The sequence below is a fragment of the Dermacentor albipictus genome, chromosome 4, assembly GCF_038994185.2.
Source record: "Dermacentor albipictus isolate Rhodes 1998 colony chromosome 4, USDA_Dalb.pri_finalv2, whole genome shotgun sequence".
Taxonomy (NCBI): Eukaryota; Metazoa; Arthropoda; class Arachnida; order Ixodida; family Ixodidae; genus Dermacentor; species Dermacentor albipictus.
The window spans coordinates 129,371,725-129,660,082 of NC_091824.1; the positions used below are offsets into that span (position 1 = coordinate 129,371,725).

Here is a 288,358-nt window from a genome sequence, read left to right on the forward strand (position 1 = left end):
CAAAAAAAAATTTCCTCGAGGTCATTGAAGACGGCAACTCTGCCATGTCATTTCAAGACTCGTCTTGCCAACGTTGCCTTTCCTTCCCTTCGCGGTTTCTGTCTGACTATTATTTGCTTTTAGTTGCAACGCACCAGGAGACGTCGTTGTTCACTATTTGATCGCACACAGGCGCAATAGGTTTCCAGTACTTTTTTTTTCGCTTAGTGCCATGGCTGTCCAAATGCAAATAAAAAAAAAGAACGGAAGTTCAACCACGAGCCTTCGATATGGAGCTGGCTTGAGAACCCGCTCCGCAGACATCACAATAGTTTCTTTGCTTGAAGCGTGACCTGAAATTTTGAATTAGACCTTTGAGAAGGAGCCTTGGGATTTCATAGATATATTTCAGGCATACGAAGTGAACTGTAGATCTTTCGTTGACTAAAAAAATAAAGATAAGGACGAGCAGGTGTGATTCAAGAATCTATCCCTCATGGTTTCGGACAAACAAATACGCTATAGATTTGATAAGTTCGCCCACACGGTGGATCAGTTGGCGTGCTTGGAACTGCTGCGTTAAATCAAAAAAGCACATGCGGGCCGAGAAATAAGGGGAAGCAATGCGCGCACATAGCTGTCCGTTGTGCGGCGCTTCCTGCGCTTTAGCAAACAGCGCCATATAGTAGCGAAGACGTCGTCGGAGGCATGTGTAGAAGGCGACATTCTAGAGAATAAGGGCTCTACGCAAGCTAGGTAAGTGTTTTTTTTTTGTCGTTGTTGTTGCTGTTATTTTGTAATTGGTTCAGCACTCCTAACAGATTTTTCAAATAGTAAATGTATGAACAACTTCCTGTCTGTTACCTAGATTGAGACGTGTCAATGAGATGCACAACTATGCGTCACTGACACATTTAGAGAACAAGACAGAAAAAGCGCAAATAATAGAGCAACAACCATAAAGAAAAAAGAAAACGCCCCCTCTTTTAAGTGGGTTCTAATGGTTACCTTATTATGAGTTGAAAGAGATAATTAGTTTGAAAAAGGCGCCGTGTGCGCTTTCGTTGTCCTAAAGCCAATCATGGCCCGAACCTTGTTCTGGTATTGTAAAACATACCATCACAAAATGAGCACAAGATGAATAATTTCTCGCTGTGCTTAACCCGGTACAACTTATCAGGATATAAATATAGGTGACACTCGGAGAGAGGCCTTTTAAATGAACAGTTGATTTTTTTACTGCATTCCTCTCTCAGTAAGTGTACAGTCAAATATTATTTTCGGCCAAGTTCCTTTCTTTTGTAATCAACCTTTTTAGCTGCTCTTTTTCATCACAAATCGTTATGGGAAGGATAGAAACTCTACTTAAGGGAAATGTTCCCGAGCTTCAAAAGAAGGCTGAAAGTAAAACCACTGAATCAATTCTGGTTAGCGATTACGCAAGTTTGACTTTTCATAATTGTATCAATTACGGGGACACAATCGGGAACGAGACCACTCCAGGCAGTCCATCAACAGCGTCTTTTCGAGCCGTCACTTTTCTACGCTTTACCTCTGGTTGTTTGTTTAGGCTGCAGCTCGAATAAATGCAAACTTATATGAAAAAAGTAAATGCTTCTCAGCTAGATAATAAGAACTTGAATTGGCAATCTTTCCACTCATCTCTCCGTATTGGTTTCGCTATCCTGGTTTGTCTAGGTAATGTTCGTGATGCTCGCAAAGAACCCCCCCCCCCTCCCCCCGCCCTCTGCAATACACGAAGAAATAATAAATGGAAAATAGTTTTGTTTCCGATAACATTACAGCCAAGCAATCGCACTGCAAGGACAGGCACAAAGTGAAAACAACTTTCGTCACACGAGGGCACATTCAAAAGGACAAAGCAAAACCAAGCGACATGGACGAAGCGCTACCTTCAGCATGTGCTTTATTACAGCGCGGCGATTGTAGATAAAAAAGCATGGTATTTTTTGCACGAACTGTGTGTAAGCAGCCTAAAAAACAAAGCCTTAAATGCATACAGACCTCACGTGACTACAATGCACGAAGAAACATTGCATGCGGTCTTCCCTCCCTGGAGATGTGTGTAGCTTTGACAAGACGAAATGAAATAATTGGACAGCGTGCTCTGACCACTTTTTTTTAATACGATGACGACTTCGTTACAGCGTTTCCTTCATAATTTATGACTTCACGGCATCCACAATTGCATGGCTTCCTTCAGGGAAAGTTCAGGGAAACTGGCCTCTGGCGGAGACCTCGGTTAAGCTGAAATAGCTGGCCGGTTGCTCGGAAGGAGCCCCACGTGACCTATAGCAGCACTCGTAAGCATTCCTGAACGCGGAGTTCGTACACGTACCAAAGTTTCTGCGAAGGTTGTGACCACCCTTTCTTTCGCCGAGAAAAAAAAAAGGATGAAAACAAACTATGTTCGATGGTGGCCCTTCTGCGCTCCACCATCGCACTTGCACCGCATTTTTGTTGTAGCGCATGTTTGTACAATGCCTGATTCAAGCTTCCGTTTCTATGTAAAGTAAATAACGCTACTCGGTGCCTCCCACCGGTAGGAATAAACTAAAGAAGGTTCTTCACAAAATACACTGCAGCAGTTAGGTCGGATACGTGTGGCTGCTGCTTACAGTCCGCGGTATATTGGTGGCGGTACCGTCCGCTTACTACAGCATGGTCGTTCGACATTGTGCCCGGCTGAATAGGCTCTACGTGATTCGTAAGTACGCGTGACCCAGAAACTTTTCCTTTGTCCATTTACTTTCAGGAAGTTCTGTACTTTCGGTTATCCTTTGCTGCTCCTTTCGAGGCCATGACAAGCAAGATGGAACATCGTATGCGTGCGTTTCCTGTAATCAAGTATTGTTTTCACTTTGTGCATTCGCGCTGCTGCAAGTATGTAATAACTGCATTCTGTTCCGCGTGTTATTTTTTTTTTACGGAGAACCTCGCTAATTCTTGATAAAGGTGTTAGCGGTGTCACCATCATGACACATATGAATATGTCGTCTTGTGCGCAACAACCAGTCTGGCCCACTGGAGGTATGCTAGGCGTCACCCGACGACTGCACTTTTCTCTGAAGGTTTAAAGAGTTTGCAGAAATAAGTTTAGGAGTATCGGCTACGGAAACTTTCTATATTTTATCATTACTGTTTATCAACGTATTCTTGCTCTCTCTCATGTTGTGTGCATTCGATGGGGGCTATATGCAAAAACACCCGTGTACCATTCCTTGGCCGAAATTGAAAAACCCCAGGGGGGAGGGGGGGATTAATCCGTAGTCCCGCAGATATGGACGTGCCTCATAATCATGTCGGGGTTTAGGTACGTAAAGCCCCAGAATATAATTTTTTATTGTTTCGTTCCTCACACTCCCGTGTAGGGAGTGGAACTTATGTCATGGTGTACTGGTAAAGGACAGTGGCTGGAAGGCAAGGATAAAGAATAAAATTAGGGCGGCCATATTTGTCTACGGCCGTAACCTACAGCTCATGTCACATTGTGCATTCAGTTCCTTTTTCTTTTTTTGCAGATATACCTTCGCATACAGTTTTCTCTCCTCCTGCTCCTCGACATCACCTTAGCTTTCTCTTTCTCTCTTCCTCTTATTTCTCGTTATTCCCACATAGAGTCAGCCTATAATATCGTACCTCTTTTAAACTCTCAACTTTATCTTTACCATAAACCATCTCTCTCCGTCCCGAAGGAAGCGCATACAAGATGCAATATCCTATATATCTTTAGCTTAACACTTCCGTTCTCATGTCTACTTTTGCACTATGCCAGCTGATTAACAGGCATATTTGGGACGATACGAGGCGTTAAGCCTTGTCCATGTTCAGGGAGTTTGCTTGCTTCATACACATACTGATAAAATGGCTCTGAGCATTCCTTGACCTGTTCCTGAAAAACACAACCTTCACGGAGGCTTACACTAAATTGAATGGAACAAATAAGGGGGCTGCGTACTATGTCTGCTGCAGGGAAGTGAACACTTTGGCAAATCAGTTGTGCGGAAACCCGCAAGGTGGAGGAAAGTACAGGAAAGGGAAAAATTGGCACCCACCAGAATTCTAGCATGAAGTTACAAAGGAAGCCCCTACGGGTTTCGCAGGTAGAACGCCTCGCAGTTGAAGAAAAAATTGTTCCTGGTCCGGCACTCGATCCCGGGACCAACGCCATTCGAAGGTGGTCGCTCTACCATCTGTGATAATCAGAAGGCTAGCCGATCGCAGGGCAAGGGTGAATTAATCGGCGACTGGAGGCACTGGGACATTGAATATGGGAAATCAGTTCTGCGGAAGTCCGTAAAGTGTAGGAAAGTACGTGAAAGGGAAAATTGGCATCCACCTGAATTGTAGCACAAAGCTACAAAGGAAACACATACGTGTGTCTCAGGAAGAACACCTCGTGGTTGAAGAAAAATTATACGACCAGGTGAATTATACGACAAATACCAAATAAAAGCGAACTTGTTTACACGTGCACGTGTAAACAAGTTTGCACGTGCTTCACGTGTAAACTTGTTACTTGATACACGTGCTTCACGCTGCTGCTGTCTTTTACGGTGTCCAATAAAGAAAGACCGAGAGTATTTTCTCTATGGAAAAAAACCTGCATTTATTGCCTCATTTCTTGCTTGTTTTGCTTATTTCTAAAATTACTCTCCTTCCAAAAGCAACACCAAACGGCCTCGGGAAGCACCAAAGGAAGGGGCCAAGGAACGGCACAGGGAAGGAGCCCATTTGTTTTCAGTCTGGCTCTCACTGAAGCTGATGGCGTTATCTTTCTTAATTCTTTTCTCTTAAAGCTAAGCTCCCTTGCCGCTACCCTACAATTCCTGCGCTGCCCAGAGGTAAAGCACGAAGCTATTCTAAGTGCTAACTGACTAAGAGAGCAGGCTGTTGCAACAAGCAAGCATAAAACTGGATAAAAAGATGATAAATTATTGAGGCTGTCAGCACAATATCTCACATGTAATGTTCTAGGAGTGATGTGACTAAATTAAATGTTCTTAATCTATCATCATTAACAGCTTTATCTGGCAGCGAAAGAGTCAGCTACTTTCTGGCGTTTTTCATTGTAACAAGAATGTGAATGCTTGCTCTGTCAAGCAGGAACATTTCTCTGATATCATAACAAAAATAAATACTGAAATAAGGATGCTCGGCCTGTATACATAGAGCAAGTCTGCTCTCTCTGAGAACTTCGATAGCCGAAAAGCTTTCCAACGCAACGAGGCGTTCATGCATGAGCAGTTTCCTTTCTTTTTTTTTCTTTGCCTCACTTTGCCTCGTTCCTGACTTTTAACTTGCTTTATAGCATAAAAAAGTTATAGCTTCCTAGCCTGAACAGATACTTTGCGTCGCTATTTTGTCTCTTTTCTGCTGCTTTTCTGCTGCTGGAAAAAGAAATATTTCATAAGGTTGTAATGCTCGCTAGAAATATAGCAATAGTTGCCGGCCACAAGTGGATTTGTGACAACTGTCAGTCGGATTTCTCGCAATACTCACTATTCCCGAGTGGAAACAACCTTCAGTTGCCAGAGGGATCAAGATTGTGCACGACGCTAACAAAATTATAACGGCTCACTTGTTTTCTAGCGCGGCGTGCAATGACCTTGTCAAAGCACGTACCGTTTTTCGCTTCCTTTGTCGCCTGAGAGGACGCCGGAGGAACGAAACCTGCACGGAACTGGAAGGCGACATATCGATCTTTGCAAGAATACATCTGTTACTGGCTCCTTTCTGTGTTGCTTATTTGACGCACGTCTTTTTTAGAATGCTTGATATTGGAATACAAATAACCAATAACGTCGGTAAAACGAAAAACAAAAAAAGGGGGCAGTAAATTGAAAATATTTTCTGGTACACAAAAGCAAGCAGAGCTAAAGAGTTGTCTCTTTCGCAACGACATCGCCTGTCGGAGATGGAATTTTCGCAAGAAACTGTACCGACAAGCGTATTGTCAAAAGATTCCACTTCCGAATAGAAACGAGCTACTTCCACTGAAGAACAATTCACTGGCTGCTTTTATGAACATGCAACGTGAGCAATAAGGTAAGCAGGAGTGTTGCTTGCTGTAACATCATCCTAGGGTATGTGAAAATGCGCATGCGGTACGTAAGAGATACCGGTGTTATTATGCAAGCAAACAATTCGTTTTTTTGCGACAGCGATTCTCTGGATACTTCAGGCACATTGAGAAACAGCTTCGTCGCCGTCATCGCCGGTGTTGCCGTGAGGTTGCGTATAAAGTCAATGTGCGATAAAATTATGCCGCGCACACCAAGTGCAGCGGGTGGAAAGGAAAGGGTGCGAGGATTAACCAAGAAGGATGGTGGCTTGACGTACGCGCCATCCTCCTGTGTGCCCATTGTTGTAGGCCACGTGATCAAGTCTGCGTTAAACGGGCAGGTGGGCGTGCTTCTTTGCTTCTCAGCATATAGCCCAGCCGTGACTGAGTGTGGCTTTCCGTGCGGCTGCGCGCATACCCTACCCGCGTGCTGAACTTTGGAGGTAATCTGTGAATATCCGTTGGAGGATGAGGCCTTCTTCCCGCGCCCCTAGTGTTGGAGGTCACTTAATCGCAAGTTTCGAATGTCGTTCAAGCGACAGCAGGATGAAGTGATTGTACCCCTCTGTTTGCCCTCTTTACCGCACCAGCGATGTGCCTACGAGTGACTGAAATGAACTCTGAAGTTTTACGCGCCAAGACAACGTTGTTATCATGAGGCATGCTGTAATGGTGAACTCCGTATAATTTTAACCACCAAAGGATCATTAACGTGCCCCCAATGCGCTGGAAAAGGCATTTTTGCATTTCGCCTTTATGGAAATGCGACCGCCGTGGCTAGGATTTGACCCCAAAACCTCATGCTTATCAATGCAACACCATAGGCGCTAAGCCACCGCGGCGGGTTAAGAGCGTTCACTCTCATCGAGTGAAACCTGTTCATGCTTCTCTGTGTAGATGTGAGATCATACCTAATGATTTTTTCATAAGTGAATGTTTACTGCCATTTCTACAGGCTATAAAACTGCGAACCTTGCTTCGTGTAGTTTAGTAATTTGATGTCTCACTATCAATGCTTCGTCCATTCAGCGAAACTGCGGCATCCTTACTTGACCTCATGCTACTCATTATGACTTCCATTTATTCTATCCCGTATGGCAAAGCGCTTTGTTTGCATTAGATGTCCTTCGTTTTCCATGCGAGATCGATGTACACTGTCCTAGTCCTACTTTTCAATTTACAATAAAGATACTCTGCCAAGGGAAAATATGGGTTGTCAGCGAAGGAATGTGGAAAACATGCTGCACAAGTGTACTCAAAGTAACAGGGTGTGTTAAGTAATCATTGATTGAAAATTGAGGCCTTTCTTTTTCGAACTGACAGCGGCTGTACGACGATGGCGCGACGATGACGGTATGAGAACAAATGAATGTCGACGACTGTTTGATGACGACGCAACGTCTCTGATGGCATGACGACGGCGACATGATCAGAATTGGTTGACGACAGCATGGTTACGATGGAACGGCCCAAAGATGACACTACGAAGGTGCATAAAGCGACAAATAGATGACATCGGACATCGTGTCGGGGTCGGAAGTTAAGCAAAGGTCGGTAGGCTGGTGGGCTTTGGAAGCCGACCGTAACACCACAAATCAGGGAGTACAATGTGAGATGGTTTGTGCCTGTTTCGGAGTAAGCGCAGCGCAGAGCAAAATCAGTTTCTAAATGGCCCCTCATCAGGCGCAGGACCGATAGCAAATTTTGGTTGTACGCTTGAAGTTGTTACGTGTCCTATAGGGAGCGTTCTGCCGCAAAATATTTTCGAGTCAGCTCATTAATAGCCGAGATAGAAATACTTCAGTGCCGCGAAGCCATGATTTCAGCAGGTGGGCTGCATTGCATAGCGAGACTCCGTCTCCACTCGCCTCGTCTAGCCTTCGCAAGCGAAATTCCTTCCCTGCGTTCTCCCATGCTAGACCTCGAGAACTGCGTGACGCATACGTCACAGGCCCCATCTTCACTTTTTTTTTCTCCTCGCTTTTTTTTTCGGCGACACGCACTTCCGCCGGCGGCGTTGCGCGCGGGCTTTTATCGTTTTGCGCAGCTCACGATTTTGCGCGCTGCGCACAAGGACACGTGACTAGCGCTATAATTCAGTGCTACACGAATACTGAAGCAGAACAAGCGGATCAGAGAGTATGACCGCGCGCTGGAACACGGTAGAAAATTGCATAGTTTCGGTACCAGCGCACATGACCTCACGACCGTGGGAACAAGCAGGCGAAGCGAAAGTACATCTCTCTTGCTTCGGTGCGAAGTAAAGCAAAAAAATACGCAGACATTCCGTTTGTGTGTTTTATTATTTCTCTAAACTTCAATTCGTCAATTCAAGCAAGAGATCACAAAAATAACCGATGGTGCCTTGAATAATTCTCGATGCCAAGTGTCACTACGACCGACGTCACACTGCGGACTCGAGTACGTAGGCGCAGGGACGCGAGTGCGTCATCCTCCGGCTTGGAGCGTGGCGGCTGCGAGGAGGAGGAAAAATGGCAGTCGCTTTGAAATTTCATATCCTTCCGCAGCGCGTAGCGATGTAATACTTTGCAGACATGATCGTTATCACGCAATGTATTCTCTGCACTTGTCAGCTCAATATGGCCAGACATGATGAGGGGCCGTTTAAGAAAGACTCAAGAACATGGACGAAAATAAATTGTTGCCTTAATTGCACAAATATCTCCACCTCAGTACAGAATGGAGGAAGCGGTCAGCATAGTTGGCAACCATGTACAGAGTAATTAATAGTGTAAATATACAACCAGGAGTCATCAAAAATAAATAAAGAGAAACAGACAGTAAATTGGATAGAAAGGATGGAAACAAAAGAAGACCATGGAAATATACAACTATGGAAAGAAAGAAATCAAAGAAATCAAGCCCGAGCTGGTGGACTAAGCACAAAAATATACCAGAGCAATTATTCGCAACAGGATGAGGTATGGGTATGAGAAGAAGTGAGAGTCTTTTCGATTATTCCTGAAAAAAAGCAGCAAATAGATTGACATGACCGCATTCGTTTGCATAAGTATCTGTACTGACTAGATACAGTCGTCTTTAAAAGAGGTAAATGATTAAAGACAGATAGGCAAAATGCTAGACTGAGAAACATGTATAGATTACCTCATTAGCTCATGGAGGCTCGGTGACAATTTCTCGCGAAATCGTTTGAATAAAATGCCAATAAATAATAATAATAATAATAATAATAATAATAATAATAATAGTAATAATCGAGACTAAGCTGGCCGCATTACACACCGTGTACATCACGCATTTCTCAGCGTTTACAAGCACCGGCACGCCACGCATCCCATTGGGCACGCGCGCACTTCGCAGCGGCACCACTAGATGGCCTGGCATGTCCAGAGGAATCGCGAAAGAGAAGCCGGGCCCCAGTACACAGCTCATGCGTGAAGCCTTTCGGCGGCTGCATTGGCGTGTGTCGTTACGTTCTTTTAATGCTAATCAAATTAACGTACAGGTTAATAATGAGATGGGCTGGGCCAGAACGTTTTAATTGCGTAACGATGAACGCTTTTTCCGTATTTTTGTCGAACGAGAGCACTACTAGTCAAATGAGGCTAGCGTACTTTAACCCAAACGTTTTCGCTCATTTGCTATTCAGGCAACAGGTCATTCTGGCTGTCGATTTAGTCTTCGTCGTAATATTTTTCACTTCCCTTTGGTACATGCTGCTTGTACTGCTATCGGCAATGGTTCGTGTAAATACCTACTGGCTTTTAACCAAGATTTACAATGTCAACGCCCATTGTTCGTCGTCGCGTTTCTTGTCCATGCTGCATGAAAGCATCCATATTTTCTGTATCAGCTGCTGCGCAAAATTTTTGAAATTCCAAACCGCCATCTATGTCTACGTCCATAAAACGCATGCGTCTTGCGAAAAGAGGAGGCGGCCGGTACCCTCACACTAAGTAGCGCTCATACGAACCGCGTTACGAAGAGTTTTGATGGAGACAGCCTGTCCGGTTTTGATGCAGCGCACGCATACGCAAACGCATAGGCAAGCAGGAAGTTGAAGTAGTTCAAAAGCTACTTCACAATGGTTAAACTGCGCATTTATTGCCTGCTTTTTGCACGACATTATGTGCGATTATGAACTCGTCTACGCCGCCTTTTAAACGAACATTCGCGAAAGTTTACGCGCAACCGGCGACGTCCAAACCTAGTTAAACGAATGCGCTTGTTGTCTTAGTTGATGGGTAACGCGGCGTGCATAAAGAAAGGGATGACTTGGAGGGTAGAGAGAAATATTGCCGAAAAGGAGGAGTGCAGGGCGAAGGAAAGATGCAATGGCGACTATAGGAGATGAGAAGCAGCCAAGCGGCGACTCTGTTTTATTGGTTTATTCAGTGTCATTCAAGGAAACTTCAGAAGCGAAGTGCAGTGAAGAGCTTATTGCGCAGTGTTGTCATGCCCCAGGGAGAAGAACAACGCCTCCATCTATTTATTGTTATGTGCGCGTGCGTTTTAAGACGCCATAAATGATTGTTGGGATTGTGGCGCTGAGGTGCAATGAGACCATGCATGGTGTACGGCAGTCGTGAATGTTGAATGTCTCCAAGACCGAGTGTAAAAAATACGACAACGTGAAAAGTAATCGCTATTTTTAATGCCAACATTTCACTCCGATATATTATAAACGCTCCACTGAGCTGACATATTCACTAGGTTTTATCAAGTCACCGGCTTCCCGCCATTTGATATGCTGCAAGTTTAAGGAGGTCATTCATGAATAAGTGCGTGATGTGGACACGGCTTTCAGGCATTTCTTTTATCTGCTATGGCCCCTTATCTTTGTCTGTGGGTTTCTCCTAAACAATACTATTTGCTTAAAAGTGCATGGTTTACAGAGAAGCGGGACAGCAGTTTGGATTGTGGTTGCGACCTCACCGGCGGAAGAAAAGGTTGCAAAAAACACCGTTTTATACCATGCGTTGAAAACTGAGAGAAGCTAGCTCTTGACTCCATCAGGACAATTAATGGTTACTTAGATGATTAGAATGATATAAGAACCAATGCTAGTGCTCATTTTCCCCTTTTTAAACTTGCCCTTTGCCTTGCCCAAACTACTAAGAGAGAGAGAGAGAAAATGATAAAAGAAAGGTAGGGAGGTTAACCAGGACTGAGCCCGGTTGGCTACCCTACACTGGGGAAAGGGAAAGGGGGACGGAAAGATGAAAAGAAGAGAAAGTCCACTGGAGATATCAGTCGGTCACTCAGTCCGAATCACAGGCGCTCACTTCAATTCGGTCGCTTTCAAATATCGCAGCAGCGCTTTTGTGGCCTTTTGTAGCTGCGATATGCGGGGCCATGGTCCCAAGATCTTCTTCAAGGTGAATGGCTTCCCATCTAGCTGATTGAGAGCTGTGCAGAGGTCTTGCTTTTCGTTTTCATAAGATGGGCAGTAGCACAGTAGGTGTTCTATGGTTTCCTCGACACCACAGGCATTGCGCTCGGCGCTATCAGCCATTCCAATCAGAAATGCATAAGCATTTGTGAATGTGACTCCCAAACGTAAGTGGCACAGCACTGTTTCCTCATTACTAAAGTTTTCCAAGATGTGGCAATGGTGCACACATTTCTTCCTTCACTAGCCTTTTTTTTTTCCCAAAACCGACCCTTTTCATGTCTCTTGAACTTCATCTTAATTTTGCGTCCTCTGCGTAACCTGTCACACCATGTGTCGTCTTCTCAGACTATTCGACACGTGTGAAGCACCCTTTACATTCATTGGTGCTGTCATTACTGCGGAGATATTACGTAACTTGCAGAGAACCTTATTTCCAGTTCGTAGAAATGAAAAAAAGTTAACCTAGAAAACGTGTGACTGTCTTTTCTTTTTTCTCGTTTTTGAGAAAATATTGTTTTTATTGAAAATAGCATGATGTGAGGAAAAGCAAATAGCGTAACTGCTATCATATTAAATAACCATGCAGCTCCTTAACATAAATACTCAAGTGGTTTGGTAGTTCTTGAAATGCGTTCACTTGATAGCAGGTGCCGACACGTGGGTTTAATGGGCTCGTTCTGCCGCTGCCGAAATGACTGTTGTTCTCGACCTTCTCAACACTTTGTACCTCCGCCATTACTCACAGAATTTCACAAACTCTTTTTAGAATAAAGTTCACTGACAAGCACGCATAACCGAAATTACGAATAGCGAATTTCTTTCATCCAGTGAGCGCTTTAGGACCCATTTATGCCGAGGAAGCGTGGAAGAAAGTGGTTATCTTACTTATTTTACTTAAACATGCCACTCCGCCACATTTAATATTCACGTACTATAATACATGCTTGCGGAGCAACGTACTATATTGCAAAACAAAAAATTGACCAAACCGCGTTTCTCGCTGAACTCAACGGGAGAACAACGATGTTAATTTAAGCTTAGCTCGAGATCTCGTGAGAAGGCCAGGATAGGTCATAAATGACATAGCAAGAAAATTGTTTGATGAGCGCGTCTCCTCCTTGGTTGACAAGAAAAAAAAGCAATTCGTCAAAGCCGTTGTTTCAAGAAATTTTGCTTTCACCTTGTGTTCCTCTTTCATTGGGTGGCCCTACAGTCGACATCGTGTCGACCGAAGTAATGCAGTCATCAAAACCGTTGCTCAGCTTCCCTGATGCCTGCTTCATATTCAGCATGTGTACCAATGTCTGCGTCAAAAAGTTTTCAGGAGCGATGCAGTATCGACGGAAAATAGAAAAGGTGCAATTCTTCGATCTTCTAAGACAAATGATCACTGAAAGTCGAGGCAACGCATCCCGCCCGAGTCCTTGGTCGTTGACTCCCTCTCCGAAGCCGTTCTAATGGCATCGCAGTAGGCAAAGCCCACTGCGATTGCGTCTAGAAATCTCTCATCCGTATGTACGTCGTCCGACGCCGGATTTCTCTATTGTTCTATCTCAGGCTGTGTACTTATCGACACTTCGATGACACAGCAAACAGAGCTTATTCGCTCCGGGACCATGACCACTACTCGAAATTGGTATGCCTCTATTTCCCAGAAAGGGTTTAGGGAGAAGCTGTTACAGAGAAGGTGTTACGGCTGTGTCCAAGAAGGGCAAGGTATGGAACTGGCAAGCTTAGGGAAAGAAAAGTACCGTAATGAGAGGAAAAAATGTTAATTTTTTCCCTCAAGAAATTGGCGTATAACATACTACCCCGTGCTTATATGCTTTGCGACAAATACTTTGAAGCTGCAAAATTATTCACAGGATAGTCATCAGCATATTTTTCAACGTATAACCAGTGGGAACAGCGAATTTCCATAAACATTACGCTTAGAGCTACGCGACATGGGATAAGGTAATTTTAGCTTTAGGAAGTTTGCTGGCAATTTCCCATCGAAGTTCTTCTTTTGGAATCGATAAGGAATCATTTGAATCGTAAAAAGTAGGATAACTAGTATGATAAACCGAGATAAAGAGGGAAGAGCCATAAATGTGTAGTAGCTCCTAATGTTTTGTCGTTGCCCACTCTGGTTGCCAGCCACTCCTCCCATAATTATCCTAATCTTGTGACCCTGTGGTAAAATCTCTTGCCATACCAATGCCTCCCACTTAAATATGCAGCCCGATATGAAAGAATACGATAGCGTGGTCCGCAGGAAAATGGCCTCGGCGTGATGCCAGCCTAGTTCCGAAGGCCAGCTCGGGCGGGGCACCTGTGAATTGCACCTGGCTGCTACCCCGCAGCGCTCTTTGACTCTCGATACTGCCGTTATCCGGTGCTTTTGTATTCCGAGCACGACTTCAAACAAGCGTCCGGGACTTGGGAAGTACATCCCGAACTGCGCTGAGTATTATTTCGACTCACCCACGCGCCCGCATGGGAATGGCCGAGCAGCGAGCGAATGGCCCGTTGTCAGACGAGGTTAAAAGGGCAGTTGTACCGCGAGGCCGATGCCAATAAAAGCGCTCCGTACTATCACTCCGTATATTTGTGTCTTCGGGGTCGCTTCTTGCTCTGGCGCGTGCTCGCGCGCGCGAATGCTGTTAGCTTCGACCTCGCTGCTAAGGATCGTGTTAACCGGCCGCTTAGTGGGCGCTGATGAAAGCCCCAAAGCACAACTCACAGCTTCCACAAAAAACAAGTATCAATGTAAATAATTTGTTCTTTTTGGCTAAGACCCTACATAGACGCGTCAATTTGCCCAATTCATTAATTACTTTCGATTTGTCGGTTTACGTCTCCTCCGCCCTCTCTCCCTACCTCGCCGGTAACGCTGTCTTTGTATTTTTGTGCAACTTAAATCTTGCTACGCTTGTAATCCCTTTATTAACCCTGCCACCAGGTGCAGTTTGATTAATCTCGGATTCACTACACAGCTAGCATACCAATGACTGCTTTTGAAGAATTCCAAATTAATGTTTTGATAAACTCGCAAAACGTAATTTTCACTGTGGTCAGTGCAGACTCTGAACGTGAAGTCTACTACGCACGACTATTAGGCACGAATAATTTTTTAGGCTTAGTTAACAGCTTAATAAGCAGGAGCCAATTCGTGAAAGTCAATGTGATTTCAGTGGAAGCCACCTAAATGCAACACAATATCAGGGACTGAAACGAAGCACTGAAGCTGAACGTAATATACTAAGAAAAGTATTTAAAGTTTTGTTAAACTCCTAATTGAGAGATTAATCTTAATCTACGTTTCGCGGCACGCAGATTGTGAGAAAGGTGTGAGGTACTCTCTCGGATATGGCTTCTTGTTAGTATTTATTTGACTAGTATTAGTGTGAGGCTCAAGTAACCTTTTACTTCGTATTTATGCTGCAACAATATGTAAGCACTCTGTGCACTCGTGAAGTGATGTCTGCTCTGCGTATTTCTTCCCAGAACAGAATGTCTTTTTTGTGGAGGCCTTAGTTGAGGCTGCATCCCGCTAGGTGAATTAAGCAAACTGCATAAAGAGTGTAAGAAAGCCGTAAAGATCGAGCAGGAAACTGAGAGAGAGGAAGATGGCAGTAAAGTGTGGCCCGCAGGCATGGTTGTGATTTGTGTGTCACTCGCAGTTGCCAGTAACACTGGACACTCAATTTCTCGGCGACGACGACCACGGAATAATGTTTTGCCGGCGTGAAATGTAATCGAGAGACGCACGAAGTCTTGCTGGACAGCAGCGACTTGGATGAATGTTAGTTTTATTCCTCTTCGAGACCGTCTTTTTTCTTCGTTCTACTTCTCTTCTTTGTACGACAAGTCACAACACAAAAAACGGGACTTCTCTTCATACACCTGCTGGCAAAATTTTGAATGACAGCGTGTTCTTTTTTTTTTTTTAAATATCGGCCGGCTGCAGAAGCCGTTGGTGTTTGCGCTTATTTTTCATGGCTGCGAGCATGTACGGAGAGCATGTATGGGAGAGAAGAAGGGGATGCAGGGAGGAGGAACGTGTTGCGAAGCCGGGTAGACCGTGTGTAGCAACTTTTTTTCAGGGGCAGGCTTGAGGTCCGAAATAGGTACCTTTTTAAAAAAAATTTCCATTTTTTTAGTAAGCGATTTTCACGATAAACTTCCGACGAGGACCTTTATTTGCCTAGCGGGCATTAAAATGCATAAGAACTTCTGTTAGAATATATAAATATAGGTTATCGACCTCTGAGTGATCTTGTACAAGATTAACAATTGAAAGGATGATATTTTTTGTAACATTAGGTAGCACCATTAAAGCGCCTGGCGTAGTTAGAGCTAAAGTAGTAAGCGGACGCGTAGGCAACCGATGAGGTGAGCAAGAATGACACAATAGTTTATTAGCGATATTACTAGACTCGAGCAACCTAGGCGCTGCACCGAAACCCACCGAAAGGAAGGTTGACTACAAAGAATACGAAGTCGCCTGTAGACTGATTGCTTGGGGAAAGGGTGTAGGTTAAGAGGCGGGCACCCCAGCTCGGTGGAATAATAAAGTTTTCAATCAATCAACCCCAAAAACTTACACGAAAGAACCCGTGCTGATGTGTTATTTCTATTGACACCGTAGGTCATGTGGCGCAGAAAATATTTAGAATTTCCCCAAAATAGCAGGAAGAGGGCTGTTTTGGAGCAAGGCGCACTTTATCAATTCAGACACCATGTAGCTGCTATAGGTTCCGTGACAAGCCGGTTCAAAATTTTTAAAACAAACCATATCGGCACGACTAGGACGAGGTAGAGCTTCAGTTTTCCATAAGATCACCTCGCTGTTTTTCTAGGCCAATGCCACTAAGCGGGGACTAGGCCAATGCCACTAAGTAAGGGTGACTTCGGAAGGTCATCCTTTGCTTATGACAAGAAGACGACAAAACGTTTCATTATAAGACGTCATCCGAAAAACGTGCCGCGACTGCTATGACCAGTAGGCTGGCTTGACTTTCCTTACTGATTTTATTACCCCAAAAACCTACAGTAAAAGACAAGATGGATATGACTGACACTAATTAGAAATAAACAGGGATTATCTAGGGTGTTATTCCGCTGATATTAATACTTTAGTAAGACTAAAAATATAATAATATCGTACACTCATGTACTTTCCTTAATATCCGGCTTGTTCAGACCATCCGGAAATAAAATGCGAAAGAAAAGAAAAACACGTATAGCAGGAAGACATTGACGTTCTGTAAGCACACCATGCTTAAAACTTGCGAGACCGGTATGAGAAGCGACACGCTCGATTTAAGGATTTCGCAATTGATCGTAGCAAGATCAACCTACAAATCATACCTCTCTAGCTCCCATCACTTTTTCCTACCTCACTGCTGATTTCCCCTCCCATGCATTTAACTAGCTCTATTCTTTTTCTAAGCGCTTTTCTTTCTTTCCCCGATTCTCTCGTGTCACGTATCACTGCTATTAGCGTTCCACTCATATGGAGGATATTTCTCTTGAGGTAGATCACGTGCTTTGAAATATCGTGTCGACTCGCGATCCTCGGGTGGTTTGTGCGGCCAGGAGGATAAAATTTTCACGAACCTGGGGTAGAAAAAGCTCTTGTCCTCATGGTGACATAGCTGAGGATTAGATCGCGCTTTTTCGCCGTGCTTCGAGCCAACAATCACGCTGAAGGCAAATAGGAAGACAATGACCAGGTCTTAGTCAGTGACACCGGTGGACGCCTTCTCACTTCTGGATTCCGCCAGTGCTGCTAGGGCGCTGCAAGCCGGCGATTCTTCGGCCAGTGCCAGAGTGCGCCGAAAGTATTTAACTTCTGGGATCGCCTTTTCTCATCCCGCTTCTGTGCCATCTTTCGTCGCGACAGATAGTGCCCCCTCTAGTGCACAGAATTCTGGCTACGCCGACAGGCCCTAAGGATGACGGTGGCGTTAAACGCCTCCGATCACGTGCTCTACTCCTATATTTTTCAGGAGGCTGGCGGGCCACACGGCAAAGGGCGGTCCCTTCGGCTCTTCTCTGCTCCTTTCGGCTTTCAGCAGTCTTCATTCTTAGTCCTTTCGTCATACTCTTACCGTCTCCTTCTGTGTACTTTCATTTCACTGACATGCCGGTGCTGCCGCCAATTCAGCTTGGTGTTTGTGTATGCGCTCTTTTCGTGCCAATCGAAGCGTCAGCATCCTCAGAAGTGCCTTAAATATTATCAAAATACGGCAAAGCGAGTTTCCCGTGTGGATTTCCTAAGCCATAAAATGGGGTAAACATTTCGGGAGCCAGGATCCGGAAGTCAACTTTCGTGCTTGTCTTCTTTTTGCTCCTTTGAGAACACGCACGCATGGGTCTAAAGGTTGCTGGCTCACCCTATTCGGGTTAGCGCTCTGTGCGTGCGCCTTTTACGCACAGAGATGGCGCCGCCTGTGAAGGCGGTTTAATAGCGTTCGAATAGCGCCTCCTCTCCGAGGCGCGAGTATTCCCATCTGAGCATTACAGTGAGAAAACGACGGCAATGCACGCGTTCTCCAGTTGAAACCAGGTTAAGCGCTTCAGTGATGCCGCTGAATGCTTCTACACACAGAAGGTCGACGGAACAACATTAGATCCACGCCAGAAAGTAGACGCTGAAAAGACAAACATCAACAAACACCGTGCAAGAGCCGGGAACATGTTCGTCATATATACCCCGAGAATACGAGTGGTTGGTTAAAGGATAACTGGCCCTAACGAATAAATGAAAGTCGGTGGCGGAAAAAGAAGGTGCCTAACTAGCAATTTATAACCTAGAAGCGCTTTGCCCTAAGCACAATAATGAAGTGGCCTAAAGCTGTCTAATAAATTAAACAAAACGTGCTAAGGGTATTTTAACGTTGACCTGACAAAACGCACAACTTCTTTCGGATAAAATTCTTGCGCAGTCTCGTGGAGTATCGTTATTTGAAAACATACATAAACATGACAAGAAAGGGAAAGCGAGGAGCAGGCTACCCACCGTCAGCGGAAAGAGCACAACGCCTGCCGACTCGCGGAGTAGCGAAAATGAGTAATACACATGCGAACATTTTTTTCGCTCGAATAGGTGGTGGTGTCACACCCTATGCGCAAACGTAGAGACTGGAGTGGTGCAGGCTTACAATGAGCACAGGGCCGGCTAAAAGCGAATGATGTATCACTGTACCAGCAAGGTAAACAGAAAGGCAAACAGAAATAATCAGATAACTAGGAGGGGGGGGGGGAGATAACGAGTCTGAGCCCGTTGTTTCGCTGCCCTGGTTAAGGGTCTAGATGAGACATGGGACGGTAACAATTCATTGAAAACGAAAAATCGCACGCGCGCACATATTCACGCACTTGTCTTTCAGTATGAAGAGGTCACATAGGCTGGGTAAATGCACAAAACCGCCTACAGTCACTGGAGCATACCCACACGAGCGTATGGCCTCAAAAATTGGTACTTTGTGAAAGACAGCTCATCTAATCTAATAAATGTTGTGCGAAAGACAAAGTGTAAATAATGGCAATCACATAACGAGCGCGTCAAGGTTTCTTCATAACCAATTTTGTTGTAATCGGCGCTCTCCACGATTACTATTAGGAATGAATGAGCTTTCGTAAAAACGATAGCCGTCAGATAAATGTTGTAGTTACATGTTGTCAGGATTAGGGGCTCAATCCCATCGTCCGTGGTCCTTTGCCAAGATTGGAGTACGGCATGAATTCGAAGGTAGCTGGCCCATGCCGTCGTCCAACTTATTTACGCTGAGATCGTTGATGAAGTGAAGAACTGTTTCTCATCGAGAACGAGGAAAAGGGTTTATTTACAGAAACTAAATCAGTCTAACATGACTGCTTGAGAAAAAGAGTATTAGTCCAACAGGACTGCATGAGAGAAGTGATTCAGTCTAACATGACTGCTCAAGAGAAGTGTCCCCAGCACTCGCATAACCACAGTTTTTATACACTCGATCCGCCGGTCCTACGACGCGGCGACTGTTCGTTTACTCATCACCAACTCGCCGCTGCTCTGTAGAACAGTTTACGTACACAAAGGCAACCGCGCTCTGATGCCCGACGACGGCGTTGGCGGGGTGCCGAAGCGTGAGACGCACCAAAATACGTTGTCCCCACGGCAGCTTGTCCATGCGTGTCAAATCAGCTCCGCGTTGGGGAACTCCGGAATCATTGTTCACACACGCCGAACTAGTCCCGTCACAATGTCGATGGGGCGGGTGGAAGGCGGCGGATTCCAGCGCAAAGGCCGCTTCTTTGAACGCCTCCCAGCTGCAGCGACGGAGAGGGAGAGGTGCGCGTCGTGTCGCCCTGTCGTAACTGTGTGGCAATCTTGTTTCGCAGCTCGCCATTCTTGACAGCGCCTCCATGGCCCGGAAAGTCTCGACTGTCTAGCGCTGACAACCGCTAGGCAGGAAGAGAACGGCTGCTGGTCAGGGGGGGGGGGGGGGGATTGATGTCTTGGCTCGCAGCGACCACTTGTGCATTGATGTCACCGCCCCAAAACATCCAACAAGGACAGGCAACTGCAAAATGAACCCCACAACACGGCTCTGCGCCGAGATGACGTGCATTGGCTCTCACTTTAGACTCGCTAGGCTTCAAAAAAACAACAACAACATAAGTGCAGAAACAAAAAAAATGCTACATTTCACTATGCCAATTTCTGAAGCAAATTCCTGCTGACAAATTCAGCAATTAATGGAGGGAATTCTGCTGAATGAGAGGGGATTTTCTTCGCCTAAAGAAAAGCTAACACTAGTAACCCTAAAATTTAGGCGGGACCCTCAAACGCAGAATTCAAATTAGCCTGCTCAAACCATCCGCATTGCTATGCAACTTTCCCTTCTTATATCTAACGGAGAAGTTGTACTCTTGGAGAGTGAGGCTCCATCGGAGCAAGCGGCCGTTTTTGTGTGACATTTGATTGAGCCACGTCAGAGGACAGTGGTCGGTCTCGAAGATGAACTTCGCTCCGTACAAGTAACACGACAACTTCTGGGCGGCCCAAACCAAACAAGCGCATTCCTTCTCTGAAGCGCTGTAGGCTTCCTCTCTTACATTTAGTTTACGGCTGGCGTAGAGGATAGGATGCTCCTCGTTATCGTCGCCGACTTGACTAAGTACCACGCCCATACCTCTGTCGCTTGCGTCGCATTGAACTATGAATTCCTTTCTGTAGTCTGGCGCGCGAAGCACAGGGCGAGAAACCAATAGCGTTTTCAAACTTTGGAAAGCGTTTTCTTTGTCCTTATCCCAGTGTACGTTACTCGGTGCTCCCTTTCGGAGGGCGTCTGTTAATGGACTTGCCAATTGCGAGTAATTCGGAATGTACCGTTGATAGTACCCCACAAGTCCCAAAAATGAACGAACGTCCGTTTTCGTGCGCGGCTGAGAAAAATCTCCAATCGTCGCTATTTTCAGCTCAGCCGGCCGTCTCATGCCCTGACCAACAACATGGCCCAGATAAGTAACCTGCGAACAACCAAACCTACACTTTTCCGCTTTCATCGTTAAGCCGGCTTCCCTCAACCGTGAGAACACCTGTTTGAGGTGCGATACGTGTTGTTCCCAGCTGTCCGAAAAAATGGCTACATCATCAAGATTAGGTAAGGCGAACTCCTGCAAGTCTTTTAGGACAATATCCATTAACTTAGAGAAGCTAAACGGCGCGTTCTTCAGCCCGAAGCTGAGTGCGAGAGGGCGAAAAGTGCCTACAGGCGAGATGAATGCGGCATAGCGGCTGGCACTTTCTGAAAGGGGAACTTGCCAGTACCCCCGCACGAGATCTATAGTTGAAATGTATTTAGCAGCGCTAACTCTTTCAATTCGTTCCTCAATGTTGGGTATCGGGTACAGCTGATCCCTAGTGATCGCATTTAACTTCCTGTAGTCAACACACGGACGAGGGTCCTTGTTAGGGGTTTCTACGAGTATTAGCGGTGACGTGTAGTCACTCTCAGTGGGCTCAATTACTCCCAACTCTAGCATGCGCTGTATCTCTGCCTCCATAATCTCCCTCTGTCTTGGAGACACCCTGTAAGGTTTTGATCTTACTGGTTCGGTAGAGGTCAGCTCAATTTCATGCGTTATCAGTTCGGTTCTACCCGGCCGATCGCTGAATCTGTCGAGATATTCCCCTAATACCCCTTTTAGCTCATCTAGCTGCTCGGGTCTTAGAGCATGCGAGCTTACCGAGTGTTCTACTACTTCTTCTAGGCCGATTTCAGAGTTGGAGGTTGCCCTATACTCCTTAAACTTGGTACCAATGCCATCCGGCTCTTTGACCGTATAGTTAACGACTCCGCTCCGCTCTACATACGGCTTCATCAAATTACAGTGATATATCCTCACTTCCTTCCTGCGACCGGGCATTCTCAAAGCATAGTTAGTTTCTGAAAGTTTGTGCAACACTTTAACGGGCCCGTCCCAGTGAACTTCAAGCTTGTTCTTTCTTGAAGGTTTGAGGATCATTACCTGGTCTCCGGCGTTAAACGTACGAAGCCTCGCATTCCTGTCGTAATAGAATTTGGCGTTCTTTTGAGCTAGTGCCATGTTCTTTCCGACTAGTTCTTGGGTTGCGCTTAGCCGTTCCAGTAAATTTAGCACGTATTAAACCACGGTTGGACTCTCCCCTCTTTCCTCCCACATCTCTCTTAACATTCTCAGTGGAGAACGGAGTGTCCTCCCATACACTAGTTCTGCTGGTGAGAACCCTGTCGCTTCATGTGGAACCGTTCGCAAAGCAAACAAAGTTGCCGGCAGACAGTTCTCCCAGTCCTCCTTGTGCTCGTAACAGAGCGCACGCAAAACTCGCTTAAGCACTGAATGCCACCTCTCTACACTGTTTGACTGAGGGTGATAGACAGAACTGTGTATTAACTTTACCCCGCACTTTTGCAAGAATGTGGAAGTCAGTGCGCTCGTGAATACTGACCCTTGGTCTGCCTGAATTTCGGCTGGAAACCCAACTCGTGCAAACACTGTCAAAAGCGCGTCTACTACTTCGGTGGAGCTGAGCTCTTTCAAAGGGATTGCTTCTGGAAACTTGGTAGCCGGACACAGCATGGTAAACAAGTACCTGTAGCCTGATTTTGTTTTTGGAAGAGGCCCTACCGTGTCTATTACAAGTCGTCTGAAAGGCTCTGTTATTAAGGGCACTACCTTCAGTGGAGCTTTCCAAGTCTCTCCTGGTTTACCAGAACGCTGGCAGGCGTCGCATGATCTTACAAAGTTTTCTACATCTTTGAAACAGCCAGGCCAGTAGTATTCCATAAGCAATCTTTCCTTTGATTTGTTTATGCCTAGGTGGCCGGACCACCCATTTCCGTGACAAAGACTCAAAAGGTCCTCCCTATACTTAGTAGGTATGACTAACTGATCTAAAATCCTACCCTTTCGATCACTGTAATGCCGATACAACAATCCTCCTCTCTCATGTATCGTTACGTTGCGCCTAGCAATGCCTTCTTTAGCTGTGTCACGTAATCTAGCTAAGCTCTCATCATTCTTTTGCTCAGCTGCCAGTGACTCTCTATCCACGCGTAAGAGTTGATCAAAGTTCTTTGAGGCCGGTGATAATAACGACCCTGTCTCGCTTGGGAGCGCGTCTGCTTGCTCTTCCTGCAGGCTAGAACTCTGACACTCTAGTGCTACGCTCTCATTGAGCTGGTCAGCTGGCAGGCTCTCCTCAACTGTTCTTTTGTCCCTCGGGCCTAGCTCGGATTCGGGTATCGAAGTTATCCCCTTTTCTGCTTCCGCTGGAGGAGCTTGAGCATTTTCAGCCGAAAGCGCCGCGATCTTACGAGCTTGGCCTCGGGTCAATGCCTGTACTATGCCCTCTCCCAGTTTGAGCCCTCTGTCACGCAGTAACTGATTCGAACGATTCGAAAAGATGTAGGGATACTGCAGTGACAAAAATTTGGAAACTGCAGCCTCAGTCTCTAGCTCCCCGAATGGTCCACTGATTTTGACTTTGGCCATGGGCAGACACACGCTGTGTTCTTCTACAACCTGTTTTATCCATGCTACTTCTCCGGTGAAGTCATCTACCATCACGTAAGACGGATGGACAATGTCCAGCGTGGCGGCACTGTCTCTTAGCACTCGGAATGGTTTTCCATTACCTTCCAGGTCGTGGAGATATGGACTTAAAAGTTCCATATTCTCATCTTTTTCCTCCACGTAGGAAAAAACTACGCTAGACTTCTCGCAGTTTACAGCTATATGTCCCAGTTTGTGGCATTTGTAACAGCGAATTGGTCTAACAGATTCGAATTTTCTTTTCTGTTCTTTTTGTGCGGTTTCTCCGTTAAGTTTCTCCTCGCTCTTTTCTGCGGGCTTTTCCGCCATGTCTACAGGCTCGGATCGTCTAGTTTGCGCACCCTTTTTGAACGGAAATGGTTTCCGCGGTCCATTTCGACCGTCCCAGTTTCCCTCCTCGGCGTTCAACTTTCTACGGGTTGCGTACTCTTCGGCTAATTCAGCCGCCCTTTCCACAGTGTTTACATTACCTCTGTCTTGCACCCACAGTTTCACAGCTTGGGGGATGGTTTTGTAAAACTGCTCTAAACACATGCATTCAATAATCATGTCTCTGCTGTCGTACGCTTCCGCGCTTTTAAGCCACTCGACTAGGTTGGCCTTTAAGCTATATGCAAACTCCGGATAGCCCTCGCTATCTTTCTTGCCTGTGCTCCTAAACCTTTGCCGAAAAGCTTCGGCTGAAAGGCGGTATTTCTTCAGGAGACTAGCCTTAACTTTTGCATAATCATATGCATCCTGCACACTCAGTCTGGCGATTACTTCCGCCGCCTCACACGGCAACATAGACAGCAACCGCTGTGGCCATGTACTCGGGCCGAAGTTCATCTTTTCGCAAGTCCTTTCAAAATTGCATAGGAACAAGCCTATGTCGGTCCCGACCTCAAATGGCTTTAATAGCCTGTCCATGCGGTATGATTCTGCCTCACTTGATCGTCCCAGAGCGCCTTCACTTCCTTGAGACAACTCCAAACGTTTGCTTTCAAGTTCAAGTTGCATTTTTCTTAACTCGCGATCTTTATCGCGTTCCTCCCTTTCTTTATCGCGTTCCTCCCTTTCTTTTCTCTCTCGTTCTTCTCTCTTTTTCAGAAGTTCAAACCCCAGTTCAACTTCTTCCTCACTGGCCTGTTCGGAAATGATATGCAATAATTCTGATTTTAGCATTTCCTTACGTACATCTAGGCCCAGTTCCTCACCAACAATCAACAACTCGTCTCTCAGCAGTGTCCTTAATTCCATGACTGCTGCTTTACTGCCTTGATTCTGCTCTCTAAATCTAGCTAGGAAAACACAACCTAGCTAACACACAACAATCTAGCTTCCCTACTGTTCTAAACAGAACAACCACACAATGAAGCCTAGAGAGTCAAAGCAAAAACCAAGCACTCACCGCAGATACAGCACCATGTCGCAAAGTCCACCTCACCGCTGTCAGCCAGTTGTCAGGATTGGGGGCTCAATCCCATCGTCCGTGGTCCTTTGCCAAGATTGGAGTACGGCATGAATTCGAAGGTAGCTGGCCCATGCCGTAGTCCAACTTATTTACGCTGAGATCGTTGATGAAGTGAAGAACTGTTTCTCATCGAGAACGAGGAAAAGGGTCTATTTACAGAAACTAAATCAGTCTAACATGACTGCTTGAGAAAAAGAGTATTAGTCCAACAGGACTGCATGAGAGAAGTGACTCAGTCTAACATGACTGCTCAAGAGAAGTGTCCCCAGCACTCGCACAACCACAGTTTTTATACACTCGATCCGGCGGTCCTACGACGCGGCGACTGTTCGTTTACTCATCACCAACTCGCCGCTGCTCTGCAGAACAGTTTACGTACACAAAGGCAACCGCGCTCTGATGCCCGACGACGGCGTTGGCGGGGTGCCGAAGCGTGAGACGCACCAAAATACGTTGTCCCCACGGCAGCTTGTCCATGCGTGTCAAATCAGCTCCGCGTTGGGGAACTCCGGAATCATTGTTCACACACGCCGAACTAGTCCCGTCACAATGTCGATGGGGCGGGTGGAAGGCGGCGGATTCCAGCGCAAAGGCCGCTTCTTTGAACGCCTCCCAGCTGCAGCGACGGAGAGGGAGAGGTGCGCGTCGTGTCGCCCTGTCGTAACTGTGTGGCAATCTTGTTTCGCAGCTCGCCATTCTTGACAATGTGTGGGCGCTTAATGTACAAGCACTATCTTAGCCGATCCCATGAAAAATACCTTCTAAATGGCAAAAAGGAAACGACGCTGCCATGAACAGAGGTACAAATAGAGGAGAGAGTAAAGTTTTGCGAAATTATTTAGTGTATTTTGTGAATGATGGGGCAAAGTAAGTCAATATACCCGCCAATAATTAGGTGTAAAGTAGCACAGCAGATATCGCATATTTAGTGAGGAGCCTGGACTAGAAGTAAAAGGAACACTTCAGGAATCATTTCAGTTTTACTAACAAAGGCTACAACCTCTCACCTCCCCCCCTCCCCCCCTCCCCCCCCTCATTTCACGCATTACATTCTCAAACTGCTTAGTTCCTGCCGGAGCGACTTTCACGAACACGCGAAGGCATGTGGTATTGCTTTTTACAGGGATAGCAAACGGGTTGTCTTCAATTCCTTGCAAAGGATGACCTTCTTTATTCATGAAGTAAAACAACTCACAGCGGCGCACCCAAATAATCCAGGAGCTTATCGGTCTCTCTTTATGTCTTTCTTTTGCATAATCCCCTCATTTGAGTAACGCAGTAGTTTCCCCTGCAGCCTAATCATAAGCACTCTTTCGTTCCACGCCAGCGTCTGTGCAAACTACTGGGAATTCGTTAGTGCGACTGACCTGTGTGAATAAAGAGAGCAGGCAAAATACAGAAAACATCTGCAAATGACAGTTACTGCTGTTTTGAGCAGAGTAAGACAAATGAGGGCAAGCACTACTAAGCTAGGCAAAGCACACGGGGCAAATGCAGGCAGATCGAGGAAAGAGAAAACAGGCCAAAGAGAGGCAAATCGAGGCAAAGCCAGGTGTACTACATGAGGCAGAGCAAGGCAAAACGTTCCAATGAAAGCAAACGAAGACAAACTAACCCAAAGCTAAACGAAGCAGGCGCGGCAAAGCGAGGCGGTGCAAATGAACATGCCAGCCAGTCAAGCTGTAGGGTATTTACGTTTTGATTTCAAGGTAACTAGTTCCTTGGAGCTAACTCGCTCCTTTGACAGTATTTTTCACACTTTCACAATATGTGCAAGGCAGCTAGATAGAGGCAAAATTACTGCATAACGATCTTTCGAGTTGTAAGATAACAAAATTACGTAACCAGATTGAGCCAATATGTATTCAAGACAGACTAAAATTACAGTCAATCCTCTTAATCAGTCTACTGTCTGACAGCAAACGTATGAAGAAAAATAAAGGGTGGCGATGAGAGACTCGAAAACTTTAGGGCGTTTGACAACTTGCTACGTAAAAACTGCAAGAATAAAAAGAAGGCGGAACCCGCGAACATACAATTTACAAAGAACCACAGAAAGCTGAGCTAGTTGGTGAGGATTCATTATGCAAAAAAAAAGAGGTCAGGCGTGCAGTCAGGACACAAAAGTAGAGAAGTGGACAACACGAACGCCAACTATCAACTGAAGGAAGCACTGAGGCGGAAAAAGAAAATAAGACACAAAACTCATCTGCGCAAGCTCAGGAATGGTATCATTACGTGTCAGTCGGGTACATGTGCCGGCCTACGTGAGAGATAACTGTTGATAGTCGGCGTTCGTGTTGTCCACTTCTCTGCTCTTGTGTCCTGTCTGCATGCCTCATCTGTTTTTGCATAATGGATACAATTTACACATGTCCAGTATAAAAAATGCACCCTCCTCAGGCGAGTACATAGGGTAGATTGACTCCATTGCACTGTCACTATTTTTTTTTCACGGCTGCATTCATGTCGCGCACTGTAGCGAACACCCCAGTAAGTAAAAGTAGAGTGCCTCTTGACGATGTGCAGAGTGCGGTGCTCCTGTTTGTTAAACTTAACCCGCGACAGCAACGCATACAATAGAGTCACCACCGGAAGGTTAGGATAGAAAACCATGACTCTATCGGATGTGAAATATTGCCACAATAGCCCGGAAGCAAGGTGCACAGATACTTGTTGCTCAGAAAGCTAAGCTTCCAGTGCAGTTCAAGTACACATCGAATGATGACCGTGTGGCGAAGTTTCCGGTGAAAGGAATATGCGCCTGGTTTCAGAAATAGTGTTTCGGAGAATCTTAGGACATAAGAAATCTTGCGGGGCTTTATACGTTGTCACCGATGAGAGAATTCAACCAAAGAAAATCTGCATTGTGAAAGTGGCGAAATACAATCTACACGCGCATCTAGTGTATTGGGCAACCACCTCGAGGCCAGAGGACGAAAGTGAGAGGCGCTGACTGAGGATCATAGAAACCATAACTTATCGTGGAGTTGACCGAACGTTACCTAATCCTAGCGCAATTTCCTTTTATTGTACTGGTGGTCGACCTAACTGGTTGAACATTCACAGAGATTAATATAAGGGACGGACATTGAGGACAAATGGCACAATAGATTAGCTGAAAACATGGTTTATGGTAAGGGCCGACATTTTATGGGTGGGAGAAATATTAGTTGACGGATGCGGAGAAGTCATGAGCGCTTGGTTCATTTACACTTGTACATACGTTCTCATGCACAGAAGTACTAGTTTATTTAGTAATCTAAAATTTAAGGAGAGGATCGCAGCAACAGCATCACGCCACCATCATGGTGGCGGGTAGGAGAGGTAGAACGCGGGACTTCTAATCTGAAGGTTGTAATTGTCCATCCTTGTTCAGTCCACAACAGTTCTCATACTTGGAGTTGCGCCTGACGCCTGCAAAAATGCCGTAAGCCAGTGAGGCTATATTAGTCCAAGTCCAACTAAATACGGAAGGTCCGCTAAGCTTCAACAAGACACTCCCTCGCCAGAGCAGGAATTCACCTCCCTGGTACAGTATTCGACGAGTAACTCCGTCTTGATTCATGCAATGAACCCATGACCTAACTCTCCAGTGGCTGCGGAGCATCTGACCATGGTGGTGGTCAGATCTGCAACGTGCCAGAGGGTGCTAAGAATCTCTACATCAGCACAAGTAACCACTGAAAATTGAGCCTTGTCACATATAACGCGCCAACACTCTTAACTGAGGCCAGCTTAGCAGAGGTCTTTGAGGAATTATCGGGCAAAACTAAATTATAAAGTTTTACGTGCCAAAACCAATCTGGCTACGAGTGATGCCGTAGGGGGGACTCCAAAATAATTTGGACCACCTGGGGTTCTTTAACTTGCACATAAATCAAAGTATACGTAGGTTTTTCTATTTTGCCCCTATCGAAATGAGAATGCCATGGCCGGGATTTGATCCCGTGACCTCGTGCTCAGCAGCCCAACATAATAGCCGCTAAGCAGCCACGGCGGGCTCCAAGCCTGTTCCCAAGCCACCAGGTACCATCTTTCAAACTGTGTCGCTAAGTCGAGACAAATCTTTGGATTATGCAATTGGATACCGGCAACCATGGAGCTGAAGACCAGTCGTAGCACCAGTTATGGCAGGTACATGTTGCACGTTCGGCATAGAGGAGCTCAATGAGTTATTTAGGCTTCCTGCATTACGCAATATGCAGCACTAACGCGTTGCAAGCTATCCTTGCGATTGTTCCAGGCACAGGATGCTACTTGTTTGAGTAGCATTGATTTGAATAGTTTATAAAGTGTCTACTACACACAGTCGAACGCCTCTACAACAAAATGACCTGTAAGACGAAGGATTTCATATGATCATGCTGAATTTACATCCTTCATGTGTACTAAAATCGCCTCTACGGAGAACACTCCTACACGAATTCGCCTGTACAACGAACGAATACAGGGGACCCCGAGTGATGATTTGTCACTTTACAACGCATGCACATATTAGCGTCGCCACTTCGGCTCGTAGCGGCCACAGAATGGCGCAGCTAGGAAGTCTTTATGCACACGAATGCTCCCTAGGAGATGCACTTAGGAAGCGTAACCATGCGGGCGTTTCTTGACAGTGCAGTACTTTTGGTAGAAGTGAATCAGGTCGCTGCTGAATTTTTTTTATTTTGCGTGTCCTATAAGAGAAACTTTAACTCTTCCAGGTGATCTCCGGTGCCTTAATTTTCTTTTCCGCGCGTTCTCTTTCCTTCTCCGCTATTCTTAAAATCCTTATTTCCCTTCTTGCTCTTTCCCCAGGGTAGGGCAGCAAACCAGAAACTTATCTTCCGCTAGCTTACCGCGTTTTCCATCGCATTTCTAACTCGATATAAAAATAAGGGCTCTAAGGACACACGGCGGCAAAGCGAATAATTGGAATCTGGGCCTTGAAAATGAAGGCGACAGACCATGACGAGAACGAAAGAAATCTTTCAACTGTATTCGAGAAAAAGCGTACTTTTAGCGCATCTTAGATTCTGCGTTGCCCTGCACGAACGCTTTCGATCACGTAGTGCCTATTCAGCTGTGCGCACTTTTGAAGGCCCTTACGCAGAAAAGCCCACAATGCTGCGAGCGATGCGCAGTGGAGAGTGAAAAGAAGCCGCTCCTTACTGACATAAACCTTGCATCGCGTTTCTCAGAAGATTTTGTTCTTGTGGAGTTCCTGAAGAATGTGATCGCGTTTTGCTTTTCTTTTGTGACGAACTTGATATCCGAAAACACAACTTTGAGCAGTGCTGCGATGGCACACAGATGAATCCCACGAGAAATACAGCTGACTTGCGGAGGCGGCATGGACAAAGAAGATGGAAGGCGCGCTTTCTATGGTTTTTAAGCATATAAAGGTCGGTTATGTGTCGGCGAGGAACATTTCAGCGAGCATAAGCGTCGCGGATTTAACATTCCACGGTACTATTGTGAAGGAAGCATGCTTGCGACAATCATTGAAATATTGAAGTCGATGCCGTTATTGCCGCCGGATGCCGACACTATCCGATTGGATCACATATATATATATATATATATATATATATATATATATATATATATATATATATATATATATATATAAACCCCGACCCATGTTCATGTTTTCTAGCGACAATGCCACGGCTTAGAATCTCGCTGCGCTTGCAGATATCTTCAGCAAGTGCTTGAGCATCATTTGATGGAAACCTTCTGAAACCTTGATATATTAATTCCAAGGTATCGCACACTCATGTATCCGTCTCCTTCCCAAGCAGAGCTAGCTCCTGCCGAAATGTGAAACACTTTAATTATGCACGACGATATAAGATGAAAAATTGCACGTGATGAGGAGCCGAACAAGGCTGAATAATTTTTTTTTTCAAGTGTTGTGTTACGTTGAAGATGTATTGCCGTCTTTGGTTTGCGCTGTGACCGCCGATGAAGGCACGCACAATTACTCTGAGAGAGCGATGGAGTAGGTCAATGCAAAAATTTCTTGCATCAACTCAACCGCGATGCTCCTGTATATCTGCATGTGTAACGCTGAAGTTTGCCATGAGCTTGTTGGTTCGACTTTCAGAAAGACGGGCCGCTCTGTATAACACAAAATGACGGGCGATAATGGGTTGTGCGTTGCTTTGGGAATTGATAAGTTTTTCAGGAAGACAAGAAAAATTACTGCAGTCATATCACGACGCGTCTCGCTCCAGGTGCGGTAGTCTTTACGAATGAGAATATTTTCATGTTTTTACTAGTAACGGTGCCCTGACCACGGCGATTTTTGCAAAGGTGCCCATTTGCCTCTGTATTGGTAAACAGAGCTGAGCTCTATTTACCGTCAGTATGGTTAACGATGGAAGCATTAAAACCGAACGCAAGAAATGGGAGATAAGCTGTCGCATGGATATCTTCGCAATAAACGACGAATAGTTGCATGCCAAAGTGAGTTACCATTGCCGGTTGTCATGCCTGCGAACATCATTCTGCTATAAATAAACACTATACTATAAAGGGTCAAATAGAATATATCGGACAAACGTTCACTTTCTTTACGTGTATTCTGTTTCAGTCCATCTAATTTAGCTGCGGGTAAATGTGGAGATTTCTTCTTACACGAGGCCTCTTTCTCTCACAAAAACAGAAAATAGCAAGAATAATACCGCGGGAAAGCCATGCAAGCTGCGACGAAGATTTCGTTCTGCCTGACATGAGTGTGATGTAAATTAATATAGGAGCAAAGAGCAATACTAACCGCAGTACAGAGTGACAGACACATGCTGCATGCCACCACAAGTTAAGAAAGGATGGCTGACCATTATAGGAATGGCTAGCAGGCGCAACTTACGCAACAGTTCAAAGGCGGCGGCACTACACTATATGCAGCGCACCTAATTGCAATGGTAATAGCAGGAGTAGTGTTTGTATTAGCAACATTCGCGCAGAGATCAAGAGCTTCGACAGCACAGCAAACACTAACAGAAAAGCAAGCAAGTTCCATGAAAATTTCGTTAGAAAGTTTAATGAAGGATAGAGGTTCTGTGAGGACATTTGTTTTATGCTGGCACTTCCAGATGATATCATACAAGCAGGCGCTAGATCGCGTTTTCATCAAAGACATTCAGCGCCATGGTAGTCAGAATTCCTGCCATTGAAGTGTGAAAGGTCTCAGACACTTCAGTATACTGGCTGACAAAGAACGGCGCAGTTCCGGGAATAGCCGCTGATGGAATAATCGATAGTGCCTACCACCTTTTGACAACCGATGACAAATTTGAATCAAAGCGGCAGGAAGTTTGGATCGCTTGAAGTTTCGATGTTGCTTGCTTACGTCACCGGAGGACAAGGTGATTTATATGGCAGCGGTGTTCGCTGAGTTCGGCGAAGAAGACAGAGAGGCTCATCGCCGTTATAAATGCTGAAAAAAAATACAAGTAGTTTTAAAATGTCCAACCACGTTATCTTATTTAGAAATAATAATACCAGGCGCCTTCTTTGTCACGTCGTCGATGGGCCAAAAAGAAGCTCAGCGCAGTAACGCTTCTGCTACGGTAGTCTACCGCATTGATTGGCGGCGCGTGGCATCACTGCGTTTTTCTCTTTCTTTAGATAAAAGTTAGATAAAAGTCATTTGTTCTTTTTTTCGCATGGGCTTGCTACTCCAGAAAAATGTGATGATCGTGCATTTTGCCACCGTATACGTTCGCGTTTAGCTCGAAAGTGTTAGGTGATGGCCGATGTACAGGAGTGCCAATGTCCGAGTAAAGACAGGGACATCACAACAGCCGTATTCACCACGTGGAGATCGGAAAGATGGTTCATATGGCGTGGCGCAGACCGCGAAGCGTCAGAAGACGTCAGCAGCAGAGGTTTGTTGTGCACGTGTTTTCCTGAGCTCATCTAGCACCCACCTTCAGTTCCCCAGTGAACAAGCGACAAACATTCTCCGACTACAGGGCCTAGAAGAAGGACTTTTCGCGCAATGTCACAGCTAATATGCGATCATCTCATCAGTACCTACAAACTTCACATTGTCAGTACACACGTACCTGCGCTAATTATATTAATTAATCTGTTAAGTACATTAGCGAGAAAATTCGAATACGTACCCTGTTTCCTGACATCTGCCCATCCCGATAATGCGGTTTCTAAAAAGATCGCCCTTTTTATCTCGGGCTTTTTTAAGAGCTTTTGGAAGTCTCCAGAAAAACACCCGGTATCTATTCGCCGTTAGCTGGGTAAACGATACTTCTGAATTGGTATTGCGCTTGCTTCCTTCTTCTTATGTCTTTTTTTTTTGTGTGTGCAGAAAAAGTTGCTGAAGGTATTTCAATACCACATGCTTCGCGTGACTGCTCTATCCTTCACGAAACACTACGGCGCGCTTGACTGAACTAACACTTGTTATGATTGCGTTGGCGTGCATCTGACATAAAAATCGAATTCGTAAGTTTAATATAACAAGTGTAATATTTATTCTAATGAGAAAATCATAAATATGTATTGTAGAGATGACAAACGCAACTTTAATCGCAGAGCGCAAACACTGACAACTGTTACGTTGCGAGACGTCTCGTCTTAAAGACATTAATAAAACTCACTCAGACACAACAGAATAAAAAATAACAGGAAATGGGGAAGTCTAAGCCTTAAAATAGGACATCCGGGACAGTTCATTTCAATCTTGACTGGCTGTATGCCTCCGAACTATTCCTCTAGAGTTTCTCCTGTCGCATCCCTTCCTCGCAGTCTTCGCTGCCATGTTCTTAAATTTTTACCGAGACCGGCTTACGATGCAGCTTAATAAAAGGCCGATGCACTCACTTCATCGTCGCTGACAGTGATGCCGCCATTTCAACTTCAAAGGCGGGCACCGCCTTGTCATGGGAGCTTATCGTAACTTCATTGCAGCTGTGCGGCGGAGCTTCTTGTCTCTTCAGGAGGCTGCCGCTGGAGCTCTTTAAAGCGTTTGTATTTCGAAAATGAGGTTAGAGCGTCTAGTAAGCACGCACAAAAAAGATTAAAGGCACCTATAGTGTGTGCTCGAAGTATATGCTGGCTGGCATCTTGGCTATGGTATGAGGCTTCATTTTGCCTGCTTTCTCTTTAAACGACCACTAAAGGAAAGTATTAAGTCAACCCAGATCGATACTTTATTCGTCTCGCAGTCTATCATCCTTTTCTGTGTACCGATATATCCTTTGCGTAGAAAATTACCATCCAAGGACCCATTACCAGGGCTGGCCAAAGATACCTTGCAATTGTATCATGATACAAGACACTCAGGGAACAAGCATATGTGATAGAAATACAAAATAGTAGTGCAATTATTGTATCCGTTACAGTACTTTTCATTAGCATCTTAACATACTTCGATACATTCTCAAACTTCTGGTCTATGTAGTGTAGCAGCAAGTGTGTGCGCACAAATATGTTTGCTTGGAAATTTCTTAACTCCTACCAACCTTGTTTCATTTGAACTAGCGTTCTCTAAGTATATCAAAATGTTCGTCATTTTCTCAAAAGCTGCCTAGCATGAACTCTCTTTATACGCTGCGCTGTAAGCGGTTTTTTATTGTCGCTTTTGTAACTGATACGAGACGCTGCTGTGCTTGCCGAACAACTACGGTGTCGCCATCTAATTGCAAGACCCTCGATAAGAAGCCTCGACACGATGGCACAAATACCGCTGTAGTCTTTTACCTTGTCCGCAAACATATTACCACTGATGCATTAAACCAGACCACCAGACAGGTGTACAGTAACAATCCCCGTAGGTACATTGGTATTTTTGACGCATTGTGTATATAGACAGCACGTAAAGATGTGATGACCTTTCATATTCTACTTATCTGCAGTTGTAAAGCGTTCGTTAGCGACATATTCACTAACGTGCAGTTCTTTTACGATTTTTCTTCTACGAGAAAACTTGTGCTACCCAAAAACGCTTCAACCGTATAGCACAAATCGTCGCAGGATACTGCCGCTATTCCCACTACTGCCACTTATAGCACCCATTACCTGGCAATTTGTAACAGTAAGTAATTTAATGTCGAGCTAAAAAAATGAAAATATATCTATGCAAAACAGAAAGGCGTTTCATATCACACAAGCACAGTGATTACGTAGAAACACAATACGGGCGGCACCACTAGTAGCCATGACATTTAGGCATGAAGTATTGCCAACTTGCGTGTTAGGTCAGACAATAGAAAATTCAGTGCATGCGAAAATTCAGGTGGCTCAGTGGCAGCAGCAGTAGCTTGAGAAGTGGAGTTCAGCCAGTGTTTCTAGTTTCTCTCAGTGATGTTGCGATAGCAGTACATTGTATCTCAACATGCACAAGTGATTATTTATTATATAACAAATACAGATACACGTCTTGCCAGACGTATCATGATACAGATAAAAGATACCCAAAGAATATCTAAGGTAGTATCTAAGACACGTGTATCTTCGATACTGCCCAGCACTGCCCCCTGCTGCACCTTCATTTGAACCACCCGCCCCAAAACGGATTAGTTTGACGTAATCTCCACGTGCCTTCCTTTATGCCGCTCTCTGCGAATCAAAAACTGGTGACCTGAGATGAGAGGTACAATAGTACACAAGAAGTGTCACCACTCTAATTTCCTATGTTTGTCATTTTCTCGCCTATGCAAGCTGCGTTCTCGCTTTGACTCACGAATTCATTGTTACGGAGACCGCATCTTTAAGCATACTTGACTTAATATTTTGCTTTAGTCTCCCCTTAATGTTAGTGCCTTAAAGAACAGTGTATGATGTGGTCAAGTCGAACAGCGTCCCGATAGAATGTTAAAAATGTCTCGAATGGACGTGGGGTATCCAAATAAATGAGATATTGTCCCGGCTGTAGAGATTTTCTGTGCTTCCAGGGAATTATTAGACGTAATTGTACTCCATGTTGCTTTCGAATGCTGGCAATATTTTAACCTTGGCAGGGAACACTAGCGGTTTTTTTTTTTGAAAATATGTGCTCGCGGCTTCCGAATCACTTGTGTTGCAAGCTGCCTTTGATTCCTTCAAAACTGCAAGGACGGCGAAAGTGCCACAAATATTTCATACGCAGCATGTGTCGTGCGGTGCCTGCCCCACTAGACTGTGATGGGTATGCACCCGCTTTCAGAACGGCTCTTAAACTGGAAGGCTTATCGCAACTACATCGTTTCATTTTCATTCCAGGCACTCACCTACGATTCGTCAGAGTTTTGCCGTAAATCCAACCGACTATCGCATCTTGGCACGTATTAATTCGGGTCATCTTCGTACTGTACTGCATACTGCGTGGCGTTCTACTATACCCCGGTGTGATATCATTCTAGATCTATCGATTGGGCTGGCTATCAAGTCCCACAATGTTGCATGCGCTGAGCCAATGCGAGAAAAAAAAGCGGCATCTGTGTGTCTTTCTCATATGATTTTAAGCTGTTTCTCTCCGAGCCTGCTATGCTCTTGAGGTGTACGGGCACACTTAAGGCTTCAATAACCATCGATAAGTAATGATTTATACCAAGGTCAACTGCACACCTGGAAACAGCAGGATTAGACGTAGAGGAACAGCTTGGTTTCATGTTAGGCGCATCTTAGGTTTCGCAACAGAAACGTTTAACGGCCCTTCTAAAGAAAACTACGTGGGAAACCTGGCATTGAGTGGGTGCGTTTGCGAAGAAGTGCTATTGGCGACTACGATTGGGACGTGAAACGAGTGCTCAGGTTTTTAACTTTTGTCACTACAGAAGCGAAGTTTTCCTTCTCGAGACGACTAAACGCCTTATCAGGAAAATCATCTTATTTTGAAGCCTCTCTGCTTGACCTGATTTGAATGACGCCTGGCATGAACGTTCCCAAGACACTCATTGCATTTTCTTCGGCGCGTTCAGGACAAGCTTGGTAATCAAATAAGGATGTGTTTCTGAGTACGGGGATAAGAAGACCTTAAATGAGAGAAAGCAGACGATGACCGAGTAGGCATCTGCAGAGATGTTCTTGACAATTTATATCAATGATAGATAACAAAGCAGCTTGTGTTTCAGTGCACAGAGCAAGATAAACTTGCGGTGCCAGTAAAAACTAGGTGAACGTATTTTGGTGCTCCATGCACTTTCTCGGAACGTACGTGGCCCTATTTTTTATGATATTTTATATGTAGATTTTGTGCACATTTTCGTATTTTTTTGTCCACGTTATCCAAACTCTAATTTACATGTAAGTGGAATGGTTGGACTGGTTTCATGATATACAACGTTCATCAATGTCGGATGTCATGACACTTAATACAAGAAATGTGAAAGAACCTTATAGCATCGTTATATACTTTTGACATATTGGACACTTCTCATACCTGAAGAGCATCATCGGTGTGAATGCATCTGGCAAGCTAAAACGGGCAGATCGTTACGGCCATACGCACACACATAATAATTACGCACATACATAATAATGATATTGACGATAAATAATTATTGAAGATTACAAAAGTTCACGATGCCAATGAATATGTAAACTAACGTTGTGTAATCGCACTTAACTCACAATCCTCTCACAAATTCTCAGACGAACGTTTCACAAAGAAAATGCTGTATTTTATGCTCATCCATGTTCTCTACTGCAACCTGTCCTTTTGACGAGCATGTTGTTATGCCGCAGGTATTTAGACGAAAGACTTCACGCTTTTAAACGCATTCCTCGCCCACAAATGAATTCGTTATACAAGAGGAGTACATCATGCATTGCAGCACACATATTTGTTTGCCATGATCATTTGAATGTGTACGCCGGCTAAGATAAAATAATGCGTCTGTTGCTTTCTCACCAGTCACGCTGTGCTGTTATCAGAGTTGGGAGTTAGTACAGGAAAGCGCCGAAATGTTGTCATTGACAGCTTGTTCATTAGTTTCCGGACGTCGTGAATACTGCAGATTTTCAATTGATTATAAGCTATTAACCATCCTTGTTTATGTACACAATTCCGTACACCACCGTGGCTTATGTACATGAATAACTGTGGTAGTTTGTACATTATTACTATTGGCGTTGCAAGTTTACCTGAAAGGAATGAACCCAGCCCAATCCAGAAATGGTATTCATTGCAGCGGCAACCATACCACAGGCAATCATTATTATAGTACCGCAGGTAAGGAAACCTCAAAACAACACGAATGCAAGCAAGCACATGCACAGGTCATACAATCCCTAGTACATGACACTGAGCATTTCTCGTTATGTAATCTTTAATTTCGATACGTAGCAACTGTGTACATAAGAGCTTTCCATATCTATAATGTAACTGCAGCCATAGCAAACCCAACAAATGAAGAAAGCAATTGCGCAGCGCCTGTTACAAGTAAGACTTGATTCCGTTTGCAGTGTTGTTTGCGTCAGAAAAACTCGCCACTATGGCAACGAATATTTGTTGCGTCGTTGGTGGAGCCCATTTTATCTGCTGCGAAGTGCTGTAGCAAAGGAAAGTCTGGTCTCTCTGATATCCTTACCAGCGGCCGGTTGTTTTGTGTGGCGCTCACGTTGCTGCTTTGTGTTGTTGTTCAGAGTGCTTCTTCAAGCTATTCTGCTCTGCCGTTGAGTACACCGTCTGACCGTGAGAAACATGGAATAAAAAAACTATCTGGGTATATAGTTCGGCGGCAAACAATAAAGAGCACCAGCATCCTGCATCAACCGGTCTGCAGCCTGTACGTGTAAACACAAAATAATTTGTGAAAGGGATATGATCAGCAAACTTTGAAAAATCGTTTACTGAGACGTAAATACACTGATACACTGAAATGTAATACTCAGATACTGAGACATGAATCTCATCGCTCTTCCGCGCTTCCGGTTCTGTCATTTTTTTCCTTCTATATTTTTACTACAAACTTTTTTGTGTGTTTACGCTTCAGTACAGGAAACGCGGCTTTCTTCCATTGATGCCTACAAATAGTTTCAGCAAACCCTGTCATCGGGCTCCTAACGCATCTTTTGTCCTGCCAGCTGCTTCTATCTGTGCAAAATTTGAAATAGCCCATATATTACTTCTGTAGACATTGCACGGTTACCATCGACCACCCTTCCAAGATAGGGGTAGCTAGTCGAACAAAATGACAACGTCTCTGTGACAATGTCCGTGTCCGCCTGCATATTTGAAATATTTCGGCGACGTATGGGTGTGATTGTTTTATTCTCACCTGAATATCGTCATGCATAATATTATTCTCTGCACACCATAGCAACTCAATTTCGCTCGAATGACATGAATGACATACACGACAGCTGCGTGATACCAGTTGTCAGCAAATTGCTGTTTTGCAGGTGCCGAATGTATAAAGCCTTTCGTTTGTAAGCGCTATTTTTCATTGACCGGTCGCCTTCGGTAATTGTTCTACAGGACAACATAGCTGACATCTTCCTTTAAGAACACAGCTTAGCAGTTCTTTCCGCCTTTCTTTTTTGTGAATAGGGATCGAGAATGGTAGTTTTGTGGATATGTTGAATGAAACACGCTCATTACTTAGAACCACACGGGAGAAAAGCCGCATGCATCTAGAATGTGATACGCTGTCCTAACTCATAATACACTCATACGCCCAACCTAAATGGTCGCTGTCACAAATGGCGAGGTTTTGCGCCGGTTCATAAATTATGGCATCTAATATGCTTGTACTTTGTGTGGAAGATATTGTAATCTTGCCGCTGATTTCTTAGTCTACATAATCAACCTCATATTTAAAGTGCAAGCGATTTCACTTTTCGCATTTGATGTTGAGTTATGTATCTCATATGTATATAGGTAACTACAAGAGGAAGAAAGGTATTAAATAGAGTGCGTGTCAGTTATTGTGACATGAACCGGCCGTAAAGGCATTATCACTCCAATATCAAGCGCAACCCGGACACCTTACTAACAAGCCGGGAGCTTTTGTCATAGCCTATACAATTCATTCAGAGGCTCTAATGAAAAACTGCGGATTCATTTTTGTCATCTGTTATACTGTTCGTCCCCAGTGCATTTTATATAGTGTAGTGATCCGAGATATACCGATAACGAAGACGACAAAGATGGAGAATAGGAAGAGAACGAAGACATACCAGATCGTAATGGCAGCTGACTAGTATAATTTAAGTACTGAAGACTTTTATCGCGTGTGGGAACTTTATAAAGGGCATACCAAATAAACTGTTTGCAGGGCTCAGCGTGGCGTGTATTTTATTTTTTACATGCGTCGCACATTGCTCTACCAGTGCTGGATTGTATAACAATTTTACCAATCGATACCACCGAGTCGTAGGCAAATTTATACAGAGGAGGCTTTATGCCTTAGATGTATATTTGATGTTTGCGATATAGAAAGAACAATCTAATCGAAGACAGTCGCTGAAGAAAGAGTGGACAGGATCCAAGGAAAACCCACTGACTAGGATATAGTTGCCGCATAGTAAAACGATCTATCTCCTCTCAACGTTTTCCCTAGCCCGCAGCTACAGGGTCAGGGTAATCTAGGAAAAACAGTGCGCCATGCAGAGATATAATAAATAAGCAATTTCGCAAAACGGAAAGACGAGGAAGAGGCAGCAAACGCACCGACTTCTGTCTCGCCTTTAGAATAAAAGATTGGTGCAGTAGGATGGCATGCAAAAAAAAAGGCTAGATGAATGGAGGTTGAATCACACTACGTTTTCGCTTATTAGGCGGAGAGTGTTAGCAGTTTAATGTAAAAGCGCAGGTTAAGAAGGCGCCAGCAAGCACAGCTGCACATTTAATGAATTAAGAGCGTATACTCATAAAATCAGGAAGTGAATCTATCTAAACTGAAAGAGTAAATTTAAGAGGGGCGTTGTAAGATGGCATTTGAATTTTCTTGTTTTGTTCTTGGAAGAAAGCATATTTTGGTGGATGTTAGTGAAAAAAATGGAACCCATCTTTTCATTAAAGCTTACTGACCTTGGCTTACCAACAGATGTCATGTTATATGAAGAAATGAAGGCAGGAAAATAATGTGCGTCCGTTGCAACACAAGCATGATGGCCGTCTTCTTCTAATGTATGAAGCATACATGCATTAGAAGCGAAATGTACAAGCTGATAAGAAGATAACCACAGAAAGACAGAACGAAATTAAAAACGAAAAAGAAAACCTCGAATGATACCGGTAAGATCTCTATGAACTGATTCTGGCACGCTTTCAATGCATGTTTCCATCTTTTTACATCTTTTGCCCTTGATACTAGTAAACAAGTGGCGACTCTTGAGAGTTAAGACCACACTGACGCTTGTAAAACCTTCATCGAGGATAATGGCTTTTCTTCCTTTTGAAATAGGATGCTTTTCAAAGCCATGTTTACCTGTTGAAGGACAACTCAATATCATTCCAAAATACAATTAAAAAATATATCCAGGGGTTCACTGCTGTACGTACGCGCAACACCCTATAGAGCACACTGAAGAAGTAATGTGCCAAAAATAGGTAAGGCCTCAGGCGGAAATATAGGCAATGAGAGGAATTAAACATTTACATGCTTAGAACGTCGTCATGCTTATGCACCCTGTAATATTTATGGAAGTACATTTATCATGAATTATGAGCCTAATAGATTCCGGTTTTGAGTAAACAGGGTGATCTCAAGATTGTTCTGAATATTAAGACAATGAAGCCCCTATTTGTGTAAAGTCATGCCACCTAATGAAAATTATATGTGGCATGATGAGGAAAATCTGTGCTTTGGACCAAGTTCTGCTCCTCTTAACTAATAGCCTAAACAAATCGGCCTAAGGTTGCTGAAAACTGTACAAGCATTAGTGAAGTTGGACAAAATGATAAACAAGCTTGAAAGAGGTGGCTTTTCTATAAGTTAAGGGGGACTCCTTAACATCGTCACAATCCACCGTCTGTTGACTGATGAGCAAAACCATGAACTGGGCTAGTTGATGCTACTTCGTTTTAAACTGCATTGGATGGCATTAATCACAGTAAGTAACACAAGCGGACACTCCAGACACAATGACAGAGCGAAATATGTGAACTGGTTGCTTGTGGAGGAGACGTGGCCCTTATATAGGCTGTATTCAAATGAGAGTGAGTAGATGGCCGAGGCTAACAAGACGCAAAAAATGTCGCGAATAGCTTGGAAGTGCAATGACACGTTAATAAAACAGCGAATATCGAGGAATGATGAACTATCATCAGGTGTCTCATTATTATTATTATTTTTTGTTGCTTAAGTGACGTAGTTTGCCAGCTGTAGCTCGGGTGCCATGAGCAAGATACAGGGTGCACTTACGCATGTGTCAGCCTTCTTCCATATCTTTAGAGCTTCTAAAATTTCCCTATTAGCTATTTCATTAGATATCACTTGGAAAGAACAGCAGTTCATGTAAAATTGGGTCCGAAGGAACACATTTTCGAGTGCGCAGCGAGGTTACTTGACGCAACCAGCCCTTACAGCGTGTATTTATGTTCTTTTAATCTTTCATTGATGCTGCGTCCCGTTCAGCGATGCTCCATGCTTTCCGCTGCATCCAGGCATGTATCACTGTTTCATTAACGCACCGGATGAGGCAACAAGCACGAAGCCCACGTATAACTCTGCGATTTCGCGATATAGCATGTTGCAACGCGGAACGTCCACTTCCAAAAGATGCCGCTCAACTTTAGCTAATGCAACTGCTCACATGACACTGCGTCAGAGACTTCCATCTCTTCTGGCGTGCTCCGAAATTTTCTGAGCACCTGTAAGCTGTCAAAGTATCGCATCATGCCAATTTTTTTTTAATTTTAACTAATGGATTACATTCTTCATTTGGGCAAACTGGGCTTGGTGGTGCACGTGAAGAAGATTTTGCGTAAGTCAGCTAGGTAATCATTTCGTGCAGCGGATATTTGTGCCGAAATGAGCCCTCGTGTAGCTAGGTAATTAATTAGCTAGGTTAATTAGATTGCGCAGGTAAGGGCTAAACGTATGTACTAAAGTACTTCATTAGGAAGAGCTATACAGAAACACTAAAGGATTCGTCAGCAATGCAGCATGGTGAAGTAAGTGAGCTTGTGCGAAACATCTGTCTCAACATTAATGGATACATTGGAAATTTTCAAAGCATAAGAAACAGAGACGTACTGAATAATGTCTGCGTTCCTTGAAGATATATCCTGTTTCACACCAAGAGCCATCATTGCCTATTCGTTCCCGTTCTTTATCATTCCATAAGAGCTGCAACTTTGCACAGAGCTTTGTAGTTCGTCTTCAGCTATGTTAAGAATCATGCGAGTAGTTGTGGTCATTCCAGACAACTCAAAGAAATTTAAGGAGAAAAGGTTCAAAGTTTCCCATTCGCAGCAGCCAGTATGAAAAAAAAAAGAAATAGAGGGATGGAGAACGCACTGGATGACTTGTTGAGAGCTTGCTCGTAATTTGCGTGAGAGCTGAATGGAACTTTAGAAAAAGTGAGCTTGGAAGAAAACAAGCGTAAATAATACGGCTGAGTTTACTCGTAAACGAACTCATTTTGAAGTTTCAAGCACTCTTCTAGTGCTTCCCGTCGTTCCAGGCTGTCACTTTATTTACGTGCAAATTTACAACTCACACCCCAAAAGCAACACCAAACAAACGAAGGACAACAAGGAAAACGATGGGGTGCTGGGCTCCACTTAAGTACTATATTTAGAGGGGCAGTGCAAATAGCTGCAGCCTCCATAAGTGCTCACCGCTGGGCCGGGCATTGCGCCGACGTCAAGTTGACTCGACGCTGAAAGGATCATTTTAACAAAGAAGGGGTGGGTAATTGTTATGTTCCCTTGGTAAGTGTATTTTGAAGTGTCTACGCAAGAGCCCGCTACACATATTGCCATTGGCACATTGTTAACAAGTTATTTTATTTTATTAGTTACAGTGGCCGAAGTGCTTGATCATTTTTGTCATTCGCAGGGCTAAAGCTACGTAAGGTTTTTGGGATGAATAGGGACATGGGATTTACTGAGCAGAAATAAAGGTTGGTTTTTCGAAAGACGGTGTCTCTGGCTTGGTAATGTGAAAAGGGAAACACGGAAGAAGAGACAACGTAAATAAATGCTGCAAACGACAATAAATATCACGAGAAAATAATACGCTATATGCACTTTATGCACAGAGCACGTTGCACTACAGGCGTCCTATAACTGCACTGCATACACGAAGGAAGCATGTGAACTGGTTTCACGTGATGACTGTGATATATATATATATATATATGAAAGGAGATTAACCAGAAGAGAAACTGCTGGCTTGCTGCACTAAACTGGGGCATAATATGTTTGGGGCGGGGGGGTGGAGGCATAAGAATAATGTAGCAGAAAAACGCACATGAAAATAATATATAGGGGCCGGAAATCTCCCTGGCAGTCAAATGAAACGACTGCTGCGGCGAGGTAACTATCGTGCAGTCTATCACAAATGTTTACGGACCACGGGATCTCGGCAAAACTTGAATTTCCCAGAAGCCTGTAAAAGCAGCCAGTAAAACTGAACATCACTATGTTGTTCGCATATACTAGCAGCGGCTGCAAATGCGAAAACAAGGCTCCGTTGTTAGGCTGCTGAGATATTAGGCTTTTTGGCCCCTAAAACTGCGTAGGTGACTGCACATATTATTTGGCGCTAGCATCGCTACAGCGTACACAGGCAGTCGTTGGCAGCAGCATTGTCCAACCTCGTCGACTATTCGCTTTCGGAGCAGGCAATTATGCAATGCCGGCCTATGCGGTCGTCACTGAAGAAGTCGGTCAAAGCGCTATTCAATGGAAGAGAGGATGGTATAAAGGATGATTCGGCACGAGTGTGTATGCCTTTATTTAAATGCAGCGACACTTGGCTCTGGGTATAAGTGAAATTTATGCTGATGAATATATTGGCGCGAATGATTGGCATTCTTATAGGTCTCGTGAGTGCATACCGCATGAGATAAAGTATCATCATTATCAGCCGCAGCGGCATGGCATTTACGTCTACTGCAGGAGTGAGGTATCTCCCAGCGATCTCCATTTGCCCCTATCTTGGTGCCAGCTGACACCATCCTATGGCTACGCCCTAAATGTATATGTCATATAGCGCATGTATCTATGACCCAATTAGGTGAAGCAATGACCTGATTATGTTTTGTTTTTTTGCTGCCGAGTGTTGCTGCCTCAACGGCGAAATTGTAATCTGCAGTAGTGATCAGCCTGGTATGTTTACTGCGGCCATGACAGTCGAGCCATAATTTTATGGGATTTTCGCTTATTAGACCATACTGACGAGCTTCTGCGGGTCATAGCTTGTAACTCAATCTTTCCGCTTATATTATCTATTTTCTCTAGGATTGAACTTTATCGACAATTTTCTACTCTACTCCAGAGCGAGATAAAGGTATACGTTAAAGGTATACAAGATAAAGACTGCACGTTTAAAAGTGAAATGGCTCGGCTTCCTTTTTCTATGATTATTGCGGCAAATAGATTGTGGTTAAACGTGTGGGACGCCCTCAAGAATGCCACTCTGTTCAAAAACGCATATGTTCGCTTGCGCAGCCTTGATATACCATCGAATCCACATCGCTTAACGCTCGTTTGCGGAACAAAAATGTTGACGTTAGTTGAACTGAGAGAAAGCAATCAAGAAAATTTAGACAAAACACATTTTTTCCTGTAGTGTGGCATAAACCAAGCTTTTGTTTTGTTTTTCTTTTTTGCTTGGAGAAAATATTACGGCAGGCTACTAATAGGCACTCCGTGATGCATTTTCCGTGGCATTCGTCACAGAGTCAGCTAGCCAATGCTATATCTTGCTGGTGCACCAAAAAGCGAGAGAAGGAATACAGTGTTCTTTATAATGTCGCCGAACTGGCGTGAGTGGCTGAATGGTGAGCGTCTGGGCCACGTCAGATGCCATTAGGTTCCCGACAAGACTACGAGATCCGAACACGAAACTACAAAAGATGGGAAACTCTCCGTGAACAGGATTGACGAGACAGCACCAGTCTTGTACATCTGGATTTATACGACCAGCGTCCGAAGTAGGACGAAGTAGGACGAAGTAGGTCGCCTCAGTGACCAAGGCTTGTATTGTCTCCTACGATACAGTGGTCTGAGTTCATTTATCTAGTCAAGCTTCGCTCCCAAGTTTGGTTGCCGTTGTATTTCTTCATGCCCTAGGTGTGGAATCTGGAACGACGGTTTGTGAAGGCTACGACAACAGATGTGCAAAGGAACTGCATATGTGTAGTATAGTAGATGAAATTTCAGAAAGTGGCTTGTGAAACGCTTTGTTTCACAAGCAGTCAGGTTCCTCTCCTTCAAGTTTCTTTTCTGCAGGTGTCACAGAGAGTTTATTTAAACCTACATTTAAATGTACGAGACAAGAAGGAATCATACTGAATTTATAGCAGTACTTATTTCTGAAAGCGAAATCAGCGCAAAAAAAGCGGGTCTGAGCAGTCACTATCGCTGCCCCAGATTTCATCAAAATGTCATCCTCACCATCGGCACGGCTTCGTGAACAGCTACCGAGCTGTTTAGTTTCGTTATCTTTCTTGCCTCGGCGTTAGCGCGTTGTCTTGATGCCACCGACGTGCTAAATCTGCACCATCAGTGCGTCATGCATCGCTTCTGCATCCACGCAAGCTATTGGCGGCACACGTTCGCTGCTATATTGACATTAATACTATAAAGTGTTTGCCTACGAAAAAACAGCGTGAATAAAAATTGAAAGCGGACTGGCAACAAGGAACATGCTCACGGGGCCACACTATTCATCACAACATTACAAAAGGCTAGGTGCGGTCAGGTTGACTTTAAACGTCAGTTACGCTTTCCATGAGTGTTTAATCCAAAAGAAATTATTCGCATCGTTCTTACAGAAGTATGTTTAGTCAACATGTAATCGCTCGGCTAGATAATCTCGAGGACGGGCTCCAACCTACTCATTTTCTTTAGCCACCTAAGATCAATATTTGAAAATTTAATCAACGTAGCTTAGTTAATTACTCGCAAAACTCCTCAACTTACGCCGTATCTAGAGGTTTCCAGTAGGAACATTCGAACGATAAAATGATGCCAACAATATTTGTATTGGTTTAATATGTTTTTTTTTTGTGCAGTTAAAAGCAGCTGGCTGGTGCAGTAGGTTTCTTATAAAGCAAGTGTGAAAGCTTGGACTGGTTATCTTGGCACAAATCAAATTCGTGAGCTTAAACGTATGTGCCCAACCACGCCCTTCTGCATTTACAAACGATTTTCCTACATTATACAAGAAGCACTTCAGCGCTGCGGTACATCACAGAAGGTGTGCGAGAACATTGTGCGCGTTCCCGATTTGATTTCTGAGGAGTGGTGACATCAGACTCAATTCTCAGGCATCTTCAGGAAACAAAGACAGCTGTCTGGGGGAAAGCACAGGACACATTTTCAGTGTTTTGTAACATATGGAGCAACACGGACATGTACGTTAGAACGAAAAGTACTACCGGCCATGGTTTCTAGGTGGCTATGGTGTTGAGCTGCTAAGTACGAGGTCGCGTGATCAAATCGCGGCCATGGCGGCCGCATCTCGATGGGGGCTAAATGCGAAACCTCCCGCGTTCTTAGATTTAGGTGCACATTAAGTAACCCTAGGTGGTCCAGACTTCCGGGCTCGTCCACTACGGCGTTCCTCATAATCAGAAAGTGGTTTTGGCTCGTAAAACCCCACAAGTAAATTTTAACGAAAGGTACTGTCTCTACAAACAAACCCTCCTACGCACCTACTACTTTCAGGTAAAAAATAGAAGCAACTTAATTACAAATATAGCAAACTTAAAAGAGAATACACCCACGTATGAGACGCGCAGCCATGAAAAATGGCTCATACCCTTTTCGAGGACAAATTACGGCCATCAAATGGTCGCAAATACCTTGCCACGGCTACTAAATTCTTACCTAGAAGCCGGCATTGCCTTCCACGCCTTGACACCATCGGAGCTCATCTGTCTGGTGAAAACTACCATTTAAATCGCCATAGTTCCGTAAAACCATACGTATTCAGTGAAAGAAATTTAATTTATTTGATGTAACCCACTGTTCTTTACTTTTTTCATTTTTGCAAGTGTTCTTTGCCGCCTGTCTGCCAATATGTAAAGGGGGCCAGGGACCACTCAAGCTGCCAATAAGCAGCTTTTACTTTGGCCCCCTCCATTTGCTTGTAAATGGGCACAAATAAAATGAAATGAAATGAAATGAAATGAAATAAATTTGATCTAGAAGCTCGTCCATCTTGAACCTTTTTCCAGCTGCAGATCTTCTGCTACGAAGCAGCTGTTTAGTTTGCGGTATGAATGAATCGTAAAAATAAGCTTTGCATATAATGTGTGCGTGTGAACATTTGAAGTACGAATGAATCGTGCAAATAAGCTTTGGATATAATGTGCGCGTGTGGACATTTGAAATGGGTTTAAATCTACGTGTATGGACCACATATATGGAAAACGTACCGCTGCTGTGGACTTCGGTTTGTGATAAATTACGTCATGTTAACGACCAGTGACATACCTGCAGGCACGATAGTTATATTGGCGACGAGCATTAATCGGCTGGTTTCGGAAGCCAAAATGCGCTCACATAATTGTCCACCACATCTGTGTGAAGTTTTCTTTGAACACCATTTAAACATTTCTTGCCTTGCAACCACGGTGAGAAGACATCATATGCATGCTGAAAAACATTGTACCGCTTTTTGTTGCAAAAAAATGCGCGTTTGCACGGGAACTTATACGCCTTTGAAGCCACGGGTGTAGTCAGGGTTTTCTTTCGGGGAATCGAGGGGTATCCTACTCCTTATGTATATGTGTTGAACGCGGACCTATGTTACAACGTAAGAAATAAATTCTTGCACGATGAACCTTCTTTTGCTCCTTGGGAGATGAAACATGCGAAATGCGACTTTCGGTTAACAAAAAACAGAAAACAATTTTCACCAAGAGAGGCGTTACTAAGCGAATATTTAGAAATCGAATCAGAGTATAATTTTTGCATGAAATACTTTACAGATGGATCAAAAAGCAATGGCAATGTAGGCGCTGCAGTGACATCAAATCAATTTGAAAAACAAATCAGACTTCCAAATCAGGCTACTGTCTTTACTGCAGAACTTCATGCCATTTCGTTAGCTCTTGAAGACATCCTGAAAAGAGGAAATAATCAATCTGTTATATTTAGCGACTCCTTGAGCTCTCTTCAAGCTCTCGCATCTAGGTTACCCTGTAGAAATAATCTGCTGAAGAAAATACAAAATCAATACACAAAATGCCACATGAGAGCTTTAAATGTCACTTTCTGCTGGATTCCTAGTCATGTAGGAATTCCCGGCAATGAAAGAGCAGATTTTATGGCAGCCCGTACCAAAGATTTGGAGCTACATGATGTTGGCATACCTTGGCAAGATTATAAAGCCACTTTAAGAATAGCAGTTGAGAAACAATGGCAGAAAGTGTGGGACCAAGAAAAACTTAACAAGCTTCACTGCATTAAACCTATTTTACGAGAATGGCGCAGTTGTCGCCACAGACAAAGATTTTATGAGGTTATATTATGTCGCTTGAGAATTGGTCACACAAGGCTGACACATAGTTACTTAATGAATAACAAACAACAACCAACATGCCAACATTGCGGTGAAATTTTAACCGTGCTACACTTTTTAATAACGTGTCCTGGCTTAGAGAAATGGAGGCAAATATATTTTAAGATCTTTTACGAGAAAAGAATCCCTATCCATCCCATGTTTTTATTGAGTGATGAACCACTCGTGCCATATGAAGATACTTTTAACTTTTTAAAAGCCACGGGTATTCTACAAGAACTATAGCAAATTTAAGCTTTTATATTTTTACTTGGCCATTTACACAATTTTACAGCATTTGAAGAAATAAGCTAATCCGAAAAACATGTGTTTGGCGCATTATAGTCTGCACGGCTGCTGCGCCATAAAAATCCCAAATCATCATCATCATTATGTATATGTTCGTGCATATACGCACATACAAACTAAATATTTCTGGGGGTTGGCACTCTACCACCCTTCCGGCTACGCCAATGGCTCGAGCGTAGTTTGCATTAAATAGTGTCATCTTGCTTAGCGCTTGCGAACAATTTCCACAAGTAGCTCGCGACCAGCAGACAAAAAGCAAATGAAACACCACGCAGCTTTGCCTCTTGCGCGCGCGAGGAGTGGCTTCACTGCAGAGCTGGAACATAAAGCAAACCTATGCGCAACTCAGCTCCCTGGGGGAGCATATACAGTGACACTAACTTCATTTTGCCTCGCAGCGCCCTCGCACAATTTTTCCACACGCAGCGCCTCGGTGGGAGATTGCCGTTTGATCCACTCGACCATTGTCTAGTACACTCTACACAGGGCGAAGCTTCTCTTCTCACGCTTTCTCCATACCCTCCTCCTCCTCTTTCCACCTCATGGCTCCGCTGAACCCTTCTCCTTCGCTGTCCTTCTCGTGTTCTGTTCGGTGTAGCTGTATTTGATCGCCCGCTGTACTCTGCGTTCGCTCTCACCTTTCGCTGTGCTCCTTTGCTCGGTTACGAGGTACTAAGCCGAAGCTCGCCACTGGACGGGCTGCCTAAAGCCGTGTTCAGACTGCAGTTGCATCTGCCATAAATGTCTAAATTGTCGTATTTAACGTAACTGCTGGAACTTGTGTTACATCACTAAAGTCGCCTATTGTTTACATTCGGTAGTTTCGTTAGATACGTTTTTTCGACTGCCAATGAGCGATCCCGGACAACTGAGAAACGGAGTTTTCAATACGTTGCGGATTAGCATATAAGCGCTATCAGAGGTGCTAGTAGAAGCACAGGCTACTATGCAGCAGCGTCGGAGGACGTCGCCGGTCATCCGGTTTTCTAATCGAGGAATCTGAGCAGCGCGGTAGCCCCATGACGGTAACTGCAAACCGAAACTGCTTCACGCATTGGTAACTACGTAACGGTCATATCTATGCCTGTCATAAAAGTAGCAGGTACTCCAACATTAACGCTGAGGCTGCTTGCGAATGTTGCCTACTTTCCGCTCAATACGACAATAGTCCGAACAAACTATAAGAGCTGCGCTCTAAAAACACAGAAAACTTTGTCTGCTAGAAGCGCGTTGTTCATCTCTGACCTAAGGCACTGTATTAAGAAAAAAATGGAACACTCTTCTTCAAAAACTTAGCTGCCGACATCTGGTGATGTCTGGAAGTGAACAACCACAGTTATGCAAAACCGAAATTGAAGCTGCTAAAGGCACATTTTTAACCATGATATTTCCACTATGTTAGCTAACAAGGCAAAACAATTTTGGAAAATAATAAACCCCAAATATTTTTGGTACGTATACATATTTCAGGCATGGATTATACAACATGAAGCCTTTCATTTTGCTCTCGTTGTCAAATGCGTCGTCTGTTAGCGAGCGCATGTTCACTGCTGGGATGCTGGCGGACGCCAGAATTTTCTCGCAGGAAGTCTGTGCAGTAAAATTTCTTATGGTTTTACTTCCTGTGGCGCGTTCGCGACTCTTGTAGGCGGGTACCAATTTTAGTTTTGGCACTCTGGCAGCATCAGCGGATCTGCGCACAGCCTACTAAAGCACTGTCTACTGTTTTTCAGCGCATGTGGTTGATGCATTGCCTCTTGTCAAGGGAAGACGATGGTCAACGCGGAAGTCACTGGTGACCCGCTTGTATAACGTCGACGCATCGCCCCGTATCATATCAGAGCAGGAAGGGGATCATCGCGGTCGTGTTTTTCTTGTGAGCCGCTGTGAGCGCCGCCTGGATTACTGTTTAGCTCGCAGCAGCGTCGGATGTACTGATCCACACTTTGGCAAGACCAGCGGATCGCTGCACCAGCCTGCTAAACCACTGTCTACTGTTTTTCAGGTCAGTGCTGTTAGTGTTTCTTTTCTCAGCGTTTTTTGTTGCTGTCTTCTGCTGCTACTGCCGAAGTGGAAAGACATTTCAAAGAGTTAAAACAAGAATTCCATGAAAGTCGCACTGCGCTCGTGACAGAGGGCTGCGCAAGGAAATACGTGACGTGAAAACAAGTCTTGACTTTTTTAATAAAAAGTTTGAAGAAATGTCGGTCCAGTGCTCGCGGCTTGAAAAAGAAAATGGGGAGATAAAGGCTCAAAATAACGCTCTCAAACTGAATGCGATAAAATGAAGAAGCTCGTTCTCAACAATGAACGTAGAACTACCGCCCGAATAACGAAATCACGAATTTCGCAAAATCGCAACATTGAGGTGAAAAACGTGTCATGGAGAGGGAACAGTTGACCAAAGTCATTCAGAAAATTGGTTAAGCTGTCGGCGAATCCGTGAGGGAAGATGACAGAAATTTACCATCGATAATAGCAGAACTTTCATTATTTATGCAGATGATACTAAGTTATTTTTTAAGGACTCTGATTTGCATAAAGCAAACGGTGTCTTGTAATTACTAAACACATGGAGCCTAAGCGATTCGTTAATTATACACACCCCTAAAACAAAATCAGTACTCTCTCGTCCCAAGAAAAAGCCCGTAAACTGCGATTTGATCCTAGCGATTGGCCCGGAAACAATTAAAACTGAACCTATAGTAAAAAACCGTGGGAGTGAGTTTTCACGTAAATATGCTATGGAACAATCAGGCTGATCTGGTTCACTCTAAACTTTCTCGTATCGCAGGTGTCCTATCACGTCTCCGTTTTCTTTTGCCGCAAAGAGTTAAACTTTTTACTCAAAAGCATTCTATTTGGTTCGTCATAGTAAGCTCAATACTAAACTTGGCGCCTTTTTCAAGGAAACTCACGGTGTTTGAATACTAGGCTGGATTAAGGACTGCTTGCGATAAAGATCACAATTTGTCACGTTTAATCACTCTCAATCAACGTCTGTCTATATAACATCTGGCGTCCCGCAGCAATCAGTTCTAGAGCCCCTTTTATTTCTCATTTAGATGAATGACGTCGTCCAGATAACTAATAACACGTTAGTTAAGATATTGTTTATATGCAGATGACTGCGTTCTGTATTCAAATATAAATAATGCTTGCGACCAGCTTACTCTAAATGTGTTTTCTTCATTCTGTGATTGGAACAACACATGGCAGATGAGATTAAATTTTAGCAAAACTGTATCGATGACATGAACTAACAAGAAAAATCCTTTTCGTTTTTCGTACACTAACAACACACATCAACTAACGCACGTGAACGAGTTTAAGTACCTAGGTGTAACGTTCTGTTCAAACTTGAATTGGTCTAAGATGTAGATTTAACTTGCTCCAAGGCACTCAGGAAACTCGGGTTCTTAAAACGTACGTTAAAAGATGCAACCAAAAACTGCAAGCTGACGGCATACAAATCTTTAGTAAGGCCTGTACTTGAATATGCATCGGCGGTCTGGTCGCCACACATTGCCAAAGAGATCATTAAATTTGAAAACATGCAGAAAAAAGCAATAAGATTTAGATATAAGCGTTATGACCGTCACTTCTCTCCCACAGTTCACGCCCGCACGTTATCACTTACACTTGAACACAGACGAATATGTGATCGCATTATACTACTTCACAAGATTATCAACAAGCGTATTTTTGTTGACGCCCCCTTTTCTTTCGCCAGTTCTTCAGCACGTGTCACTCGCCGTTCCAACCCGCTTAACATCGTGCCATTTATGCCGTTTTTAGACAGCTTCAAATTTTCATTTTTTTCCTTTCACAGTCGAATAGTGGAACGATTTAGATGGCACATTACGAGAGATGTCTGTTGATCATTTTGTTCGAGAATTGCCTAATCATGTATTTTCTTTATGATATTGTACTGTTTTCTCTGTAAATCTTTGCACTCACATTTGTAATCATGCACTTTCCTAATATTGTTTATGTATAATCTTCTGTACCACTCCGGTAATGTCCCAATTCATGGGATAGCAGTATTTGTAAAATAAATAAATATAATTCTGTATTTTTATCTACACTAAGTGATTGCCTTCTAGTGTGGGGCACCACAACGGAAAAGAACTTAGGCAGAATATACAGACTACAGAAAAAAAGCTGTGCGTATAGTTGTAGGTGCTACATGCGAAGCACACTCAAAACTCATCTTCGAAGCCCTAAGTTTATAAACAATGCCACACCTTTACAATTTGATTTTATTTAAACGCTATTGTGCTTGCCGAAAAAATCGTGTTTCTTTTCTTATATATAGACTTAGTGCGTTTAACACCACGGACTTGTTCATATAGCACGAGAAACACTCATGATTAGAAAATCCCTTACAAATGTACCAAATATGGTCGCCAAAAGATGAACTATTTACTTCCACTGAGTCTAAACAGGTTTTACACAATAAATGAATGATACCATTCTTTTTCTCCAAACATCCTCTTTTATGTGCTTTTAGAATACAATAAATGCAACACTCAGACTTGCTTTACCATTGTATAGATACTCATGATTTCATTATGGTGTTTGCTATGTGCTAAAAGGTGTGGAAGCCATCGTCAAGCCTTGATGACTTTTTGCTTTCACCCCACAGCATCACTATTGTGACTGTTGTAATGTCTGCTCTGGTGCTAAAATAAACTGATTTGATTTGATTTGATTTGCCTTATGAAAGACAATGAGCTCCTTCCACCATCAGCGGTTGCTACTGCATTAAATTCTTTTTTTTCTTCCGTTTTTACAAGTGAACTTACTGTTCCCGTTAACATTGACCTCGGTTGTGTTACCGCCATCATGAATGATATCATAATTATTAAGAAAGGCATATAAGCTGTTTTTGATCATTCTTTATAAAAGCTTGGCTGCTGCTACAGACGGAATCTGTCCGAAACTACTAAAGATAACTAAACCAATGATATACCGCATTTTCGCCTATCTTCAATAATCTTTTGATTATAGATGCGGTCCTGACGGATAGAAAATGGGTAAAATATTTTCAGTATTTACGTCTGGTGAGCCATCATCTGTCTTTAGCTACAGACCCACTTCACTGACTAGTAAACCATGTAAACTATTAGAACACATTATATCATAATCAATTATGAGATACCCAAAAGACCACACTCTTGTCTTCATTAACCAACACATGTTCCAACAAGGTCACTCGGGCGGGACGCAGTTATTCGAGCTCGTCTCCGACTTATACGAAGCTATTAATGACTCATCACAAATAGACACATATTTATGGATCTTGCGAAGGCTTTCGTCTAGGTAGCTCATAACAGTTTATTAATGAAACTGCCATTTTAATGTAAATAACAGGACTACGAATTAGTAATTAGTAATAATATTACATCTACAGTTAGACTATTTGCAGATGATTGCGTAATATATCTATAAATAATTAACCGTTCCGGCACTCAAACTTTACAATCTGACCTCGCGAAACTTACCGGATGGTGTGAACAGTGGCAAATGAAAATAAATGTTGCAAAAACTAAGGCTATAGCTTTCATCAGAGCTACTAACCCCAAGCTTACCCATTACTCGATGAAAGGCATTATTATTACAAATGCGCACACAATAAAATACTTTGGAATTGATTTATCTTCCAACGTTTTATGGAATAAAAACATTGATGCGATTACTAGCACCTTTTGCAGAACAATTGGCTACATCACGCTCATTTTTTTTTATACTCGGGAAAGAGGTCATACAAATGATTAACCTAGTGACACTGGTTCGTGAAAAAATGTTATACGCGTATTTTACTTGGAATCCGCATCAGTCGTACCTTATGAACAAGCTCGAGTCAGTCTAAAACGAAGCAGCCGGCTTCATTACGAAAAATTACTCCCGAACGCCTAGCACCTCTAACATTAGGATATCTCTAAATCTGCCCTCTCTAGAAAATCGAAGACTGATAGGATTCTTTTCCATTTTCACCTGCCATATCACTGTAGCTCCTCTTTCAGTGCATGCCACATGAGACCTGCCCATCGTGTCCTTCCGAGCCTTGATCATCGCTTTATTAAAATGCAGCCAGTTCTTGTGAGCAGTAACTTGAATCACTCACCCCTCTTTCTCGTGATATATCACTGGAATATATTACCAAATGAAATCATATCCGCTCTAAGTTATGAATTCCTAGCAAAACTAATACGTACAGACGTAAGATTCTCTTATTCGTTCAAGGTATCAGTGCGTTCTCGTGCTCGTTTTCTTTTTATGATTTGTTTTTCACCATATATTGATGTTCCTTAGGATTTGTTTTAGGCTAGCACCGAGTTTCTTGTAGTGTTTAAAGTGTTTTCTGGTTGTGTTCTCTGTTTATTGTTACATGCAATATAGGCTGGAATGTGTATTTATTGTAATAAGCGTTTTGCATTTAAATTACGGATTCTCAGTAACCTTCACTTTTTTAACACCCATTTTATAGTCGCACGGGTCTTCAAGGTTTAATATGTGTCGTTGTACTGCTTCAACAATTTATTTGTCGCTTTCCTTCTTGTTTTTAACGTCTATTATATACTTGACAGCGTTTTCTGTAACTATCCTTGATTTATTGTAACACGCCTATGTAACGTCCATATGGGCCTTTAGGGTACTTGAATAAAATAAAATATGACGATATATGTGCTGTCGAGGGTGACCGGCTGTTGGAATACTCTCGCAGAGGTTTCATAAGACGCAGTGCATTTTTGCGATTTTCTTCAACATGTACATTTCTCTTTATGTTTTACACAAGGCAGAGACAGATTCGTGGTAATTTTTCATGATTTCAAACTTGCCACATACGTAGATTCAGAAGCCTCCAACTATTTCAGCGCCAAAACAAGCGCCGTAATAAATTCATGCCTTGGTAACAAATCATGGCCTAACATGAATTAAATATACGAGAAAAAGCATGCCTACCACATTTCTCAACATAGTGAAAGTCCTTGTTACACTGCGCACCACGGGACATTTCAAAAATAGCTAGCTGGCTTTTGATGTTCCTCTATTTAATAACATGTCTCATTTCTGGTCATGTAGTATATACATTCATTGCTTAGTTTACGGACAGCCACTATTTTGTTAGAAGTATGGTAGCAATTACAAGCCACTCGAGAAATGCCTAAAATTGCAAAGCCAATATGGTGCTAAGAAGAGCACAGCGTATAATTATTTTAACTGTAGTACAGGCGTTCCCTGTTTAACATTTTAGTGCTACTCTATGGGCAGCGATAACTACTACAGCATGCAATACGAGGCCGGCATTCGGTGGCGCATCACTCAACGCGTCAGACAAGGTGCGGCTAAACAAGACGCACGCCACTGTGATGACATCCGTGTGCCATTATCCCGTGTTTCAGACTAGATGATACAAAGCCGCCGTAATGATGCCTTCGGCGTACATACATCTGTCATGCTGTCCAACCAGACGCTCAACATTGCGACAGTTGCCTCTCTGCCTTCTTCTCACTGTGTATGCCCGACGTTCAGTAGCTTATGTCTAGACTATTTGCGCAACACCACCTATGCTTCCACATTTTCTTTTTTGCACTTGACTACTTCGATGCGTCACCAAGTTTGCGAGTTCGGTGTCTACTTCACTGAGCATTGTGAGTTCTCAATTGACCAATATGATTTCTTAATGTCTTTGACGCACAGATGTACCTAGTAACTTATCTGCCATTTTAGGAGTCACGTTTGTTTTACAGAATGTGTAAACTTCTCGCAACGGTCCTACGTACGTACAAAATCGTCATTAATGAACTCACATAACCTCTGACAGAGTCGAAGAAGAAAAACTGGGAATTAAGGACGGCTATCTTTCTCTAATTGATGAACAAAAATCTCGCAGGAACAATATGACGCAGAGTGGCATCATGGTTCAAATGACAAACTAGGGCACTTTCAGTGCAAAATTAATGCTGGTAGTATTATTTTACCATTTCAGGGGGTAGAACTTGCTACATATTGTGGCCCGGAAATGCGTTAGTTCGCTCAGAAAGGAGCGACAACTATCACACGTACCGACAAAAAGAGGATGAAAGATAAGGGCGACATCCTTGTCTTTTTTTTTTCTCATAAACATGCTGCTTTGAGTAGTTGTTTTATCGGGCACTAACAATCATGAAATGATCAATGCCGACTATAATAGTCTCATGCGCTTTCTACTACAGATGGGGCACTCTAATTATGCTGGGCTACAGATGTTGCGCGGGCATCAGCTATTACAAGGTACATTACCTTTCCACATGACAAAGCACTCAGCATGGCGAAGGTATCTTCAGTAATGTGGAGAGTTGGGCTAGTTGGTCAGTAATCATCATACCTTGCTGGTGCAGCGGTGCACTGACATGGACACAGTGAAGACACACAAGAAAAGACGACACTCGCTGCTTTTCTTTTGTGTCTTCACTGTGTCCCTGTCAGTGCACTGCTTCACCAGGAAAGTATGACGAAGGTATCTTAACACAGACATTTGCGCAAGTGGCCAAGGATTAATTATAGAAAACCATCCCCAGATGACGTAGACAGAACAAGAAGAAAACATATACATAGCACTATCGCTGAATAATGGCCGAAGAGAAATTGGAAGCACAAACTGAACTAAGACCAAAGGTAAATAGCATGCTGCAAACGAAGCATATAGCGTTCGTTAAGCTTTCTGTTTATTTGAACATGATTCGGTCGCTGTGGGTTCCGAGAAGCATGTGCAGAAGTTAGTGGTCTTCTTGGTTTTCCCTTTTCCAGTTTTCCTTTTGTTGTTAGCCGGCGTACGTATTGCGTGTACGTCCGCATCTTGTTGTCCTGTGTCTGTGTCCGTTAGTGGAGTTCTTTTAATAATGGGTTGCGTTGTCAGTACGAAAACAAGTTCACACATGATCATTGCTTATTTAGCGGCTTCGGCTAGGAGCCAGTTGGTATTGCTCCGTTTGAAAGGAAGGTGTGGCGTAAGGGGGCTAAAAACCGCGTCAAATTACTCTGAGCAATAAATAGCGTGCAAAAATGAGCACTCCACGCGTATGCCAATGAAAGGTGAAGATAATAGATTGTCGAAATCAAAAGGAAGAAAGACGCTGGAGCCATTACGAAGAAAAATAACGGGCCTGTTTTTTTCCCTACACTAAATTTGGAGCACCATTGAGTATGTATGGAGCTCAAACTTGCTCTCCTGTCACAAAATAAAAATAAAAATAACGTATAGTTGATCCCTCTTTCATAGGAATCGGCAGACCGCGAAAGTGAAACGTGTCTTCGCAGAAGCTGTCGCATGATTGCTTCGTTGACTCACGGTCCACTGCAGCTAAATGCGCGCGATTTGCGGGTCGGCGACCATGTTGCAGCTTTGCTTTGCGCGCGGCGTCCTGTTGGAGAGCCGCGTCCTGCTGCCGAGTCGCTTCGGCGAAGGTACGAGCATTTCGGTCCGGCTCCGTAGTTTCTTGGACGACCAGTTGAGTTGCGACTTACCCTTTTTCAGGAATGTGAATGGCAGAGTTCGCAGCGTGCGCCGCGAACCTGCGCAGGCGTTCCGCTTCAGGCTGGCGTGTCTCTCGCCGGACGAAAGCGAGAGGCGCCCGTCGACGTCGTTGCTTTCTGCGCCGCTTAGCGCAGCAGTTTTCTGTGTTGGTGCCATCGCAAGTGAACACGTAGATAGCGTGTAAGCACTGCTGATGCATGTAGAAGCTGCACTCCGTAGGTGATGAGGCGTCACAGGCTAATCGGATGCGCAAGACAAACAATGTGCGGAAAGTTCGTCGTCACCTCAGCAGAATGCCAACACCGCCTTCACCAGGCTACGCCGCATTGGAGCCTCCGCTGAGCTGAGACTCTCCACGCTCGCTTAGTGTCATGATGCATACTTTGCATTACTGCGCCTAGATGGCGGCCCCATCCATGTCAAGAGAGCCTAATTTTCACCTTCGCGCCGACGTCACATTCGTTACGGGAAGTTGATCGTGCACGCCGGCATAAAACACTTTCGTGTTAAAAATACGAGCAGCAGCTTCTGCAGGCTGGATTTACATGTATGAAGAATGTGCTCAAACATGTGTGATAGCCGCGTAGCACGGGAGGCTAAAGTATGCAGCGAAACCAGTTGGTGGAAAGTGTAGGAGAGGGGTACAGCGAAAGTGGGAGAAGAAAAGCTTAGTACCGCGCAAGATGAGCTCTGCCGCTACGATGGCTATCAGATGGCGCCAAAGTAGCGGGGATCTTCTATTCATCGATGACGTACCCCATACGATATATGGAAACAAAGCGCTGCATGAGCGGAGGTCTGTCTGCGGTGGCTACTGTGAATTACACCCACGCGTCATCCACGAGTTGCCTCTCGCGATCTCCGGATTAGCAAGTCAGCCGCGCCACACTTCGCCCTGATTGCAACGTGCCGCACGAGTCAGATTGTCCGCGGCCGCCAATACATCACGAAATGAAAAGACGTGTAGAGCTGCGCTAAACATTTTCTTCAGAGAGTGTGGTAATTGTTGGTAATTTTTTTAACCATTTCTCAAGATGAAGTTTTATTGTTGCATTTGTTGGTTATTTCTTTTTATAGGATATAGCCACAGTGCGTGACCATCGACCACCACCGATAAATTTATTCTGCCAATTGCCTTCAATAACTTGTAATAATATGTAGCATAACCGCCAGAAACACATGAATTGTATTGGCTATGATATAGCCTTGAATGTGCTCAATTTCTGATGTAAAACGCGTCTACTGCAATTGCGAGATTCCTGATAGCGTGCCGCCTCTATAAAGACGGAATAAAATCTCTCTTTCAGGTTAAACTCTTTTAGCATGTGGGGCGTTGTGCGCTTTCATTTCAGTTGAGAATAAGAACGGCCGTGGACCCACCATGAAACGAAAAAAAAATGTAGCGTGAGGAACCGATGCCTTGAAGAAGGTAAAGAAGAGTCCTCATTGCATGAAAGTGAACAATTTGCCGCTAACCAATACCTAATATTTTTACGAACACTTCCATTTTTTAATGTCCTAAGGATATTTTCTTTCGTACGTTATGGCAGGCTGTGATCGCAGCACCGATGTCACATCTTTTAACGTAGGCCACCTCGTCCTTTCAGATCCTGTCGTAACTCGGTTAAATGGGTGCCGTCCGGGCCGCTTCTTGCTGACATAGTTCTGGCCTATGCTCCCTAATGCTGCTGCATTGAGCGAAGCCACGCTCGAAAAGCGAAGGCCATATCGCTCGGATCAAACAAGTAAGAAAGCTTGTTCGATCGCAGTCTGGATGCCCGTATAGCAGGGGAATAAATTTTCATCTTCTGATAGATAGTTCTAGCTTGGTGATTAATTTTTCCTATAGCAGTGAAGTGACTGTTGAACTAAGGAAAGTACACTAAAAAAAAGGCAAAATGTTGCGTCCCTGGAGAAAGCTTATGACCTAGAGCGTGGGTGTACTGGATCCTAAATACTTCTATTCATTTATTTTTCAATCTAATTGCGTGCAGCTGAGGCGCAAGTAGGTGAAAACTTTCGCAAGGCCCCCAAGTATGCTAATGATTTCGGAAGTCATGCGTTCAGGCAATTTGAATCGATTTCACAAGCCAACTTTTATGGAGGCTGTGAGACGTAATGTCACCGCCGTTTGCCTACGCATTATAGGTAGGAGTTCATTCACACATTTCACCAGCAAAGAATAGTAATGTGAACTGCCACGAAATTTCTAGGTTTTATGCATTTCAGTCTATATGACCGACTGTTTTACAAACTAATGAGCAAATAAATAAGTAAATAAAGAAAGAAAGAAAGAAGGAAAGAAAGAAAGAAATAAGGAAAGAAAGAAAGAAAGAAAGAAAGAAAGAAAGAAAGAAAGAAAGAAAGAAAGAAAGAAAGAAAGAAAGAAAGAAAGAAAGAAAGAAAGAAAGAAAGAAAGAAAGAACCAAAAAAAGAAAGAATCAAAGAAAGAAATAACCAAAGAAAAACGAACAAAAGAAAGAAGGGCAGTTGTGTCGTTTCCTTCAAGTTCCTCGTTCTGTCTTTGTATATTTAAGACCAAATGAAGATCTATGAACGTTAGGGCAAGATATATAAAAGACTATGCACAGTAATTGTTTAGCTGCATAAATAACCGCTTATGTTCCACTACTTTAGATCTGAGTTTCGCCCTACTCGTTCATTACAACCTCTGTATACTGCTTTTGACCGCTCTATGTTAGTGTCTGTCGAATCTCTCAAGACCCTGTCTTGTCACGTCTTTCAGGTACTGCAGGAAAGAGGGGAAGAATTTGTAAAACAAAATAACGGTTATAACAAGTGATTCTTTTGCATAAACAGGGAGGAAGAAGAGGATGTTGGCTGCTGGCCGATGTGACATTGTGGGGCATAGTTTCTCACTACATTACCTAGAGGGAAATCTGGCGCTGCTGGGCTGTGGTATGCATGGGAATGCCGGTAAATTGCGGCTGCGGATTGGCATCGTTCTTGGAGAGACAGGACAGCTTGAAGACGCGCTTGGAAAGCACCGTTCCGTCTGTCAAAATGATTCATTTTCTACTAAAACAGCACGTGAAAAGCTGTTTTGGTTTTATTATTACGCAAAAATATGTTTTGTTTAACTATAAGAACTTGGTATTGCGTGTACGATTATATGTTACGTAAAAAGTATCAGCGGGCTGCTAAAGTTGGAGTTCAGACGACAAGGTTCGTGCTCGCGTTGAAACAGTTCGTCGTCTGTTCTTGCTTTTCTTCACTTGGTCATGCATTGTAGGTGAGTAAAGATGTAATATGCATGAATGGAAACATTTTATGAAGATTTTACTTTGAGAACGCATTATTTGTGTAGCCATCTCCACGTTTTAGACGAAGCCTCTTACAACACCACCCAACACAAGCCTCTCAGACACATATACCGCCATTCCCATGACGGCACGGTGCCCCCTTAAGAAACTCCCATAGACGGTGGCGCCAGATTTCCCTCTAGGTGTTATAGTGAGAAACTCTATGTTGCGGGGCTTACCAGCAATTGCTGCGCCCGAGCGCCGCCTTTTAGAAAACGCTTGAGAAACGCAAAAGCTATAATTACTTCATTTAGAATAGCGGTGCCAGATTGGTGAACAGCAATATGCTCACAGGGAGGCGCAGCAGGACGCGGGTCCACAGCTTGTAGGCATCGTATGCTCGACGTCACGCAGGGCGCAGCGCCAGTAGCTCACTCCCCGACGCAGTGTGCTAAAATGAGTCTGCTAAAGTCACCAGTCACGTGCTCAGTGCACTGTGGTATAAAAATTACAATCAGGGACAATGTGCCTCAGAAAAGATGGCCTGCAAAGTATACCTATCTTTGTCAAACGCGGACATAACAAGGCCGCCTTAGTAAAGATAGGCCCAGGTATCGAACCACGGACCAGCCTTTCTGAGGCACCTTGTTTTTGGTTGTAACTTTTATACCCAAGTGTCCTACTACATTTCCAGCCCCCCTTCTTGATTTTGAGTCTCCATGCTCAGTCCACACCACAGGAACGTCAGAAAGGTATATCCCTCTTGAATATCCAGTTACCACGCGCAAGCATTATGTCGGGGAAAAATGTAACAAAAGCCAGGACAACTTCCTTTCAAGGCATTTGCACTGGCTTTACTCAACAAGGCTTAAAACAGATAAAAAACAAAACATAGCCGTATCGCCTGTTGTGCGGTTGTCATCGTTAAATTTACTATGTCGTTCGCACTAGTGAGTTAATCGCATCGATGTGGGAGTCAACCAACCAAAGGCCTGCGCTTTGCACTGAGTCCAAGGGGCTCCAATAAATAGTGCTGAATATCACCGTGAGCTTTACAGTTCGCACATAACGCCCAATCAGCAAGTCCTATCTTTTATAGCGACGCCGTAAAACACGCTGACCCCGTGCGAAAGCGATGAAGTGGACAGGCGTTACGACTGCTCACTCCATTCGTTACGCAGGAATGGCTAAGTAACGGCCGTGAAGACTGAACATTATTTGCGACGGCTTGTTTTAAAAGACGTTGAGCTTATCTAGGAACCTTCATTGTTAGCCTGTTTTAAGGTATTGCGACCAAGCTTATCAGCAGCCTCCTTGCTCACTACGCCGGCAGGCGAAAAGAGTCATTGAAACTTTATACTAAATCTAAGGCTGTGGCAATTCTTTCAAAAGGCGTAACGAACTTAGTCTTCACTTCTCCACAGAAAATTATTTCTGCAATAATCTAAGGGCAACCTTACTGTTCGACAGCTGTGCAACATGATGCGCCCTGCAAGAACTCAGTTTTCGTCAAGCTGCCTCAGTGTTCACGCTCTTGCATACTGTCGACAACACCACGCAGCGAAGTCGGGCAGCCCAGGGCACCTTTCGTGTCAATATATTAAACACTGCTGCGCTGACGTCGCGCTACTTATCCACTGAACCATCGCTGAAGAGTTTAAGATGTGCATCATGCATTCTTTCTAAGTGTTCAAACACCAACGACTGAGCTTCCGCAACAAGTGTAAAGCGCTTGTTGCGCGTCTGGAAACCACGGCGTCCAGCAGAACAGCAGCTCAAGTTTGGACAAGAATAAATAGCACAGGCAAGCTGTCACACGAAAAAGAAGAGACGTCTGCTAAGTATGCATGTTTCACGCAATGATCACAGTTTGGCTTCTTTTTTTTTACTTGGTCTTTACATGCAAGTGGCAAGTAGAAGAACTTATCTTCAACCGCTGCCGGGAAACGGAGGAAATAATTTCAGGGCCGAACGATCGATACTCTTCCGGAACAGATTAGTTGTAACCTCTTTTTCGCCCTATCACACACGATACTTTGCCTAGAAGAGAACACAAAGAATCATAGGAAGGACGTTGTAGAAAAGCATCAGTATCGAAACGGAAGTGTGAGATGGCAATGCGCCTTTGGTGAGAACGAGCGACAGCTATAAAGTTAGCTTAATTGCCCGCGCCAATCAGAAAAACAAGACAAGCGCTTACGAGTTCCAAATTCTTCAACACCTTGAAACTTTTTTTGCGTGTCTGTATTGTATTTCTGTAGTCGGAACTCAGGGAAAACGTTGAGAAGCACTTAGGTACCAAAAGTAAGATAAATGTTAACTGGTTCCCAACAACTTGAGTTCAACAAAGTGTATATTTCCGCATTTGTATGACACAAATACGTATCTCTACGCTCAGCGTTTTTATAGCAGAGATAAATAAATCTCTCAGCGGTGAATACTATGTGTTCTTTTCACTGTTCATAATATCCTACTTTATATTTTTGTGTCGGTCTGCCTTTATATACTCTTGTCTATTAGGGCAAGTGAACGCGCCGCTTGGAGACATTATTGCAAGCCTATATATTTATCGTCTGTAAACCACCCAGAAACATAATTTGTCGATGCATGTATCGGAGCGACTTCGCCTTTGACACTGTTTTCCCAAATGGCTTTTAACGTGATCCGTGTACATTTGTCTATTTTTGCGAGTGCCCATATGAAAACCAGAGGACATAAACGAGCACCGGGAATAAATTCCGGTACCTCTGGCATACAAGCCGGATGTTCTATCACAACTTCACCGGTGCGGTTACACCGCTGTGACTGCGCACAATAAAAACTTAAAGCTCATTTTAGGCGACTGAGACGCGTACCTAATTTCCCTTCAAAGCCAGGACTGCTGATGTTTCTTCATTTTATAAATAAGTGTTCTCTCGTTTCACATCTGTGTTGTATTTTATAAACACGTTTCTCTTTCGAATTCTTTGTGATCCGTGTTTGTGGGGTTTTGTCAACATGCGTGCGTATGGTACCTACAATATATGTCTAAGGAAGCATGGCCTGGACAAGATACGAAAGGAGCGAAGGAGCATTTCGACCAAATCCCGCGTCCAAAACCTTCCTTATTCACTGCCTAGTAAACATGAAAGAAAAGAAAGAAATCATGATGCTTACCCAGCCTTTTCTCCCTCCAGAATTTGAAATCTGCTTACGGATAATTGTCACGATTATATTGTAATTCCATTTCTGAAAGAGCTTCGACAGGGATGCGAACGGCCATCCACGCACGTTATTGCCATGTTGTGCCGGTCTTTAATGGCTTAGAATCAAGTGAACGAAATCAAGAAATGATTAGAATGAAGTGAAAAAAACCCTTACAATATATGGACCCTACAAAACCAAATCATTTATCTGATGGCCTAACACAGCACAGTCTGGCTCGACTGCAATAACGAGGCCATAATCCCGTTCATGCTGTAAATGCGTGCGCAATAAATATGCTCTCAGGCAAAACGTACCGTGTAGGAAACAAATCACGCCTTTTATTGTGCGTGTGGTCACTTACGCTCCCGCAACTTCCGCCGCCACGTTATATATATGACTAAACTTTGAATAGTAATACTCGGCAGTGTTTTGAAGAACATCCGGCTGCGCCTTAGTGCCAGTCATCAGTGTGCTTATAATCGAGGCCATTGTAGTACTTAAGTACGGATTGCTCTTCAGTGTTATTCAACGAGGGGTTACTTTCGATTTACGCCAAGGACACAACGAATAAAATAGCCGCGTGGAAGTTTCCCTTGATTTATACTTACCACCGATGTAGTTGCTTCCACTTGGCATCATTGCTTTGGGTCGCTCATTTTTCATGTTAGACTCTTTACATTTGTTCTGTATCTATGTGGTGTCTCTCTTATGATTGCTTTCTTTGTTTTCTTCCCTATCTTATTTTCATACGCGACCATTATCTTCTGGCTTGGTTTCGATAAAGGCAAAATGCACTATTTATCAGGTATACTTCTTTCTTCGTCGTTATTCGAAGAATGTCAAGAAAATGTGATGTGTGAGTGATAGGAACCTCCGTAAGCCTGTCGGCTCATGATGCTTAATCAAAACGTTGTGTACTCGCGATTTGTTTCCAATTCTGATGTTGCGATGAACAAAACGTTATTGCCAATTTGGTTTCTGTAATTGTCTACATTATTTTGTAATGCATGCGACCCGCGTGTTTTTCTTTTTGTTGTTGTAATTGTTGTGGTTTTTATGTTACTGCGTGTACGTTCTGTTCTTACTTGCGTCATCCATTCTTTGTAGTTGCCTTATTTATTCTTTGTTACCTCGACCTCGCTGTTTCTTTCCTTTTTACTTCTCTTCTTCCCATCTTCGTTAACCTCCCTGCCTTCTACTTTTCTCTTTCCTCCTTCCCTCTTCCTATCTCAACCTTTTTTCTCTATTTCCACCTTCCCAAAGAACGGGCAGGCGTTGTGTCCCTCTATATATGGAAGTTGCAACCTTGTTCCCTCCATATTACTATCTCTGCCCATTGCATATGCGGGCTTCCGTATCTAACAATATTAATTATAATAATAATGTTTGCGTTAAGCCCATATGTATCCGAACAAGATAGAAGTGATGTAGCTCTCAAATAGAAGCGCACAGAAAAGAAGCCTTGTCTGATAACAAGGCATGACGATGGTAATTTTCAGAGCCGGCAGTCATTACCGAGTAGAACAATTTCGTCAGTTCAAAGCAAGCAAACTGAGGCACAAATCGAAGCTGATGTCGGGGAGCAAGCAGTGCTGACTCGCGACAAAACAAGGCAACGCGAGAACAGGGATAAGGCATGAACCATTGGCAGCTCTGACACGTATCCGACTGTCGCTGTGACGCATTTTTCACCGGATCTGCACACGGACAGGATTTATTCAGAACTATTCCTGAGGGTGCGTTCGGCTGGGCCTCAGCCTTTGCCACTGTCTTTATTATTTAAAGCAGCATGCCACACGTGTATTAAGACAGCTGTGGGTGCAAAGGACCGCATGCGTCCACACCCGAAAATGAAATATAATAATTAATACAAACTGAGGGAGCAAGTCATTCGACTTGGTAGTCTGATGTTCGATAGATGTACGGTAGCGCTAAATACAAAGCCTAGGACACCAAACCTGTACAAACTTTAGTGTGGTACTGTTGTTCGTGCTCCCTTTTCCGCTTGTACTCATTGACGCTTGTTATTGATGCCCATAATGCAAAATATGGGGTCAACTTTTAGAGAGTACGAAAGCGCATTTATATAGGGGTACGTTGTAATACATATGCTTAAGATATGTCTTTCTTTTATCTAATGGGTTGTTATCGGCATAAAGTAATATGCCTTGTCTTCGCAGACGTGTAAACAAACGCTTTCCGCGAATCTGTGATGAAGATGTAGGGTACTCGCTCTATTCCTTTGTAAGAGGTGTTTGTTAAAACTTGCAGTTGCACCTTTCTAGAGACGCTAGAAGAGAGCCCAACTTTATCGCTGCATGATTCCCTCTCAACGTTTGGAATCGATTATTTTATTGCTGGTATCTCTGGATCATGTTAGGAAATTATCTCGCTAGAAGAACGCAGGAAAAATAACAAACATTGGCTTCATATCTGCAGAGGCTCACCGCCAGGCATTCGCGATGCTATGAGTCTTAGTTATTAGTACGTCATGGCTGGGTCCTCTAAAATTTATGGCACACTGATAAACATTTAATTACGTGGCTTCTGCCACATATCAGAATAAACATTGTGTCTGAGCGGTGGGACTGAAGACTTCCTCATTGCCTTTCGTGAGGAGCCTTCTTTTGAAGTACACTAGAAAAATAAAGAAGAGAGCACGTGTGTTGAACAGTAGTTAAAACAGAAGCTTCTAATGCACCATTTTTAGGCTAGGCATTCGATTCAATTTGTAATCCACTCTACTGCGATGTTTTCTGAATACCATTGGATGCGCTTACATATTTAGATAAAGAAATTTTCATATTATAATCCATTCTTATAAAAACGTGTTTGGTCCTTTAGCTAGCATTAAAAATCACGAAAGAGTACCATGAAGAATATATATTGTCTGGGAGCTATTAACAGGCACTTGCTGAGTAGCAAAACATCTTTTTTTAGCAAGCGACAGGCCAGAAATATGTTTTCTGTCCTTGTTACCACTTTTATAGATTTAAAAAAAGATTACTTGCAACATTTCTACGTATATTGTACTTTCTCTCTCGACCTCCCATATACATCGCGAGGCAATGCTAAGCTGCCTAATGTCATCAAAGATACAGCGGTGTGTGTAAGCAGAAGCTAAAGCAATAGCTGCAATTGGTATAGGCGTATATATGTGAGCTTGGTTTTGTAACGGTTTATATCATTTGTGTGCTGTGGGTTCTAGATATAAAGAAATGCCTTTAACATAATATACATGATCGGCACGTTACAAGTCATAGTTCTGATGTTGTGTACATTCAAAGCCTTCAGGAGTAACAATAAAAGAACAGACGTGCTATTTTGTTGAGTGCAAGTCGACCATAGTTGACATTGTAAGCTAAATATCAAGTCCTACACCATAGACGTAGACCATGACTTCATTACTCATGGATTATCATGGCGTAAGAGATTAAGTGCGGGTATTGGCAGATTATCATCGATTCGTAGAATGTATTAATACTTTTGCGTTACACTACCCATTTAGGTAAGGATTGAAGACTAGTTAGATTTTCTTGCCTTTTTGCGGCACGATTTCTGACACACTGGTCCATTTTCTTGCATGAATGGATTCGCACTGCTCCAATTCCGCTTCTGGCTAAGCGTATTCGGAGCTTTTTGTTTGCTCAACTATTATCATCTTCCGTACTCCTATTTCTTCTGCTCTATCGGCGGCACCCTCCCGTTTGAGGCGGTCAGGCTACTTTTACTTACCTTTTCCTGTATTTTAGTATTTGCGTGTGCGCGTGCATGTGTCATTCTAGCTGATCATTCTGCATTCTGATGTCTCTGGGTTAACTCCGTCCCACTTAAGCACTCTCGATGAGCGCTGTCTGTTAATTCAGCGCACAGAACGCTAGACTTAAATACGTAACAAATACGAGAGCTCGGGGCATACTCTTTTTTTTGGTGGCTCGTCTAAGCCTTTGACGAGGTTTCGTGTAGGAGTTGCCACTTTATTTATCGTTATCCTCCTACTTGATAGCGTAATGCTCTCTCTGTCGCTGGTGCAAGCGCGGCCTATTATTTATTTATGTTTTGATGTTACATTCATAATGTATTGCTTTGTTTTCTGTTGAGAGCATACAAGAGCCTAGAAACAGCTTTATCTCAGGTTTGAGTGCGCAGACAAGCGACGCGGCAAAATTCGCTTAGAGAAACTCTTTTCCCGCCACGGGAAACACTCAGGGAATTCTCAGAGAAACTCTTTTCCTTGATTAGATTTTAAACGTGGCCATTCAGCGCATTCCAATGGCTCTCTCTTCTGTTCTCTATTGGCTCTTACCCTCTCATTCTACTGAGCTTCGAATCAGATATGTACTTGCTGCGACAGAGGCGAGGATGATTATTCTTAGCGCTTACAAGCGAAATGTGTGCGTGGGTGGCGTTTATTCCGGTGCATTACGCCACCGAAATAGTAGTGCTAATGCTTCTTGAAACGCGTCGCTGACTTTTGTGTGATGGCCGACGAGTGCTCCGTCACTTTATCTTTTCATATGATGGCTGGCACGGCAAGATACTGACAAGACGCCGACAAGACACCGACGTGACACTAACACCAACGATCAGCTCGCAAGTCGCCGGACCATGTCGTTGAAAGACATATTGCCGTATTTAGCCAACAGTGACGCCCACGCGACTTAAGAATGGGAGTTTGCATAGCATGACAGGTTTGGTACTAACGGCGTCAACGTAGCCAGTCTGCCGGCAGGTCATTCAGCTGGTTGGCAGACCGTCTGAGCGGCGATCGGGTGAGCATCTGAGCAACTCGGTAGCTGGAATTAAATCGCTCCTCTTTGGAGGGCTCAAACTATACATGAAAGAAACTATAAACCAAATCGGAATGAAAGTTTTAGGGAGACTGGTCGAACACCACGCAATATGTACCAGAGAATTTTAGAAAATGTGGGTGATTCAGCAGAAAAGTTTCCACTAACCTAGTCGTGCCACATACGTCACGCGGAGTTTAAAAGAATCTCCTTATAAGAACTGTTCATAAATCAAAACAAAACGCTTCAGTTGTACCAGAAACATTGTACGTCACATATTGGAAGAATTTTGAGTCATTAGGTCAATTGGGAAATCATTCGCTTGAAAAGGGCTGTGGAGTCCGCTAGAGCACCGTATCAAAGGCTGATGTTAATTAGAACTTAAACTGCCATTGCTTAAACTGAAACAGATGGCAGGTGTAGTTGAGTGCTAGTGAAAGCGAATGCACTATCAAATGTTAGTGTTTAAGAAGACCATGTGCACCGTCAATGTGAAGCTTTCGAGTGACCAGAAGCACGTCACTTAAGGAGCCTGCAAAGTGCTAAGTAGCCTGCAAAGGGTGTGTGTGTGCGTGTGCGTGTGTGTGGGTGTGTGTACGTGTGTGTGCGTGCGTGCGTGCGTACATAAATTAAAAACCAAACAAAGTGGAGAAGAAAAGGCGAAGTTTTCGCGACTGCAATATTCTCTCACGAGCAATGGGCGCCTTTCTCCGGCAAACAGAAAATAAAAAACCAGGACGCAGCAGAGAATATATGGCTGGACCTAAGAGTTGTTTCGACACTGATTGCGTGCAGCAAATGTAAGCAAAATAATAATAATTCTTTATAGTACAGCCCCTCGAAAACACGCGTGCTTTGGCAATACTTGTGATACTTGAGTTGCTCGCAGTCTTCTTCGATGATGAGTCATATATATATATATATATATATATATATATATATATATATATATATATATATATATATATATATATATATATATATATATATACGGACGCGACCTTTTTCGCGTTGGACTAAGGTTATAGGCTGCATGCTCCGTATTAAAGATGTTAGCTGTTCAAACGAGAATCTCCACCGATAAAAGTGCACCTGAAAACTTCTTTCTGTTGTGAAAGCATAGCGCTGTGCCCTTTTAACTAGCTGTTTTCATCAAGGCTGAATCAGACAAGTCAATACCATTGCTCTTACCTTTTAAACGCAAATTTTGGAGACAACAGGGGTGCAATGTGTCACCTCCATGTCACAAATTGAATAAAATTAAGGCAGACGTCTGCAGAGAAAGGGCGCTAAGTTTTCATATCTTCCCATTTCTTCCAAGACGTGTTCTGACGAGCGAAGAAAACATTATTCTCTAGCGCAAACTGAAAGGCGCTCTTATTCTAATACAGTCGCTGTGTCTCCTCATTGGTTACGGGCAAATATTAAGTCGCAACATGTCGGCATGACATGTTTAGCGGTGTACGAAGGTTTATTAAATTCGCAGTAGTTTCTCGTCGGCCCATAAAGCGGTGAATGCGCTTTTGTGCCCCTTGAGGACGACGGTCTTGTGTGAACGTCTGTGACTATTAATGCAACTTCTATTGGACCAGACACGTACGCGAACTCACCGCTAATTTCCTTCTTTCCTTCCCTCCTCTCTCTCTCCTTATCACCTTTGTTTTCCCCCTTCCCATTCCCCCTTTGTAGGGTAGCCAAGCGGACGTTATTCTGGTTAACCTCCCTGCTTCCTGCTTTTCTCTTTCCTCCTCTTCCCTCCTCCTGCCACTAGTTTCTCCATCTTTGTTACTTCGAAGCTAACCAGGCTCTGCCGACGAAATCTGCAAGGGGATACCGCAGTGGCCGTCTCATGAATACTAGAATGATGGATTTTGAGGCTCTAGAACACTAAAATAGTCGCTTTTTTTTCGCAAGAATATTGGGAATTTATTCACCTTAATATGCAATGTCATGAATTCAATTATCATCATGAAACCGATATTCACCTTAGATCACAGCAGTACCTGGTTGGAATCTGATTCATTGGAGCCGTCCAAGATTATGCTTGCGCACTAGCTGCAGAATGCTGCTTTTCTATATGATCAGATATTGCGCAACCCTGCTTAACCTTACTTCCTCAGAAAGTATCTCCCGCTGTGCTATAACAACTGCTGACGCACAACGTTATGTTGGCTTATCCGTATCGGCCCCCTAATAAGTCAGCTGTGAGAGCAGCTGTTTTCGGGAAACGCGACATTTCTGCGAACCGCATCTTTGTGTAGTCAAGGCATTATACAATCTATAAAGTACTCTGTACGTCACTGGACTTTAAAGAAAGCTATCTTATAAAGCGCCACTGATAAAATGGCACGTGGAGCAGCCGTTAAGAGGTAATTAATGATGACACAGGCTTTACGAGCGCGGCCACCTTTTCTTCCCTGTACAATGCCCCACGAAGATGGTATCTAAAAACGGGGGAACAAAGCCTCGCAAATGAGGTTGGTTACCTTGCTCGCGATGCTATAAAGGCCACAGAATGTGTGACAGGAAACGCGTGGGATGCATTTTAAACGCCTATAATGAACCAACCGTTGGTCGCCTTCGCTTATCCCAAACGCCTTTGAGCACGTCTCCTCAGCGCGAAAACATATTGCAACACGAAAAACGCCCTCGTCAGCTAGCTCGTTGAGATGTAGCACGCGCTACACACTAAGGAAAAGTTCAAACTTAAGAGTATTGTTTTTTGTCTGACTCAACCTCTTACACCTATCGAAAAGGGCGTTTGAGCGAACTAATAAACACATATTGATCAGAACGACCACGATGAAATCACGAGGGTTGTGGGACAACGAATGCATGACGATAGTCGTATGACAAATCTGTAATGATGACGGTGCAACGACCACAATGGCATCACGACCACGAGCGCATATTTAGTGGCCCAAGCTACTTGACAACTTGAGCCACTGGTCCGATGTACAGAAGGCGTGACGACGATGGCATGACGACAGTCAGATCACAAAGTTAGAACGACGACAACGGAATGGTCACAACGGCATCATGACTTGGCCAAAGCTGGTAGACAACTTGGGCCCCTTGTTCGGCGTAAGAGAATGGACGGATAGACGGATGGATGGACGGACGGACGGACGGATGGATGGGCGGACGGGTGAGCTTAAAACGCCTGAAGTAGGCAAAGAATGCTAAGCGTCCTAAAATACCCTTGCTTGTTTTATTTCGGCACCAGTCAAAAGTCAAACGAAAGCTTGGGCTAAAGGTGCTTGTGAGTGGAAAGCAAGTTTAACTAAAGATAAGTAACTGAGTTATGACAACTTATGCACAAAAAGACCTGCACTGTGAGGTGCGCCAGTGGCGCCGCCGTAAAAGTTGGGACAAGTTTATAACAAAATTATATGACACCTATGAAAACACTCCTGTGGAATCAATAACTGTCTGTTGGTTACACTGTTTTCCATCACTTCATCGTGTACTTGGCTGTAGCAGGTGCCTTAAAAAAATTATAGCTACAAGTCGCGCATGGCTGGTGCATGTAAAACACGCCACTGCCGAAGTCTCCGTCGCGAGGTTATTGACCCTCGTAATTAGTACACGCGTGAATGACTTACAGCAGAATGATGGCATCCATCACCTAGGCACTCCTGAGTCTGATGTGATGGACAGCACTATAGCTGTTCCTCTCACTTTGCTTTTATTGGGAAGCAAATTATTAAGACTCTTCAGTGACCCGACTGTTTAATGTTTTGAAACCTATTACGTGCATGGATGGACTGATACAATGAACTTCTAATTTGATTTTATTGCAGGTGACGTTCACCGATCTGTTTCTATTAACGTTAGTGGATCTGCAACAAAAAGCAAGCGCAGCAGAAAACCATATATTAAAGTTCCGATTCCACCGCACAATGGGAAAGTCTTGTGAGAAGTGCTAATACTACTTTCGAGCAAAAGCAGTATGGTCACATGTTTTGTTGTTGTTGTTGTTATTGTTGCTGTTATGTTGTTGTTGTTGTTGTAGTTGTGCTACTTCAAATACCTTGGGTAATGGCTCCATGCTTAAGACGTTTTGTGCGTAGTATTTTGTAACATTCATTGGTGACTTACCCTCTCACGCTTTCAACAGAATTTTGCAGTCAATGTTATATATATATATATATATATATATATATATATATATATATATATATATATATATATATATATATATATATATATATATATATATATATATATATATATATATATATATATATATATATATATATAAATATATAGAGAGAAGAAAGGGGGTTAACCGAGGGGCCCGATATTTATTAGTCATATAATGAGAAGCCAACAAACACTGACACCAAGTACAGCATAGGGGAAATTGCATGTGCTTAATAAATGAAATAAAGTAATGATAAATTAATGGAAATCAAAGTGGATGAAAAAACAACTTGCCGTAGGTGGGAACCGAACCCACAACCCCAGGGTTCTACTAGTACACATAAATACCCAAGAAAGTGGATGGGGAAACGCCGCCGTGGTAGCTCAATTGGTAGAGCATCGCACGCGACATGCGAAGGTGGCGGTGGCGTTTTCATTTTATCCGCTGCGGGCGGATAATGTTCAAAGGCGAGAGCATGCCGCTCGAGTTTGATCTTTGATGTTTTTTTAACGAATCGATGCCCCATTCATGCCGAAAACCCTGTTTCGCCTTCTCAATCCGGACATGTGCTGTCAACCCTGATCCAGAGCTCCTCTTCTCACGCTCATTTATGGGAGCACCCCGAGCTGCCCTGCTTGTTTCGGGGTGCTGTCAAGACAACAGGCTCCCCTGCCGATGTACGAGTACAAAGACAGTCTCATTTATCTCTCTGACAGTCGCTGCTGCCTCCTCTATACCCGTGATTACACACATAGGGGAAGAAAAGGCTGGCGAGTGGCTGGCGTGGATGTCATTGCATGACCGCAAAGCACTTGCACGCTTGAACGCCGAAGCAGCTTTTTTAACTCCTTCTACGATCCTTTATTATCGGTCTCTGGAAACAAATGCATTATGCGAATCCTTATTCCACACATTGTATTCTAATGTTTGATTAGGACACCCACGAGTTATTCCTTTCTTTTCTGGGGGAGCTCCTTAGAAAGAAGTAACAAGAATCCATATTCTAAGCAAAATATAGATGACCGTATGTCAGCGCTGCGTAAAGGTTTTTTTATTTAGTGCGGGTCATCGGGTGACTTGTTAATATTCATTGGATGTACATCTAGCGTACTATTTGACTTTCGTTGCAAATAACTCAGACTAGCCCAGTAGTAAGTGATGAAGCTACGTCTGACATACATTGCTAATTTGGCGATGTTTCATGTTAAAATAGTTCTGAAATGCGAGCGCTCAAATTTCCTGGCGCGGTTCTGATTACTAAACTTCCAAATTAGTAAGCAAAATATTTCCACATTAGTAAACACCAAAATTTGTGCAAGCGGGATCAGTAGCGCTAGATAATATTCGTGACGAGCTGTGGCCGAAATGACAAATTGTTTCGGTGCTGTTTGTCATTGGTCAGCTGGTTTAGCTAAGAACATGTCCAGCATTGGTATAGGCCAAAATTTCCTCTTGCGAACAATCCTAACGTAAATACATCTTGTGAATACGCGCCGTTATTGATGCTAACAAACCTGTTATCGATGCAATATAGGCAAACAATAAAGCTCTAAATTTAAGTGCAGCAAATTTGCTCAGACGAGTATCCGCAGTGCTTGAAAAGCGTCAGCATAGTTACTTTGACGACATTGTCATCTTATATCAGGGCCCATATTTACGAAAAGATATTACGCTAGAATTATTTGTAAGAGAACATTTCAGCCAATACTGATGCTGGGCATATTATGGGTGCAGGCGGCCGGCAAAGGGCACACTACACTTACAAACGAAAAGCTTTGTGAATTTAGCAAGGCTTGCTGCTGGCCTAGTTGATTCATGTTATACAGTAAAATTAGTAGAGTATGTAGTGATACAGCATACTATATAGTATATAGTAAAATATAGTATATAGTAATATAGCAAAGAACGCAAAAAAGGGACACCGGGCAAGACTGAACAGTACAATCGCTGTGAACACCCCAACCCCCACTACCCCAGACTCATCATCGCTCAAAAAATACACACGGAAAGAAAGGTCAGACACAGGTCACAGTTCTTTCTGCTACGCATGACCTTGTGTTGGTTTGTGCTATTACTTTGTCTTGATGAACAAACTAACTCAAACTCCTCTTGTATTTTGATAGCTTCGATGCAAGCTCAGTAGTTTTGTTATGCTTATTGGAGGACATAGACTTCACCTATGGCGGAGAAAGGACAAACGGATGGTGCCTTCATTCTAATAGAACTGATTCTTCATCATAACGTTTGCTGTTTGGTTTTATACTCATAAAGTATCGGTGAAAGCAGTATGCCTTCAGCCATTTATTAAGACTTGTTCCTATTCATATCTCACCCGCCGTGGTTTCTCAGTGACTATGGTGTTCGGCTGCTGAGCATGAGGTCGCGGGATCGAATCCCGGCCATGGCGACCGCATTTCGATGGAGGCGAAATGCGAAAACACCCGTGGTACTTAGATTTAGGTGCATGTTAAAGCACCCCAGGTAGTCGAAATTTCCGGAGTCCTCCACTACGGCGTGCCTCATAATCAGAAAGTGGTTTTGGCACGTAAAACCCCATAAGTTAATTATTCTTTGCTGTTCTTCGTCCTCCGAGCTGCTTCCTCCTCAACGCCTTCTCCCTCTGATCATTTTGGATCACTTCAATACTTACTCGGGACAAATTGTCACCGTTGTCACTTTCAGCTATGTGCTGAAACTGAACAATTTATGTCCGCGAAAAAGCGCACAAAAGAATTGTGCCTGTCTTATCTGCATTGAGCATATCATTTGTGGTGACTGTTGTTAGGAATGGCCGTACGGGGGTGGCAACGTGGCAGCTTTCAGCCCGCTGCGCGTGTTCCAACCCCCCCAGACGAGGCGCCTCCTGAGAACTACGGATGACAGGCGGCCACGTGGCGCGCGGGCAGCTCTGGAATGTGGTGCGCCGCCGCGCCACCCGGGACGGCGCAAAGTTCTACGAGGCCCTCGGTCGACGACACCGCGGGTTATACCGAGAGTTCTACAAAGCCCTCGAACGCGTTAGCCTTTGTGTGTGTAGGCTCGAACGTGTTAGCCTTTGTGTGTGTGGGCTGTACTGCGGGGCGGCAGCAAGTTTACCATGATTGGACGCACATTCCCGACCATTCGTGCTCCGTCCACGCCGAACGATGACGTCGAACTATGACGTCAAGCGGAGGCTTATAAGCAGCGTTTGCAGACTGCTAGAGGGTGCTCGTGCTCGTGCTCGTGCTCGTGCTCGTGCTCGTGCTCGTGCTCGTGCTCGTGCTCGTGCTCGTGTCGTGCTCGTCGTAAGGAGCTGAGTGCTCGATGTTATGCCAAAATGTAGTAGTGAGCTGTGTGCTCGAATGCTGTTTTGCTGAATGTTAATCTTGCGGGCTCCATAAGGGAGTCGCGCTAGACTGCCAATGTATCTTGTCTTAAAATATGTTAATCCTGTAAATAAATCCTGTTAACCGAGTTTCTCATCTACGACCTCCGACTCCTTCAAATGGTGGCAGCGGCGAGGTAGTACGACGAGTCCTACATCTACTTGACAGTGGTAGGATCGTCCGACAACTCCGACACTGTGCACACGTCGTTAATTTCTAGTTTCCATTTCTGCGATTCAGTTCCCTTCCTCTTATGATACTTGTTGAAATTTGATTCCCCACCGCGCAGTGCTAGTTCCAGTGGCACCCTCGTCTTCCTTGTTCTTCAGCTCCACTTTGCTGGTGTTACACAAACGGAAAAGTAAAAGAATGCATGTGTAAGGAGGGCAGGGGAAGTGCTTTTGGTTCAAAACGCCTGCGGAGAGGTCTGTCGTTACGTCGCGTTGCTCACAAGGGCAGATGATTTTTTCTCTTATACGACCCCTATTTCTTCTGTCTTTCTTCTTTCCTTTCTTTCTGTTTATCTGCATTTATTTGAACGTGCTTGTACTCCGCTAAACGGCACGTACCACTCTCGCATATGTCATCTCATTACTAAGGCGCCGGACGAATCACACTCGAAAACCAGGCACGCATGAAGGGCCCCAACAATTTATTTTGCTGCATCAAACCAATGCTTCCACCTCTACGACGCGGCATTCAGTTGTCATTTTTATTCGATTCGTATTTAACGGCAGCATTTTTCATCGCCTCGTCTTGCCACCATGTAGGGCTTTTTTTTTCTTCCAAGTCGTTTCCTGCGTATGGGATCCACCGCAGCGCTGTAGCACCTTCGCGAGTAGCAGCAGCAGCATTGCAGAACTTTCTGCGCCTAAGCTGTGCCTCGCAAACGTGGTACGGAATAGACAAGACGCAAGGCTCCTTAACGCACCGGTATTCTGCGTCATCGAATGCATTTCGGTTGCAGTGAATTCCGCCACTAAGGACGCCTTGGAGCCGATTCATTCCAGACTGATTTCTGCCACTGCGGCCTTTAGAATCCCTCGTCGCGGACCAATCAAAACGTGAGCCAGCAACTGAGTCATATCTCAAAGCACGCTCCAAATGGTGCAAGCTGTGGCCGAGCTCGGCATCACACACTCGTCTCAAATATCTCTGTAGACTGCTGCAACAGCGACGATCTTAACAGAACTTGTGAGAAATTACCTGGTTCTGATGACAATGGCCACACCAAGCACAAATCTAATAAGCTGAAGCGTTATGCAAATCGCATAATATAAATGCGCAAACTTGGCGCGAGCGACTAAAAAAAAGAAAAAGCGGCGAGGAAAGACACCGCAGGGATGTGTAATTTAGTGCGTACTCGGTAGATTGCCATAGTGCAGTAAAATATGGCACGCTATTTTATTATGCGAAGCATATTACGAGAGCTCAACCCAGCTCCTCAGGCGCGGCGGTGTCGCCTTCAATGACCTTTGACCCCATGCCATACCACGTGACACCGTGATGTCACGACAGAGGAGAAACGGTGCTCCAACTCACGCCGTCACTCTCGGCGTCGCGGCGGTACATAAGCAGCTGCGCTTGTGTCTAGGTGGCTTTGGCTCAACTCTTGCAAGATGGGCTGGGTGGGAATCGAACCAGGGTCTCCGGAGTGTGAGACGGAGACACTACCACTGAGCCACGAGTACGATGCTCCAAAGCGGTACAAAAGCGCCTCTAGTGAATGCGGTGTTGCCTTAGAAACGAGCTGTTTCTAAGGCTCAGGCGTGCGTCGCTTGCTCAGGCGCACATTTGGTTGCCGCGCCGAGTGCTGCGTTGCTCGGCACTCACCGCGTCCAATGCGGGGCGCGTAGTCGCTGCGCCGTAGCCCATTGTCTTACACCCCTTGGCGGGTCGACGGGAACGCTGTCGCGTTCCACTCTTGAAGGCGAAGCAGAGTAACGCATGAGTTGTTTCTTCGTCTAGCCGAACCAAATATAGCCAAGCAACAGCAGTTTACCAGGCTAAACAGTGGTTCAACAACTAAAATAAAGGCTAGTATGCTTCGCATCCTGGGCTTAACCTTAGCTAAGCCACAGCCATTTTTATTGGGGTATTTCTAGAGCTGGCAGCAGCGTCAGCTGTACGAATGGCAATCAGGTTGAATCACGGGGTATTCCTGCGGCAGGGGATACCCTGCCAGCTTGGACGCACTATGTCCAACTGTGAACAAGCCAGCACACTACAACACCGTTTCTTTCGGAAAGGCCCTGCGCTTTATTCGACACTTAATTTCTGGCAGTGCACCCAATAACTAAAGTTGGCACGTAGGCGCCGCATGTGGCTATGGCTTGTATTGTGCTATTCAATATAATTGAGACCGTGGTAGGTCGGTCATTTTGCAAGAACATATTTTTAAGGACTATTGCCCTCACTGCGAAGGAGACATCATGACGAGCGTAGACTTCGATTCTTTTCATCTCGAATGCTCGAGCAGCAATGTGTCTACCGTATTCGGGATTGGTGTGATTATGTGCGTGACTAGATCATTTTATTTTTCTTTTACAATTGCAGCCATCCTTAAGCGGGAACGTCATTTTCATAGTTGAGGACATTCTATTCGCTCGCGACGCTTTCTTTCTTTAATTCATTACCTTGTAGATATTAAGTTAGACCTCTAACCTGGTCACTCTTTAAATGACAATTTGAGAATGAGAGCATTATATAGAAAGTTATCACCCCGCACGCCGGTGAAAAATTAATTCTTTGGACTAGTCGCCATATTATTCATTGCCTAAGGCGTTCCGAACTGATGGCAATATTGTGGGTCTGAATGCTGGTGGCTTTCACGAGTATGCGCTATTGAATAATGCTCGCGTTTGCATGTTAAAGAGGCACGTTGAAAATTTAAGTTTTTGAAGTAAATCCCAGTGCTCCATTATTATTCCGTGAGCCCATCTCGGACGGCGAGAGAGTGGAACCACAGCATGATCTATCGTGGGGCACGAAAGTACTGGGCCTTTTGTGGCTCACAGTACAGCTTCGGGACATTAAACCCCATGACTGATAATCTTTAGATTTCACTGCCTTGTTCTTAATAATAATAATATTTGGGGTTTTACGTGCCAAAAGCACTTTCTGATTATGAGGCACGCCGTAGTGGAGGACTCCGGAAATTTTGACTACCTGGGGTTCTTTAACGTGCACCTAAATCTGCCTTGTTCTTGTGCACCATATACGATGAAACTTGCGTGAGGAACTCTATTCTTCATTACATTTGCACGTAGAGAAAGATACGTATGAGAGGTTATCGTATACAAGCACATGTTTGCGATCTCGTATATTTGGCAATCTAGAACTATTGATGTCTACGTGCATTCTACTAATACTACGGCAGCAGTCTACTGCTATCCATCTGCTACTATCACAATCTGCTATCTCGCAACCTAACCCTTTAAGTAGTTTTTCAAACACTGTCTCATGGGATCATGTCACTGACCACTTCCTCATTATTTTCCTACGCGCACGTCGGTATGCTCCGTAGCCTTGTCGATACTACCATCGTACGCCTCCTACTGTGCTGGTTCTCTATTCCCCATGAAGTTGTGAAGTAGCTTGTTAAAGTGCATCTTGAAGAATAAGGTCACTGATTTAACTGCGATTACTTATTAGAGAACAAATATGTTCTTTTTTTAACAGTTCCTTGACGCCCTCTTTACTCATCTACTTTTTTCTTGTGCTTTGACAGCACGCCGTTACCAAATCAATACTGGAAAAGCAATCATCTCCCAGTTATCATCAGTGACGGCCCACGTGCGTGTTCAATAAAGACTGTTGCGAAACTTCGCCAGCGGACGCTGGAGAAAAGGTATAAGCAGCCCGAAACCTCCGCGACAAGCATTCATTGTGGCAACGACACCAAAACGTCTGCAGATCTTTTTTGACTTCAAATAGACGCTAAATGTAAAGAAAACATCTGGGTGGCTTGAACTTCACATTTCATCACGAGTAAGCTAGCTGCACAGAACTAAAAAAAAATAGAGGTAAGAGAGCCCACAACGACATAACAGTAAGGCCAGCACAATGAAAATAACGCAAAAAATTGATCGGAAAGGACATGAATGCAACCAAGTGTTATATCGAAGCCACCATGTGCGGTGTTGAGAATTTTTTGGCGCTGAAGGAAAGTTTTCTTTGACTGGCTCCATCTGGCCACGCGATGCAACACCCATCCATTTTGTTTTCTTGTTTTGCACTGCTTAGAGGGTGCAGCCCCATTCTGCAGTGACGTCCGAGAAACAGACCGCATTGAGTGAGCGACTCATGCCAGCGGCAATTTCTTCGTGATAAAGAAAACGTAGCGGGACGCCGAACGTGAAATAAACCTCCTTCGTGGGTTTCCTTCCAGCAAACCTCTCCCCTGTGATCGCTTTACGCAACATATCCGTCTTTTGTTAACGGTTGGTTATTTATTCACGGTTTTCTTTTTTTTTGCCCTTCACGTCTCTTTGATAGGTGTGCTCTTGTCTTTCATCTTCTTCCACATTATTTTCTGCTTTCTCTTGCTAGCGTCTGGTGTGATACAGCTTCAGGGAGAGCGGGATGTAAACGCGCGTCTTATCTATACACTTTCCTTGTTCTGTATTCTTTAGTAGCATGCTTCCTAGCTGCAAAGTAAAGCTAAATGACAGCGCACTTGTCAGACGGTAGGGAGCGTCTGAGGCGCGAAAGATGCCCCCGGTGTGTACTCCATGACAGCAGGAGTAAATTCTTGCGGAAGCTCAAGTCACGTCTCTTCTTGGCATCGGTTTTCCTGTACACAAACGCAGGGCACCAGCAACGAAGGCTCCCACGAAATGAGTCTGCGCCATCGTGGGTATTGACATCGTGTTTATTGAGAGACGTCGGTTTACAGCCGCCACGCCGATGAGAAAATAAAGAAAAGTAGACTGGGAACAATGAACTGCTAGAGTTCGTAGCTGGCAATGACGTTCTGCTTTGTTTTTATTCTTCTGTTCTGTTTATTGCACTAGCTTTGTTTTTTTATGCTTATGGGGCTTAACATACTAAGATAACTCAGAATAGCGCTCCGTATTTCTTTTCGGCCATTTCAACAGACATGGCTGACATTAGCGAAAGGCTTCATCCGTGGTAGAATCCCAAGGTGGCCTGTAATAATTTCACAGAGGAAGTCGAGCTTTTCGCATACGTTGCACCAATGCATACTTGTCGTGCCACCGTAACGCTCTGCTTCATTATTTCATTTTGGTCGCCTTCCTTGTGCGTCTCGCACTCGGTACTCAAGAGTTTTTTATGATGGGAATCTTTCTCTTTCTGGTCCATACTCGCATGTATTTGTATTGTACAGCACCAAATATTTCATATCTCTTTAATATCACCATCCGATATGTTGTCTCATTGCACACAAGGATGCTTGATTTCCTTTAACCATACTTGAAGCCAAGAACGACGCCATGCTGTCCACAAACATCTGCAAGAAGTTTACCATCTCTATGACTGTCCGGTAATGTTTTCCGCTCTCTTCAAGACAAAGATACTTTCTAGCGCATGATTTGTGCAAGTCACGAAACCTCAGTACGTCTTTAATTTGAGCCTTTGGACGCAGTAATTTGGATGTATCCTAGCATTCTTGCTACGATATTAATTTTAGTTCTGATATTTCGGGAGGGCATAGTGGCGGCAGCATTTTCCCTCAAAGTATGAATTCTGGGGCTCAATGTCTGACTACGAAGGCTTCGTTTGGCTTTGGGTGTATATTTCAGTGAACGTAGAAAACCTGGAGTTGACAAAATATTCCGATTATATCTGTGAGAAATTGAATTGATCGACGCTTGGTGGCACATATTCATCACGAAACATTCGAAACGTAACGTCACGTAACGAAACGTTCGGTCGGTGTAATTTCCTGTCAGGTCTTCCTGGCTAACCCTTTCTATAGCAAAATCACCAGCTGAATGAATCTACAGCCCTCCAATATGCATGGCGTCTCTCGTAGCGCCAGTGTAGCTTATTGATGGCAAAACTTACCAATAAATAAGTAAATCCCCGTTCAAATTGTTCCTTGGGTAGTTTTACGAATGGCCACACTGTCTTTTTTGGAATAATAGAAGGAGCAAGCTTCTCTTGCCGCATCCAACTCTACTTCTTGAACTTGCTTTCCTTAAGTATAGCTAAACTATTTCGAAATGTTCCTTTCTATTACTGTGCGAAACATACTTCTGAACGACAATCACCACTCAACCATAGCCAATGCCACCATGCAGTGAGGTATTGCTGAACGGAGAGCACTAATTACTTCCCAGGCAATCATGTTGCTCTTTCGCCACGTGACTATAGTAAAAGGAATATAACTTTATTATGCGATTTTGTTAATTACATCATCGCCTAACCAATAAAATCAATGATGGCAAATGGTTGTAGCATTCTTCTGAAGCGAAAGCTAATTTGAGCAGATGAGAATTTCTGTTCAAACATATCCCATTCTTAATTCACGTTAATTTCTGTGGTGATACACATGACTAAATACAGAGGGAGTACTTAGCGTTTTTAGGAAGCATTCAAGGCATCTCCATTTGCTCCCTCTCCCCTTTACGCTCGAGTATATGAGATGGGAAGCGTTCTAGAGCTGCTTAACTTTCAGGATTTCGCGTCTGTCTTTCCTCGCGCGGCCCGCGTCTTGCAGATCGACTCAACTTGCATAACACTCGCGCTGAACATCCAGACTAAAGCTCCCTTTAAACGTACGATCATTGTCGTCATTTATACGTTTTTTTCGATTTTGCTCGAAGCTCAGTGCACATTTAAAGATTAGGGTGTGCTCTTAGCCCCACAACTTCACATGCCGAAGGCTTGCCGACCTGCTTTTACAAATACGAAGCTACTGCTTCTTCCCTACTTCTTCGTTCCCGCGTTTTGCGAGAGGAACACCGGGCCGCTTCTTCATGACCCCCACGTTTACCTCGACTGGCAGCAGGCGCAAGGCGTGGTGCTCCTTGGGGAAGTTCACTCGCGTTTACGATTGATGCTAAGAGTGGGCGATGTTTTCCGGATGAACTCGGGTACGCGAGCGGAATTCCAGTGCCGGAAATTATCTGAGCAGAAAACAATGGGTGCAGGCAGCCGTGCTTGAAATGAAAGCCAGCTGCTGTGGAGTTCTCGGGAGGCGATACGTAACTCGCTCTCTCTCTCCCTGCCCGTGCCCTTCTTTCTTTTCTACATGGTCATGTATTTTTTTGGCCGCTTCCTTGTCCACGTGTATTTGTTGCCTCCCTTATCTTGCCTGAGGCTTTTGCAGTTATTGAATGTAATTTCCGGTTTTCCGATCCCATAGGGTACCTTCCGAGGAATCAATCTGCTACAAGAATTGTTTACCTTCTGTTTTCTTTTTTTTTCTCCTCAGTGTCCATTGTTTTTTTTCACAGCTGCATCTTAAATTTTAGTGCTTTGGTGGAGCGCAAACAATCTGATTAACGAGACTTTTCTTTCACTGAACCTCAAGGAGTATGGAAAGTGTAGTTGCGGTTAAAGAGTTAAAGAAACTTGGTCGGTAAATCAGCGTCCTTGGTTAGTGAGACATCGATCTTGCCTGCTTACGATTCACACTTTTCCGGATGAAAGTCAACCTCTACCTCGGTACTTCTGCGTTGTTAACTTTTTTTTGTCCTCATTAAAACGTATAGGTAATGCTACCATTAGAGTACACATTATCGACGCAAGCAAATGTTTATTCGGTGGGGAAAGATTCAATGAAGGTGAATTAAGATTTACAAAATCTTCCTACTCATATTTGCTCCAAGTAAATGGGTGTGGAACGTTTTACAGTTAACACTGCCTAAAATATTTTTGATCAATTGCAAAGCTGTGTTGCTGCTATTCACGTGCGAGTAATATAACATGCGTCTGCGAGGAACCCTTGCCATAGCATTCAACAATTCGTATTATTTTCAAGAAAACGCTTAATACTCTTTCTTTCAGTTGTAACAACTACTAGAATTGCGAAGTTATTATTTTTTGTTACTCATTTTAACACGTAGCAAGTTTGTCTTCATTCATGAAGCTAGGGCGTCGCTAACTGTCTTTCTCGATAAGGAAGTTTTTGATGAGCATCTTTTTGTCACCAGTGCTCAGGTTCACTCATTTTAACTTGTATACCTGTCGTCTGCTCCCTATCATGTAGCCTAACTATCGTAGTCCTTCCGTTCGAAACTGCTTTAATGTATTAGATATTTATGACCGCCTAGATGCAGATATTCCGAATTCCGCACCTCCTTGTAATACGCGCTTCCATCGCGCCATTCAAATTTCAACCACATTACGTCATTACCACAACACACTAACACATTCGCAATCACTTTTACCTAAAACATGCAACGAATGTAACGGTCTGCCAGCATCTATTGTTAATATAAATAATCCTGTTCAATTTAGAAATGCTTTAGTTAACTACATGTAAATCATGAAACTTGCGTTCAGTATATCATGTGACTTGTTATTGTATAAGTGCTATTTTTTCAAATTAACTATGTATGTATTCACCTATCATTCCCAACCTGTATATTGAAGTGTATGATGAGATTTCTATGGTGAACTACGATTACTATTTTTTGTATAAATTCGTGAGCTAGTACAATTTTTTATTTTTACTTATACTGTGCCTATCCTGTATATCATTTTTTACTTCCTTTATGAAGCCTCTCCCCTCTATAATGTATATTTAATCTGAGGGTACTGTAAATAAATAAATAACTAAATAAACTGTCAGATGGTTTGCTGTAGTACGATATAACAAATATGTCTTACCATTGCCTGTGTTAGGTGTCGGCTCAATTCTGCCGGTGTGTTCCTGTCACATATACTTCCTAAAAAGTATTTATATTTCTTCCATCCTTCCAAAAAAGATCCTGGTCGCATCTTGTTATACCCGTCTTTCTCAATCTAAACTTAAAAAAAATGTAATTGAGCCGAAATCTTCACTTCCTTTTTGTGCCATCTAGTTTTGTGTTTTAAGAAGCCAGCCATTAACCAGAAGTTTCTTTCAGCATTTGTGTCAAAGTGGCGCAGCCGGCCGCAAAAGTCTAAAGCAGGAAGAAAGAGACCGCGAGAGATAACCGTAGATTAAAACAAATAAAAAGGCAACCTCTATTGCGCGTACAGTGTGGTGCATAGAATAAGCTGCTTATTCGCTTAAAAAGTAAAAAGTGATATATGGTGATCCAACGCAGTCATTAGAGTCTATTTAAAGTGAAATGTTCGTGAAGCTTTTCATTAAGTTCTATGTAACTGAGCTCGATGCCTACACATGACTACTTTAACCAAATGCAATGTGCAACCTCATGCAATGCTTGCGTTCATGCACTGCATGGGTCTGAACTTTATCGTCAAGCAACGCTTTTGTATATGCATTACATCGTTTACGAGTTGTGCCTAAATGTAAAGAAGGCTTTATACGGGTGTCGACGCAGAAATTCCACTAGAAGAAAGACAATGTTTGCTGTTTGTGGAGGGAAGGATGTTGAGTAGAGATGTATGGGCAGAGAGAAGTATGATACATATGTTAGTACATTCAAGGATTCTATATCTGCTGATGGACCCACCTTTTAGCCGACACAAGCACTTTGAGTGGACGCCGCCTGAATCGTCAAAGATGTGTGATAAGGCTGCAAGTTCGTTGGTCATTTGTTTTCAAGCGAAGATGTTATTCCATAAGAAAGTTCTAAAAAGCACGATGTGCCTCTATTCCCGGTTTTCGGTAAAGAACTAGGTCACGCAAAAAGTTAACCTTTTTCCAGTCATAAAATAACTGTACGCCTGTGCTAAGGACACCAGTTCAAGTTGGGTAAAAATGGGAAAGCATATCAGGTGTAATGTATACTGAAACTTTCACGTTCCTGGTATAATAGCACGAGTTGCAAATAACTATTGAACCGTCGTTTTTTGCTCCTATAATTATACTTTATACTGCCACATGCCTTCAATATAAGCCACGCACGCAGATATGTACGCTCATGGGTGGGAAGCGCTTGTATTATGAATCTTAGCCACGCTGCCATTGGGGTCTCGCTGCTGTGCGTATTGCATAGGTTCATCTAGTCTCACGAAATAACCATTGTTCGCAATTGTTTCTTCTTGTTTAGGCAACATGACATGATATCCGCTATAGATTTGCCTCTGCCTATCTGCTGCACCATGAATTATAGGCATCGCACACATGTAGCCTGTAGTTTAATTCATATTAGAACCCACTACGCTTGCCACGAGCCTTTCCGAGTTGTTAAGAATAACCATTATCCTTCATACCAATGAAAGAACTGTGTATTTATGGTTTAACCAACGAGGGATATTAATGTGTACTCTCCGATGATGCTGGTATTTATTTCCTTTGTTTTCTAATAATCCTTGAGGCATCGCGTTTCCTTATCGACGTCAAAACACCATGAGAGCGCCTTGCAGTATGAACTCACAAGAGTGTTTTACAAGCATTTGCACTATTTACAATTGTTCTGGAAACATTGCCTAGAGGATTTTGACGCCAGCCTAGGCGTCGCTGCAACGACTAATTTCAATTTGAAGTAATACGTGGTTCTGAAGTTATGGTCTCCAAGCAAGAACGCCTGATCAATATTAGGCACTTATAGAATCTTTGGCACATTTATATATGGTAGTACAGTCATGCAGCACAAAACAACGTTAGGAAGCCTATGGGTGTCCCGGAAAGAGCTAGCCAGAGATGGGTCCCAGAACTTCAACGCAGCTAGAAGTATTCACTGAACAACGGCACTCTCGCCAATTCGTATTAATATTGTTACGTAAGAAGACGCAAATGAAAAGCTATATACAAGTATATTTACAACGTAATGCGCCGCACTTGGCCAAGAGGCAACAGCCCGCGCTAGCCTCTAAATCGTTGTCGTCGTCTTCTTACTGCTCGCCTCTTCTATAATACTATAATACTATTCCGTAGCACTACCCCCGGCGGCAAAAGCGCCGTCCCGGAGCGACTAAAGGCCGGACTTGGAAACAGTGTAGTAGGCCTTGAGCCTACTGACGTGCACGACATCACTAGGTGCCACAGTAGATGACGAGGTTGAGCTCACAGGGGCAATTTCGTACGTCACAGGCGTCACCTGGCGCAGCACGCGGTAGGGCCCTGTGTATCGCGAAAGGAGCTTTTGTGAAAGTCCGACGTGACGAGAGGGCGACCACAAGAGCACGAGCGCACCAGGCGAAAACTGTACGTCACGGTGGCGGGCGTTGTAGTGACGCTGCTGAGTGGTTTGCGAGTCCGTCAGGCGAGCACGGGCAAGCTGGCGTGCATGGTCGGCGAGAGCGATGGCGTCGCGCGCATACTCGCTTGTTGAGATCGAAGCAGGAGGAAGTGCCGTGTCAAGGGGCAAGGTCGGTTCGCGACCGTAGAGCAGATAAAAGGGAGAAAATCCGGCGGTGTCGTGCCGGGAAGAATTATAAGCGAATGTGACGTAAGGAAGGGAAATGTCCCAGTCGCGGTGGTCCTTGGAAACGTACTTTGACAGCATATCGGTAAGAGTACGGTTTAACCGCTCCGTCAGGCCATTGGTTTGAGGATGGTATGAGGTAGTCAGCTTGTGTTGAGTGGAGCAGGAACGTACAATGTCGGCGATAACTTTCGAGAGGAAGTTACGACCACGGTCAGTGAACAGCTGTCGCGGGGCGCCATGAAGTAAGATAATGTCACGCAAGAGAAAGTCCGCAACGTCAGTGGCGCAACTGGTAGGGAGAGCCCGCGTGATAGCGTATCGGGTGGCGTAATCAGTTGCGACGGCCACCCATTTGTTCCCAGAGGATGACGTGGGAAAGGGACCGAGGAGGTCTAATCCAACACGAAAGAACGGTTCCACAGGGACAGTGATCGGCTGGAGATGACCGGCAGGTAGCACCTGAGGTGTTTTCCGACGCTGGCAGGTATCACAGGCAGCAACATAGTGGCGGACGGAGCGAGCGAGACCAGGCCAATAGAAGCGGCGGCGGACGCGGTCGTACGTGCGGGTTACGCCAAGATGTCCTGCAGTAGGTGCGTCATGCATCTCAAAGAGCACAGTCTGTCGTAGATGTTTTGGCACGACAAGAAGAAGATCAGATCCGTCAGGGAGGAAGTTCCTTCAGTACAGAATGCCACCCTGGAGGACATATCGGCGAACGGATGCGTCGGTAGGTGTAGAGCGCAGACGCTCGATGAGTACTCGCAGCGATAGGTCTCGGTACTGCTCATCGGCGATGTTAGCGAAGGCAGACACAGAGAAAATGCCGTCGGCGGTACTACTGTCGGCGTCGTCAGGCTCGTCTACCGGGTAGCGAGACAGGCAGTCAGCGTCCTTGTGTAGTCGGCCAGATTTGTAGGTGACAGAGAACGAATATTCTTGGAGGCGTAAGGCCCAGCGACCAAGTCTTCCTGAAGGGTCTTTCAATGAGCATAACCAACAAAGCGCGTGATGGTCTGTGATAACGGAAAAGGGTCGGCCATATAAGTATGGGCGGAACTTCGCAACCGCCCAAACTAGGGCCAGACACTCACGCTCAGTGATGGAATAGTTGCGCTCCGCGGGTGAGAGGAGCCTGCTGGCGTAAGCGATAACACGGTCGTTGCCGCGCTGGCGTTGTGCCAGTACTGCGCCAATTCCGTGACCGCTGGCATCAGTACGAACTTCGGTAGGCGCAGAAGGATCGAAATGGGCCAGAACGGGAGGCGTTGTGAGAACGTCGATTAGATGAGAGAATGCAGAGGCCTCGTTATCGCCCCACTGGAAAGGGGCGTCGTTTTTCAAAAGCTCGGTTAGTGGTCGTGCTATGGCCGCGAAATTTTTCACGAAACGGCGGAAGTAGGAACAAAGGCCGATGAAGCTGCGCACATCCTTGACGCACTTCGGAACAGGAAAGTGCGTAACAGCATGGATCTTGCCTGGGTCCGGTTGCACTCCGTTCGCGTCAACGAGATGCCCAAGGACGGTAATCTGGCGACGGCCGAATTGGCACTTCGATGCGTTCAGTTGTAGACCGGCGCGACGAAAAACGTCCAGGACTGCCGAGAGGCGCTCGAGGTACGTAGCGAACGTTGGGGAGAATACTATGACGTCGTCCAAGTAGCACAGGCATGTGGACCATTTGAAACCGTGAAGAAGGGAGTCCATCATGCGTTCAAAAGTGGCAGGAGCGTTACATAGACCAAACGGCATCACTTTGAATTGATAAAGACCGTCCGGAGTTACAAAAGCAGTCTTCTCGCGGTCGAGATCGTCCACAGCAATCTGCCAGTAGCCGGAGTGGAGGTCAATAGAAGAGAAGTAGCGAGCACCATGGAGGCAGTCAAGGGCGTCATCGATCCGAGGTAGGGGATACACGTCCTTTTTGGTAACCCTGTTAAGGTGCCGATAATCCACGCAAAAGCGCCATGAGCCATCCTTCTTTTTTACCAGTACAACCGGTGACGCCCATGGACTACATGACGGTTCTATGATGTTATTGGCAAGCATTTTGCGAACTTCAGCGTGAATAACTTGACGCTCAACTGGTGACACTCGATACTGGCGGCGATGAATAGGAGGGGCATCGCCGGTATTAATGCGATGTTTAACAGTTGTAGTTTGGGCCAAAGGACGATCGTTAAAGTCAAAAATATCGTTGTAGGAAAATAGAACGCGGTAGAGCTCACGAGCGTGCTCGGACGGCATGTCGGGCGCAATCATTTTCTGTAAGTCGGCGATGGGGCAAGTTGTCGACTGAGATGGTAGAGGAGGATCGGCTGAATTGCTGTCTACCTCAATAGATGCTATTGAGTGATCTTCGAATGAGCAAAGCTGGGCCAGAGACATCCCGCGTGGCAGCACTTGTGTCGTCAAGCCAAAATTAACCACTGGCAGGCAGACGCAATTAGCCGTAATAGATAAAACGGTATGAGGTACCGTGATCCCGTGTGTAAGGAGGACGTCTTGTATAGGAGCCGCGATATAGTGACCGTCGGGCACTGGTGGGGATGACACTAGGTCAACGTAAGTCAGTGCCGTAGGTGGCAAGCGAACAAAGTCGACGGAACTGAGGCGACTGGGGTGTGGTTCAGCGGGATCCAGTACAGGCAGGTCAAGGCGGAGAGTACTGGCGGAACAATCAATGAGAGCAGAATGTGCGGAGAGGAAGTCTAAGCCGAGGATGATGTCGTGGGGACAGTGGGCGATGACTGTGAATAGCACGACTGTTGAGCGATCGGCGAAGGAGACGCGGGCGGCACACATAGCAATTACGGGGGCTGTTCCGCCATCGGCGACACGGACAACAAGCGTCGTGGCGGGCGTGATTATTTTTTTCAGGCGGGTACGAAAGCCCGCGCTCATTACCGAAAAATGCGCCCCAGTGTCTATAAGAGCAGATACAGGAACACCGTCGAGTTGCACGTCAAGAAGGTTCAGATGAGTGGGCAACGTCAGTGGAGGATTTGGCGGCGTAGGGAGCAATGCAGCGTCACCTCGAGGCGCTGCATCAATCAGTTTTCCGGCTGGGAGCGGCGTCCGAAGGGAGTCGGCGAAAAGGAGCGACGGGGCTGGGGAGAGCGAGATTGTCGTCCTTGGGGCGAAGGTGAACGAGAATAGGGGCGGGCCGGCGCAGGAGAGTCAGTGGCGGCATTATCGGAGCGTGCGGCATAAGGACGAGAAGGGCCACCCGAGGGGCGAGAATAGGCAGTATAAGCAGACCGGGTCGGGGAAGTCCAGCGACTACGACAGTGCCGAGAAATGTGCCCGATGCGACGGCAGTGAAAACAAATGGGCTTGTCGTCAGCAGTGCGCCATTCAGCTGGGTTGCGGAAACGGGTTGGGTAAGACGATGCGGGACGGGGCGGAATCGAAGCCGGATGGGTATCAGGGTGATGGGCCGAGCAGATGGTGTGAAGGCCCATGTTTTCGAACTCCTGGCGGACAACTGCCTGGATCAGGGAAACCGTGACTGCCGGTGCGTTGGTGGGGCTGGAGTCGAAGGCAGCCGGATAGGCGGCCTCAATCTCACGCCGAACGATCTTGGTAATATCGCCGGTGTTGTTGGGACGAAGAGCGTCGGCACAGGAAGAAGTCGCTGGGGTGTTGGGCAAACGGGCAAACTGCTGATCGATACGTCTGCTTTTAGCGAGTTCCAGGCGGCGGCACTCTTTGATAACAGCATCCACCATCGCGACGTTGTTGAATACGAGCAAGTTGAAGGCGTCATCGGCAATGCCTTTGAGGATGTGGGATACCTTGTCTGACTCAGGCATGTGTGCATCAACTTTGCGGCACAGAGCCAGGACGTCCTGAATGTACGTGACATAGGGCTCTGTTGACGTCTGCAAACGGCCGGAAAGCGCCTTCTGCGCGGCAAGTTTGTGACCGTAGGGGTTGCCGAACAAGTCTCGGAGCTTTTGCTTGAACGAATCCCAACTGGTGAGCTCCTCTTCGTGCGTCCGAAACCAAACTCGAGGTGTGCCACCGAGGTAAAAGACTACGTTGGCGAGCATGATAGTAGGGTCCCACCGGTTATTGCGGCTGACGTGTTCGTACAGGCTGATCCAGTCGTCGACGTCGTCCCCATCTTTGCCCGAGAATACGCCAGGATCACGAGGAGCAGGGAGAGAGATGTAGGTCGTCGAAGTGGCAGGAGGGGTCGGAGGCGGCTGAGTCGAATTGTCATCGCCGGGAACCATGAAGCGAGGCTCGACGTACCGTCCACTGCGAAGCTCCGTGACGAGGTACAGGGAACGTCCACCTCCACCAGATATGTTACGTAAGAAGACGCAAATGAAAAGCTATATACAAGTATATTTACAACGTAATGCGCCGCACTTGGCCAAGAGGCAACAGCCCGCGCTAGCCTCTAAATCGTTGTCGTCGTCTTCTTACTGCTCGCCTCTTCTATAATACTATAATACTATTCCGTAGCAATATTATGGTATTAGGGCACTACAGCAAAATTGCAAATCTTTTCTATATGTGGCAGTGTTCAAGTTTCATAACTATTGGAATAAAAGAGTCCTGCCGTCTCCTCCTCCACTGCATACCAAGAAAATCATTTTGAATCGTATTTACAAACCGCACAATACAGTTTCAAAATGTGCTCTTACACTAGATTTTAACATTACACGGACAATAAGAACGTATCTAGATAAACTACACTATGTATGAAAAGTTTACCACCGTGTCAAATTACATAATTTTATTGACACTCTCTGGAATTACATAAGGATGCCAGGATATTTAGGGTTAAGCGAATCCACCTGTTTCGAAGGATCATAAGCTTAAAGCATGCCAGCATGCGGGCTGGCTTGTTCTTGTCTTTTTATTTTTTTTTCGTTTGTATTGTTTCGAGCTGTGAGTAGTTTTCTGTCTGGTTGAAATATCTGCTGATGTTCCTTATGAAACCACCAGGAAACAATACGTTTATATGGTGTTTCTTGTGGATCACTGTGATTTTCTGTGTATATTTAGAGCTTTCCATGTGTCAAAGACGCAATATATTTGGATGGCATGCTTTTTTGAAATTATAGATTTCGAGTGTATAAGTTAAGATGATGCGCCCAGTTTGATTTGCTTCAATTCTAGTTATGGGGAATTTAGAGACCATAATGTACAGTTGCACAGTAGTCGCGAATGCAAATGGCGTAGTCAATATAATATACACTACATATATTCTGCAAAATACACTACGTTAAACATAATCAGAGATTTGATTCCAGAAATATCACGCGTTACAGTTAGGTAATAAAATCGTCAGCACCTTGCCTTGCGCAAGTTTCGCAGATTCAAACAAATGTTGTTCTTTAACCATTGTTTTTTCTATAGACAGCGTAGGCACTTCCTCGCTGGCTATGCCATTTGCAAGACTGAAGATAATCTCTTTTTATGTTCTCAAGTCAACTAGACTTACCTATGGCTATCGCTCGTCGTACGACTTATAATATTTACTTTCTAGTCAGCCGTCGGCGATAGCCTACTCTCTAAGCCACAAGGAATTGTATGGGACTTTTCAGTTTTCGTCTCGTAGCAGAAACAAACCTTTACGTGTTATTTGGGAATTCAGATTTTCCTTACCGTACACACACCGGCGTGGCGACTCCTTCCGACAATCTCTTGCGCAGTGGCGTCTATCAATCCGGACTGAGGGCAGCAGTACACGCGCGATAACATAGCGAGACTGAAATTTATAACAGGAGCTTAGGGCGTAGTTTTTGGAAATGTAAGCCATTAAGTACGGGATCATGAGTCATGAGGCGCAATGGACATAGCGCATGTGCCCGTAGGACACAACTTGTCAAATCTTGATCACTTTAATGTGTTTGGGCCCAGTAAACAGTCTGAGCAAATCTTGTCTTCGCTCTCTTTCCTGCGATCACTTTTCTGGAAGACTAAGCGCAGCCTTCCGACATGAAAAATATTAATAGAAAAGCACTCGTAGTTTCTTGTGGACGACGACACGGTGGTGCTAAGAAAGGATTTGGACAATGCCGATTCTCTCTAAGAGTCAAGCATTACTCAACGATTAAATGAGATAATAAATGAAAAAAAGAAAAAAGAGATAGTGAACGCTTCTTTAGACAGACAGACCGACACGGACGGACGGACGGACATCGACAGCGGCGAACATAGTGATCGTCGGAAATCTTATCAGCGGCTCAAACGCGTCGGCTTTCATACCTGAGAGATTGAATGTTCCAGAGTAATCACTGGTGCCAACGTGCCTTCAATAAAGTTCTACACAAGGATTGGTCACAACAGACAGCGGATAGAACAATCAATAACATTCTAGAAATTTCTAATACGTGCAGGCGCGTCTTACGCTGAGCAATAACATTTCTTAGATGGTGAAACGCGGTCACCCGATAAAGGTAAACGAGTACACGTGCGATATATATATATATATATATATATATATATATATATATATATATATATATATATATATATATATATATATATATATATATATATATATATATATATATATATATATATATATATATATATATATACAGACAGACAGCAATTCGATTTTCGTATTATGAATAACTCGGAACATGGCTTGAATTACGCAAGGTAGGTTGGGTACTTCGTGCTTCATTCCATATTTGCATGCACATAATCGTTTTTTCCATCGACCTGAGCAACATTACTTCTGATTACTCAGAGTGCTGCACAATGGCTGGCGTGATTTTCGTTGCGTCGAACCATGCCCACGAAGCCGGTGCGGTACTTAAGTGTCCCGGAAATCAAAGGCGAGTGTCGGTTACGGTGCCCTAACGACATTGCTGATAATTCTGGTGATCAGCTCGTTGCGTAAGCGCATCACGGCTACCGGAAGGGCGAAACTTTCGCAGCTAACGTCTGCTCAACGCACGGTAGTCATCGTGTCCAAGTAGCTCTGCATCATGCTTCGCTCAAAGCACGATGGCGCCAAAGCACATTATTTCCCTGCTACAGCACGTCTATTGCGACTGCCCGTGCCACACGGCGGTACTGAAAGTGGTTGACATGCACTCGTCTGTGCCACTCTCCATAAAATTGGCATCTTGCGAGCGAAGCGTAAAAGCTCTAAGGTCTGGGGAACACTTCGCTGACAGAAAGGAGAAGGTTGCGTATGTAGCAAAAAGCATGCGCGGATAGAATAGAAGAATATGAAAAAAAATGAAGGTGGTTGATTTCGTAACAAAAGACAGAACAGAGAGAGAGAGAGAGAGAGGCAAGGCAGGCAGGTCAACCAGAGAGTGAATGTGTAGATAGAGAATAAAAGCTAAGAAGAAGGAACGAAGCGATCTTAAGTTTATTCAAAAGAGATCGATCGTCCATTGCTTTCAGTATAGGACGCACCATAAATAATGTACATATAGCGAAAAATCTTAGCACAGGCGTCGGTCTAAAAACTTCGCATGAGTTCTCCTTTTCTTAAACATTTCGCCCTGTTTCGTTCATGTCAATTTTTGTTCGTGCGAAAAAGAATTTTTTATTTGGGAGCAAGGAATGTAACAACAGGAAGCACTCACTAAGAAACACGCATCGGATAGACGAGCACCAATTTTCTTACAGAGAAATCATTTTAGGGTTCTCGGGGGTTTCGCATACTGCATGTATGCCGGAAACCCTTGCCGTAAGTATATGTCGAATATTTCCTTACACCCCGTAAGAAAGACACATTTTCGAGCTATAAATACGCCCTCTGGAAAGGGTGAGGGACATCGATATTGAGAGGGTTTCGAAACCTGATATCTCTTCCGAAGGCAATGAAGGCACAATAGCGTTCTCAAATGAAGCATTTTCAAGAAACACTTCAGCGGGAACTTCCCAATTGTATTTAGAAATCACACGTAAGTATTGGCAACTAGGCCAGTGATAACGTAGGTTGCGATTTCTGTGACATAGTTACTAGTTAGCGCTAACAACACTATCGAAAAAACAAGCTGACCACTGCCCTAGATGTGCATGTAAATACTCCCAGTGTTTTCATCAAGCGCAAATGCTCAGTCGGTTCGCCAGGCAGTTAGATAGGGCAATATATGACATTTCAAAAGGTGCTGATGAATGTGCAAGCGCTATATCCCTGGCACTCACTTATAAAGAGATAAAAGAGAAGAACTGATCAATGATTTGTAATGGCTTGCTGTGAGCACCTATCGACTTCGTTAGGCATGCGGTTTTCTCATACGTGGCACATTCGTTTATGCGCCCATCTGCACAATTCTTTCAGCATATGGTGGTTTCCTGCATGTTTTTTTTCTTCTGAATAAAGCTTCTCAGTTGAAGTCTAGCGCTCTGTCTGTCCCAATTTTTTTCCGTTAGTCTAGCTAGCTGTAGGAACTATGTCCCAGTAAATGCATCAACATCAAGTAGCCCAACTTCCTGCGTTAATAAGTTGGGAGTTATGCTCAACAGACCTGGAAACAGAAGATGGGCATCGACTCATCCTTGAGATATTTTTACGCCTGCTCCAGGTGATGCTAGAGACCTTGATAACGTCAAGACTTGGCTACTTATTCCTAAAATCTTTTAAAGTCGGTACATTTCATTGTAAGATAAACTAAGTCTGAACCCTATATACCTTGTGGATTTTTTCTGCATTAAGCACAAAAATACCTCGAATTTCATCTCGTCGCCATGATATGGGCGCAGCCGCTGGGATGAGATGGTAGGGATACATTTTGCGTGTAGTAAGCTGTAATTCTTGGTCGAATAAATGCAGGTGCGTTTAAAAAAATTTATCTGCAACTATGATACACATTTGTTTTTGTGGACTATTTAAATGTTTGAACTAGAATCCAGGCAGTGGTTGACCAAACAGGTATTGTAAGGGTACAGTGAAGAACAAGTTTGAAGATTACTCATCTTGGTGGTATCTAGAGTTCGAACTATACTATTCAATTCAAATATATTAGCTGAACTTCAAAGCATCGAAAATGTGACTTCCTAGATGCATATGCCAAACGGCATGCCTTCAATGCCTTATTTCGTAAGGTTACAGCATATAAGTCAGTGTACAGGTATGTGTGCAGCAAGAAGAAAAAGTTGTTTAAAAACAATAAACATACTGTACAGTGGCCACTTCAGATTAGCTGTGCCCAATTATAAATCTTTCATGGTACAGTGAGCGTCTAGTTACAATCGAAAGCGATGGGTGCTTGAAAACATAATTAACCACAACACAAGGCGTAAAAAATCGCAATGGTTGCAGTAACGAAAGTGTAACTAGCAACCTGCAAATTACGTGCACCTCCGTGGCTTACGATACAGAAAAAACGATGCTCTGCATTCCAGGCCGCTGCTAGTTAGCGCTCTTTGGAATCTGCGCAGCTACCTCGCAAAATCTTAAGTATGATGTTCAAATGTTTCTGTATAAAACGTCTATTGAAAGCCACAGAAGATCAATAGAGACACAACAATATACATAATTTCTTGCGTTTTGTTATTGCAGTCACTGCTCACGACACCATCTTTTCAATGTTTTCGATCTCCGCCTCACATCAACGTTGAAATTCGGCTAAGCGCGCTGCACGGAATGAAATACCGTATAATAAAACTGAGCTCGAGGTAGAGGCGACACCCAGCATTTATGTATGGGACTGTAGTCGCATTCATTTGAGCTACAATAGTTTTTCAGTGTTTTTGCGAGAGGTGAGGTCAAGTTAAAGTCATTGTCAAACGGAGAAGACGTCTAGACAACCTAGTTGAAGCCTATAAAATAACACTAATACAATGTCTAGGTAATTGCAACTTCGCAACACCGCTGTTAAGATGTCCTGATGGGCCAATCCGATGGTTCCTCATAATCGCTTACAGTTAACGCTAAACGCAGCGTGTTCATAAAATCGCTTCGCACTAGACATCGGCTGGCTCCATGCAGAGTTTTCTGGGGCAGCAATTATTACAAATGCATAGTTCGGCTGGCGTGAGCCGAAGCGTTAACTTTTCAGAAGCAGGCATTCTATAACAATGAGGCACAGCCTGCGCTGGTGGCATTCAATTAAACCGCGAATAAGCATCAGGGATAGGAACTGTGCATGGAGAACAGCGGAGAGCCCGAAATTGGCTTATTAAGTAGGTCATCTAGAGCAGTTAGGAGGTGCAGGAATTTGATTCCAGGCAATGAGACAAGAACTTTTAGGTTGTTTTTTCTATTTGATGCAATATTGACTATGTCGGTTTAAATACATATTTACTTGCTCGCTTGCTTGCTTGCTTGCTTGCTTGCTTGCTATTGAGGGGAGTGGGTTGCATTATATGGAAAGGAACAATAAGAAAAAATACGGAATGCTAGAGAATATATTAGCGGCAGATCATAAACACAAAATAAATATTGAACAAACTACAATCATCAGAGCTCGTATAAAAAAGACGGGTATGGGGCATGCATCAAATCAACACGCAGTCGTATCATAGTGAAGGTGCTTATAGATAAAGAACGACAGAAGTGTTACTGTGAAAACGTTGCTTGACCTGGTGCTTGTATGAAAAGGTTATTTGATATGTTATCTTGAACCTTGTATGTTGTAGGCTAGACCCATTAAAGAACTAAGGAGTAGCCGGCGCCTTAAATTGCGCATCAACATCTCCTTATATTACATGAATAAAAAAAAGCTACACAAGAAAGAGTACACAGAAATATATATAATGTCGATGGGACGGGGATTCCAATTGTGTGATGTGTGCTGCACGAAGGAATAAGAAAAAGTGTTTGTGTTAAAGTAAGCGCATCCAACTTTTTGATAGTGATCAGTTCAAGATGAGCAATAAATCGAAGGCATGACAAGTGCGACACGCAATGGGCAGTTGTACAATTTCTGAAAAAGTAAGAACAATAAAACTGACATGTGAGAGCTTTGGTAACGATAGTCTGTGTTTCTTTATTATGATACCTAATAAGAATCAAATGGGTGTCTGCGGGACCATAGCTGTTCATACTCATAACTAAAACGCGATATGACGAAATACAGTCCACATAATGTCATCATCACCATTCAAGTTAAAAGAATATACGCAAAGGAGGCATCTTTCTTTTACTTTTTCATCGTAATTTTCGTTTCCTTCTCCAAGGATTTGTTTTGCAGCTTTTTAAGGATTTTGTACCTATGACGATGGCTTACGATCTGTAGAAATTCAATAATTTGCTGTGTAACACAGGTAATTAATGTGATGAGGTTCTAAAATTGCGTATCGGTAGTGAGGAAACAAAAGTATTTTTTAAGATAAAGGAACAAACAGCTAATGTAACTCCATCTTCACGGCTGAAGCAAACGACTGGGTCGAGAGAAAGTCACCGGGCACGCCGGATCACGCAAAAGGGAAGCGCTGGTGCAGTGACAATAACTAGGCTGGACTCTGGGCAAAAAGGCGAGAAAAGACTGTAAAGAAATAAATAATGAATACAGGCAATATAGGAATCATGAAAAAAAAATAAAGCAGTCTTATTCTGTCACTAGCGTGCAGAGTATATTCCTATAATAATTTTTACGTATTTCTTGTTTTAGTCGGCAGCCTTCGTTGCTCAGCAGCCAGGCAGGCGCCTGCAATCGACATGCGATACAATCGACCATTGCAGAAGTCTAAAATTTCTGCGGCATCTACTTTGTCTCCTTTCTTCTTTCGCTTCTATGTCTCTAGTATACATTGCCTTTTGTGCTTCCACGTGCTTCGTCAGTTTCAGCTGAGTTAGACCGCACACATGGGAGAAACTTCTGTGAAAGACAAGGGCAGGCCGCATGTCACCGAATACGTCTATGGCGCACGGATGTATTGTGCGTCTTGCAAAACAAATAAAATTTAAAAAGGAGCAAGCAAACAGCAGCGCTAATGTGAAGGTTCAAAAAAGAAAGCGAATGTCCGCGCGGACCACTGGGTAGTTGTGTGTCAAGGTAAGAGAGAAAGGGAAACGCTATGTCATGGGACTTGTGCTTCTCTTGAATGTGCTGCACTTGATTTTTTTACTTTTCTCTCTGCATTTCATTTTTTTTATTTGACGCTAATCTATCACTACGCCACCTCATTCTTTTTTAATGCGATAATTTACAAACCAAAACTTGGCGTTGGTGTTGTGCACGCTTTTGAAACGTACGTGGTTTGTTCGTGCTCGTCTCTCTTTCTCTCTATCTCCCCCTTCCACTCTCTTCATCCTTTTATCCCCCTTGACCCTTCCCCCCGTGAACGGTAGCCAACCGAAACTACCTCTCGTTAGCCTCCCTGCCTTTCTATCCATCCTTTCTCTCTTTCTCTCTCTCTCTCTTGAAACGCACGTCGTTATCCAAGGCAGTGCATACCAAGACGTGGGTGGGGACGGTGCAAATATCAGTGCCACATTCGTTTTAACGTAATAACATTATACAGATCAAAACTTCGCCTTCTACGATGTAGGCAGGCATGTCCTCGGTATGAAATAGGTGGTATGAAAGCGACTGGGCCGGAGAGGTAGAGCAGCGGAGTATTGTGGCAAAGTTAGACATGCGATAGGTTTGGGGGTGAAGGTTGCTCGGATTATGGCTAGCCCACAGAGCAATGCTCTCCAGAATAGTGCTTTGCTTAATATTTGTTTGTAATAAAGCGATAGTGATGTTCCGCATAGGTGTATGGGGTGTGGGTGGCTATATACGAACGGTTTGGTTTTACTGAAGGCTTTCTTTAATGCAAGGACTCTGATTGCCCAATCCTAATCCTTGAGCTCGATTACTCATAGAGAACGTTACTTTCACAATAAATCAAAATCGGTGCTTCACTAAAAAAAAGAAAGAATATCACTAATAAGTGTTGGATTAATTACATTACAGCACATATCGCAATTTACGGATAATATCTATTGACTTGACAAGGCGTATTCAGTTGAAACGAATTCTAAATATTGCGCCACTTTCTTTATATGTGTCGTCAAAATTGCGGTAAATATGCGCTGTTGTTTCATTAATTTTTTATTAGAACGCCGCTGTATGAAGCACATTAATCATTCAACAGCCAATGTATATCGTCGTACACTTCAGGAATGAATATCGCAAAACTTCTGTCATCCTCACAATTTATTCCTAGTGGGTATGCGTTGCAAACACTGTCCACAATGGTAAATTAAAGTACGTGTCTTGAACCAGTTAGTTAAATAATTTATTACTAAATTTTTATAATTCATTCAATATTTATTTCAAATGTTCATGCAAGCTCATAAAAGTGAATTGTTGGGCTAGTTTGTAAATGTTGATAGTAAGAGAATACCAGCAACTTCAATATGGAAAAAAGTAGAGAGCCAGACGCAGACAAAGCGACAGTCTGAAGCGAAAAAACACAGCAACCTTCCTGTCCCTTTGTCTCTCTCTGCCTCTAAATATTTTTCCTTTTTCATGTTTGCTGGTATTCATCTAGTATTATTTCAAGCATCGTCCGCCTGCTCAAGTAATCTAGTTGAAGGAATTTAATTGTGCTATCTGAAACAGGAACTTTTTTTCAAAATCCTACATAGTATCAAATAAGAACGAAGAAACGCACAAGGAGCAAGTAAGATCACTGAGATACTTAAATGATTAACATTCGAATAAATTACAGCAACAAATCACGAGGTAAAAGACAGCACATCACAGTGACAAGTGCTTCTAAAACAAGCTTGTATTCGTTTTATTGATCGACAGAGACATCACTGCACGATCCCTAATTCCCGGCTGTTTCTTGATGTTTACAATGTCACTGTACTCAAGCAGGCACACCTCCTGAATCCTGGTATGTTTCAACCACACCTCCGAGTGCTTTCAGACGCTCGTGCAACAATTCGCGCGCTATATATAGGCCATGGGACAAAGAAACGCGAAGGAAATAAAGCAGCGTGGCTCTTCGGTAGAAATATAGAGAGTCTACCGATTCCATTGGAATCTACAACGCACATTACTATTTACACAATTACAAAAGACGCACATTCAATGTTTAAGGCCGTATGAAACCAGCCGCCCTTTGAATGGTTACACCTCATCATAGTCATTCACCGTTTTATGCCTTCGGATCTTCTTTAGATACATCCGCCAGAAAAGTGAAGGCCAGCTGTGATCGGAGCTGCGAAATAAAGTTTGACCACTGATTGATGTACACTCGAAAGGCATTAATCGTGCAAACTGAGACACGGAGCAGCAATAAGATCTAGAGAAGAAAAAAAACTATAAAATGAGAAAATTAAAAAAAGTTACATCGCATATTTATGCCATGGAGAAAGCCGGAAGACATTTATGTGACATGTTATGGGTGCTATAAAATAGTACTCATACCACTTCTGATGTTTTATGAAGATATATTTCATGTGAAAATTTTCTTGGAGTCATATATTTCTTGAAGCTATACCCAGCTGGCCCCGTTGATAAGAGTTTACCTTGTTTTAAACGGTTCACTGTGACCACCCTATGTCGATATTAGGAGACACTAATCTTTCCTTTTTTTTATACCAATCGACTATGTCGCGCTTATATTTCGGTGAGTGTTAGATTGTGGAAAGTCTACATAGTGATTTGTTACTGCCATAGCTATTACATGCTTCCCCCTCTAGTCATTTTCATGTCCTCCACCGGTGCCATTGCCCCCCATTATCCGTCGCAGGAATTCGAAAGTGCTTTGCGAGAAGTTTATAAAAAAAATACAGATAGAATTAGAGTAAAAAGTTTGCAGTGCCTCATGTGAAAAGCAATGTCCTGGTCCACGGAGTGACAGTCGGAAGTTTTCTATCCGCCTCACTCTCCTGATGCTACAACAGAGAAAATTACTGCATCTAGAGAAAGTGGTTGCACTGCTAGTTGCGATGATTGGCTGAAGCCTCGTTATGGAGCTTAAACACCAGCCAGAACCAATTACTTGTGTCTCCCCACTTCCCCACTAGAAAGCGCCATCTCAAAAATTAATGGAAATTGTTTTCTTCTGGATGGGAGATTGATCTGGTACCTCTATGGATGTTTGCACGAACCGGTACTAAGCGGAACAGCGCAAATCTACTGCGCATAATATAGCACCGCACGCGATACTTCAGCAAACAAGAATATCCGTATAGAAATCTATGGTGGGTTGACGCGCTGGAGTCGTCTGACGTTATGATTTGAAACTATCCTACGAATCATCACACAGTAGAATGAATTTGAACAAAGGAACAATAAGTTTTGAAAACAGAACCTAAAACAAGAAGGGAATAATCTCACCATTTTGGGGAGCACCGCCTGCCCAAATGTAGACGGTCTAGAGTTGATTCCACAACGAATACAGTTTTCTGTTTCTCCTTGAAATCACGTTCTTCACTCGTATTTCTTAATGTTTACTCTAACACACACGGCACGAAACTGCCGAAAACTTACTGCGTATAAACATCGCACCAGCTACTTTCTCGCTTATTTGCGCTACGGAGAAATTGCAACTCTTTTTAAAAATGTAGATTATTTAGGATTTGCGATTAACCTACACGACACAGTGCACTCTCACTCAGATAAACCCACAAACAATAACCACCCACATCGCATAATGAAACTGAATGCAAACCCCACTATTATTGATCTTGCTTGAGCAAATTTAAGTCTCCTAACTTTTTCCCGTAAGATTTATAGATTGCTGGAGTAGCGTTCTGAGACGTTAATAACATCGAGTAATAATTAACGGTAGCTTTCTTTGCCCGGTATGAAGAACCGAAGATCACAAATTGTTTACGTTTTGCACATATGCAAGTCAAATGTTGTGATGTGGATACAACCGGTTTCAGTTATTTCTTTCGTAATACAGAATTTAAGTATAAAGTTTTCTAAAGCGAGACAAAGATGAAAACGTGGCTCTTGGGGACATGACAACATCGTAAAAGATAACGAGGAGGCACTACATGAAAAACGTAAAGTAGGAATAGCTACACAACCTACTGTTCTTATACGGTATCAAAATAAAGCACATGCTCATTAGCTATATCTTTCAGTGTTTGGCTTTTCATAGCGTTTTCGGCTTCATGGTTTGCTGTAGTCTACATTACCCCATTGCACACTGTCTTATTGATCATTTACTTCGCCAGGACCTCTTGCATTGTCTTCTGAAAGTAGCACTGCATTCGTTTAATTTCCGCAATCTACTTGGCGTACGTGAACGCTGTGTGCGAATCAAGGAAATACCGACCATCAATGCTGTAAAGCGTAGGGTACATTGTACGCCGTTAGGACTTTATTTGAATTTCCTTTCAAGCCTAACGAGTTGGAAAAAAAATCATTACCTGTAGTTTTTGTCGTTTCCCACTACTATTATCTCCTGGCGAGAAATATTTTCTCAAGCCCATTTGCAAACTGGTAGCTTCGAAATTCACTACACAAACAACATATATGGTCAATGATGCCAGCAAGCATCAAGTTTCCGATAGACCTGATTATTAGCTAAGGGGAGGATAAGGTAAATACTTGAAGTAACGATGATGAAATTTGAATGGTCTGTTGCTAATCCTCCACGCCAACTACCAATATCATAGCGCCATTTGGAACGAACAAACTTGGTACGGCTTTGTCGCCATGTACGCAATGTGAAGCATCTCTTGCATGCATGCGAAGGGCATTGCACTCTATTGTGGCATGTAGTCTACGAACGTAGAGAGATATTGAAAATGCTGTCCGAACCTCCATTTTGATTTGAAGACGTGTGCGCGCCTCCCTTCCTAAAAGGGCCTCCAAAGTCGACCGCACTTCACCGCACACAGACATGTGATAGCGCTAGAAAATCGCAATGCTGGGAGCTCTAGTTTCTGATTCACGCTCATCGCCAGATGTGATCGTGCCTCGAATTTAGGAGGGCCGGACAAAAGCCGCACTGATATTGACGCCAGCCGCAGCCCGCTGTTACACAAGCCCACGAAAAAACTGTATTCTATATTGTCACGTTTATCTTTTACTGCGCAAAGTGTCATTGTCCTGAAGAACACAGTCCGACCGTCATGGACAGGTAACAAGAGATGTGGAAATATTGTTTCGCATGTGAGATGGTCGGAGAACTGTGGATCACACTTGCCAAATTTTTATCTCGTAATTGATTAGCGTAGTCATACGTGATAAGAATGAGTTTTAGTAGCGCTTTTGCACACTACTTTACTATGCCGTTCAAAGTACATATTTTACGTCATTCGTGAGACAAAGCTGAAGCAGCCATAGCGAAAGGACGTGGCTAATGCACTTTTGGCTTCTCCACCATTAGCTCTTCAAAGTCACCTTTTAGCTGTACGTGAACTTGAAGAAGCGCACAAGGGTAACTCAAGATCATGTTGGCTGCATCATACAGAGTATCGGATGTCATGAAATCTCTGTATTTTGGCTGTGCGTGTTTCCAGCAGCAGGGACAGACAACTTTATTACGGGCAGCTTCTGCGCAGAGTTCGCAAAAATGTCAAATATGTTGCTCTCATGTATAACTTGAAGCAGCGCGCCGAAGGCGACGTAAAGAATCGAAAACAAACACAACAGGGTGAGCGCCGAAATGCCAGCTGAAAATTTATTGAAATAACACCCAGCTTTATAACATGTCCAAAAAGCGCCAAAAAATGACGGTTGAAGAATATCCGTACTGCCGACAAGCACGGTAGCCATTTAGCTGCGCATTGCAATAAATGGGCATGTACTCCAACGTTCCGAGACGCTAGGTTTCTTAAGCTCGCAAAAAGCAAGCAAGAACGTGAAATTGTAAAAGCTTGCTGCATTGATAAAGCGGTACATAAATGTGTAACCGCAGGGTCACTCAGTCTAGCAAAACTGGAGATAAATTTTCTAGATAATCATTCGTACTTGTTGGCGGTACGCATGCCCTCTAGCGTTCTGCTTTTTCTTGACGTTTTTTTCACATGTTATAAAGCTGGTTGTTCCTTCAGTAAATTTTTCAGTTGGCGGTTTAGCGCTCGTCGTGCTGTGTCTGTTTTCGGTTTCTCGACTTCGTCGCGCTGCTTCAAGTTATACTCAGGATGGACAAACTCGCCTAAATGAAGTTGTTGCTCCTACAGATGTCTTTTGACTTCTGCGTTCTCCTCTCATACTGAAGCCGCTACTCTTGCAGCACAACCACAGCGCGTTGTTTTTCACAGATGACTAAATATGTAGGCTTGCTGCCCAATGTCTTTTGTGTCGATAACAGAAGTTTCTGAAAAGCACATGAAGTTCGTGACCTTTTCCAATTTTCTACCCCCTCGCATGTCAGGTCTCAGTATAATATTTGAGCCATAAATTACATAAATTCGAGAGATATTTGGCATTTCCTGCCGGCACAAAATGCTATTTGCGAAAACTTTAGAAATGCTTAATGGAATTGATAGTTGAAGTTAGGCAACATAGTTCACCACCAGTTTATTTTTTTTTTGCCTCTGCGCTGGCATTGACATGAGGATAAAAACATCGTTAGCAGTAGTATTCAACAAACAAGTTTAATTTGGACTTTCTATTTGTATGAAATTATAGCACGGGATTATGACGATTTAGCAGAGTTAACAGTGACAATAGCCTTTGAATACATGTAGGAAATTAAAAAAAATAATTCCATATATTACTGGTAATGGAGAAAGCTGGATTTTCATATTGCCTGTTGCTTGGAAACTTCTGCATATGGACTTCAGGAAAGAGAACATGTTTCAGCAGGCCAATCAGGTTAACTATACCCGGGAATGGCGAACGCTCAAGTTACTCTGCCTAGTTCCTAATATAACAGCGTGGGTTGTTTGAAGATAAGCTTAACTAATAAAACAAACTGGGGCCTTCAAGCCTGATGAGTGGCGTCTAAAGCTAGTATACGAACTATTTCGGAAGTTAAGTTCAGAGCCATTCTGATGAACACAACAGTGGCGCTTTGGACGTCCCATTTTCTGAGGGGAAATTAGATCCTCCTGTATAGAATGCGAAAGCCCGTAGAGCTTTGCTCCTTCAAAGAGAGCAACCAGCCTTCAGAAGAAGGGAAAAGTGGTTCATTCCCGAATCCTTGAGTTAACTTTCCTGAATATGTTTACATGTCCGGATGCATTGCTAAACAAACAACGTTGTCAGCAGAAAAGGGCGGCAACTTCCGTTATGGTACTTAATAAAATGCAGCGACATGTTTATTCTACGTAACATAACTGGCAAGCGCATTATCTCTGCACAAGATTGCTGTTGCGGAAGGTAAAATGGGCACAAGATACAGATCAACTTGTTATGGCTCATTTTGCTCACGCACATCTGTCGTAAATTCTTTCTTTCCCTTCTTCGTTGTTTTCTCATCGCCAAAACAATACATCTCGATATCGAAACATTCTATGACATTGTAACTATTATGGCTATAACCTTACAGTTGTGAAACAGTATGAAAACTCTTATGCCGGTCATGAGTGGGCACTTAATATTTCATCTGGCTAGCTTAGTATAGAAGGCGCAATAATTTGTAGGAATCACTATAAAGTATATGCTATGAACGTTGCTTTTAAAATTTTTTCTTGCATTTTGTCAACTGGACAAACAAATCAAATGTTACGCTTGCCATAAATTGCTAGAACTTCAAAAGTTTGACACGACCAGGTAACGTTTGTGGTTAGGGTTGATTTTGCGCACAAGGTGAGCAATAGGCATTTTATTTTTGTAGGTGAAGCCTGCGACGGGGAAGGTACAATAAATTGCTGGCTACATTTTTCGCAACGCTTGATGTGAAATCTTTTTATACCGTATATTCCAGCTACAGTTAGGTAAGCTGTTGAAGGAAGAATAAGTTTTAATATGAAGGATACAAGATGCAAATATAGAACGTACGTTCGGCCATTAGACATCCGATCACCGAGCGCGGGAAATCTTTAATGGTAGCTTGCTTCATGTTCGTCCTATTCTTTCTTTTTTTGGCAGCTTGGCTAAATACAGTAGCTGGGCCACCCTATATATGTTGTTTCTTAACCATTGAAGAAGCATGCCAGAAGCATCTTTCGGCCAGAAAAAGCATGGTGCTTCTTTATATACCTCCATAGTAGAGGTCTTGAGGTACGAAGTTAGAAAAGAAGTATCATGAATTAAGGTAAATAGGAACCTGTAATGATAACATCAACAAAAATAACCGTTATGATGTTTCTAAATAACTCTCGTTATAGAACATGTTTGTTTGTATAAGCACGCATAGACAAAAGCATAATTCAATATGACATCCACGCGCGAGACACAAGAAAAGTAAGGCGAAGCAAACTGAGGCAGACGGCTTCTAAGAACAAAGTAGGGATGCAGCACAATTTCTTATTAACGAGACCAGAGGTTTGCCGACATTTGTTTATTTCAGCAATGGTCGTGTCTTTCCTGCGTTGCCTTTTTGATTCAAGCTTCCAGATCACATTTCAGTTCATTCTTCCCAAACTGGGGACCAGTTTGGGAAGAATTTCTGTGGCCTTCCCCAACATAACTGGTTGAAAGGAACTCTCTCTTTGAGCACATGCAAAAGAATGACTTCCACTTGCGTGCCTTCTGCACCTTGTCTTCTCAGCATGGTGAATTATAACCCACAAGGAAGGTTCTCATCTTGTGTTTCCATTCAAATAGGAAACACTGGCTTGATGGGCGTGTGGTAATCAATGAGACATTGGAAAATACGCTCAGATGGAGCGATTTCCAGTGTCTATCGCCTGGCTAAATGCTGCTGTTGACACAAGCCACTGCCACATATTCATTCAGAAGTGACAGCTTAAAGAGGCCTCATTTTGGAGACGTGCTGTCTACATGCACATATGAAGTGTACCACATAATTTGTTGATGTCACTTGATGAAGACGGCTAGTTGCTAGCTTGGTCGTATTGGCTGTTCGACGCGCATTGTCATTCTCTGTTGGAGAAAACAAGGATTCGATACTTCAAAGCTCACTCTCATTGAGACATGCTGTGGAAGGCAAAGGGAGGCAGTTCTTTTTTTTAGAAAGATAACAACGACCTCCTTTATTAGTGAAAGGCCGCCGTTGGAGGATTTGAGTGCAGGGTATGCTATTGATTTCAATTGAGCTGCGATACGAAATTCGAGTTGCCAAAGCGATGTCTCCCGTGATGAAAGCCCTCTATAGCGTCCGCTGCTTTAGCATTCGTTCTCCAATTTCTTCTTAACAACGGAGCCGTTTTGAGCTTTTAGTTCCGCCATGGAACGTTACCAGGAAACTCAGTCCACCAGCTGGGTGCCTCGTCGCGTTGCCTAGCAACCACCTGCGCGAGCACCGAGCTACATAACCGGAACAGCCGGCGCGGCGACACACCTCTCGCCTCCTCTGCACCATGCTTACGTGCTGCTGGCGTTTGAAGACCGCAGAAAGTCCGGACGCCCGAAGAAGAAGCGTCTTAGCGGGAAGAGCGCCGTACTGTACTGCCAAGCGAGAAGCGATGCGTCGTTGCCGAGCTGATGAAAAACACTGCGCCGAGGCTGCGGCTGAGCAGAGGCGACGCCGAGAATGGAATCCCGAGTTTCAGTCGAGGGAACGCAAGAGCCGGCGCCTCAACGCTCGACATCACTGACAAAGCGAACCCGGCCTGTGACTGCTCGAAAACTTCCAGCGATAATCCCTCCGGTGCAACTTTGCAAAACGTAGCATAACTTCGCAAAACCTAGAAACAACTTAGCCAAGCCTACCATAACCTCGCAAAACCTAGAAACGACTTAGCCAAGCCTACCAACAACTTAGCGAAACCTAGCATAACCTTGAAAAACCTACAAACAGCTTAGGCAAGCCACGTAAAAGCTAGGTGATCACAAGCTCCGGTGTTGACTTCAGCCATGCGCCACTAGTGCAAGGTGCGTACGTTTTTTTTGTGAGTTTTGTGTAGTCGTTGTGCAGAATGATACCTTCTTCTTTCAGATTGTCCGATGAAACGTCTGTCTCCGCAAAAACCACTGTCTCAATGGAGTCCATGGTATGAATGCCTGGGGTTTCACTGCAATGCACACGAGATGGGTCATTGAAAACAACTGCGTGTCTAAGTAGCACAGAAAGAGTCGCACAGTAAAATAAAAAGTTGATGGCCCTCTCCTGTGACGTAGGTAAAATTGGGAGCTCTCAAATGTGTATCAACGTGCGCCTCAAGTAAACGAGCCTGCGTTCATTGTGAATGACATTTTATGACTCTCTGGTATTGGGAGCAAGCATATGACTTATCGCCACACCCTAATAATTAACTCATAATTTTCAGCTACCAATGACGTTGGAAGATGTCCTGAGGAGATGCAGAATTTATCTCTTGTTCTTAGGAGTGCAATTACTCGAAAACTTATAATTTCGCCAGCCTACAATTTTAACTTGGCCTTCACCGAATGAAGAACAAAAAATGGTGAAATGGGGATCACTTGTCTCTTTCTTTAAATATAACGCTTCTTTTTTTTACGTGTGAGGCCTGACAGCAAGCATATTTGTATTTTATTTCAGTTGAGAAATCCGTTGACAAAGGAAAGGTGTGCCTTACAGCAATGTATGAGCTTTTCCCTTCAGCTTCTGTGAACTTTATAAACACCTTATGTTCGCATTTAGCGCTGATAATTAGTAATGCGCAAAAAGCCACCCTATTACAAATTTAAAGGCACAACATTCAGCTAGGCCGCCCAATTTGTTTCTTTTTCCTCTTTTGTTCCGGATCGCCCACAGCTTCTTCGCTCTAGGTTGATTTGTGTGCGTCTTGCTGATGTTGGAAACAGCCGCGCAAAATTTGATTATATATTCAAAGGGACCGGAATTCCCTCCACTACAATTTAAATTTCAGCATGTTGCAGGATCCGCATGCTCTTTTCTTATTTTTATTATCTATATTTCTTACCCTTCTCAATGTATAGGATAGCCAATCTAAATCTGCCTTGGTCAACCTCCTTGTCGTTTCGTTCTTCTTCGTCTACGTCTCTCTTACTGTAGATGCGTCACTTTTGTGAATTGGTATTATCTAGCGTTGATGGTAGCCAGTAATGCCAATGTAATGAAGCAACCAAATATAAGAGAGAAATTCAATTCAGGACAGGAAACCTAAAAAGAGGACTGTCGAATCGTTTCATCTTCTTTCTCAGTCTACGCCCGGTCTATGAGCCTAATACGTACTTGTTGATATCACTCGCACCGAACACATCCTTGCACAACGCCTTTTTTTTTAACTCAGTTTCTTCATGAAGGTTTTCTGACCAGTTTCGCCCAGCAAATCGGTAACATGACACGGAGCTGGTCACCGCTGCACGAAATACGATGAGAACAACGATAGCCCATGCAACCGTTATCTCTAAAGCGGATGTCAGTGCAGTCGACTCACCTATACAATAAATACAAACAAGGGTGGCTTCTATCTTCAACGGCAGAACTCAATGTGCAATTGAAGGGGTAGAACTGAAACATGGAGAGAACTGTGGCTAGGAAATTCCTAAATTCTACGAATTTGTTCCTGGTATGGGTATGTGTTTATTGCCGCTATCATTGAGGAAATATATCTGAACAAAATGGTCATCCTCCTTCGCTGAAACAAATCGGATCTTCGTCTTTTAAACATGTTGTCATGGAGCAAGGCCGGTAAACTTTGTAAGGTTGCCAAGCCCAGCAAACACGCACGGATAGGTACAAGTACTTCGACGTGATTATCTTCGCCAACACATACTTAGTAATATTTCATGGTGCAAAACCTCAATCCTATGCAGCTACTATGCCGCGAAATAATTCAATGTCTATTCGAACACAAAAACAAAAAATGTCGACCCGTACTCGTGACCATGGATGTCTTAATTATTCGGTTCACATGTGGCAGTATCCCCTCTTTTTTTCCTTAGTGACCAACTGCAACGAGCTTTCACTTCGGTCACATTAGTTATAAATGAGTAGTATATAGTACTGAAGAAAACCTGGCAAAGCTGCTGGGCTCGTAATTCAATCATTTTTACGAACCTTTACATAACGCTCAAGCAGACGGCACGTGTACCTTGTGGTTAAGTGGTATGATGAAGTCTCAGTAGGTGTCCTCCGAGATTCTTCAGCGAGCCCGGGGTTGCCGTGGGCGGTGGCCAATCTCGGAGGTTATGCCAAGGAGCCCTGCGTTCTTAGCTACGCGTCCGATCCGGCGAGTACTAAGGGCGGCTTATTTTTTTCTGTTGTGGAATCAAAAACGCCTACTTGTGCAAACCTTGCGTGGCACATCCACTTGTATTTAGAACGCAACATTTGGGAGGGAGGTTGCTCTATATCATCACTATCTGGAACTAGGCTTATTAGCTGCAAAAAACTGTGTAGCAGTTGGCTTTTAACCGACACAGGGCCACGGACAATGTAGCCGCTACGCAGAAAGGCGACTACCTCTGACATAGGCAACTTCTCTTCTACGTCACCCTTCTATGTTACTTTGATAACTCTAGCACTTCTTTTTTTTTTTCTCTTCTAAGCGTCAGAAACTTTCTGTGCCTAATATTGCATCATGCATTGTTCTTTTAGCTGTGACACTGTTGCTCTTCAATCACCGTTGTGAACGCACAACCACGCCATCGCAGCAACTTCGCCACGTTCGTTAACCCGTGATATCTTGTTCTTCAACCATTTGCTGTCAGCAATCGCAATAGCAAAAAGCAGAAATCAAAACACAGTAGTTGTGGCAAATAGTGCACAGGACAAGAGAGAAATTTGTTTCCTTCAACCATCCCATTCATCACGATGATATCACCAAAGAGTGGTAGGAAAAACTTCTGCGGGAGCACCGAAACGAAAGAAATTACATATTGCAAACTTTGTCTGCCCAAATAGCGGAGCCACGAGGCGAATCTCAGCACGACACCATTTGTGCAGTTGCGCCATCTATACGTAAGCTATTAGGCGGCTGCGAAATACCCGGCCTGCCCTCAGAAGTTCCACATCGCTTCTTTTTTTTACTTAGCAGTCGCTATCGTATTACTGCTGCCTTGAGAACGCCGCAATGATGGCTACGCTATTCGCTGCATGGAATTCGGTAAATATCATAGGTGATGTTGCAATTTACTTTTTCTCGCGACAGTGCACGGCAGATGGTAATTAAGAAAAGAATAATTGGTGGTCGTCGTAAATTAGATGTGATAGGCAACTTTAGCTACAGCTTCTTTCCTGCCTAATTGGTGCGTGACTGTATGGTCACCGTATTAGCTTTAAAAGGCAATGCAATGGCCAATAAAATGTTCTACATTTGTTTATCTTTAACGGAAAAAGAAAAGCGATTCCAATAACCGATATTATTATGTGAGAAATTCTACTTACTCTTAATTCAATTTTCTTTGTCGTTTTCTTGCATACAACAGTTGAATGTTCTGCTTCTTTTGTTGGACGGTGTCGGGATTGCAAACAATTTAAATGATGCAGAAAAAGGCACTCTTTAGTTAATTGGAATCTTCAACCATGACAATTTAGTTTTCATCGGTAGGCATCGTAATATAGTATTAACATATACTTTTCTTTCTTAAACCATCATAATCAGGACATTTCTATATCTGCTGCAGGAATGACGCCTCTCCAAGGGATCTTCAATCCTCTGCCTTGCGTGAGCTGACCACATATTTTACCTGCAACTTTGCCAATTTCATCACATCACGTAATTTTCTGTCATCCTCGACTGCCACTTAACTTCCCTTGGGACCCATTCTGTAACTTTAATAGACCGCCGGTTATCTGCCCTACGCATTACCGGGCCTGCCCAACTCCAGTTTTTTTTTACCTAATGTCTATTACAACATGACTACCTCTATTTTTCTCTCAATACCCTCTGCTGTCTTCCTGTCTCTTACCTAAAACATTTTTTGTTCCATTGCCCGTTGCGCAGTCCTTAAGTTCTTGAAAAGCTTTTTTGTCAACCTCCATGTTTCTGCTATTATACCGAGAGAATGCCATGATTTTACACTTTTCTTCTCAAGAATGGCAGTATGCTGCTGACGATAACTTGACAATGCCAGCGGTGTGCTCTGCAACCCATCTTTTATTCATCCGTAATTTCCTTTCTCCTTACAAGTGTCCTCTATGACATTTGGTCTAGATAAACGCACTCTTGTACACACTCTAGAGGCTGACTACCAATCACAAATACTTGTTCTCTTGATAGGCTAGTGAAAATTACCTTTGTCTATGCCTATATCAACCACACTCTTACACTTTATCGGCTAACGTCCTGAATGTTTCTTTTTAATGTCATATGGTTATTGTCTGTTTAAATAGTATTTTGAATACTTCGCTTTTCATATCCAAACTTTAGATATTATAGAATTTTTTCAAGCAATCTCTCAGTTTCCCCTCCCCTCCCCACTAGCTTATATAACCACTGGCATCTTGGCCAGTCCCCTGCAGTGGGTTAGTCCAATTTGGGGAACAAGTGAGCGTGCAAGCAACATGGTGGTGTTCAGTGTAAGAGAGCTTGGCTGTCACAGGAAATGAGTTCAAAAACAGAAAGAATCCCTCAAGCTTGGTGTTCTTCTTTTTTTTAATACAAAGGTAAGGATTCTACTTTTGTGTGTCAAACATTTTCCACTCGTGTCTACGTTTGTACTGCATTTATTCATACGTCTATAACCGTTTTTTCATGACACACGTTTATACGCACGCTGAGAACTAATGGTAGTTCGCCCTGCGCTTGTGCCATACGTTATTCTTGTTCCCTTCTGTGTCGCGCTATTTTTCGTTACCATCTCATGCGGTCTTTCGCTGATCTAAAAGGACGCTTTCTGAACTTTTTCGGCGCAAAAATTGTGTGACCTAAGTTTTCTTTATAGCAGTTACAATTTAACGTGGGTCGAAGTTTGGCCTTGCACGAGTACGAACTAAAAGATACCAATAAGCCGGTCCTTCTTAAACCAGCAATAAGAACATCAATGCGAAACTGGCTACGACCTAATGAGCCGACACTTTACCACGCGTCATTTACCGGCAACCGATTAAGAATTACATTTTTCCTCTTCCCACCACGCTCAACTGTACTTGTCCACTTGTTTCTTGACTGAATGACGCTCATGAATATCTACTAAACTGCCGCACTTCCAAGCATTTTCTTTTTGCAGCTCAACATGTGAACAAAATGAAGAAATTCTGCACTTTAGTGCAGGCCGCATTGTTGCCGCCATTAAAGATGCAAATGCTGCAGGAACAAACTCGGAAAGCTGCACAAGCTGCTGCTTCGTAATCGCGAACTGTCGCCATAGTGGCGCAGGCGGGCGAAAAGATCCAGCTGTTGAACTTCACCACCAACACGCCCGATGTTGCCGATGACAGAGGAAGTTTCCTCTCAGACGAAGGCAACCAGCTTTTCTGTCGCACTCATTTTTTTCTTTTTGTTTTAGTTTATGATGCGCAGTGCAGATTACAACCAGCAAAACGTGTGCAGAAGCAGGGCTTCTGGAAGGAAAAATATACACAAGCATAAAGAAATAAACCAATGATTTCTTGCAAAAGAAACAGGAGATAGAATAGAGCTTGTTTCTCTGGAAGTAACGGAGAGGAAGTGAAAGAGAACCAAACAAAGAGACAGTGAGAACCCAACGTGTTTTGGCAATCCCATGCGGCTACGAGAAGCGACAGAGGGGGACCTAGGAAAGGCGTTGCTATGACAAACGGCAAGCTGGCGGAAACCGAGCACTAGCTCTGAAGGTGGCGGTGAAGCTATGCAGAAGCGGCAACACTGGCAGGGGTAGATGTCGCGTCGTGGGAAAGGTTAGAGCATTAGCTGCGAAAAAAATAAAGAAGAAAACATGTTCGAAATACGTGGGAGGGGGATGTTGGGGGTGGTGCAGGGATAGGGATAGAGAAGGTGATGGAAGTAAATGTAGAAATAAAGAAGGCAAACAACCTTCGAAAAGGATTTTGCGTCAGGATGCTCAACGAAGAGAGATGTCTTCGATGGTAACGCTACTCAAAGCTCACATCCAGCAGTCGAACAGCGCTCCCTCACTCTAATACAAGAAACCCTGGGCAATGTGCAAGTAACGGGACACTGGAACACAAATCGAGGTATGACTGGCCCCAAAGAACCATACTAATGCCGATATGGGTAGACCTGCTGATTGCATAATCGATAGGGCTTGCAAGCGTGTGCAATTCTCTGAGTATGACGACCACCTTCATGTGCCACTTCAGAAAAATATTTCTGCACACAAAGCACAGAATCAGCTACGTTTGATGACCACTCTAGTTTTTGCGGAATGCAATGGTGGCGTTGGTACGTCAGCATGGCAGCCGGTAGGTGGACTGGCAATGCTTTGGTGTCAACAGACAATGAAGCTGTTCGCTTTATGCCTACATTGTGAACAGTACTCGCCTGATAGCCCGAATTCAATAAATACAACACTCAAACTTTTCAAAAATAAAACTTATTCGGGGAAACATGACGGAGCCATAACTGGAATAATTAGGTCTGAATGATGAAGAAAATCAAGCTACAGGGGCGAGAGACCTCACACAGAAACGAAGAGATCATGTGATGACGCCCATACAGCCAGACGAACATACATTTTTCAAGTTCACTGAATATTGGAGAAATGGCTAAAGGCTGAAGAGTATCTGAGTACCTCTTTCTTTTTCTATATTCTTAAATTCTTCGTATATTTATCCCACCAACAAAACAGATACTGCTTGTGTTCACCGGCCACCAATTTAACGAAGTGGTACCAGACGAGACCTAAAATGAATGCGGCGGGTACGTGCTCCAATAAATCAACGCATAACGCTGTCTAGCCCCCCCCCCCCCCCCCATCATACGCGAACAAACACCATATTCAATGCTCACAGCTAAACATGGTTTTAACGTGAAGGTCTTTAAATTAGGTTTGAATAAAAATGTCTTTTTTCTCTCGCTCAGGCAACACATACGCAGCTGTTACAGGATATTATTCTACCTCAAGAAAATGAATTGAGGCATGCACCACGAATGAAGAACTCGTACTGCTATGAAATGTATCTGAGAGGGAACACACAAAGTATAGTGCTGAGGCACACAAATAACGCACTAATTTTTTGTCTGAATTTCCGAAATCTGTTTTTGTTTCTTTCCCATTTCATATCTTTCTCGCACCTTAACCTATGCTACCGCTACAGACATGCCAAGTCGCGAAATGCCCTTGCTTCGTCCTCAATGATGGCAACGCCGCTTGCGCTCTTATAACATGTACCAGCAGTGCTAGCTATAACTCGGCGATGCCAGGGCTGTCGTTCGAGCTAATTCCCGAGCTCTGCTGTTGCAAAGTTTACTAATGGTGCCCAAGTCTGCAGATTTAAGAGCTTCTCGAGGCAAAAGAAGCAGAGCTATTTTATGGCTCAAACACAAGCGTGCACTCTGCACTTCGCTCGCAGGCCGGCTAACAGGCCAATCAGGTTTGAGAATTGTTGTTCTGCAGAAACCTTAACGCACTGATTTCATTTCTAGTAAGCAGTGAATAGAGTGGTTCGGAAGACCAAGTCTCGCTGGAGCATCAGAAGTGATTCTTGATTGACGTTTATTGGAGGCAAGTATCGATCCAAACAGCGTTTCGGCTAGTTGACCTTTCTTGCGGGAAACTGAGTAGCGGTACAAGCAAGAAGCCAAGACAACACACGGTGACCTGACAGACAACTTAACATAGCCTAAGCTGACGTACCGGCGAGGGTTGTATCGATCCTTTGCCTTTTTAACGCTTCTTAGTTTGCCAGCATCGATGTATCTATGTTCTTATGCTTTTGTCCTCAGTCTTTTCCTCGCCGTTCTTGGCTACAGTCATTATTTACAAGGCACAAATAAACAGACATTACATCCACCAAACACTCGTTAGTACACAGGAGCTAGTTTGCCGTAACTCATTGGTTCACTGGATGGTGATTTACTGTTTGTTTTCTGCTGTAGTGCAATGGTTCGAGGCATTTAGGCTCAGAGTTATAAATTAGACGGCCACCGCTTTACTGATTTTTACTTGGCGATTGAATTTAATGGGCTCTATTTATCAACAAAGCAACCTATTTCTTGTGTGAGATCGCAAGAATAAGACCTGAATATAATCTATGGGTGCTTCTGAGGAAACTCTAGTTTAAAGTCAGTGCCTGTACCTCCATTTCTTCCATTTCTTTTGTTAGTACCCGTATTTTGGTGCGGTTTACACTTAGATATGTTGCAGTAGCTCTCCACTGAGAAATCGCACGCTCAAAAGCATATTGTCTCTCTGCAGCAAACATTAGCAGACGGCACAAGTTAGCAGCCCATTGTGACCAGGCTCTGAATAATTGAGCGATGCGATGAAAGTGAGAAAACAATGCCTTGTGGGAAATACTTGTGCAAGACATTCCGTCGTGTTAAAGCTTCGCACGAATATCAGTTTTGTGTTCGCATACAGAAAATCGGCTATCTCCTCCCCAGTGATAAATTTTAACAGTGCTTCTATTCAGCAGCATTCTCAGCAAGGTTCCGCGAGTAAGGTCACCCGTTGCAGGAAGAGCCTACATTCGATGTAGATGGAGGTGTCTAGTGACGTTTAGGAATGAAGAAGGCAACTTAATTTGAATGTGGCAGCCTCACTGGTGCTTACATTGCTGTAACGCCTTAATCAGGGAATTTCTTTACGTTAGTTAAGCTACCTATCTAAACTGGAGAGAAGCTAAAGTCAATTTTAGCCTAGCGAACCCGAAATTAATTTGTTTCACAATGGAAGTATTTGTTCTAAAAAACGGAAATGAGATGTTTTCTGTACCTTCCCTTCAGCATACTTTGTTTCATTTCGATATTTATTTATTTATTTATCCATATTAGTAAGAACTCCTTTTTAGGAAAACAAACGTTGGAAAGGCAGCATGCATATTTTTAACGCAAATGGAAAAGTAAATGATGTTTTCGTACCACGCCTAATCCTAAACAATGCCAAAAACTTCTTGGGAGAATACATGCACTAACGCATATTTTTTATTGTGATAGCGATTATGTGGACACACTCCAAGCGCACTTCCGCCATCGCCGGCGCCGTGATGTTCCGTATAAAGTCTAAACACGATAACACCGTCGCCGCGTGGCGCACGTAGTATGTGTGAGTGAAAGCTTGCTGGGTCAGCCGACGACGACGCCTCAAACTCGCGCCAACGAGGGAGGAAGGCGGGGCGGAAGCGGGCTGTCTTATGTAGTGTGCGAGGCACAGGAGAACATGATGGAAGGGAGGCGGAGCCTACGGGAGAGTAGAACGCCCGCCGCGTTCTATTTCGGCGGCAGCTGCGTACGGCGTGGCCCCGCAGGTGCTGTATCTTGCAAGCGATGTGCGACTTGGACAAAGTGCGCACCCATGCGGGCCTCAGCTTCAAACGATGTGCGATATGGACAAAGTACGCGGAATGCCGGTAACCTCGTACGCACTGTGCTTTCGACGTTTTGTTCGCGTTGCATCGAGCGACAGCACGAAGGTCAATTCACTCGCTGCTGCTGCCGCGCTTTTCACTCCAGCGTTCTGACAGCGAGTTTCCGCGGTCATCGAGCGAGATGTGTTCATGTTTACCTGTGTGCGCGTGAGTGACACCGTGCTTGTGAATTTAGTTTTTAGGCGAATGTTTGCAAGATTATAGGGCCGACAAAATTAATATTCTTACTTAGTATAACCGCCTACTAATTTGCTGCCCGAATCGATGCTTAGCCTATCGGGTGAAAGTGCGACTTTTTTGTATAGGGTGTTTCAGCTAATTTTAGCCAGAGTTTAAAAATATGCTGATGTACTCTAAGACGAGGCGACTAAATGCATGTTGCTCACTTTTGTATGTAGTGTGTCACGATATTTTTGTATTTTGCCTAATTAAGTAATTAGTAAAGATTAATAACCCTCTTCTGAAGCAACGCAGCTAGAAAAAAATTCCAGTTAGAATGTTGCAGAGCGGTTTGCAAATCATCCGAATAAACAGTTTGTCTTTCTATCTATTAAGTGTTAGTGTTTTATAAATAGGTGTATAATTATACCTGTATAAATAGCTTTAAGGACCTGTTCGCCAAGTGCGTTATGTCAAGAAAAAAAAAGAACAATGACAGTAGCTAGCAGCGCTATTTCTCTATGTCTCCTGATAGCATACTTATATTGAGAGGATCGACACGTCTCGACAGCACGTGGGTGACGGGCGAACTTGCACACTCTATTAAACCTCGTATCTCTTAGAAAGTTCCGATTTCGGGTACAATGCGGCGCGTCCACCACACCTCGAGTTTTTTGTTAGTTACTTTCAAACAAAATGAAGCACGTACGCCTATAATGCTCGAAAGAAATGCTCGAATGGTGCTAGCATCGAACAACTGCCTTCCAGCAGAGCAGCCCAATGCTCTAACCATTATTTCAAGACCGCGCAAGCAAACTTTTCTCCTGCCAAAGGCACCCCTTTAGCAAGTGTGCACGCGCCGTTATCTTACATTATTCCCTCGGGACAGTTAGTATAGGAGCTGTGTCAAAATTCATTGCCTTAGGGATGAGCCAACATTTTTAGGCCAGGCGATAATACCTCCATAGGGGTAAAAAATGTATCTTGCAAAACAGAAAACATTTGCGCCTCCGAGCTGGTATTCGCCACCGCAATGCGGGCGTTCTTTCGATTGCTCAAGCCTGAAAGTTGGCTTTTTCTTTCTGTTTTCTTAAAGCGAATCTTTCTTTGTCTCTTCCAACGACCTCTTCCACTGCTGCCGCCGTAGCAATCGCTGTAGCCTTCGGCGTAGCCACCGCCATAGCCACCGCCGCAGCCATCATTTTCATCGTCGTCATAGTTGTTGTCTTTGAGGCTGCGTCGGGAGATGATTGAGAGCGTGTAAAAAAGTGACAGGGGCGCAGAAGAGAGGAAAGGCAAAAACTCGCTTGGAGCTTTCCATCGACGGTCGTCATATTCTCTTCTGGAGTTCTCTGGGCGTCGTCAAAATAGCCTATTGACTACACTTTAATTATCGCCCCCCCCCCCCCAAAAAAAAAGAAAGAAGCATTGCGGAAACTGCAGCGATTGCCTTTGTACTAACGTGCAGCAATCCGCAAAGGAGTTGGAGATAATGGTAGAGAGGAGGCAGGGATATGGGAGGTGGAGAACAGGTGGAACTTACGCAGTCACGAAAGGAGTAAATGACAGCCTTGTTGGCACATCGCATACATGAAGGGAGCACGGGAGAGGCTAAAAGGCGAAGTAATAAGGCAAACAAACGCTACTGGCAGCAGATGCGAACAAAGAGGATAAATTTATATTCAAGGTTTCCTATGGTACGTTTCTACTATTTCTGAAAAATAAACACCGAGCAGATTTTGCTGGCCTAAACTGACGCAGTGCGTGCGGACACCAAGTCAGATTAAAACACCGTAGCGTCTAGGCAACACTCTATACCAAAGCGGCCGCACGTTAAATGAACAATTCTGTGCCTGCCGCAGCAGCTTTGTAGCTGTGCCGTATTGGAAGTTCGGCGGTGAACGGGACATCAATAGATTTCCCGCGCGAAGTGTACAAAGCATGTCTAACTGATCGCAGACAGAAGCTTACGCCGTAGATTAAAGGAGGCGTCGTATAGGCGCTTTCCAACTATAGAGCAAGGCCGCTTTCAAGGTCGTATATCTTACGCGGGGCTCATAACTATTGTTTGGCAGCCCGTCTCGCCACTGAGAATTTGCCTTTGATCGAATGTCTCAGTCAATGCACCCTCCTCACATCTGACGTCTCAGCCTTGCGCGGCGCATCAGTACCAGGTCCGTCTCGTCCGGAAAGACTTCTCCCATGCATTCGAAAGGCAGTCGAGACCGTGAGTTGTTTGGTGTACAGCTTTGAACACACTACTAGTGAATTCCTGGTAAGCGCTGCAAGTTATTATTTCTTCTCATTTTCTTTCTTTTTCGCACTGCATTTAAGTATTGTTTAAGTTTGCCGAACATGTAGCGTATATCTAGCCGCGTTCATGGCCGCATGCGTACGGGTTACTCCGAAACCACGATGTTGGAACCATTGAGCAATACTACGCTGTGTCACCTGTACACGTGCGACTCCGGAACTACGAGGCCGGAACCGTTTAGAAATCATCCTATATTGAGTTGCCCATCGCGATCAGGAAAACACTTCTATCGCAACCAAACCAAAGAAGTGTTTAGGCATGTAAAATTTAGGGAAAGAGCTGCAATAACTTCCGAAGCTCGCTGCCGATTGCACCTACTGAGATGCCCCTTCCTGCTATCAAAGCGAGCGCATCGGGCACGTTATTATTATTAGAAACACGAATAAAGTTTGGGCAAAGTATTATGGGCTCTGTACCACATAAAAAAAAGAATTGCCATTCGAAAGGAAGAGAAAATATGATGAGAAAAATTACAGTATCATGCCCATAAGAAAAATAACGCAGCTACAACAGTAGCAAAGTTCACAATGCAGATCTACATCACGTAAAAAAAGGCCATAGTTAGCACCCATCTATTTCGTCTACATTCGCACTTATATTAGTTTTCGCGGGTTTTCGTTTGTACTCAAGAAGATCCCGAGCGCGCATTCGCAACTGCTAAATTACAAGTATTGCAAGTTCGGCGGCGAACGGGATGGCAATAGGTTTCCCGCGCGAAGTGTACAAACCATGTCTAACTAATCGCAGTCAGAAGCTTACGCTGTAACTTAAAGCAGGCGTCGTATAAGCAATAAGCGTTGAGAATCGTTAAATAGACCATTCCCGCCACTTGAGCGCTTCCTCCATTTCCCTCATTTCTTTCTTTAAATCGCATAGGAAAGCAATGGTCAAAGCCAGGAAAGGGTTCGAGTTAAGAGCAACTTCAGTTGGACTTCCACAATAGCTATGAATCAAGACCACCTCCTCTAGCCTGCAGTATGTTTGGCTTATTACAAACGTGACGCAACACTGCTGTGTCGGCTGTGGGTATGAGAAGCATTCACCAACTCCTACAGCTATCGTATTGGAATGGCGGACTCACCAATGTGGGCTAAGTGCAAGTGTGAAGAGACCATCAGTCATCTGTGCCACTGTTCTCGCTTTGATAACCAACGTAAGAATGATGGGTGTAACGTTAAGAGATAAAAAAGAGCAGATTGGATGAGAGAAAGAACGCGAGTTAATGGCATCTTAGTTGAAATCAAGAAAAAGGAATGCGTATGGGCAGGACATGTAATGAGGAGGGAAGATAGCCGATGGTCATTAAGGGTCACGGACTGGATTCCAAGGGAAGGGAAGCGTAGCAGGGGGTGGCAGAAAGTTAGGTGGGCGGATGAGATCAAGAAGTTTGCAGGGACAACATGGCCACAATTAGCGCATGACCGGGGTAGTTGGAGAAATATGGGAGAGGCCTTTGCCCTGCAGGGGGCGTAGCCAGGCTGATGATGATTATGGTAAGACTCTCCAGTGTGCCTTGAATAGACTGTATGATAGGCCATGTACAGAAGCAAAGATCTTGGGAGCCTGGTCTCACAGTTCATTGGTCCAGAAAGCAGTTCGAGTGCTTCTTCACTACCTGAAGGCAAGAGACTTGAGTGCCAGACTATGGAGATCCTACATCTAACTTAGTGCATGTGAAAGTGCATTATAGACTCGTTTTTTCTCTCTCTTTCTTTCACTATCCATTCCCCTGCCCACGTTTAGGGTAGCAAACTGGACTCAGTCTGGTTAACCTCCTTGCCTTTCCTTCTTCTCTCCTCTCTCTCTCTCTCTCTCTCTCTTGGCTTATTACAAACGCTTGTGAAAGCACATAATGAGGTCGACTGGAGATTTTTTTTTTTTGCGTATAAAGGATCAGATAGAAAGATTTAGCGGCGGGTTCAGTATACGCGAGGTTGGAAGCACGTACCTGCTCCTTCTCCGGTTCGCTTATTCAATGGATAAGGTTGTATGACTGATTATAATTCCTCAAAAAATACTGAATAACATAAATATCAAACAAGAATCAAATGGTGGTGGATAGGCTCAACCTCGGGGTTGAAAACGAAAACGATTGGGACAAAGGCTAAATATGTTTACTACTGCAGAAACTTCTGGCTGACTCCGTGTTTCCATTGTTTTGCTTTCTCCCTCTCCTACGGTTTGTGCCCACGAGTGATGCGATGGCCACGTCTATACTTAGTCATGGGTTAGGCGACTACTACAACCAATGACGATATTGAACGCTTCTATTTTAGAATGTTCATGTTTAGTTAAGCAGCCCACTTTGACAAGGGTCAACAAATGGCCCTGCACGACGATGCTCTTCACGGGTCATGGCGTCACTGAGACAAATCTAGTGTCCGTGACACTTTGCCAACGAAATCAAGGTTTCCAAATGCGTGCTGTACAAAATGAACCGGGCGAGGAGACGGGGGACGTGGTCGGACAACAAAACGAAGGAAGGACCCAGAAAGGAAGCAGTAGGAGTGATGTAAAGGAAGCCTTTGGTGCGCAGCAGTTTCTAAATAATGGAGAGTCATTCCCCACAGGCCGTTAAGCATGTCAAACACGCCACCTGCCGTGACTTCCACAGGCTCTTCAGGGAATGGCCTCCATAATTAATATTTAAAAGCAACATCAGACTACAGCGCGCGCGACGTTCTTCACTGGTAAATGCACTTTCCTCCCAATCGTTTGTAAAGCTGTTGAAAAAGGCGCCTTGTTACCCGGGGACATTCAAGAAGCAGCCACCTTCATTCTGACGGGTAAAAATAGCCGAGACACTTCGGGCTGAGATCAACCTACGTGCACTACAGCCCATGATAACAAGCCAGTGCTAGGACGAAATGCTAGGAGAGAAAGCAAGAAGAGGAAACTAGGGAGGTCAGCATTGCGCTGGGGATGAGGAAAACAGGGAATGGAATGAGAAAAATAGGGGAGAGAGAGAGAGAGAGCGCTGCGAGCACAACGTAGGATGCACCGCCGGACTACAATCTGTCACTGAGGCCTGGATTCTTCAAAAACTGCAGCAGCACACGAATGAGTTTCGGCGCCAGCGACGGATCTCGGGAGGAAACAAAACGGTGCAGAAAGATTTTTCGATAACCGGGCGTTTTCTTTCTCTTCCCTGGATTCTGGCGATTATCTTTCTATAACCTGTTGGGCACGTTGTAGAGGCTTTCGACACTAACGTTCTAGTACCATATGTCAACTCGATACTGCTACTGCAGCTCCCGTTAACTCGCTTGGTAAACGAAAAAAAATATTTGTTTGCCTTTTCAAGCAGCAAGAAGTACTGCAGATACCTGTGTTGACGCTTTATGCGCAAATCTTTGTGAATAAAATTTGGCAAAAGGAGGGCAAAAGTTTTCGACTGCTATTCGCAATAGGAGCCGGTAAAGGGAAATGTAAATAACATTGCATATTTTCCATTGAGCTCTTCCATATTTCCTCATGCAACCAGCTTGCACACCCCTTACGCAGCAATCAAACACTTTGGTTTTCTTTCTTGCACCGAGCTTTGCAAGCCGTTGACATCAGACTGCTACGAAGATTGACATCAGTATTTCCACACTTAGGCCTATTCCGTTAAGAGGTTGTAACGGTTTATTGGTGCAAAGAATTAGTATCGTCACGAAGACGATGTACCCACATGCTTTGCCGATTACAATTGGCTATTTCGATGCAAAAGACATTTGCATTTGGTAGAAATAGAATTTACGGGCTAAACTGAAATCATAAATGCCGTAGATGTAACCTGAAACCACAAAGACAATTTGTGAACAATCATATCTTATGCTCGAACGCTATGCGGAACTGTTGCATGTATGGCTTCGCTACGGGGTTGTAGAATTTATGAGTCCCTAATAAAATTAACCTGTTCGCACATAGCATTTTTGGTTTGTTTCCCTACTATGAGCAAGTGACGCCGTAGGCAAGAATGATACCGAAACTGCTTTGACGTGCTTTCAATACTACGTGCCGAATTAACTTGTTCTTTTCTAATGGAACTCTTTCTCACAATTGCCATGTATTCTTTCGCAATCGGTGTGGGACTTTTTGTTAAAAGGGGAATGCAAATTTCATTAGAAAAGAAAAGAATGCATGCCTAGGAGATTAGGCATGTATATTGCGTGGGCCACGAAGAATCACAAGATTTGGTGTGCGAATGAGCGCTTGTTTTCGCTGTAAGACACTGAGTGGAAAGCACTAGAAGGGCCTTGCTTGCTAACGTGTGCAAATGACCACACAGAGTTTCTTAAGACCCGCCATGATTACTCAGTTGTAGGATGTCCTATTGTTTTGCCCATGGTCACAGGTTTGACTGCTTCGTGCAACCACCGCACGTCTCTGAAATAAGAATGCAGGAAAGCTCACGCCATGAGATTTGGGTTGGAGAACACCCCGGGCGGGCTAAATTAAATCAGGAGTTCCCATAACAGCGTTTTTATTACAACGTTTTTGGCTTTAGAAAATGAAATCCCGTAATTTAGACTTTCTTAAGGAATTGATAAACTTAAAAGATGACGTTACAACTTATGGCTGTGGATGCAGTCGGCACACAAAATGTGGAAAGAATAAAAAAGAGAAAAAGACAGCGCACACTGCACAAGCTTCGAACAGAAAGGATATTAAACAGTCATTTGGGATATGATGCCGCAGTGACAGATGTAGCATCGAGAAGATTATGGATGATCTCAATACAACAACGTAGGGAACTCGCAGAGACGTTGGATATTCTGAACTTAAAATCAGCAGGTGGCATAAACAAGCAAAGACGTACAGAAGACACCCGCTATAAGACGCCAATAACAGCTAAACTGTCCCGGAATCGTTTCTTCATACGCGGAGATGATCCGGTGGCAGTGACGATACGCATAAAAAATTGGGATCAACGTGGCCAATGAAAGTAGTACCGCAGGTAGAATGAAAAAAGCAGTGAAGTAAAATTACTGCACGAAACACTTGGCGCATCGCCAGCCCAGGAAGAGTAAAACGGCAACGTTCGGTGCCTGAAGAACGGAGGAGATTAGGAAGTAGCAATCGTAGAAAGAAACCCGCAAAGATGGAGAAAACGACGAACTGTGCCGCTGAAGAAAACATATAAAAAAGGCAGTTTAGCAACCATCACCGACAGTCCTACTTTATTTCTCAACCTAACCCACCTCCCAGCACTCCGCGGGAAAAGCCTGAGATTTTCCCCTTCGCTGAAGCGATGCCCGAGTCCCTCCGTCCTCATGGCCGTCTCTCTCCACGATGATGGGGTCGCCTCGAGGCATTGCGCACTAACCGGAATATAAGCAAGTTGTGCTATGGCGGGTGAGCAAGGTTCCGGCGCTTGCTCCCCTTTCCGCTCCCGTGGAGACAGCGAAACGCAGCACCACGTACTACAGCCCGGGGAAACGTGAGCACCTCTGCAACATGCTACTCCGCGGCGCCGTTCCCGTCATAAGCGTCCGTGGGACTTGCGACAATCCACCCCGCGATAAGGTTGTCTACCTGGAAGCCACTCTTGACACTTCGTGCGAGTGTTACACAAGAGGGAGAGAGAGAATCAACTTTTGTGCTGAGCCCTTAGTGACGGTTGGTGCGCGCTGGCACCAGATGTCTTACACAAGACCTCGCTTTTCATGAACGCGGAGGCAGGGCCACTCTAAGTTTAGTGCAATACGCAGAGGAAGCAAACGTCATGGGAAGGTAGAGGCGGAAACAAATCTTTATTGCTGTAGTCGAATGGATAAAATATCTGAGAAACAAAAGCATAAATCAACTAAAATTATCGGTGCCTGACTCAGTTGACAGCAATTTTTATTTCTTCAAGATACATTGCCTTTGATAGTACCTGCAAAGAGCTTCAATGGCAGAAGAGCACAGCAGTCGACAATTTTCTGCGCTACCTTTACTTTTGAGTCTACTATCCGAAAGTGCGGAGAACGACGTTCGCTGTATTTCAAGGGCCCGAATGTATATCACCTCCATTTCTATCTATAGCTATGAACGAGAGACGTTTTAAAGAAACACCTTTTATGAGAGGAAATACTTGGGGATATGAAAACACATATTAAATTCTTTGTCACACACGATCTCATCATAAGAGAAACAAATAAAAAAATTATTGCGCAAATGTTCTGTTTGGCGACAATTAGGCACAAAGTAAAGATTACTGCTTTCTCTAATGCAAATTTCCTGCAGTTTGTCGTCCAATTTTCACAGGTTAGAAATGATGTGAACGCAACCACAAGATGACAAGTTAGACGTCCTGACTAAATATAGCCGGGGTATGTGTAGCGCTGTACCTTGTTTTATGCCATGAAGAAAAAATTGTAAGACAATCAAGAAGTTTGCAGCAACATTGCCTAAACTTCAATCTTTCGCAATGACTTTTCACTTTTTCATCCTGCTGAAGTTCTCTTCCTGCTTTCTTTTCGTTAAAGCAGGAATGCCTTCCACCTAGTCTCTTTCAACGAATGGACTCCTAAATAACATTGGAATGTACAAATTCACTTATTTACATAACTTATTTCCGAACTATAGCAGACCCCTGTCGAAATTCATTCCCTTTTGCTTTATATTACGCCGACAAGATCCCCATGTAGCACTGATGTAAAAGGAGCTTTGAGGGGAATTCTATACTCCAGACATTTTTTACGTCACATGATAAGATGCTTTGTACATCTGATATAGTATTGCTTGCGGTACATCTGTCTGTACTTGTTTCTTTTTCTGGCCTGTTCTCCCATGGGCACCGCAAGTATTCATCGTGTATTCTTATAATGAATTAGTCGCGAGTGCATCGTCCATCCATGTGTTTGTCCTCTCAATGTGAAAGTAGCTTTTGCAGTGTGGTCTCCAAACTGAATAGGATGGTTATGCAATTCATGTGATCATGTGAACACCCCCTACACATTACCTGCATCCGGGAGAACGCCAAATAATAATCGTCACCCACTCATGCGTACGTGGCAATCCTATTCAAAGCAAATTCAAGAACTAAAAAATAATGCAGAAAATTCACTGGTGACACCTAAGTATGCGTAAGCATACCCCCAAATTTAAGCTGGCCCACCACCAAACTGAAGTTGACCCACCCCCAGATTTTAAGTTGACCCACCCCCACAATATAGGTTGGATTACGTCCAAATTTAAGTTGGCCCACCTCCAGATTTCAACTTGGCTTATTCCCAAATTTAAGTTGGCCCACTACGAAATTTCAAATTGGCCCACCCTCAAATTTCAGTTGGCTCACTCCCAAATTTAGGTTGGCCACCCCAAAAATTTCAAGTTGGCCCGCCCCCAAATTTAGGCTGTCCCACCTCCAACTTTCAAGTTGGCACCCCAACTTTCAGTTGGTTCTCCTCCAGATTTTCAGCTTGGCTTATTTCCACTTTTAAGTTGGGCAACCTCCAAATTTCAAGTTGGCAAAAACCCAAATTTTATTTGGCCCAACTCCATATTTCAAGTTCACACAACCCCAAATTTCACATTGGTCCAACCAAAAGGTTCAGTTGGCCCAGCCCTGCTATAAGCTTACCCGTGCATTTTCTTAGGATTCCTATGTATCTCTATGAGTATTCTCGTCTAATCTTTCTTTTGTGGGGTGGTTTAAATTCTTTCTTATCGCTTGTACAACAACCAATCACTATGAACCAACACTATGATTACAAATAAACATCTTAAGCTTGAAAATTACGCTTTTTTATGTAGATATAAAGCATTATACATTTCGAGGTAACGGGGCTCAGGTACTCGTTAAAGAATGATTACGCATTAAAAGCGCAAAATAGACTGCTAGCGCTCATCATCCGCAATGCCACGGCTATACTTGGCGCTAACTTTTTCAGGGCCTGCATTCATTGTATCTAAGTGACTTACACACGCATCGAAGTAAGCTGGAAAGAAAGCTCCTCTACTAGCCGCTATTTCGGTTTTCAGTAAAACAGGCAGCCGATCCTAAGAATCAGGAAAAGTACGATTGATGATAAGCTGTATCTTCGCATGTAATTGTTCACAACGGAAAGCAGAACCTACAGGGCTGCATTTCCGAATGAATAACAGTTGACGACGTGCGAGGGGATGTCTCCCAGCAGAATATTCAATTGCAACGTACAAATTGTAACAAAAACGCTGATGAGCAGGCCGGAAGAACTTAAAGAAAGGGAAGCATTAGGGGGGGGGGGGGGTTGCTTTGATGGGAATGATAAGACAGGCGCCTTACCTCGCAAACACTGTTCTTCGTCAGAAAAAAATTTATTTCGACCAATACTGTGCAGCCACTGTCTCTTGCGCAAGCCGTAATGCTTACGATGTGGTATAAACACTACATAACAATCTTCAGGCTTCTTGCTGCAGTTATATGCGCTACCAGTACGGCATAGCGATAGTACAACACCTCAAGAAACACAGCGTGTGCAACGTTCGGTGCGCTGAGCCAGCCGAGGTAAGGCAAACATTAGCGCCACCGGAAAAGAAAGACACAAACAAAGCTCACGACCCGCGCGTTTCCAAGAGAGACCTCAAGGAAACCACAACTGTGACCAACCGTCGTGCTGAAAAACGGGCGGAAAACTGGTTCCCGCGGAGGAGACGCGCAAGGGGCAAGGAGAAGGCGAGGAGTTCGTGCAGGCGGTGGCCGAGTTCGAAGAGTGACGCTAGTTCCAAGCTACGAGGGGACTTTAGTTACTAACATCCACGCTTACCGTAATCTGGTATTTCAGTAAAAAGTAATACGTATGCAGACAAGCGAGAAGTATTTATTATCACATACCGCCCACCAAAACTGCAGAAAGCAGTCGAACAGATGTGGTGTTTGAATTATAGGTTTGCGCGTGTGGAAACTGGGCGTATTCTTACTACTTGTGAATTACAATAAATTTTCTTGCCGCAGGTATTCTAATTCTGAAGAAGCTTGAAAAATATTTAGTGATAATTATCTATGGCCATCCGTGATATACAAGTCCAATGTAGATTGCGTTCCTCCTTCCTCTCTTTGATCGAGCTTTGATAACATACTGTCATGATTTTTGTTTGTTTGTGTTTAGTTTGTGGGCCTGATATATTTCTTAATTTAGTTCATTATGTATTACCCCTCCGGCGTGTGCCTGACGAAGGCAGGCAGTATTCTGCAAATAAAATAACATTAGGGAACTAGAGGGCGCTCTCTTGCGATGTCTCGATCGCCAGGCTAAACGCGCCCGTTGCTGTACCACCACCACCACCACCATTTCTTTATTGGCCTCTTTGTAATTGTCTTTTCTTATGCACACACAAACAGCTATCAGCAACAATTCGAAATACGGCATATCAACATGTGCATTGTGACGGCGCGTAATTGTGGGACGTTCGGTCGCGATTTTAAGAAAGAGAGTAAGTCTTTGCGTATTGCTTGCAGACACGTACGCACTTCCTAACAAACACATGCAATAACTCTTACATTTTTATGGACAGTACGCACGCGCACAGTAAGCGAAACCCAACTTATCAAGAAAGCGTTCTTAAAGTGCTGTCTCTATGGCGGATACTGGTCTATCAGGCTTTGAAGACGAAAATAGGCTAAGCCAGCAAAGTAGCACACTGTATACAGACACAATGAGCAGCCCAGGTGGGCTTCCCAGCTGGTCAGCTGCGCCTTGTTTTAGCCAATACTTCGATGACCACCTAAGGCGCTGCGTCGTATAGGCGTCAAAACAACGTGTATATAGGGGCCGCCAATGCTGTGAAAAATGCGAAAGCATGTGCGATATGGGACAGACGCATCCAGGAAACCTTTGTTGAGAAAATTGTACAAGTGATCACGCTTCGTTGTTTTCGCACGTGGTGTAGACTCGGAAAGAAAACTTAAAAACACTTTGTCTTCCCACCCGAATTAACTCGAGTCGGGGATTAGCGATTAGCGATAGATAAGAGATTAACTATTTGGATTTGTTGCTTGTTTTTCTTTTAAAGAGCGAGTTGTAGCGAGGGGAGGGGACAAGGAAGAGGAGGAAATAAAGAGACAAGGTAGGGATGTTACCCAGAAATGCACTTGGTTGGCTGCCCTACTCTAGAGGCAATAGAAAGATAAGATAGAGAGACGGAGGGGAGAGGGAGGAAAGCCGCGGTGAGCTCGAGCACGAACGTGGAGGGCCTGAGCGAGGCAAAAGGCGTTCAGACAGGTCAGTCACCCTCAAGAACCACAAAAGTGCCTGCACAGCTTTGTGAACCGACGAGCGATGGGGACGGTCTTCAAATACCCCCTGCGCAAACAACGGCTGATCCTCCAGCCACCGCAATGCGATAGATAATGTTTGTCTTTCCAACTGAAATCGATGACAACGGCACAATAAATGTGCGACGTTCTCTTCCATGCCACAGACGTCGCATGCAGCACTATCGGTCATTCCAAGCAAGGGATAACGACACGAGAAGGCACAGAAGGATACACACACGTAACGCTGACCGAATACACACAACCAATTGGCCTAAGGCTACAATACGCTCGTATGACCAAAAAATAAAGGCTTCTCATGAATCTCTTTTTAGTGTCGAAAGGCCTACGGAAAAAAAAAAGAAAGCAGCTCAGGATGGGTGCAGGCTATGTCCACCAGGCATAGGCTAGACCTCAGTCCCGCGGCTTTGCAGAGGAATGCCAAGATCTATTGCAGCGCTTTCTTCCTGAGTATCCCTCCCAGTGATCGAGACATTGTTCTTGCACCGTGGAAACTCATTAGCTCGCAATGTGGCCGTTTTCCCTGTGGCGGTTGGCTCATTGCCAGGCACGGCACACAAAATCAAAGTAGCCAGCTTGGCAGGCATTGTTGCAGTGCAGTGGTTGTTTGGAACTCATTATATTCAGCGTGGCAGCCACAGTCATTTGTACGTGTAAGAGAGCAGCGGAGCGGCAATGATTTTGTGCAGCAAACTGGCGATGATGCATGGACCGAAAGACAAGCGAAGCACTACATAAATGATGCATAACGCGAGCACCGTCCAGGCTTTTCTTCTACCTATACATACGTACCAACATTTATTGGTGTTTTACCTTTACCAAGTGACCTAAATTCTTACGTCTGATATGGGAGGTCTGACAAGTGTAACGAAGATCGGAAAAGTGGAGATACTGCATGGAGTAACAAAAAAAAGGTAATGGATTTTTTTTTTTTGCAGGGAGTTACGCTAAAGCACAAGAATACATACGTTGAATAATGAGAGGCAGAGAGGCATGACGCAGAATTGTGAGCATCATGCTAAGAAGATAGGAAACTGGGTCATGAGGACAGCGACGCCAAGTAAATGGAAAAGAGCCTTCTTGTAGGAGTAGAAAATGAAAGGTGGTTTATCTTCATTACTTCCGGAATTCGCTTCGAAAGTACACTTACAAGATGTATAAAACTCAGCTAATTTTGTTCAACTACTTCTGCTAGATAAAAAAAAAAGGTTTGCAGTTCCGCCAGGAAGGCGAAGCACTGATTGCGATAGCAAATTAGTAGATAGCTGTACGAAGTAAGTATAGTAGCTTTATCGGCCGTATAAACTTGTAAACATTCGCTTACTAACTAAATTAACAATTATACAATGTTTAAGCGTGAATCAAGGAGGACGAACAAAGAAACAGACACACAGAGACAGCACTATCTTTGTGTGTATGCTTCTATCTACGTCTTTCTTCAGTTGCGCTTACACATTCCATCATGAATTTAAACCAACTAGCCCGCCAACATGTTTTAACTAGATTAACGAGCATGGCGTCACGCACGCACAGGTAAACATGAACGCATCTCTCGCATGAGCGCGAAAACTCGCTGTGAAAGTGCTGGAGTGAGGAATTGCGGCAGCAGCAAGCGAATTGACTTTCGTGCATCCCTCGCTTCAACTCGAAGGAAACGCCGAAAGCACAGCGCATACGAAGATACTGGCACTACGCGCCCTCTGCAAACATCACAGATCGCTTTGAAGGTGAGGCACGCGTGGGCGCGCACTTTGGCGTAGTCGTAGGTCGCCTTCAGGACGCACGAGTGCCGGGAATGCGTCCCTACGGCGTCCGCCAAAGGCTGTTTCAAATGCGTGATTTTCAGACAGCGACACAACGAATTCCATCGCTCAGCGACCGCCCCGACGTCATGGACTATCCGCGACTGGATTATAACAAGTTCGTCGCGCCGTCGCCGAGTCGCAGCGATCGGCGCGATATCGGAGGGGCAATGTGTGACGAAACAAAGCGCCGTCAAAATAGGCGCTTTCCTGTTTTACGGTGCGTTGCTAGCTCTGTGGAGCAATGTCGCGCGCCAGTTAGTTATGTTTTAATAGGGTGTACCCACCAGCGACAGCGGCTTAGGAGCTTCATAATTTTTTTTCTGCTTACACAATTCGTGTAAAAGGAGAAGCTGCACGCTACCAGGTCGGGAGAAGGACGCCGGTTCAACATAAGGCACGTACCCATTTGATCATGTACCATTTGACGTACCGTCTTCAGCTTCTTCATCGCAACAAGTTGTGCCAGCTGCTTATACATACACACTCAATAGCAGCTTGTTCTTCTGCAAAAGCAAATACTCATCCTAGAAATAAGTTGCGGCTTCCATAGTAACAACGAAACCTAGAGTGCACTAAACGGAACAACTCCACCGACGCCGCACAAGCCGCAAGCTCGTACTTGGGGTGTTGTGCAGCGTCTCACTCACCGCATCTGCAAGCTGTCGTAAATTCTCAACGCTTTTAAACGTAAAAAAATTGTATACTTATTCTATTATCGAATAATAATAGGAAAATCGGGATATTTGACTAGTTTCCATGTTGTTTTTATTTAACGATGCAGGCATGTATACTTCGTGAGCAGGGGGCAACCTTGCTCATCGCTGCGACGGAAATCGCACTGCCGCAAACGCATGCGAAAGCCGTCAGCGAAAATCGCTGTGCGACGTGTGCTGCAGAATGACTTTTGTCGCCCCATCGCGAGATGTGAAACAGCCTAAAGGCGTCTACAATGGCGTCCGCGATTCGCGTGGCCAACGCCCGTAGTCTGTAGAAGCTGCGGGTGTCTCCACTCTGTACGGAGTGGCGGGCGAGGAGGACATCGAGGCACCCTAGCAGCCGCCGGAGAAGAACGCCCCTCCTCCCTCCCTCGTCTAACCCCCTTCCTCGCGCGTGACAGGAGAGGGCACGTTACGGCCCACGTTCCTCGCTCGCACACGCGAGATCGAACCACGTTCGCCAGTTCACCTTCGCGCGCTTTCACGCGCACATACAGCATAAGGCACGCGGCGACGACTTTATCGCCCTTGGACTTCATACAAAACCTCACGGCGACGGCAAAAATGCGCCAGGAGTGTCCACATAATTGCTATCGGAGTAACAATAAAACGGCAAATTCAAAAGATGATGAAAGATGGCGTTGTACGTTGCCCTAAATATATTCCGAATTATGAAATTTGCAGCAACTTCAGGACAATGAGAAAGACAGCACCATTACACGCTGAATTTACAGCACAGCTGTGAAGGGCTGCTTCCCCCACGATCGTGTCCGTGTGTCGACACGAAACTTTATCCTTCTATGCCGGCGTCCGCGTCAGGCCACCTGCTTCTTTTGTCTAAAGTTTCTCGCGAATGTTCTGTAGCTTTCAATAAAATGTAGGTATCTCAGAAAAAGACATACTGAAATTGGCCGCTTAAACGACTCTATCAATACGCTGACTTTCATTTACTTGCCATAATTAGTAATGTCACAGAGAAGTTGTATACGTGTTACAGAATTCCCGTCTGCTGTCAATATGTGGCCGTCTAGGAGGTAGTATGGTTACAGAAAACGGCTGTTACTCTTGTTTTATTGAACCTATCCTAAAACAAAATATATGGCAATTAGCCGCTAAGACGACGCTAACATTACGCCGAGTTTCTTATACTTTTCTTAATTACGTAGTTCACAGTGATGATGTAAATATTGTGGAATTTCCTTCTGCCATGTGGTGGTCCTTGCACATAAGAATATGAATAATTCACTCTGCAGTCAAGAGATGTATTCCTTGTCTGTATCCTTCAATAATAATAATAATAATAATAATAATAATAATAATAATAATAATAATAATAATACCTACGTTTTCATAAATGAGTCCATTGAGGTAAAGCTCACCTTAGCTACGCTGCTCGTCCTTCTTCACGGACTGGAAGGGCTGATGACTTTTGATTGTTTTTCAGCGAGATTTATTAACGCGAAAGCGTCAGGAGTCCCGTTTCGCAGTAAATCCGGCGTCCATGTATTAGAAAAATAAGTTGCCTTCGCAGGCAGACTCAACTGCTCAACATGGGTAACTGGTTCCGTGATAATGCCTGCCGCAGTCTTCCGGAAGAATTGATGATTTCTGTACAAAATTAACTACTGATATCATGAAGACTCCAATATGCCCAACTTTAATATTTACGTGGTGGTTCTCGAGTTTAAAGAAGTATACTAGGTCGTGCATCATGTAGCATATTCCTCAGAAATTCGCCGTTTGCATAATACAATGAACAAATGAATCTTATTCCTAAACATGAAACTATACAAAGAACATATATGTTATTTGGGGAAACACAGGGAAGGCGGGAGATAGAAACTCAAGACGATAAGCGAAGCGAGAACAAGGTAAAAGTGGGAGCCAGCGTTTCGTCAAGTGCACTTGTCTTTTTTAAAGATATCGATATATGGTATCGTAAGATTTCGACGACGTTCTGCAGCTTAAAAATGCAAAAGAAGCTTAACTCTGGCACTCTATCAGCGGCGATATCCCTTCGTCAGTTACCAAAGCTGTCCTCCTTGCAATAAAAAAGCAGAGCTTGGCATGTATTTCTTTCTTCATCTGCAGGCAACTGCAAGCGAATGAGCAATATTTCTTTTTTGGCGTCATCCCTAATTTTTTTACGTAGGTTGTCACCTCGACTGAGTATTTGAAACACCATGGAGCGCAAACGAAGAAAAGCAATCAAATTTTCAAGAAGCGCACAAGATAAATAAGCAATCGAAAGAACACTGGCAAGCAGCAAGGCATAAAGTAGCTAAGCTTAGATTGTAAAAAAGCAAGCACCAGCTTCAGCTGTAGACATCTTTCCCGGAGGCTTTCGGTGTTGAGATTCTAGAATGAGGTGAAAAACTATTTTCCCATCTCATGAGCTTAAAATTGCTTCCCCCCGTGCTTTTCCCCCTATGATCACCTGTAAATCCTCTTTCCTACCGAGTGCACTCTTTTTCTGTCTCCCTAACTTTTGTATCAGCTTTAATACATTTTGTATTATACCAGATCTGCTTTCACTTTGTGTTGCGTTAATCTGAACGCTACATGACTGAGTGGAGCACCTTTTTTCGATTTCTTTTAGCCGTACATTTACGATAAAAATTTGTGAGCGTTCTCGATCACACCATCTCTGAGCTGCATGCTGTCTGCAGCTGCTAGGAAGAAGAAATTTTAAGAGGTGTTAAGTCGGTAAAAGCCAACTGCATGGCGACTGTGCATGACATGAGGCCGTTGACATGCACAGTCGGTGCATGACATAAACCCCGTGCTTCGTGCTGGAAGTATCGTGCACGAGGACAATAAGGAGGACCAAGCGCTCGGACGTCATTGTCCGGAGGAAAAGTTCTATCCTGCTTCCGGAACCTGCGCTTCTGCCATGAGTGCGAGCAGCACAACTGCGCCCCGTGATTCTTTCGTCGGCAGTTGTAGCCGGTGAGCGTCGTTCACTTCCGGGATGATCCCGGTTTTCGCGCTTCCGGGCCAGAGTTCGTAGCAGCGAAAATTACGTCTGCGCTTGTCCGACAGGTCACGTGAGCCTGCGGACGACACGAGAACCGCGGATTTTATGGGAGGGAAATGCAAGGCGAAGGGGGAAGGCACCCTTACTATCGCCAAAGGTCAATATGGCAGCTGTGCGAAGCGGAAGTCTGTCCAGTAAGCAACTGTCAAGTGTTTCATGGAGGTCGCCGGTCAATCCGATAATCTCCGGCCTGCTTGCACCGCTAGTGCAATTCCTGCTTTGTCGTTTCATGCCCTCTCGCCTTTTGTTGGTGTTATTTATTTATTACTTGCTTATTAAAATCGCTACGAGCGTCCACAGGACAGTATTGTAGCGGGGGTTCATTGCAAGATAAACAAAACAAATACGATCAAACCTGCAAAAATGAACCAGAAGTAGAAAATCAGTGTCAGCAAAAGTCACAATATACGTGTCAGCCAAAGTAAAATGACACAAGGTAAGAGCTGGAGTGGGCGTTGGCTAACACTTGTACATCATGACTACTTTTCAGGCAACTGTCTATTCAGTTAGGTGGGAATCTACTCACTGGAGGAGGTAACCACAGTAAAACGTAAATTGTTCCACTCGAATTTGGTGTGTGGAAAAAACGACGAGTGAACACTGTTGTGCTGAACTAATAATATTTGATAAATTAATTTCTCAAATTTTTTTACTATTATCCTTTCGTTTGGAATAATATCGAGGGGGGGGGGGGGGGGCGCTTTAAGTGCTTGCGTGATCTATGTCGAGGTTGTCATGGGCTAATTGGTCCAAAAAGGAAAGCCGGCTCTATCTATTGTTTCAGACTGAACGTATTAAAGGGAAGCTTTCTTTGCCTCTTCTTTCGAGTACTGCTGCTGCTGCGGCCACTGCCGCCGCCTTGCACGCCGCGTCGGGAGATGGTTCGGAGCTTGCCTATACCTTGCGGGAGCGTGAAACCTGTGTGGAACTTTCCATTCCGTCACATCTGTGCTATGCCCTCTGGAGCTCCCTGGGAGCCGACAATACCGCCTTGACAGCTGTAGTTATCTGTGACTCCCCGCAAATGAATTGCAGAAACTGCAGCGCTAGCCTTTCTGTAACGTGCAACCATCCAGAGGAGAAGATAGAATGGCAGAGAGGAGCTAGAGGTACCAGAGAATGGGTAGAACCGACCTAGCTACGAAACGAGTGAATGATAGCCCTGTCACTCCTCGCTGTTCTCAAACACGGGGTGAGGGCGGGAGAGGGAAAAGGCGACTTGAGAAAGCGAGCAAACGCTACTACTAGAAATGACAGCAGTTGTGGACAAACCATATAAACATAAGCACAAGGCACGGCACGTACGTTTCTGCTATTTCTGAAAAATAAACATTATGCAAATTTCTCAAGCGGATAAGTGACGCACGGTGTGCAGACGCAAAGCCGCATGAGAGCGCCGCAGAATCTACATAGGCGACACTACGGAAGCGGTCGCACACCATATTAATACTTTTATGCTCGCCGTGGTAGCTTTGCGGCTACGGCATTGGTCGAGCTCGCGGTTCATTTCCCACCGTGGCACCCACATTTCGATGAAGCTGAGACACAGAAACACTTGCGTGCTTAGATTTAGGTGCTCGTTAAGGAAGGCCAGGGGGTCCAACTTGATCGCTACTGCAGCGTGCTTTATAATTCGATTGTGTTTTTACACGTACAGACCCATAATTTAATTAAAGTTTAACGCTTCTGCCACAATGGGATGTGCTGTGTAAGGAAATGGCAACCTTCTCGGAGGTTATGACCAGTGACGCACAGCAATGCCTCAAGCAAACACGACTCGCTGTGTCTTCTGGGCACTATGCACACCAAGCGCAGTGGTGCGCGTAAAATTAAATTTTACATCAACTCACCACACTTGCATTGGAGTAATTGGTAAATAAAGTAAACATTCTCCGTCAGCATGACCGCTAATTATTGGCAATCAAGGCAAACCGCACAGAAAGCTTCACTTATGTAGATTCCCACCATGCGTGGGAATTTTTTATCCACTTGATTTTAAGTGAGCGAGCCTGTAATAGGTAGCCACGAACCATGCTTATTTGCGTGTGCGCGTGCATGCGTACCTGTTGCATGTGCGAGCTGATTTTGTTACCGGAGCCTCATTACAAGTCGTATTCCAGCGTCGAAAGGAGGCTACACGGAGGAAGATGTTACACAGAGGTGGGCAAGTGGAAGCTTTTTCCTGGTATTTTCTTCTTAGCACATACGCCTTTTGTGAGAAATTCAGTGATATCGCTGAGTGTTTATTGATGCCGGCATCAAATAAGGCTTTTGAAGAGTGCACGACGCACGCGGCTTCAGCAACATTTGCATGTATCTTTTTTTGAAGGCTTATGATTGAGCATTATTTATCTCTATAGTAGTTCTACATTTAAATGTTTAACTTTCCCGCAGAATAGCGACGTGAGTTGCCATGGCATCACGTAGAGGCTGAAATGAAAAAAAAAAGTGGAATGAACGCACTGCATGTTCCTAAATGTCCGAGCCCACATAACATAGTGGCAGGTAAGCCGAGTCTTATATGCATAAAATATGACTGTGGACCAGCGTGTGGGTGACGATACCTAAGAACTTTCTGAAGGCCGGTGGATGATAAGGTAGTATGGCTGAAAATGCTCGGATTTGGTGCGAGCATGATAGTTAAAATTCATCGGCCTAAATGTGCAGAATTAGTGTACTAAGTATGGCTTAAATATAAAGCCACAATAATATTAGCAAGACCCCTTCAAGAAAGAATGAACGGTATCCTTGAAACTGTGTTGTTTGAAAGTGAATATTATTATTTGGTGTGAAAATATATGTACACTTGAAAGAGACGAAAGAGAAATCAAGGAGCAGGCTGGCAACTGCCACCAAAGGGCCGAGGGAGCACAATGCCTGCCTACCCTTCAGCAAAAAATAGTAATAATAATAATAATAATAATAATATTAATAAAAGAAGGTAGGGAAGGAGGGAGGGACGTAAACAGAAATGTGAGATAGGAAAAAGGGAACGAAAAAGGAAAGAAGGAACAATAGGAAATATCTCAAAGAATAAAGCCAGGAATTACAAAAAAAGGGCATATGGCGAGTCACTGTAGGCAGCGCTACTAAAACATTTCTCACGCACTCAGACAGAACAATGCCATATCTGCATACTCTTACAAAACCTGCATAACAATGTAAAAGAAGAGATGGACACTGCCCTAAAACAACATAATTGTGCAAAATTTACTGTTCCACCTAGGTTGATCTACACAAAATAATATTAGGCAATGTAGTGCAAGATTCAAGTGTCAGCAGAACATTTTGCCAAAAACTTCCAACTGGGTGTTCTTCCTATATCTTGTTGAATACTTGTACAATACAAGGAAACAGAGAGGTGAAAGTGACGGCAATACAGACAGCACTAATCAAAGCGACATCTTATACATCGGTTATTAAGCATTTGCAACCGTTACTTTTTGTTTTAAGTTCACCAGAGACAAAGCATGTCATCTAACAATTTCTACAGTCATTCCTTATCTTTTTGTATTGCGTTGTTTCTAAAAGGGTGCCTGTGTCATCATTCAAGCCACCGATACCCCACAACAAACACGTGGACATTGCCACCACTCCTGAATGACCTGTGCATTGTGCTGTTGTGGAAGATCTGACCGCAGGAGGAAAGTGCGGAATACATTGTTTTATCAAATTAAATGCTTCATAACTGTTATAGACTCCTACTCAATCAAGAATATACAAATTCATGCGCGAAGGAAAACTGCGTTGGATACTGTTGTACAGTCATCATCACACTTAACCCGAACACATTGGAAGTATATTTTTGCTTCTCTTACGGGTGATGCTGGAGATTTCTGCATGGTGTGTGGGATTTCCAACCTTGAGACATCTTTACACCAAAGAATTTGACATTTGCTCTCTGCAGACCGTGTTCGTAAATAGTTGACTGCGGTGGAGGTGCCTCATTTTTGGGGATAAGCCTGACGGCCGTTGTACATCAAGGAGATGAGGTATTGAAAAAAATGTCGAGTTGAATGGAAAAGTCAACGTCATTCATTGCAGTTCTAGGTGTTTCGTTTCATTTTTTGAAGCGTGAAAATTCATCTGTCTTCTTATTTCGAACACAATATACTCGAAAATCTGCATTCACTGACCAACCCAGCAGCCAACATTCTACTCCGACGAATTTTTGTCAGCGTTTCATAACCAAATATTTCAAAACTGCAGCTTTTGAACTAGAGAAATACGGGTTCACCTGAAGCTCTGACACGGTAGAATTTCACACTTTGAATACATGCGAGCTTGTTTTTCGAATGGTTTCATTTTACAGTTTTGTTACTTACTGCGGAACGCGATCAGCTGTGCAAGGTATTTTTCAACTAGTCAGTGACTGATCTGAAATATTCCATTGCGTCATATATGGCTGAAAGTTCTTCCTAGAGTTCTGCGATGTCTGAAAACAAACTCGCATCTTGAGTTTCATTGAAGTATTCGCGGTCACACGAGGAACAAAAATTACTTTTTTTAACGTTAGACTTTAATTATCCCGCCAAGAAGACTAGTTACCATGCAAGATTGAACTAGGTATTCTGTAATAGCTCATACCGTTGTCGGGCTGGCAGGCGGTAAAACATACACGGAACGCGCATCCTCGCGCGCCATCTGAATGTGGCGAATGTACTGACTGGTTGAGAAACAAATCCATGATCAGCCGCGTGTCATGACTAGTCCTGGCACCACCGCCATTCTGCCTGTAGGAAGCGCCGCGTATAGATTTCTTTGTGATGCAAGTGTTCATAAAACGACGATGCGATTCCATTAATACGAGCCTCACGATAATCTGTGCCTAGTAGTAACAGTACTCCGGAAAGCCGTGGTGCGAATATCACAGGGAGCAAGGGGAAAGCAAGGAGAATAAAAAACAATAAAAAAGAAGATTATCACCATTGGTACGATTGCAGAACCACTCTGGGTAAGGCAGACAAGGTTCTGCCTGCTCATTAATAGGTCGGCGTATAGCAACTGTTTGTTTTCCAACCTTCGCTGTCTCGAAAAAAAAAAGAAAAGCCCCGTAACGTTCACGTTGTGTTTCGCACTAGCTGCGCAAATATTGCTGCGGCAGCAATGGGACGGTACGTCAAGGGAACTGCGTTCTCAGGATTACTGTGCTCGGGCTACCAGGAAGGGAGGCATTAAACAAGAGAGGATGCGTACCTACCATACCCACTGATGGCCCAGTCACTCGATGGCAGGATACTGAAGAACCATAAAACCTGCGTATCTAGGTCTCATCCCGAAGGTGCCCTTGCGCGCAACATGTCTGAACTTATAGACGTAAAAGTCAGCGTACGTGATCGCCTCTAGCTCTAGCGTCATCGGCTTCGTCTCTCAGTGTCTCCCTCCGCTTACATCATAGCAATTCTGTGGACCATAAATCTGCTTCCGAAGTTGGGCATTAGAGTTTGGCATAGTAAAGAGATCGGGCAGGCACTAGCGGAGGGAGCACGTATTTCGCCGGTCTTAATTGAATTAAGTCTGATTTATACTTATGGGAAGTTGTTGCTATGCACAAAACTCCTCCTAGCAAATTACTGATCACTTGACCTTGTTCTGGCACAATAATGAAACTACTCGTAGATACCCCCCCCTACAGGACGCATGTCGAGCCCGTCAAAAGTACAGAAGAAATGCGCCAGAGAGAGCGAGAGATGTGAGAGAGAATTCGAGGGGCATTAGCTGGTAACAATAACAAAGCCATCGGCAAGTGCTCCTGGAGAAACACAGCACACCATTATGTAATGACGCGATGCTATTACTTAAATTGACAAAGACCATGGGTCATGCGCAGCACACCGTGCACAGCCTTTAAGAGCTAGAGTACTGGAACTTGCAACAGTACTAAAAAAAGTGTCCTGTGCATCATACCTTTTCGCTAGAGCGACGATAATAAGACGATCCAAGGGGCTCCATAATTTGTTAGTCAGAACCACGTGAGGAAACAGACAATGAAGCTAGAGATTGGACAAGGGAAATTAATTCGTATATTTGATGGCAGTGCAGAAATAATAATGTAACTGCAAAACGAAGAATGAAAGTGGATGGAAACATAACAGATCCTGATAGTTCATAATGAAAATAACTAGAGAATTGTTTGAGACATTGGTCCTCACACTCTGTCATGGCCCACAAGAAATACACATAAGTCACAAAGAGCCATGGTTTAATCTTCCTCAGGTGACGCCAAGCCAGTTCTGGCAGCTTGGCGTTCCGAGCGTGCGTACCAGAGCTCCGGTTGCCCTGCGCCACGGGCAGTGGTTCTCTCAGCTGGCGGCTAGAGTTCACCGCGAATACTTCTGAATAGACTTGCCAGTGCGTGGACTTGGAACGCTTCCTCTTAACACAAACATGCTGATGGAATGCTGCAAGAGACCTGATCTTACTTCACTCAAGACTTGTGACCTGTAGAGCTATTCAAAATGAGAAACGTTTGCTGTCCTCTTTGGTAACGGTTCACGTTCTTACCGTACACAATATAAATCTGAGCAACATCTTCGCTGCCACCATATATATAATGCAGATAACTTGAACTCACGCACAGCAGCTGAGATCACGGCCATTGGTGCCAGCTAAGGCAGGATGGAGTTCTTACCTAAATCTCACGCTGAGAGCAGCAAACACTCACACACACATGCACACACGCACACACAACAGCTAGAATGATGGCGCAAACTGCATATATACTGGGTGATCAATATTAAGTTTTATGGATTTTCTAAATCATAGCCTGCTGCAGGTGATGTAATTCTAGTCCTTGATCTGGATTATTTAGAGGCGGACAATACTTGCATGAGAAATGAAAACACGTATTCAACTAATTACCAAAAACCCACTAGCTATCTTTCAAATTAATTACTTTGTGGCACATGTTGCTTTTTAGGAATTCTAGCCGCTGAGTTTTGAAGGTGTTTCCACGTGTAATGAATTTCACTAATGACGCTAATTTGGGGCTATGTAACATGAAACATGCCGTAAAGGATACACTGTCGTTCCACTTACTTTTTTAACAAAACGCTCTTTTATGCATTGAACCACCAAAGCAACTGGAACACCCATGTTTTTCGTTCCACACTTCGTGAAATGATATCTCGGAACAGGTGTCATCCTGGATATTACTTTCAAGTGAATGCGTCTTGCAAACTCCCAGCTACAACAAATAAATTGTGATTTGTGCCGTACATAATATAATTCAGAAATATAATTATTTACCTATTGTTAATTATTTGTTTGTCTGTTTCTATTTCTCATGATAGTAATGCCCACCTCTTCGAAAAATCAATCACAAGGACAAGACCTATGCTGTCTACCACACGCTATTTTCGAAGATTCCGCAAAACTTAAAAGTGGTTGCACTGTATACTTACAATTTCTCCTCTCAATATTGCCGTTAGTGCAGTCACAGAAACTACATTAAATAGTATGCTCTGTTCAGTATTTAAAACTGATTTGCTTGATCTGTTCCACGTAATGCTGTCAGTAGTCATCACCAGATCATTTTGCAGGTCCACAAGCAAACAAGTTTCCATATCTTTTTTCGGGGGAGGGGGGGGGGGTGCAAAAAACGAATAAAGGAAACAACAAAAAAACAGCGCACGCACTTTCGCGATCCGGCTAGCATATGTGCATTAGTATAAAGTGCACATCTTCAGAAATTGTAAACTTCTAATCCTCTTGCACAGACCATTAATTCTGAACTTGAACCTTAAAAACAAATAATTCCCGAAGTATGCAAGCGAAGTTGCGTTTTAAAGACTAGGAAAGTAAATATATTGCCAAAATGAACGACATGACCAACTAGTCAATAACTATCGACGAACTAGAGGAGTGAGCATCGGCAAGTAAACCTTGACGACCGCATACGCATTGTGGTTTCTATGGTTCTTTTTTTTTTTGCAGGGCCAGAGAATAAGTGGAAAGGACGGATTGATGCAGCAGAGTGCAAGCCTCTAACCAAACATGTTCGGTAAGCTCGCACGACAGAGCAAGCAAACTATGTTTTTTTGCACTCGCGGAACTCAAACAACGCTACGCAAACAGAATTTGCGCGTGCGCATGAACGCGTTTATGCCCTACGCACAAAACCATGGAATAATATTTGTTGTTGTGGTATCGCTGAAATGGTGCCTTTCAAGTCATTGCTTCATTGCTGTATTGCCTTTTCTACATTTACATCTACATCGCAGATTTAAACGCTGGTTGTTTACTGTGAGCTAAATTAATTAAGAGAGAAGAAAAACTCATGCGGCAAGTGTTTCAAACGAGTACGTAATATAACTTACAAGCGTCTCATAAACCGCCCATTAACAGCTCCAGAATAGCGTGAAATGCCTCGTTTTAGTAATGGTGACACTTCTAACCAGAAAAAGGCCACAGAAAGTATACGTTTCTTGCTACATAATATGAAACTTCCACTACAATACCACCTGATACTAAATTCCATACATACAATGGGGGCGAAATGTGAAAATGCCCGTGGTACTTCGATTTAGGTGCGCGCTAAAGAACCCCAGGTGGTCAAAATTTCCGGAGTCCTCCACTACAGCGTGCTTCATAATCAGAAAGTGGTTTTGACACGTAAAACCCAATCATCTAATTTTTTTTCAATTCCATACAGATACTTGCAAGAAGGAGATACTGAAGCTTTAGCTTTGATGTGTGAGCGTCTGTTTATATTGTTTATACAGGGTGTCTCAGCTAACTTAAGACAGAGTTTAACCATATGCGAATGCCACGTAGCTGGACTGAACCAAGGTAATTTGTGTCGTCGCTTGGAGATAGGTAAATTATTTTTTTTCATTCTACCTAATTTGACAATTAGTCTTAAATAATTATTGAACTTCCCAAATATTATAATTAGATGAAAAGTGTAAATGAGTAAACTATAGAGCGACTTGAAAAACACCAGATACACCTTTCTGTTGCTCAGTACATGCTACATAAAAGTTGTTTGTTTCTAGCGTGAAAGAAGCCCGCGAATACACACAAAATAGTAAACCGTAGTAGTAGTAAACAAAGTAGTAAACAAACCGGTAGAGTAACAACAATTTTGTAATTAAGACTGCTAAAAGTAATGCACCTGCTCAACATAACGAATGAATAAGTGAAATTTTAATAATATATTATTATAATAATATTATTAGTATAATTATAGTTTTACATGTTACAATAATACCTATATTTTAATACGAATATTATAATAGTAAAATATTATTAATGAGAATATGTCTCTTTGCTGTTTGAATTTACTAATTTTATGATTTGTAGAAGGACAAAAAAAATTCGGCAGCGTGTTACACTCCTGTAATCCGGGAAGGTGAAAGCCTACTACACACTTGGTAATAAGCCTTAGCGCATCGTCGTGTTGCTGCTTTCGCAATTCGACTCCTTCTACTCGTTTCCGACGAAGGTGTGCACTCTACGCTTCACTTTGATGAGTGCTTGTACCCTATGCATTAACAGAGGGACGAGTCATTGCATTTCTCGCTTGCTTTGAGGGTTATGACCCATCGCTTATGACTATAGTTTTTGTACTATTGGGCCCGATGACACGTTTCTTCCAAGATCATCAAGAGCAACGTAATGATTTGGCCTTAAAAACTGCCCATATCTATACGCAGTGGTATGCGCAGTTCCGGGTAGCACAGATATCAACAGAGCATTTAAACAGGCTGGTGCTAGAGAATCGGCTATTTCTTTAATATGAAAAAAAAGCTAAATTATGAGGTTTTACGTGCAAAAACCACGATTTGATTATGGGGCACGCCGTAGTAGGGGACTCCGGAGATTTGCACCACCTGGGGTTCTTTAACGTGCGCCTAAATCTAAGAACACAGGTGTTCTCGCATTTCGCCCCCATTTAAATGCGGCTGCCATCGCCGGGATTTGATCCCGTGACGCCGTGCTTAGCAGCACAACACCATAGCCAATAAGCAAGCACGGCAGGTATCATTATGAGTGTCTCGGAGGCCTGGTTCTGTACTAAATGAACTAAACTTAACATATAATGTGTTAAAAGCTGCTGAATTTCTAGACGCGTCAAGTGGTCTGCATACAGAAAGAGAATCTGTGATAATCCTTGCTCTTGTACTGCAAAGAGGTAACTTTCGCAAAGCGAGAACTTTTGCCGAGTGTTCGGCCTGAAACATTGATGTATACTCTGGCAAGTGAAGTTAAAAGACCAGTCTAAGGATGGTGAGGAAATTTTCACGCCAGCCTTCTCTTCACATAAGTAAGAATCAGTCGCTATTACATTTATTTCGAGATGGGCCAAATATTCTTGCAAATGAGTATTCGGATAAGTTCGTGTCAGCAATTTAGCGATATTGGGAGAAATGTCTGCAAATTTAATTTTGAGTGATGTCGGGGACCTATGGAAAGCAATAATCTCCCCAATATAAAAGTTTAAGCGTGCCAACTGGGTCTGCTCAAATGCAATCTGCGGGGTATGCAACCGTTGCCGCGTGTTCTCGAAAAAATTCAATTTGGTTCACATATGAATGCATATTGGGCACGTCGCAGAGACGATTCATAAATTCCTAAGTATGTTTTCAGACAAATTCAAGAGCTCAGAAGCGCCTTGTTCGCCTCCGTGCGTTTCTCGGGCTTTCATCCTCTTCTTTTCCGCACCTTTTCTTATTTTCTTACGGCATGTCTTTCGTTCGGGCCACTGCTTATTGCTTTTTCTTCTTCCTTGTGTTGCAGCCGTCGAGCAAGTCATCCAACACAAGGACGGCGTCCCGCGCGCATCACACATGCTCAAATAGCTTGTGCGAGAATGTTGAGGCGATTAAATCCCCAAAGGATGCATATTTGTTTGCAAATATCAGCCTGAATAGGTCTGCTTTTACCCTTACTGCAGCAAGGCTGGCCTGTTTCTTGACCAATTTTACTCTTTATCTCTTCATACTGAGCTGAACCATAGGTCTAACTAACCTTTTTGATCACTGAAATTTACGTTACCTAACACTTCTACATTCTGCACTATGCTGGTATTGGTAGAAAGTATTAAAACGATTTCATTTCCTGTTTCACCATTAGGGCTTTTCCTGGTCCACTTTCTGTTGCTTCGCTTGACGGAGAAGGTGTTCATGATTCGGATCTTATTCCTTCCTGCGAATTCTACCATCTCTCCTCTAGTGTATATAGAATCAATACCACAGTTGCCAACTGCTTGTTCACCAGTCTGCTTTTTCCCCACTTTTGCATTGAAGTCGCCCATGACTACAGTATACTGAGTTCGCACTTTTCTCATCGCTAATTCATCATCTTCGTAAAACTGTTCTATTTCATCATAATCGTGACTGGAGGTTGGAGCGTAGGCTTGCACTACCTTTATTCTATGCTTCCTATTCAGTTTTATTATGGCTAGCGCTACGCTCAATAATACTGTAGAACTCGTCAATGTTGCTCGCTATGTCCTTATGGATTAGGAATCTTACCCATTGTTACGTCTTATCAGGGAGTACTCTCTAGCAGAGGACGTGGCCGTTAGTCAGCACTGTATAAGCCTGTTCACCAGTTCTAACATCACTAAGGCCAATGGTATCCCAAACAATTCCTGATAGTTTCTCAAGGAGCCCTGCTAAGCTAGCTTCACTCGAAAGAATTGGGGTGTGAGATTGAATTAAGGAGCAGGCATGCAGCCAGGTTTTCAGAAGAGAGCTCTGTCAATCCTGAGACTTTGACCGAGATCTCACTGCGATCACCTGTGGCTCAAAATGCAGAAGCCGTGACGGAATACGGAAAGAGCTGGATCATTAGCGTCTCCAAATATTCCTTAAGAAATCCAATGATACCCGAGATGAGAGCGCCGTCCCCAATACCCATATCCTAGGACTCTGCTTTGTGAAAAAGTGTCGTTCATTAAAGAGAAGGGGGGGGGGGGGAGGGGAATAGGTATTATGCATAACTGCACCGGCCAAGGCCGTAGACATTTCTGAGGCGTCATTGGCGTCTTTTGTTTGTGATACTGTCACCGGGGCGCACCCCTTTTGCGGGGGCACGAGCTGACCGCCGAATGTTTTGGGGAACCGCTTCTCGGGCCCGCCCACTCTGCTGTAACTCTCCCTCTGAAATTGCGGCTAAGAATAAACGCGCTTTCTGTATCTCGTACGAGTATGCCTACCTGGCTCACCGGCTTTGAAGTAAAAATATTGAAACCAATTATTGAATTTAATGAGTAAAGCGCAAGCAGAAATAAAGCAATGTGAGCAGTGAGTGAAGTAAGTGTGCAGGGAGAGAGAAGCAGGCCTAGGTGAAGAGGTTAACCAGACGCACATGTAAGTGCGTAAGTATATGAATAAGCAAGGAAGGAAGCATTTAGCTAAGCAACTAAGTAAACAAGTAACGATGCCTCTGTGCTCAAGAATCTGCCTTACAGATGTAGCGAATGTATTGAATCTTTTATATGAAAGAAAAAAATTCATAGTATTTTAGGTAGCATATATTTGTAGTGAAGTAATATTTTTATATATCAGACTAGGGTACAGTAAATTTTGCGAGCTAAAACCTAATACAAGAACTCATTTTGTTAAGTAGCGTCAGCAACGCACCAACTGGTTTAGGATTCTTGATTACGGAATGCTTAGGCGAAGCTACAGCAAGAGGGACAGCTGCTCGGCCACTACGCACTTTGTTTTTTCCTGTAGGGGGCAGCCTATAAGAGCTGGTCAAGGCAAGGAGCAGATCGGTTTCTGTAGCAGTAAAGGACGTGGCAAGCCCAATGAAACTGGGAGCGCGCTGAAAGAGAAAGTTGGAGCAAGTAAGGTAGGGGAAGGAGGGCGGTATGGGTGGCAGAAGAAATACGCCGAGACATTCCTCGCCAATTAACGCTTGTTATTGATCAGAACACCGTGTCTGCACCGAACACCCTCCCACGTCTTCCTCTCTGTCTTTTTTCTGTCTTTCTTTTTCCTTCTGGTTCTCACAAAGCTACAATCGCAGCTGGCTTCTGCAACTGCTTTATGTCTTCCTTCTCTGTTCGCGCTCTCTTTCTTTTTTGTAGTCTGCCCCAATTCGGCTTCACCCTTCATTCTTACGAGGCGGGAGTCTTCGTTATCCAACGAAACATGCCCTCTTGAATGAAAATCTTCTCTTCATTGGCAGCTTATTCATAGACCCTTTGAAGAATAATCTGCAAGTGAAAAGTATGCTGCAGTATTGAATAATTACCTCGCTACTAGATTAAGTCTAGCTGTTTTGCTTTGCCCACAATGGCTACTCGATGAGTTCTGGGGCTCTTGTTGCATTCGCGTTTCTTTCGAAACAGCTTTACTTTTTCTGTGTTTGCAATGTTGAGTAAGTATGATTCTATGATTTCTTAGGGAATAACCTAACATATGATTTCTGGGCAATGTTTGCATCCCTCGATGGAAGATCGCCACTGTCATAGACGTCATGTTATTTAGCGGCCATGTTCCTTTTTTTTCATTTTTTTGTCATCACGTAAAGGCTAATGAAATTCATAGGCAAACGTCCAGTAAAGTCAGAATAGCATTTGGTCATCTCGTATGACGATGCGTACATCAGGTGGAGGTTCTGTAAGCCTTAGATCAGGTTTCAAATACGGTTTCATGTTGAGGTTATGAACAGTGCTTTGGCGCAGAATTCGGAAGGCGTGTAGACATTTCAAATAGTGTAAACAATTTCTCCCTTGAAACAGTAGATGGCGCGAATGAGTACTTCAACGTGTCATGGATAGAATTTTTCAGTTATAACCCGCACTTATATTCCGGCTTTAGTACTTCGCCACATAAAATTGAAGAGAAATGAAAAAGATGAGAAAGTATTTTGTAGAAAACGTTGCCTGCAATGAGACATTTTCGCACAAGGATAATTAGTAAGGCTCATCCTGCTGCTTTTCCTTTCCTCGCATACACCTACTACAACGGAGAAAGAAGTACTCTAGGAGGGAAATCTGCCTGGCGGCGACGGCGTGCACAGGCTGTGCGATAGCGTCAAGCTGTGGCGAGGAGGAATTGCAGTATTCGTCTCTGCTCGTCGGATAACGTGGCAGGTGCGTTGACATCGCTTACACGCTCTTCAAAGGACGCAACGCGCAAAAATTGCGATATCTTCCCATATCTTTTTTTAATTCTCCCATATTTCAATGAGTAATATCAAGAAACAGAAGCGACGGACATTTCAGCAGCAGCAATGGCTTAGTGCTGCTCAAAATTATATGCCTCTGAAACGAGTACCAGCAGTGTGCCTAAGCAGGTGGCGTCTGCGGTCTCCACGAATTCACTCGCTCACTTGCGGTGTGCGTGCGTAGGTGACCTTCGGAGACAAAGCTCAAAATTTTCAGGGTCTGGTGTGCTCCGACAAGCAAACTTGTACCAGGTAGGAACGCTGCACCGTCACGTTTTTTTTTTTAATTCTCAGTTAGTAGGCTGTCTTGTTCTCGCGGGTTTCCACGTTAAGCCGGCGACACCGTTTTCTCAGAGATGCGCGCACGCTTTTCACCTTGCTACAAAGGCCAGGGCTTTCCATCTGTCTCCATTGAAGATGGAGTGGAAACGTGCCGTGCTAAAGTGCAGCAGTGGCTATGCATCCCGGATGAAAAAAAGTAATCTCTAGTGGCTGGGTACCATCGCAAGTGCGTGCTCACGTAATCCCAAGGAAAAGTTTAGAGCTAACGTCTGATGGTTATGTTTGTGAGAAGCACTTTCCGGAGAGCGACATAGAAAGAAAGGCGTCAGTATCACGGTGAACTACGGGGTGAAGTCCTTCTAGAAAAGCTGAAATGGCCTGTTTTGTTGCCAGACACCGTGCCATCAGTACGAGGGTCAGTAAAAAAAACCTGCAGATGTTTAATAAAAAAAGGCGAAAGATAAAACCGTACCCTGTACGTTCGCAGACATGTTCCTAACAGTGTGCCGGATGCCCACTCGATGGCATCATTGTACAGTTGCAGAAACATTGCTAGAGTAAAAGCGCAAAAACGGCCGCCCAACATGCCACTTGCGCCAGGTAAGACCAGCGTTCTCTTATTCGGTGTCTTCATAGTGACTGTGTGAAGCCATTCTGAATCCATCCCAGCATGAAGTTCCAGTATGGTGATGCATGTGTGTCAATGCGGCAAGTCTGCGAATGCAGTCAGAAATTCGCAAATGGTGTGACGTCCATGGCCGATTCTCCTCGACCAGGTCAGGAACACAGACATAAGCAGGATCGGTTATGCTGACTAACTTGTGGGACGAAGAAGGCACCATCTCGAACCGCTACCCATCGCGAGGAACCACGGTCACTAGTGAATCATAATCTGACCTCCTAGAAAATCATCTTCGGCCTGCAATCAAATCGAAGTCCTGCCTATTGCTGTCTGTAGGTGTTATGTTGCAATATGAAAATGCAGGGCTAAATACGGCAAGTGCAACAGCTGCGACAGTAATAAACCTAAAGTTTGAGCGTCTTCCACATCCACCATACTCACCAGAAGTTCCCTTGAGCGACATTCATATGTACCGACAACTGAAAGAAGCCGTGGGCGGTAAGCAGTTTCATTCTGCTGACGAGATGCGCCACGCGTTGCACAAGTGGTTGCTCACACTCCAAAACGAATTTGTTCTGCTAGAAATCAGGCACTGACGCTCACAAAATTGCGCAGAGCGTGGATGGAGCCAATTAGGTCAAAAGGTAATGCAGCTTTGGGCCTTGTATGTAAAATAACCATTATTTTTTAAAACATTCGCGCTTTTCATTTGGCACACCCGGGCAATTCCGTAATATCGCAGATACGTGAAACATGCTGTTGTAGACTGCCGTTTCTGCCACTGCTTCGAAACTTCAGGAAGTAAGCGGCCGAACAGAAACGAGCGCATCTATACAAACGTTGAGGCAGCTAGCAGCGGAAGGTCCCATGTGACCTAAGAACCAGCGGACTTCTGCGACTAGAGGACTGCATGCGTACTCCCGTTCTCCACGAGCGCACTTGAACAACCGAGGGTGCGCCGGCGCCGTGCACTCAACCGTGACCTTGTTGCGATGCCCGAGGGAGCGCTGTTTCACCTCTAGATTCGGTGCATACATCACTCCCCGTGCTATTGGACCTATTTACGCCGATTCTAGCCATGAAACAACGACTGAGCACAGATTCGCTCATACGGAAAAAATGGTAAGCCTATACCCAGTCAGAATGACGGCGCAGCCAGGTCAAATCACTTCTGTGGAATGCGCTGATTCAGCGAATAGATCAATCCCTACGCTAATGTACGCGCTGACACGGATTCGTGCGATAAACAAGTGGACGTGCAGATTGACTTTCACGGCCAGAAATGCATGCCTATAGAATAATGCAGTGTTGGCACAACCAGTTCTAATTATTTCTCTGGAAACAGATGCATCTCGCTCAAATATCACTCTCCCGTGCTAATACACGTGCTGACGCTGATTCACGGCATGAATAAACCCACATGCGTTGATTGGCTTTCGCGGAATAGAAATCCAACCTACAGCCTGTTACAATCTCCATGCAGCCAGGTCCAATGACATCTCTAGAAGGCGCTGGTTCACAGCCTACATCATTCTCGACAGTAATTTACGTGTTGACACATATTCGTGGCATGAGTATTCGCACATGACATCACTGGATTTGGAAGAAAAATAGGCAAACCTATCCTGTATGGTCTCGACGCGGCCAGGTCCAATCACTTCTCAGGAGAGCGCTGGTTGTCGCATACATAATTTGCAAACTAATGCACCTGCAAAATCCTATTCATGCCATGAATAAACATACATGCTCAGATTGGCTTTCGCGAGGAAAAAGGGTAATTCTATAGCGCATTATAATCTCTGCTAAGCCTAGTCCAATCACTTCTATGGAAAGCGATGGCTCCGTTAATACGTCATTCCTCGTGCTAACGCACGTGCTGACGCCAATTCACGGCGTAAACAGATATGAGCAAATTGGTTTCGGCAGAAAAAAATGTAGGCATATAGCATGTTAGAATCTTGGCACAGCCTGGTCTAATCATTTACCTGGGAACCACTGGCTGTGCAAGCACACCTCACCCCGTGCTAATACAAGTGCTGACGCCCATTCAGGCATTGAATAAACGTATCCGTTCACCTTGGCTTTATAGCAGAAAGATACGTGAGCATATAGCTACTTTCAATCTCACTTCAGCCTGCTTCAGTCACTTTTATGGAAAACGCTGGTTCCGATAACACACCGCTCTTCTTGCTAATACAACTGCTGATGCCGATTAACAGCATGAATAAACGTGTATGTTCCTATTGGCTTTCGCGGAAAAAGAATATAAGCCTATAGTCCCTTACAATCTCAGCTAAGCCTGACCCAATCAATTATCTGGAAAACGCTGGTTTCGCCCCCACTTCACTTCTTGTGCCAATACAAGCGCTTGTGCTAATGCAAGCGCTGACGCCGATTCACGCCATGAATGCACTTATATGTTAAGACTGGCTTCCGCAAAAAAACGAAAAGTATGCCTATATTCCGTTACAATGACAGCTCAGCCAATTCCAATCACTTCTGGTGGAAGCGCTGGTTTCGGCCATACATTACTCCCAGTGCTAATTCAAGTGCTGACGCCGATTCACGCCATGAATAAATCGATATGCGAAAATTGGCTTCCGCAGAAAAAAAGGTCAGCCTTTATCACGTAAAACCTCGGCTCAGCCTTGTCCAATCCCTTCTCTGGGAAGCGCTAGCCCCGCTAACACACCACTCCCCATGCTCACGCACGTGCTGACGCCGACTCACGCCATGAATAAACTCAGATACGTAAATTGGCTTCCGCAGAAATAAAGGTAAGCCTTTATCACGTTAGAATCTCGGCTCAGCCTTGTCCAATCACTTCTCTGGAAAGCGCTAGCTCTGCTAACGCACCACTCCCCTTGCTCACGCACGTGCTGACGCCGACTCACGCTATGAATAAACTCAGATACGTAAATTGGCTTCCGCAGAAATAAAGGTAAGCCTTTATCGCGTTAGAATCTCGGCTCAGCCTTGTCCAATCTCTACTCTGAAAAGCGCTAGCTCTGCTAAGCACCACTCCTCTTGCTCAAGCACGTGCTGACGCCGACTCACGCCATGAATAAACTCATATACGCAAACTGGCTTCTGCAGAAATAAAGGTAAGCCTTTATCACGTTGGAATCTCGGCTCAGCCTTGTCCAATCTCTACTCTGGAAAGCGCTAGTTCTGCTAACGCACCACTCCCCGTGCTCACGCACATGCTGACGCCGACTCACGTCACGAATAAACTCATATACGCAAACTGGCTTCCGCAGAAATAAAGGTAAGCCTTTATCACGTTGGAATCTCGGCTCAGCCTTGTCCAATCACTACTCTGGAAAGCACTAGCTGTGCTAATGCACCACACCCCATGCTCACGCACGTGTTGACGCCAACTCACGCCATGAATAAGATGAGATACGCAAATTGGCTTCCGCAGAAATAAAGGTAAGCCTTTATCACGTTAGAATCTCGGCTGAGCCTTGTCCAATCACTACTCTGGAAAGCGCTAGCTCTGCTAACGCACCCCATCGGATGGTTTTTAGTTGACTGATATCCTGAACTAAAGCTCATCAAAGTTTCTCATTCACTTAAAGTACGTACTACATCATCTGAGCCCACCCAGTATATCGCAGGCGATATGCCTGCGCGGCAACCCATATCAGTACGTCATTGCTGTATGGATTGCTTTGGCCTATCATCGGAACAGAAAATTTGCAGTAACATACGTGCGGGTATCACATCTGGCGGTACGCTGGAAGATACGCTACAAACGTACTCTATTACTCATCGTCGCTGGCGATAAGGCAAACGCCTCACAGGCCGGCCCTGGAACGGTTTTTACAAACAACGCGTTCGTCGAAGTGTGCATTACAGTGCTATACATTAGGCCACTGCTTTTGTAATACAACCGGCGAGCGCATTTCCTTCATCCATAAAAAAAGGAAAAATGGAAAAGAAAAGCAACCCGTTCAGCGCGAATGGCGCGCAGAGAGAGAGAGAGATGGAAAAATGAATAAGGAAAAGGCACTCAGACTTCTCGGAGCGCGCACACCTTCGTCGCCCTGAGCTCCTACGCATGCGCAATGGTAGCAACGGCGGTGCGCCATCTGTCCGCGCCAATTTGAATTCTCAACGAGTGCGCCAGGCAGGTAAACGCTTGGTGTGCGGTATTTGCCTGAACCTTGGTGTCTGTGCATGTGTTTCTTCTTTGTGGCATCACACGTTTACTACACTGAACGGTAAGTTTTAGCAAAGATCGTTTGCGTCAATATCTCATGATTGGGTGTGCGCATTTCGTAGCGCGAAACGGTGCACAGAGCTTAGGGGACGCGGGCTTGGTGTCGCTTACATGATTTGATGACGCGCTCTTGTTCTCACTTCTTCTGTATGGAATGTTTTACGGCAAGTGAGTGCTCACGCTTGTTGATTTTAGCATCATAGTTTATGTGTGTAAAAAAGAAAATACACCATGTTTTACCTTGATACAGAGCAGGCACTAAGCGGATTGTGTGTGTTGTTCAGCCAGTGTCAGTAGATCTCATTTCATGGCGCTCGATTGGGCCGCCGTGAACGCTGCGCCGCATGTGTAGTGAAATTCTCGTGACACGCTTTACGTATATATCTCGACATTGTGTTAGCGTGAAGAATTTCGCAACAGAGTTGAATAAGTACTAGCGTACTCGGATGAAAGGCCGTGTTTGCGGGGCATGCGTCAGCAGTGTGTGCGCTGCCGTTTTTCGTATAGGGTAAAATTATGAGTATGTTTAAGGCTTCTGGCAACCAGTCTAAATAATTTTGGAAGTTACTGCAAGCAAAACACGAGACTTGAAGAAAGGGACAACATGAAGCGGTTAGGTTTATGTATATGTTCATGCATATATTTAGAGCCACCCAATCTAAATGTACATGAGTGGGCACTTGAGCTGCACTTTCGACATCGCCCGTAACCCCTGCTTCTGTCATGTGCAGGCTGCTATCGGACTCCAGTTGGCGCTATCAACGGACACACCCACTGACTTAGAATGCGTTTCCGCACATCTTCCTGACGCAACCTGTGCTTACATCGACGTCGACGCGCATTTTCCTGCCGTGGTGTCATCACCAAGGCTCATCTTCCGTGCGCCAACCACATCGACCACTGCATCATCCATCAAGGCACATTTCGACGGCTTCGCTGGAAACTTCACCTTCAGTGGGCACCGGAGCAGCACTTTCGGAATGGCCCGTAACCTCTGCTTCTGTCCTGTGCAGGTGTGTACTAAACTTTCCTTATACGCGAGAAAAAGTGATGACCGCTTCTTAGTGCTGTTCCCGTGCCCACGGGTGTTGTGTGAGACCATTTGTGAATGCTTGACTTCTCGTTTGCCTTATTGTTTATCTGTCCAGGGGATGTTGAGACAAACCCTGGGCCTAATACTAGGATGGACGCACTTTTTCATACTGAAACACTGCCTGGCGACCCTGCAGGAGAAATGAAGATAATGTTTCGCTTTATTAAATATATACACACTCACTCACTCCCGTCCTTTAAAACTTTAGCCCAACAAGCCGCCAATATTACAGCTCCCCAATGGCGTAGCAACAGGGGGGGCCGGGGGGCCGTGGGCCCCGGGTGCAAGGGGCCAGCGGGAGGGGGGGGGGGTGTCATACGCCTGAATACACCCCTTTTTCCGCCAGCTTGACTGGGCGCAAATGGCAAAGAATGCTCCGGTATCCAGTAGCCCGAGCTCATGTACCCGATGCGTTGCGCCGCAGAATTGTCGGCTGCAGCTCTATTAACACCCCATGAAATCATCGCACGAATGTGCGGGCTAACAAAATTTAATTCCCAAAATGGTCGCTAAACTATTCGCCTTAGCGGAATGTTCCATGTGGGGTGTGCCCTGCGTGCATGCTGGGAGCAGGAGTCGTTAAACATACAGTAGGCGTTGAGGCTCTTGGGTCCCTCGTCCGTTCAGAACGCGCAGCGAAGACGAACAAAGAAAGCAGTAAGAGGGCGTTCAACGAGCGCGCCCGGCGCTCTCATTTACGGCGAAGCGTTCGTTGAGAGCGGCGTTGCATAAGTGCGGCTGTGAAAAGTCGCGTATGGGATTCTCTGGATCGTCTTCAGACTCGGTGCGGCCGAAGTGTTTGGCGGCGTATGACTCGACAGGCTGTATATAGTCGCGGGCGCCGCGATGTTCAGCTCGCTTTTACTTCCCCTCTCCCGCTCGCTCCGAGAAGCCACTGCGAAACCTGCCGTTATGTTTCACGCTTTTCTTCTTACCCTCGAAAGTTTCAGAAAACTGTTGTTATTGTGTGACTTCATGTCATAAGTACAGTGCCTGTGTCAGCTGCACAGAATTAAAAAAAAAACGTGAATTTTGCAAGGATATATTTCCGGATATTCTATGAAGTTATGTGTCTGTGATTACTAGGAACTCGGTAGCGTGAAAAATGTAGCAGGTAAGTAACAACCTTATCCTTAATAATCACCTAATTAGTACTTATAGAGGAAGCACTTCAATTCCAGAATTGAGGATTCAAAGTCATATTATTAACTCAACAAAAACTTCTTAAACAAAATCGTTTTGGGTGCTACAACCTACAGTACTTTGGCAATGCGGGCGGCGCCCAGTAGGCAGTAGCGAAAGGAATATGAAATAGGGCACCAGTGAGGTTGATCCCTCAACCCTCTCCATTGCGAGTGCAGACCAACAGGTTTCGCTGGCACGGGCTTCATTGAGGTCCTTTTTTTTATGGTGACGCCAAGAATCGACGCGAAGCGTGCTCTATTCTGTTCCCAATCTTTTGGTGGTACCGCAGCTAGGATAATCACGTTAGTCCGTATAGCAGCAAATAAAAACATGGCTTTATTGGTCACAATAACGAGAAGTCGTAATTGTCATATCATTGGCGCCTGTGCAGCAGAGAGGCAGGTGGCGTTTTCCGTTTTTCTAATATGGTGGGGAGATCAGCGTCACTGCGACACAATTTAATTTTCGTTTTCGTTCAGTGCTGCCCACAGCCAAAATACTACGGGCCATAGTACCTACGACGATTTTTGTGAAGTTGTTGTTGGGCAAGATATGAATGTCGGCCTTCAATTTCGCAAATGCAATGTTGCCGCTAAAATTGGTAATTAAAACTTTACACAGCACTGTTAAAATAACAGTGCTGTGTTATTTGGCGCAGAAAAAAACAGCGTGTATTGGCCTCGAGCTCCACCACTCGAAAAGCTGGCGCCACCGTCGGCGTGACGTGCTATTAGGGGTCACGTGGACATAGCGGCCTCGTCAGCTGCTTCGGGAGCGCCGAAGCGAGCTGAAAAGGAATGTATAAGTTCCCTCGTACGCTGCGGTCCTCATTTATTGGCGGGATTTTCCCGCTTCGAGTGTCTCCTTTACAACGATTGAAAGCACTGGAATAGGTAGCGGCTGCCTTTGAAGGTTCGCAACATGGTAGACTACTGCTCGGTGCCGCAGTGCCGGACGTACGCAACGGAGCCCGGTGTCAGCCTTATTCATACGTGGCCGCAGGACAAGAGGCTGCGTGAAGCTTGGCTCGCGAAACATAAAACCGGCAAACAGTCATCGGCTACAACTCGGGTATGCAGCAAGCACAGACGCGAGGAAGATTTCTGCTTCGGCGCCGGGTCTGCAATGTTCGAAAAACGTGCACTGAGACGCTCGCCCAAGTCCGCTGCCCGACTAATGTCATGACGGTTTGGTCTATGAACTCGTCGATGCTATAGATGCTGGCTAGTTCACTGGAGTGGATAGGTAGTGGTAAGAAGCAAAAAAAAAAACGCATGGCATATGGTCATGTTGGTCATATGGCATATGGCACGTATGAGCGATGAAATCAAAATTCTCAAGGAAGGAAAAAACCAAATAAATCAGGTAACTCCCGCTCCACAGGCGAGCACGAAAGAGCCATTTGAAATTCCGGACAATAAGATGGACGAAGGGGATGACCCCCCTCCACTCAAGCGCAAGGCCCAAGCCATCAGTGATAAACAAGATAACGCAGTGGTAGATAAAGCATTAGCCGATATTCAAAAGAGCCTAGGAGAAATACAAAAGTCAAATGAAAAACGGGACGAAATGATGAATCAAATGGCTAAGGCAATAGCAGCAATTATGAGTAGATTAGACATCCTAGAGGCAAACCACTCACCAGGTAATGGACTCCCCTCCGTTGCGTCAGAAGCACCACAATCCTTACCCACTTCACAACCACATAATTATATAAGATCAGCTTCTCTCTAACCTCCCGTCTCCCTCCCATGGTCGCACCCGAAATGAGGCGCGCCAAAGAAGGGTTCAGGATATGGCAGTGGAATTGTAGAAGTTACGAAAACAAAAAGTCAGTTTTGCAGCAGTTTTTGAAAGACAAGGATACACCGGACGTCATAATTCTGCAGGAAACACACGGGATTGCGAAGCTAGCAGGATACAGATCTTTTGGCTATGCCGAAGGGGACACCAGGGCATTAACTACGCTGGTAAAAAGAAACATAACTTGCATGCAGCACAACACAGGAATAACGCACATTGACAATATTCTATTGGAACTCATCCCACAAAAAAATACAGGACATAGCTTATTTATTCTCAACATTTATAGCAACCCCGTGCTACATAAACACAAATTCAAGAACCTATTCCAGAAAACACTCAGACTTGCTGGAGAAAATCCGGTAGTTATAGGAGGAGACTTCAATGCCCCACACACCACGTGGGGATACTTATATACCAGAGCAAAAGGAAGGGACTTATGGGACGACTCGCAAGAATTAGGCCTCACGCTCGTCACAGACCCCGCCACTCCAACCAGAGTAGGCACGGCGCTAAACAGGGACGCAACCCCAGACCTAACCTTTACCAAGAATATTGAAAAGGCGACGTGGCACAACACACTGGAAGATTTGGGTAGTGACCACCGCATATTAGAGTTACACGTCAGAGAAGGGCCGAATAGACCCAAGGAACGACAGATCAAATTAGTAGACTGGGAACTATTTCGTAGAACGCGAGAGAAGACACAGCAACGATCAATCGCAGACATAGAACAATGGACTAAGGAGCTCAGTGATGACGTCAAAGCTGCCACAAAAATAGCACCACCTGAATCTAACTTGGATAAATGCGACAGCAGACTTCTCCACATGTGGGAAGCTAAGCAGTCGCTTCAGAATAGACTTAGCGGTCAGAAGCATAACAGAAAGTTAAGAAAGCGCATAGCACTCCTCAACAAAAAAATAGAAGAACATGCTAAGCAATTGATCAAACAACAATGGGACGAGATATGTAATTCCATGGACGGACAATTAAGCACCGGCAAAACGTGGCACATGCTCAGGTTCCTGCTTGACCATGACAATAACAAGAAAAATCACATGCAAGCCATTAATAAGTTAATACACGCATATGAGGGTACAGAAAAGGAATTTCTCAATGAATTACAGCAGAAATACTTAAAACAGGCACCCCCTTGCATCTATCCTATCTACAGCGGGAATAAAAACGCAAAATTAGACGAGGAACTCACGGAGGCAGAAATCCGCGCGGCCCTACAAAAGTTAAACACCAAATCCGCCCCAGGCCCGGACGGTATAACCAACAAGACTCTCAGGAACCTGGATGATGAATCGATAGCCAAACTAACAGAATACATAAACGAGTGTTGGGTAAAGGGAGAAGTGCCAGCTCAATGGAAGAAAGCGACGATAACGCTTATTCCAAAACCTGGTAAGAAGCTTGAGATAGACAACCTCAGACCAATCTCCCTAACATCCTGCGTCGGAAAATTAATGGAACATGTCATTTTAAACAGAGTAGACAACTTCTTAGAGGATAATAACATATACCCAGATACAATGATAGGATTTCGCAAAAATCTTTCGACACAAGATGCGATGCTCCAACTTAAGCATCAGATAATCGATTATAACACGCACTCGAGAAGGGCCATCTTGGGCCTTGATCTTAAAAAAGCTTTCGATAATGCCAACCACGCAACCATATTGGAAAACATCGAACGAATAGGACTAGGGCAACGGACGTATAACTACATCAAGAGCTTCCTATCAGACAGGAAAGCAGTCATCTCCGTCGGAGGGCTCAAGTCGCCCGAGATCGACATAGGGGGGGCCGGCACGCCGCAAGGCGCTGTCATTTCTCCGATGCTGTTTAATCTCGTCTTGATGGGACTCCCCGAAAAATTAAATCACATAGAGTCCCTGAATCACACAATCTACGCGGACGATATTACTATCTGGACCTGTGATGGCAGCGACGGATCAATAGAACAACGACTCCAGACTGCAATTAACACAGTAGAGGAACACCTCATAGAAACAGGCCTCACATGCTCTGCGGAGAAATCTGAACTTCTATTGTACCGCCCCACACTTAGAGGCAGGTCTCCCAAAGGATACGACAGAAACAAGGCTCATGAGGAAATCAAGCTACACACCAAGAACGGGCGGAATATCCCAATAGTCAACCAGCTCAAAGTGCTGGGTCTGGTAACTGAGAACAAAGGCACAAATAAGGAAACCGTAAGGAAGTTAGACACAAAGGTAACAAACACCATGAGATTAATCAAACGAATTACTAACAAGCACCAAGGTATGAAGGAAGAAAGTATCATACGGCTTATACAATCATTCGTAATCAGTCAGATCACATACATAGCAGCCTTCCACAATTGGTTTGCAGCTGAAAAGCGTAAAATTAACAACATGATAAAAAAAGCATACAAACTAGCTCTAGGGATTCCCGTCAGTACGAGCACGGAACTCTTGCTAAAGTTAGGACTCCACAACACACTGGACGAACTCATAGAAGCACAACAAACATCTCAAGCAGAGAGACTAACCAAAACCAAAACGGGACGGCATATACTAAGCAAACTAGGAATGAATTATCACAATCTATACGGGGAAAAGAGGACGATAACGAGAGAAATTCGTGACAAACTCCTGGTACCAAATATACCCAAGAACATGCGTCCAGGTTACAACGACGGCATACGCAAGAGTAGAGCAGAGAAAATTATCCGAAGCTTTGGGGTCAGACGACAGAGCAATCTTCGTAGACGCGGCTGAATACCCAGACAGAAATAGCTATGTAGCAGTAATCGTAGATCACACCCAAAAACCCCTTACAAGCGTATCAGTTAATACCAAACATCCCGAGACCGCAGAGGAGGTAGCCATTGCACTAGCATTGGTCTCCACGAATGCTCAGTACATCATAAGCGATTCTCAAGCGGCCATTAGAAATTATGCAAAAGGTAGGATCTCCCCTGAGGCATGGCACATCATCAGAGTCAATGAAGCAAAGTTCTCCGATGCAGAGAAGAACGGCAGGCAATTGCTCTGGTTCCCAGCGCATACGACTCCAGACATTCCCGCAGTCAACCTCAACGAGGTAGCACACCGCGAAGCTCGAGGTCTTACTCGCCGAGCTGAGCAAAGAGTGACTTCCATCGGTCAGGAGAACGCGGAGGAGGAAATCTGGAGAGATAAATATATATTAACAAGATTTAGTGATATTATCAAATTCTATCAAAATCGGAGGCGAGTATTACCACCGCCTCACACTAAACTGAACAGAGCTGAGTCCGTTACTTGGAGGCGACTACAAACAGAAACTTATACGAGTCCCGTGCAACTAAAAACTTTCTTCCCCGATATATACGAGAGCGATATGTGCAAGCTATGCAAGTCTGTTAGAGCCACCCTTCAACACATGTTGTGGGGATGTGAAATATACCAAAATAAAATGGCAGTCTCCCCAGAAAATCTACGGGCGCGGTGGTCGGCCGTGCTGCTCAGCTCAGAACTCCAAGACCAACTTTGGGCCGTCCAGCGAGCCAAGGAAGCCGCACGGGAGCAGCAGCTCCCAGTGGCCATCTAGGCGGCCCCAGGCCCGGGCCTCCCAATCGCCGGATTCAAAATAAAGTTATCACACACACACACATGGTCATGTTTGTGTTATGAATTAATGCACTGGATTACAAAAAAAAGAAGCAGCGGATAATCGCACGCTGAGAACACCGATAAACGTATAGTGCGACGCAACTCGAGAAATAATATTGAAACGTCCAAGAATTTTGAAAAGAAAGAACATTGAATCGTCGCGACGTCCTGCGCATCAGTCCCCGTAGGCGTCGAAGTCTCTAGAATGAAATTGTTTTTGAACAGCTCTGATAGCGCGCACGCAACATTGGTTGCTTGTATACTGTCAAATGCTCATATTCTGCAGCCTAAAGCTGATGGCACGGTGCGAAAACGCGCACGCGGCGAAAGCGAAACAGTGCGCTGACAAGCATGCAGACGCGCAGTCGGTCGCTGCGAAGCTGTGCGATCGCTGCATTGAGGCTTCATTCTATTACGCTCCATTTAGATATACAAACAGTATAAGAACATATTTCACATAGTTTGGTCTCGGCGTTTGCCTGCCTTTCACGCAAGAAGCCGGTTCGGGAGACTAAATCGCGGCGACCGCGCACAGTGGCGTCCACTGTACGTATTCGGTAACGAGATAGCGTCTGTAAACGATTCTGTGCTTTAAGTTTGCACAAGAAAATTATTTAGACAGTAAAAAACTTCTCTCGTTACGAAAGTACTTACAGAAATTTCCGGGAGAGCACCCGGGTGGTGTTTTCAGTGACCGCTGACAGCAAAACCTATGAGGAGCGCGCCGCGTGATCCCTCATACTACGCCAGCGAGGCGCTGGAGAGAGAAAGCGAAGGAGAGGGGGACCAGGGGGACGTGCGCGGTGTCCAAGGCGGCTGTACTGGTGCTGAAACCCGGAAATTGTCGATATCCTCGCCTTCCTCGACTACAACCGTGGGGGGGGTGACAGAAGACCTATGGGCCCCGGGTGCCAGACGACCTAGCTACGCCACTGCAGCTCCCCCGTCCATCCGTTTGCTCAATACAGTGAATTTCTCTTCCATGTTTCTTTGGTCATTTTTTATTGCTCGGCGTCAGCGCTTGTATTAGCACGGGGAGGGATGCACTCATGGAAGCATCGCTTACCATCATCATCATCATCATCCTCAGCCTGGTTACGCCCACTGCAGGGTAAAGGCCTCTCCCATACTTCGGTCATGTACTAATTGTGGCCATGTTCTCCCGGCAAACTTCTTAATCTCATCCGCCCACCTAACTTTCTGCCGCCCTCTGCTACGCTTCCCTTCCCTTGGAAACCATTCCGTAACTCTTAATGACCATCGGTTATCTTCCCTCCTCATTACGTGCCCTGCCCATGCCCATTTCTTTTTATTGATTTCAACTAAGATATCATTAACTCGCGTTTGTTCCTTCACCCAATCTGCCGTTTTCTTATCCCTTAACGTTACACCTATCATTCTTCTTTCCATAGCTCGTTGCGTCGTCCTCAATTTAAGTAGAACCCTTTTCGCAAGCCTCCAGGTTTCTGCCCGTACGTGAGTACTGGTAAGACACAGCTGTTATAAACGTTTCTTTTGAAGGATAATGGCAATCTGCTGTTCATGATCTGAGAATGCCGGCCAAACGCACCCCAGCCCATTCTTATTCTTCTGATTATTTCAGTCTCATGATCCGGATCCGCAGTCACTACCTGTCCTAAGTAGATGTATTCCCTTACCACTTCCAGTGCCTCAGGAAGTATGTTACCTCAGGAAGTATGTTACAGGAAATTACCTGCAGGAAGTATCTTCCTAGCGCATTGGCCCTAATATGGTTTTTTGGTCACGCATTCCGTTTCGGCGTCAAAACCTAGCACCTGTCATTCATAGGTATTTTGTCGTACCATAGTTTAGACGCAGGTGCACCGGGCTGATTTTTTCAAAACTCTAAGATTTCCCCGAGCGAGACGGGTGCGGGGGAGTAATCTTCGCTAAGAAGATTACTCCCCCGCAAACGCGCAAGGAACATTTCCAAGGTACATGATCGGGGTAGTTGGAGAAGTATGGGAGAGGCCTTTACCATGCAGTGGGCGTAACCATGATGATGATGATGATGATGATGATGATGATGATTATAAGCGATGCTTCCATGAGTGCATCCCTCCTCGTGCTAATACAAGCGCGGATGCCAATTTACGCTCCGAATAAACGGTATGCGCAAATTGACTTTCGCGGCAAAAAAAGGTAAGCCTATAGCCCGTTAGAATCTCTGCTCAGCGAGAAGCAGTCATTCCTCTGGTAGGGGCGAAAATTGTTATTGTATGACAAGAGTGTATGACGCATATGCATGATCGGTCATGACATGAATGTCGTGAAATATGTGTCATGTAGGTCATGAAACAGCCGCTTACGTCTTGGTCCTCTCATGGTGTTTAGTAAACTTGGTGTTCACCAAACTTAGCATAGTATGAGTAGAGTGTACGACGAACATAAATGCTTGGTCATGAGATTATATCATCACATGTGTGTCATGTAGGTCATGATAAAGGCGCCTACGTCCCTGTGCTCCAATGGTCATTTCGTTAACTTGGTAGATACCTAAATTGGCATAGTATGAAATAAGTGTATGTGGAACATAAATAGTAGGTCATGACATGAATATCATGACATGTGTGTCATGTAGGTTATGAAACAGCCACCTACGTATTGATGCTCTCATGGATGTTTCGTTAACTTGGTATGTACCACCATTCGCCTAATATGACATGCACGAGTGTATGATGAACATAAACCATAGGCCCTTGGCACGATTGCCAATATATATATGTGTCATGTAGGTAATGAAACAGCCGCCTACGTCTTGGTATGCGCAAAAACTGGCATAGTATGACACGAGTATATGACGAACATAACTGAGAGGTGAGGACATGGCACCGATTTACGCGGTAAGTAAACCAATAATCTCAGATTAATTTGCTGGGGAAAACGAAAGAAGGGTACGACTGTAGCCCAAGAAAATATTGTCTGAGCCATGTCCAACAAGTTCTCTCTAAAGCACTGGTTCTTCGCATACATCGCTCCCCACGCACGTGCTGAAGCTGATTTACGCGATAAATAAACGAAAAATCTAAGATTTATTCTCTGTGAAAAATAAAACATCGCTAATCCATCCTATTGTAGTACCTGCGTCATACCAGAGTTCTGCGCATGCGCAGTAGGTTTCCTTTTCTTCTCCCCGCTCCTACTTTCCTTCCCACGTCAGGGATAACAGCAATCACACGCCCCTAAATAAACGCTTTTTGTGTCCGAGCTGTCTGTGCCTAGTAATTGCTACGGCCCGCGTGCCGTGGCTATGCTACAGTGGATACGAGTCAGGGCACCGCCCACTCGGTGAAAGAAGCCCCGCAATCTTAAACTACGCAGGGAGCCTGGCCGACGGCAAGCATGGCTAACCGTATGCTTTCTGCATTCAACGAAGACACAGATAAGTGGAAGCCCTATCTCGTCAAGGCAGACGCCTACTTTGAAGCTAATGGCATCGTCTATATCCGCCCTAAAAGAAAGTACTGCTCATGGCACCGTTGAAAACGCAAACCCAGCCAGTATTATCTGTGAAGGTCGCGCCGCAAGCCCAAAATCCTTTTAGCTTTGAGCAAGTTGTCAACGTGCTAAACAAGTACTATTATCCGAAACGACGTGAAAGGCCGAAGAACTTCAAGTTGTTTTTTTTTTATTCCTGTCAGATGTAAGAAGAATACCTGCAATTTTGGCAACGTCCTGGATCGCGTGCTCAGGGATCGTATTGTGTGCAGTGCTTGTACAACGGCTCCACAGAAGCAACTACTGGCAACAGCCGACATCAAGGTATAGGTGAAGCCACATCACTCGCAATTACAGTTGAAAGGGCCTAGAACAACAATATGAAAATGTTCTGCAAGCCAAGGGCTTTATTAACATTTCAGGTGGCTTGAAAAACATCGCCCCGGAAAACATAAAGGCCAAAGAACATGGTGAATGCGGAAGGTAGGGCAGCTCAACACATGATGATGTTGGTTGTAAATGGGCAAATGCGCTTTGCTATCAGGGTGGACGGCGAAGGGACGGTGCTGAGAGATGTCAAAGCGGCCCTAACCGTGGGAAGTTATTTGCCAGAGCTATGCACGCAAATACACTGGCAATAACAGAAACCTACCAAATGGACGATAGCAGTAACGAAGTCAATCGTTGGAAACTGGTGTCGGAGCGGAAACCAATCTACCACTCATATATATCGGGCGGGGTTCAAGTATGGAAGTCGACACCGGGTCGCCAGTGTGTGATTATTCGGGAACTGTACATGAAGCATCGGAACCATTGGCCTGCCCTGACGCCGTCACGTGTGAAGTTGTCTTGCTACGCAGGGAGGTTCCCGGTGTTGGGCGACCTGACACTACCTGTGGGCTTCAAGGACGTGCTCATGGACTTCCCTCACAGTGTTCAACTGCCAAGGACCAAGCTTACGCGGAACGGACATGCTGACGCTGCTGGGAAACTCTGGCGCCCCGGTGCTAAAGAAAGATGGCTAGGTAAGTATTTGTGGCGGTTTTAAAGTTGCATTGAACCGTGTTCGCGCAGACGAACAGTCTGCGATTCCTGTAATCGAGCATATGTTCGCAGATTTAAGAGAAGGTGAATGCTTCAGCACCTCCGTCTTGTTGACGATTAGAGTCAGGTGCCTCTCGAAGAAGCCGCGCGCAAACCTTGCGTAATTAATAGTCATAAAAGATTATTCTGCTATAATCGGCTTCCGTTCGGAATATCGTCTGCACCATCCGATTTTCTGGAGAAAATCGAGACGATTATTTGAGATTTACCCGCTGTTCGAGACAACTTTGGTGATGTAATCGTGTCCGAGAAGGGAGACGATAACGGAGAGCTATTGAAAGCCGTCTTTGAGCGTTTTAGGGAGCGTAGCATGAAGTACCTATAAGACGAATGCAAATTTAGCCAATCTACAATCATCGCATTGACGGCGAGGGCCTTCATCCAACAGAAAAAAACCTAGAAGCTATTACGTGCGCACCTTTCCGCGGAATGTGACAGAACTGCGGTCATTTATACGATTGTTGACGTTGTACGCCTAATTTTTCCCAGACATGTTAACGGATTTAGCACTGCTGTGCTAACTATTGTAAAGCAACGCGCGGTAGCACTGGAAAGCACCGCAAGCGGCGGCGTTCGATAAGGAAAAGAAAATCTGAAAGGTGCTCAAATTCTTGTGCATTTCGATCCTACAAAAGATCTCAGGCTAGAGTGCAGCGCAGCTTTGCTGGGTGGTCGGGGTTGTTCTGTTTGACTCTATCAACAACGTATACGTAGCCCTAATGGCTCAACCACTCGCAGGGTTGCTGAAACCTGACCGGCCAGACACCCACCAGGGCGGCTGCGTGAATGCAACGCTGGGCACTGTGCCTCGGAGTCTACACATACAAGCTTCCGTACGTTCCTGGGAAACAAATGCCCTGCTCAGGTGCTCTCAGCCGACCAACACAGCAAGTCACCGGAGACGGAGGTCAAGGTGAGCCCTTGGAATATGCCCTCACACTCGAAAGCCTAGCTGAAGGTGTGGTCTCAACGCTTAAACTAAAGGACCTTACAGCCCTGGACTCGACATTGCGTAATGTACAACATTATATGTTGCATGGTTGGCCACCGAGAAAGAGAAACGTACACCCCGATGTGGCAGCTTATTATGAACGTAGGCTAGAATTGTTCTTGGCGGACGGGCTTGTATACTGGAGCAATCGCGTTCTTGCATCAAGTTATGCTACAGAGCGTTTCCTGCAAATTCTTCACGAAACCCAAAAAGGATAACCGGTTATAACAGCCGTGACACGATCCCCATTTTGGTGGCTAGAACATTGACCCCGATGTAGAGGAGCGCGTGGCTAACAGAAAATTTTGCCATTTTCACAGTAAGCCTATGTAACCCATGTCACCGGTTGCACCTCCCGTAAACTAGCTGAACACTCTAGAAAAGTGGTCTAGGATCCATATTGATTTCGCATGACGGATAACCTGGAAATGGCGGTAATTATTCTAGACGCGTGTTTCAAATAGATTGAAACGATTCCTATGAAGCACGCAAACATGGAAACCAAACAGGGGCGTTTCAGCTTGGCTTGCCACGTACAATTGTATCAGACAGCGCCACACAGTTCACGCCACACAGTTCGCCACATCTGCAGCAAAAAAAACAAAAGAAATGACGGGTGTGCACACGATACTCTTTCATCCACGATGAAGAGGAGTCGCTGAAAGAGCAGTGCGAACGATAAAAGAGGGCATTCGGAAATAAATGTAGACGATCTCAACGAGAAATTAATACAGCTACTGTTTAACTAAAGAAGAATGTCTACAAAGACTGAAAAATAGCTGTCCAAAATGCTCCTCGGGCGTCAAATAAGATCGCACATAGTCACCTGCTTCTCTATGAATGTTACAGGTCCATCTGAGGAGAGCGATGACTGGAGAATGCCTGCAGACAGCAGCGTGTGCATCAACAATTACGGACATCGGAGAAGTCAACCTCTGGTCGTGTCAAATCGGCGACAGGAGCACGGACAGCAAACGCAGAGACTCCCACTGCCAACGTCAAGGGGCACGTCAATCACATACGCCATCGCTCCAATTCATAACCAAGGAACCCGTTCACTGAGGCGACTATTGCGGTCCAGACTTCAACCAGAAGCCAGGTACAAGCACAGCCACCAATGCAACCACTCCCTTGGAAGCGGCCGTCACGTATAATTATCTAGCTAGTGGCCAAATTGCAGGAAGCAACATTCAATCTCGCAACACTACTCCCAACTGCCTCGAGTCCGGCCGAAGCGTCGCAGCAAGTCTTGCGTCAGTCAACAAGGCAGTGCAAGATAGTGCAGCTGTCAACAAGGCAGTGCAAGATAGTGCAGCTGTTCCCGCTATGAGAAGACAGTTCTATGTCTGCACCATACCAGAGTTCTGTGCATGTGCAATACGCTTCGTTACGTTTTCCTCACTCCCATTTCCCGTCCCACTTCGGGACTAAATGCAATCATAGGCCTCCAAATAAACGATTTTTGTGTTTGAGCTGTCTCTGCCTCTTAACTGCAACGGCCCCAGAGCCGAGGCAATGCTGTACTCTTAAGCCCCAGAGAATATTGTCATCCAGGTCCAATAGTGTTTATCTATAGGGCTGGTTCATCGTATACATCACTCCCAACGCAGGAGCTGACAGCGATTTAAGCGAAAAATTAAGGAACCAAACTCCGCACAATTTTCTAAAAACATGGTAAGCCTATAGACTACAAAAATATTGTTTCAGCCTGGTCCGATAAGTTCTCTCTAAAGTGCGATATTCCCTCTCATATTACTGTCCACATGCATTCTGCCGCCAATTCACGCAACAAATATACGAATCAGCTCAGAATATTTTCTAAGAAAACATGAAAAAACGGTAAGCCTTAGCCCACGAAAACCACGTTTGAGGCTGGTCCGATAAGTTCACTCTAAAGTGCTCGGTTCTCGCTTATATTACTACCCACGTGAGTGCTGACGCCTATTTACGTGATAATTATACGAATAAGCTCAGGAACGTTTTCTCGGAAAATTCAGAGAACTGAAAGCCTATAGCCTACGAAAATAACATTCGAGGCAGGTTCGATAATTTCACTTCACAGTGCTCAATTCTCGCTTATACTACTACCCATGTGCGTGCTGATGCCTATTTGCGTAATAACTATAAGAATAGGCTCAGGAAAGCTTTCTCGAAAAAAGGAAAAAAAAACAGTAAGCCGGTGAACGGCAAACGGTAAACGGTACCGGTAAGCGGTAAATATATCCCACGAAAATAACATTCGAGGCAGGTCCGATAATTTCACTCCAAAGTGCTCGGTTCTCGCTTATATTACTACCCACGTGATTGCTCACGGCTGTTTATGGAATACCTATATGAATAAGCTCAGGAAAGCTCACGACTAGCTATACGAATAAGCTCAGGAACGTTTGCTTGAAAAAATGAAAAAAAAATAAGCCTATGGCCCACGAAAATATCGTTTGAGGCAGGTCCGATAGTTTCTCTCCAAAGTGCCAGATTCTCACTTATATCACTGCCAACGCGCGTGCTAACGCTCATTTACGCAATAGCCATTCGAATAAGCTCAGGAAAATTTTCTCTGAAAAATGAAAAAAATGGTAAGCCCATGAAAATATCGTTTGAGGCAGGTCGGATAAGTTCTCTCCAAAGTGCCGGATTCTCACTAATATCACTGCCCACGTGCGTGCTAACGCTCATTTACGCAATAGCCATTCGAATAAGCTCAGGAAAATTTTCTCTGAAAAATGAAAAAATGGTAAGCCTATAGCCCATGAAAATATTGTTTGAGGCAGGTCGGATAAGTTCTCTCCAAAGTGCCGGATTCTCACAAATATCACTACCCACGTGTGTGCTAACGCTCATTTACGCAATAGCCAATCGAATAAGCTCAGGAAAATTTTCTCTGAAAAATGAAAAAATGGTAAGCCTATAGCCCATGAAAATATCGTTTGAGGCTGGTCGGATAAGTTCTCTCCAAAGTGCCGGATTCTCACAAATATCACTGCCCACGTGCGTGCTAACGCTCATTTACGCAATAGCCATTCGAATAAGCTCAGGAAAATTTTCTCTGAAAAATGAAAAAATGGTAAGCCTATAGCCCATGAAAATATTGTTTGAGGCAGGTCGGATAAGTTCTCTCCAAAGTGCCGGATTCTCACTAATATCACTGCCCACGTGCGTGCTAACGCTCATTTACGCAATGGCCATTCGAATAAGCTCAGGAAAATTTTCTCTGAAAAATGAAAAAATGGTAAGCCTATAGCCCATGAAAATATTCTTTGAGGCAGGTCGGATAAGTTCTCTCCAAAGTGCCGGATCCTCACTAATATCACTGCCCACGTGCGTGCTAACGCTCATTTACGCAATAGCCAATCGAATAAGCTCAGGAAAATTTTCTCTGAAAAATGAAAAAATGGTAAGCCTATAGCCCATGAAAATATCGTTTGAGGCTGGTCGGATAAGTTCTCTCCAAAGTGCCGGATTCTCACTAATATCACTGCCCACGTGCGTGCTAACGCTCATTTACGCAATAGCCATTCGAATAAGCTCAGGAAAATTTTCTCTGAAAAATGAAAAAATGGTAAGCCTATAGCCCATGAAAATATCGTTTGAGGCAGGTCGGATAAGTTCTCTCCAAAGAGCCGGATTCTCGCTAATATCACTGCCCACGTGCGTGCTAACGCTCATTTACGCAATAGCCATTCGAATAAGCTCAGGAAAATTTTCTCTGAAAAATGAAAAAATGGTAAGCCTATAGCCCATGAAAATATTGTTTGAGGCAGGTCGGATAAGTTGTCTCCAAAGTGCCGGATTCTCACAAATATCACTGCCCACGTGTGTGCAAACGCTCATTTACGCAATAGCCAATCGAATAAGCTCAGGAAAATTTTCTCTGAAAAATGAAAAAATGGTAAGCCTATAGCCCATGAAAATATCGTTTGAGGCTGGTCGGATAAGTTCTCTCCAAAGTGCCGGATTCTCACAAATATCACTGCCCACGTGTGTGCTAACGCTCATTTACGCAATAGCCAATCGAATAAGCTCAGGAAAATTTTCTCTGAAAAATTAAAAAATGGTAAGCCTATAGCCCATGAAAATATCGTTTGAGGCTGGTCGGATAAGTTCTCTCCAAAGTGCCGGATTCTCACAAATATCACTGCCCACGTGTGTGCTAACGCTCATTTACGCAATAGCCAATCGAATAAGCTCAGGAAAATTTTCTCTGAAAAATGAAAAAATGGTAAGCCTATAGCCCATGAAAATATTGTTTGAGGCAGGTCGGATAAGTTCTCTCCAAAGTGCCGGATTCTCACTAATATCACTGCCCACGTGCGTGCTAACGCTCATTTACGCAATAGCCATTCGAATAAGCTCAGGAAAATTTTCTCTGAAAAATGAAAAAATGGTAAGCCTATAGCCCATGAAAATATTGTTTGAGGCAGGTCGGATAAGTTCTCTCCAAAGTGCCGGATTCTCACAAATATCACTGCCCACGTGTGTGCTAACGCTCATTTACGCAATAGCCAATCGAATAAGCTCAGGAAAATTTTCTCTGAAAAATGAAAAAATGGTAAGCCTATAGCCCATGAAAATATCGTTTGAGGCAGGTCGGATAAGTTCTCTCCAAAGTGCCGGATTCTCGCTAATATCAGTGCCCACGTGCGTGCTAACGCTCATTTACGCAATAGCCAATCGAATAAGCTCAGGAAAATTTTCTCTGAAAAATGAAAAAATGGTAAGCCTATAGCCCATGAAAATATCGTTTGAGGCTGGTCGGATAAGTTCTCTCCAAAGTGCCGGATTCTCACAAATATCACTGCCCACGTGTGTGCTAACGCTCATTTACGCAATAGCCAATCGAATAAGCTCAGGAAAATTTTCTCTGAAAAATGAAAAAATGGTAAGCCTATAGCCCATGAAAATATTGTTTGAGGCAGGTCGGATAAGTTCTAACCAAAGTGCCGGATTCTCACAAATATCACTGCCCACGTGCGTGCTAACGCTCATTTACGCAATAGCCATTCGAATAAGCTCAGGAAAATTTTCTCTGAAAAATGAAAAAATGGTAAGCCCATGAAAATATTGTTTGAGGCAGGTCGGATAAGTTCTCTCCAAAGTGCCGGATTCTCACAAATATCACTGCCCACGTGTGTGCTAACGCTCATTTACGCAATAGCCAATCGAATAAGCTCAGGAAAATTTTCTCTGAAAATTGAAAAAATGGTAAGCCTATAGCCCATGAAAATATCGTTTGAGGCAGGTCGGATAAGTTCTCTCCAAAGTGCCGGATCCTCACTAATATCACTGCCCACGTGCGTGCTAACGCTCATTTACGCAATAGCCATTCGAATAAGCTCAGGAAAATTTTCTCTGAAAAATGAAAAAATGGTAAGCCTATAGCCCATGAAAATATCGTTTGAGGCAGGTCGGATAAGTTCTCTCCAAAGTGCCGGATCCTCACTAATATCACTGCCCACGTGCGTGCTAACGCTCATTTACGCAATAGCCAATCGAATAAGCTCAGGAAAATTTTCTCTGAAAAATGAAAAAAATGGTAAGCCCATGAAAATATCGTTTGAGGCAGGTCGGATAAGTTCTCTCCAAAGTGCCGGATTCTCACTAATATCACTGCCCACGTGCGTGCTAACGCTCATTTACGCAATAGCCATTCGAATAAGCTCAGGAAAATTTTCTCTGAAAAATGAAAAAATGGTAAGCCTATAGCCCATGAAAATATTGTTTGAGGCAGGTCGGATAAGTTCTCTCCAAAGTGCCGGATTCTCACAAATATCACTACCCACGTGTGTGCTAACGCTCATTTACGCAATAGCCAATCGAATAAGCTCAGGAAAATTTTCTCTGAAAAATGAAAAAATGGTAAGCCTATAGCCCATGAAAATATCGTTTGAGGCTGGTCGGATAAGTTCTCTCCAAAGTGCCGGATTCTCACAAATATCACTGCCCACGTGCGTGCTAACGCTCATTTACGCAATAGCCATTCGAATAAGCTCAGGAAAATTTTCTCTGAAAAATGAAAAAATGGTAAGCCTATAGCCCATGAAAATATTGTTTGAGGCAGGTCGGATAAGTTCTCTCCAAAGTGCCGGATTCTCACTAATATCACTGCCCACGTGCGTGCTAACGCTCATTTACGCAATGGCCATTCGAATAAGCTCAGGAAAATTTTCTCTGAAAAATGAAAAAATGGTAAGCCTATAGCCCATGAAAATATTCTTTGAGGCAGGTCGGATAAGTTCTCTCCAAAGTGCCGGATCCTCACTAATATCACTGCCCACGTGCGTGCTAACGCTCATTTACGCAATAGCCAATCGAATAAGCTCAGGAAAATTTTCTCTGAAAAATGAAAAAATGGTAAGCCTATAGCCCATGAAAATATCGTTTGAGGCTGGTCGGATAAGTTCTCTCCAAAGTGCCGGATTCTCACTAATATCACTGCCCACGTGCGTGCTAACGCTCATTTACGCAATAGCCATTCGAATAAGCTCAGGAAAATTTTCTCTGAAAAATGAAAAAATGGTAAGCCTATAGCCCATGAAAATATCGTTTGAGGCAGGTCGGATAAGTTCTCTCCAAAGAGCCGGATTCTCGCTAATATCACTGCCCACGTGCGTGCTAACGCTCATTTACGCAATAGCCATTCGAATAAGCTCAGGAAAATTTTCTCTGAAAAATGAAAAAATGGTAAGCCTATAGCCCATGAAAATATTGTTTGAGGCAGGTCGGATAAGTTGTCTCCAAAGTGCCGGATTCTCACAAATATCACTGCCCACGTGTGTGCAAACGCTCATTTACGCAATAGCCAATCGAATAAGCTCAGGAAAATTTTCTCTGAAAAATGAAAAAATGGTAAGCCTATAGCCCATGAAAATATCGTTTGAGGCTGGTCGGATAAGTTCTCTCCAAAGTGCCGGATTCTCACAAATATCACTGCCCACGTGTGTGCTAACGCTCATTTACGCAATAGCCAATCGAATAAGCTCAGGAAAATTTTCTCTGAAAAATTAAAAAATGGTAAGCCTATAGCCCATGAAAATATCGTTTGAGGCTGGTCGGATAAGTTCTCTCCAAAGTGCCGTATTCTCACAAATATCACTGCCCACGTGTGTGCTAACGCTCATTTACGCAATAGCCAATCGAATAAGCTCAGGAAAATTTTCTCTGAAAAATGAAAAAATGGTAAGCCTATAGCCCATGAAAATATCGTTTGAGGCAGGTCGGATAAGTTCTCTCCAAAGAGCCGGATTCTCGCTAATATCACTGCCCACGTGCGTGCTAACGCTCATTTACGCAATAGCCATTCGAATAAGCTCAGGAAAATTTTCTCTGAAAAATGAAAAAATGGTAAGCCTATAGCCCATGAAAATATTGTTTGAGGCAGGTCGGATAAGTTGTCTCCAAAGTGCCGGATTCTCACAAATATCACTGCCCACGTGTGTGCAAACGCTCATTTACGCAATAGCCAATCGAATAAGCTCAGGAAAATTTTCTCTGAAAAATGAAAAAATGGTAAGCCTATAGCCCATGAAAATATCGTTTGAGGCTGGTCGGATAAGTTCTCTCCAAAGTGCCGGATTCTCACAAATATCACTGCCCACGTGTGTGCTAACGCTCATTTACGCAATAGCCAATCGAATAAGCTCAGGAAAATTTTCTCTGAAAAATTAAAAAATGGTAAGCCTATAGCCCATGAAAATATCGTTTGAGGCTGGTCGGATAAGTTCTCTCCAAAGTGCCGGATTCTCACAAATATCACTGCCCACGTGTGTGCTAACGCTCATTTACACAATAGCCAATCGAATAAGCTCAGGAAAATTTTCTCTGAAAAATGAAAAAATGGTAAGCCTATAGCCCATGAAAATATTGTTTGAGGCAGGTCGGATAAGTTCTCTCCAAAGTGCCGGATTCTCACAAATATCACTGCCCACGTGCGTGCTAACGCTCATTTACGCAATAGCCATTCGAATAAGCTCAGGAAAATTTTCTCTGAAAAATGAAAAAATGGTAAGCCTATAGCCCATGAAAATATTGTTTGAGGCAGGTCGGATAAGTTCTCTCCAAAGTGCCGGATTCTCACAAATATCACTGCCCACGTGTGTGCTAACGCTCATTTACGCAATAGCCAATCGAATAAGCTCAGGAAAATTTTCTCTGAAAAATGAAAAAATGGTAAGCCTATAGCCCATGAAAATATCGTTTGAGGCAGGTCGGATAAGTTCTCTCCAAAGTGCCGGATTCTCGCTAATATCACTGCCCACGTGCGTGCTAACGCTCATTTACGCAATAGCCAATCGAATAAGCTCAGGAAAATTTTCTCTGAAAAATGAAAAAATGGTAAGCCTATAGCCCATGAAAATATCGTTTGAGGCTGGTCGGATAAGTTCTCTCCAAAGTGCCGGATTCTCACAAATATCACTGCCCACGTGTGTGCTAACGCTCATTTACGCAATAGCCAATCGAATAAGCTCAGGAAAATTTTCTCTGAAAAATGAAAAAATGGTAAGCCTATAGCCCATGAAAATATTGTTTGAGGCAGGTCGGATAAGTTCTCTCCAAAGTGCCGGATTCTCACAAATATCACTGCCCACGTGCGTGCTAACGCTCATTTACGCAATAGCCATTCGAATAAGCTCAGGAAAATTTTCTCTGAAAAATGAAAAAATGGTAAGCCCATGAAAATATTGTTTGAGGCAGGTCGGATAAGTTCTCTCCAAAGTGCCGGATTCTCACAAATATCACTGCCCACGTGTGTGCTAACGCTCATTTACGCAATAGCCAATCGAATAAGCTCAGGAAAATTTTCTCTGAAAAATGAAAAAATGGTAAGCCTATAGCCCATGAAAATATCGTTTGAGGCAGGTCGGATAAGTTCTCTCCAAAGTGCCGGATCCTCACTAATATCACTGCCCACGTGCGTGCTAACGCTCATTTACGCAATAGCCATTCGAATAAGCTCAGGAAAATTTTCTCTGAAAAATGAAAAAATGGTAAGCCTATAGCCCATGAAAATATCGTTTGAGGCAGGTCGGATAAGTTCTCTCCAAAGTGCCGGATCCTCACTAATATCACTGCCCACGTGCGTGCTAACGCTCATTTACGCAATAGCCAATCGAATAAGCTCAGGAAAATTTTCTCTGAAAAATGAAAAAAATGGTAAGCCCATGAAAATATCGTTTGAGGCAGGTCGGATAAGTTCTCTCCAAAGTGCCGGATTCTCACTAATATCACTGCCCACGTGCGTGCTAACGCTCATTTACGCAATAGCCATTCGAATAAGCTCAGGAAAATTTTCTCTGAAAAATGAAAAAATGGTAAGCCTATAGCCCATGAAAATATTGTTTGAGGCAGGTCGGATAAGTTCTCTCCAAAGTGCCGGATTCTCTCAAATATCACTACCCACGTGTGTGCTAACGCTCATTTACGCAATAGCCAATCGAATAAGCTCAGGAAAATTTTCTCTGAAAAATGAAAAAATGGTAAGCCTATAGCCCATGAAAATATCGTTTGAGGCTGGTCGGATAAGTTCTCTCCAAAGTGCCGGATTCTCACAAATATCACTGCCCACGTGCGTGCTAACGCTCATTTACGCAATAGCCATTCGAATAAGCTCAGGAAAATTTTCTCTGAAAAATGAAAAAATGGTAAGCCTATAGCCCATGAAAATATTGTTTGAGGCAGGTCGGATAAGTTCTCTCCAAAGTGCCGGATTCTCACTAATATCACTGCCCACGTGCGTGCTAACGCTCATTTACGCAATGGCCATTCGAATAAGCTCAGGAAAATTTTCTCTGAAAAATGAAAAAATGGTAAGCCTATAGCCCATGAAAATATTCTTTGAGGCAGGTCGGATAAGTTCTCTCCAAAGTGCCGGATCCTCACTAATATCACTGCCCACGTGCGTGCTAACGCTCATTTACGCAATAGCCAATCGAATAAGCTCAGGAAAATTTTCTCTGAAAAATGAAAAAATGGTAAGCCTATAGCCCATGAAAATATCGTTTGAGGCTGGTCGGATAAGTTCTCTCCAAAGTGCCGGATTCTCACTAATATCACTGCCCACGTGCGTGCTAACGCTCATTTACGCAATAGCCATTCGAATAAGCTCAGGAAAATTTTCTCTGAAAAATGAAAAAATGGTAAGCCTATAGCCCATGAAAATATCGTTTGAGGCAGGTCGGATAAGTTCTCTCCAAAGAGCCGGATTCTCGCTAATATCACTGCCCACGTGCGTGCTAACGCTCATTTACGCAATAGCCATTCGAATAAGCTCAGGAAAATTTTCTCTGAAAAATGAAAAAATGGTAAGCCTATAGCCCATGAAAATATTGTTTGAGGCAGGTCGGATAAGTTGTCTCCAAAGTGCCGGATTCTCACAAATATCACTGCCCACGTGTGTGCAAACGCTCATTTACGCAATAGCCAATCGAATAAGCTCAGGAAAATTTTCTCTGAAAAATGAAAAAATGGTAAGCCTATAGCCCATGAAAATATCGTTTGAGGCTGGTCGGATAAGTTCTCTCCAAAGTGCCGGATTCTCACAAATATCACTGCCCACGTGTGTGCTAACGCTCATTTACGCAATAGCCAATCGAATAAGCTCAGGAAAATTTTCTCTGAAAAATTAAAAAATGGTAAGCCTATAGCCCATGAAAATATCGTTTGAGGCTGGTCGGATAAGTTCTCTCCAAAGTGCCGTATTCTCACAAATATCACTGCCCACGTGTGTGCTAACGCTCATTTACGCAATAGCCAATCGAATAAGCTCAGGAAAATTTTCTCTGAAAAATGAAAAAATGGTAAGCCTATAGCCCATGAAAATATTGTTTGAGGCAGGTCGGATAAGTTCTCTCCAAAGTGCCGGATTCTCACAAATATCACTGCCCACGTGCGTGCTAACGCTCATTTACGCAATAGCCAATCGAATAAGCTCAGGAAAATTTTCTCTGAAAAATGAAAAAATGGTAAGCCTATAGCCCATGAAAATATCGTTTGAGGCAGGTCGGATAAGTTCTCTCCAAAGTGCCGGATTCTCACAAATATCACTGCCCACGTGTGTGCTAACGCTCATTTACGCAATAGCCAATCGAATAAGCTCAGGAAAATTTTCTCTGAAAAATGAAAAAATGGTAAGCCTATAGCCCATGAATATATTGTTTGAGGCAGGTCGGATAAGTTCTCTCCAAAGTGCCGGATTCTCACAAATATCACTGCCCACGTGCGTGCTAACGCTCATTTACGCAATAGCCATTCGAATAAGCTCAGGAAAATTTTCTCTGAAAAATGAAAAAATGGTAAGCCCATGAAAATATTGTTTGAGGCAGGTCGGATAAGTTCTCTCCAAAGTGCCGGATTCTCACAAATATCACTGCCCACGTGTGTGCTAACGCTCATTTACGCAATAGCCAATCGAATAAGCTCAGGAAAATTTTCTCTGAAAAATGAAAAAATGGTAAGCCTATAGCCCATGAAAATATCGTTTGAGGCAGGTCGGATAAGTTCTCTCCAAAGTGCCGGATCCTCACTAATATCACTGCCCACGTGCGTGCTAACGCTCATTTACGCAATAGCCATTCGAATAAGCTCAGGAAAATTTTCTCTGAAAAATGAAAAAATGGTAAGCCTATAGCCCATGAAAATATCGTTTGAGGCAGGTCGGATAAGTTCTCTCCAAAGTGCCGGATCCTCACTAATATCACTGCCCACGTGCGTGCTAACGCTCATTTACGCAATAGCCAATCGAATAAGCTCAGGAAAATTTTCTCTGAAAAATGAAAAAAATGGTAAGCCCATGAAAATATCGTTTGAGGCAGGTCGGATAAGTTCTCTCCAAAGTGCCGGATTCTCACTAATATCACTGCCCACGTGCGTGCTAACGCTCATTTACGCAATAGCCATTCGAATAAGCTCAGGAAAATTTTCTCTGAAAAATGAAAAAATGGTAAGCCTATAGCCCATGAAAATATTGTTTGAGGCAGGTCGGATAAGTTCTCTCCAAAGTGCCGGATTCTCACAAATATCACTACCCACGTGTGTGCTAACGCTCATTTACGCAATAGCCAATCGAATAAGCTCAGGAAAATTTTCTCTGAAAAATGAAAAAATGGTAAGCCTATAGCCCATGAAAATATTGTTTGAGGCTGGTCGGATAAGTTCTCTCCAAAGTGCCGGATTCTCACAAATATCACTGCCCACGTGCGTGCTAACGCTCATTTACGCAATAGCCATTCGAATAAGCTCAGGAAAATTTTCTCTGAAAAATGAAAAAATGGTAAGCCTATAGCCCATGAAAATATTGTTTGAGGCAGGTCGGATAAGTTCTCTCCAAAGTGCCGGATTCTCACTAATATCACTGCCCACGTGCGTGCTAACGCTCATTTACGCAATGGCCATTCGAATAAGCTCAGGAAAATTTTCTCTGAAAAATGAAAAAATGGTAAGCCTATAGCCCATGAAAATATTCTTTGAGGCAGGTCGGATAAGTTCTCTCCAAAGTGCCGGATCCTCACTAATATCACTGCCCACGTGCGTGCTAACGCTCATTTACGCAATAGCCAATCGAATAAGCTCAGGAAAATTTTCTCTGAAAAATGAAAAAATGGTAAGCCTATAGCCCATGAAAATATCGTTTGAGGCTGGTCGGATAAGTTCTCTCCAAAGTGCCGGATTCTCACTAATATCACTGCCCACGTGCGTGCTAACGCTCATTTACGCAATAGCCATTCGAATAAGCTCAGGAAAATTTTCTCTGAAAAATGAAAAAATGGTAAGCCTATAGCCCATGAAAATATCGTTTGAGGCAGGTCGGATAAGTTCTCTCCAAAGAGCCGGATTCTCGCTAATATCACTGCCCACGTGCGTGCTAACGCTCATTTACGCAATAGCCATTCGAATAAGCTCAGGAAAATTTTCTCTGAAAAATGAAAAATTGGTAAGCCTATAGCCCATGAAAATATTGTTTGAGGCAGGTCGGATAAGTTGTCTCCAAAGTGCCGGATTCTCACAAATATCACTGCCCACGTGTGTGCAAACGCTCATTTACGCAATAGCCAATCGAATAAGCTCAGGAAAATTTTCTCTGAAAAATGAAAAAATGGTAAGCCTATAGCCCATGAAAATATCGTTTGAGGCTGGTCGGATAAGTTCTCTCCAAAGTGCCGGATTCTCACAAATATCACTGCCCACGTGTGTGCTAACGCTCATTTACGCAATAGCCAATCGAATAAGCTCAGGAAAATTTTCTCTGAAAAATTAAAAAATGGTAAGCCTATAGCCCATGAAAATATCGTTTGAGGCTGGTCGGATAAGTTCTCTCCAAAGTGCCGGATTCTCACAAATATCACTGCCCACGTGTGTGCTAACGCTCATTTACGCAATAGCCAATCGAATAAGCTCAGGAAAATTTTCTCTGAAAAATGAAAAAATGGTAAGCCTATAGCCCATGAAAATATTGTTTGAGGCAGGTCGGATAAGTTCTCTCCAAAGTGCCGGATTCTCACAAATATCACTGCCCACGTGCGTGCTAACGCTCATTTACGCAATAGCCATTCGAATAAGCTCAGGAAAATTTTCTCTGAAAAATGAAAAAATGGTAAGCCTATAGCCCATGAAAATATTGTTTGAGGCAGGTCGGATAAGTTCTCTCCAAAGTGCCGGATTCTCACAAATATCACTGCCCACGTGTGTGCTAACGCTCATTTACGCAATAGCCAATCGAATAAGCTCAGGAAAATTTTCTCTGAAAAATGAAAAAATGGTAAGCCTATAGCCCATGAAAATATCGTTTGAGGCAGGTCGGATAAGTTCTCTCCAAAGTGCCGGATTCTCGCTAATATCACTGCCCACGTGCGTGCTAACGCTCATTTACGCAATAGCCAATCGAATAAGCTCAGGAAAATTTTCTCTGAAAAATGAAAAAATGGTAAGCCTATAGCCCATGAAAATATCGTTTGAGGCTGGTCGGATAAGTTCTCTCCAAAGTGCCGGATTCTCACAAATATCACTGCCCACGTGTGTGCTAACGCTCATTTACGCAATAGCCAATCGAATAAGCTCAGGAAAATTTTCTCTGAAAAATGAAAAAATGGTAAGCCTATAGCCCATGAAAATATTGTTTGAGGCAGGTCGGATAAGTTCTCTCCAAAGTGCCGGATTCTCACAAATATCACTGCCCACGTGCGTGCTAACGCTCATTTACGCAATAGCCATTCGAATAAGCTCAGGAAAATTTTCTCTGAAAAATGAAAAAATGGTAAGCCCATGAAAATATTGTTTGAGGCAGGTCGGATAAGTTCTCTCCAAAGTGCCGGATTCTCACAAATATCACTGCCCACGTGTGTGCTAACGCTCATTTACGCAATAGCCAATCGAATAAGCTCAGGAAAATTTTCTCTGAAAAATGAAAAAATGGTAAGCCTATAGCCCATGAAAATATCGTTTGAGGCAGGTCGGATAAGTTCTCTCCAAAGTGCCGGATCCTCACTAATATCACTGCCCACGTGCGTGCTAACGCTCATTTACGCAATAGCCATTCGAATAAGCTCAGGAAAATTTTCTCTGAAAAATGAAAAAATGGTAAGCCTATAGCCCATGAAAATATCGTTTGAGGCAGGTCGGATAAGTTCTCTCCAAAGTGCCGGATCCTCACTAATATCACTGCCCACGTGCGTGCTAACGCTCATTTACGCAATAGCCAATCGAATAAGTTCAGGAAAATTTTCTCTGAAAAATGAAAAAATGGTAAGCCTATAGCCCATGAAAATATCGTTTGAGGCTGGTCGGATAAGTTCTCTCCAAAGTGCCGGATTCTCACAAATATCACTGCCCACGTGCGTGCTAACGCTCATTTACGCAATAGCCAATCGAATAAGCTCAGGAAAATTTTCTCTGAAAAATGAAAAAAATGGTAAGCCTATAGCCCATGAAAATATCGTTTGAGGCAGGTCGGATAAGTTCTCTCCAAAGTGCCGGATTCTCACAAATATCACTGCCCACGTGTGTGCTAACGCTCATTTACGCAATAGCCAATCGAATAAGCTCAGGAAAATTTTCTCTGAAAATTGAAAAAATGGTAAGCCTATAGCCCATGAAAATATCGTTTGAGGCTGCTCGGATAAGTTCTCTCCAAAGTGCCGGATTCTCACAAATATCACTGCCCACGTGCGTGCTAACGCTCATTTACGCAATAGCCATTCGAATAAGCTCAGGAAAATTTTCTCTGAAAAATGAAAAAATGGTAAGCCTATAGCCCATGAAAATATCGTTTGAGGCAGGTCGGATAAGTTCTCTCCAAAGTGCCGGATTCTCACAAATATCACTGCCCACGTGTGTGCTAACGCTCATTTACGCAATAGCCAATCGAATAAGCTCAGGAAAATTTTCTCTGAAAAATGAAAAAATGGTAAGCCTATAGCCCATGAAAATATCGTTTGAGGCAGGTCGGATAAGTTCTCTCCAAAGTGCCGGATTCTCACTAATATCACTGCCCACGTGCGTGCTAACGCTCATTTACGCAATAGCCATTCGAATAAGCTCAGGAAAATTTTCTCTGAAAAATGAAAAAATGGTAAGCCTATAGCCCATGAAAATATCGTTTGAGGCAGGTCGGATAAGTTCTCTCCAAAGTGCCGGATTCTCGCTAATATCACTGCCCACGTGCGTGCTAACGCTCATTTACGCAATAGCCATTCGAAAAGCTCAGGAAAATTTTCTCTGAAAAATGAAAAAATGGTAAGCCTATAGCCCATGAAAATATCGTTTGAGGCAGGTCGGATAAGTTCTCTCCAAAGTGCCGGATTCTCGCTAATATCACTGCCCACGTGCGTGCTAACGCTCATTTACGCAATAGCCATTCGAATAAGCTCAGGAAAATTTTCTCTGAAAAATGAAAAAATGGTAAGCCTATAGCCCATGAAAATATTGTTTGAGGCAGGTCGGATAAGTTCTCTCCAAAGTGCCGGATTCTCACAAATATCACTGCCCACGTGTGTGCTAACGCTCATTTACGCAATAGCCAATCGAATAAGCTCAGGAAAATTTTCTCTGAAAAATGAAAAAATGGTAAGCCTATAGCCCATGAAAATATCGTTTGAGGCTGGTCGGATAAGTTCTCTCCAAAGTGGCGGATTCTCACAAATATCACTGCCCACGTGTGTGCTAACGCTCATTTACGCAATAGCCAATCGAATAAGCTCAGGAAAATTTTCTCTGAAAAATTAAAAAGTGGTAAGCCTATAGCCCATGAAAATATCGTTTGAGGCTGGTCGGATAAGTTCTCTCCAAAGTGCCGGATTCTCACAAATATCACTGCCCACGTGTGTGCTAACGCTCATTTACGCAATAGCCAATCGAATAAGCTCAGGAAAATTTTCTCTTAAAAATGAAAAAATGGTAAGCCTATAGCCCATGAAAATATTGTTTGAGGCAGGTCGGATAAGTTCTCTCCAAAGTGCCGGATTCTCACAAATATCACTGCCCACGTGCGTGCTAACGCTCATTTACGCAATAGCCATTCGAATAAGCTCAGGAAAATTTTCTCTGAAAAATGAAAAAATGGTAAGCCTATAGCCCATGAAAATATCGTTTGAGGCAGGTCGGATAAGTTCTCTCCAAAGTGCCGGATTCTCGCTAATATCACTGCCCACGTGCGTGCTAACGCTCATTTACGCAATAGCCAATCGAATAAGCTCAGGAAAATTTTCTCTGAAAAATGAAAAAATGGTAAGCCTATAGCCCATGAAAATATCGTTTGAGGCAGGTCGGATAAGTTCTCTCCAAAGTGCCGGATTCTCACAAATATCACTGCCCACGTGTGTGCTAACGCTCATTTACGCAATAGCCAATCGAATAAGCTCAGGAAAATTTTCTCTGAAAAATGAAAAAATGGTAAGCCTATAGCCCATGAAAATATTGTTTGAGGCAGGTCGGATAAGTTCTCTCCAAAGTGCCGGATTCTCACAAATATCACTGCCCACGTGCGTGCTAACGCTCATTTACGCAATAGCCATTCGAATAAGCTCAGGAAAATTTTCTCTGAAAAATGAAAAAATGGTAAGCCCATGAAAATATTGTTTGAGGCAGGTCGGATAAGTTCTCTCCAAAGTGCCGGATCCTCACTAATATCACTGCCCACGTGCGTGCTAACGCTCATTTACGCAATAGCCATTCGAATAAGCTCAGGAAAATTTTCTCTGAAAAATGAAAAAATGGTAAGCCTATAGCCCATGAAAATATCGTTTGAGGCAGGTCGGATAAGTTCTCTCCAAAGTGCCGGATCCTCACTAATATCACTGCCCACGTGCGTGCTAACGCTCATTTACGCAATAGCCAATCGAATAAGCTCAGGAAAATTTTCTCTGAAAAATGAAAAAATGGTAAGCCTATAGCCCATGAAAATATCGTTTGAGGCTGGTCGGATAAGTTCTCTCCAAAGTGCCGGATTCTCACAAATATCACTGCCCACGTGCGTGCTAACGCTCATTTACGCAATAGCCAATCGAATAAGCTCAGGAAAATTTTCTCTGAAAATTGAAAAAATGGTAAGCCTATAGCCCATGAAAATATCGTTTGAGGCTGCTCGGATAAGTTCTCTCCAAAGTGCCGGATTCTCACAAATATCACTGCCCACGTGCGTGCTAACGCTCATTTACGCAATAGCCATTCGAATAAGCTCAGGAAAATTTTCTCTGAAAAATGAAAAAATGGTAAGCCTATAGCCCATGAAAATATCGTTTGAGGCAGGTCGGATAAGTTCTCTCCAAAGTGCCGGATTCTCACAAATATCACTGCCCACGTGTGTGCTAACGCTCATTTACGCAATAGCCAATCGAATAAGCTCAGGAAAATTTTCTCTGAAAAATGAAAAAATGGTAAGCCTATAGCCCATGAAAATATCGTTTCAGGCTGGTCGGATAAGTTCTCTCCAAAGTGCCGGATTCTCACTAATATCACTGCCCACGTGCGTTCTAACGCTCATTTACGCATTAGCCATTCGAATGGGCTCAGGAAAATTTTCTCTGAAAAATGAAAAAATGGTAAGCCTATAGCCCATGAAAATCTCGTTTGAGGCTGGTCGGATAAGCTCTCTCCAAAGTGCCGGATTCTCACAAATATCACTGCCCACGTGCGTTCTAACGCTCATTTACGCAATAGCCATTCGAATAGGCTCAGGAAAATTTTCTCTGAAAAATGACAAAATGGTAAGCCTATAGCCCATGAAAATATCGTTTGAGGCTGGTCGGATAAGTTCTCTCCAAAGTGCCGGATTCTCACTAATATCACTGCCCACGTGCGTGCTAACGCTCATTTACGCAATAGCCATTCGAATAAGCTCAGGAAAATTTTCTCTGAAAAATGAAAAAATGGTAAGCCTATAGCCCATGAAAATATCGTTTGAGGCAGGTCGGATAAGTTCTCTCCAAAGTGCCGGATTCTCACTCATATAGCTGCCCACGTGCGTGCTAACGCTCATTTACGCAATAGCCAATCGAATAAGCTCAGGAAAATTTTCTCTGAAAAATGAAAAAATGGTAAGCCCATGAAAATATCGTTTGAGGCTGGTCGGATAAGTTCTCTCCAAAGTGCCGGATTCTCACTAATATCACTGCCCACGTGCGTGCTAACTCTCATTTACGCAATAGCCATTCGAATAAGCTCAGGAAAATTTTCTCTGAAAAATGAAAAAATGGTAAGCCTATAGCCCATGAAAATATCGTTTGAGGCAGGTCGGATAAGTTCTCTCCAAAGTGCCGGATTCTCACTAATATCGCTGCCCACGTGCGTGCTAACGCTCATTTACGCAATAGCCAATCGAATAAGCTCAGGAAAATTTTCTCTGAAAAATGAAAAAATGGTAAGCCTATAGCCCATGAAAATATTGTTTGAGGCAGGTCGGATAAGTTCTCTCCAAAGTGCCGGATTCTCACTAATATCACTGCCCACGTGCGTGCTAACGCTCATTTACGCAATAGCCATTCGAATAAGCTCAGGAAAATTTTCTCTGAAAAATGAAAAAATGGTAAGCCTATAGCCCATGAAAATATCGTTTGAGGCAGGTCGGATAAGTTCTCTCCAAAGTGCCGGATTCTCACTAATATCACTGCCCACGTGCGTGCTAACGCTCATTTACGCAATAGCCGATCGAATAAGCTCAGGAAAATTTTCTCTGAAAAATGAAAAAATGGTAAGCCTATAGCCCATGAAAATATCGTTTGAGGCAGGTCGGATAAGTTCTCTCCAAAGTGCCGGATCCTCACTAATATCACTGCCCACTTGCGTGCTAACGCTCATTTACGCAATAGCCAATCGAATAAGCTCAGGAAAATTTTCTCTGAAAAATGAAAAAATGGTAAGCCTATAGCCCATGAAAATATCGTTTCAGGCAGGTCGGATAAGTTCTCTCCAAAGTGCCGGATTCTAATATCACTGCCCACGTGCGTGCTAACGCTCATTTACGCAATAGCCATTCGCATAAGCTCAGGAAAGTTTTCTCTGAAAAATTAAAAAATGGTAAGCCTATAGCCCATGAAAATATCGTTTGAGGCAGGTCGGATAAGTTCTCTCCAAAGTGCCGGATCCTCACTAATATCACTGCCCACTTGCGTGCTAACGCTCATTTACGCAATAGCCAATCGAATAAGCTCAGGAAAATTTTCTCTGAAAAATGAAAAAATGGTAAGCCTATAGCCCATGAAAATATCGTTTCAGGCAGGTCGGATAAGTTCTCTCCAAAGTGCCGGATTCTCACAAATATCACTGCCCACGTGCGTGCTAACGCTCATTTACGCAATAGCCATTCGAATAAGCTCAGGAAAATTTTCTCTGAAAAATGAAAAAATGGTAAGCCTATAGCCCATGAAAATATCGTTTGAGGCTGGTCGGATAAGTTCTCTCCAAAGTGCCGGATCCTCACTAATATCACTGCCCACGTGCGTGCTAACGCTCATTTACGCAATAGCCAATCGAATAAGCTCAGGAAAATTTTCTCTGAAAAATGAAAAAATGGTAAGCCTATAGCCCATGAAAATATCGTTTGAGGCAGGTCGGATAAGTTCTCTCCAAAGTGCCGGATTCTCACTAATATCACTGCCCACGTGCGTGCTAGCGCTCATTTACGCAATAGCCATTCGAATAAGCTCAGGAAAATTTTCTCTGAAAAATGAAAAAATGGTAAGCCTATAGCCCATGAAAATATCGTTTGAGGCAGGTCGGATAAGTTCTCTCCAAAGTGCCGGATTCTCACTAATATCGCTGCCCACGTGCGTGCTAACGCTCATTTACGCAATAGCCAATCGAATAAGCTCAGGAAAATTTTCTCTGAAAAATGAAAAAATGGTAAGCCTATAGCCCATGAAAATATTGTTTGAGGCAGGTCGGATAAGTTCTCTCCAAAGTGCCGGATTCTCACTAATATCACTGCCCACGTGCGTGCTAACGCTCATTTACGCAATAGCCATTCGAATAAGCTCAGGAAAATTTTCTCTGAAAAATGAAAAAATGGTAAGCCTATAGCCCATGAAAATATCGTTTGAGGCTGGTCGGATAAGTTCTCTCCAAAGTGCCGGATTCTCACTAATATCACTGCCCACGTGCGTGCTAACACTCATTTACGCAATAGCCATTCGAATAAGCTCAGGAATATTTTCTCTGAAAAATGAAAAAATGGTAAGCCTATAGCCCATGAAAATATCGTTTGAGGCTGGTCGGATAAGTTCTCTCCAAAGTGCCGGATTCTCACTAATATCACTGCCCACGTGCGTGCTAACTCTCATTTACGCAATAGCCATTCGAATAAGCTCAGGAAAATTTTCTCTGAAAAATGAAAAAAATGGTAAGCCTATAGCCCATGAAAATATCGTTTGAGGCAGGTCGGATAAGTTCTCTCCAAAGTGCCGGATTCTCACTAATATCACTGCCCACGTGCGTGCTAGCGCTCATTTACGCAATAGCCATTCGAATAAGCTCAGGAAAATTTTCTCTGAAAAATGAAAAAATGGTAAGCCTATAGCCCATGAAAATATCGTTTGAGGCAGGTCGGATAAGTTCTCTCCAAAGTGCCGGATTCTCACAAATATCACTGCCCACGTGCGTGCTAACGCTCATTTACGCAATAGCCATTCGAATAAGCTCAGGAAAATTTTCTCTGAAAAATGAAAAAATGGTAAGCCTATAGCCCATGAAAATATCGTTTGAGGCAGGTCGGATAAGTTCTCTCCAAAGTGCCGGATCCTCACTAATATCACTGCCCACGTGCGTGCTAACGCTCATTTACGCAATAGCCAATCGAATAAGCTCAGGAAAATTTTCTCTGAAAAATGAAAAAATGGTAAGCCTATAGCCCATGAAAATATCGTTTGAGGCTGGTCGGATAAGTTCTCTCCAAAGTGCCGGATTCTCACAAATATCACTGCCCACGTGCGTGCTAACGCTCATTTACGCAATAGCCATTCGAATAAGCTCAGGAAAATTTTCTCTGAAAAATGAAAAAATGATAAGCCTATAGCCCATGAAAATATATATTCAGGCAGGTCGGATAAGTTCTCTCCAAAGTGCCGGATTCTCACTAATATCACTGCCCACGTGCGTGCTAACGCTCATTTACGCAATAGCCATTCGAATAAGCTCAGGAAAATTTTCTCTGAAAAATGAAAAAATGGTAAGCCTATAGCCCATGAAAATATCGTTTGAGGCAGGTCGGATAAGTTCTCTCCAAAGTGCCGCATCCTCACTAATATCACTGCCCACGTGCGTGCTAACGCTCATTTACGCAATAGCCAATCGAATAAGCTCAGGAAAATTTTCTCTGAAAAATGAAAAAATGGTAAGCCTATAGCCCATGAAAATATCGTTTGAGGCAGGTCGGATAAGTTCTCTCCAAAGTGCCGGATCCTCACTAATATCACTGCCCACGTGCGTGCTAACGCTCATTTACGCAATAGCCAATCGAATAAGCTCAGGAAAATTTTCTCTGAAAAATGAAAAAATGGTAAGCCTATAGCCCATGAAAATATCGTTTGAGGCAGGTCGGATAAGTTCTCTCCAAAGTGCCGCATCCTCACTAATATCACTGCCCACGTGCGTGCTAACGCTCATTTACGCAATAGCCATTCGCATAAGCTCAGGAAAGTTTTCTCTGAAAAATGAAAAAATGATAAGCCTATAGCCCATGAAAATATCGATTCAGGCAGGTCGGATAAGTTCTCTCCAAAGTGCCGGATTCTCACTAATATCACTGCCCACGTGCGTGCTAACGCTCATTTACGCAATAGCCAATCGAATAGGCTCAGGAAAATTTTCTCTGAAAAATGAAAAAATGGTAAGCCTATAGCCCATGAAAATATCGTTTGAGGCAGGTCGGATAAGTTCTCTCCAAAGTGCCGGATCCTCACTAATATCACTGCCCACGTGCGTGCTAACGCTCATTTACGCAATAGCCGATCGAATAAGCTCAGGAAAATTTTCTCTGAAAAATGAAAAAATGGTAAGCCTATAGCCCATGAAAATATCGTTTCAGGCAGGTCGGATAAGTTCTCTCCAAAGTGCCGGATTCTAATATCACTGCCCACGTGCGTGCTAACGCTCATTTACGCAATAGCCATTCGCATAAGCTCAGGAAAGCTTTCTCTGAAAAATTAAAAAATGGTAAGCCTATAGCCCATGAAAATATCGTTTGAGGCAGGTCGGATAAGTTCTCTCCAAAGTGCCGGATCCTCACTAATATCACTGCCCACTTGCGTGCTAACGCTCATTTACGCAATAGCCAATCGAATAAGCTCAGGAAAATTTTCTCTGAAAAATGAAAAAATGGTAAGCCTATAGCCCATGAAAATATCGTTTCAGGCAGGTCGGATAAGTTCTCTCCAAAGTGCCGGATTCTCACAAATATCACTGCCCACGTGCGTGCTAACGCTCATTTACGCAATAGCCATTCGAATAAGCTCAGGAAAATTTTCTCTGAAAAATGAAAAAATGGTAAGCCTATAGCCCATGAAAATATCGTTTGAGGCTGGTCGGATAAGTTCTCTCCAAAGTGCCGGATCCTCACTAATATCACTGCCCACGTGCGTGCTAACGCTCATTTACGCAATAGCCAATCGAATAAGCTCAGGAAAATTTTCTCTGAAAAATGAAAAAATGGTAAGCCTATAGCTCATGAAAATATCGTTTGAGGCAGGTCGGATAAGTTCTCTCCAAAGTGCCGGATTCTCACTAATATCACTGCCCACGTGCGTGCTAGCGCTCATTTACGCAATAGCCATTCGAATAAGCTCAGGAAAATTTTCTCTGAAAAATGAAAAAATGGTAAGCCTATAGCCCATGAAAATATCGTTTGAGGCAGGTCGGATAAGTTCTCTCCAAAGTGCCGGATTCTCACTAATATCGCTGCCCACGTGCGTGCTAACGCTCATTTACGCAATAGCCAATCGAATAAGCTCAGGAAAATTTTCTCTGAAAAATGAAAAAATGGTAAGCCTATAGCCCATGAAAATATTGTTTGAGGCAGGTCGGATAAGTTCTCTCCAAAGTGCCGGATTCTCACTAATATCACTGCCCACGTGCGTGCTAACGCTCATTTACGCAATAGCCATTCGAATAAGCTCAGGAAAATTTTCTCTGAAAAATGAAAAAATGGTAAGCCTATAGCCCATGAAAATATCGTTTGAGGCTGGTCGGATAAGTTCTCTCCAAAGTGCCGGATTCTCACTAATATCACTGCCCACGTGCGTGCTAACACTCATTTACGCAATAGCCATTCGAATAAGCTCAGGAATATTTTCTCTGAAAAATGAAAAAATGGTAAGCCTATAGCCCATGAAAATATCGTTTGAGGCTGGTCGGATAAGTTCTCTCCAAAGTGCCGGATTCTCACTAATATCACTGCCCACGTGCGTGCTAACTCTCATTTACGCAATAGCCATTCGAATAAGCTCAGGAAAATTTTCTCTGAAAAATGAAAAAATGGTAAGCCTATAGCCCATGAAAATATCGTTTGAGGCAGGTCGGATAAGTTCTCTCCAAAGTGCCGGATTCTCACTAATATCACTGCCCACGTGCGTGCTAGCGCTCATTTACGCAATAGCCATTCGAATAAGCTCAGGAAAATTTTCTCTGAAAAATGAAAAAAATGGTAAGCCTATAGCCCATGAAAATATCGTTTGAGGCAGGTCGGATAAGTTCTCTCCAAAGTGCCGGATTCTCACTAATATCGCTGCCCACGTGCGTGCTAACGCTCATTTACGCAATAGCCAATCGAATAAGCTCAGGAAAATTTTCTCTGAAAAATGAAAAAATGGTAAGCCTATAGCCCATGAAAATATTGTTTGAGGCAGGTCGGATAAGTTCTCTCCAAAGTGCCGGATTCTCACTAATATCACTGCCCACGTGCGTGCTAACGCTCATTTACGCAATAGCCATTCGAATAAGCTCAGGAAAATTTTCTCTGAAAAATGAAAAAATGGTAAGCCTATAGCCCATGAAAATATCGTTTGAGGCAGGTCGGATAAGTTCTCTCCAAAGTGCCGGATTCTCACTAATATCGCTGCCCACGTGCGTGCTAACGCTCATTTACGCAATAGCCAATCGAATAAGCTCAGGAAAATTTTCTCTGAAAAATGAAAAAATGGTAAGCCCATGAAAATATCGTTTGAGGCTGGTCGGATAAGTTCTCTCCAAAGTGCCGGATTCTCACTAATATCACTGCCCACGTGCGTGCTAACGCTCATTTACGCAATAGCCATTCGAATAAGCTCAGGAAAATTTTCTCTGAAAAATGAAAAAATGGTAAGCCTATAGCCCATGAAAATATCGTTTGAGGCAGGTCGGATAAGTTCTCTCCAAAGTGCCGGATCCTCACTAATATCACTGCCCACTTGCGTGCTAACGCTCATTTACGCAATAGCCAATCGAATAAGCTCAGGAAAATTTTCTCTGAAAAATGAAAAAATGGTAAGCCTATAGCCCATGAAAATATCGTTTCAGGCAGGTCGGATAAGTTCTCTCCAAAGTGCCGGATTCTAATATCACTGCCCACGTGCGTGCTAACGCTCATTTACGCAATAGCCATTCGCATAAGCTCAGGAAAGTTTTCTCTGAAAAATTAAAAAATGGTAAGCCTATAGCCCATGAAAATATCGTTTGAGGCAGGTCGGATAAGTTCTCTCCAAAGTGCCGGATCCTCACTAATATCACTGCCCACTTGCGTGCTAACGCTCATTTACGCAATAGCCAATCGAATAAGCTCAGGAAAATTTTCTCTGAAAAATGAAAAAATGGTAAGCCTATAGCCCATGAAAATATCGTTTCAGGCAGGTCGGATAAGTTCTCTCCAAAGTGCCGGATTCTCACAAATATCACTGCCCACGTGCGTGCTAACGCTCATTTACGCAATAGCCATTCGAATAAGCTCAGGAAAATTTTCTCTGAAAAATGAAAAAATGGTAAGCCTATAGCCCATGAAAATATCGTTTGAGGCTGGTCGGATAAGTTCTCTCCAAAGTGCCGGATCCTCACTAATATCACTGCCCACGTGCGTGCTAACGCTCATTTACGCAATAGCCAATCGAATAAGCTCAGGAAAATTTTCTCTGAAAAATGAAAAAATGGTAAGCCTATAGCCCATGAAAATATCGTTTGAGGCAGGTCGGATAAGTTCTCTCCAAAGTACCGGATCCTCACTAATATCACTGCCCACTTGCGTGCTAACGCTCATTTACGCAATAGCCAATCGAATAAGCTCAGGAAAATTTTCTCTGAGAAATGAAAAAATGGTAAGCCTATAGCCCATGAAAATATCGTTTGAGGCAGGTCGGATAAGTTCTCTCCAAAGTGCCGGATCCTCACTAATATCACTGCCCACTTGCGTGCTAACGCTCATTTACGCAATAGCCAATCGAATAAGCTCAGGAAAATTTTCTCTGAAAAATGAAAAAATGGTAAGCCTATAGCCCATGAAAATATCGTTTGAGGCTGGTCGGATAAGTTCTCTCCAAAGTGCCGGATCCTCACTAATATCACTGCCCACGTGCGTGCTAACGCTCATTTACGCAATAGCCAATCGAATAAGCTCAGGAAAATTTTCTCTGAAAAATGAAAAAATGGTAAGCCTATAGCCCATGAAAATATCGTTTGAGGCAGGTCGGATAAGTTCTCTCCAAAGTGCCGGATCCTCACTAATATCACTGCCCACGTTCGTGCTAACGCTCATTTACGCAATAGCCATTCGAATAAGCTCAGGAAAATTTTCTCTGAAAAATGAAAAAATGGTAAGCCTATAGTCCATGAAAATATCGTTTGAGGCAGGTCGGATAAGTTCTCTCCAAAGTGCCGGATCCTCACTAATATCACTGCCCACGTGCGTGCTAACGCTCATTTACGCAATAGCCAATCGAATAAGCTCAGGAAAATTTTCTCTGAAAAATGAAAAAAAATGGTAAGCCTATAGCCCATGAAAATATCGTTTGAGGCAGGTCGGATAAGTTCTCTCCAAAGTGCCGGATTCTCACTAATATCACTGCCCACGTGCGTGCTAACGCTCATTTACGCAATAGCCATTCGAATAAGCTCAGGAAAATTTTCTCTGAAAAATGAAAAAATGGTAAGCCTATAGCCCATGAAAATATCGTTTGAGGCTGGTCGGATAAGTTCTCTCCAAAGTGCCGGATTCTCACAAATATCACTGCCCACGTGCGTGCTAACGCTCATTTACGCAATAGCCAATCGAATAAGCTCAGGAAAATTTTCTCTGAAAAATGACAAAAAATGGTAAGCCTATAGCCCATGAAAATATCGTTTGAGGCAGGTCGGATAAGTTCTCTCCAAAGTGCCGGATTCTCACTAATATCACTGCCCACGTGCGTTCTAACGCTCATTTACGCAATAGCCATTCGAATAAGCTCAGGAAAATTTTCTCTGAAAAATGAAAAAATGGTAAGCCTATAGCCCATGAAAATCTCGTTTGAGGCTGGTCGGATAAGCTCTCTCCAAAGTGCCGGATTCTCACAAATATCACTGCCCACGTGCGTTCTAACGCTCATTTACGCAATAGCCATTCGAATAAGCTCAGGAAAATTTTCTCTGAAAAATGAAAAAATGGTAAGCCTATAGCCCATGAAAATATCGTTTGAGGCTGCTCGGATAAGTTCTCTCCAAAGTGCCGGATTCTCACTAATATCACTGCCCACGTGCGTTCTAACGCTCATTTACGCAATAGCCATTCGAATAAGCTCAGGAAAATTTTCTCTGAAAAATGAAAAAATGGTAAGCCTATAGCCCATGAAAATATCGTTTGAGGCAGGTCGGATAAGTTCTCTCCAAAGTGCCGGATTCTCGCTAATATCACTGCCCACGTGCGTGCTAACGCTCATTTACGCAATAGCCATTCGAATAAGCTCAGGAAAATTTTCTCTGAAAAATGAAAAAATGGTAAGCCTATAGCCCATGAAAATATCGTTTGAGGCTGGTCGGATAAGTTCTCTCCAAAGTGCCGGATTCTCACTAATATCACTGCCCACGTGCGTTCTAACGCTCATTTACGCAATAGCCATTCGAATAAGCTCAGGAAAATTTTCTCTGAAAAATGAAAAAAACGGTAAGCCTATAGCCCATGAAAATATCCTTTGAGGCAGGTCGGATAAGTTCTCTCCAAAGTGCCGGATTCTCACTAATATCACTGCCCACGTGCGTGCTAACGCTCATTTACGCAATAGCCATTCGAATAAGCTCAGGAAAATTTTCTCTGAAAAATGAAAAAAATGGTAAGCCTATAGCCCATGAAAATATCGTTTCAGGCAGGTCGGATAAGTTCTCTCCAAAGTGCCGGATTCTCGCTAATATCACTGCCCACGTGCGTTCTAACGCTCACATACGCAATAGCCCTTCGAATAAGCTCAGGAAAATTTTCTCTGAAAAATGAAAAAAAATGGTAAGCCTATAGCCCATGAAAATATCGTTTCAGGCAGGTCGGATAAGTTCTCTCCAAAGTGCCGGATTCTCACTAATATCACTGCCCACGTGCGTGCTAACGCTCATATACGCAATAGCCAATCGAATAAGCTCAGGAAAATTTTCTCTGAAAAATGAAAAAATGGTAAGCCTATAGCCCATGAAAATATCGTTTCAGGCAGGTCGGATAAGTTCTCTCCAAAGTGCCTTATTCTCGCTTATATCACTGCCCACGGGTGCGCTAACACTTATTTACGGAATAGCTATTCGAATAAGCTCAGGAAAGTTTTCTCTGAAAAATGAAAAAAGAGTAAGCCTATAGCCCATGAAAATTTTGTTTGAGGCAGGTCAGATAAGTTCTCTCCAAAGTGCCGGATTCTCGTTAATATCACTGCCCACGTGTGTGCTAACACCTATTTACGGAATAGCTATTCGAATGAGCTCAGGAAAGTTTTCTCTGAAAAATGAAAAAATGCTTAGCCTATAGCCCATGAAAATGTTGTTTGAGGCAGGTCAGGTAAGTTCACTCCGAAGTGCTTTATTCTCGCTTATATCACTGCCCACGCACGTGCTGACGCTCATTTACGGAATAGCTATGCGAATAAGCTCAGGAATGTTTTTTCTCAAAAATGAAATAAACTCTAAACGAAAATAACGCTTAATAAAGGGAAAATGATACATCCATCCGAGCATATCTAAATGCTACAAGGGAAACCAATTCAGGTTTCTCAAAATAAAAGCTCCGCAGTTGAAGAAAAATTTGTCCGGGTCCGGAACTCGAACCCGGGGCCACCACCTTTCCGGGGCAGCCGATCTACCATTTGAGCTAACCTGGCAGCTAGCAGATGGCAGGCGAAGTCGAATTTATCAACAACTCAGAAGGAGAACTGATACGTCAAAATAACGCTTGAAGCAGGTCCGATGAGTTCCTTCCAAATTGCCCGATTGTCGCCTATATCACTACGAACGAGCATGGGGAATCCTATTTACGGAACAACTGTACGAATAAGCTTGCGAAAGTTTTCTCAGAAAAGTGGAAATGGGGTAAGCCTATAGCCATTGAAAATGACCTTTAGACAGGTCCGATAAATTCACTCTAAAAGGCTCAGTTCTTGCTTATATGACTGCCCTTGCATGCTCTGCGCCAATTTACGCAATAAATGTACGCATATGCGGAGAATACCTTTCTCTCAAAAATGAAATGAGAAATGGTAATCCCGTACCCCAAGAAAATATCGTTTCATTCAGGTGTCATAATAATATACTTAAATAATTAATAAATAAATAATTAATAAGTAGCGGTATCTTACAGGCTTGCACTCTTAACCAAAATACACCCTTTTGCCACACAACAGTAATCGTCATCTGTCTTATCCGCATTTCCTTTCTTTAACGCGGTGAGTCCGATACTTACCAGTAACTAGCGGCGTGCGCGTTATCAGCATGACATAGCCATTTCGACAGGAAAGTAGCGGGCGCGGCGTTTTTAAATAAAGAAACGCTAGCTAGGCTGATGATGATTATGGTTGTGTGGCAGAGATACACCTCAAAGGGCGTACCTTTGCCTAAGAGTGTACTGCAGGGCAGTGAGTAAGGTGATTACAGATTGTACAGAAATGAAATACGTAACTTCCAAACCAACAAAAAAGGAAAAAAGACACAAAAGTTACAAATCGTACAGTGTACCATTATTACACAGTGTTATCAAAGAGCGTATACAGATCATCATGGGAAATTTCGAGCTTAGACATTAATGCGATGTGGTTCGGAAGACTGTTCAATGTATAATAGCGCGAGGCAGTGGGGATGATTTCGATTCCTGCGCTTGGCCATGTATACGCATGAACCTGAGTGTGTTGTGAAGGCGCCGTGTTGAGCGCAAGAAGTATTGGATTTGATATGTATTGATACAAAAGTACGTGTGAAACAGGGGATAGCGATCATGTGACGAGTTTCTAATGACTGAAGTGTAATTTTTTGTTTGAGTTAGTTAAAGCTAGAGAGGTGGTCATACTTACGCGAGATGAATTTGGCTTCTCTATTCCGAACAGCTTCCAACATACTGATAAGGTACTCCGGATACGGGGACCATGCGGATGAAGCAAGTTCTAGTTGCTGACGAACAGAGGTTAGATATCCTAATATGCTTCCATTAGAAGGTGTGTTACGCAAGTCTCTAAGCATACAATGGGGGTACTTGGAAGCTTTAGAACATATGCCTGCTATACGTTTAGCCCAGGAAAGATTAGTTGGAAGGTGGATGCCAATATGTTTGTATGATGGGGTACTTTAAATCATCGTATTATTAATCGAACAGTGAAATACCATTTGAACCTTTGACCGTATGCATGTTAGTGAAGCAGGTTCGTAATTACCAGGTGATTGCCTGTCACCAAATTTATGAAGGAGAATAACTTTAGCTATCTTTCATTCCTTAGCTAGTTCACCAGATCACAACTATTTGTTATAAATGAGTCTAGGAATGCGACCAAAAATATCTATAGTAATCTTTAGTATTTTGTAGTTGATGCTATAAATGCCAGATATAGTAGAAACTTGGTAATCCTGTTAGCCATTCCTTCGGCAGTGACAATGATTCATGCCATGAAGGCGAATTCTTGTTCTCGAACATATGGACATTGTAGCAATGTTCCTCTGTAAAAACAGATGAGAAATACACGTTGAACATACTCTAACTCAGGCTCCTAATAACTTTATTATGACCCGGCTACGAATGCTTTAGTTTGCCCTTATTCGTGGTTACCAATCATACCCCGTGAGTCTTGGGGAGGCACATACCGAATTTACCTGAACCCAGAAAGGCAACTGCGAGAAACGTGCTGTTATAATCATAACCACTTCTAAGAATAACGATCCAAGAAAGCCTTCGTTCTAAAAATCACACATTCTGCCCTTCGAACTCTTATGTAAACTAAAAGTGGGAACATATGTTTACATTACTGTCAATTGCGATCATCCTTTTCATGAATCATTGTTTGGCGCACCTTCTCGTATTACTAGACAATTATATTTTAGTAATTTAAATATTCCTCTCGTTTATAATGCCTACGGTATACCTCTACTAAAACTATGTGGTAATAAAATCTGGAAAGCTATTCCTGTCTTAATAAATATGTCGCCTCATTTCTATAACACTACGTCAAACAAATAAAAAATCTCTGACTTAATTTAATATGTATGAGAAGCTCGCCCATTTGCATATTTGCATGTAATTATTTTTCTTTGTGAAACATAAAATTGCGCGCTTTATTGTTGATTTAATACTTGATGATGGTATATTTGATTTTGTTCAATGCTGTTTACCCTGTCTGAATTGCCATTGTAAAGAATTTTTTCGACCCGAACAAGCCTAAGGCTAAAGGCCCGCTCAGTGTGTGCACATTTCATATTACAAATAAAATAAATTGAAACCATCAATCGAATCAAATGAAAAAAAAAGAGTAGTGCCGCGGAAGACGCGCACTGTGATGAGAGATGGCTACGAGATGGCATCACAGTAGCGCGCGTCGTCCGGGCGGTCTGTCGGCGGCGGCTTTTGTGAATAGCACTCACGCGTCATCCATGCTCTGCCACTCGCGGTTTCCAGATAAGCGAGGCAGTCGCACCATACTTCGCTCCGTTTGCAATATGCCGAACGAAGCAGATTGTCCCCGCCAGCCAATATATGGCGAAGTGATAACACGTGTAGAGCTGGGCTCAAATTTCGCATTAGGGAACGTCGTAATCGTTTGTTAATATTTTATTCGATCAGCCACTCCCAACGACTTCAATATTGAAGCTCAGAAAATTCAATCTATCGTAGTGCCACTCGGATGCAGCCTTAGAGACCGTTAGGCCTGAAGAGTTAGTAGCTGGTAATAAAACTCCGTTGGACCTATATATGGTAAACGAGATATCTATAGCTAAGTATACAGCGGCGAATATTTAGGCTTACATTGCCAAAAAAAAAAGGATGTGTGTGCAGGCTAGACCATGCATGTCTGCGCGTACCATGTATTCTCGAAGAAGTTCTTTCAAGAAATTATGGTATTTTTAAACTTATTTTGGGCAATATCTGTCTTGTCTTTTATGCGAAGCATATTACGAGAGCTCAACCCAGCTCCTCAGGCGCGGCGGTGTCGCCTTCAATGACCTTTGTCCCATGCCATACCACGTGACACCGTGACGTCACGACAGAGGAGAAACGGGGCTCCAACTCGCGCCGTCGCTCGCGGCGTCGCCTTCAAGACTGACCACGTGACACCATGACGTCACGACAGAGGAGAAACGGGGCTCCAACTCGCGGCGTCGCTCGCGGCGTCGCGGCGGTATATAAGCAGCTGCGCTTGTTTCTAGGTGGCTTTGGCTCAACTCTTGCAAGATGGGCTGGGTGGGAATCGAACCAGGGTCTCCGGAGTGTGAGACGGAGACGCTACCACTGAGCCACGAGTACGATGCTTCAAAGCGGTACAAAAGCGCCTCTAGTGAATGCGGTGTTGCCTTAGAAACAAGCTGTTTCTAAGGCTCAGGCGTGCGTCGCTTGCTCAGCCGCACATTTCGTTGCCGCGGCGAACGCTGCGTTCCTCGACGCTCACCGCGTCCAATGCGGGGCGCGCAGTCGCTGCGCCGTAGCCCATTGTCTTACACCCCTTGGCGGGTCGACGGGAACGCTGTCGCGTTCCACTCTTGAAGGCGAAGCAGAGTAACGCATGAGTTGTTTCTTCGTCTAGCCGAACCAAATAAAGCCAAGCAACAGCAGTTCACCTGGCTAAACAGTAGTTCAACAACTAAAATACAGGCTAGTATGCTTCGCATCCTGGGCTTAACCTTAGCTAAGCCGCAGCCATTTTTTTCATGCCTTTTACAGGCCAACAGTTTACTTGAACCCTCTTATCTCTGTAGAACTTTTGACAGTCACCAAAATCAGTGACAAGACACATACAGCTTTCCAATGTTGTGTAAGTTGGAGCAACAAACAGCTAGAAACCATCGAAAAAGCTAGTTCTCTCAAGCGCTTATCCTTCTCTTTCACGGAAAATACAGGACGACGGAAAAACACAGCTCCCGCAGCCCCATTTCTTCAAAGTTTGCAAACGCGTGTTCCATACTCTGAGATATGGTCGGCGTGAAATCTAGTTGTCGGCTAAATGACGCTTTCAGTGTACATCGAAGCTGTTAGCCTCTCGGGAGTCGGCATTTGTCGTGTCCGTCAATGAGCATAAATTATCATCATCAGCAATGAATCACACCCCTTCTTCCCCGAGCAAGCAAAAATTAATGACTTCATCACCTCGTAATGCGGAGGCTACAAGCACTCAGCAAAGGGAAACGAGCAACGCGTACAGTAATTCAAATCACCCATACAACACGCAGAAAACGCGCGTTTCACTAAAGAACAAGCTCAAAACAATGCGTATCCCCCTCAGCCGTTGTAGTAGTGGTTTTGCAACAGCTTCTCTGGAGATCCGCTTTCGCAGGACCGGAATGACGAGTCAACTTTTTTTTTCTTTTTTCTTGGTTTCTGTCCTTCACCTGCCACCCCAGAACCGGCGCTTTTGCGCAGTGTAAAGATACTTTTTTTCACCCCTTAATGTACGAGACAGTATTCTCTTTGAAAGTGCGATTGAGTAACACGAAGACAAATGAATGCCATGAGGGTGATCGACACATCTCCACCGACAACCGACGTCTCTTTTATGCTACTTGTCATCGACACTGATCTATCGCAGTGGTCAAGAGGCAACCGAGCATCGTCTGGTTGCCGTGATCATTCAGGCATTAAAATGGCGCCACAAGCAGTATCTGTGCATTGTGGTCTTTAGGGGGCCGGCATGCTTCTACTCCACCGTCTATGGCCGGTTATCAGACTGAGAAGCCGAGGCGATTTCCACCAGTCGTAATGACACTCAAGAGCGTAATCTTTCAGCCAAAACGTAGAGCCTCGGTCCCCTTTGTATTACTACATTTACTTATGTGTCCTTGTTTCTTTCTACAACTTTCTTCCATCCATTCTATTCTTTAATTTCTCCCAAAAACTGAACTCAAGGCTGTAACCACATTTACCTCCTCCTCTTTTTAGTTCACTTCGGATTGCGCACACTTTATCTTTCTCAGTGATTTCACGTGCTTGTTGGCGCTGTTGATCTTAAGCATTCATCAGCTACTGCGTTCCCACCAGTCAATTCATGAGTTCCCTTATACGAAGCGTAGGATATTGGTGTACGTGTGTTTAGTTTTCTTTCTAGATTCTTGTTTTAGGCCATGGGTATTTCCTTTTTTTTTCACAAATGTGTCTTGCCCGGTATAGTCTGTCTCAGATTGCTCTAGCAGTGTTTCATGTTAACTGTGATATATTATACCTGGAGTGAGTGGTAGTACGAATCGCTATTACCCATCAGCAATTTACCCTCCGGCTAACTTTTCATAACTGGACAGCCAAGGTGCGTTGTTCGTCTTGGAAGTAGTAAAGTTTGACTGTTTCACTGAGGAAGGAAAATATAAAGAGAGAAAGGTGGCGCTGTAAGCCACTGTTGTTGTGGCGGTGGCGCACACGCTAATCTTCTGTACAGGTGCGTTAACAGGTGACACGAGAGGTAAACGCACTTGTGTGTTGGTTTAGGAAACAACCCCGTCAGTGGGCGCCGGAAATTTGCTCATGATTTCAGCACTTTTCATTTTGACATAGGAGCTCAGCGTTGTAGAGTCGGACTTCATTTTGGTGTAATTTCCCAGATGCACAGTTTTCTTGCCTTTTTACTAGGTTGTTTTTATATACTCCGAAAGGTAAGAAAGAACATTCTATTACCCATCTGAACGGAGTGATGGAGCGAGAACGTATACACGTATACTTTACGTAATGCTCGTTGAGAGACATATTTTCCTTACCTTCCTTTCCGGTAACAATCGAGAGTGCTATTTTGACCCCTGTACGAAACAAAATGACGTGCTTTTTTATGTGGAAGCCAAATCGTGACTGTAACAGCTCCCATAACGATAACCTTTCTACAGACCATATCCGGAAGTTTACAGAGCAGAAGGCATATAACAAATAGAGGCCCAGTATTCGAAAATCATCCGTCAAATTATCCCTTTTGAGCCCTGCGCGGGACAAAGTGACGTGCTTTTTTACGTGAAAGCCAAATCGTGACTGCAACAGCTCCCATAACGACAACGTTCCTACAGGCCATATCCAGAAGTTTAAAAAGGAGAACGCATATACCAAATAGAGGTCCAATATTCTAAAATCATCCGTCAAATAGTCGCCGGCAGGAGCGATCGAAGGTGTCTGGCGATATTTTTGAAACGATCCCTTGGTGTCTGAACCAATATACCTATCAATAACAGGGTGACTATCCCTTCGCCGGCGTTATTTAAATGCACAGGGGACTTTTGGCGCGAAGCGGTAAAGTTTCGAGAACATCACCTCGAGTTAAGCATTTTTGACAAAATGGCGGATATGCGTACATACGCACCATTGTGCGTATAAAGAAAATAGATTGCTGTAAGTCGAGGAGTGTAGACAATGTAAGATGTAGAGAGAAAAAAATTTTTTATAATATTGCATAGCAGAAACACTATTCAAATTTTATAAAAAGTTAGTTCCAAATATTGAGGCCACAGCGCCCGGCCCTATCCTAGTTAGGCTTCTGAACATCTTTTATAGGCCAAGAGGTGTTTGTAGATTCTGCATGTGAAATATGTTTGCAGTGTTCGCACACATTCATGCTCCCCTCCCCATCCGCACACGGCGCAGAGTCAGAACTATGGCGCCTGCCTCGGTAGCGTTGGATACGCAGTCTCTTATCTTAAGCTATCGAACTAAAGCTTATAAGCTTATACAGGCATTTCATGGGCTATTTTGAACTTAAATCATTCACTGTGTAGGTGCGAGTACTTTAACATAAGAAAGACATTTTGCCGTTTGGATACATGCAAAAGTTCTAAAGCACAATCGACTGCTCCAAAAAGCGCTTTGGAAACTACGACGGCAATCTGCACATTCTTATTGTCACCTAATACACGTACAACACTGAAGTTTCGCAACATACTTAAGCCAATGCACATTTTCATTATGTGACATTTCAACTTGGTATGTTCGGCAGCTCGCAAAAGATAAACGTTTTTGTCCTCGGAAACGCTCGGAAACGCCGTCCAAGGAAATTTTCGTGTCGTCGTTGTAAGCAAAAAACTCCCCATACTTGGGCCGATCCCGGAGGTAGTGCAATGCCAGGCCGACTTAGGACTTAAGCTGCTGACGCAGCTTCTTTCCTCAAGACCTGCCCATATTCAAATGTACGTTGTATATGGTAAATAAAGCACTTACTTTACCCTCGGTGGAGGTGAAGCACGCGTTAAGCTCTCCAATTACGTAGGCCAATCCGGAAGATAGTGCAATGTCGGGCCGACCCGCGGCGGAGGTGAAGCAGGCGTGAAAAACTCCCCATACGTGGGCCGATCCCGAAGACAGTGCAATACCAGCCCGACCCGAGGTGGAGTTGAAGCAGGCATTAAGCACTCCTAATTCGTGGGCCGATCCCGAAGATAGTGCAATGCCGGGCCGACCCGCGCCGGAGATGGAGGAGGCATTCAGCACTCCCCCCCCCCCCCCCCCCTCTTCCCAATACGTGGGCCGATCTCGAGGATAGTGCAATGCCGTGCCGACCCACGGCGGAGATGAAGCAGGTGTTCAGCATGCCTCAATACGTGGGCCGACCCCGAAGATAGTACAATTCTGGCCCGACCCGCGGCGGAGGTGAAGCAGGCGTTAAACACTCCCTATAGATGGGCCAATCCCGAATATGGTACAATGCCGGGCCGACCCGCGGCGGAGATGAAGCAGGCGTTAAGCATTCCCCATACGTGGGCCGATCTCGAAGATAGTGCAATGCCGGGCCGACCCGCGGGGGAGGTGCAGTTCGCCATTAAGGTGCCCACATACACAGCTTCACTGGTCATCCTTCTTGACAGAGCGGAAGGGTAGTAAGTTTTTTTTTATTATTATTATTTCACCAGCTGCAGCAGTTGCCTCATTACATTCTTGTCAGGATTGCCCGCGGATGTTTGGAGCTGACATTCTCGACCGCATTTATAGTAATAACAGCTTTACTTTAGGTAGCACTGTTAGTAGGACTGCAATATTTAACTGATAACCTGAAAGGATCATGCTGAGTGGTCCACGTTGAACATTCATGACAGCGCAGCCAGCAGGAATGAATTTCTTTCCCCTTCTTGGCGACGCCTGGAGCGTTATCTGCCTTCGAAAGCCCTCTAGCTTTCTGAAGGAAACGTCGCCTTGCGGAACGACGCGCTAAAGCGCTATGCGGAAAGCGCAAGCTTTAATAAATGGACAGATGTAACAGAAAAAAGGAACAACGAAACTGAGAAATGGGCCCAAAACACTCGGGTGCTAGAAAGACAGGAGCAGCCGCCGTGTAAAAAAAATTGAGGATGAATAGCAGTCGAGAACGTTGAGGCAGTCATCTCAGTGACAGAGTGTTTGTTGGGTGACAGAGCTGTTTCATGCTAAGCGCCGAGGAAAAGCATCGCCACCACTGGCTCCGAAGGAAGCACAGAAGCAAGCTTAAGCATCAAGCCACGCAAGTTCTCACTTTTCTTTTCCTCCCCACAAATATCACCGGAACCGCGGCCGTCCTCCACCGCACAAACAGGGTAAAATTAAAAAATAAAATGAGAAGAAGCCTGGAAGATTTTTTTGCGTGCTGTGGAAATAACTTTTTTTGTTCGCTCCAGTTACTCTCTACCCCTCTATTGTCTGCAAGCACACGCACCACTATAAATAAATAATGCAAAGCACAAAGATAGAAAGAAAAAGAGAAAAGCACTGCCGCTGACACACAGCAACATTTATCAGTTGCCTGCACGTTGCGTTCTTTGTCTAATCCAAGCATCTCCTTCGCTTGATCTCGCAACAGAAGGCGCTTCTGCCAGCGTGGATGTTACCGTGGGGACGACAGCATTGTGAGCTTATTTTGTTGCCACCCCTATCTTCCTTGTTACGCGACTAATAACTTCCTTTTTTCTCATCCGGGGCTTGCCGGAAGACCTTTCAAAGCATATAATTTCTTTAGGCTTTTCTTTTCATGCGCTTCGCTGTTGCTTGCAAAATGACTTGCGGTACCACTGCCCTTGCCGAAAGCAGGGCCTAATTCTTTCGTTTAATTACTTCCTTATTTTTTTTTATTGACGTTGCCCAAACTTTCTCTCAGCGGGCCCATTAGCAGAGAACGAGAAAGTGAACGGAACGGTCGTTGCAGCGTGCGTTGTGTGAGGGACAGCGCAGACATTTTTTTTTTCATTCCCTCTAATTTCACCCATCACTACACTACTGTCAAACATCGTGTGCGAAAACTTACGAGGGAAAAAGTTGTAGAACATGCAAACCTTCTCCTATATCAGAGCAGGGCAGTAGGGAAGCAGCGTGACATCCTTTGCGCAGTCGCTTTCTTTTTTTCTTCTATTCGTTTATTTAAATGGTATAGCGTGCAAACAACGCTCCCATTCCTATAGTTGATATCCATATTTCACTCCGCTCACTGCTATTATGTTATTTACTGAGGCTCCATTTCAAGCCCACCCTGTTCGGCAACCCCGATATTTATCATAAGGTCATTAATCGTGCGGCAACTTGAAATTTAGGCCCAGCTATCGATTGAAGGGAGATGCCTTTAAAAAAGGGTGTCTGTCTGCCGGTCTTGCCTACCAGCGATACAGGCCAACAGACCGTTCAATAACAAGACTAGGGCTCTTAGGCACGCATTACTGTAGGGAAGTGGATTAACTCTGGCCATATTGAGCTATTTAACGTGCACCAAGTGCACTGTGAATAACTAGCATATTTTTCCGTTACCGGAATGTAGCCGCCTTTGCCGAGAATTAAACCGACGATATCATCCCCAGCAAAGGAACAAAGACGAACAAATAAAATCTTCATTACAACTTTCTCGAGTGCATTGCACCAGGACAAGTTCCTATATGTACGTATATACCAGGTCTCAAGACAGTCTGACGATGAAATGGAAGCTGCAGAGCATGATACGACGCTCCAGACGACACCAAAAAAAAAATGACTGCGTAAGTCTTACTACTAGTGCCGGTTTCTAACTTTCTTTTAATTATAACGTGTTTCTATGCCAGTACTGCCGCAGATTTCTTACTTGTACGCCGGCAGCATTATCCACGTGTGCACGTCATTAGTACATTCCGGAAGGTTGCACCAGCCTAATTGACTTCCTGTCGCACTTTAATTACATACGAGCCTGCCTCGCTATTTCGGGCGTAGGCAGCATTTTACTCAGGAAATGTGTGAAGAACAAGTTTCAAGCCCGGCTCACCTTTACCGGTTTGTAAAAGCTGCAGTAAAAGTTGTTGTAAAAGTATTGTCGCTCTTTCTGTGGTGATGAGAGCATTTGGCGTATTGGTTTAAGAAATTTGTTTTGGCACTGTTTCCTTCAGTGAAAGTTTTCGGCTTCAAATTTGAAAATCCCGTTCCGGTTCGCGTTTCGTTCCAAAAATCCGATTTTCGCTGCCTTATATGCGAATTGTATTTGTTAAAAATATATTACCATCATAAAAATATAATATTTTGTATGTATTAAGGTAACAATGAAATATTGAGAATATGCTGAAGTAAGAGGCAGAGGCGTGTTCGCAGGCAGAGGCCTGCAGCAGGTTGCCCTCGTTTCCGGCAAAACAGTGAGAAACACAAAATGTAATTTTGGCAGAACACATCCATAATGTCTGCCTATCTAAGCGAAGCTTTCTTAATTTTGGATACTGGCGCGCATTCAAACGCAACACATCGTGTGCGCAATGTGCAGGTCTCTTTATTTACAGCTTACGACGTATCCATGGTTACGGATCCTTGCATAATTGCACATGATATCGGTTTGCGTACGGTAAAGTAAGGGGTTTACTTAATCGCTTCAATGCTGGCACTTCCTCTGGTGGACATGGGTTCGGTATGTCCACCAAATCCCAGCCTCATAACAAGTCGTAGTGACTGCTACAAACACTACGAGTGTTGCGATTGTGCTCAGAGTCCTGTGCATCATCGCATTGAATTTTATATTTGAGTAAAAAGAGAAGTTTACCTCGAACAATCTCATTGTTCGTCATGTGAAAACTTGTATGTCTGTCCAAGCGAAACAACAAAAATATTCTATGAAATGCCTGTTGTTCAAGCATAGTGAAAAAGAAAAACAAAGAAAAAAGAAGAGTTCTCGAATGAATTTATTCTTTCAGCACAAAATAAATTAAGTGGGTCCCACATCAGATCCAGTAAATAAAGCGAATTAGCAAAGGGCGCAGCAACACGTTAACTCTTTTTTCAAGTAGGTGCCAAACACGAGAATTAATAAAAAATATGTGGACATGATAGGTTCACGATGGTACTGGTAATTCCTTTGACTAATGCATACCTTCATAGAATATTTATGAGGATAAAAACATTCGGGTGTAAGTACATGTCGAAACCAACACAGGAGCCGAAGCAACTTAGAACGCGTGCTACGTTTCGTGTGACCTTTAATGAAATTCCCTGTCGTCAATTATTCCTGGCAAGTTACCTAGTCTGAAATTAAAAACGGCGGATAGAATGGTACAACAGAGTGCGACGAGCACAACGCATAAGTAAGTTTGTAATGCGCGACGCAAAATATGTCGAATGAAGAGAAGGGGGAGTGTAGAAGAGGCCGAGACCAGACAAGAACACGAATGAGAGAGGGGAGGGAGAAGGGAGTGAAGAGGACTTGTCAAACGAGTCGCGACTACACAAAGCACCCGCCATTGAAAGGTAAAAAAAGAAAAAGGAAAAGGAGCGACTGTTACGGACCTGCCGCGCCACTCGAAAGCTCGAAGGTTGAAAGCAATCAATTTAGCCACATCTAGGAAATGTAGATGAGGCACGTAACCAGGCGCTATGAACTGAGGTCAATTAGCAGGGCTAAGACGTAAGGAGATTAAAGGAGGATAAAGTGGATAAGCAAGAAAATGAAGGCTATCTGACATAAATGTAGGCCACTGGATAAAAATATTATTTATTCAATAAGAAATATGAGAATGTCAGAATATATAACCAATAATAAAATAAAACTAACTGTTCAAGTAGATGAACTCTTTCTCTGAGAAGAACAAAGAGAGCTTGCTGACACACACGTCCTTCTCAGTGAGAACTGCTCAGGCTTTGACAATCTCCACATGTGTGAGTCTTGGCATCGAACGAAAATGCGGCACCCACTGAGATGCGGCATCCACACGAGCGGCCGGGCCAGGCCAGGCTGCCACTTGGGCTGGACCTAATGAAGCTCGCGTGTTCTCTGAGCCGGTCATTCAAGAACAGCCCCGTATGACAGACATACAACCAACCGCCAGACAGCGGTACTTGCTACACCACTATCCTGCGGTACAGAACAAAATCGGGTGCGTGATTCGTGTCGCACAGTGCAGGCCTCCCCGACTCAGTGTCCGCCTCGTTATTCAAGTGAGCCAACCTGTGCGGAACTGAAAACATGATGCGCACACCGACGTTTCGCGCGATAGTTTAAACTAATGCGGCACCTTGTGGACGTAGAGTATGAGACAATGTTGCGGTTGCCATTGTTTTTTACAGAACCATACTTTACACTGCATCGGTACACTGAGAGTACCCTCTCAACAACGCTGCACGAGACGTTTCTGGGAAAGCCAGATGCCGTCAGCCAAAAAGCTGTTGAACTGCCAAAGCTCGCCTGAGTCTCATGACGGCAGGGCCTTCAGATGCCGTTCTTGAGTGATGTAGTAACGATTCCGAGCTTCATAAGTTTGGAGTACAAGGATGTGTATGGCAGAGACCCTTCTTATGCTCTGACTGGCATAACACCAACACCGTCCACTCCTACGCTGAATACGCGGGAGGTCAAGAAAGCTGATCTGTCGACTCTCAGGAACCTGCGTTGTCAGCTTAAGCAGCTCCACGCAGGCTTCTAAGGTAACAAATATCGTTTTTGATTATGGCGACGGAGCGTGAACCCCTGTAGTGAAGATCGCCAAGAAGTCGTCCACGTAGAGAAACAGGTTGACAATACCCAGGCTGCTAAAAGCTTCTTGTATTCTGCTTTCCAGAGATGACAGCAGGCTGTCGCTGAGTAAAGGAGTTTGGCCACAGCCCTACAAACGCCCTCTTTCTGCACAAAGAATTATTTGTCAAAGTAGACAACAGTGGATCGCAGATAGAAAGAGTACAGCACAAGAAAACTGCCGGAGGTCACGTCACCGTGGTACAGAAACCTCGTTAATAGTACAGCACAAGAAAACTGCCGGAGGTCGCGTCACCGTGGTACAGAAACCTCGTTAATCCATACTCATCAATGGGGTCGTTCACCACATCGCAGAGGGTGCCTTGAGGAAGAGAAGAGTACCAACCATTGATGTCTATGGAAAAAGACACCGACATCTTTCAGCCTGCAGCTTTTCAGAAAATAAGAGACCACTGGACTGTGGACGAGGATAAGGTCGGCGATGGCGAGAACTGAGAGGCTTCTCTGGAGGAACTTGTGGACCGCCACTTACCAGGTGCCCAATTTCAGAAATTATGACCCTTCACGGGCATTCCTTCTTATGGGTTTTGGCCAAGAGGAACGCTTCAAAGTAGAGACCAGAGCTCCTTTTGACAAAAGGGGCCAGTTTTCCCATTCGAACTGCTCACAATTTTTTGTACCCTCCCTCTTCAACATTGCAGGTCACTAGTCAGCTCGTTGAAAACTGTTGTTAACGGCATCCCCAGCTTTCTCGTGGTACCCTTTCAGGGGAAAGACACAGGAGTCACCTTCGTTATAGGAAAGGACAAGTTTGAGATTAGTATTCCTAAGAGAGGAGACCAGCCTTACCTGACTGACTCGCGTGTGGACAGCCGCCTCAAAGGGGAAGCAATCCAAGCCTTTTCGTATGCACCGCGAGATTTCGTCCTCATTTTTTCGCCCGTGAGGCTGTGCTCAGCAGCCTTGCGAGAAGCTCCGCCTTCTTCAGCCAGTGATGGGAAGAAAATTCTGTACCAACTTGCAAGGCCTGTGGGAGGTGCTCGCGGATCTCCGCTTTTCTCACCGCATGGACAGATACGCTAACATTAAAATACGTCCTGCGTGTCCTTTTAGAGCGCAGATCTTAAGCGCCCGTTCCACGCGGCGAGCATCGGCGTAACAGAGCGATTGAAAGCGGCGGCCGATGAAAGACGGCGATAGCGAATAGTGCGCGAGGAGGAGGGTATGGCGAAAGCGTGAGCAGCTTAGCGCCGCGAAACACGGGCTCTGCAGTGCCACTTCCTCTTCACAACCACACACACTCTCTATCTCTCTCTGCAGCGACGATGGCTACGAGATAGCGGCGGAGTAGCGGGCGTCATTTGCAACGTGAGCTACGTGTCGCACGAGAGAGATTGTTCGTGCCAGCAAACACATCGCCAAATGAAAACACGTATAAAACTGCGATCAACTTTCGCATTAGGAAGTGTCGTAATCATCGGGGAATTTTTTTTTCAGTGATGCTGGAAGCAGACTACAGCTCTCGGGCAAATGGATAATGACCTCCCGCAGATGCAGCCAACACGGAGACAGTCGTTCAGAATAAGGCGAACGTTCTACAAGCTTCAGCGCAAAACGATGATAAAATACGCAGGCCATGGCCCAGTGATGGAAAAAAACGGTCCAAGCAGAGATGTTACCTCTGGAGAAAAGTACGCATTCTTCACATCGAACAAGTAAGAGTCCGGCTCGTCAGGAAGTGCGGTCGAGGAGGCTGACAGACAAGGGTGGGCTTTGATAAAGAGACGTAGAAGATACGGCCCGATACACAAGAGACAAACTTTAGGAGAGTTTACTGTTGGGCTAGTTTGTCCGTATTTGTAAACACAAAAGCAGTCCATAGAATGTGACAAGAAAGTGCGACAAACGCAAACACTGACTTAGAAATGAAGGTTTATTTTGCGCCACGCAAAGTATTTAAAATGAAGAGAAGGGAAAAGGCAGAGGATGCCCATAAAATACAAGATCATGACAGCGAGAGGAAAAAGAAGGAAGAACGTACGAAGTAGTACACAATTAGCCCAGTAGCAAACTCTCTTAAGAGGAAGCTTTAGCTCGTGCCTAACTACAACGCGGTCCATTCAAATAATGTAGAACGCAAAAACATTTTTCTGAGCTTACGCCTGGACCGATATTAATGAAATTTGTTGCATTTGAGAGAGAAGGCTAAATGATAGTGACTATTTAAAACTGTAATTCGATTTAGAGCCTCAATCTTGTTAAAAAGATTTTCACAAATTCGAGAGTTTGAAAAAGATAGAAGCACGAATTTTACAAACAATAGCTCTGAATAAAAAAATACCACGGTTCTGTAAACGGCATCTATTAGAACATTCAAAGCTGACAAATTTGATGTGTATATCTTACCTGGTTCCCCAAAATCTGTATTTCCATGCTACTAAATATCTTGAGATTAATGTGTAACATATCAATTTTGTTGGCTTTATATGCACTATTACATGGAAATCTCATAATTGTGATATTACGTTTCATTGCTCAGTTGCAGCGTTGTAAACTTGTTAGTTTTCTGAAAATTTTCGAGTTTCGCCACTTTTTAATAAGAAATTGATGACCTAAATAAAAAACGCGAGACAAACAGTCAAATATGTTTTAACTTTGTCTTTTGAATGCAACAAACCTCGCCAAGTTTGGTGCAGTGATTGCCGAGAAAAATTCATTCTCCTTTTACATGTATTTGGGTTGAAGCACCCGAGCCACTTCTCAATATTGGATTTCTTGGCCTGCAAGCTTACTTTCTTCACCAATAGCGCAGTACACATCAAAGCACGCTTTACAGGAGTTTCTCGCGGCGAATTAATAATTGAATAATGAGTTTCCTTTTTTTTTTTGCAAGCTAACATGAACGAGCATTGCTTCCTTTATTTGTATGCAGCAGAACACAGAAAAACTTGAGTGGTGCCATTTTCTAAGCGCAGCGGTGCCAGCTGCTGCTCCAATGGCTCCGAGCTGCCAAGCGAGGCCACCGCAGGTGGACGCAGTACTTGCGCTTTGCAATTTTTTTGAAGTTCTCACGAAGGATTGGATGGTGAATTTTAGCTAGCGAATTTAGTTAGTGAACTTCAGCTTCTCGGCAATATTTTGCTGCAAATCAGAATGGCTGTGGCAAGCGCAGCGTCCTCAGGCGGAGTGGATCGTTCGGGTAAGTTCGCGTTACATATGCATGCGGAAAGATTGGTTCTGCGGCTATTCCACTTTCATTTGCACGTCTGACATTAGGTCATGAACTAGTGAAAGCCTTGCAGTGCACGATATACTTGACCTCCGCGTTGTAATGCCTGGAAAAATCTCGTGGCCCACACCTTGAAAAGAGGCGGCATGCCGTAGGTTCGAGTAAGCGTAGCGCACGTGCGCGGATGCCCAGATATGTCCTTTTCTTGTTTTGTTTTTTTGTCTCGGGACGGCGGAAGAATGAATCAACATTAGTTCAGCCATGTCGGATCTACTGTGCAATGTATGCATACTCTTTTTAACAAACATCGCCGCTCTTGCCTTCTGGCCAGTAGTTACGATAAGCAACGCAAATTAGCTTTCACATCTAAAGGTTTCGCATAGTTTCTGAAAGGTATCATGAAATTTCGTGGCCAATAGCGCCAGTGCACGGAATTCAATCTGTTACGTATGAGTTCGATTGTCATGAGCGTCAAAACTTTATAGCGGTGCGAACACTTTCGCGGCATTTACTTGGGAATCAGGTGCGGAGTTCTATGGCGAAAGCCGCTGTACGAAGCCCACCTCAGGCCTTTGCGTAATCGAGGCCCGTAGACAGACACATACACATAAAGAGACACGCACAGATACACACATACAGATACAAAAGGACATGCACGGCTGAATATGCCACAGCGGCACAGCTCTCGACGTACATCGTGTTCATCGCAAACGGTGCTCTGCAATCTGCTTCGTTTTCGCTGGTTATTTGCGCATCCATATATGATGCAGTGACGCCCCGATGATGTTCTGTAATTGGATGTTGCGGGCACAGACGTATTTACATAGTGAACACCGCATAACACACACACGCTACTTGCACGCAAACGCGTCTTGCCAGCGCAGAAAAGATGGCGGCCGGTCGCTGGGTTCCGGAGTATGCGCTCAGCCCATTCGGTTCGAGACTATCGTGTTCTGGTCTATAAACAAACTCGAACTGCCCACATGTTCAACAAAACAAACATTTGGCTTCGGCAACAAAGTTTTCTTCCATGTTTCCTTCCATGTATTTGTACGCCTGCGAAGTCGCATGCCATCAGAAATTTTATCAGGTCACATTGCACACCATGTCTCAATGTTTCATTCCAAGGATTCATCTCGCAATATCAACATTCGTAGAGAGATCCACATCCTCTCATTTTACTCTTTAATGCAAAGGTTACATTCCTGTTGACTTTACTCACCTACATCAAAGTAAAATTGTCAAAAAACCACAAATATAAAGGTGAACGTAGAAAAAAATCGTAATGAAGGCCTCGGTATTGTGAATAACGTTTCTTTTTTCTTGAATCCGTAATACGCCCCCACGGAATATTGCATATCCATGCGCCATCAACTGCAAACTTTACGGACCAACGGATCTCAAAAAGGTGAATTTTCTAGATCTTTTACCATAGGCACTAAAACCGTACAACCCCATGTCGTTCGCATCTAATAGTACAGAAAGAAAATCTTAATAGAAGGTTCCGTCCCGAGGTTGCCGAGATATTCAACTTTTTCTCACATACTGGGGCGCATGCTTGATTGTAAATATAAAATACGGAATCCACAAAGGTCCAATGTCACAGGTGCAATAAACCTCTATTTTCCGGGCTCCACACCTGCTGCTCAGTAGTGGGAGGCTCGACTTTGGTGAGAGACTAGACAGGTGTCTGAACGAGGCAGCGACCGCGTCACCTGCTTGTTCGGGGCTTCCGGTTCCCTCTAGAAGCACAGCAGGTCAGAGGGCATCATTTCCCAGCCCGAAGGCATGGAAGTAAATGGCGTGATCTGAACGAGCATCCATAAATATGGGGAAAGCTTCCAATAAAATGGCAATATTGTATTAAACCATCAAGGTGATAAGTATTGTTCGTCTTCACCACGAAATGTTTGCCTCTTTAATGCGATGAGCATTCTTAGGGTATTTGGCTCACTTTCCAGTAACTATATACGGCGACTCCTGTCTCTAACTATTTTTCTCAACCCGGTGGCCAAAGTTGTCTACTAGTTGTCCGTTATACTTCCATGTACCTTAATCTTGAAGAAAAGTATGCTTGAACAGTCTGAGCAAGTTGGATGCCTTCGAACCGCAGCATTTACCAAACTGAGTTGAAGACTGGTAGAAAAACTCACGCGTAATGCGGATGGTGGGGGTTCCGCTCCCACCGGCGGCAAGTTGTTTTTCCATACTCCTTCATTTCGCTTTACCTTATCATCTCTACAATAAAAACTAAAAAAGGTTAGGAGGTGATTTACCGTCTAATTGAAGTCTATGAAAGAGAATGTCTTCCTTGGCGAGTTGGAGGAGAGAATATGGTACATCAACCGTATAATTTATTCTGAGAGCCGCGCTGGAGCGACGGTTTTAGATCTACCTCAACAACAAGTTAAATTGCCTTCCGACTTTTTGAAATTCGTTACAATCACACTCCTAAGCATCATCATCATCGTCATAATTATTATTGTTGTCATCGTCATTACAATCATCGTTCGTCAGTACTCAACAAATTATTTTAGGGCATTACGTGCCAAAAACACGATTTCGTTATTAAGCACGCCGTAGTGGACGACTCCGGATTAATTTAGATATAACTTTATTTTTAAAACCAATTTTGGGGGTCTTTAACGCGCCACAGTCCCACAGGACACGGGCATTCTTGCATTTCACCCCCATCAAAATGCGGACGCCGCGGTCGGGATTTGAACCCACCACCTCGCGCTTAGCATTGCAACACTATAGCCGCTAAGCCACCGCCACGGTTATTCGTCAGTACTATTATCATTATCATCATCAATACAGTCATCACATAACCGGTGGCACATACCAGTGGCATCTACCCCGTAACGCTAGGGACTCAGTAGCATATACCCAATAACGAGACCGGCACGTGCTCAGTAGCACATACGCAGAAGCCCCAGTAGGGCTTATATTTAGGCTTCGCTATCTCCAGGATCACCCCATGAAAGAGGGTAGCATCAGATGTCAGAAAACAAGATAGCCGATAGGGAATGTGGTGGTAACTTGCGAATGATGACATCATATTCCAAACAACTAGTTTATCCTATGCTTTCCTTGGCTTCGTTATCTGTTGGCTTCATCTGGTTGCCAGACACCCACTCCGGCAAGCTTGATGCATTCAAGTACCGTAGCTTAGAAGTATTTATTGGTCAGCAACCTGCTCCTAGCAGTTTACGTACTACGTGACGCCATCGCACGAATGTTCAACAAGCGCCAACCACAGCAATGAGTAGAGCATGGTTGACATTCAAAAAGTCTGATCATTCACACAAGCATAAATACGCGAAAGAAAATGATGTTGTAGCGCTAAGAAACCACGGAAAAGAAACGCTTTAAGTGACATGCAGAAAACGTGCTTCGTTAACGCAATTGGTTAGGGCATCGCACGCGTAATGCGAAGACGTAGGATCGTTCCCCACCTGCGGCAAGCTACTCTTTCATCCACTTTCATTGCCATTCATTTATCATTTCTTTAATTCAATTAACCATGAGCTAACCTGCTTTCTTCTCGTTCTTACATAACGAGGGTCTTGAATCCGGCAACATTCATGCCTTCAGGTAGCATGTGCGGGTTTATTGACCAGTTGCCTTCACCCACAAAGATCAGGTACTCGTGACGCCTGCGGCAAAAAGAATGTTCCACATCCGCCACCAAGGTTTGCGAGTGGTGGGGCTGGCTAACGCTCCCAAGGTTAGTTCTAGTAGTAGCACATAAATACCCAAGAAAGAGGATGGGGAAGCCGCGCCGTGATAGAAAAATGTGTTAGAGTGTTGTGCGTGTACTGCGAAGACTTGGAATCATTCCCCACCCACGGCAAGTTTTTCATCATTCCCCACCCACTGCAATTCAATTAGTAAGTACAAGTGATTTCCCCTGTGTTTTCCATGGTGACTTTGTTTATTGGCGTCTCATGATGTGATTAATAAAATCGGGCCCCTCGGTTAACCTTCTTTCTTCTTGTTCATGCAGAAGAGCGAGAAAGACAGCGCTACACTTTCATGTCGTCCAGCATACACCAACTCGCCCAAAACATAGTTATCGTGCAATAAATGCGCAATAATGTAGACATCCGAACATGTGCCGCCGTGGCTCAATTGGTAGAGAAACGCACGCGTAATGCAAATGGTGCGGCTTTAGTTCCCACTGGTCGCAAGTGGTTTCATCGCCCGCTTTCATTTCCCATTACCTTACCATTTCCACATTTCATATGAAACAACAAATTATTTGCCCTACGCTTTTTCCGGCTTCACTTTTGCTGGCTTCATATCATCGTGACTAACGAAAATCGGGCCCCTAGGTCTCTTTCTTCTCGTTTTGCACTGTTAAAGAAACCGAGCGCGAGCTTTGCGTTTAAGACGTAAACGGCGGACTAGTCTGCTATGCACTTCAGTCTATGCATCTGGTAGGAGAATAACGTTTCGCGGATATCTGGCAGTTACACTTTTCTGTTTATCGCTCCAAGCTGAATACTATCAATACGTAAAGAGGAGACCTACCACAGAATAAAATTCAAAACGTTTCGGCTCCCCTGACAGCAGGCTTGTTCACATTGCGAACAAAGCTCTAGTTAAGGAACCCGAAACGTCTTGCATTTTCTTCTTTGGCGTCCTTTTTACTGATTCGCATGATGCTTCCGAAGCAAATAGAATTGCGTTAAAATCACGATTCACTCCTATAACGCTATAATTGTAGCAAAACTATCTTGTCCTACCACCTTGACACAAATACAGGAAAACTGGAGGCCACAATTATTTTGTGAAACAACCTATAATGATTCAAATAAACTAGTAAATTTGTTGACACCCAGTCCCCAACGTGTTGAAATTGCTCTGCTTCAGGTGTGTCACGTTAATATACACGCTGGAACACTTGCTCTAGGATGGTCTATAAATTAAGAAATGGCAGCATCTTCATGCGTTCACGTGGTGACACGGAGGCGTAAGTCTGTGAGGCAATCGCCAACATCTATCCTTCAAGAAACCCCACACCCGGCTTCGCAGCCCGTTTCGACGATGGAAGTAACCAAGATGCAGTGACCCAACCCTTCTATGCACGTGTGAGACACTGGAAGGAGATTTAGTGAGCCCTACACTGTACGTGGGAAAATCACGCTGCGAAATCGTGCCACTGAAGTCAACTGGGCGAAAAGACGATGAAGACAGCTGCGAGGATCCAAAGAAGGGAGAGTGCGTGAAGTGGGCGCGCAGGGAGAAAAGAAGGAGGGCTTTGTTGCAGGGAGGGCAGAACACCCCTAAATGAGACAGGAGTAATCCCCGTCGGGCCCCGATGCGTGCAAGGCACGCCACCTGTCGTGACTGCCTCCGGCTCTTCCGAGAGTGGACGGCGTAATTATGATCTCGAAGAATCCCTGAAAGGCAGCAGCGCTAGCGACGCTCCTTGCTGGTAACCCCTCCCGCTAGACCTTTCCCGAGGCCCTCTAAGGAGCGTCCTCGCGGTTAGAGAATATTGCAAGAGCCTTCATTCAGCTGGACAGCCGCACACAATGAGAGTGTGACACAGAGTGGAGATTCAATTTGCGTTACGGGTTTACATCAAGAGAAATTAATAAATTGAGTAAATATAACACGAATAATGTCTTCTCCAGTGATCCGAGCGTTTGCACTTGCTTCCTTACTGTCAGCAACTTAAGTTTACACCACCGAGATTGGTTATGTTGACGTAAATTTAATCCTTTTTATGCATTTGCGTTGGACACTTCTTTTACAGCGCCGTTTACTGTAGAATTCAACGAACCAGCATATATTTTTAATACCGCTAATTAACACTTAACGCATACGGCCCAGTTACCAAATGGTGGAGCCTTATGTATGCCAGCAGCGATTATATTAGAAATGCGTGGACAATTTGTCAACTTCAATCCCCATAATAATCGATCGTGTAATGGAAAACTATCGGTTAAGCCGGTTTATTTATGTAGAGTCCTGCGTCTCTGCTCACGCTAATAATGTGAGCTTTACGCAACGTCACGCTTGTTTCTCTTTGGTGTTCACTCAATGACGCAAACATTAGATATTATTGCAGACAGTTATTATGTATTCCAATCTGCAGAATGTGCAGAATAACAAATTATAATATACTACACCATGTGCACTCGATTTTGCGTTCTTTTTGACACTCATCAGGCTCGGAATGCCGAGCACAGCATAAGCTATAGGAATACTTTCTATTTGCGTGACATATCAGCCGGCGTAAGGGCTGACTCGACTGACTGGAATCCTGTTAAACCATCTTAGTATGGTCATAGATATCAATTCAAAAACGAAAGCACTAAGGAACCTTAGAATAACTCCTCCGATGGGTGTGCCAGTCATTTGTACCCATTCTAATTCACTGGTATAAGCAATAAACGTGCGTTTAAAGTCACACTAGCCAAATTTATTGTTCTATAACAATGCGCATGCACGCAGTCTGGAATAACATGTCATTTAATCTTAATCTAAAAAGCAGAGTGCCATTATGAGGAGGAGCGGTAAGTGTAGTGAGTGTAAGAGTTGGAGTCGGGCATGTAAAAAAAAAGGTAGCTGGCACATGCCATCGTCCGACTCATCAACGCTAAGGACATTGTTGCAGGGAGGAACGTGTTCCCATCGACAACTAGGAGCACCGCATTTAATTGCAATATATACATGGTGAGTGGAGAACGTTACATCTCATCAGTCTAGTATGACAGAAACTAAACACCCCGGGGAGCCGAAAACGGCTGCTTAAAACCCCCTCTGTCCTCTCTAGATCCCTAGGCTAGGGAAACTGCCATACAACCTTCGTTCAATCGGAGCGTCCAAAGTTGTCGAACGACCCGCTTAGAGGTTCGAGGCTTCACACACTCACTCCCGCACCTTTCTTTCACTGAACACAAAGAAAGGAGGAGTGGGCTTCATAGGCAATGGTTGTCACGCTTGATTTAAGCTGACGCATCATGGTTCATGGGATGCCTCCATAGTTAGCTGGGCCTTTGTCAAACAAACGTGGCGGTTACCGGAGTAAGCGAGGGAACTCCGTAGAACACCCGTTTCCAGGAGTTTTGTTGGTCCCATTGTTCCGCGAAGGCTACAGTGAACTTGCAACAATACTCTGTCCACCAAACGTGTCTAGCCTTGGTGGCGCCGCAAGTCTGTACGAGGGGCGCGCATTCTTGTCTTCACGAAGCAATTCGTCGCAGCGAGGCAGGAGAAGCTAGAAGGTCACTACCCCCACCGACCGAACGTAACAGCTTCTCTATGACCTGGAAAGTCTCGACTGGTCAGTGCTGACGAACGCTGGCCAGTAAGAGAATACTTGGTGCCAAGGGGGATGACTTAGCTCGCCGCAATCAGCTGCAAAATGCTTACATGCACCCCGAAACCTCTCACAATGACAGGCAGCTGCAAAGCGCACCCAACGACACAGCTCTGCGCAGACATGAAGTATCTTGGATCTCGCTTTAGACCCGCCAGGCTTCAAACAAAACATGAATGCAGAAACATCAAAAAGTGCATTTTGCTACGCAAATTTTGAAGGAATTTCTTGCGGACAAATTAGCAATCATGGATGTATTCACGCTGCTATTTGGCTGTCTTCGCAGAAATTTGTGAGCAAGCACCCGCGTCGCCATGAATAACGGTAGGAAATGTGCTAAAGGAGGGCGCTAGCCAATCGTAATAACAGAATATTCGATAAGAATGAGCTCTGTGTAATTGAGCATACGGAGCGGCGCGGATGAGCTTTTCCTTGAACCACTTTCTGGCAGCTTAGTTAGGCCTCCTGCAGCTGTCCAGGGCTTCCGCTGACTAATGGTTTCCCCTGTGTCTGTAAATGTCTTCATAATTTGTCCGTTCCACTTGCATCGCACTCTTGCAATTGGGTGCTACCAACGATTTGTTTTGCCTCTGCAGGGAGTTTATTTAGATTGAACCGGTCGTCACTCGGAGTACGGCGATCCCTTTATAAGCCAGTCACATCAAGGGTGGTCTCATAGCACGCCGCGATGACACATAACGGCAGGCTTTATTAATGTAGCAAGCTTTGTTCCTGAAAGTCTATTGACATACAGTCGCACTTGTAGTATGTTTATGACGCAGGTGATAATGTATTTCGTTCGCTTACAAAAGCTAAATTTCGCAGTGTGTATGGACCACAATAATGAATTTCACGTCGTACAAATATACGCGCAACTGCAATTTGCAAATTTCTCCCGAATATGCAATTACACCTAAATACGAGGATCGGAAACCGATACTGCTCGAGACCATGCGGCACGATAGAAATATTTTCGAGAATCAATACCATTCTTATTTAGGTAGAAATGATAGTAGGAATTACATTAAAATTTTTCTGCATGTCTTCTGCTTTCCGCTTATTCTGACACTCTTGCTTCATGATGACCTTGAGAATTTATTTTCGCTGTTGAGGGTGGATGAAGAATATGCAGTCGATGCCAATGACGCGCTTAACGTACGCTTATTAACAGTGTGTTTATATATTACACATTAGCATCATGCATGATGCTGGCTAATCATTTCCGTTTTTCTCTTTTAATAGCAAAAGTAAACACCAAAATAGCACTCTTTCGGTCTTTATACTAGTCTTGATTGTTTAGGGGATATTGATTCAGTTTGAAAAGTTTTATCTGTTAGAATCCGCATTTTAGCAACATAAATATTGCCCATAATTCACTGTGTATATCATATTTAAGTGTCTCTGCAGCTCATTCTGATTAAGCGTCTTCGTGCCAAACAACGAATGGATTTCAGCTTCAATCAGCATTCGTTCATACAATCAAGAAAAACTACCACGAATGTCTCTCCACGCGCTGATACTGACCTCAGATGATCCCGTCTTGGCTCCCACCCCACTACTCATGTGCTCCCACTGGCGTTGAAGAACCGCATAAGTGCATTCTTCCACCGCATACGTGTGGCAACGACATTTTATACCACTTGATTGCTTTTATAACAAAAAACAAAAATTGAGATTCCGGGTAGTGCCGGAATCTTATGATCTTATGGTAGTGCCTAAGCCCAGTGTCAGTGAATGTTCTGTTGAACTCTGAACAGGCTAATTATTATATTTCATATCCGCTGCATGTGGCCGAACTAAAAGCATTGGTGTAAGAGGACTTGTACTTGCACCAGGTTGCCAACAAATCGTGATGCCGGTGCAGATCTCACGCGCACATAGTGTGTCGATTCATCGATCTGAAGATTGATTGATTGATTGATTGATTGATTGAAAGCTTTATTGTGCCACCGAGCTGGTGCGCCCGACTCTTAACCTAAATAAAGTAGAGGATGTCGACCACATTGCCGGTGAAGTGAAATATCATTTAAAAGATAAGTGGCCCGGTTTGACACGCGTACACTGCAGATGGTTAGGATGAATGCGCAGTGGAGGAGTACAGATTGTGCGCATAAAAATAAGCAAACTAGCTTTTCGGCAATTCGCCCTGATCAAAGTGCAAACGCCGCGGCCTGGAATTAAACCCTCAACCTTGGGCTAAGCCGCACAATGCAATAGCAAACTGTCCCATCGCGGCGAGTAAGTTGAGGAAGTCGGCGGCTGAGCACATCATCAAAGAACAGCACATCGAGTGTGTCGTATAAATGACGAGACAGAATCAGGAGAGGAGTACTGGGCTTTAAAGTTTCCGAATCTATAACGCACACGAGGTAGCCACTTGTGAGAATTCTTAGGTCGCCTCGTGTTTATGCTGCACGAAGGTAAACCAGCAAGTCTATTCTGTTATATACTAGCAACGGCGTCAGTGCCGCAGCCACATTTGAACGCAAGTTGCTGAAGCCCTCTAGCATGAAACGCCTTATAAGGATCCTATAAGGCTCTACAATTTCAGTGTAAAAATAAAACGATCATGTTAGCATGAGCCAATGCAAACACCCCTGTAGTGAATCGTTCGGTAGAAACATTGCCTTTCATTTGAAACATATATATATATATATATATATATATATATATATATATATATATATATACACACACACCAAAACAGGCTGCCGGAAGAACTAATTTGTAAGTGCCTGCTTACCTGGGTATCGTGAGGCAGCTTTTCCACTTTTTCCTCTAAAGAAAGCACTCATATTCACAAAAAGCACTGTTTGTTTTCTTTTCACCATAGAGTCAACATACCACGCATCTTTTTATGTACAGTAAAAATCTCACGGGATCTCGCAATGTCACTGAACACAACTGCAGGTTAACAAGTTTGTTGAGCACTTGACCCACTGCTGACCACGACACTGTCCTCTTGCTGAAATCCATTTTTTCCAAAGGCACCTGATCGAAAAAAATAGTACATTCAAGTTTTTTTTTTTGGCCTACGAGGTGATGGCACATTTTACTGACACACATAAAGAAAACCTTCGCATCCGAAACGCAATGTTGTAAGCACGCTTCAAGTTATGTTTCCTTTCCGATTCAGATGAACTGAAAGGAAGGCTTGCTACTTTCTCAAAAGTGCATGTTTGTTAAAGGGGCCCTGAACCACCCCTCGGGCTTGGTGAAATGCATATTCCGCGGTTAGCATACGCTGCTGTGAACAACTCAGCCAAATTTTTCTGTCGTACGTGGTGCGTGGAGCTCGCAAGCGGATCGCGAAGTCACCTTTCTCTCAAACACTCTCTTTTCAACAGGAGGCCCTGTCCATACTCTCTGCTAGACGCAGTATTTCGTCATTCTCTTAGACGGCTGCTATTAGCCGATAGATGACATTAAGCTGAGGTCGGCTACATGGCGTAGATACCATGGTCGCCATGGGGTGCCGCCACGAGTCCACTTGCTAAGCGCACTGCGGCTCGCTGAGGACAACCGCGTTTGGCTTACGTTTAGCGCGTCATAGGCACTGAAGGCGAAAGTCGTGGTGTGTAGGCAAGGACTTAAAAAAAAAACTGCGGGAGTGGAAGCTCCCGTAGCTCCTTACAAGGAAAGGTAAAGCCGACGCTCGCATTTCCTTCACCTGAAATAGAGCCTGGTCGGGTGATGTCCGCGTTCAGATTAAGTGATTTGGCTCTGATAGTGTATTGCTAAGCTAATTAGAAAATAAAATGTGGTTGTTTCCAAAGAAAACAGTAACTTCCGAATATTGGTGACATTCTCCCCAATACAATGTGCCAGGATATTCAGATTTGACACTAAAGCTAGTAATACAGAGATACACGTAGATAAGTATCTGTCTGGAAAAAATCTGGAGTTAGTCATCCAAGGAGGTTGACTAACTCGTGAGAAGTATTCTAAAAGCGCTTCTTCGCCATTTTTACCGTTTATTTATAGTTTTATCATGTCCCTCATGTGCGGCCTTACCTTCGGTACATATTTTTCCCTCCAGCAGTTTTGATTAAACATCCTTGTGTGTACGTTAACATCCAAAATGAAGTTTGAACTGTGCGCCACGGTGACTTTTAGAAGACGGAGTGTTGTGAGCACGCCCCATCGTGCCGTAGCCTTCGCAATGCAAGGCATTGAAGAAGGAACGGGAGCACAGCGTAGACCGTGCTAGATTGCCAATAACTCCGCTACTGCTGAACGCATTGAAGTACCTTGTGCGCCAAACTATTTTTTAAATAGCCTGTTTTCACTTGGGATTCCTTTCTCCACTTCAATAAAAAGTGGATCAGTGCCCCTTTAAGGAATCTCGTGAACATTAACTTTATTAGGTTCCCAATGACGTTGTACTCAATATATTGCCAAATAAAAGTTGTCTGAGCTGGTAGAGAATTAGCTGTTATAGTGCTTCAGTGTCACTTAACCAGAATCCGACAGGCACTGCTGAAATGGATATTTTGTGTTTCTTTAACTTTTACAATACGCTACACAATGAGCGCGTTTTTCTTTTGTATCCTCTGAGATTAAATTAAGTAGTACTATCGATCAAATGACGTTTCAGTGCTCCGCCCAAAGAATGTTGGACCAGATTACTCTTCGCAACTGTCAGTCTTTCGTCCTTAGTTAAAACTGTAAAACGGCAGCTTCAAAACACACAATACACCCGAAATACCAAAGCGAAAGAGAGACTGACTTGTAGTTGCGCACAGGTAAAAGAAGTTTACCGCACTGTTAACAAAAAAAGCGCTAAAAACCTTTAAAACACCTAACGGCTTTACTGCTTACCTCTATGTCTTCTTCCGCGGACTTTTACATGCTTGTGGTGGATACGATACTACCAGCAGCATCAATCTTGGGGAACACACAGGTGCAGTACTCTTTCTCTCTAAGCGCACTTGGGGAGAATCACGAACATAACAGCTCACAGGCACCTTTCATCGTCCAGCGAGGCGCTTGTGTAGCTACATACGAAAATTGCACATAGTCGTCACGCCGAATGGGCCGCCCTGGAATTGGATAAACAGAACATATAACTACACTCAATAAATTCTGAGCTACTATAAACACAAAACAAGGACGCTCCCGATGAAAATCCTAGGGATAAATGCCCCCCCCCCCCCCCCCGCCGCCCCCGCCAGCCATAGATCCCCCTTCTTCCAAAACTAGGTGTCATCGACGCGAAGCTTGAGAGGCAGTAATAAATAGCCCAGCTTTAAAATTAGAAAATAAGCATGCTATTGACATATAACTGTGCACTGAAGCCTATTTAAGCGTATTACGTGGCAGTGTAATTCAACTAGTACGTTAGCTGAAAACGGTAATGCATAGCCGTCATGCCACACAGCTTAAAGTGCCAACGCGTTATTATCGTGTAATAAATGTTTTCACTCTATGAACTTTTAGTCCATACTATTATGGGACTGCATGGAAGTGATGCAACAATTGACGAAGGATGTGCTGTTTGAATGGCATAATACGCGAAACGTGTGTGGCTCAAAAGCATGTCGAACATCTGTCTATACTGTACATATCCTAAATGTTAGAAAATATTGTTAGCCACTTGCAGCTACAAAACCCATAATTCATCACAAACGATAAGAAAATCAGCGTTGTCACTGCATCTGAGTAAGAAAGCATTTGGAAGTCAACGTGAAAAATGCTTGAGGGGGGGGGGGGGGGGCACATCGATTGAGATGTTTTATAGGTATTTCCCACTGTCATATTTATGGGCCCTGCCTACAATATGGGCTGCGCTGAAGGTATGCTCGAATATGTGTGTCTGCACACCTTAGATATCTACGTTTACTGCAAACATATGAATACAGTGCACGGCCTTCATACGGTGACGTATAAATGCTGTTGCTTTGTCAGCAGGCAATAAAGTCTACATGGTCTGCAGAGAAGTAGGATTCCAGTAACTTGCATGTATGGCCACTAGTAGCTTGACATATTTGTTATCGCCATGCATCGCGCAGATAGTCGCATAGTAGGTGCAATGAGACAAACCAGATGAAGTCGCGTTGCAGGTTCCGTGTTGAGCGCCTCATGAAACTGAAAAATATATCTTGGCTAGACGGTGCTTTCCATTCGATTTCCCGTAACCAGAGGCAGATCGGAGAGGTTCGGCCTGATGGTGCCATCCTCGTTCATGTCCTCGGGGCCACCGGGAATCTGATGGCCTGTAGGAAGTGGCCGAAGGGCAGTGCTCCCTTGGAAGTCTATGCGGCCGTATTCAGCTCCACGAAAATCTTCCAGGCCGGTCCTGTGTGGGCGTGGTAGGGTCGCCGACATGCACGAGCCCCCCGACCTCGACAAGGCAAGCTCGACGTAGGTTAGGTCAGAACCTTCCTGGCTAGAAGTATGCTGCAAACACAGAAAAGGTGTTCACATGAAGACATAAAGTTGCGAAAAATTACAATGAAGGCACTCTCATCGCCGGAGCTTGTCTGCTAAAGCAACAAAATTTGATATATGAAAAACATATAGCCTGTAAAAAAAAATCTCTGTACCCTTCCACTCGGTGAAGAACAAAAACAAGAAAGGGGCTGACAGATGGAATAGCACACTGTGGTATAAAGTTTGTAAACAGGGATAAAGCGCCTTAGACACGCTGGCCAACGTTTCGATAGGAGGACCTATCTTCGTCAACATAGGTCCTCCTATTGAAACGTTGGCCAGCCTGTCTGAGGCACTCTGTGAAGAAGGTTGACCAGCGAAGCTGCGTATGTGGGCCCCTTAATAGCGAACTGCACCTCCGCTGGGGGTCGGCCTGGCATTGCGCTATCTTAGGGATCAATACACGTGTGGGGAGTGCTTAACGCCTGCTTCACCTCCGCCGTGGGTCCGGCCGGTATTGCACTATCTTCAGGATCGGCCCACGTGTGGGGAGTGCTTAACGCCTGCTTTACCTCCGCCGTGGGTCGTGCCGGTATTGCAGCATCTTCGGGATTGGTCCGCATATGGGGAGTTTTTTTGCTCGCAACCACGACACATTCTTTTTCCTTAATTAGAACTTCTAAACAGGAAGCACCTCAGAATTCTTTATAACGTGCCGTGTCGGGAGCTACTTATTGCCAGCAGTGAAACTTACTTTCCCATTGGCATATTTATTAGATGGTAGCGTTCCAGAGTGACTGATTTCATTCGTCGTAACAGGTAAGTTGTAGTAACCTGTCACTGTATGCTTTTCGTATTCCTTCTTGTCCTCCTGTTCCTGATTATACGCTGAAAAAGCAAGTTGGAGATGATGCATTAGTTGTGTCATTGCAGAAACAGCTGGGTAATGCTGCCAAGTGCAACAAGCAAATGTACAAGGCACTAGATGCATAGGCGTAAACAGAAATCTGCAATATATGCTACAATTGCGAAAACAAGCTTCGCAAACCATATCCTATACACTTAACAATTCTGTATCCATAATCGAAAGAAAGTAGTTTCAGTCAAATTCCAATACAATTTGCCTGCTAGAAGAAAGCCTTCAAAGCCTAAAATTGTGATTTTGCAAATGTGCGCTTTGTGAGGAATAACGCACTCGAGTCTGTTTATTAGATTGTGAAATGTATTTGGTAATTATGCAGAGTTGTGTTCTTATTAGGGTAAGAGGAATATTTGCGCGAACATGTTCAGCTTCAAGATTTGGACAGCTGTATATTTGCAGTGGCGTGTACCAGCGCCTGTTTCGGGAGGTGCAAAGCGATTCTGCTAGTCGGGCAATATTTCTTTTTTTTTTCTTTGTTTTCATGAATTCAGTGCATTCGCTGCTTCTTCTTAGATTTCCTTGCTTTTGAGATCTTGGTTTAACTTTTGAAAATGTTAGAAGAGAATCGTGGCCCAAATACTATATATAATATAATGATAGATGTGCTACTCTGGACTCTAATTTTATGGTTAACCGGCAAAAGTAGCCTTACTGAGCGGAGCTGCTGGTATAATGTCCGGGCCACGGCCTTCTATATCAGCAAATTCCTCTCCGTCTTTTTTGAGCAGGCTTTGTGACCTGAAAGCATGAAAAGCTGGTTATGCATTCTATATCGAAATGGTTCTGGAGATATAGTCATTGTAACCTAGTAGCTCACTAAATGTTTATACTTGTTTGAAAGCGAATATTATTTTTATCTGAAGAGTCATCAATGAGTCGACGGGCTCTCTTTGTAAAAAGAATACCTGTTAAGTGACTCACAGCCGCTCTCGTCCCCATCGAAATATGTAGGACTCAGGTGAAGCTTCTGAATTTTCACTACGCTAAATAGAAAAACGATAGAGCCGAGCACTACCAGAAATTATTGCAGGATGTTTGATTAATTATAGCAAGGATTCAATATTTTTTTAGTCTATGTAACAATTATGCAACATCGTTGCTCAGGATAAATTACTTTAACAACCTGTTTCGCAACTGTCTTAAGAAAAGACAGCCAAACTTTTGGGTGATAAATACTAGTAAAACAGAAAGTACTTACTTGTCATCTGTTCTTTCCTTGTACTCATCTAGAAGAAAGCGCGAATTGAGGAATTTTTATGCGTTGTAAGTGCACTTCGTATAGCTCCTCAGCCATAGTGAAGAATGAAATACAGATGTTGGTCGTAAACAGTGTAATAATATCAAAGGCACTTTGTACCTCTACATAACATCATTCAGTTCAAAGGTATATTCCTTACTTCGTTAAAGTGATAATAGAACTGAAAAAGTAATGGACATGGGCTTTAGCTCACATGTTTCTTTTAATTCAACGTACCATAGAAAAAAATAATGTGCCTAAGAGATAGAACACATATCGCTAGTCTTTTCGGTTGTGCTGAAAGTAAGGCCTTCGGCGCTAGAAAGAGCAGATGTGATGAACGAATGGAAAAAAATAGTAGCAAAGATGGAGGGAGAGAGACAGAAGAAAGCGAGAAGAGCCAAGAGGTTAACGAGAACGAAACATCTGGTTTCCTACCCGACACTGGAGACTGAGGGAGAGGGAGGGAAAAGGTAAGAAAGTAGAGAGAGAAACAGGGGGCCGATACACACTGTCACATCCATTCACTATCGCCGCAAACTATCATATCACAGTATCACGAGCAGCCTGACGAACGGGAATCCAAGCTACTGCCTCTTGTGTACGTCTGTCGTCCTTAAAAATTGTAGCTGCGTAGCAAAAACGATTCTAGTCGCAATAATATAAGCCGGCCTGTCCCAAATAAATACCAACATAAACGAAGTCAAAAGAGGCAGAGACTATCCAACTACGGAGCGCTCAGCTACGACAGGTGCGCAACACTTGGCTGCGTAAATAAAATACATTGAAAAGGACAAATTATGAGTTACTGTAAATAGACCGCAGAATCATATGGAGTCCTTGCTAAGGAACATGACACATGATACTTTTAACTAAAGCTTAGATGCTTTTTTTTATTTTCCCCTAAACGCCCATAGATTGGTACATCAAGTAGAATTTGGACCACAGATTGTTCACCAAACATGTTATCATCCTTCAAAAATCGCCAGCCACCTTCACTTACAATATTATTGACATGACAATGGCTGGCGCCATTTCTTACCAACTTTTATATTGTGCTATTCACCAAAAAGCTATACACCAAAACATTTTGCAGAGAGACTTTCCGCCAATTGCGTTAACAGCCCTGATTTATATCGAGCAAGCTGCTGCTTGCAAGCTGATTTTACGAAGGGAAAAGGTGGGATACTCCAACGTTGCGAACTTATTTACAATCCAGTTCGTAGAAGAAGCTCCAATCATTCGTGATGATGACCCTTACGTCAGCGATGGTGGTCAACGATGGTGGCCAGTCCATCTGAACTAAGCCTTATGTGAGCTTGTCCCCTTCGCCCGTATTCACAAAGCAAAACACAACAATGGCTGACCAATGAGAAACAGTTCTTATATGAAGAAAAATATGTGAATTTTGCACTCAATATGTAATCTTCTGAGTTGGTCCACAACGAAGCTACTATTTTCAGGATGCAGTTTGAGAAGTCACATAAAAAAGGCTGCTAATTGGATATACAAATTCATAGAAGGAATAGTAATCATGAGTAGGCCGTATTGGTTAGAAATATCTAGAAAAGTGATATCCTCCTGCAATACAAATTGTGAATCGTTTTCCACATTAATGGATATGTGCACAAAGCTTCGGACTTACCTCTAGTCTTCCGAGGATGCTTGTATTTTATGAATAAGATAATCACGATCGCTGCTATCACAAGAGTCAAAATAATGCCCATGATGACTCCTAAAACGGGTCTGATAATTATAATGGCTTGACTTCCAGCTAGAAAAGGAAAAGGAGAAGTCGTTAAGACTGAGAAGACTGCCCAGATTTAGGAAGAAGTACATGACTTTTTCACTTATTTACGAGCTATTCTGAGGATACAAGGTGATATTCTGTTGAAATCAAATTTCCAAAAGTAAGTACAGGTTGCTGAGTTAAGAAATGCTGTAAAAAGATTTCATAAAAGCTTACTATATTGCCATAGAAGTTATATTATTAAAAGGTATCGAATAGAACATACAAGCTCGTGTAAGTTCATTTCACTTCATTTACTTTAGACACCTGGGGTATTTACGCAAATTAGGTGTTCTTTTATTACCATCTGGTACGCCCCTTTCTTTCATACTTTATTTGTGCTGCGTGAGCGTAAGATTAAGACAACACAGGGATTTGACATGATTTTTTTTCATAACAGGGATTTGGTTCTGGCCCTTTCCTATGACACACAGATACCGTTATGCAAGGCAAACAAATATTTCAAATCACAAATAACCAATACAGTTCGTGACGCTATTAAATTATGCAGCAGTTTTGCATCGCGTAATCAATGGATTTAGGTCATATGATGTGATACCAATACTTAGTACCACAAGTCATACAACTTACCTTACCAACGCAAAGCTTTGCACGAAAATGTAAATAGAACGTTGGACCTTGAGCATTGAGCGTTTGATAGGGCATAATGTGCGCTAAATACTTTTGGCGACACGCTCATCAGTGTTTCTCTCCAAGCGGAAAGAAAGAGCGCAAGTCTGATACTGAGGCTCGGGAAGTAGGTCGTTCGAGGCCTTCGCTCTCATGCGTGGCACGAAAGGCAAGTGCTGGCAACGAGATCGAGCAAGAATAAAAGGTTGCATCACAGCCTAGAACAGGGGAACCGGGCAAGAGCAGGTAATGGGCGAACACTAGTAATCGAGAATGTGCGCTCGTGTTCAGCAAAGTGCCCAGCCGCGCTAACTGCAGGCGCTGCTCTCTGCTTACCCGTTAGTTTCTCGGCGGGTCTGAGTGTGCTGACGACGAAGCGTGTGGGCGGCCGATGTCCTTTAGCGTTTCTCGCGTACATGCTGGCTCGAAATGAGGTGCCGCCGGCGAGCCCCGAGAAACCGAACGCCGCTACCGGCGACGAAGACGCGTTGGCCACCAGGCGGCCGCTATCGACGTCGTGAAGCTCAGCGAAAAACGTGACTGGCCTGACACCGCCGTCCCAGGAGCCCTCGGCGCACTCGAACGACACCGAGTCCTCGGTGGCGTTCAGCTGGCTGCAGTTGCTTACAGGCTCTGGTGGACCTGCATCGCATGAATACGAATAAAGCTGGCAACTTTCACGTCGCCAGAGGGAACGACGTCGCTTACAATCATTCGCGCTTCTATTGCTTCCGCCTGTTTATTGCTACAATACTATTAATACGCCCTTACGGCACGCAGCCCCGCGAATGAATTGAGCTAAACAACGATTCTCGTCACCAAGCTAAGCCTAATCATAGATGTCTAAGAGGGGCTTATTCTCTTTCGGCAAATGCACCTGCGATATGGCATTGGTGTATCTCAAGTGGTGTTAAGGAGCGCTCATTTCCGCAGCAGAAATCGCGGCGTAATTGTCATTAGACTGGGTTAAATATGTAACGGTCTCAGTCACAGCTTGTGCAGTTCAACCCACAGCCCTGAGGCTGAATCTGCAAGAGTACACATCTACCGCAAGACATACATACATACATACATACATACATACATACATACATACATACATACATACATACATACATACATACATACATACATACATACATACATACATACATACATACATACATACATACATAGATACATACATACATACATACATACATACATACATACATACATACATACATACATACATACACACACGCACATACATACATACATACATACATACATACATACATACATACATACATACATACATACATACATACATACATACATACATACATACATACATACATACATACATACATACATACATACATACATACATACATACATACATACATACATACATACATACATACATACATACATACATACATACATACATACATACATACATACATACATACATACAGTATGATGCCGATAGCCGTGATAACGAATCTACCACCGTGGTAGTTTCTTCCGCCAATCGCGGCAAGGACTGATAGAAGAGAAGCTTTTGGAAAGGGGGCCCCAGTGCTTCCTAATTACGTTTCGTATCCCCCTCAAAACCATAAACAGTTTCTCGAGAGAGTTGAGATTAGGTTAAGATTGAGCAAAGAAATTATCGTCGAGCCACGCTGAAGTTAACGGATATATCTGCCCACGCATGCATCGGGCAAAATTCTTTGCAGACACCTAGTGCCTTCTAACAGCGTGCTGCTGCGTTCATCAGCGACATCAACACTAGATGTAACTGCGAAGGCAGCATCGATAATCTTGAAGCAATATGGAAATCCTACTAAAAAGCCGCCCTTGCCTTACACTTTATAAAAACAGATGCACCATTTGGGGTGTTTGCCACATGTTTGCCGCACAACAATATTCGTCATCTGTCTTACCCACATTTCATTTCTTTAACGTTGCGAGCCCGCTGCTTCCATGTCAGGAATAACATGCGCGTTATTAGCATGACAGAACAATCTAGACAGGAAAGTATCGAGCGCAGAGTTTTCAAGAAAGGAAACGCAAGCAAGACATATGACGATTATTGTTGTGCCGCAGATCTACACCCAAAGGCTGCAACTGCTTGTACTAGGGCGAAATCATTTGCATGTTTGCCTCACTATTAAGGCAGTCGCTGCTGTGTCCACACCGAGATTTGAAACGATAGCACAGAGCTGCCCGACATGCTCCCAATGTTTTCGCTAAATTTTTCTCCTCCATGTGCCCGCATCTATTCCTACCCTATAATGGTTGATTCGATTGTCCCCTTGAGCTCTTTCTGGCTTTCACGCTGTCATTTGATCGCTTTTTGCTGAATGAACAAGTGAAGCTTTCTTTTTTCAATCTTTTTTCGGAAACACCGAACAAGTCATTTTAGTAAGAGCCCATTGCAGAGCTGCACAAATGCTTCTATTTCACCCAATTCACATCTATTCCTACCTATGTAGAACGAAGTTATCGGTTGTTTGTTAAATTTAAGTGGCGTGGCAATAGCAGACAATCGAATTTTTGAAATTCTAAATTCCAGAATTATTTCCTATTTTAGCTGTTCTTGTGCTACAAAATTGCTAATTATCGTGATTGTTTTTTGAAGAAAACAGTGCGCCTAAAGAAAACACGCCCTTACTTAATGTCTTGTGCTTTCGACCTGATACGTTTACCATTCACAGAAAACTACTGATGAGCTAAAAGCAGTTTGAGAACTTATGCCATAACTGTCTTTACAAAAGTACTGCAAGCGTGTGTGCACTGGGGTGCCAACACGTACTCATTTCATTTTTCCCAATCGCTGGAGTTCAATAAATAAGGCGAATATGTTCCTAATGCACTAATAATACACGGTAGTGCGCTCTGTAAACATTTTGAAGGCAAGGCTTCTTTTAATCCATCAACATTAGGATTGTCAAAGTGGAAAAAAACACAAGCGTGGGCAGTCCGGAAAGTTGGTCGCGACCGGATCCCGCACTGCACACGCATATACAGGGTGTTTCAGTGAATACTTCAAAAATTTTTAAAGGTTGCCTGTGGAAGATACCACAATTTTAGTGTATGAGCCGGTCTGCTCGAAGCGGTGTATACTATTTGCACAAAAAAATGAAATGCAAATTCGATGAATAACAAGAATTCACTAATTAACATTTAGCGAATTATCTTACGACCCATATTGCAATTTACAAATTCTAGCCGTGGACTTCGCAAGGCTGATTCACTTGGAACGTATTCTCAGGACGGCACCAGTTTCGAGATATAAATTCCCGAACTTTGCGGAGAGATGCATTGGCGTTCCAGTTACTTCTGTGATTCAGTGCTTGGAACGACGTTTTGTTAAAAAATTTGCTGGAGCGCCAATGCATTTCTCCTCAAAGTTCGGGAATTTATATCTTAAAACTGGTGTCATCTTGGAAATTCGTTCCAAGTGGATCCGCCTTGCGAACTGTACGGCTAGAATTTGTAACTTGCAATATGGGCCAAAATGTAATTATATAAGCTATTAATTAGTGAATTTTTATTAATTAGCCGATTTTGCATCTCAATTTTTGTGCAAGTATTCTCCGCCGCTTTGAGTAGGCCAGCTCATGCACTAGACCTCTTTCAGAATGTTTTAATTTGATATATATATATATATATATATATATATATATATATATATATATATATATATATATATATATATATATATATATAACAACGAAGAGTTCTCTAGATTCGGTGCGTGGGTAGTTGGAGAAACGAAGGCGCACACTTCGAATCATCTTTTTAAATATTCAATTAAATTATCTGGTTTTGCGTGCCTAAACCACGATCTGATTACGATGCACGCCGTAGTGGGAGCCTCCGGAAGTGGGAGCCTTGGGAAGATGCAAAATTTAGTACTTATTAGAAAGAGAAATATCTTTGAATACCTTTAGTACTCGAATGCCCAAAAATGAACTGCTTCCTCGACATATAACTACATTCGATGTGGTGATCGAAAGGAGGTAGACTTACCTGCGGGGACGACAGTGAAGTTGCAGGGATGCAATTGCTTGCCGACCTCGTTTGCTCCCCAGCAAAGCAGGTAACCAAAGTCGTCGCTATTTTGAGGTGAGTAGATGGCAGTGCTGCGCGTCTGGGCGTGGCTGTAGCTAGCCAAGTCGATGCGCTTGCCACTTGACGAGCTGTTAAAACGCCAATGGAAGGTCACATCACCAGGATCTGCTTCCAGTTCACAGTGCACTGACACTGAATCCAGTTGCGAGACTCCATAGATGCGCTTCTGGCCCGGCTTGCAAACTGGTGCAACTGAAGAGAGAATGTTTAAAGGTCAAATTCACTTTTTTTTGCGACACAGTCATGGTATCAATAGCAGCAAACACACATGCTAACTGGTCGGTAAAGTACACTATTTACTTAAGATTTCACTTTACTTCTAGAACGTTCATGCTAAGTTTAGTGTAGGTCTCAAAAATAAAAGTAAGAAAGAATAGGGAAGAGCATATACTTTCCCTAATACACCGTCACCGAGCTCCTGACCTTCTCGTATTACTAGCGATATGAAATTCAGCATTCGGTAATGCCAACAAAATTGATGCATCTATTTTCCGGTACAATAGAAACAAGATTTTCTTTCTCATTTTTCTTTCTCTATAGTAAGTCCGCTCATTCACATTGCGCATCAATAGGTGTGTGAATAACTACGAAACGGCCGCCAGTAAAGGCCTGAAGAAAAAAAAAGAAATATTCTGTACGCGCCCAACATTTATTGATCAATTATAGTTGTTATTCAGTGGTGAACATTCGTCGTTACATACTTGTAGTTTCAATGCAGTAACTAAAACGGAGAACTGATAATTTCGATCAAGGCACCTGTTAAAGCTGATGTGCACAAGACGTAAAGCTCACGACAGTTACAGCTTTCACAGTGCAACGTGGAACCCATGCCACCCTAGTTTTCCCTTACTCTCTGCGCGTCCTTGTTTGTGTACATGTACGTGCGTGAATATGTCTACTATATGTGTGAAAACATGCAAGTGCTCGGAGAGCATGTTCTGATACGTGGGCCTTGTGGAACGCAGTCTGTTTGACGAAAAGTCGTCTACATTCACTGGCCCCAGAAAGTGCCAACAATTATGGTATGTGCCACCTATGGCTTTGTTATGATCTTTACTGAGTCTTTGGTATCACAGATACTACTATATGTGAGACCTGCAGCTTTGGTGAGATATTCGCGCACTTGCTATAGTATTCGGCCACCTTCTAGTACGGATAGCCAATTGTATAGTAATTTGGTGCAGTTGTATAACAATTAGGAAAGTCAACGATTCCCTTGCTCTCGCTTGATTGACCAGAATCGTGCTTCCGACATCAAAAGCGTCATTCTTACGGATTACGCGGACTTTGCGAACCATAATATCATCGCACTCCTGGAAAGAAATCGACGCCCATCTTTTATCACGGCGCCCTGCTGCACAAGAGTTTCTGGTGTTGTACGATTATACCACAGCGACAAACACAACGAATAAGAAACGAACAAAGAAACAACGCTGCGCTATATTGTGCACCTCTAAGGTCGCGGCCGCAGGTGTTACGCTGTTCCAACGATGTATGTAGCTGTTTGCAAAACAAGATGTAAAGCTCACACTTTTTCAGAAATTTACGATGACTTATTTAAGTACGGGCGGCGCCTATACTATTACACCATCTATTGGCCTTGTTGCATACTGCTACACGATATTGTAAAAGAATGAACAACTTACAAACACTATAATACCACGATGATATCCTTTAAGGTGGTGCAAATAACAACTAGGAAGCTGAACCAAGCATTGGGGTGCGCTCACATTTAATTCGTAAGATGAAGATGTTGCTGGTGCCGTGTCCCTCCCGATTAGCAGCGGTGCAACTGTAGCGGCCACGGCGTGACCTCCGCACCTTCTGCAGCACCAGCGACTGGTTGCTCACAATGACGCCAGCGCTAGTGTTTGTGGCAACCTCGTGGCCTTCAAAGAGCCACGTCACCTCACTAGCTGGAGGGCTGGCTTCCACGTGGCATTCCAGGTACACGTCTCGGCCTTCGTGAATGTCATGCTCCTTGAGGTTCTGACCGAGCATCAATGTGATCCGCGGTTTATCTGTCGAAAGAAAAAAGAAAGGTCAGAGCTCTAAGAATGTTAATTATTATAAAAAAATGCTGTTAGTTTCCTTCTAATACCTAATTGACTCGCGTAATGGAAGGTCTGCCGATGATTGGGGGGGACTTATGTTTTCTGCACAGTAAATCAATCTTCCTAGATATAAAACGCAAAGCAAATTTTTACATATCGAATTGGCAAACTTATAAACAAAGAAATAGGTTATCCTGCGGTGTTTTGTAGCCCTTTCATTAAAACAGTTACTGTGTTCGCACCTTTACCAACTTCAATAAAGGTCAATGCAATAGTCAAACAGCTTGACCTTCACTAAAGTTCAAACAACTTCACTGTCGTCCCGGCAGGTTAGTCTACCTGCTTTTGATCAACACATTGAATGGTTCACACCATTTCTTGAAGATCCAGAAAAAATCTGCTACTTTTCCTTTCACAGGCACAGACAACGTGGCCGGGTCTGGTTGGATGCGTTTCCACCAAAAAATAGCCTTTCTCTCTGATGATACTTGCTGACAACGAATTACGAGTGCTATCATTCAGTTATTCCATAGGTGGTGAGAGTCAAAGATTTGCTTTCTCCACAATGGATCTCAAGAATGAACAAGTTTACTGCATGTGTCCATGTATTTAGACTTGGACATTGTCACTCAAGTGAGGCAGAAATATTGTTTGAGGTACAGATGTGCGGGAGACATACGACTGGTTGGTCGTTGCAACCTATAAGCTGCAGTGACGCAGCCATCACTGAAAATCCGCGGCCTATGTAAATTCTATTTTGTATCAGCTCAAATATTATGCTTTGCATTAGCCATTGGCATATACTACATATGCTTCTTTGTTTGTGAACCATTCTTTTACTCACGCACCTAAGCGGGCCGTTTTCTACATTCGCATATTAATTTCCGATCACAAACCTCCAAATCAATCCCTACTACAGAATCGTTAAGGCCCTTATATTTGTAATTCGTTCTTGTTTTCTATAACTGAGTTTTCGGTAATAGAACAAAATTTCACTTGTACATATATTATTTAGGCAGAAGGTTAGTGAACCGTATGATCAGTGGTATACAGCATATGCTATCAGCTTACTGAACAATATATTATTCCACACTAACCTCTTGAAATTACAAGCAGATTCAAAGCATTTAAGCAGGTGCAGTTCAGTTAGTGATACACAGGCCTTCAAACTTATTTCGCCCTCTTTAATTTGACGATATTGATCGCGATGAGGAAGACGGAAACGTTCTCTCCAAAAATTGAACTGTACTTACAGAAAACGTCCAGTTTCCAACCTTCCTCAATAGCACTGCCTGGGATGAACTGATTCTCTGCCCGGCACGACAGCACAAGACCATTGTCCTCCGCCCGTGGTGTGAACAGGATCAAGCTCGAGCTGGTGCTGACGCCCTCTTGAACCTGTGTGAGTGAAGTCGGTGAAGCGCTAAGTGCACTGAACGACATTTTACGCTTTCTGCGGTGACCAACAGAGGCTGTAGTTTACTGGGTCAGTTTGTAAATGTCCTATTAATCAGTGAAATTGAGGGTTTACCTTAAATGAACTTATGGCACGGTGCGCTGAACGTTTCTCGCAGCAAGAAAAATACTAGTAAGATCTTGGTTAGTGCTTGTCGGCTCATATAGAACTGAGGTCGAACAGCACCAATAAAACAAAGACACGAAGAAAGAAATGCCACAGAAAAGCGGTTATCTGCAGTATTTGTTCATTCTTATTCTTCTTTTATTCGTGCTGCTCACCCTGAGAGCGATAACGTTTACCATTTGTTAGCCGGTGAACAGCGGTCACCGGAGGAGTATAGAGAAGCACACGTGGCGATATACAGGGTGTCCCACGCACTCGAGCTATACAGTAAAGATATGCAAATACCACGTAGCTGGATAGAACCACGGTAACATTGTTTGCCGTCGCTTGGAGATACTCAGATTATCATTTTTTTTCATTCCGCCTAATTAGATAATGGTCATAATTAAACGACTTCTCAAACAGTATAATTAGATTAAAGCGTCAGTGAGAGAATGGTAGATCAACATGAAATTCTACCGTTATAGCTTTCTGTTTCTTGATACGGGCTGCATAAAAGTGTGTTTCCGGGCGTGAAAACAGCCCGCCAATACACGCAAAGTGCCTCGAGCGGTCAGTCACACGGCCACTCTAAAGCTCTAAAGTAGGATATATATATATATATATATATATATATATATATATATATATATATATATATATATATATATATATATATATATGTATGTATGTATGTATGTATGTATGTATGTATGTATGTATGTGTGCGTGTGCGTGTGCGTGTGTGCGCGTGTGTGCGTGTGTGCGTGTGTGCGTGTGTGCGTGTGTGTGTGTGTGTGTGTGTGTGTGTGTGTGTGTGTGTGTGTGTGTGTGTGTGTGTGTGTGTGTGTGTGTGTGTGTGTGTGTGTGTGTGTGTGTGTGTGTGTGTGTGTGAACGTGAATTTATTTACAGCCAACAGCGACAAATGCAATGATTCTGGGAACGAGAAAAAAGCTCTTTAGAACAGCTTGAGCGGACCTGGCCACCACGCACGCCGCGCAGCCAAAGAAGTTTGATGTAAGGTGCAATGCAGTGTGACAGCCACTAAAACTGAGAGCAACTACAGCCTTTCGTCAAGACGTTCAGAAATTTACTAAAGTGGTTAACAAAACCGAAGTCCGAATCGCACAGTAATTAAAGTAATAATTAAGAGGAAGTCAAAATGGGAGGGATAACTTAAGTCCATAGCATATTTTTGCTTAACGCGTTGATATTATCCAGAGAGCAAGACAGAGTTTAAACATACGATAAACGCACAAACTGAATACGCAAGAAAACTCAGTACTTGGGGAATGAGAGAAAAAAAATCTGAATACCTGGTGTTCTTTGGAAGAGAGAATCTGTTCCCCGCTTTTCCACCAGGTGAGCATCGCCGGAGGCCTGGATCCGCTAGACGAACAAACCAGCTCTATTTCTTTATCGGCCGAAAGCGGTCGCTTCGGTGGCTGGATGGTCACGTCCAGTGGTATCACTGCGGTTGTTGTTAAGTGAAGAATGAGGACAAAGATGGCGAACGGCCAACGTCGCCAACAACAACACTGCATTGTTAATGAGGAGCTGCTTCCCCGAAACATGGGATCAGCCATGCAGTAAATCACAGAGAGAGAGAGAGAAAGAGAAAGAAAGAGGCTACTGCGACGCCGCCAGGTACAAAGCGACTGTTCGTGTACCGAGATCTGCGCTAACAAGCCCTGCTTCAGAATTTGCCTTCTTGGCGAAATAGAAATGCCACAAAACATAAATACACGAGCAGTAATACCACCACGATCGTTGTTCGCGCTTTCAGTATTTGTTTTTGCGGCCCAGGTTCCAGTTGCTGCTTTGAGGCCTAGGAAAAAGATCGCTGTCCGTAGGGTACGAGACTATTACATATTCAGTCTATCGTCCCTAACTAGACAAGGTAAGCACTGTGTTAGTGTATGCGTACAAGGGAGTTATCAGCGTTCTACCTAAAATCAAACAGTACGTGTAGGATGTAATTAAAGCACAGGCTCACACGGCCGAACCCGCTTATTCCCTGGCGCATTTTTACAAAATTCTCCCGGCTTGAGTTAGTGAAAGTTAGGGAGGTACAACCGAAATTCACGTACTTTGGTGAGTGAATAGAACAGCATGGCCTTACTTATTCCCAACTCATTCTATACACCTTTCATCAGATATGGAGGTATTAATTAGCGTTGCAGAGCTCGGGCGCACTAATAAGAATTTTGTGGAGCTGTATACTGGCACGCATGGCGAAAATAACCCCTGCAGATTTTTGTAACATCGCAGTTACCATCCGAATTCCAGGGCACGTTGTTATAGAGACAAAAGCGTTCTGGCACGCCGTGAGCTCATTGTTGCTGTCTCAGAGATTTTTGGCAACAAGATAGAAGATAGAACGCTCCTCATCGCTTCTAAGCACTCAGCCAAGCCACAGTAGGTGCGCAGGCACCGGAAGCAAAACCTTGTGCCTGCGTTATGAAGTTTATTTTAACGCTTGAATATAAGCGCAGAAAGTATCAGACTTCGAGTCAGAATGAGCGACAGACTTTGAAAGCTTTGTGCTACATCGCGTTTATGCGTATTTTTTTTTACTCCTCTACTTCTCTACATTTCAAAAATTTTATTACATCTGTCTGTCTACAATCTTGGATCTCATTTGCTCTCTTACATTTGCACAGTGTAATCAGCCGGTTTTACAGTAGCTAATATCCCAGTCTTTCCCTGTCTTCTTACTCGTCCTCCTCCACACTTATGGATTTCTCCTTAATTCTTTAGAGAACTTTAAAGTTTCTCAGCTTTTACCGGAAAACACACATTATGGTCAGTCACTTTCAACTATGGACGCAAGCTAGTTCATAAGCGTATTTACTTTCCCGCTAGACAGGCCGAGAAAGCGCAGTTGACAAACATTTGATAAATTAATGCGGACATTTCAATATGCCTACAACTTGAAGCTTGTCAAAAATGTGACAAGGTTTATGTCGATACACTGATAATAAAACTACATACTGCTGGCTGTCCTAAAAAATCAAATTCTCAAATAACAGAAATTTGGCAATCTTCCACGACAGAGCCCTTTACCCTACAAACTGCTTATTTTTACCACATGTCATTTTTGACAACCCCGGTATTCCCTAGAAATTTTCTTGCGTTACACTTAATGATAATCTCAGAGAATTTTCCTCGGCATTTGGAGCCGACACTTTCTGCCGCTTCAAGTCACAATAACAGCTTGACTTCATAACTAAATATTGCTTCACTTAGAACCTCAAAACCACGTCCACGCCTGAAGTAAGATCGATGACCCATAATGTATGATGGTATTTGATAGCGTATCGCCATTTGTCTCAGCCATTAGAGAGAGCAACAATCCCTTGAGCAACAAGAAATCATTAAATGATTAATTTTTATATCGAAAACGTATGGCATCCCTCATACTGTAATTATCGAAAGAGTTGACGCAAGCACTCGTTCTCGCCACCTGTCATTATATTAGTTCCCAATGCAGTTCAATGAAATACTTTAAAACGTCACTCAGTGCTTGACTTTAAAAAAATAAATTTGAAATTACAATTCAATGTATTGCGTATAATAAAAATAGCACATATATGAGCATATACAGAAGGTGATAATGTGGTGATGACGGGAAAGTTGCGTGTCCCTACCCGTCTATTCCCAGATGTTTACACGTATCTAAACCATGTAAAACCTGAGCTAGGTAAAAATATAAAGTTTCACTAACCGATTGTCTACAACTTAACGAACAGTTAACTGAGTTCCTAAAAGTAAGGATCACAGACGCCAATAAGGGTTTGTAGTGTTGTGCGTGGGCTAACCGCGTAGACGTCATACGTGACCGCAAATTCCTATAAATGTATAGATCAAGGTATGCAGATCATAAAATTTAAAATCTTTAGCTATAAAGAACAGAATATTTTGCAGAATATTAATGTACCCCACAAAAAAAAAATTTCTTATCTTTATGGACCATTACTCTGGTGGACACAAATTTTTCAAGAGTTTCAATTTTACTACATATTCTTCGTGTGGCTTTATTTCCAAGTTTTTATTATAACTGGCTTTATCAAGTAAACGCTACCAAAAGAGCTTTCAGCAAGGTATACTTTCTGAGCATTTAGGTGTGTTAATCAATATTTGTGTCAAATTGCAGTCGCCATCTGCATGTGAACTTAGTAGAGACGTATCCACATATGCATAGAGTGACATAGGGACGGAAAGGCAGAGAGTTTAATCGAAACGTTACTGGAGAAATAAAAAAGAAAGAATACAAAAGAAAAAAGAAAGCATACTAGAGAGAACCGAAGATGGGTAGTATTTATTGTTCACTCAGAAGAGCTTGGCCTGTTTTCGTTGCTGCAGCAAGAAACAAACAAAAAATCTGTGCGAAAACCCCAAGTCGTACTCACAGTTCATGTCGAGGGTGATGGAGCGCGAAGCGGCCACCGTGACATTGTTGTTGCTGGCCTGGCACGTGAGCACAACCAGGAAGTCGGAGCGGCTCAGCTCGCGTATCTCGAAGCTGTTGTGCACCGCGTCCCCCACAACGGTGTAGTTGTCGTCCACCAGCCGCTTGTCGCGCCACCAGGTGACCACCGGACGAGGCTTGCCTGCGCAGCAGATTCCTCGCTTATTTATTTATTTGAAATACCTTACAGGCCTGTAGGGCATTCTGTAAGAGGGCGTCAAAATACAGTGCATTCAAAATCACAGCCAAAAACAGTGTCAAAACAGGTTCAGTGTCAAACAGCGTCAAGAACAGTGCATGTCCGACCAGAATAAGCAATAGAAGCAAAACAAAGTAGAATACATGGTAAATAAGATCTGAACACATAATCACTGTACAACAGAGAAGACCAAGCGATGTGGAAAAAAACAAGAATGTAGGACAAAGGCGCAAGGCACACGATAGAACAAAACAAAACGAAAAATTTCACGGCACATGGATGAGTGCACAATCCATCAAAGCGTTATAAAGCACGAGTGAGATATGAGCTTAAACATACTAAAAGAAGGCTTCAGTGAAATGTGCACTGAGTTGGCGAAGGAATGTATCAGGATTAGACAGAGAAATGATGTTGTCTGGCGGCTTATTTCATAATCTGATGGCTTGTAGAAGTGCCTACGAATTGAAAGCTAAAGTGTCACCATAGTAAGATCTTGATGAGGGCTAGTTGGTTCATACTTAGAACTGAGGTGAAACAGCGCGAAAAAGACGAGGACACAAGGAAACAAATACATGGATGAGTGCACAATCCATCAAAGCGTGATAAAGCACAGAGCGCTTGTCTGTGGTATTTGTTTCCTTGTGTCCTCGTCTTTTTCGCGCTGTTTCACCTCAGTTCTAAGTATGTCACCATAGATCCGTGTAAAACTCAAATGATTGTGCAATCTTTTGGACGTGTGGGATGGGACATCGGGGTGAAATGAACGATGCAGCACGCATCGGAGTACGAAGCGCACAGGACTCTATCGATTCAAATAGCTTAAGCCGTAGAATCAATATAACGTCAGATGAAGAATATGGCAAATTTATTGCTTATTTTAAAAAAAAAACCTCTCACACTCGTGCTTTCATCCTTGATAATCCTCGTCGGCACTACATTCCTTCTAGGCACGTGATGTTTTTCTAGCAATTTAATGTATATCTATTCACTGCAGTGCCTTAAATGTTTTCCAGCTCTTCCTCCTCGGCAACGATAAACACTCGATTTTTAGCTTCTGAAATGGTGTTTGAATGCTACAAGTTATACATCAAGGTAATACGTAGCACAGCCTCTCATCAGAAGCTGCTGATACGACAGCATCATTCATAGCACGCACTTTACGATGCATGCTTTTGAGGGTCTCGGTGAGGCATCAGTGCTAATCGCAAACTGCTATGACTACCAACGTTTTAAGCCTATGATTGATCCGATATGTATACTTACATATTTACCTACATATTTTGCGCATTTATGTAGCAACTGATTTTAGACAACTTTACAGCTGTATTACATCCAAGTATTCCATGTGTGATTCTGAAATCATTACCATGTGTTCGGTACTATTTGGTCATAACTGGACATTGCGCCGTTAATTATTATCTTCAAAGAAAGGTTTTAAAAATGGCGTGTTGCTTCAGCATACAATAAAAATAGGTTGGGAAAAAGATTTCAAAACGATAAATTATAAGTTATCGTCAAAACCTCAAAGCGCAAATGCATGAATTTACCACGAGAAGAAACAGGGCAACAAGCTAAATCAGCGCTCTATTTTGTTACTCGTGCGGAAGACCGCAAACAAAAAGTTCTTCAAAAATCTCTCACCTAGGAAGAACGATACACCGCAAAATTTGTAAGAGTGCTGCAATGAACATTCTAGAACACCGACAAAACAAATTCCGGAATATCGTTTCAGGTGCATGTGCTCAACAAAATAATATAAATACGAGGGCTGAACATATCCAGGGAAACACCGGGTCATGAAACAGAAGGACCTTGCCCTGGGAACGAGGAGGAAGGAAACCGGGAGCACAGTTTCAAACTTTTTGGAGAGATATCAGCTGACGTGCAATTGAGCAAACATAAACAAACCACCATGGCAAACGATGCCCTCTCGCATTTGCGCCTAAAGCGCCGAGAATGTGGAGTTGATGTGCGCAAAGCGAGGTAGTGCTGGTGTGGAAGAAGTTTAACGATAATCTAGATAGCGGAATTGTGTGGGTTGCAACGCAAAGCACCGTGAGACAGCAACAAGAAATAGTGGTAAATGAACTGGGAGAGGTGGGGAGCTTAGCAGGAAATGAGACATCTGGTCTGCTGCCCTAGACTTGGCGAAGGGCAAGGGAAAAAGAATAACGGAACGAAAAGCGGGTAAAGAAAATTCACAAGCAAAAAAAATACTCTGCAACATATCCGGCAAAAAACAAAAACTGTGCCCACACAAAAATAAAAGAAAGGTAAAACAGGTATGCGAAACCCTGTTCCTGCACCGACGAACCGGAAAGAATGATCAGGAACGTGGGCAAGCAAGGGGTAAAGGCTGTGACGAGTAAACGTCGGAGGGAAAGCATCCATATAGAAGAATCGTAGGGTGCGAGTCGCGGAAGAACAAAAAAAGAAGAGAAACGGTGGTGTGACGTGGCGAGCATCAACATGAAGGCCGAGTGTATTTCTCGGTCCACCTCACCTCCTCGCACTTGGCAGACGAGCCGGAGATTTTCCCCTTCGTTGAAGCGGCCCACGAGCCCCTCCATCCTGCGGCCGTCTTCGTCCACGATGATGGGGTCGCCCGGGGGCACTGCGCAGTAACCGGAATAGAGAGTGGCGCCGAGCGTTAAGCGGGCTCGAGCACGGCTTCGCTGTTCGCGCTCACCTCCCGCCCCGGTAGCGACAGCGGAATGCGGCAACCGAACGCGGCAGCCGAGGGAGACCGCGTCGCCTGGTGATGCTGCTTTTTCGCACCACCGGCCACGCCTCGCAAGCCTGCGAGGCATGCGAGTATGTGTACTCGCTGCCGCGTTCCAGGTTGTCTCGCTAGACCGCACTGCTGGCGCTTCGACCAGTGCGACCTCGAAGCACCTCTGTCACACCCCTCTCGCTCGTGGTTGCAATATCATCGAGGCGGATAACAACAACAAAATATCGCAAAAGAAAAGAAGAGAGAACGAAGAAGAAAAAAATTAGATTACATTTTCCACGTCTTGAAGTAGAACCAATTCTGGACCGCTTTAAAATAAGCACAGCATAGACAAGAAAACAAACAACAGTTCGCTATTTTGAAGAGGCCGACTTGAGTTACAAAGTGGCTCGTTTCATGTGGAGCGTAAGAATAGCGCGCATGTATTGTGGTAAAACTCATACTGGGGTAATCGAATCCGAGAAAAAATATTCGAGGTTCAGCTGCGGTGAGTGCGGCTGCAGCGGTGAATGCGGGTGCAGTAGTGAGTGCTGCTGAAGAGTAAGGTAAAATTTATTGATTCAAACTTTGAAAAGTGCAGTCCTGAGACCATGGTTGAAAACCAATGATACCGCGAATTTCTTTCTTTCTCCGCAGCCTTGGCGTCTAGGCGGAAGTCAGGTGATGCAGTCGACGAGCGAAGGCTCCATCAAAACATTGTCTTCGAAGGAATGGCACGTTGCAAAACTGGGCAAAGAAAAAGAAATCTTTCGATGCAACAGTTTTCACATTTTTAGTCGCTATTGTACGTATACAAACCATCATGCGCATCCGGTTTCTTGTAGATGTGTGCGACAAACTAACAAATAGTACAACACCAATAAATTCTCCATGCCATGAGAAAAATAACATCTGAATCGGCAATGGGTGTTTGAGACCGGATTGCATTTGCGCTGCTCAGCACGAGGTCACGGGATCAAATCCCGGCCACGGCAGAGAGAGAGAGAGAGAAACAACTTTATTGAGCCGAGCTCGACATCTTCTTAGACGCCGTCAATGGAAGTGGTTCCCTCTTCACGGGACCCATATGCTTCCCTAGCCGCCTGGCCCCTGGAGATCAGGACGAGCTGGTCTTCCAGGGCGGTGCTGGTTAGCAAGGTCTCCCATCGCTCGGTAAGGGTGGATGAGGCATGGAGTAGGGTAGTGGGGCAGTTAAGAGGTGGGGGGATCGCCTTGATGAAATTGCATACTCCAATGACGTGTTGGAGCGTGCCTAAATGAGTTTTGCAGAAGGTACAATCCTTCTCGTACCTTTCCGGGTACATCTTGTTTTGAAGGTAAGGGTGCGGGAAGGATCCTGCCTGTATTTGCCTGTAGATCGCTTGCTGTTCTCTGCTAAGCGATTTGTGAGGATCGGGGTAACGGCGCCTCTCCGTCTTATAATGGTTCGTAATGTCTCTGTAAGTAAATATGGACTGTGGCTCATCTTCCTCAACCCGGTGTTCCATCTCTCGGGAGAACTGGTGGGCAAGTTCGTTGCCCTCCAGCCCAGAGTGAGCCGGTGTCCATATTAACTCAACTTTCCTTTCAGGTACGTCGCGTTTACTTTGGAGAATATCTAGTGCCGCAAGAGACACCCACCCCTTCCTGTAGTTGTTATACGCCTTTTGCGAGTCGGTGACAATTCTTCCCACCTTGGGCTGCGCGAGTGCTAGCGCTATAGCGGCCTCTTCTGCCACCTCTGGAAAAGACGTCTTGATGGAGGCGCAGGTTACGAGCACATCCAGCGTCGTAACTGCCAGCGTTGCTTTCCATGAAAACTTGGGTAACGAAGCGTCTGTGAAGAGAGTGACCCCCTCTTCCTCTTCTACTATTTGACCCAAAGTCTCCGTCAAGGCCGCTATACGAGCTGCTCTGCGGCCGTCGTTACGACCCGACCTCATGTTTCTAGGCAGTGGCTTACTGTGGATTTTATGCACCCACAACACGGCCACGGCAGCCGCATTTCGATGGTGGCGAAATGCAAGAACGCACGTGTCCCGTACACTGGGGGCACGTTGAGATACCCCGATGGTCAGAATGAATCCGGAGTCCCCCCACTATGACCTGCCCTATAATCAAATCGTTGGTTTGGCACGTAAGACCACATAATTCAATTCGATTAAATTCAACACAGGACTGCATGTGTTAAATATTGAGCAAAAGAATACACAAATGTCTGCAGTGATCGATTACATATGCACTTATTTCGTTATCTCTGAAGAAACAGTCAATTCACAAAGAACATGATTAGATGTGTCAGAACGAACGCTCTAGTCAACATATCATTATTTAGACGAAACAGCAAGCACAAGGCAGACTGTCCCTAACTGGCAGTTGTTGTTGTTGTTGTTGTTGTTGTTGTTGTTGTCGTTGTTGTTGTTGTTGTTGTTGTTGTTGTTGTTGTTGTTGTTGTTGTTGTTGTTGTTGTTGTTGTTGTTGTTGTTGTTGTTGTTGTTGTTGTTGTTGTTGTTGTTGTTGTTGTTGTTGTTGTTGTTGTTGTTTCACTAGAATAGCACCTTGGGCTTGTTGGTTTTCCATCCTGCTGTTAACAGCGCAGGAGCAGGCTAACAGGAATCTAGGCATCCATGTCAGGGATTGCCTCTCAAAAGGTTGCGCCGCAGAATTCAGACACTGGGAAGTGCTGAAGAAACACAATGACCAGCTGGTCCGGGATATAAATGAGGCAGGCGAGATTACCAGACTTGATGACCAATGTGTTAGCACGCCGTCCTTGCTACTGACATAAAAAGTACTTGAGCTTTTGCATGTGCAACCACTATTTTGAGTGCAAAAAAGAAAAAGTGTATGTTTCACATGATGTGCGATCGCGTGACTGCGACACGTGTGGGCAATAGTAAAAAAAAACAAACAGCGCTTGTGGTGTCTTCTTGTCTCGTCTCTTGTCTATATTTTGCGCTGTTAACAGCAGGTTGTTGTTGTTGTTGTTGTTGTTGTTGTTGTTGTTGTTGTTGTTGTTGTTGTTGTTGTTGTTGTTGTTGTTGTTGTTGTTGTTGTTGTTGTTGTTTTAAACCCAACAAGGTGAACCACCTATGTAGGTCTAAGCAAGGACAAAACCGAGCACTAGCTACATAAGCTGAAGATGCCAGTCTCAAAGGAGAATTAGTTTCTCTTGCGGAAATTACTGAAGATTTCTCTCCAAATCACTTCGAGCACGAAGACATAATGGAAGTGCAATACGAAAGCTTAGACGAAAAGCGAAAATAAATGTCCGTGACACTACTTTTTTTTTCTTTTCATTGCCATGACAAAAACAGAAAATAAGCAAATCGTCAGTCTCTTTGGCAAGCTTTGTCGTAATATCTGTCACTTTCTCTTAGCTGATAGCTGGGCTTTTTTTTTTTTTGCTGCTGCTCTTTCTTCGACTTTTATTTTTATTTTACCGCACGGACGCCTCTCGCATAGATATGCAGCCCGGTACGCCACACAACGGCAGCGAGGTCGACAGCGAGAGTGCGTCGACGCAACCGTGCGCGCTGCTGCCCGTATCTTAGTCCTCCTGGTCCTAGGCAGACGCTGAAAAACAGCCGTTGGCTGTGACCCTGGACTGGCGCTTCGCTCTCGATGACGCCTTTATCCGTCGCTCTCGTATTCCGGGCACGATCTCAAACAAGCGCAGAGAAGCTCGCGGCGGGTATGCCAAACTAGACTGCGTATTATTGCAACTCACCCACGCGGCTGCATATAAATGGGCGGAGAGGAGCCGACGAGTTCGGGCCCAACGAGCTCGGGAGGGCAATTGTGCCGCGAGGTTGGAACCGTCCAAGCGGCTTCGCACGCCCGCTGGGCGAATCTTTCCGCGGCCAAGCCCTTTTCGCTGTGACATATGCATTCGCCTGCAAAGGCTGTGCGGGTCGTAACAGAACGACTGCATAGCGTAGACCTACGGCGCTGCGGAGCGTTGCATTTGGAATGTGCGTGACTCGCTGTTCCCTTTACAGAACAAAAAAAAAACTTTTTCATCCATAATTACACTAGTGATCATTTTGTTCTATTCCTTTATGAATTGGTCGACGTATGGAGACCGAGGAACGAAATATCCTGACAACTTCATTGATCTATAACAACGCTTGAAATGAGTATTAATAATCATAGCAAAGATAAAACTAAATAACTACATAACTGTTTAGTTGCAGTAGTTATGCGACCCATCTTGACATGTAAGAAGGTTCGTGCTAGTGGAACAAACTTTGGGTTGTGAGCAATGGAATAGCAGTTATACCCATAATCAAAACAGGCATTGTGCACATCAAAAACCAGCGTCTCTAGTGCCCGCGAACTCGAAACAAACGCGGTTTACGTGTTAGATGGTCTTACCTAACCCAATACACAGGCAATCAACCGGAATGGTCTGGAGAATATTTGAAGCGACCCGCTGAACATCACACACATGTGGTGCATGTTGTTGTCCATGGGAATCTGTTCCAAATTCGATGTGATGTTTAAAAGGAACCAATGAAAAATTCTAGACTAGTACTCAGCCGCCACTTTAGCACACAGAAAAACAATTTGCGATACTTAGTAACATTTTTCGAGGTGTCTCAAAGGTTTTTCAAAGCTCAAGGATGGAAAGAAATAACCAAGAATTCCGGCAGATCCTCTCTCACGTTGAAAACGTTGACGTCAATGCGCGTATTATTGCAGCAATGTGGGGACACACAATATTTCCAACGCAGAGGCGCGTCACGTATGAGCTGTGCATGCAGCCCACTTCCTCTCTCACATTTTCGTTTCAACAAGCTGCACCATCCAGCGGTGGCGCCGTAGGGAGCGGGCGAGGCGCGTGTGTGAATACATGTTCAGACAAGGTTGTCTTAATCTCTAGGAGGCGGATTCGATTCCGCTCGTCACCGGAGAGATTATAAATGGTTTTCTTCTTGTCATCGAAGAGTGGCACATACCCTATGACATGTGCCCAGTGACCAAAATTGGTGTCAAAGAGGTTCATTGAAGAACAGCGCGTGCCCTGTCGCACGTACCCAGTGAGCAAAGTTGGTCCATAGGTTGGTTGCGAACCGGGTTATCTCTCCAGAGGAGTCCAATACTCTACCCATTGGAGCATGGACTACCGAGTCTCCGAAATTGGCAGGAAAATGGTTAGGGACCCAGCACAACGGAAACATAAGGATTCCGCTTTCTATTCGTCGAAGCAGTGAGACTCGAAAGTCGCTGGAGCGTTAGAAAGCTGTAAATGTACCTTAGTGCCGAACAAAGATACTGAAGGGGAGGATTTCACGTTTTTAGATGATTTTGTTTGGCTTGGAGGTATGCGGAAATTTCTCATTCGCGCTACTTCGGCATGCCCGCGAGTTTCACGATACAATCATCCACGTCCTCTTATTTCGTATTCACGAATGTGGCACGCACTTCCGCGTTCTCGTGCAACGCATGCCCATGAAGTGGAAATCGACCCACCAGGTGTGGCGGGCACTGTTTGGCGTGCGGAAACGCCAACGCGCACGAAACACAAATGCGGGAATACGTATGCTACTCCAATCGCTAGAGAATATTTTGTGGTGTGTATTTTATATCAGAATAAATCATTCTGAACAACGACATAGGACAACCATACTACCGAATGTTCAAAATTGAGCTTTGTGGTTTTCTCATAGTTAAGTACTGGCAGGCACGCGAACACCACCTGTGCAAATGAGTTATGCGGCCAAGGGGACACAAAGTGAGATGATAATTATCGATGTCAGCAGCCGAATTAAGTAAAACAGAAATAATTGACTTTTTAATGACTGAAGTAAGCGTGTATGTTTGCATTCAAAAGTTGGAGGCAGTCGTGTTTCTACAGTTTCAATTGGACTAATTCTTCTAGTATGCCTGTGCTCCGAGATATTGAAGTTTTAATTGTCGTTCGCATGAAGACGCATGCAAGAGAGGGAGAATCGGGGCAAAGCTCCTCCCTGATGTGACGCGGCTGTTGCGTGCGGCATTTAATCTTTAAACAGGGCGGAGCCTCATAAGCAAAGATAACTGTACCCCTATATCTACTTTTCTATTCTTTTTTTCTCTTTTTGAACGGTTGCTGAACCACCTCTTAGCGCCAAAATTGAAAGCACAAGCCACTTTAAAGCCCCAATTACCAATACAATACGCATGAGTGAGGACGGCTATGCACTTTGTTTGATGCATGGAAGCTGAAAATTTAAGAGGTAAAGCAGGATGAAAATTCATAGCGCCAACCTACTACTAAAGCGTAGAAATCAATGTGGGATAATCTTTTTTTAGATATATTCTGAATTCTCTTCGAATGGACACGGTAAAAAAGTACTCTTACAAAAAAAATAATTATCATACTGGATATAATATTTCCGCTGCACGTCTCAGAATGACAATCTTTTCTAGGTATAAGGCACTTAGGCCACCATAAATGCCTACGCCTACATCTATAACTAATGAAAAAATTTATTTACTTAAGTCAAACTGATTATTGTGTTCCTAAAGAATCCATACACATGAAGTGGCATGGTGATAATCTTCATTTTGCTATTTCCACTGAGCTAGACTAACAACGGCTTAACAACTTAACAAGGAAGGGTAGAGTTGTTTGTACCATTGTTAACGAAGCGAAAAAGAAAAAGAAGTTGCAGGAGCTTCTTTGGAAATGGCAATGTTCACCGAACTTGGGCGTCCAGTAAGCTCACTCAGTTGCGCACTGGCCACCTTGGAAAGTAGATTCTAACCCCCGTATTCAGAAATGCATCTTAACTTGAAGCCCACACTTGACTTGATTTAAATGACACCTGTCGTGAACCCGCCAAAGGAAGCGCAATGAGAGTCTCGGGCGCGTTTCGTCGAACATCTTGAAAATTAATATAGCGAAACTGGTGCCATCCGGAGAATTCGTTTTAAGTGGATACGCCTTGCGAAATAACCGGCTATAATTCGTAGATTGAAATAGTGGTCGTAATGCTAACAATTCAGAAGTTACATGATGTACTTATGTTACTTAAGTACTTCGAATTTTTGTGGAAGTAATGGCCACCTAACCGAGTAATTTACATTAAAGATTAAAATTCTGGTACCTGCCACAGGCAGTTTTTAAATATTTATGCAGCTAAAAAGACACCCTGTATGTCCTTTATGTAAGACATATTATAGACTTACGGATAGCGCTGGTGCCCCTTTCGGACTTGCTACAAACTCAGCCGCAAGATACATTCTCACTGGACATCATTATAGGTGGATCTGACCACGTGAAACGAAACTGAAGAACAAACAGCAGGTTTTTTTTTTCTAGCGCAAACACTTTTCAGTCACATTGCATGGGCCATTGCACCCCGTCTACTGAACACCTGAATTCGACGCCTTCCCCTAAGCACCGTTCCCTTTTGCTTTCAGTGGTCCCTTGCTGACAATGCATGTAAGGTTATTTCGGTCTTTCTACACGTGACACTCGAAAAGCTATGCCCCGGAACGGTACGTGAATGGAGGCTCGTTTCCAGCTGTTTAACAGGCCATTCCATCAACGACCCAATTCTGTGTGGCTGCGAAACGCGTGATGGGGTTCGCGAAGTATGGACGTCCGTGATAAATTGGAATGTGTCGCACCGATTCACATACGTACGCCAGCGGAAGGTGCTAAATGAACCTTTTGATATACTTAGTATACTTAGTAGCTAATCATAATTGACTTCGTATTCTAAAAGCGCTGTTTCTTTTATTTTTGCAACTTCCGTTCTGCACGAACAAGTGCAATGGTGTAGTTGCGAAACTAGCATGGAAGTGCGCAATGTCAACCTCCCTTAAATAAGCATACCTTCAAGATTCAAATTCTTGCGAACTCCTGGTGATCTCGGCTTTTATTGCTCACCACACAGACCACCATGCGCACAACCCTGGTTCGTATTTCCTGCCAACATGCGATCAGGTGAAGTGGAAGCACGAACCAAAGTAAAGCAATGGTGGGACTCAAATTCAAAATTTTTCCTCTCGTTGATAACGCAAATTACGTTGTTTCACGGCGAAAGTTGTTATTCTTCTCAATGACAGCCGCTTTTCCGCTTATTTTTTCACGAGCCACTTTAGTGTATTACAAACGTCTGAATAGGCCAAAATTGCGTTTTTGGCAAGATCACGCTTTTATTTTGGAGCCTGCGGGCAGCGCATAGGCAAAAATAAAATTTTATTATATAGTACATTTTAGGGCAAGTTCTATAAAATTGATTCCAAATGTTCTCCCCTAACCTTCTTTGTGAAAATTTTTGCAAGAACGCTAGGGTTTGCAAATTTTCACCTTGGTGTTTAGGAGTAAAAAACATGAAGGTATATTGTGAAAGTGTTTTATAATGAAATCACATTGTTCAGAAACTCAAAACCACAAATTTTGAAATAATGCGCAAATTGGTCGATCTTTGTCGAATTTTTTTTTTGCACCTAGCTTTCCATCATTTTGAATATTCAAAAGGTGCTCACGTGGCCAAAAAGTTCTTTCCGTTAAGGATATGGGTAAATACTGTGGAAGTAATGCTCCTACACATGTAATTTTTTTCATAATTTTTTGACAGAAATTATTTTTCTGGAGCTCCATGGGGATTGAAAGTCGAGAAAGAAAGGACATTTTTTGCACAAGGGGACACTGGCCGTGAGTAGGGTAAGAATAAATCACTGAAATAAAATATACCGTCAGGCTATACTATAAGCAAACAATATTCTCTGGAGAACGTTTGCGGGCTTTATACCGCTTCGCGTCAAATGAGCTCGACGCAGAAACGAGTACCACAGAAAGCTCACAGTTCCATAGATAACGAGTGAGCTCAACAAGACCCGCATAGCCAATGTTGACCACAGCGGCCTTTCGTTGAGTCGCAGCCAGGGTACATGTAGTAGGATGTCCTCCGATACATTGCCCCCCTCGATGCCACCTCATAGCTATTAGATAGTATAGAAACGAGTTCACCAGAAGGACGCGTTCCCTTCAGGGATTAGATTTGTCACTGGAAACTCATTTTTCGTGTGTCCACGTTAGGAACGGAACGAATGGCTGCGGCACTTTTAAACTTGGTACCACAATAACAAGGCATAGGTGCCTCCTCTAAAGAAGTGTACTATTGGCGAATATGAGAAACAAGCGTCGTCGTGCACTGAATTTTTATTCCTGTGGCGCTGTTTGATCTGTGAGCATGTTTATCCACCAGTAAAAAACTTCGTGCCCGTGGCTGTAAGTTACAGTGAAGTAAGCTGTATACTGTGGATAAACTAATTGTGACGTGTTTAAAAAACTGCCCACGCGCGAACTACAGCGCAGATAAAAGCCTTCCTACAAGCGGCCCTTTGAGATAATCTGCTTTCAAGGAGCCTGTTCTTCTTTTTAGAATTCATTTCCTGCTGTTCCATTCGCTGCTTATCTATGACGAGTAGCTGAACCTTGTGACTGCGTGCGCGTTGCTTCATACGAACCAGTAAGAAAGGGCAAGCATCAAAAACAACAAGAATTTTCTGAAAATATAGTCGTATATACACTTCGAGAGAAGCCACAACAACCATCGTCAGAGAATTGGTGCAAGCACAACGATTATGAAATGTCTGCATACAGCGCCAAGCAAGCATCAGTCAGCTTTGACGAAGTCCCTCAAGGCGTCTATAGCAGCGAGCAGGTATTTAAATAAAAAAATAAAAACATTGTAGTACTCACTCGGGAAAAGATCTAACTTTCGGTCCTTTGGATCCAGGTTTAGGGCTGTATATAGAGCACAATACACACGCGTTAATTGCCAGCGGGAACTCCCAGCTGCCAGTGGTTCCTCCAAAGCACGCGAGATATTGTGGAGGATGAAGGAGCGACTTGACGGTGGAGGGAGAGCACGGCGTGGTAGGCAATCCACAATAATATCATAATTAGTTAGCAAGGTGGTAATAATTATGATCAGGGGAGACCGTGGCTCAGTCAAGAAATCAAAGATTCAGTGTGCTTCGACGGCATCGCTTAGGATTCAAACCATGCTCTTCACTTCAGCTTTGCATGCTCTTGAGCTTTGAAATTCTACGCGAGAGGAAATTCATGTACTAAATGGGGTAATTCCAGAGGCATATTTATCATATACGAATTATCTGCCTTTAATACCACACGTAATTATGATTTGAAGGAGCGTATTTTGAGTGTATCGTAGTCTTCTTTAATTCATTTTGTTATTAACACCGAAGCAACCAACCTGCTACAGTCGAAGACCTTAGAACATCACAAAACAGAAAAGAGGTACTATTTACGTAAGTTTCTATCAGGCTTACCGATATATTGTAACTAAATTTGAATTACCCCACAAGTGGCTAATGTACAAGCCTACCTATTAGCACATTTTCCAGTAGGTGTAGTTTATCTCGCAAACGTACCCTTCAAAGATGCACTAAATTTTCAAGCAGCACACCTTCCCTGATATAAGGAGGATCACAGTTTGCTAATAATTCATCATCATCATCATCAGCCTAGTTACGCCCACTGCAGGGCAAAGGCCTCTCCCATACTTCTCCAACTACCCCGGTCATGTACTAATTGTGGCCATGTTGTCCCTGCAAACGTCTTAATGTCATCCGCCCACCTAACTTTCTGCCGCCCCCTGCTACGCTTCCCTTCCCTTGGAATCCAGTCCGTAACCCTTAATGACCATCGGTTATCTCCCCTCCTCATTACATGTCCGGCCCATGTCCATTTCTTTTTCTTTATTTCAACTAAGATGTCATTTACCCGCGTTTGTTGCCTCACCCAATCTGCTTTTTTCTTATCCCTTAACGTTACACCGATCATTCTTCTTTCCATAGCTCGTTGCGTCGTCCTCAATTTCAGCAGAACCCTTTTCGGAAGCCTCCAGGTTTCTGCCCCATATGTGAGTACTGGTAACACACAGCTGTTATACACTTTCCTTTTGAGGGATAGTGGCAACCTGCTGTTCATGATTTGAGAATGCCTGCCAAACGCACCCCAACCCATTCTTATTCTTCTGGTTATTTCAGTCTCATGATCCGGATCCGTGGTCACCACCTGCCCTAAGTAGATGTATTCCCTTACCACTTCCAGTGCCTCGCTACCTATCGTAAACTGCTGTTCTCTTCCGAGACTGTTAAACATTACTTTAGTTTTCTGCAGATTAATTTTCAGACCCACCCTTCTGCTTTGCCTCTCCAGGTCAGTGAGCATGCATTGCAATTGGTCTCCTGAGTTACTAAGCAAGGCAATATCATCGGTGAATCGCAAGTTGCTAAGGTATTCTCCATCAACTTTTATCCCCCATTCTTCCCACTGCAGGTCTCTGAATACCTCCTGTAAACATGCGGTGAATAGCATTGGAGAGATCGTATCTCCCTGTCTGACGCCTTTCTTTATTGGGATTTTGTTGCTTTCTTTGTGGAGGACTACGGTGGCTGTCGAGCCGCTATAGATATCTTCCAGTATTTTTACATATGGCTCATCTACACCCTGATTCCGTAATGCCTCCATGACTGCTGAGGTTTCGACTGAATCAAACGCTTTCTCGTAATCAATGAAAGCTATATATAAGGGTTCGTTATATTCTGCACATTTTTCTATCACCTGATTGGTAGTGTGAATATGGTCTATTGTTAAGTAGCCTTTACGGAATCCTGCCTGGTCCTTTGGTTGACAGAAGTCTAAGGTGTTCCTGATTCTATTTGCGATTACCTTAGTAAATACTTTGTAGGCAACGGACAGTAAGCTGATCGGTCTATAATTTTTCAAGTCTTTGGCGTCCCCTTTCTTATGGATTAGGATTATGTTAGCGTTCTTCCAAGATTCCGGTACGCTCGAGGTTATGAGGCATAGCGTTACAGGGTGGCCAGTTTCTCTAGAACAATCTGACCACCATCCTTCAACAAATCTGCTGTTACCTGATCCTCCCCAGCTGCCTTCCCCCTTTGCATAGCTCCTAAGGCTTTCTTTACTTCTTCTGGCGTTACCTGCGGGATTTCGAATTCCTCTAGGCTATTTTCTCTTCCACGATCGTCGTGGGCGCCACTGGTACTATATAAATCTCTGTAGAACTCCTCAGCCACTTGAACTATCTCATCCATATTAGTAAGGATATTGCCGGCTTTGTCTCTCAACGCACACATCTGAACCTTGCCTATTCCTAGTTTCTTCTTCACTGTTTTTAGGCTTCCTCCGTTCTTGAGAGCCTGTTCAATTCTGTCCATATTATAGTTCCTGATGTCCGCTGTCTTACGCTTGTTGATTAACTTAGAAAGTTCTGCCACTTCTATTCTAGCTGTAGGGTTAGAGGCTTTCATACATTGGCGTTTCTTGATCAGATCTTTTGTCTCCTGGGATAGCTTACTGGTTTCCTGTCTAACGGCGTTACCACCGACTTCTATTGCGCACTCCTTAATGATGCCCATGAGATTGTCGTTCATTGCTTCAACACTAAGGTCCTCTTCCTGACTTAAAGCCGAATACCTGTTCTGTAGCTTGATGCGGAATTCCTCTAGTTTCCCTCTTACCGCTAACTCATTGATTGGCTTCTTGTGTACCAGTTTCTTCCATTGCCTCCTCAAGTCTAGGCTAATTCGAGTTCTTACCATCCTATGGTCACTGCAGCGTATCTTGCCGAGCACGTCTACATCTTGTATGATGCCAGGGTTCGCGCAGAGTATGAAGTCGATTTAATTTCTAGTCTCACCATTCGGGCTCCTCCACGTCCACTTTCGACTAACCCGCTTGCGGAAAAAGGTATTCATTATCCGCATATTATTCTGTTCTGCAAACTCTACTAATAACTCTCCTCTGCTATTCCTAGAGCCTATGCCATATTCCCCCACTGACTTGTCTCCAGCCTGCTTCTTGCCTACCCTGGCATTGAAGTCGCCCATCAGTATAGTGTATTTTGTTTTGACTTTACCCATCGCCAATTCCACGTCTTCATAAAAGCTTTCGACTTCCTGGTCATCATGACTGCATGTAGGGGCATAGACTTGTACCACCTTCAATTTGTACCTCTTATTAAGTTTCACAGCAAGACCTGCCACCCTCTCGTTAATGCTATAGAATTCCTGTATGTTACCAGCTATTTCCTTATTAATCAGGAATCCGACTCCTAGTTCTCGCCTCTCAGCTAAGCCCCGGTAGCACAGTAGGTGCCCACTTTTTAGCACTGTATATGCTTCTTTTGTCCTCCTAACCTCACTGAGCCCTATTATATCCCATTTACTACCCTCTAATTCCTCCAATAACACTGCTAGACTCGCCTCACTAGATAACGTTCTAACGTTAAACGTTGCCAGGTTCAGATTCCCATGGCGGCCTGTCCGGAGCCAGGTATTCTTAGCACCCTCTGCAGCGTCACAGATCTGACCGCCGCCGTGGTCAATTGCTTCGCGGCTGCTGGGAACTGAGGGCCGGGGTTTGATTGTTGTATTCACATGGGAGGTTGTGGCCAAGTACTGCACCAGGGTGGCCAATCCTGCTCTGGTGAGAGAGTGCGTTACCGGTTCTGGTCGCCGGGATCAGGCCGCACTCCAGGCCTGTTTGTGCAATTCGTTTTTTTTTTGTATTTTCCGGTGGAGAATAGCGCGGCACCGGGATTTGAACCACGGTCCTCTCGCACGGGAGACAGATACTCTACCGTCCCCGCAGTAGTTAAATTTAAAAATTAAATAATGGGGTTTTACGTGACAAAACCACTTTCTGATTATACGGCACGCCATAGTGGGGGACTCCGGAAATTTCGACCACCTGGGGTTCTTTAACATGCACCTAATTCTAAGTACACGGGTGTTTTCGCATTTCGCCCCCATCGAAATGCGGCCGCCGTGGCCGGGATCCGATCCCGCGCCCTCGTGCTCAGCAGTCTAACAACATAGCCACTGAGCAACCACGGCGGGTCCCGCAGGAGTTGTACGCCTCATTTAACCTACAGTGGTGCCCTATTTGATCAGTCAAGGTTGACCAATCTGAGATCGGTTATACCGCACGGATGGCACTCGACTAGAGAACCTGGTATTTATGACTTGCACATGTGTCGTCATACCTAATTGAGGATGTATATTTGTTTTAAGAGGGTTCCCGTACAGTCATAAAATAAAGGAAAAGACATTAAAAAGAAAGAAAAAAATAGAAAAAACCCTCTTCGTTCCGGCCCCCTCTTGGCCGGAACGAAGCCTCCCTTCTCCACCGGCCAAGAGGGGGCAACGCGCTTTCCGATCGCTCAAGGTTGCGCGGACACAATAGTATAGCTCTAGCGTCTAGGAAAAGCTTAAAAAGGTGCGAGGGCGGCACGCATGGCGTGGGGAATAGCTATCTCAAGGACTGCTGCTGACGAGGGCGAAATACCTTCGTGTAATTATAACGACCCTAATAGGACTACTTCGAAAGAACAAAAAAAAAGAAAGGAAACGGCCCAGAAGGCTATACTACGAGAGCTATGACTGATAATTTTCTATATGTATATGTATTCATCTCATCTATGGGATCGCATGCGCGCGTTGTTGCTTTGTCTCTGCGTGTATTAGTGAAGACAGCCAGTTTAAGGGCGGAGAAAAATCAAGGAAAGGAAAGCAAAATTTCAGCGCCGTGGTTTTAAAGCGCACCCGTGGTAGAGAAACGGAAGGCGATACAAGCATGCGTGGCTATGATACGCACACGATAGCAAAGCAATCAGCACTCGAATATAATTAAAACCCTAATAATAATTGTAAATATTCATCTCATCTATGGGATCTAATGCGCGCGTTATTGCTTTGTCTCTGCGTGTAGTAGTGAGGAGAGCCAGTTTAAGGGCGGACAAGAATGAAGGAAAGGAAAGCAAAATTGCAGCGCGGTGGTTTTAAAGCACACCCGTGGTAGAGAAACGGAAGGCGATATAAGCGTGCGTGGCTATGATACGCACACGAAAAACTGCCTCAAAATAGTTAGACTTGAGGGAAATCTTCGTTAACAAACGATAGCACAGCAATCAGCATTCGAATATAATTATAACCCTAATAATATTTGTAAATATTCATCTCATCTATGGGATCTAATGCGCGCGCTGTTGCTTTGTCTCTGCGTGTAGTAGTTAAAAGAGCCAGTTTAAGGCGATATAAGCGTGCGTGGCCATGATACGCACACGACAAACTGCCTTAAAATATTTAGACTTGAGGAGAGAGCTTCGGTAACAAACTATAACACGGCAATCAGCACTCGAATACGACGAGAGAAATTATTGAGACATGGAAAATTCCCTTGAAATTAATATGGTTTGCGAGACAAATGCTTGTAAGTATTGAACCTCTTAAAAGATGAGGGGGGGAAATATGCGCTCACCAAGACGGGATCGTCAGCACGAGACCACCACCAGGCACCTTACTGAAATGTGGGGGGGCTTCGCGGCCGGAACGAAGCCTCCCTTCTCCGCCGGCCAAGAGGGGGCAACGCGCTTTCCGATCGCTCAAGGTTGCGCGGACACAATAGTATAGCTCTAGCGTCTAGGAAAAGCCTAAAAAGGCGCGAGGGCGGCACGCATAGCGTGGCGAGCAAGTCGCCAGAATAGCTATCTCAAGGACTGCTGCTGACGAGGGCGAAATACCTTCGTGTAATTATAACGACCCTAATAGGACTACTTCGAAAGAACCAAAAAAAGAAAGGAAACGGCCCAGAAGGCTATACTACGAGAGCTATGACTGATAATTTTCTATATGTATATGTATTCATCTCATCTATGGGATCTAATGCGCGCGTTGTTGCTTTGTCTCTGCGTGTAGTAGTGAGGAGAGCCAGTTTAAGGGCGGACAAGAATGAAGGAAAGGAAAGCAAAATTGCAGCGCCATGGTTTTAAAGCACACCCGTGGTAGAGAAACGGAAGGCGATATAAGCGTGCGTGGCTATGATACGCACACGAAAAACTGCCTCAAAATAGTTAGACTTGAGGGAAATCTTCGTTAACAAACGATAGCACAGCAATCAGCATTCGAATATAATTATAACCCTAATAATATTTGTAAATATTCATCTCATCTATGGGATCTAATGCGCGCGCTGTTGCTTTGTCCCGGCGTGTAGTAGGTAAAAGAGCCAGTTTAAGGCGATATAAGCGTGCGTGGCCATGATACGCACACGACAAACTGCCTTAAAATATTTAGACTTGAGGGGAGAGCTTCGGTAACAAACTATAACACGGCAATCAGCACTCGAATACGACGAGAGAAATTATTGAGACATGGAAAATAGTGTATATTAATTCGAAACTGCTCACCATCAACGAGCAGTGGTCGCTTTCAACCATTGTTGACGAAGAGGTTACTGCCTATAATGATCTAGCTCAAAATGCATCACCATGTTACGGAAAGTAGAAACTACTGGACATAAGAAATGCTATCTTCAAGTTGGGCTTCTACAAACTCCATAGCGGCAACCCTAAGCTGTACAGAACCATCGGGAGTTGAAAAAGTTGACATTTTAAGTATATTGTGAGTTAAAAGAAATCGTACAAATCAATAAGTGCACTGTATAATCTTAAAATTTGTTTGAAGCTATATAGTTAAGAATAATGATAATTAGTGCATTTTATATGCCATTTTCTTTTGCTTTTGTATTTCACAACCTATTGTCCCCATATGCGTTCATTCTTGTGGTGCTTCCGATGTCAATCAATTTATACCTCTTATATAATATGTTCGTGCTTGTTTAGAGCGAAAGCTTCTTCATTTCGCTGGCAGATAGAACAACGTGACATGCATTTCACTACCGAATACTCTGCGACGAGAACAGCGGAACAAATAACAAAAGTGACCATGATGTGTGACGATGAGGACAGAGTTAGAAAACTAGGCGCACGATAAGCTATGGGGGTTATGAGCCATTGCTGATGATGATAGTATTTGTGCCATTGGAGGGGACGACACAATTTTTAGGTATGAGCCATTGCAATGAGCTATTTAGGGTTAGCGCCTTAATAAATAGAATGCAAGTTGTTTTTGACAAGGATGAAAGAAACAGCCAAATTGATGACAAGCCCACCACGCAGATTTTCTCCGCTATCAAATACAAGGCATTGTTGTCCAAATTTTAAAGATTTGCTTGTGGTGCATACCATAATACTAACGCTTCATCTAAATTATTCCATGAGGCGACTCAACAAGTCTACGAGAAATCAAAATGGTTATTTGAATAATAAACCTAATGATGCTAACAAACTTTTCTAATTATTACTTTACGTTAGACATTTGAATCTACGAATAGTAGCTGATGAGTATCCAATACATGTCGACTTACTATGCATTCTGAGGGCAACACCAGTTTCGAATTATGCGCTGCCATACTTGAGGTAAAAGTGCAGTTTTGTTCTGCTCTCGTTTTAAGGGAAATGCTCTCTTATGCACTGAAGCACAAAAGTAATCGGAATGCCATAAAATTTCGTCGAACACCCCGAAAATTATTATCTCGGAAGCTTGCAAGTTCTGATAATTCGTTCTAGGTCGATAAGACTTGCAAACTCATTATCTGCAATTTGCAGATAGAAATATGTGCTATAAAGTATTTAAACAAAAGTTCATTGGCGTAATTATGGTAACAATTCAGTTAGACTTTTTTATTTGTCGTAGAAGTAATTTATATCAAGGATTAGAATTGTGCTATCTGCCACGGGTAAGTTTTAAGAATTTGGTGAAGCTGAAAAAAAAAACATTTATGCCACTCAGTAAAGTGAACCCGCCAACACCTACTCAGTGTCTTGCATAAATTTGCACGCATACCCACTCTGGAAATGAAGGTCTAGCTCCCAGCCGACAACAGCATTAAGAAGCGGTGAAGCCCCTCGTAAGTCTGCGAGTTCCCGTCGCGGTTCTATCAGGCCGTCTCGTCGAGTTTCAATTGAGCTGAAAAAAAGCTGGCATTCTATAAACAAACCCTGCAACAAAGCGAAGACGTCCGCTGTTAGGGCGCTTCCTTTTCGTGTTCTTTCTTTCAGCGCCACAGCAGCCGCTCCGCACATACTACCGCGTAGCTGAACTGGGAAGGCCCAGAGCAGTGATGGAGGCTGGAGCGCGGCACTATATTACCGACAGATACCTGAGAAGAGGCTGTGTTGGCAAAACCGGCAGAAGAGTGAGCGCTACCATCAACATCGCAGACGCTGGAAACAGCGAAAGAAAATTCAGGAATGCCTGGCCACTCGCGTCTTTCCCGCTCGTTCACGGTAAAGCCTCCGCGTAAAAGCCTATGCATCAGAGCAAGCTCGCGAGAGGAAACAGAATGGCAGAGATGGGCAGGAGGGGGGGGGGGGGGGTCTCAGCTTGGACCGCAACGTGGTACCGCTCTTTAGCATATGCATGAGGATGCAAAATGCCAGGAACCGTCGCAGCGACCTCATCCCGAGTGGCCCGCCTGGCGATGCTCGGGACTTCGGCGCTCGACAATGGACGCGCAGTGGCTCGCAGCGCGGGCCCGGCCACAGCGGCGGGGGCGTCCTGCCGGGTGAGGCGCCGGCGAGCGCTCCAAGTAGCCCGTCGGGCTCTGTCACTGTGCAGTGGTTGAGCACTCGCGGCATTCAGCGCCTCTGCGGCAACCATTGTGCGCGCCAGGGAGCAACCGAGCGGCTCCGCCCCTCCCTCCCCCTCCGTTCCTCAACCCCCCGTAATGATTTCCCGTTCTGCACCCCGCCCGTGCATTGAAGCAGGGTGCTGAAGGACGCCCAAAGCCGTACAACAAATTGGACTATATACCGAGAAGCGTGAGGGTGCCCTCGCTGCGTCGGACGTTCTCGTCATGCGCTATTTTTACAAAGGCCGGCCTTGAATATTCGCTCGTTTTGTTTCCCTGTTGGTTTTGTTTGCTTGTTTGCTTGGCTAGCTTGTTTTATTTCTTTGTTTACTTCTAACACCGATTCTTCGTGGTAACAAACGAGGAAAAGTTTCATAATGGTAATGAACGCAAGATGGCTGTTAACGCCGCGAACAATGATGAATAACTGTTGGAGACGTGCTGGAGCGGATTTTTGTTCAAGTGACGCTGATGCGATGCACCCGGGCGATGAATTCACGTGTTGGTACGAAGAAATATGAATGGTGCCCTATGAATATTACAAAATAGAATATGATGACGGCACAATGAATGAAAGGCAATGGAAAACTTGTTATTGTGTGATTTAGTGTTGAGCGTCTTTCACCAATGTGTTATTTAGAAAGTACTCTGAAAACAAAAAAAAAACGTTAACGGAATTTTTCCGCACTTTTGACATTAATGACTACTTTCTCGTACGCCCTATTTATCATAGTTTCCAACAAAAATTACTAAAGAAAGAAATGGCGCTGGTGTCTACAAAAGCTGCAAGTAGGATAATTCAGTGAACATGGGTGTGGAGGGTTGTTTGTGCCTCAAAGCATGATGGTTGATATGTGGATTTGCCTAAACTTCGTCCTGTTTACTTGAAAAGGCTTTGCGACATTGCTAATTCATTTTTTTTTTGCACTTAGTGCAGCCTTATATGTGCAACAACATGAAAAGACTACGCATGTTGAAATACACGGATTGGCTTGCAGTGCTTAAGAAACTACGAATGCTTGGAAATTTCAAAAAGTAAGGCGCAATGAAAAACATCGCAAGAACGTTTGAAGCCAAAAACGTGAATATTGGGCAAATATGTGTACAAACCATCGTTCCCTTGGCAGCAGAACGATCGCAGTGCTAGAGTGTTCTCTAGTAACTTTTTAGGGAAACTGCACGCTAATTATTACTCGGGGATAACACATACCTCAAAGGGAGTTGCTAATCCTCGTTTTGATTTCCTTATCACAGACTAACGGTGGCAATGCATGTATCATACACAATATGCAGAGCGAAAAATAAATGGCGAGCTTCTTTATGTTCACCACGCCACTCTTGATGTGTCACCAAACACAGCCTTTAATTCCCTGCAGTAGCCTCAATACAGTTTATAAAGTCAATAACTTCTAATCAGAACTTTGTCATAATCAGTACACTTCTTAAGTGACTATTCATAGAACATTTTGTAGTGTTGAACTGGGCACTCATCAGCTCGCTTGATGTTTACTCGCAAACAAAGAAATGTGGAAGTTTCATATTTCCCTGTCATAGTTAGAGAGCTATGACACCCTTTCGTGACTGTGCCTACATCTTCGAAAACAACATGAGAATAGGAATAAAAAGCTGCAGCGTCTGTTGCGCTTGAGCATTAGAGGTTGAAAATCTAAAGTAAGTTTCTCGCGTCAGACGTAAGTATTTTTTGTTTTCCCTGTGCTCTGGTTTTGGCAAAGTAATTGTTAGCGTGTCGACTTCTCTTTGCCTCATGAGATCCTTTCCCTTCTATTATGTTACGTAAATGAAGTGATTGCACATAGTCCGCTACCTCTCTACTATTTAAGGAGAAAACATCTCGTTGTGCTACCGAACGTGCGAAAGTGCTATAACCTAACAATAAGAGGAAAGAAATTGGCCGGAACAGTTTATTCTGATACGCTTAAGAAAATTTACGTTTCTTCTGCCAAGTAAATAGACATGAATGAATACAGAGTTTCACTTGCAAATGCTCAAGAACGAGAAGTGTATTGCGAGATCCATTCGTAACGCCCCCTGTTGACACAATGAAATAATCAGAAGCTTAGAATAAAACAGGCTCATTTTCGAGTTTTTCAAAAAGCCTTTCTTTGGAAACTTCTTTCTTTGTCTGCTTTTCCCTGGCAAGCACTTCCTGCGACGAACCAATTTCGCTCGTCTCCTATACCACAAGCCTAATACATATATCATGTAGATATTATCGGTGTTTATATACCCACGCAAAATCGGACGTCGCCAAAAATTTAATGTCCTTCGTTATGGCCTGCACAGATAAGTTGGACAGCAATGCTTGAAAAGATAACGGCAGCGCGTACCCAAGGAACTCTAGGGAATTTCGTAGCAAAACGAAGTTACACAGTATTCCAGCATCCATGAAATTTAGGTTTTCGACTTGCTTGTTTTCCCTTTAGCCCCCTCTACCATCACATACCAAGACTGCCAATTTAAATTCTGTGATAGAGACAAACGAGTAAGGTCCCATGGCGTCAAAGATTTCGAAACCGCTTTCTCTTTAGATTTTCTGGTGAAGTCACGCGCGGAGTCTTTAACCGCTCAACGGCCGGTTTTGGCCACCCATGGCCCAGCGGTGCCTCTTGCTTCCGTTCAAGACTTGTAAAGAATTTGTTTCGCTTTCTTGCTTCTTTAATCTGTATTTCTGTTTCATTTGAGTGCGCGCTTTCTCTTGGTGCACGTCCTACTGCAAGGCCACGGTGATTAATGTATTTCGAGCCCGCATCTATAAGCCTCGAGGTTCCATTTCCTAAAAGCGGGTGGCAGCTTGTGTCTACACTATCCTTTTTTTTAATCGTCTTCTTTTGAGAATGACGGAGAACCCAAATTGTGATTGCTAGCCATCGGGTTTAGACGTCCAACACGCGTTCCATCTCGCCTCTTCTGAGCCTGGGGAAGGCCGTCCCCAACGATTGGCTCAGGGTGGAGAATTCTTCATTGTCTACACAGATAACGAAAACAAGCACATTTATTTGTGTTTTTGTTATCCAAGTCCTTGTGTCTTTCCTTTTCTATTCATCTTCATGTGTGCGGTGCCCAGACATCTATACAGCCGGTCCCGAAATCAACAGGATCCTTTATCTCTCGTTTTTCTCATTATTCTTTTCATTTCAGAACTGTTCCCTTTCTTGCTTTTTGGTGGTGGTGTTCGTTTGTGTACATAACGTGGTATTTTCTACTTATAACGTACAAGTAATATGCGAATTTACTATTTTTACTGTGTTGGTGTAGCGCGTACCAGCAATAGTATGAATTGTTCTTCTGCTGTTTCTGGACCCACTTTTGAACAATATGAGGTCCATGCAGTGTTCAAAAAAACTTAAAAAGTGCTCTTTTTATTCCAGTTGTCGGCACCTCAGTTTCGAAGCACATCATTGGCACATGTCTAGTTAAGGCTATGTAAAGGAAGAGACTATTTGATATGTAACCTTGAACCTTGTACGATGTGTGACGGAACCACTCAAGAGATGAGGAGTAGCCGGCGCCTTAAATTGTGCGCCAACATCTCCTTATATCACATAAATAAAAAAAAAGGATGTACATGCTATCCTGAGGCACATTATAGTGGATCTTTTCTTTCTTATTTTTTGTTCTTGCTCGCCAGCGATTTCCTGCTTTTAATGGTCACTGTTCCTCCGGTTCTACAGTATATAAAGATGCACCATTCACAAATGTCATTTCACACAAATGCAAAGAATTCTGCATAGCCACAATATCCACAGCTGTTCTCACCCAATATTATATATATATATATATATATATATATATATATATATAGAGAGAGAGAGAGAGAGAGAGAGAGAGAGAGAGATTACGAGGGGCTTTTTGCGCGGCATTGCATGGTGCATAATCAATAAGATAAATGCTGTAGATGATCTGATTGCAGAAGAGCTGTGACAGAGTACACAATCATTCCATGGCGTCTCAGCAGTCTCGAGAGCAAGTTGTTAAAGCCCGGCCAATAAATAATATTAGTAGCCATATATCAACATAAAAAATATAAATTCCTATTGGGATCTCCATGCAATCCGCTTTGACTGTTTCACTAGTATATCCTTCGCAGATCTACGACGTTCCTTTTGTACTTCATCTGCAATGCAGGGAAATATATGTCTTTCACCTTTAATACTTCACAAAAAGCACGTCTCAAGCATGTACGTGAGAAGTGCCGAGGCTACAGCCGAAGAGCTGCAAAAGTACACGTCCTTTGAAGCACTCAAAGCCGTGAAATTCAAACGACGCTAGATGCAAACGAGACCGCTGGCACACTCAGTTGTTTCGTACGTCAGCCGCAGCCTCTTACTATACATGACAAAGTGTTCAGCATGGACAGTGGAAGAAAAATAAGTGATCTGCCTATTATATAAGTAAAAAATGCTATAAATGCCAGTGGACAACAAAAGTTCGTGGTTCCTCATTTTTCTGTTCTTCTTGCTGCTATTCGTCGCTTCGTTCAATACTTCATCTCCAGCACTTGTTTAGTTTTTCCTAATTCCGCAATTGTAATTTAGATGTTTGCGACACCCTTTGAATTCAGCGATTTCAATAGGCTTCGTGCTACACTGGGCTCTATTGCAAGAAAATGGGTTATCTGCTCGCTCACCCATTCGACACAGTTAAATGAGGACACGCCCGAGTAGCTTCCTTAAAAAGGCGTTGGTTTCGTCAGGGTTTGAACCTTATCACTTCTTTATCAAAACTGCGCACAACTACAGTGTGCTATCGATATAGCAGGTCCTGCATTTGGTAAGTGCACCCTGCGTCTCATAGCCTGTGGTAAAGACACTTAAGCTCAGACGTGAAGGGCAGACATATCTGTTCGCGAATGCGGGCCACAACACGAACACCATCCCTGTTGCGTATACAAGCAGGCATCGATGCTGACGCTCATCAGGACCGTTGTTAAACGCTTATGAGAACTCCTAAGTAAAATCGGACCACGGAAATGGATTAACATGAAATTCAAGACGCGGTACAGCGCGCCCATGTGAAATCCTCACTCCTAATTGGAATGCCTCAAAAACGCGCACGAGACGGCGGTATACAAGGAAGACGCGGCTCCATTTCGCTTGCGTCCTGCACGCAGTTTTCTCCCTAAATGCCAGAAAATAGCCGTACACCGGCTTTCACTTTCCTCAGTAAGCAATTCAGTGCACACAAAGTACACGCTCCCACACTGGTAATACGCAACGTGGGGTTGGCATGAGCCTATGGTCTCGGCGAAACACTGTCCAGAGCAAATTAATGTTCACAAGAATTCTAGCGCGAGCATTTTTCAGCGGTATTCACGATTCTGGATTCGCGCAAGACCGTCTGTTATAAACTAAACCAGTGCACAGCAATTACGCGCCGACAGCATCGCAGCATCATAGAGCCTAGAACCTAACAGTCCGCAGTTTTTGGTAGCACATGCTGTGATTTAGCGGCCTCACTTGTCACCGATTATGTCGAGGAAGGAGCGTCCATCTCCTAGAAAGGATGCGACTGCAAGAATCCTGCATCGTGAGGTGGGCCCACCTTTGAAAGCGTGAGCGCTCTCTCCTCCTTCAGCTGCAGATGACTAGTACATTAAGACAGGAAACAGACACCCCACGTATTCTCCATTAAAATTTCGCTCCACTTTCTTGCGAGTGGATGAAGCTGGTACAAGCAGTGGCGTTAGCACCGCTCGGAAACAGACGATGAGTGGCCAGTGCCGCTTCTTCATCAGCCCATTTTGGGCCTACGAGACGGTGCCAGGCGCTAAGGCTCTTTCATTTATCACACCCGCGTCGCCGACACCTGCTTCCTGCGCTGCCGCAGATAATGTGTGACGCGTTGATGTGCTTATTTCATCACTTGTCTGAGCGCCACGTGCGAAGCATCGTGCAGCAGACGTAAACGCTAGACGTTCAGGAGTATTGCGCGTCTGTGTTCCAGCGTTTTAGCGCAACTGTAGCCATTCGCGTGGGCCGTGTGCAAGTGTACCTATCCCGAAATCAGATACCTCTTGATGAGAAGGAAGTAGGCAGCGCTGCGAGTGTGTTGAACAACTCTCGGATTTTTCTTCCCTCAGTCGCTAGGCATTATGCGTTGTGAAGCTACTGTTGCTATCGGAAGCTCTCTTTCGTTCTCCTTCTCTCTACTTTCCGGTCACTTTACCACCTCCCCTTCCTCTCTGTCCCCAGCATAGGATTGCAAACCGGATCTTCCCTTTTCGTTAAACTCCCTGCCTTTCCCCTTTCTTGATTTCAAATTAGGTTATGGGCTTTTACGTGCCAAAACCATGATCTGACTGAGGCGTGCCGTAGTGGGCAACTCCGGAAATTTGCACTACCTGGAGGTTCTTTACGTGCCCCTAAATTTAAGTGCACGAGTGTTTCCGCATTTCGCCCCCATCAAGTGTGGCCGCCGTGGCCGGGATTTGATCCCGCGACCTCGTGCCTAGAAGCCGAACACCATAGCCCCTGAGCAACTACGGCGGGTTTCCGCTTTCTTCTGTTTTTCTCATTCAGCTCAATGTGTATATAGAAAAGGCAACGCATTACGGAACAGCTGTAGCAGATCCTTCACTAATAAAGCGCTTTAATGAGCGTATGAAACATTGCCAACATTTCCATGCACTAAATTTATTGCAGAGTATTTATTTTTTTTATTTATTAGTTTACCTTTTTTTATTTTGACGGAAATCGTCTTTAGGTTCACTCTGCATAGCCGGTCGCCTATTCAAACCACATGTAACTAAGAAATGCGATACTGTTATCTCTTATATATTTGCAAGCGTACTACCAAGGCGCCTTACTCTGTCACCGTTGTGTAGAGAAAAGAAACAATTACTTTATCATGCATGAATATTCTGCATGGACGGCGCACTAGTTGCGCTACTTATGACGCAATCGGAGTCAAATAAAGCCCCTAGTTCGGCGTTCAGAGAAGCATAGATTTGCGGTACGTTTCTCTATCTGAGCATGAGCAATCGCTTTTTAGAGAGCTCACTCTACCAATAAAGGTATAATTCATGAAACTCCGACGTTTGCTGAAGAGTAGTATAAGGCTTATAAGTGCATATTCTGTTGCAGAAATTCGATGGTTGCACGGCTATGGCGCATCCACGTTCGACACGTATAGGGACTACAAATGGCGTGAACGGACTCGGGCTGCAAAAGACGGGGATGCCCATTCGCGCCTTCCACTTTCCACAATGGCGGGCACACTACGAATAGGGAGTGAGCAGGATTTCATTTATTGATTTACTGATTCCTCGTACACATGTGAGAGGATGCAGGGACTAAAGATACGTCGCCTGACAAAGAACCCTGCCTCCTAAACAGTTCAACAAAGTTACCCATCAATCACCACGCACGTCTAAATCCGTAAACAGCGGTCGGTATACAGCAGTCATCAATACATATTTAAAAGACTGCAATGTTTAAATAATTCCGAATTAATAAAAGATATATGTATCACACACTTAGAATTTTCACTTGCAAAAATAAACACGAGCATTTTACATTAATATTGCTTGATTAGAGCGTAAGTTTCCACTAGCCGTGTCATAAGTTAAGCGCGTAAACATGGTGACACGCGAATAAATGTCAGTTGTCTAGGTTAAGTTATTTCTGTATCGTAGTGCCCTGTGCTTTGTATACTGTGCGAGCTCAGCAGCAGGTACTCCACTGTGGCTTCGCCTCCGATACAGCCTGTACCCAATTTGCGTTTCGTAAGCTGCACATGCTTGGCTCAGCTGAACAACAACCACCGAATGCAGAACGACGCACAAATAAAATTGTTTAGTTCGTGAAGCTGGAGTCAATGGGTGCGCCACCATGCAAAGCACCAATAGGCTTTCCATCTTAACGAGGTCCACACAGACAAGGGAGGTCGCTCCTACCTATCACGTTGAGGTGGATGACGGTGTTGATGGAGCGTCCACGGCGGAAGTCCACTCGACATCGGTACTCTCCGGCGTCGGCCTCTTCGACCGGGTCTATTTGCAGAAAGGCCGGTTGGTTGGCCATGTTGAAGTGGGCCCGTTGTTCCAGACCGGGCCCCGACAATGACTGGCGTGCCTGGTCAACGTGAGCCCGACGTGAGTCGAGCGTGAAGATTGGCGCCAGACTCTCGTCCTTGTACCAGAGCACCAGTGTCACGGAGTCGTCCGGCGTCGGGGGGCTGATGTCGCACGGCAGCGCCACTTTGCCCCGCGCCACGGCCGTGTACACGATCGAGGCTGCGCAGGGAAGGTAAATCGTGCTGTGAGCGGCTAATGACAGTGAGTGCGCAACCGAATTTAAGCACTGTGCTATACAACGTGTCAAGAGAGGCACAGGTAAGGAAACAACACTTGGAAGTCTAGAAAATATGGTGTCTACCTCGGGATATTCAACCATGGGAAATGGGAACAAGGTGATAACTGCGCCGCAAACAGCAATTACTACCCCGTAGCGCGTTCTTCTGGCAGGCTAGTTAAGCCTGATGCGTGCCTGTGGGAAAAATCACGAAAATAAGTGCCGGAAATTTCGCGAAAAGTGAGTCAGTGACGTCAACAGCAATAGCCCAAAGCACGAAAATAGGTTTATGTGACATCATTGAGAAAACCTAAAGATGCGAGTTCTTGAATCAAAGATGATAACGTTAGCTGGTAGTGACAATAGGTAACACCATGCGAGGGCATAAAGGACAATAAGAAGAAAAAAGAGACGTAATTCTATCACCTGATTATTCTTGCCCAAAACCTATAGATCCGCACTCCTTGTAGGTATTTCGAAGATTCAGCGAATTAATTAATTAATTAATCTTACTTTTTTCAGTATAGTTTGGCCACTTTTAAGGTATAGCTACATGAATTTTTTGACGTGTCCCAAAACAACTTACAAAGCAAAAGCAATCAAACAGTGCATGCCCATTTCACAACAGTATGCAATCAGAATACCTAAAATCAAGTGAACGCCGGAATCCATGAAAATGTAAAATGCAATTAAAAAAAACGAATATCATATTTTGTCGTTTTTCTTAAGAAAGAACGTGACAGCGTTAAAAGAAATTATCAATTGTTGAAACGCCGGTCAGAACACAGAATAATACGAGTAGGTTGAATGTTTTATGTTTGTGTTCGAAAGCCCTACGAAGGGAGTATAGTGGACGTCGACGCGTCATGGCCGGAAATAATTTCTCACGCATGCAGGATAGCTTATTTAAGCATGCCTCAGCGGCTCGATAGTCACTTCTACAAAAGCACGAGTACTTATTATATCTTGTAGTTTTGGTTATTCGTAAACAAACTTTATAACGGCCTCAAAAAACGCTGAACTAAATAAAATGCGCGCTGTTCAGACACTGTTCAGGAGTAAAAGCTATGTGCGTATACAGTATCACACACTTTCACGGTTTGCGGCCTCCTTGAAACAAAGTGAAAGCATGTTACTTTTTAATATTTAAGTTTGGTTATTTTTATGGGACGCCTTCCAAATGTAAAAAATAGCTCCTCATCCGTCACAAACCATGAGAGATGATTGCAAAATTCAGCGATAGGTTGTATGACTAAAGGAAACACACATGCTGCGCCAAACGAGTGTGCATGCGGCAATTACGGTGCAGCCGAACGGTGCTGGCGCAAGCACAGCCCACGCAAGATGCTTCGAAGGAGCGCACAGCCAACTGAGCAAGATCTGTTGCAGCCGAGTCCGTCGAGCGGCGTTGGCGCGAGCGCAACAGGGTTGGCGTCATCGGCAAGCCATTTACTAGCAATTTAGGTGACATTAGCGCACGCGCTAGCAGACAGGCAGCGCCGCTGCCCGCTGCTTCGCACATCTCCTCTCCGTTTCGTCACGTGAAACCGAGCCTCCTGTCTGCTGCAAGGCGCACCTGAGCTTCTGTCTTCGCGCTGCCTTCTCCACATCCCGCCGCTGTATTGCGCTTCTTGTTCTCCGCTGCCATATGGTTAGACAGACCACCACGAAACTCCGTACGTGAACAGGGGAAAAGAAAGCTGTTACCTTAAAGGGACTCTAAAGAGAAATAAATATATTCAGGACTGTGTCAGCAAATCACCTTTCTGCAATACCAAAAATGCGCCTCTTACCACTAGAGGAGGCTTCGTAAGCCGTAAAAGACGCAAAATCGAAAGTCCCGTGCCGACGCCGCATTGAACTTCCCCAACAACGCGGTGGTTGGGGAAGTCTTACGTCGTAGCTTTTGATGGCACCTGCTTGAGCTGAGTTGAATTTCTTATAGGTAGAGGTGAAACACATTCTATACATAAGGAGGTGGAGAGGGAACTTAGCAAACTTCGAAAGTCTATGCTGAATCAGAACGGCTCGAATACGAAAAAAAAAATATTTGAAAATCTGCGACGTCACACTTGCGTACGAGCGCTGAGTTTACGCCGCAAAATTAAAACAAGAAAAGTTTATCTTGAGCTTTGTTTTCTCGTCTTATAATCAACCTGTTATCGTGAAAGTAAAAAAAAAAATGCAGCTTTCAAAGAATACTTTTTGATGTTAGACTTATTAGGTATTTCTGATTAGCGTCCTTTTCAATATTATGTCCATTGCATGCTCTGGAAATCCATTTTATGCGAGGTACACCTGGCTCTGACGCTGCTGGTAGCTGGCTATGCAGCACCGTTTGGTGTTCTGCAAAGCGTTACTAAATGGACCAACAGGTTCGTGTAAGGCGAGTAATTGTTTGGGAGACGTCAGAGAGAGAGAGAGCGAGAAAGGCAAAGGAAAGACAGCGAGGTTAACCAGAGATTATCTCCGGTTGGTTACCCTGTACTGGGGAAGAGGAAAAGGGATGCAATAGGTGAGGAAGAAAGAGGGATAAAAAAAGGAAAAAAACCTAAGCACACACACGCACGTACACACGAACTATTTCTGTGGGCACTGTCACGCAACCCGCAAAGGCATTCCTAGTCTTACGCAGTGTCACCGTACAGTCCTGCGCCACACAGTGTACTGTCACAATTTGTCAGAAAGTCCCGTGTCTTTCAAGTATCACAGCAGCGCCTTCATAGCGGATCGCGCTGATGTTCGCGTAGGCCAGGTTCCAAGGATCTTGTTTTCTGTCATTGGGCGCTTGTCCAGTTTATCTAAGGTGGCTGAGAGGACAGTTCTTTGTGGTTTAAAGCGATAGCATTGACAAAGAAGATGCTCGATCGTTTCGTTGCACCCGCAGAAGTCACACAGTGGGCTGTTGGCCATTCCGATAAGGAAAGAGTAAGGAAGGATAGGATAAGGAAAGAGACGTAAGCGTTTGTGAGGAAACTGGCAGGCTCTCACTATTATGAGCACCTTGTTCCATTCCAATCTTTCAAGATCGAGTAGAAGACATCTGCAAGAAACATATCGCACGCAGATTAGAAGATATAATTGCAGACGCAATGCAAGATTGCACGCGTTGCTTCACACATTCGAAAAAGCGTACAGAGAATGACATTGAATTGGAAAGGCTTCGTACAATACGTCGCCGTGCTGAAAGGAGGTACAGGCGCACAAAGTCAATTCTTGACCTCAGAGAAGCTCGGCGAATGCAAAAGAAGATAAGACGCCGAATGGATACGCTAGCGGATCAAAGATGGAAATGCTTTTGCGAGTCACTAGACCCCCGCAAGCCATTGTCCCGTGTGTGGCGTACCTTACGGGGTCTTTGCTCAAGACCCCAGCAACGACACCCTTTTAACGCCCTTGCTCTCTATCAAAACCGCCGTGAGATAGACGTCGCAGAGGAATTTTGCGCGCAAATCACCGGCGGCACAGTTTTAGTCCCTGCGATGGCTTTAAGCGACATCCCCGGTCCACGAGATACCAGTATGGAGGCTCCCTTCTCTATGGAAGAGTTAGAAGCTGCTATGGCGCTCTGTAGGTGTTCGTCTTCACCAGGGCCCGATGGCATAACATATACTGCTTTGCGCCACCTAGGCCGAGAAGCACGAAGAGAACTCCTCAGCCTTTTTAATAGTTCATGGCAAGATGGTGTCGTCCCACAGGAGTGGAAACGCAGCCGCCTGGTACCGCTACTAAAAGCAGGAAAGTCGCCGCTCGAACTGGCATCGTATCGGCCTATAGCACTTGCTAGCTGCGTCGGGAAACTCATGGAGCGCATGATCCTCATGCGTCTCGAATGGTACCTAGAACACCACAAGATTTACCCTGATTCTATGGCGGCATTTCGACGAGGCCGTTCATCGATTGACAGTGTCATCGATTTAGTGTCATCTGTAGAACAGCAAAAATCATGGAAACGATTATCAGTAGCGCTCTTTCTGGACGTGAAAGGCGCTTACGACAACGTTTCCCATCAACCCATTCTAGACGCACTTTTGACAATTGAACTAGGAGGGCGAGTATATCGATGGATCAGAAACTACTTGACACAAAGGTCCTTGTTCGTACGTACGGAAGATGGTCCAACTACCGACCACTACATATGCCGAGGAGTTCCCCAAGGTGGGGTTCTAAGCCCTATTCTTTTCAACCTCGCGCTTCTTGGGCTGGCCGAATCCCTACCGGAAACAGTGAGTGTCTCAATCTACGCCGACGACATCTGCATCTGGTCATCAGCGGTCACTCGTCTGCAGGTTCGCGCAAGGCTGCAGAAAGCAGCAACACAGGCATCTCACTATCTTCACACACAAGGCCTTACCATCTCAACAGAAAAATGTGCGTTAGTCGCTTTTACACGAAAACCAATGTCTCGTTATCCAGTATGCATTAATGGCCAGCCTATCTCCTACAAGAGAAATCATCGGTTTTTGGGTGTCATTGTGGACCGGGACCTCTCTTGGAGCCCTCACGTTGCCCATTTGAAGAAGCAGCTCACATCTATTGTTCATGTCTTCAAGTTTATCGCCGGGAAAACATGGGGATCGTCAGTGGGCTCCATGCTACAGTTATATCGAGCACTTTTTATCGGATTGCTACGTTACAGTTCTCCCGTGCTTGCTAAAACATGCAAGTCAAATCTTCGAGAACTACAGAGCGTGCAAGCCCAGGCACTACATGTTTGCCTAGGACTTCCGCGGAGCGCCTCAACAGCAGGAACCATTATATTGGCTCGTGACCATCCGATCACGACTTACATTAGCATCGACACGCTTAGGGCCCATGTTCGTCATGTTTCACGCATACAATCAAGCTCTCTTGCCTGCCTGCCAGAACGACGACCGCAGGCGTCCTTCTCCAACGAGGTCAGCATCCATCGTGCCTGTCTACCATCGGGCTTCACACCCTCAGCACGTTCAACCTCAGCTTTGTGGTGTTTAGAACAACCTCAAGTGCGTCTCACGGTACCAGGAATAAGAAAGGAGACCGACCTGCCTACCTTGGCCCTGAAGCAAGCAGCTCTGGATTGTTTGAACACTTTCTATTTTGACCGAGTCCACATATATACGGATGGCTCTTCCACTCAGACCAGCTCCACCGGCGCAGTGGTTATACCATCACGATCAATTAGCATCCAATACAAGATTTCTCACATGACAACATCGATCGGATCGGAGCTTGTTGCCCTCCGAGGTGCCGTTGATTACATTAACAACCAACCCGCTAATCGGTGGGCAATATTCTGCGATTCGAAGGCGGCCTTACAATGTCTTCTGTCATCTCTTCGTCGCGGGTCGTGTGAACAACTAGTGTCGGAGATACGAGAAATGCACCATTGTATGATAGCGAAAGGACACGACGTCGTGTTTCAGTGGCTGCCCGGCCATTGCGGTATCTCCGGCAACGACCTCGCTGACGAAGCTGCTAGGAAAGCCCACGAAGGAGCAACCCTTGTTTCTGTACCTTTATCGCGGACCGACGCAGCCCAACACCTAAGCAAGGTAGCACACCGTATGACATTAGAGAAGTGGCATACACCTGAATTCACCCAAGAACGATTGCATTCCCTCGACCCCTCTATGCAACTGCGGCTGTTACCAGGACTTCAGCGAAATGAGGCAACAATGCTGTGCCGCTTACGCTTGGGCGTCGCATTCACCAATGCGTATACGTTTTTGATTGGAATGATTGATAGCGCCGCCTGTAATACCTGCGGTGCCGAGGAAACTATAGAACATCTACTGTGCTACTGCCCATCTTTTCAAAACGAAAGACATGACCTCTGCACAGCTCTCAATCAGCTAGACAGCACACCGTTCACCTTGAAGAAGATCTTGGGACCATGGCCTCGCATATCGCAGCTACGAAAGGCCACAAAAGCTCTGCTGCGATATTTGAAGGCTACTGGACTGAGTCAGCGTCTGTGACCCGGACTGAGTGACCGAACGATATCCCCAGTGGACTTTCTCTTCTTTTAATCTTTCAGTCCCCTTTTCCCTTTCCCCAGTGTAGGGTAGCCAACCGGGCTCAGTCCTGGTTAACCTCCCTACCTTTCCTTTATCATTTGCTCTCTCTCTCTCTCTCTCTTGTTCCATTGCGACTTGTCTCAAGTGAGACATATATATATATATATATATATATATATATATATATATATATATATATATATATATATATATATATATATATATATATATATATATATATATAACAATTATTTAGGAGCCATATAAAGGAAATGTGCTCTAGCACGTAGTAAGGTTGACAATTTCTCCCGCTTTCCATTCCTACGTCCGCGCACAATTGGAAATCGCCAGGCTCGCGCACCCGACCTCGCCTTCTTAAGCGCCTTCTTGTTGTTTTGCCAATTCAAGCACGCGCCAATCATCTCAAAGCACCAATTGGAGAAGACGCGAAAGAAGAACGAATGGCGGCTGATATCAGATGGATAGAGCATTGGGGTTTTTTATTTGGGTACGTGGGTTCAATCCCAAAATCGCACACGTATTTTCTTTTAAGCAAAAAGCTCGCTGCGACGTAAGACAAGAACCTATTACAAACTGCCTTATACGAGGCAAAATATTATTCTCATTAAAAGGTATTCCGGATCGTGTGTTTTTGGTTATAGCTTTATATAGCAGTCATACACGCAAATATTATTCATGGGCACGAGGCTATGAAGTATGTTTAGCCAGTGTGCAAGTTATTTGTCAAATGCCCCAGTTATTGATATATTCTACAGTATACTACCACTTACCTTCTTTACTAAAGAAATAAGGCGTCTTTCAGCAGTTCCATGGCTACTAGCGCGAAAAGCGATATAAGGGACACATTTTTTCCCTTTATTTCTACGTTGAATCCCTTATGTCTGCCCTCGATTTTAAAAGCAGCATACGTGCTATAATAACAGAAAAGTAAAGACACACTCAAGAGCAAAAGACAGACGCAAACAGAAAGCAACATACCGACAAATACGCCAAAAAAGCTGTAGGACTATATGCATGCAGCCAGCGAGGCGTGCACCAAGAAAGCTTAGAAGATAGGGGAGCCTGCATACATGCGCGGGCCGACGACCACCGCCATCGCCTTCGGGGTTGCGGTGTTTGCGATTCTGGAACTAGCCGGAGAGCGATTTTCTCCTCGGATGAACCTAAAATGGCTTCCTTCCACCGCTCTTCCTGTTCCCTTCTCAGTATACCAATTTTTTCCCCGGCGCACCTCTTCGCCTTTCTCCATAACATTTCCTCCCTGCTGCCCTCTCCCATTTCTTGAAATTTTTCCCGAAGTTCCCTAACTTATTCTCTGTTGCGTGGCTTCCACCGTTGGTTGCGTCAGTCAGCGGCACCCCCTCCTCGTGTTCGCTTTCCCGACACCCGTGTTGTGAAAGATGACGCGCGCTCGCGATCTCCCCCACTGCACTGCAGCCCTCCCTGCGTCCCGTATGGCATGGGCAATGAAAGCGCAAGGAATGATGGCCCGGGGTGAGGGGGAGTGAGGCGTTTCCTAGCTCAGCCGTGAGCGGGCACGAAAGGCGGCCGTGGTTCGGCCCAGTGCTTGGGCCCCGACGACCGAGCGTTAGGCGTTCGGTCGTCGGCGCTAGCAGCGGGCGTTTTTCCCCGCTTCCGGAGCCCGCGCTGCTGGCAGCGGACGGCGGCAAACCGCGATTCTTCCGTCAGCAGCCGTAGCCTGCACGCGTCGTCCACTTCCTGGCCCGCTTCCGGGCCAGGGTTCGCAGCAGCGGAAATTACGCCCGCGCGTCTTCGGCAGGCTGCCTGGGTCAGCCGACACTGGGAGGGCGGCGCAGTTTATGAGGGGGACGCGAGCCCACGGGTGAAGACGGCGACGCCGCTGTCGCCCCCGAAGGACGATGACCGCAGTGCGATGCGCGGCGTATCCTGCCCTGCGCTCTTTACGCGCTTCACGACGCCCTCTGGAAAGAACGATAACGAAGATCCCGCGGATCTCCTCTCCGCCGCTTGCACCCCCTCCGCTCCCGTTTTCCTTCGTCATTTTACGCCCTGTATTCATTCTGCTATTATTACCTTCCTTTTCTTTTTTTTACTTACACATGTTTTTGTTTTGTTTTTGGCCAGCATACCGCTGTTGTCGCGAACTATACTGTCGATGCTTGCGCGTGAATAACACGCACACGTTCCCACGCACGCGTCAGAAACAGACGAAAAGCAGTTTTGCTAGCGCTGTTAGGTGCAGTTATCCTGCGAACTGAAGTCTGGAGGCACTCCGTCTTCATTAGTTTTTGCTTGTTCGGCATCGTATTTACCCATTTTAAGCACAACAGGTACGCACGTTGGGCGCATACACGGTTTATGCACCTGAATGGTAGCGCCGCCTAAGGTGCTTCACGACATGCGCGACGCCTGCGAAGCTTTTAAGCGCTCGCCTTCGCATGTCGACGACGACGTGTTGGCGCGACGCGCGCGTCACAGTCGTGAATCCAGGTTAAGCGCACCTGCGAAATCCGGCGAATGCCGCCGTAAACTACAGGCCTGCAGAATAGAGACTGCCCGTTAAAACTTGGAATAAAGACACGCCAGGGATACAGAGTAGTGGTCCTAATAATGCCACTCCATAACGCGATGCGAAAGGGAGCTTGCATAGACGAAACGAGCCTTGAAACGATCATGAAATTTGTCACTGTACAAGGATACGGGGATCAAACTATTATTAGTCTGATGCACCAGAATTCGTGCTGAACTGTGTTGGCTGCGGTACGCATAAAAAAGCGGTTGAGACCGTATTATGGGGGGAATTTTAAATTATTAAGGGCTCTTTAACGGAGGCTTTAATTCAACTTATGCCAGCACTTCACCGAACAGGGAGGATTTTATGCGATTCCACGGAATAGTGGAAAGCCTAACTCTTATGAAGCACACAGTGTTCACATCAAAGAAATTACGGTCACTGGTTCTTGTTTTTCAACATGGACACACACTTCAAACTTTGCATAAGCTCTAAACTGCTCAGTATGGCATTTTGTCTGAAGGAATGCTACGATGGTGGAAAACGATGAATTTTATCAGAGGAATCCGCCGGTCTACATGTATCGCTAAAATAAACGAAAGCCAAAGAAGTTCACAAATATTTTCCTTGTTGGAAAGATTACACAAGTAATCACACTTAATAGTTAGACGTGAGACAATGTAAATATAATTAACATTGCTGTGGAGATGCAGGTCTGAAGGTTGAGGTATTTTAGCAACGTTGTCATAAGACGCAGTTCTACATGCGGAAAAGGGAGTGATAACTTATTGCGCGGCAACAAGAGATGAGGTTGGGCAACAAAGTCCTCATGAAACTATATACACGTGCGCCCTAAAGGAAAAGCTTGAGACTTACCGGAGTGCCTAAAGATGAGGCGAAAACAATGAATGCCAACGAGAAGCAACCCTCTATATAGAAGACTCACCACTTAGTGGGAAATCACCAATAATGACACAAAGATGGCAGCCCAGGCATTTCGTGCTTATTATACAACACTATGATTTCTTTTGGTGAGATTTATGTCGTGACCACCAGAGTTGTACAGGTGGGTCATTATCTGAATATTAAGATACAGAAACGCATCTTCAACTGGCTTCAGAAGTATTCGCACGACATTAAAATTGCATTTTATGACGTGCTCAACTATACCCAAGTGCAGCAGATTTAAATTGAGACAAACGTTTTTCTCCACACACATGATCCTGTACGTTTAACATGGCGTAAGCCTCGAAAAACCACGGTGACGGCCACCCTTAATAACCGAGAGTAATATTACGCATCATTTGTGACACACCCACCGAAAAGAGTTTTACCTTCCTTTACGGCCAAAATACTGGCGAGGCGTCTATTTTTATTTACAACTACTAATGTAAGACTGGCGAAAATCAGGCCCTGTTGTTCCGCAGTTTTACCTGCTAACCCATATCCGCGAAAGAAATGTCCGAAATTACCAAAATGAGTGCGTTTGTAGTTTGCTGTGGCCCATCCTCTCTGAGATCCGCCATCTTTGTTTTCAGAAATGACTGTCAATCACAGCTTCTAAATCCCGCTATGTTGTTGCTAGGGTACGATAGTGTTAGTGAAAACAGAAGAAAAAAAACATCTTATGTTGGTGCCATAGAAAGCCGGTGGCAGAACAAAAATCACAATGGAAAATTTAATATTTCGAACTGCCATTTTTTTCCATCTCTCAGACCCTCCGGCGTCTTCGTGTTCGACCGGGCACAAGAACTAAAAGCAGGTCAGGTTTCTCCAAGCGGAAAGAAGGTACGTTCGAAACTGCTGTCGCATTATAAGTCGGATCGCAACCTACTCTGTAAAATGTTTAGAGGCGCAGGCGACCTTTTCGTTTTCGTCGCGAACGCATTGAGTGATATGTCAAGAAATCAGAAAACAACTGCTGTCATGAAAGGCTTGCGCTGCGAATATCTCGCTATGCCACTGCTGCATACGAGATTAAATTCAAGAAAATGTCTGGCTGTTTTCTTTTTCACCATGTATCAATACCGACTCGCACAAGTGTACCCTCTCATGTACAAGATTAAAAACTAAACCCAATTCGATAATGACATTGAGAGGGAAAGGAATTCTTCTAGGTCGAAGAAAAGCTAATGCGACGGGCTGTCGCATTAGATCATGTTAATGGCACGACAGCCATCTACTCAAGGATCCCGTCAGTGTCATCAGCAGCAATACTTCATTCAAGACATGCACAGAGCCTGACTGTCGGGCTCCTTTGGTGTCCCATTATTTGGGCTAAGTCCTTTCTGCAAGTTGTAATTGCCAATTATTCATTATGGAATTTGATAATAACTGTATTATGCCTTGGCACCAAAACACTTTCTAAAGTTCTCTTTTTAACAAGAATCTCGACTGAACTGGCCACTAGAGTGAATAAATTAAACATATGAGCCAGTACCAGCCACTTAATTGTTAAGAAGATGCAATAGTTTATGATATCCACTGCGAAGCAGTGTGAATATATATTTACTAGGTACATTTATTGAGTCGCTGTGGTCGAGTACTCTTGCAAAAAACTATAGAGTTGAGAGAGACCCCTTTGTGTAAGAGCAACAACTTTGTTCCACGCTGAACTCGTCCTATTAGAGTTATCATAGTTATCTATCTTAGTTGCCTGCTTAGCTGTCAT

At 44.1% G+C, this 288,358-nt stretch overlaps 2 protein-coding genes across 16 annotated transcripts in view; one reads left to right on the forward strand and one right to left on the reverse strand.

Annotated features, from left to right (window-relative positions):
- The first annotated feature begins 51,643 nt into the window (after window positions 1-51,643).
- Window positions 51,644-173,205, forward strand: LOC135899586 (uncharacterized). 7 transcript variants are annotated; one of them, XR_011514092.1, is made up of 9 exons: window positions 51,794-51,897; window positions 61,023-61,160; window positions 115,092-115,132; window positions 147,128-147,194; window positions 153,127-153,245; window positions 159,180-159,461; window positions 170,499-170,663; window positions 171,481-171,655; window positions 172,583-173,205. XR_011514092.1 is itself a non-coding variant. In XM_070537573.1 (8 exons), exons 5-8 carry the CDS (start codon window positions 159,429-159,431, stop codon window positions 172,590-172,592), a joined length of 399 nt encoding a protein of 132 aa, XP_070393674.1. In that variant the 5' UTR covers window positions 51,784-51,897; window positions 115,092-115,132; window positions 147,128-147,194; window positions 153,127-153,245; window positions 159,180-159,428; the 3' UTR covers window positions 172,593-173,205. The 7 variants fall into 7 exon arrangements, 1 of the variants encoding a protein (XP_070393674.1); XR_010563650.1 differs by lacking the exon at window positions 61,023-61,160 and having other exon boundaries at window positions 51,784-51,897; window positions 153,123-153,245; XM_070537573.1 differs by lacking the exon at window positions 61,023-61,160 and having other exon boundaries at window positions 51,784-51,897; window positions 170,483-170,663.
- A 53,805-nt stretch (window positions 173,206-227,010) lies between these two features.
- The window catches only part of LOC135898354 (neural cell adhesion molecule 2-like), a 542,388-nt gene continuing 481,040 nt past the window's right edge, over window positions 227,011-288,358 (reverse strand). For 6 of the 9 annotated variants that reach the window (XM_070537575.1, XM_065427236.2, XM_070537576.1 and 3 more), the window contains 15 exons: window positions 276,777-277,115; window positions 250,123-250,233; window positions 247,362-247,562; window positions 244,266-244,420; window positions 242,641-242,785; window positions 241,064-241,354; window positions 239,232-239,525; window positions 235,548-235,853; window positions 234,438-234,566; window positions 232,754-232,781; window positions 232,208-232,293; window positions 231,388-231,521; window positions 230,304-230,660; window positions 229,083-229,303; window positions 227,011-227,252 (listed from right to left, as the gene is read on the reverse strand). In XM_070537575.1, coding sequence (XP_070393676.1) covers window positions 230,367-230,660; window positions 231,388-231,521; window positions 232,208-232,293; window positions 232,754-232,781; window positions 234,438-234,566; window positions 235,548-235,853; window positions 239,232-239,525; window positions 241,064-241,354; window positions 242,641-242,785; window positions 244,266-244,420; window positions 247,362-247,562; window positions 250,123-250,233; window positions 276,777-276,903 — 2,301 coding nt within the window. In that variant the 5' untranslated portion in view covers window positions 276,904-277,115 and the 3' untranslated portion in view covers window positions 227,011-227,252; window positions 229,083-229,303; window positions 230,304-230,366. Of the gene's footprint in view, window positions 227,253-229,082; window positions 229,304-230,303; window positions 230,661-231,387; window positions 231,522-232,207; window positions 232,294-232,753; window positions 232,782-234,437; window positions 234,567-235,547; window positions 235,854-239,231; window positions 239,526-241,063; window positions 241,355-242,640; window positions 242,786-244,265; window positions 244,421-247,361; window positions 247,563-250,122; window positions 250,234-250,308; window positions 250,443-265,648; window positions 265,685-276,776; window positions 277,116-288,358 lie in introns of those variants that run through there. The other 3 variants (XM_065427237.1, XM_070537578.1, XM_070537574.1) reach the window with 3 other exon arrangements.

Coding starts and splice junctions, on each gene's coding strand:
- LOC135899586 (XM_070537573.1), top strand. CDS start 159,429: ATGGCCCGTAACCTCTGCTTCTGTCCTGTGCAG. Junction 159,462..170,482: donor TCTGCTTCTGTCCTGTGCAG/GTGTGTACTAAA, acceptor TCACGTGTGAAG/TTGTCTTGCTACGCAGGGAG. Junction 170,664..171,480: donor TGCTAAAGAAAGATGGCTAG/GTAAGTATTTGT, acceptor AACCACTCGCAG/GGTTGCTGAAACCTGACCGG.